This window comes from Notamacropus eugenii, chromosome 2 (assembly GCF_028372415.1).
Source record: "Notamacropus eugenii isolate mMacEug1 chromosome 2, mMacEug1.pri_v2, whole genome shotgun sequence".
Classification (NCBI taxonomy): Eukaryota; Metazoa; Chordata; class Mammalia; order Diprotodontia; family Macropodidae; genus Notamacropus; species Notamacropus eugenii.
In genome coordinates, this window is record NC_092873.1 from 435696875 (window position 1) to 435985232 (window position 288358).

Here is a 288358-nt window from a genome sequence, read left to right on the forward strand (position 1 = left end):
CCAATTATAAAGTATTTTATTATATTTCTACTGATGTTGTTGGCAGGCGTACAACCCCGCAGCTAGGAGAAAGAGGACATAAACTATGATGTCATGATGAACCAACATGACGCTGGATAATAAGACGGGCTAATGGGGAGAGGCTTCCAATAGTCTGGGGAGATCCTGTGTGTCTGTGATGCCTACCAGAGCATGAAAGAAGTCTGTAGAAAAAGAGGTAGTGAAATTATATTTCTGAGCTGTGGTACTGATGAGCCCAAAATTGTAAAAGTGGAGAACTAGTACCCTGAGGAAAGGAAGAACTACTATCCCTGAGAGCAAAGGAAAATTGTAGACCTAATGGTCAAGATGATGAAAGGAACTGGGAACAATTGGTGCCATCTTCTGGAAGCTAAGGGGCATCGCAGGAGGTAATCACAACTGGAGAAGGGACTGCCTTGAAGAACCTCAGAAAACAGCCCATGTGAAAGTTAATGCAGATTTGGATTGAGAGCCTTCCATCTCTAAAGCAGCGATCTTATGATCTTTTTTTGTTTTGTTTTTTTTAACAATATTTTATTTTTTCCAGCGACATATAAACCTATGATCTTTTGAATCCTGTTTCCTTTTACTTCTGTATATACCTATTTGTCTTGTGAGCCTATATGCTTGTAAGAGGAACAAATAAGTGGGGGATGAGGGGGGATAAGTATGCCAGATACTGAAGTTCCTACGTGATCTGGGTGGTAGCAACAAGTCAAATAAGTGAGAAGCCCCCCAAAATATCCCCAAGAGGAGGAAGCCTATGAAAACAAGGGTTGCATGTATCTTATTATTTCTCACATGTATGTAGACGCTGTTGTGATCAATAAAATACAAATGTATTTAAATGTTCTGCTGAGTTTGTGGTAGCTAGTAGTCACTGTATTTTTTCAATCATAACAGTAATGATTATTATTAATTGTAAAACTAACACTATGTCCCTTCTATCTCTAGCATTCTGTGATTCTGTGACTTGGGTTGCCATCTTGAGTCTGCCACTTATTTAGTTTTGTGACCTTGGGTAAATCTATTCAGTTCTCCAAATCTCATTTTTTTTCTTCAGAGATTGTTGGGACTGGAAGCTCAATTCCGTGTGGACGGTCTCGGGCGGGTAAAAGTGGGACTTCTAAATCTTAGAGTCTTACGAGGCCCTCCATGAACAGCGGGGGTTCGAGAAGGTCAGACTGAGCTAGCTCGGCTAGCTCGGGTATTTCCGCCTCTCCCCCGGAGATACCTGATGGGTGGAGTCTCCCTGCCCTCGAGGTCGTCCCGGATTGGAGCACACCTAGTTACCTAACAGCATGGTATTGAGATGCAAACTGTGTGGCTGAAGATTAAGTAGGATTGAGGAAGCCAGAAAGCTCTCTCTTAGCACGTGTGGAGCCAAAGAGAAAAGTAGGGCTCCTCTTCTTTTCTTTCCTCTCTCCCCTCCCCCTCTCTCCCCGCTTGTACTTCTACTTCCAATCCCTTAAGCTTAGCCTCCTTAGGAAATCTCCCCCTCTTCCTCCTAAGGAAGACTCCCCTGCACTTGTAACCGACTCCCTGAAATAAAGCTCAACCCCTGTTCGACTCTGGAACGTCCTTTCTCTCATATGTGCATCCAGCGTGGCCAGCCGAAGACCTGGGACAGGTAAGAAAGACTCGGGTAGCCCAATACAGGCCTCTAGGCTTGGCAAGAGATAATAACACACTTATTACCTACCTCACAGGCTTGTTGTGATGATTACGTGAGATAATGTGGTCAAAGTGCTTTGTAACCAATAAAGTGTTAAAGAAATATCAATTACTATGGTAATCCTATTATTTGTACCCATAAACAAGGACCTAAAAGAAAGTACTGGGGTTTTGGGGTTTTTTTTTGCTACTGTGAAGAGAATATAAAAATTCATTTTCTCCCCTCAGACCTGAACCTCTTGGTCTGTCTGTGACATCTCCATGTCCCCATAGTCAAAAGCTGTGTCCCCTCAAGGGTCAGATTTGATCCTAAGGTCAGTCTGCTTCCGGGTCTGGATCTTCTCATTTGTTTGTACCTTGAGGTGTAGAGATGAGGAGAAGGTTGTTCTCTCACTTTTGAAAATGGAGAGTATCCTAACACTCTTTAGGAAAACTTTGAACAGTTTTGCAGGAGGTGGGGAAGCTGCTATGTTTCATAAAAGGCCAAGTGAGACGCCTTGCTAGGACCCCCAGAACAGTGGCCCACAGATACAAGATCAGGTAAGAGACTTCCTCAGCTGAATTTGCCACCAGAATTCTGACCCCTTCGGAAGGCTTGAGGGCTGACCATCTTCTGAGAGCCTAGGCAAGAAATGGAGGCAAAGGAAGCAGATGGATGGTGGAATGAGAAGGTTTTCTTGTGCACTAGATGTCACTATCCCAGGCCCAACCTGACCAACTGAGGTCTGGGAAAGGAGAAATGAGAAATGTGCATCTAGCTCTGAAACTTTCTGCTATTCCTAGCACAAGAAGGGGAGGCTGTTATGGTCCAGAGGGAGAGATGAATGAGGGAATTCCATGTCGCATATTCTGCTACTGACGTGGAATTAGGGTTCTTAGAGAGTAGGGACTATTTTGGTTGTTTAGTCACATCTGATTCTTCGTGATTTTCTTAGCAAAGACACTGGAGCGGTTTGCTATTTCCTTCTCCAACTCATTTTACAGATGAGGAAAATGAGGCTCAGAGAAGATGTGACTTGACCATGATCACATAGGCACTTGATGGCAGAGCTAGCTTTTGAAACCAGGTCCTCTGACTAGAAATCCAGCCCTTTCCATTGCACAGCATATGACCCTTTGAACCTCCTCAAAGCATCCCAGGTTTATAGCCCAAGGTTTACTTTTCACTCTGATGAAAAGGGCTGGATTATTCAAGTGGGTGACCCTGGCTTTTTGAAGTCTATGCCAATGCAGCCCAAACTATGGTGGGCTCTACCTAGCTAGAAAAACTTCAGGTGTTAACATGGTTAAGTGACTTTGCCCAGGGTCAGTGGGTCAGTGACAGGGTTGTCACTGCATTAGGCTGATGAATGTTTAAGGCCATAACAAGTTGTGTGAGCCATCTTACTAAAATGGGAAGGGATTAGCATAGGGAGGGGAAGTACCCATATCAGGGACATCAGAGACCCCTGAAGGATTCAAGTGGTTGAGAGTCAGGAGAAAATGGGCACTGGTTAGTATGAGTGAGGTGGAAAAGTCGGGGTGAAAAAAGGAAGAATTCAGTCTCTCTAGAAGGGGACAAGGGACCAGGTGGAACCCTAAGCCTGAATGTGTTTGTCTGCTGAACACTGGTGGATCCAAGCAGATTCCCAACAGAACCGTTAACCAGTCGTTTTAGCACCTGGGACGAATTGGCAAAGATGTGGGACTGAGAGCCCTGGTCACTAGAGGAGGGGCTGATGCAGAAGTGGGAGGCCCAAGGAGGTGATCATTTCCATACTATTTGAACTGACTTCTTTGCTAATTAGGTGCTAAACCCAGATGTTTCTATGCTACTAAAACAGTGAAAGATTCTCGATTTGTGTGGCCTGAGGCAAGGCCTGTGGGATTATGGTGAGGTGAGGTCATCCGTTGAAGGGACTCTTTGGAAATAGGCTGGAAGATGGAGGCTGTGCCTTTAAGTGACTTTCTCCAGGCTTGGAAGTTAATGATTTGTTCAGGAAGGGATTTCACAACCTTGCCAAGGTTCACTCTTTCAACAGCATGTGTAGGCAGCTCTAGGCTTCATAGCACTCTGACTCCCAGGGAGACTGTCTCCAAGTACTTCCCTCATAGGTTACAGCATGATCTCCGTCTCCGAATGGCAGAGTGAGTAAGGCAAAGGATGCTAGAGGCAGGGAAAGGGGTAGGTGGGGCGGGAGCTGGGAGTTGGGGGGTGGAAGAGAAGCTTTGGGTTCATGTGCAAAAACTGACACCTTTCCTCATTACCTCCAACTGAGAAGGAGGGTGGGGGTGGAGGCAGGCAAATAGTAATCACTGACCTCTGGAGCTGAGAGGTAAGAGGCTGCTGTGTTGGCATACAGGAGGCTTTGGTGACCTGGGCTGGGTGTGGCATTTATGCCTTCATAGGGAAAGGGATCCTCACCATCCATCCCTTGGCTTAGACCAAAGGCCCTCAGTAATCGCTACGTTGGCACCAAGGGGCCAGATCAAAGCTTATCCTTGAAGGCTTGGTGGGAGGGTGACTAGGACATGGGAGACTATAGAGTAAGGAATATATTAATCATATCCAAATACATGATCCCATTTGATTATACAAAAACAGGTAGCATTTTTATTGTTGTTCAGTCATGTCAGACTCTTTGTGACCTCATGGACCATAGCACTCCTGTACTGTCCATGGGGTTTTCTTGGCAAGGATACTGGAGTGGTCTGCCATTTCCTTCACCAACAGATTAAGACAAACATGGTTAAGTGACTTGCCCAGGGTCACACAGTCAGTGTCTGAGGCCAAATTTGAACTCAGATCTCCCTGACTCTAGGCCCAGTGTGCCATCTACTGCACCACTTAGCCACAGCATAATGGGGTGGATAAAATGCTGAACAGTCAGTTGGTCTGGCAACAAACATTTCTTAAGTGCTTATTGTATTCTAGACACAGCATGAAGTACTGGGCTTGCAAAGAAAGACTGAAGGAATCCTTTCCCATAAGAAACTCACAATCTAATGTGGGAAGTCAACAAGTCAGTGACAGGGAACAATAAAGATATATACAGAGGAGGACAGGCATCCTTAACCTTTTGTGAGTTGCGCTCCCCTTTGGCAGTCTGAAAAAACCAATGGACCCCTTTTCCAAATCATCTTTTTAAATACAGAGGATTACAAAGGAAGTTAATGTTATTGTAGTATGGTTACCAAAATTTTTAAAAAGAGTTCATGGACCTATGAATGTAATCCAAAGTGGGAAGGCATTAAGAACTGGTGTGGATCCAATACCAACATGCCCTGGAGTATCATATACTTTGGGTCTCCCTCTTTATCATTCAGCATCTTCACAATGAGGACACCTCTGACCCAAGAGGGATGACCAACAAGTCTGAAGCAGACTAGTTAGCCTGAGATCTTCCCACTTCTCCTCTCTTCTTTTCCCCAACAAACTCTAAAAAGCATCTAGTCTATCCTGAAGACCTTCCTGTCATCTTCCATTTAGAATCTCCACCCCCAACTCCGACTTTTTTGTAGAGAGCAGCAGTCAGTGAAGGGTCTATAAGTCTGTGGATATGATTGATATTATCTTAACTCCTCAATCCCTGAGATCCAGGTGAACCAGGGTGTGACTGGGTATTCTTCAGAAGGGCAATGGGTATTTGTCCAGGGGTTGGTGGGGGAACCTGCCTTGCAAAGCTAGGACAAGGGCTAGGCAAGGTTCTGGGCAGCTATCAAAGGGATGACACAGTGAAGTACAACATGGGATAAATTTTAATAAGACTTTTAAAAACTAAATAAACAAAAATATGAATAAACTACATGTAAATAGAAGTAATTATATATAAATTTAAATAACTATGTCTAAATATAAATAACTATAAATAGAACTATATGTAACTATGTGTAAATGTAACTATATATATTTAGATACATTTAGATTTAGACATGTAAATTATATAAATAGATATATAATTATATCTAAACTATATAAAAATACATTAACTATATATAGTTTATGTATATATGTATGTATTTATGCCCTAAGAAAAGAAAGATTTGGGGATTCTTCTCTTCTACTCTAGCCAACTGGCCCCACTCCTCACATAGGTGAGGGCAGTTCATCCATCTCTCCCGAACAGCTGGGTTTTGAGATTTGGGTTACACCTAAATCGGCACTAATTTTGAGAGAAATCAACTTATAAATGTTATCGTAAAAGCCCAATACCTTTCTGGAAAGTAATTGATAAGGGGGTGAAATTTTCAACCCTTTTGAAGGAAAAGGGAATGTCCTTGAATCTTTTGTCCAGTTGGAGAAAAAAGCCTAGAGAGGTAGCAGCTGTGATTCAACCCCCTGGATATTTTGCCTGGTGTCGGGACTCCTGGAACTGGGTGTTTTGCTTGGCCTGACCACCTCCTTCCATCCCATCTGTCATGTTCTTGTTTGCAGAAATTGGCATGGGTATCATGGGCTTTGGCATTTTCTTCATCCTCTTTGGAATCCTCTTATACTTTGACTCCGTGCTTCTGGCCTTCGGAAATGTGAGTCACCCTTCTCCACACCCCCTCCCCAATCCTTCGAAGAAGATCTCTTCACATCTACCTGGTTTCCTTTCCAAGAACCAAGAAAATGAATCCAAAGAGACTCTGCTAGTCTGTTGCTACTGTCAAAGAGACATCTATCAGTCCGCATCAATGTTCAGCACATCAAGTGCTGAACAATAAGTTCGGTACATTCTTTGCTTCAGGCATAGCATTTTCTTTAGAAAGAGAGGATACTCAGACAAAATTAAGGAAGTCCCTGCCCAGGAGATCTTACATTCTCCTGGGGAAATAAACACATTCATATAGATAAGCAAATATATCATTTTGTTGTTCAGTTGTTTTTCCGTTGTGTCCAAATCTTTCTAACCTCATTTGGGGTTTTCTTGGCAAAGATGCTGGAATGTGTATCAGTAAGCATCCCAACATACATAGGAGGGCCTGCTATCACAGGTTCTTAGATCTGCATTCATAAATGGAAAGGCAACTTTTGAGGGGTTAACAATCACTTTAATCAAACATGCTTCATTCCTTTAACCAAACACTCATATCATTTACCTAATTCAGGGGAGTCAGCACCCCAGACTTCAAAGAAAATACAGAAAAATTAAAAGTCAACAGACATGGTTCCTCTGCCTGAACTGAACAGACAGTTGAACCCCAACTGTTGGACCACAGTTACCAAAGAGAGAAGCACTGACATCAGGGTTTTCAAAGTGTGGTGGAGCATGTGCTCCTTAAATTGGCTCCCCAGAGTCCTCATCTGGCCAAACACTTCCAGTCAGTAAGACCCAAAATAAAACCTGCACCTCAGAGTCCTTATACACTTTTTAGAGCCAGAAGGCATCACATCCCTTGAGAACCAGTGTCACATTAACAGAAGGCATGGGTCTTCCCACAAATCTTCTCAGGTCCAACATGGGTGGGAAAAATCCTCCTTAATCACGTTCAAATAGAGGCAGTATACTTCTTGATTATACTACAACAAAAACAGCAAAAGATCCTATTTTATCTGCCATTACAGAATGACTTGCCATTTCTTCTTCCAGCTTATTTTATAGATTAGGAAACTGAGGCAAACAGGTTTAAGTGACTTACCCAGGGTCACACAGTTAGTAAGTGTCTGAGGATGGATTTGAACTCAGGTCCTCCTGACTACAAAGCCTGTATTCTATCCACTGCGTCACCTAGCTGCCCCACCCCTGTGCTTTAGGAATATGAATTTGGCAGTTCTGTGCCAGATAGATTGGAGATTAGACAGACTGAGAATACAGGGAGATCAATTTGCTGATGTTTGGCAATAGTCTGGGTTCGAGGTATACTACAAGTGGAGAGAAGGACATAGATCCAGGGGATGTTAAGAAGGTAGAATTAACCTGACAACTGACAGGATGGAGGGAGTGAGAGACTGGAAGAGTTGAGGATGCTCCAGCATTATGCTGGTAAATTGTTAACAACCAGCTGTATAATATCATCAACAGCAGTCTTGTACCCACAACACACCTTAAAATTTAATTTGCCTTATTAACACTTTCCACCACTTTCTTAAGTTTCAACAATCCATAAAATGATAAGCTAAGCCTCAGTGTGTAACTTTTGCCCATATCCAAGCTGTAAATGCTCACTGAAAATTTCATAATCAGCTTGGTTAGACCTGGCTTCCAGCATGCCTTTGGATGACTCCTAGTTTGTGTACCTGGGTGACTGGCATAAAAGTGGTATCCTTGACAACATTAGGACCCAAGTCCCCCAGCCCAGGATCTGGTGTCCTCCTCTTCACTTAGGCTCATATCCCACCTCAGACACTTACAGCTACTTAATTCTGAGTATGTCATTTAGCCTCTTCTTGCCTCAGTTTCCCCATCTGTAAAATGGGGATAACAGTAGCACCTACCTCACAGGGTTATTGACAGAATCAAGTGCGTTAACATATGGAATGTGCTTTGCAAACCTTGAAGTGCTATATAAATGCTAATTATTATAATTTTAGTATTCATTCTTATTATTATTTCCTTACCTGTGATATAAGTGTTTCTCTAGTACCCATCTCACAAGGTTAGTATGAGGATCAGGTGAGACAAAGTGCTTTGCAAACTTTAGAGCACCCCACAAATAGTTACCCTTATTGAGTGAAGCAGATTGACTGAATGGATATATAGTGCTGGGTGTGGAGTTAGTAAAATGGAGCTTGGCATTCCCCTTCTGACATTTACAGGTCCTGTTATCCTGCCCAACCAAAGACCTTCTCTGTGGCTCTGGCAACTTCCTAGAACTTATCCACCAGAGAGAGGTTTCAGATTAGTCTTCAGAGATTATTATCCACTGGGGAGGTGGATTATTAGCATGAAGAACACCATAGTAGGTGCTTAACAAATGTTTGATTTGACTTAACGTCAGGATTCAGCTTCCACTATGCTCACCAAAGAAATAACTCTTTAGGCTGTAGGATCTGAGGATGGGATCCAGAAGGTTGTAAGAACAGGGATAATAAGCAACATAGATGAATAAAAGAGTGATAGGACCTCAGAATATGATGGGATGGATGTCAGAGGTAATTTAGTCCAACCTGTACCCAAATAGGAAATCTCATCCATAGTATCCCCACGAGGGGTCACCCAACTTCCACTTGAAGACTTCTGAGGATGATAATTGCTAGTATTTATGTAGAGCTTTAAGGCTTGCTAAATAATTTACACATTTTATCCTCACAACACCTCTGAAAGGTGGGTGCTGTTATCCCCATTTTACAGACCAGGAAACTGAGGCAAATGGACATTAAATGACCTACCCAGGGACACACAGCTAGGAAGTGCCTAAGTCTGGATTTGAACACACATCTTTCAGAATCCAGATCCCCTACTCTATCCACTACACCATCTAGCTGCTTCATGGTGCAGCAGAATGGGGAACTTGAAGCAGCTCATTTTACTCTGAGGACAATGTTAATTATTGGGATGCTCAAAAGGCATCAAAACCAGCTTCTCTGCTATTTTCACCCACCCTGGGGGTCTAATCTTCTTCTAAGAGATGCCTTTCATATATTTAGAGACAGTTATCATCATAGTCCCCACTAATAAAAATACTGCAACTCAGATATTTATGGTAATTATTTAGATATCGCTCTCCTCACAATAAAAGTATGAGATAGGTAGTGAAAGGTTTATTATTGCCTCTTCACACATGAAGAAATGGACACTCAGAAAAATTAAAGTGACTGGCCCAAAGTCACACAACTAACAAATGTCAGAGTCAAGACTGGAAGCCAGGTCTCCTGATCCTAGGTCTATGCTTTTCTTACGAGATCACTACATTTTTATACTCATTCATGTTTTACACTTACTAATGTTATTACATTTATTAATAATAAGAACTAAAATTTATAGAGGGCTTTAAACTTTTTGAAGTGGGTACTCATGGGTATTCATCCACCCAATAGAGCCTCATACCTCTGACTAGGTCATGCGGATGGATACTTGCATACTTTCTGTGTTGGCTTTGTCACTTCAGCTTGCTCTGACTTGGGCAGGTCTAGATTCTCTGAGAAGATCCATCACTTTGCATTTGAGGAATAATGCCATCCTTCTATTCATTACTTTATCTCTTAAGGCCCTCCCGAAGCATTTCCCTTTATACAAACCAGCCACTTGCAGTAATGACACTTAGATGTTAAACATAACCATTTACTTAGCAATAAGACAAAGAAATAATAATGGCACTACAGGTTAAACCTAATCACACTCACAGATGAACCTGGTTCACATTATCCCACAAATGTACTCTGTATCTGTAGGGAAAATGGGCATATACCCTTGCAGCAATGTGGCAGGGAAACACAAGGGAGGAGGAAAACCCATGTACTTGGGATAACTTACAACTCTAGATGCCAAACCTACTCTGACAGCTGCTTGTCTGCTGAGCTTCATGTCTTCTTTATAACCAAGGAATTAACAAGCTCTTTAAAATTAGAATCGCCTTTAAAAGGATATTAAAAAAGTGTTACTACTTAATTTGGACAGTTTTTCCTTTGGAGCCATTTTTCATTTAAACCAGAGAAATGCAAAACATTAGCTAGCTATCTCTGGATTATCCAGCCCAATCCAGTCAGTTATTCACTCACCAGGATGCTATGTAATCCAATTAGAAAAGAACTTACAGAAAATAGATAATGTTGAGTCTCTTGACAAGGCAAACCAACCTAGCCAGCTCTTCACTCACCAGAATTCTACATAGTTCAATTAAGCCCCAGCATCAATAGGATTTTTTGCAGCTCCAAAGCCTCTTTCCTCTTTCTGCCCTTCTCTCCCTCAATCCAGAGGGGGTCAGTAAAGGACAACAGGGGCTTATGAGAGGCTTCACCCCTCTGAAGTTTTAGAAGATGCTGAAGAACAATATCTAGAACTGAACCTTTTTTTCCCAATGAGGTTGAGTTTCTCTTTAGGCAATCATGAATTATGTAGCTGAAGCCTTCTGTCACCTGACTGCTAACTGACTGCTCTTGTCTATACATAGCTCTGATAGAGCTGCTTTTGATCTCTGACTTTTTCTTCGATCTTCACTTGCCAGATTTTTTCCCTCATTAGCTACAGCCTCCTATATCCTATCTCCTTTATCTTTCAGTAGCATAAACCACAGCTTCCTTGTACGTAGTAACTCATTTTTCACTTAAACGGTAACAACTCATCAGATTTCTACTATGAAAACAGTAGAGCTTATTTAAGTATACTCCTAGCCTCAAAATAGCTATAGTTCTCATTTTTTAAAAAATTTACTCTCTTCAGTCTTAAATCTATTACATCCAGATAATTGAGGTTTTATAATGCTCTGCAGTTCAAAGTTCCTAATAGTCCTCCATCTCATTTTGTGTTCTTGAATACAAAACTGGGAAAATCCAGATTTTCCCAGTTTTTAATAATGAAACCCCTTTCTCTGATCATTTAAATCATCACACTGATTAAATGCAAATGAATCATTGTCCTATATCTTTTACAAGGTGATTTAAATCTTCATATTTATTCCACAGTTCATTTTCTATCTAAAACTGCTTAAATTTCATCTGAAAACTGTATTTCTTTATTCATGTTTGACATTTTAAAACTAATTAAACCAATTTTATTTTCCTTTTCCTTTTAGGCATCTAAATGACCATTTATGACAGAAACAATCTTCCATCCTTTACCAATGGATTTAAATCTTTTTCTTTCCATGACAGTACTTTTTCTTGCTCTTATCTGTCACAAATTCTTCCTTACAAAAAGGGCACCACTTCAAAGTGACCATGCATTACCTAATTTGAGTCATACATAACCTTAGGAGGCAGGAATTATAGGCATTATCATGTATTCTACAGATAGGGAAACTAAGGCTTAGAGAGGTTAAGTGACTTGACTAGTAATCATCCAAGGAGGAATCTGACACTCATTAGATCTTTCTGGCTCCAAGTTCAGCTATCTATTCATTCTTTCAATGTGCTTTCCCTTGGATGAAAAGTCTGATCTGGCTTTCCAACCTAGGTTGCTGTGTGATCTTTGGCAAAGTCATTTAACTTTTCTGAGTTTCAACTGTCTTTTCTGTAAAATGTGTAGAAACATCTCCACCTGTTTCCTAGGGAGAGTGTGATGATTTTTATCTGGGAAAATGTATTGGAAGAATAACACTGCAAAAAACCAAAACATGCACTATTAAAAAATGACCCTTCAAAAGCTATCTTCCAAGGTTTTTCCTTCCCACCCAGTTCAGCCCTACTGAGTTTTTTCCTCTTCATAAAGACTTTTAGGATTCTGTCACATGCCTAAATCAATCCTTCCAGTATTTTCTCCCTTCATCTCTAAGAAGATAAAAACGTGCTCCCTCACGCATAATCCCTGAGCCAAGGCCCTAGTCCTCAGTCCTCAGTGCTCTGTCCCACAACCCCCCTCCACGACTGTCTCCTCCCTTCTTCTCCACAGATACTATTCCTATGTGGCCTCTCCTTCATCATTGGTTTGAGAAGAACTTTTGGATTCTTCTTCCAACGGCATAAACTGAAGGGGACAAGTTTCTTCCTGGGAGGTGTGATAATTGTCCTCTTGCGCTGGCCTCTTTTGGGAATGGCCTTGGAGACTTATGGCTTTATTAACCTCTTCAGGTGAGTGGACCTTTCCTGGCAGGAATGTGTGTGTGTGTGTGTGTGTGTGTGTGTGTGTGTGTGTGTGTGTGTGTGTGTGTGTGTGTATGGGTAGAATTGGAGAGAGACAGAGAGAAAGACATAGAGACAGAGACCCAACAAGACACAGAGAAAGAGTCAGACAAAGACAAAAGCCAGAGCTGCAGAGACAGACAGAGAGACAGAGAGAGAGAGTCACAGAGAGAGAGGCAGGCAGACATAGAGGGAGAAAGTGATAGATGATAGAGTATTAAGTGATCACTATATTCCTAGTACAAACAAGATAGCCCCTGTCCTCAAGGGCTAGACCCCAGATAAAGGGGACCTAGAAAAGAGTTATATGTGCCTGCCAGGGTTTGGAGCTGGTGGCCATGAAGTAAAGTAAAGGCTTGGGAAGATAAAAACTCACACTTGTCAGAGTCCAGGGTGGTTCATGGTGTGGAGTCTAAAATTTCTGGTTCAGAGGAGATAGGAATGAGAACAGCGGAAGAAACTTGGTTAGGGGTCTGTCTGTCTGTACAATTAGGCTCTCTTAGACTTGAGATACTCAAGGATCTCAAAGCAACTACCAGGTTTTGTATAGTGCTATAAAAAGTGGGGCAGTTAGAGTGCTGGTCCTGGTATCAGGAAGACCAGAGTTCAAATTTGACCTCACTTACTATGCATGCTACCCTGGAAAAGTCACTTAATCCTGTTTGCCTCAGTTTCTTCATCTGTAAAATGAACTGGAGAAGGAAATGGCAAACCACTCCAATATCTTTGCCAAGAAAACTCCAAATGGGGTCACAAAGAGTTAGACACAACTGAACAACAACAAAAAAAAATTGTGGAAGAGCCATCCCCATTTCAATCTGTTAATCAATCAATAATAGCTTGCATCAGCTAAAAAACATTTTTAACATAATTGCCTCATTTGATTATTCCAAAAACAGACAACCTAGTGCCTTGATTAGATGCAGGGGTGGGGAACTTCGAGCCAGTCAGGCAACAAGCATTTATGCCAGGTACTCCTCTGGCGCCTTAGCACCTCCAAGATCAGATACAAAATCTGGCTTCTAAAGTGTGGCTTCTAAAGTCCTTCACAACCTTCCCCCTTCCTACCTTTGCAGGGTTCTTACTCCTTATTCCCCTTCATGATCACCAGCCTCCTTGCTGCTCCTCGCATAGGACACTTCGTCTCCCAACTCTGGACATTTCCCTTCCCTGTCCCCCACATCCTCACCTCTGCCTCCTGGCCTCCCTGACCTCCCTCAAGACCAAGTTCAAATCCCACCTTCGACAGGAATTCTTTCCCAGTTCTTCTCATCACCTTCCCTCTGAAATTACCTTCCAAATACACAATATTTATCTTATATGTAAAAGTGCTTTGCATGCTATCTTTCTCAATAGAATAAGAGCTCCTCGAAGGCAGGGACCGTGGTTTTTTGCCTTTCTTTGCATCCCTATAACTTAGCACAGTGGTACTTAGTAAGCTCCTAACAGCTGCTTGTTGACTGACTGACACATGGGGTAAGTGAAAGAATGATGTTTAAACAGCGACCCTGGGTGACTGGGGGGATGATGGCACCCTCAATAGTAACAGGGAAGTTCAGAAGAGGGGGAAACTGAATTTTAGTTTGGATATGTTCGGTTTGAGGCATCCCAAAGGCAGTTGATGTAGGGCTAGAGCTCAAGAGAGAGACTAGAGCTGGATTTATAGATCTGGGAATCATCAGCGTAAAGTGATCATTGAACAGTGGCCTCGCCTGAGCCCAAACTCTGACACTAGCTGTCTGATTGTCGGCAAGTCACTTAACCTCTTTCTCAGACTGTTTCTTTGGCTGTAAGACAGGGACAATAAGCTTTCATTACTTATAACAACTTTAAGAGATTTTTTTAAAAGATCAAATGAGCTCACGTAAATACACTGCTTCGCAAACTTTAAAGCGCTCTCTAAAGAACATCTCTTTCTAGTGTTAGCCCTGTGAGATAAGCAAGGCAGGATTATTATATCCATTTTACAGCTCTGAGGGCTGGGGCTCAGAAGATGAAGTGGGTTGCTGACAGTCACACATATAGAGGCACAGATGGAGCTAGATTCCACGTCTTCTTACTCCCAGTCCTTGGTGCTCTTTCCACTACAAGGTAGTTGCCTCATTCAACCTGACAGCAATTTAAGCACCTACTGGTAGCGTAGTCCTTCGATAAAAACATAAGGAGCCTCTACCCTCCAAGAGGAGACAATGTGAGAGTATATAGGGAGCCTACTGGCTTTTTTAGGGCATATTCAGGACGTGACAAAAAGCCTTCTGAGATTTTCCAAATGAATCTAGCGATTGATATTAGGGCACATGAGATCACCAGAGCAATTCAGAAAGCATTGCTAAGGAGGGTGAAGTCCTTGACCAAAAAAGGAAAAATGAATAAAGGAAGAAACTTCAGGGCATGGAAAGTGTTCCCCAATCAATCAATCAACATTTATTATATTTTACATATGATATAATATATTATTATTATATTATTTATATTATATTTGTTACTATTTTTCTGGGGACTGTGCTCAGCCCCTCCCACTCACCCCCACTGCCATTTGAAAGGAGGAAAAAACTCCAAAAGAAAAAGACAGCCTTGAAAAGTGAACAGCAAACTGGACTAAGAAGACAATGTCAGAGAATGAGTTTTAGATTTTCCAGATCAGTATTTAAGATGTAGGGATGCTGAATTCTTGGATAGAGATGGCAGGCACCTGACAAGGACCACTTAAAAAAACATTCACTAAGAGTTTTTCAAATCTTACCAAGAGAGCTTTAAGCAGAAAAGGGAAAAAGGAGTAATGCTGCTCAAAAAAGGTGTGCCAACCTAGCTAGCACAGAAAATTGCAACCGCAACAGAGAAAGAAAACAGAAGAGAGGGCCAATGATTTGCAGGGTACAGTTTTTTTTTACATTTAATTTTTATTTTATTTTTCTCAATTATGTGTAAATAAACACATTTTAACATTTGGGTTTTTTTTTTAAATTTTAGTTCCAAATTATAGGACGTAATTTTTAAGAAGAGAGGGATATCATTAAAACCTATGGCCTTAGGTGTATATATACAAATGCACAAAGCATGGGATAATAAATGGAGTAAACCTGAGACTAGCTGTTGTTTGGTTGTGTCCAACTCTTCATGATCTCATTTGGATTTGCTTGTTGTTTTTTCTGGCAAAGATACTGGAGTGGTTAGCCATTTCCTGTTCCAGCTCATTTTACTGATGAGGAAACTGAGGCAAACAGGGTTAAGGATTAAACCCCAGGGCCACACAGCCAGTAAGTGTCTGAGGCTGGATTTGAAGTCAGGAAAGTGAGTCTTCATGACTCCAGCCCTCTATGCAATATGGGGTCACCTAGCGGCTCATAGAGAGCCTAGTGCATGGAAGCACATTTAACAACCTCATGGAGATCAATGAGAGTTAACAGAGTGGAACTCATGACTAGAATCCGGGTCTGAGAAATCAGACCTTATTCAAAACAAACTTGATAACTGATAAATTTCAGTCTATAAACTGGTAAAAACGGTACAGAGGAGCAAAAGAGAGAGAATCACCTCTTTGAGTCGATAGAGTGATAATTACAGACAATGATAAGAAAGCTAACCTACTTAACTTGTTTTTCCTCTGTTTCCTCTGCCAATGAGAATCGTCTTTGGCCTGGGAAGGAGAGCCCAAAAATAGCTACTAAGAAATGGAAACCCAGCATATGTGAACTGATGGCTAGTCGGCATCTAACTGCCCTCAGTGAGCTAGTCAATGGGTCTAAAAAAAACCTTATTCACAGACGCTAAAAGAAATGGACCATGTGGTTGCTAAGCTTCAGCCAGAGTGATCCTGGAACAATCTTGGAAAAAAGGAAAGGTGCTGCAGGATACAAGGAGGGAAGATCTACCGATTTTTTTCCCTGAAAGCGAAGGATGTAGAGTCTACATAAAATAGATCAGTAAATTGAACTCCTATTTCTCATAGAGTCAGTTTTTGAGCTGCCAGGAATCTTAGAAGTCTTCTAACCCCAACCTCTTCATCTTACAGATAAGGAAACTGAGGCCTGGAGAGTTTAAGTGACTTGTCCAACAGTCACAGGCCATAGGCAGAAGTTTTCTCAGCTGTCAAATTAAGGGGTTGGACGGGGTGATTTTTAAGGGTTGTAGGACAGGGACAAAAGTGGCCTAGCTGGAACAGAAATAAGGTTTGGATAACGAAGTAGAGAAGGTAGCGGGGAGAAAGTTACCGCCTGTAGAAGCTGGGAGGCATTCAATCTTCCTAGATTGATCTTTGTGAGAACCGTGGCTCCCTGGTGCTGATGTGAAAATGAAAGCACTGGACCTCATGTGCCAAGCCTAATAGACATCAGGGAGAGGAGCTTAGAGCAATGGACTTTCTCCTTTCTTTTTTTCCCTGGGTTAGGTTTCCATGGGAACAAGTGTGTGTGTGCTGCAGTCTGAGGTTGGGATTCTGTGGGAGGCAGAGTGGTACAAAGGAGAGAGGCTTGTGTTTGGAGTCAGAAGACCTCAGCTCCATCCTTCTCTGCTTATTATTACCTGAGCAGTCCCAGGGCAAAGCATTTAACCCCTCTGAGTCAGCTCTCCACATCTGTAAAATGAGGACCAGATGGTTTTGAAGGTTCCTTACAGCTCTAAATGACAGTCCTATGACCTTAAATCTCTGTCAAAGTGGTCTTATGCTCTCTAAGAACTATTTCAACTGTAAATCCTACTGCATACCTAAGCCAGTCCAACATCTGGATGGGACCCACATCCTCTTTGAGTAGAAAAGGATCCATTTCTGATTCAGTGGTTTTTCTCAACAGAAGTACATACAGACAGCCCTCACCACCATCACTATCACCATCAATATTACCACCAGTACCTCCACCTCCACAGTCACCACAACCACTACCAGTCAACACCACTGCCACCGCCACCACCACCAAATTTAAACTCTTCCTTTTAACAAAGAAAGATAAGCAAAAATATCCTGTATAATGACCAATCCTGATAACTATTCAGTATCTTGTCTTGGTAACCCCTTTCCTTTTTGCCAGGATGACTTAGAATGTTCCATTATTTGTTCAGTGACAGCATATTGCCAGCACCCACTGATTTTTACAGATGAGTACAAGGGGCCAGAGATACCAGGTCACTTTATAGGTGGGAAGGATCAGAGCTTGAGTGTGACCCCAATTCCTCTAAACGCCAGTTCTCTCCATCATATCATGGCTGTCTCCACTCTTAGCCCATCTCCTTCTATGTTGTCAATAACCCTTCTCTCTTCTTTCTCAGGGGTTTTTTTCCAGTTGCTTTTGGATTCCTAGGCTCCAGCATCCCATTTCTCAGTTCGGTAAGTCACACGGCGAGGTTGCTGGATGAGAGAGACTGTAGACCTTTTCTTCTCAAAGGAAGGGAATTACCAAAGAAGGTCCCCTGCCTATCCCTCCTCTTTCTACCTCTGCTCCTGCTCCCAGGGCCTGGGATCACTTCCCTTAACTTTATCCAGAAACCAATTAACTCTAATTTACTTGTAATGTTGAACTGGTCCCTGAAGTGAGCCTCTTCCTGGGGACTGCCACTTCACTGATATAGGGGGCAATGGAATGAATCATAAATAACAAACAAGGCACTTCTTGACTCTTTTTGTGTGACAGCGACTGGTGGAAAGTCTACCTTGGGAATTCCATTTCTCTCCAGGGTAGCATCAGAAATGTTCTTCCATGTTTTCCAGTCATCCCAGGGTGGCCTTCTGAAAGAGGGGGAATTAGGATCTTCATCAAGTAGGGGAGGCATGATGGCAGGCCGAAGGTAGAGGCCATTAAAGAAGAGAAAGGGGAGAAAATGTTAATGTTTACACTTTACATGTCACTTTACAGATTGCTAACTATTACCTCATTGAGATACAAGAGCAGGTATGATTATTCCCAGAGAAATAGGCCCAGAGAAGATAACTGAGTAGTCAAAGGTCACATAGATAGTAAGTAGCAGAGCAAAAAACATGAATATACTGAGCATAGGGCTGGAAAGGACCTTTGGCATCATCTAGTATAATCCCCTTCTTTTACAGGTGAGGATACTAAGGTTCAGAGGTGCTAATGCAGTAAATGGCAGGTAGTAAATTGGAGAGTTTCAAGATTGAAACTCAGATCCTCTGACTTTAGAGAAAATGTTATTTTTACTTCACCATGAGCCTTCTGGTGCTGATACCCATCTCCTCCAAACCTCATAATGCTATATTGGCTTTCTAAAGAAAGGAGAAGAAAGCAAGAGAAAACATGGTAGAAAAGATCCCTGGCTGTAGTCATTGGCCCTATATTCAGATCTTACCTCTGACACTTGCTACCTTTATGACCTTGGGCAAATCACTTAGTTCCCATGAACTTCAATTTCCTCATCTATAAAATGTGAATACGGGGTCAGATGGTCTCTGGGTACTTTTTGGTGCCAAATCTATGATCCTATGATTCTAAGAGAGGATCCTCCACTTTGAGCAGACATCTAGAGCAGCTTGAAAGATGGTGCATAGATAGGAAAGGGATGAGCAGATGACAGACCTGAGATGTGTTCATAGAGTAGTAAGGTGAACATCTAATTGGAGATGAGAGGAGGGAGGTCATCTGGGGTGCTCTGAAAGAGGTCTTTGATTCTGTTAAATATAGGAACCACCTTGTTCCATTCAGATCAGGATTCTCCCAACACTCAACCCAAGCAACGTGTCATGATCTCAATGTTCTATCACTTGAACCTGTCTTCTCTCTCCTCCTTCAGCCACCACATAATGCTGGCCATCATTACCTCTTGCCTGGACTACTGTGCTTCTAGCTTCTCCTCTTTCTAATCTGAAATTGCCAAAATTATTTTCCTAATACATAAGTATGAGCAGGTGAATCCCCTTCTCAAAAATCTTTAGTAGCTCTTTATTCTTTATAGAACAAATACAAATAGTTTAGCCTGGAATTCAGGGCTTTCCATAATCTGGTTCTAACTTACCTTGATAGATTTTTCATTATTCCTCACATCATATGAATGAAAAAATTTTAAATTAAGAAATATTGCTACATAAAAAAACACTGTGCTAAGCATTATGGCTACATTATAAAAAAGAAAATAACCCTTGCTGTCAAGGAGCTCTTACATTTTAATCAGGAAGACCCATATAGAAGGTTTTACTGGCGAGTCAGATAGAAAGGTCCGATGGTCTTGGGTAGAGACAAAGCTGATGGTAACATATCTTTTAAAAGGTCATTTCTACTGATAAAATTGCATTCTTTGTGAATGTTGAACAGTGCCCTAAAGGACTGCGTCTGGACGTCTTTGCCCTGTTGTACTATTATACTCTATCTTGTATTATGTTTATTTGTGTATATGTCATATTTCCCCCAGTAGAATGTAAGGTCTTTGATGGCAGGGACTCTATCTCTTTAATCTTTGTATGCTCAGCACTAAGTATCAAACACCTACTATGTAAATATATTTAGGTCATGGATCCATTTGAAACTTATTGTGGTGTAAGAGGTTGGTCTAAAGGTAATTTCTGCCAGATTTCTTTACAGTTTTCCCAGCAATTTTGGTCATCTAGGAAGAACTTACCTTAATAGTCAGTGTCCTTGGGTGTATCAAACATTACACTATGTTCATTTGCTTCTGAGTCTTGTTTGTTCCAGTGATTGCATTTCGATTTTTTAGCCAGAACCAAACAATTCTGATAATTACTACTTTACAAAATAGTTTGAGATCTCTTTTTCCCATGATTTCCCTTCATATTTTTGGACTTTTGTTATTTCAGATTAAGTATGATATTATTCCAGCTCTATAAATAACTCCTTGGTTATTTAATTGACATGGCATTAACCTATAATTTAATTTAGGCAGTAGCATTATTTTTATTATAGAAACAAAGTCTCTTCAATTACTTGTCTTCCTTTATTTACAGTGTTTTGTAGTTTTTGATTTTCAGATATTTCATACATTTTGTAGTTACCTTAAATGCATTTCCTTTTATATGTTCTTCAATTGGTATTTGTTAATAATATACAGAAATACTGATGATTTGTGAATTTATTTTATGTTTTGCTACTTTGCTGATGTTATAAATTAATTATTTTTTATTAACTACGTAGTATTTTCTTATCATGATATGATTTTCAAAAAGAGATGATTTTGTCTGCTTTTTGCCTATGTCTCTTACCTCAATTTTTTTTATTACTATAGGTAGTATTTATTGAATTATATCAAACAATAGCAGTGACAATGGGTATTCCTGCTTTGCCTCTGCCTTTATTAGAAAGGTTTCTACTGTTTTTCCCGTACAAATAATGCCAGCTGTTATATTAGATACTGTTTGTCTCATTAAGAAAAAGTCCATTTATTCCTCTGCTTTTTGTGTTTTTGACACAAATCACTATTTTGTCAAAGACTTTTTAACATTTATTGATATAATTATAATTTTAACTGGTTTTGATGTTAATATGGTCTAATATATTTATAGTTTTCCTATCATTGAGCTATCTTTTCATTCCTGGAACAAAATTTAAGCTGGTCATAGTGAATAACATTTTAAATATATTATAGTAATTTCTTTGTTAATATTTTTACATTAATATTCATTAAGAATATAGAGAAATTGTTTTCTTTCTCTGATTTGTCTTTTCCTGGTTTGAGATCAGGATCATAATTGTCACAGAGAAAGAGTTTGTTAAGGTGCTTCTGTGTATATTTTTGCAAATGATTTATTTAAAATTGCAGTTTATTGTTCTTTGAGTGTTTGATAAAGTCCACTCACAACTCCATCAGGGTCTGTTTTGTTTTTCCTTTGGGAAATGATTTATATGTTATTCATTTTCTATTTCTGAGATTGGTTTGTTTAAATGTGTTGGCTATCGATCTGTTAATCTAGGTATTTTGTATTTTTGCAAATATTTATCCATTTAATTTACTTTTATTACATAATTGGGCTTTGACATGGACCAGAGTTAAGAAAGTTAAGGAGATTGGGGAGAATAACTATGAAAGTTCAATTTTTAGTCTGAGTGAGGAGAGGAGAAACCATTAGCTCCTTGTCAGTTAAACTGAGAAGGCTTAGTTCCAGGAGCTGTTTCAATGACAGAAGAAAAGCTTCCAGACTGGAAGCTGCTTTGGAAGTGGTAGGTGTGAGATAGGATGGCCCTGGTAGTTTTGAACAGATGGACTTGATTTATGAGTTGGATTTTCCATGTCCACATGTTAAAGAATATGGGAGTTAGAGTAGCTGTTCAAAGTGTAGAGAAAAGAAAACATGGTTAGTAGTCACAGTATGGATTGACAGGAGGAATTGGCACTAATCACATGGTGAGGATAGAGGACATTTCATTCACTCACTCTATTGACTCATTCATAATTCAATTAAACTCTAAGTGTAGGAAGAGAAAGAAGAGATACAAATGATAAGAGTTATGGTTTGGGAGCTGACCCATATTTAATCAGAAGTCAGAAATTCTATGCATACAATCCCATATGGATTCACCTAAAAACAATTCCAAATGCCCCTTCTCATAAGAGAAGAATATAGGTTTTTCTTGCAGTTAGATTCTGGTACTTGGTCTATTCTCTGTAGTACCTGGAAGAGAGGGAGCACTCCGGAAGCACGAGGAGAATGTCATAGCCTTGATCCAGTCAGGGTTTCTATCCCTCTCTGCCCCCTCACCATCTGCGTCTAGCATTCCAGCTGACTCTCGAGGTCAGCCCTGATAATAACCTGGATATTGAATCTACTCTTCTGCCATTGTCTAGAATAATGATTCTTGGCTCCCACAGCTGTTCCAGAGGCTCCAGGGCACCAGCTCCATGGTCTGATCAGCAGAGGTGGACTCCTTGAACTTGGCCTATTGTACCTGGGGAAGATTGGATGTCCCCCCCACACACTTTTTTTGACAAATTCCAGTCCTGTCTTGGAATTGGGCTGGAGGGATGGAGCTGAGTGATTGAATCTAGAGTTTCCAATGGGTTTAATATGAACTCTGGTAAAGTCTCAGCCCCATGGATACCCTAAGAGAAAGAGGTGGCCCAGGACAAAGACCCACGAAGATCAGACTGGAATGGGTTCACTTTCCTACCTTGTATTTGGGGACAACAAAAAGAGAGGCTTTTAAAGTAAACTTCCAGATGGAGAATCTGCTTGTCTAGAACTGAGTGTTGATGTCTTCCAGGTCCCTGGAAGATCATTTTCTACCTCCCTGCCTCTAGGCAGGACTACACTTATACCTGCTCAGACACATGAATGAATGACACTTCTGGTCCCCAAATGTACCGCCTTCCCCTTCCTGTGTAACCTTCAGTCCTGCCTGCTAGAATGAAGCACTTTGCTATCATTTATTCCCTGATAAGGAACACCCTCTGAGTACAGAATCCTCTACTGGGCAATAGATTGTGTGTGTGTGTGTGTGTGTGTGTGTGTGTGTGTGTGTGTGTGTGTGTGTGTGTGTGTGTGAGAGAGAGAGAGAGAGACAGACAGACAGACAGACAGACAGAGACAGACAGACAGACAGAGAGAGACAGAGAGAGAGTGAGAGACAGAGAGACAGACACAGAGAGACAGACACAGAGAGAGACAGAGACATAGGAGACAGAGAGAGAGGGAGTGGAGGTGAGTGGGTTAAGAGATGGGGAGGATCCAGTGATAGGAGAAGACAGTTGTTCAGTCTTCTTCTAGGAGCGACACAAGAGCCTACAATTTGATGAGGGTGACAGAGTAACTACTACTGAGGCACTCCCAGTGCGATAGAGGAAACCAGACCATACCCCCCTAACCTTTCAATCAAAAACAGACAGAAGATACAAAAGCAAAACTGAATTTGAATTCTTTCAACAACATTATTGCTCTATGGGGTGAAAATAATACTCAGATAATGCTGGAAAACTATGATTGCTTCAGCTCCCAGAATTCCCAAAGTGGGAACTCCACATCCATGCAGATCATAATTCCACAGAGAGGCATTTTGGTACAGTGGGTAGGCTACTAGACTTGGAGTCAGGAAGACGTAGGTTCAAATTCTGATGCAGCTACTTACCAACTATGTGACCTTTCCCACGGTGGCACACTTTTAGTGGCAGAGGCAGAAGTGCTCGAACCCTTGCCTTCTCACTCCAGAAGTGCTCCTTATTGCACCTCCATGTCTCTGGGAAGACAAGAAGTATCCAAGGGAGCCGTTCTCTGTGGATGTTGGGTTCTCATCCTCTTTCTCCCTGGGACTGGTCTTGGAGGGAGGACTAATGTGGCTGTTCTAGATTGCCTGTCAAGGTTCCTCCTATGCTTTTATGGCTTTCCCTTGGTTCAGACACTACCTTCTCTTCCAGAGAATTGCCCTTCACACTGGTGGAGATGTTAATAGGGCTGTGTTTCAGGAAAGTGAATTACCTGGAAATCACCAGCTTGAGTCTTGGCCCCTTGGGAGCAGGACATTCAGCTGAGTTCTGGGACCCTTCTCCGTACTCCTTAGTTCATTTTCCTGCTTTTGGTGTTTTTCAGGATCTCTTCTTCTCCTTTTTGATCCTGGGGGTGTAGCTGTGATGGGTACTCCTGGTATGCTCCTCCCAAGAAGAAGTTACACAGATGAACCTTCTTCTGAGCAGAGATGTTGGGGCCAACCTAGTCCTTGAGTACCCTCCTTTGGGTAACCTTCCTCCTGCAGAATGGGAATTCTCATAGGATCATAGAGCAAGAAGCAGAAAGGGTCTTAGAGGTCACCTAATTCAACCCCTTCATGTTACAGATGAGAAAACTGATGTCCAAAGATGCTAGATGACTTGTTCAAAGCCACATAGACAGTGGCAAAGCTAGGGTTTGGACCCAGGTCCTCTGACTCTAAATTTAACGCCTTTTATATTGTATCTTGCAAATACCTACTCTCTGGGCCTTCATCAATCAGAAAGGACAAATAGGCAATTGACAGAGAGCAATTTATTGGATGGCTCTGCTCATTATTAGCTATATGACTTTGGAGAAGTCATTCATCTTCCCTGGACCTCAGTTTCCCCATCTGTAAAATGAGTGAGCAAAAATATAGGACCAAGCCCATTTCCCAATAGATATGTGGTGAAAGGACACAAACCATTTTCTAAAGAAAAATTACAAATTATTGACAATGACATAAAACATTGCTCCAAATCACTAATAAGAGAAATATAAATTAAAACAACTCTGCGATTTCTTCTCCTGCCCCTTAAAATTAGTAAAGATGAAACATGATGGGAACTGCCCATGTCTTCTGGTTGGTCTCCCTGCCTCTTGTCTCTCTGCATTTCAATCCGCCCTCTGCTCAGCTGCCAAGGTAAGTAATATCCTAAAGGACAAGTATGACCATGTCATGCCCCTACTCAGTAAACTCTAGTAGCTCCCTATTCCTTCCAGGACAAACATAAAATGCTCTGTTTGGCATTTAAAACCTTTACAGGCCCAGCTGGGTGACACAATGGAGAGAGCACTGGCCTTAGAGTCAGGAGGACTTGAGTTCAAATCTGACCTCAGACAGCTGTGTAACCCTGGGCAAGTTACTTCAACTGACTCCCAAAACAAATAAACAAACACAACAAAAATCCCTTTACACTCCGGTCCCCTGCTGCCTTTCCAGTCTCCTTTCATTTACCTCCCCTCCACACATCTACAATCCGCTTTTCACACATGACCCTCAGATTCTGCCTTCGTCCTGACTATCCCCTGCCTGGAATGTTCTACCTCCTCATCACGATGTTGCTGTCTTGTCGGACTCTTTGTGACCCCATTTTGGGTTTTCCTTTTTGTTTTTAATCACATCAGTGTTTTTAATGGTTGGAGGTGAAATGACAAAACAAAACAAAACAATAATGACAAACAAACAGCCCCACTCCCCAACCTATGGCCTTCTACAGTTCTGTTTCCAGCGCCTACTTTCAGTATTTGAGGTAAGTAACATTGGGAAGGGATCTCCCACCTGCTACTGCTTTTGTCTCTCCAACAGCTTCCCATGGTCTTGGAGCACAGGGTCTTGTCACAGCAGAGGGTTCAAGAAGGGACCAGAGCTGCTGGAGGGGCAGGGGGGAGGGGGGAAGAGCAAAGTGAAGGAGTTTGCATTGTAGATGGTATAGAGGGCAAAGTGCTTCCCCCCCCCCCAGGAAGAGGCAGGCTGATCAAACCCCAAGAGTCATTCCTGACAGTTACTAACATCTACCTCCTTTCTCTATTAACCAAAAAGTAGGAAGTTATCCTCTCCTTCTCCCATTTCTTGCCCTTCCTGATGGCTCTATCCCAGGCAGATTTTAAAATCTCTGCCCTGCCCTGCCCTACCCTGCCCATGGATTGTTTAAAAGAATGGCCAGTTTCAAAGCTGTCAAAGGATCATGGGATAGCAGAGTAGTTGGGAGTAGGGTTTTTTTTAGCATTTAGTCAGGAAATTCCTTTGGTAAGAAAGACACCCAAAACAAATTAGAAATGGACTGGAGAGAACTAAGAATGCATCTGAGATGGCCATTCCCTCTTCGACTCTGCCCTCAACCCCTAAATGGCTTGCAGAAGTCAGTCCATGACCAAGAGGCCACACACCTGCTTTGGTGTTAGCTGATTCAGAAGCACTTTGGACCTCCTTTGCTGTAACCATTGCCAGCATGGTTCTTCAGGGCTGGAAAGAGGCCTGAAATACTCTTTCCTTCAGTGACTGAGGGGCCAGAAATTGTTCACATGTGGACCTTCTCGTCACCCTCTGCGGTGAAAAGGAGGCTCTGGAATTTTTCTTCTATTTCTCTGAAATTGTGATGGGCTCCTTGAGTATTCTCCAGGTCACACTCTCACTCAGGGGTGGTGTGGTCAAGGACTCTGGGTAGGTCCCTAGTGGAAGTTCATGGAATTGAAGCTGATGGAGTGGGTTTTGGTTCCCTGGGAATGGGAGTCAGCAGAGACTCTGATTTAGGATCCTACAGGGGCAGTACACTGACCATGTACAGTGCATCTGTCAGTCTGTTCATGCTGGCATGTTTCTCTCCAGTCTCCAGGAAGATGTCACTCACAGCCAGGCCATTGGGGGCTGTGGCTGCTTCTGTAAGGTCTTGTCTTTTTTTCCATTCTAGTGGACCAAATAAATGGAACTCCCTGGAGAAGGACACTGTGTGTTCTGAACCTGTTGTATTTTTCCCCCAGTGAAAATGGAACTGCATCAGCCTGTAGGGCTGATTCAGGGGGCCCCATGCACCCCATCCTCCTGATCGTAGCCCCAGGCATGGTGGCTGGTCATACCACTGCTGCCACTGCACACCTGTCTTGGCTACAGCTCTGGTTCCCGGGACTTGTTCTCTCCCATTTGGGGTTTTCTTGGTAGAGACCCTGGAGTGCCTTGCCATTTCCTTCTCCAGCTCATTTTTACAGATGAGGAAACTAAGGCAAACAGGGTTAAGTGACTTGCTCAGGGTCCCACATCTACTAAATGTCTGAAGCCAGATTTGAACTCTGATATTCCTGACTCCTGGCTTCTAGTCACTTTACCACCTAGCTCCCTCATTATCTCCACCTCCTGACTTTTCCTGGTTTCCTTCAAGACTCAGACCAAATCCCATTTTCTTCAAGAGGTCTTTCCCATCTCCTCCCCTGAACTCCTGCACTGCCAGTGTCTTCCCACTGCAGTTACCTTCTTGTACTTGTGTAATTCTTGCTTTTCATTTCCTCCATCCTGGTGGATCATGATGTATCTAGTTGGTGCAGTCGACAGAGCATTGGATGATGTGAAGTCAGGAAAGACCTGAGTTCAAATCCAACTGAGTGACCCTGGGCAAGTCACTTAACCTCTGTGTGCTTTAATTTCCGCAGAAGGGAGAGAAACACTAGTACCCTGGGTTGTGGGAATCGAATGAGGTAATATTTGTAAAGCACTTAACAATAGCACTTGGCATATAGTAAGTGTTTAGTAATGCTTGTTTCTTCCTTCCTCCCCCATCAGAACGCTTCTTTGGCACAGAGACTGTTTTTGCCTTTCTATCCTCAGTACTTAGCATAGTGCTTGGCACATAAGAGGTGCTTAATAGATGCTCCTTGTCTGACTTAGTAACTTTTGGCAGTCAAATATTTATTGTTTGTGTATGAAGTATGCTACTAAATCCTGTGCGGAGAGGAAGCCCTTTGAAGCAGCCGGAGGTAGAGTTTGGAGATCAGAGGAAGCCCTCAAGGCATAATGGGACTAGGAGACTACAGATCAAAATGATCTCTCCCCCCTGGGGCTGGTATCTGCGATTTGATTGGCAGAGGGACCTTCCAAATGAGGACATTCTCCCCACCAAAGCTTATTAGGACTTGCTGTGCCCCTCACAGTAGAAGAGATTTGCCCGGGGCGCTGACAGTGACGTTCCCAGGTCACATAGCTACGATCTGTCAGACCTGGGCATTGAACCCATCTAGGTATTTAAGACCTGGAGGCTGGCTTTCTATCCTTGAGGCCATGCTTCCTCTATGGTGGGTGCTAAGGAGGAAGGAAAGAGCCGGTCAATGAGATCCTGATCCCTGAAAGTGTTTTTGAAAAGTAATAAAAAATGTAGCCAAAGGAAGGAGCAAAGTAGCAAAGGAAGGAAACAAGCATTTATTAGATGCCCACTGTGCTCAAGGCACCTTACAAACATCTCATCTGAACCTCGAAACAACCTGGAAAGTAGGTGCTATTCTTATCTCCATGTTATAGAAGAGGAGACTGGGGCAAACAGGGGGAAGGCACTTGCCCAGGGTCACTCAGCTAGTAAGTGTCTGAGGTCGGATTTGAACGCAGGTCCTCCTGATTCCAGGTCCAGAACTCTATCCACTACGCCTCCTAGCTGTCCCAATATTAATATTAGCTATGTTGTATTGTATATTCCATTTAAGTTTTAATCTAGTTCCCCTCACTGGAGGGAATATTGTAGGCGCTGGTATCACTGACTAAGCATTTGTTACCTCTGCCATACTGGATAAAGTTCTGGAGTCAAAAAGGCACACTCCAAATATCAATTTCAATTCTTGCTAGTTTTGTGACCATGGTCTAGGTATTTAGCCTTTTTGTCGCTCAGTTTTCTCATCTGTAAAATGTGGATAACGCCAGTCGTAGCACCTATTTTACAAGACTATTGTGAGGCTCAGATAAATTGTTAAATATAAACTTCTTTGCAAACTTTTCAACAATTTACAAAGGTCAGTGTTGGTGTTAGCATAAACATTTTGGAAGGGTCTCAAAGGAAAGAAAAAAGGCAAATTTGCACTGATAGGCAAGATAGCTCTGTCTCTTGGAGACATAGAGGGAATTATTTATGGAAGATTCATATGATCTGATTCCCAAACTTGGAACTATGCTAGACCTAAGAGGACATCTAGTCCACCCTCCTGACCCACCTAAGGGACACAATGGATAGAGCCCTGGGCCTGCACCCTGTTTGCCTTAGTTTCCCCATGTGTAAAATGTGCTGGAGAAAGAAATTGCAAACTACTCCCTTATTTCTGTCAAGAAAACCCTAAATGAGGTTATGACACAGCTGAAACTACACAAAGACAAAAATGCTAATATTTTGTTTTCTAAGTCAATTTTCAGCCAGAAGGATGTTATATGTAATTCAGTGACCCCATTTATATTTGAATTGGACACCCCTTCACTAAGCCATGCTACTTCTATAAGTAATAATCTTTTATTATTCATTTTAATTAACATTTAATTATTAAATTAATTTAAATTGATATTTTATTCATAATTTTTAATTAATAATAATAAACAGTAATAATTTATAATTGTTGTTATAACTATTTCTACCTCTGTCCAGGTGGCCTTGCAGTAATTACCCAAGGTTGTTAGACCAGAGGACCAAGTTGCTATTACCTGAGTTTACCACCCCACTCCAGGACCCCATTGTGAGCCACTCTTAGGGTTTGCTAAGTGGCCATATGTCTAGTAGAGGGGGGAAAAAAGGGAAGGAGGGGACCAAGGGAGTGAAGGATGAGAAATGGAGTACGTAGGAAAGGATGGAAGACAAGAGAGAAAAAAGGAGAGGCTGAGTCCTCTCATGGGAGATGAGGTAAAGACAGATAATGGGCAGAAAACAGGGCTGTGAGTAAGTAGCATTTTTTTATTTATTTATTTTTTTTAAGAGGGATTGACAAGGGAGGGGACAGAAGGTAGAGGTGGGACCAAGCTTGAAGACGTCATTCTGGACTTGATAAAACAGAGTGATTCTGGAGTTGGAGAGGGAGAGACAAAGAGAGAGAGGAGGGAGGGAGGAAAGCTCCTTCCAGTAGCCCAGAAACTGCCTTCTGTGGAGTGTGATCTGAGGCTCCAGCAAGCCCTACTGTCCTCTCAGCCCTGGGGCTGAGCCAAGGTAAGTGGCATCTCAGCATCCACACAGGGGAAAAGGGGATTCCAGTCCTAGATCTACTGAATATTGTAAGGAGGTGGCTGCCTGGACCAAGATGACAAAAGAGTTGGTGCTCGAGCAGCTGTCTGGCATATGAAGTCAGAGCATGTCCACCAGGACCTCAGGTCAGGTTAGGACTGAGCAGCTGACCACGGGCTGGGTAGGCAAGGGTACTCTGTGGTCCTCTTTCAATCAAATGAGAGCATGTATGTGTGGAAAGTGCTTTCAGAACTTAAGTTGCTGTGAAAATTTTCTTGTTACTTTTACACTTTACTGTTCCCTAAAGGGACCAGATGGCCCGCTAGAACACTCACTGATCTAAATCTGCATATGTTCTCCAAGTACCTCCAAATAACAGGCATCATGGGAAAGTGGATAGACTCAGAGTAGAGAAGACCTGGGTTCGAATACCACCTCTAACACATATCGGCTGTGTGACCCTGGGCAAGTTATCTAACCTCAGTTCCTTAGGCAACTATAAAATTGCAGAAATGGTGTGACCTTCGTTGGTAGAAGTTCCTCACCAGAAGCCACCTTCACCTATGGAGTCAAAGGACTCCCCCCCAAAAAAATCCAAGATGTTTAAAATACTTTAACAAGAATCAGCTGGTTGCAGCTACAATAATGACCAAAACCAGCATCCAAAGCCCACTAGGGAAAGGGGGACTGACTGAGAAATAAACTGGATAAAGATATGAGGTAGAGATAGTATGGCATTATGGTTAGAGTGATAGATCTGAAGTCAGGAAGACTTGGGTTCATATCCTACCTGTGATACCTACTAGCTGTAACCCTGGAAGTCACTTTACCTCTGTCCTTTGGTGAGGGGGTTAGACTAGATGCCTCTAAATTCATTTCCACCTCTGAATCCATCATCCTATGACCTGATGCATCCAGTCAGAACCTGGGAAATGAAAGCAAGCATCATTGTGCCCTGCAAACCTTAAAATTTGTTTTGGAGGATCTGACTCTGGGGGAACAGAGAGAAACTCCACCAAAATACTTCAATGAGAGGGTCAGCAGAGCTGTATGGGGAGAGCAAGACCCCTGCCTTTCTCTGCTATACAGATAGATTTCTGTTCAGGCATTTGGTCAATATGCTGGGATTCCCAGTTCTGACCTGATTATGTGAAAACAAGAATAAGGGTACTGTCACCTTAAACTTCTATAATTCTTTCTAGCTTTCATTTGAATCTTAGCTTCATCTTAGGCAAGGCAAGGTAAATACTGTTATCCCTTTTTTATAGATGATGAAATGGAACCTCAGAGACATTAATATAAAGTCTTTGAGGAAACGGACTTTCATTTTTTTCTTTCTGTCCGAAGTGCCTACCCTAGTACCAGGCACATAAGTGCTTAATAAATACTTTTTGATTGATTGATTAATTATATAAATACATTAATTATATAAATATAAATAGAGCTCTATACACAAGTGTGGCTGACAGTTTCCCAGCTAATGGTATTTGAGAAACGTCTCCCAACTTTACCCCCATCTAACCGTATCTTGGTACTGAGAATACTCAAGTCTTCATTAGTGGGAATTAAATTTTTGAAGCCCTTCCTTAAAATGCAACTCCTTTTGAAGGAGTGGCCAAGCATTTGAACCACTGGATTCCATTGATACTAGTCCATCCTCTGTGAGGAAGAGATCCCAGTGCGATCCTGGGCAAATGACTCAACCTCTCAGTGTCCCAGGAGACCATATGTCAAAGAGTAAATGGGGATCTGTATTGGAGGAAGTTTTTTTTTTTTATTGGGAATTCCCTACAGGATATATATGGACGAAAACAAGAGCAGAAAAATTGTGCTTGATTTGACTTTTCAGATCCTCTTTGGTCACCTTGCATGGGCTGAAGTCAATGAGGCCCAGAAGCTATCAGTCTTGATGGAGTCTAAGGGAGATCCAGTCACATAAGGTCCTTCCAGCGAGGACAGGTCTCATCTGGACATTCACTGAGGGATTCCTAGTCAGACAAAGATTGGCCTCAGGGCACTGGGAACCTGGTAGGATCAGGGAAAAGGAGGAGAATGGTGTGTGAAATATATAAAGCTAGTGATCAGATATACATGGTGATAAGACTCAAAGATAATCTTTGGATATTTCACTCTTGTCTCAGGTTGGCCATGTCTAGGATGACAGAAGGCAAGGGTAACAAGTGAACCTGGCAGGAATCTTGAAGTAGACAAAAGCTTGTTCTGCTCCCTGAATAGCTGTGTGACCAAGAAGAAACCATTCTGGACATCAGTTCCTTTATTTGTTATATAGGAAACTAGACAAGATGATATATAGGTGCCCTTCCTGCTGTACCTGGTATGCTCTGGTTATTGACAATTAACCTAATACCCCAGCAGAGGTCTCTCCCTTTCCTTTGTGAATCCTACTGTGGCACGGGGCAGCTAATGTGATAATCTTTTAAGGAGGATTGGACTTGGGATTTCATTGTTAATGGAACTCCCAGTGAAGAAAGAGATACAGAAAGACAGAGGAAGAGACAGACAGAGAGACAGAGACAGAGAGAGAGAGACAGAGAGGTTTATATAAAGATGGGTTATATATATATATATATATATATATATATATATACAGAGAGAGAGAGAGAGAGAGTGAGAGAGACAGAGAGCTGGATGTTAACAGTGGAGTGAAGGAAGAGAGCTCATTCATTCATTCATTTGGCACCTCCATTGCTTTCTTCCTTCTGTGAACTACTATTCCCACCCTAGCATCATCCAAACTTTAGAGACCGGATTTGGAAGTGTTTGCCAGGGGTCTACTCCATCCCTCAATTTGTGGGCTAGTTTAGCAGGGTCCACTGGAGGGATCCCTAAGAGCTTGTGCACACCAGTCTCTGCTATCTAAACTTATGGGAAGTTACACTTGTGGGGGGGACATTACAGTGTCTGTCCCAGATCAGGATTGGCAACTCAAAGGTTGTCTAGTTCAGTCTTCTCATTTTTCAGTTGAAGACACTGAGGTGACTTGTTCAAGGGCACCCAGCTAGTTAGTGATAAGAATCAGCGCTAGAATTCAGATTTCTTGGCTCCCAGTCTATTGCTATTTCTTGTCTACTCAGCTTTCTAAGTCCAAGAGACAACAATAAGGAAGAGTTCCCATCAGGCATGTGGGGGGGGGGGGGGGAGGCTTTGGTTCTATGACTCTTGGAGGGCTTTGGTGTTTTCCTCTGATGCCTCTCTGGCCATCAGTTTCCCACTCTGTCAAAAGTGAAGATTGGACCAGCTGTCTCCTGTTCTCTTCAAACTCTTCATATGATCCAGTGATCTTCATCCAAGGTCCCTTCCAGCCATAACATTGTATAGCTCTAACAAGAGAGCGTACATGAAGATGAGCAACAGTTAGGAATAGGTCCTTGTGCATCAGAACAGAGGTTACTTTCATACAATTTCCCTCGACCCTGCATCCTCAGCCCATTGCCCTGAGCGGAAATTTGAATTTGGGGCTTGGTTCCATCTCCCTCTGACTCTTCCCCTTTATCTAGCCCACGAAAAGCTTCTCTTCCTTCTCATCTCTTCCCAATTTCTTTTCTCTTAAGTCTTTTGAGTTGTTCCTGGGCATTGTCCAAAGGGAAAACATGGAAAAGAGCAGGGGGAGGTATTAACTGGGGAAGACAAGAGAAAGGGGCAACCAACCCTCCCCCCCCCAACCCTCCCCCCCAAGGAGAAGCTGCTTGCTCTATTTACACCCACTTGGGACTTTGGGATTGGGAAATGGAGACAACTAATCTGATAAATTAGGTGAAATGGCTTTGTGGGGGTGGGGGCGGGGGTGTCTGAATTGTAGATAATAATAAGGCAAAATAATGAGAGCCCCCATTCTATGAAGCGCTATTACCTGTGAACTGGATTTTTTTCATTTCCGTTGAGGACAGAAGAAAGAAGAAAGAAATAGACTTATGTTACAGCAGGAAGAAAGTAGGCTGGATCTAAGAAAAGAAAAGGTGGGCCAATTTGACAGTTGTCTCCGGTACAGGAAACGCCCAGACCTAAATATGACAGATGCATAGAAGCCCAGAATGTCAAAGCAGGAAGGAACCTAAGGAACTATCTTATTCAACCCCATCATTGTACAGATGAAGAAACCGATACCCACAGTAGGCATATCACTCCCAGCTCCAAGCACCTTGATTGTTTTCTCTTACTCTTAGAGCCTAGAGAAGTGAGGCATTTTTTATTTGAGGTGTGTCTTACCTCCAGGTGGAGGCAGCTGGTGACCCAATGGATAGAGCTCTAGGCCTGGAGTAAGGAAGACCTGATTTCAAACCCCAGCCTCAAATTTACTACTAGCTGTGTGACTCTGGGCAAGTCACTTAACTTCTGTTTGCCTTAACCCACTGGAGAAGGAAATGGCAAACCACTCCAGTACTGGATACTATACACTGCCTAATGTAAGACAGATAAACATAGCACACAGGATGGCTGCTAACACAGGTTAACTCTTGATCTGGTCAAACAGGAACGACACTAAGAAGGGGTTAATAATCTTACTTCATTCTAGTCTAGTTTTCTCAGACCAGGATTGCTGATAATGGGAGGACAAACTCCTACATTCCCTAATTACCCTTCACGCAGGAGCTAGTGAGAAGGGGGGCAACTACTCCTATGTCTTGATGGGGTTACTCAAGACAGGCATAGCTTATGTTTCCTCTAAATCCCCTCAAGCCTCCATGGGGACCAGTTGAGGCAAACACAGATTCTCCCAAAGCCTTGATGGCCCCTGATCAAGACATGCACAGCATTTGTGCATTCAACCCTGAGGTTCCCCATTCACTGACCCGTGGACCACCCTGTTTTATAGGGCAGCAGACAAAGAAGGCACACTGCCAGCAATAGCCTCACAAGTGTACATCACCTCATCCCTGTATCTCACTGTGCAACCATAGTGGATGCTTGTATTATTTACGATTGTATAACTGTGCACAAGTGTGGTGAAGACGTTTTGAACCATAATTATTGGAACTCATATCTAATACCTGAGAATAAGAGATTGTTATGGCTATGGATCCTGGGAAACTGAAGTCTAAGAAATAATAACAAAAATTCACTTCACACACACTAAAATCCATCTTACTTACACTAAAATCTACCTTATCTAGACCAAAGAAACCCTATAATGGATTCACATGTCTTTGTGACCCCATTTAGGGTTTTCTTAGTAAAGACACTGGAGTGGTTGGCCATTTCCTTCTCCAGCTCATTTTACTGATGAGGAAACTGAGGCAAACAAAGTTAAGTGACTTGCTCAGGGTCATACAACTTCTAGGTGTCTGAGGCCAGATTTGAACTCAGGAAGATGAGTCTTCCTGACTCCAGGTCTGGTGCTCCTGCAGTATAGTGTCATCTAGCGGTCCACCCATGTATTACAGATGAAGGAGTAAAATGATTCACTCAAGGTCACACACAGGTAATAAGTAACCAAGGTGGTGTTGAATGTAGGTCCTCTGACTCCAAATCTGGCACTCTTTCCATTGTACAACCCTTCAAAATCTTTAAGCAAACACACACCTAAATACATGTACACAAGGGCATTCATGCATGGGCAGGCATTGCTATGAGCACATACTTAATACCATTCTATTTTCCACAAGAATCAGGTGAAAAAGGGAAGCACTTTAATCCTGTGACCTCCTATGGGGATTCTACCCGAATTGAGTCATCAGCTTTCTTCTATCTCTCCTGGTTCCAAGACCAATGCTCTATAAAATATCCAATTGAAGACAGGATTAAGAAAACCTGCTTCCCATCACCCTAATAGTGACAACATTATTTGGGGGTTTTGTAATATTTATTTATTTGATTGATATCAGTAAGAAACAACTCCCATTGCTTTCAGATTTTCACAGGAAAATGTTCCCTTTGACCTCTAACACTCTGTTCTGGTCTTACTTCCTACCTTGGAAAGTCCTGACCTGTCACCACCAAACTGTCTTGGCCTTCCCTTGTCAAATCCTACTTAACTCACTGCCAGTACTCAAGACAATGTGACATCCAGGAAACAGTGCTGAATTTTGAGTCGGAAAAGCTAGTCAAACCAGTTCTTCCACCTGTGTGACTTGAAGTAAGTTAGTGACCCTCTCTGGGCCATGGGGATCCTCCTAGGTAAAATGGTTCCTTTCGGTTGGGAAGTGCAATTATGCCAGGCTCAGCCATAGCCCCTTTGTAGTTCTTCAAAAGCTGCTTTGTAAGTGTTCTTAAGTCTGCTTCCTGGCTCCATCCTTTCTCTCTCTCCATCACATTCGAGGTCACTGAGTTCAGGGACACTGTCTCTCTCATCCAAGTGGGACCTTCCAAAAGTTGACATTGTCTCCTTTTTCTTCTGTACTGTCCCCCCCTGGCACCCACTACAGAAGCCTGTTAGGAACCACAGCAAGGCTCAGTCTGGGGCACTGACTAAGTTTGTTCTTTCTTCCTTCTGTCTCTGTCTCTGTTCTAGGTCATCCAGCAGGATGAGAAGCTCAATGTGCTGGCAGCTGCTGCTGTTCCTTTCCATATTCCCATTTGGAGAGACTTTGGACAAGTTTGCTCCTATTGAGAACCCTGGACTCACAGGTACAAGTTATCTGAGATAGGAAAGTGGGAAAGATGGGAATAAAGATCTCTGAGCACCCAATAGGTTAACTTAAATACATATATATATATATATATATATATATATATGTATATGCACACATATATATGTATATACACATATATATATATACACACACAAATGAGTCATCAGATGAAATCACCATATAAATTGCCTCTGAATACAAGTTGACTCCATATACTCATATGATTTATAAAGATTTCTTTGAAGTCAGTAACTTTACAGCCTTTGTGGAGATTAAAAAATACACCCTAATAGATACAAGTGGTATTAAGGTTAATCTAGGACGCAAAAATCCAATGAGGTCATTGTGAAGTTGCTCAGGTGGAGAAACTGAAACCCAGAGAGAGTCAGTGACTTAAAGTCACAGAATAAAACAATATGGTATCATGACCAGATTTCCAGACTGGGGGTGGGTGGGGGTGGGGGTGTGGTGGCACTGTCCATTGATGTGGTCGGTGATCTAAGAGAACATCCTGAAACGAAAAGAAGTCAACCCCTAGGTTACAGACCTACTTGTCTTCTTGTTTGCAGGGTGACCTTCGGTTGTTAGTTTAATCTCTCTGGATTTCAGTTTGTCCAACAGGACAGTTGAGAGAATTGCCTCCCTGAAACACAGACTGCTCCAACAAGAAGGGGTCATGGGATCATGATCTAGAAGTAGAAGAGGCTGTAGAGATCATCTAATTCAACTGCTTCATATTACAGATAAAGAAACTGAGGCTAAAGGAAGGGCAGTGATCTGCCCAAGGCCATAGGTAGTAAGTAACAGAGCTAGAAGCCAAATTCAGGTCCCCAAACTCCAAATTTGGTATGCTTTCTGCTCCATCACACAGTTTCTTAGCCCTCATCCCAAAGGGATGTACTAGAGGAGTACTAGAGGAACTAGAGTACTAGAGGTCCTCTATGGAAACTAGACTGACAAGTCTCTTCTTTAGATAACTTTACTTAGGGGTAAGGTGCTTTAGAATAGGGTGTTTCTGTGAAACAGTCAAGCTTTACCCTTAGGGAGACTTTTGGTGTTTTGGGGGGGTTTTGGAGGGAGTTTGAAACTATGGCCCAAGTCCTTCCTCCAGTGGCCTACCATGTTGAGCATTTGCTCATTGTCTGGAAGGGACCCCCTGCCTTGATTTTCTTTGTCTCAGCCATCTGAGAATGGAAGTGGGGAGTAGGCAGCAGAATAGAGAATCATAGGGAAGGCTCCTAGCCCAAACTTCATCAGATCTGGTCCATTTTCCTTTTATCATCTCCTTTTTCATCAGAGTATTGGGGAGAGAGAACTTGCAGCCATGAAGAATCAGTCACCTTCCCCCTGCCTCACACAGAGTCCTCATTTCAACCAATCTGTCATAATTTGTTGGGACTATTGTGTGAACTCAAAGCCGGCAATGTTGTTCTTCCAGCCAAAAATCATAGAAAGTTTAATAAGGCCTTGGAAGTGAAGTACCTTCCAAATTAGACTCTTGTTAACCTCATCAAGTGAAGGAAAAATGGATAATTCAAGTTAAGGTCACCTAGATAATTCAGTTCATTAGACACACAAATCACCTATTGGGGCTCAGCAATTACTGTAATCAGAACCTTTGAAAAGGTGGTGGAGCCACTGTGGTTATCATTTCCCTTCTAGAGATGGGAAAACTTGTTTTCAGAAAGATAGAGGGATTTATCCATAGTGACTAAGCCTAAGAGACAGGATGGTGTACAGGATAGGCAGAAGGAGCTCTGAATTGAGTCAGATGACCTGAGGAGGTGGCTTAAGCAGGATTAATGGGAATGGGTGGCACGAAGGGAAGGGAGGGAAATGACCACATCATCTTAGAACTTGTGATAGGAGAGGCTAGTCAAAGTCTGACATGCAACTTAGTCTTGGAGAAAGATTTCAAAGGGTTCAGAGAAAGAATAGTTGGAATTTCATGGTCTAAAATTCTACAGAGGAAATCATTCCAGAAGAGATGGGGAAACTTAAGAGAAAAGGATGCTGAAGAGAGAAAGAGAAACAATTTCTGATGAAGAGAAAAAGCGGAGGGTCAAGAACCTGATGTAGATTCATAGGGAACTCAGATCAATTTAAATATTTAAAAACTTACAGATAACGGAAGCAAAAAAGCCAACAGGAGGGCTATGAAAAGGGACCACATGGTCCTCTAAGAACATTGTCAGAAGTGCTAAAGCTCTGGACTGAGCTGAGAATAGTGAAAGAAGCTAGCAAAAACAAAACAAGGGTCTAAAAAGCTGGATGGAGAAAAAGAGAGTGCTCAAAAATGGGACTGGATTGATGCTTGAGGTAGATGGGATGATTCTATCATGAGACAGAGAGAAGACAGAGCTGCTCAAGTTTTACTTTGCTTCTGATTTTTCTTTCTCAAGGAAAATGAGCCTTGGAGATACCTGCCCAATGGCAGAACAACAATTAATAAGGATTTAAGCCCAACATAAGTAAAGAGGTAATAACTGAGGCACCTCGTAAGGTGGGGCAGTTAGGTGGGCAGTAGAGAGAATGCCAATCCTGGAGTCAGGAAGACTTATATTCCTGAGTTCAAATCTGGCCTCAGACACTTACTAGCTATGTGACCCTGAGCAAGTCACTTCACTCTGCTTGCCTCAGTTTCCTCATCTGTCAAATGGGCTGGAGAAGGAAATGGCAAACCACTCTACTCTCTTTGCCAAGAAAACCCCCAATGAGATCATGAAGAGTCAGACGTGACTGAAAAACAACTAACCAATAAAGTGAGGAGGCACCTAGCTGCTCTTGATGAGTTCAAAGTCAAACAAATTAGATCCCAAGGTACTGAAAGAGCTAAAATATGATTATTTAGTCACCACCAGTGATCTTTGAAAAGTTGTAGAGTGTGAGAGAGATGTTTAAAGACCAGGAGGTTAAATGTCAAAAAAGGGAAGGAGGGATTATAGAAACTGTAGGGCCATGAACTTGACTTTGATACTTGGCAAAATTCTAGATCATAAAGGGATGGCTAGTAAACAACTAAAAAGTGAAGCAACAACCTCAAAGAGCCAGCATAATTTCATCAAGAACAGGGCAAGTCAAACAAAACTCATGTGCTCTTCTGAGAAGGTTACTAGACTGGTAGAACAGGGAAATACTTTAAATATCGTTTACCTAGATTTTAGCAAAGGATTTGGCAAAATCTCTCACGCAGAGATATAGGACAGATAATAAATAGTACAGTTCAATGGATTCAGAGATGGTTAAATGGACAGACCCAAAGAGCAGTCATTATAAATGACTCAATGTCAACTAGGATGGAGGTCTCCAGAGTGATTCTTTCATATTTAACATTTTTAGCAGTGATTTGGCTAAAGGTATAGATGCTATGTTTATTAAACTTTCAAATAATATAAAGCTAGGAGGGATATTAAAGGATAGAATGAGGATCTAAAAACACCTGGATTGGACTGAATCAATTAAGATATTATTTCACGTAGATAAATGTAAAATTTTAAATATTGGTTCAAAAAACACGAAAAAATTGGTTCAAGATTACACTGGGATATGTTTTTTCATGATTTTATATATATGATGGGTATTGAATTTCTTGCCTTCTCAATGGGTGGGTGGTAGGAAGGAGGGAGAAAATTTTGAACTGAAAATAAAAAATTAAAAATAAAGATTCCATGGAGGGAGAGGGGAGGGAGAAAGGAGGATTCTGTAATTCCTATGAAAAAGATCTGAAGGCTTTGGAGGAAGCACAACATGAATCAACAGTGGTAGCCAAAAATGTAACTGATCTTAGGTTGCACTGAGGGATGTGGCATTGAGAGGGAAAGATTATAGGTTCACTGAATTGCACTCTAACTATACAGAATCTGAAATATTGTTTTCAGTTCTGTATGTTACATTTAAGGAAGAATATTTAAGGAAGGTGGAGCATATTCAGAGGAAGGTGACCAGAATGATCTGGTGCCTGGAGATCATGCCATATGAGCATTGGTTAAAGAAATTAGGGATATACAGCTTATATAGGGAAAGAAATTGAAGGGGATAATTTAGCTCTTTCTTTACGTATTGTAAGTGTTGTTATGTTAAAGAGGTATTAGACCTCTTCTACTGGAGCCCAGAGGGAAGAACTGGGAGCAATGGATATTAGTGATAGAAAGGCAGAATTAGGCTTGATATCAGATAAAAGTTCCCAATGAGTACAGCCATTCCAAAATGACATGGGCTGCCTCCTGAGCTGGTGAATTCCCTTTCCCTGGAGGTCTCCAACTATGACTGCTGATCACGTTATGGGTATTCTTGCTTAGGTTGGGGTCAGCCTGGTTGGCCTCTGGGGTGCTTTCTCTGTCCTAGAGTCTGTGGTTCTGTGCTTCTATGACCCAAATCAGCTCCCAGTTCTAACACTTACTCTGCATTATCATGTATGTGACTTCAGGCACATATGGTGTTAAAATGAATTGAGCCCTTGGTCTAGAGTCAGGAAGACCTGAGTTCAAATCTAGCCTCAGACACTAGCAGTGCAACTCTGGCCAAGTTACTTAACTGCCATCTGCCTTATTTTCCTACACTGGAAAATGGGGATAATAGCACCTCTCAGGATTGTTGTGAGGAATAAGTGAGATAATATTTGCAAGCATTTAGCACAGTGTCTGGCACATAGTAGATGCTTAATAAACATGTTTCCTTCCTTCCTTCCTTCCTTCCTTCCTTCCTTCCTTCCTTCCTTCCTTCCTTCCTTCCTTCCTTCCTTCCTTCCTTCCTTCCTTCCTTTTTGCCTTTCTCCCATCCTGCCTGCCTTCCTGCCTTTCTGAAAGTCCCTCAGTATCTTGACCTTAGGTTTCCTTTCTTTATAAAATTAGGGGATTGAATAAGGTGATATCAAAGATGCCTTTGGACTTTAAATGTTCTGTGGTTTTATGGCTCCCAGACACCACCTGAATTGGTTACATAGCACTTGAGTCTTCTATGTGTGGGGAATCTCTGGAGATAACATATGACAAGTTCCTGGCTGCCAACCACACTGCACTGCCCAGTAGAGATCCACCGCCCCCTAGTGTCTTGATTTTCCATCACAGTGGTAGTCGTGCAGCGCCCCACTTCCCTATGGTGGACTACACTAGGACCTCATTGGCCAATAATGATTCAACAGGGCCCTGCCAGGGCACTGTGGACTGTGTAGTTAATATTCTGAGACAGGCATGTGTACCCAGGGTCCTTTTCTGGGTGGTTTTGGGGAATAGAGGAAAGAAATTAGCTGTGGTTTGAGTCCCTAGACTTTCTCAGGTGTCTGGTCCAATCCAGAATCACAGATTTCTATTTTCAGAATCTTAGAGTTGGAAGGGGGGACCTTTGAGATGATCTAGCCCAGCCTCCTCATTTAACAGAGCAGTAAACTGAGGCCCAGAAAGTATGACAGACAAGATCATAGATTTAGAATTGGAAGGGATCTTAGAGGTCATTTTTTCCCAACCCCCTCATTTTTCAGATGAGGAAACTGAGGCCCAGAGAGGTGAAGTGATTTGCCCAAGGCCATACTGGCAGTAAATGATAGGGATAGTATTTAAACTTAGGTCTTTTGATTACAAAATAAGTAATCTTTCTCCTATATCAGGTAGGGGGTGGAGAGCAGCAAGATCCTGAAAGCTCTGGGGAAGTGTTGCTATCCTGAATCCAGTCCAGGGTTCAGTGCCATATAGGGTTGAAATGGTACGCAGTATTTGATTCAACATCTCCATCTGGCTTTTCTGCCCTAGGACAGCGGGGCCGACTCCTAGCCCACCTGATTCACTGGGAACAGAGGCCCCGGTGTTCTGAGAAGCCAGAACAGAGAGGACAGACACAGAGACTGGCACCACTCTGTCCCTCTGATGAGACCTCTGACCCACTGTGGCCAGGTCTGTGCCCCACTCGAAGCCGACTGATCGCCACACCCCAAGGAACAGTGCTGGTGGAGCGAGAGAAGGACCTGTCCGCCTACAACTGGAACTCTTTTGGCCTGCGTTATGGGAAGCGACAGACAAAGATGGGGAAGGCTCGAGCAAGTGCCTGACAGAGACTGTGCATGTCCTGGGGTTTATAATGCATTTTAACTTGGGGACAAAGGTTTCAAGCAAGGGGGCCGGGCTTTTCTGGGGGGAGGGAAAGTTCACTGTCCTGAGGAAATAAAAACAATTCTATCCATTCCTTTTGATCTGTTTGGTAGCTTATTCTGTTGTTATTCAGCCATTTTTCAGTCATGTCCAACTCTTCATGACCCCATTGGGGATGTTCTTGGCAAAGATTCTGGAGTGGTTTACCTTTTCCTTCTCCATCTTATTTTACAGATGAAAAATTGAGGCAAACAGGATTAAGTGACTTGTCCAGGGTCACACAAATAAAGACATCACCCATCACATTATGATGTCATGGATCCTCTCTGAAAATGAAGGACCTCCACCCCCATTAACTTGGGGCAGCTAGGTGGTGCAGTGGACGGAATGCCAAGCTTGGAGTCAAGAGGATCTGAGTTCAAATCTGACCTCAAATACTTACTAACTATACGACCCTATGCAAGTCACTTAACCATTTGCCTCAGTTTTCTCACCTACAAAATGAGTTGGAGAAGGAAATGACAAATCACTGATAAAAAAACTCCAAATAGGGTCATGAAGAGTCAGACAGAATTGAAATGACTGAACACAAGTGTGTGCTTATGCATGCAGGGTATAACAAGCTACTTGTGCTTTGTGCCACCTTTAGGCTTCTCTCTAGGCCTTTCTCAAAGATCCCCAAAGGAGATGTCTATGATTAGAGAAAGTCTTCAAAGGGGTCAGAGGAGGAGGGCAGAGTCCAATGTTTCGATAAAGCTTTGTGACTGATCTCTTCAGGTGAAGTTATTCTGTGCAGCTAGCCCCAGCTCTCTGCCAACAGAAACCCTCAGGTTCTCCTCTGAGAACTGTGGCATGGAAAGAGATAGGTGAGTTTCTTGGGGGAACAGGGATCCTTCTACCCCTGGGGGTCCCTGCTCTGAAACAAGTGGAATTAGGTGTGATAAAATCTGTCTTTCAGACCAAGCCTACCTGCAGAGACATACATTCTTCTCTGCCACAGAGGGCTGTGTATTCTTGGGTCTTTCCTGCTGGACTCAGTGGAAGCACTCTACTATCCATCCCACCTTGCCTTTTAGTGCTGGACCTGAGATTTGGTGCCAGTGGTGTCAAGCAGGATTACCTGAGAAGTAGCCTGGAATTATGGAAAGAGAAAGAGATGTAGAGCCACAAGGCTCAGATTCAAATCCTGCCTCTGTCTCTGGAACCCTGGGCAAGAAACTTATAGAGTTTCCTCCTCTATAAAATGAGGGGGTTGAATCTATAGATCTTATGCCTGTATAGTTTGGACTGGCTTATTTCTGTGGCCTATAAGACATGTCTGAAAATAGAGAAATAAGGAAGCCTGTTTGTGACTCTAAATGGAGGAAATAAGGTAGAGTTCTCTTCTCTGCCAGAGAATCCCCTTTAAATCTGCTTTAAAAAGTAGAGGAATAGTTTCCAATCCTTATTTTAAAAGGGGAAAGATATTCTATATCCGATATCCCTTCCTCCTCTCTTCATTCTTCTTTCCTCCCCATTTTAAAGACCTTAGCCTGAAAGGGCCAAGGCCTCACATTGCATCCTGGGCCATCTCCAGTCGTCCTGATGAATATCAGGCCTCTGGACCCAGATGGCTCAGGAGAAGAAAGTGAGGTTGGTGACCTTGCATAGCCCTTCCTCTCTCAAACCAAAGTCAACTGCAAGTCATGACATCATCTTGATGTCATGGTCCTCTTTGAGAACAAAGGACAAACACAACAACAACAACAACAACAATAAACTTCTAACTACAGGGAGCCCACACTCTTTCCATAAAGGAAGGGGGGGCAGAGAAATGTGAGAGCAGCAGGAGAGTTGACATTCGTCTGCACAATTGTCAGTCAATGATCGAGTGGTGTTTCCATGTCTTGCCCTACCTTCAACCATATCTGGGCCACATTAAAATGGTGTATTTGAGCTTTGTCAAACACAACTGGATACAATCTTTATCATACAATTGCCCAGTCTTCTCTTTGTCCCCAATCAATCAACCAACCAACAGATATGCATTTAGTAAGTGTTTACTATGTGCCAGGTCCAACTGTACTAAATACTTAGCATACAGCAAGCTGATGGGAAGTTAGCATGTAATTAAATAAGAACATAGCATATACATGCAGTATAGGGAATAGATAACCCAAGAGAAGACTAGCTCCTAGGGGGATTGAGAAAGGGGTCCTGCCAAAGATGGCATTTGAATAGTCTTGAAGGAAACCAGGGATTCTGGCTTCCAGGAAGTAAGGGGAGGAGGTGGAGGAAGATCATTCCAAGGCTGGGGGTCAGCAGTGCAGAGGCACAGAGGTGGACATGAAATGTATGATGAACAGCAAGTAAGCCAGTGTGGCTTGGATTGTAGAGGGCATGGAGGTAAGTAATGGGTAAGAGTACTGAAAAGCTAGAAAGTGGCCAGATGGTGAAGAGTTTTAAAAGCCAAACAAAGGTGTTTATATTTAATCCTAGAAGTAACAGGGAACCACCGGTGTTTATTGAATAGGGAAAGTGACATGGTTGAAACCGCACTATTGGGGAAGGATGTCAAGCCTCCCCCATTAGACTGTTGGCTCCTTGAGGTTAGGTCCTGTCTTTTGTCTCTTTTTATATCCCCACTGCTTGGTATAGTATCCATAGTAGGTGTTTAATAAATGTTTATCGATATTGATATTGCACTTTAGGAAAATCACTTTGATAAGACTCAGGAGAAGAATGAACAGGTAAACAGGAAAGAGAAATCATACATGATTCAATAAGGTTAAATTGTTTACATTTCTACATGGGAAGATGATACTTGTAACTCCCAAGAACTTTATCATTATTAAAGCAGTTAGAATGAGTATATATAAACAGAGGACATGAATGTGAATTAACTATGACAGGATGGTATAAAAAAATAAAGAGGTGGAGAAAAATGAATTCACTAGGAGAAAGGGAAAAGGAGAGGTAGAATAGGATAAATTATCTTACATAAAAGAAGTATGAAGGAGCTTTTACAGTGGAGAGGAAAAATGGGGAGGTGGAGGGCAATGCTTGGATCTTACTCTCATCAGAACTGGTTCAGAAGGAAGAGTATACACACTTGGTTGGGTATAAAAATCTGCCTTACCCTACAGGGAAGTAGGGTGGGAGGAGGATAAGACAAGAGGGTGAGGAAGCTGATAGAAGGGAAGGTGCATGGGGGGATGTAATCAGAAGCAAAACACTTTCAAAGAGGGACAGGGTGAAAGGAGAGAGATAGAGATAGAGATAGAGAGAGAGAGAGAGAGAGAGAGAGAGAGAGAGAGAGAGAGAGAGAGAGAGATGAGAGAGAGAGAGAGAGAGAGAGAGAGGTGAAAATAGGATAGAGGGAAATACATAATAATTATAACTATGAATATAAATGGAATGAACTCACCCATAAAATGGCAGCGTGGATTAGAAACCAGAATTCTAGAATATGTTGTTTACAAGAAACACACTTGAAGCAGAGAAATACACAGAGAATGAAGGTAAGAGTCTGGAGCAGAATCTATTATGCTTCAGTTAAGGTAAAAAAAAAAAAAAGCAGAGGTAGCAATTGATCTCAGAGAAAGCAAAAGCAAAAATAGATCTAATTAAAAGTGATAAGCAGGGAAACTACATTTTGCTAAAAGGTAACATAGACAATGAAGTAATACTAATACCAAACAAATATGCACCAAATGGTATAGAATCCAAATTTTTAAAGGAGAAGTTAAGTGAGTTATAGGAGGAAATAGACAGTAAAAATGTACAAGTGAAGGACCTCAACTTTCCCCTCTCAGTACTAGATGAATCTAACCAAAAAATAAATAAGAAAGAAGTTAAGGAGGGGAATAGAATTTTAGAAAAGTTATGTATGATAGCTCTCTGGAGAAAATTGAATGGGAATAGAAAGGAATATACCTTTTTCTTAGTGGTACATAGCATGTAGAGAAAAACTGACCATGTATTAAGGCATTAAAAACTTCACGACCAAATTCAGAAAAACAGAAACATAAAATGCATCCTTTTCTGACCACAAAGAAATAAAAATTACATTTGATAAAGGGCTGTGGACACATAGATTAAAAATTCATTGGAAACCAAATTCTTAAGAATGAGTGGGTCAAAGAAAAATCTGCCCTGTGGAGGAGAGATTGGAGTGGATTCTAGAACTCATAAGATTGTTTCCAAGGTATTCCATTGAAAGATCGTTGCTCAGTCACCTATACTTGGAAAAGAAACAAATTAGAAAAGGCAACCTAAGACCCAGGCTTTCAAGCTTGTGTAAGCAGGACTTTATGTCATCTGCACATTTTGAAAATGGCTCCTGGAAAGACTGCCAAGATTGAGGAAGGGGAGTCCACAGGGAGAGGCTAATGAATCCCGGCCTGACTGGCCAATAGAAAAAGAGAGAGTACCTGAGAGCAGAATAATTCCCTTTAAGATTCACGGAGTGGACTACTCCTGACTTTCTGTTCAATCTGAAGCATTTGATATGGCCTCTATCTTCCTCCTTGCCTTTTATCTATAGTGAGGTGGAGAACCAAGAGCTATTCAGGATGTGCTATAACATCCCACAGCAATAAGACCTCCAAGGTTGAGTCACATGAGAGCAAAGTAAGACTATTACTTCCCATGTTCTGGACATAAATCCTTTCTTAATACAGGATGAGATTACATTAGCTCTTTTGGATGTCATGTCATACTGTTGGCTCATTGAGCATGTGTTCCACTAACAACTCTCACACACACACATGCCCCAGATCTTTTTTCATCTGAACACCTTACATCCAATTTCTTACTGATTTTTTCAACTTAAGCCTAATAACTTTTATTTATTCCTATTAAATATCAAATAAAAAAGACTCAGATCAACATTCTGGCCTATTCAGATAATTTTGAATCCTTCCTGTCTTCTAATCCATTAGATATCCCTCTCAGCTTCCCATCTTTGGGTCATCAAATGTAACAAATACATCAGCTACGTTTTTATCCAAGCTGGTTTAAAAAAAAAAGGTAAACAGTACAGAACAAACACAAATAATTGGGATACTCTACTAGGTACCTCCTCTTAAGCTGACCTAGCCTGAATCCTTCCCAGACTTTTTTTTTTTGACCAGGTAAAAGAGACTATTTTTTTTGCCTCATTTCTTACCTAGCCTTAATCATTGAATAGGTGGTGCCTCAGACAAACTTATATCTGGGAAAGACCTTAGCTTAAAAAGGCCAAGGTCTCCTACTGCATCTGGGGTAATTTCCAGTCCTGATCTATGTTTTGCCACTGGACCCAAAGAGCTCTGGAGGAGAGAGTGAGGCTGGTGACTGTGTACAGTCTTGCCTCACTTCAATCTAATTCACTTGCAAGTCATGGCATCATCTTCCTCCTGTCATTGATCCTCTTTAAGAATGAAGGACAAACAATCCACAGACAATGCCTCTCCATCTTGCCCACAAGGGTAACATGAGAGATTTTGTTAAATGCTTTGCAGGTCTTGGAAAATTATATTTATAGCATTCCCCTCATCTAGTAACCCTATCAAAATGAGGAAATAAGGCTATTCTGACATGACCTTTCCCTGAGGAAACCATGCTGACTCTTAATAATTATTAATTACAATGGCACATATTATAGAACTGTAGTTCTCAAGACCCCTTTACATTCTTAGAAATTGTTGAGAAATGCCTCTCCCAGCTCCCCCGGAGCATTTGTTTATTTTGGCTGTATCTCTTGATGTTGGTCATATTCAAAATTAAAATATCTTAGTATTATTATGAAAATAGTTTTGACCTAGTAGATATGAAGGTCGCAGCAAGGGGGCATGGTTTTGAAGTCTGAAAGCTGGGAACAAGGATGAAAGGGAAATGGGTTGCTTCACATAATGGAATTTCTAGGAAGAACTCACCAACAGGAGAAGGGAGTGGAATAAACCTTATAAGGGGATGTTCTATGCTGAGAAGGACTTAGAGATGGATGAATATTCCAGGATGGGGAGGCCTCAGGCTCTGAAGGAAGTTATAGAATGAGACAATAGTTTTGAAGTCCAAGAGCCAGATAAAGAGAATGGAAAGGAAGGAGAAGTGGAGGAAGAGGCAAAATTTGAAGTCTGTGGGTTATAGCTTTTGGTGATGTAAAGGCCATTTTACCTGGCATAGAAAGAAGTCAACTCCAATATGAGGAACAGTATTCTTTTTCATCTTAAAGGATGGTTTATTTGTATGTGTTTCTATGTGGTCTTTGACAGACCTAGGCAAAATGGAATTTCATAGGGTTTAGAATTAGAAATTTAGTCCAGAGGTACTTAACCCTTTCTGTAAATGGGTCCCTTGGGCAGCCTGGTTAAACCTTTGGATCTCTTCTCAGAATCACGCCTTTAATGCATTTAGAGGGTCATCACACCTGTAATCCCAGCTACCCTCAAAGCTAAATCTGATCGATGCTCGAGATGAAAAATTTCTTAACTATTGTGGACTAAACTGATCTAGTGTTTGCACAAACTTTGTGAACCCTTAGGAGGAGTGGAGGCATGTGCATGTGGCATCAGGCTGCCCATGGAGGGATGAACTGTATTGATCAGTATTGGAATTTGCCCATGAATGGCACCTACACTTGAAGGCTGAGTGCAGTAGGGAGATCCAGTCTTTAAAATAAAACAAACAAAAAGGAACTAATTTTTTAAATACAAAAAATAAAATACAGAGTGTTACAAAGGAAACTAAGAATTAGTGAAAAATAAAAGTACAATTGTTACTCTAAATTCATAGACACCCTGAAATCTATCTATGGACCCCAGGTTCAATCCCCTTTTTTTATAGATGGGAAAACTGAGTCTTAGAGTTGTGACTTCACAAAGTCCAACAGATAGTAAGGAGCAGAACTAGGATTTGAACCCAGGTCCTCTTACTATAATTCCTCCACTTTGAAAGATGTGCCACCAATACTTAAGCATTCTCCATTCCCTTAAGGTGTTATGCTGGAGAAGGAAATGGCAAACCACTCTAGTATTTTAGGGCAGCTAGGGGATGACAAAGGGCATAGAGATCTGGGGCCAAGAGTCATGAATTTTTGTGAATTCAAGTCTGGCTTCAGACACTTACTAGCTCTGTGACCCTGGGCAAGTCACTTAACCCTATTTGCCTTAGTTTCCTCAGTTGATAAATGAGCTGGAGCAGGAAATGGCAAACCACTCCGTTATCTTTGCCAAGAAAACCCCAAATAGAATCATAAAGAATTGGACACGACTGAAAAACAACCCAACGACAATAACAAAAAAGGTGTTATCCTAGCACTTCTTTTCAGTCCCTCATCCCCTCTGCTCCATTCATTTTGAAATTCCAAAGGTAGATCAGGATTGCCAATTTTCTTGAGTTTTCCCAAAAGCAGTGGAGAGAAGAAGCCTGGAGAGTCAGAATGGGACCATTTCAACCCTACATCTGAATTCTGATTCTTTCAAGGCTCCTTTTAAAAATAGTAGGCATCTTCCTTCTGGATACCCCGTTCTTCCTACCCTTGAAGTCCACTAGTCTCAACCTCTAACTTCTTTCCCAGAGATCTTCATTAAATTGTTCATTACAACAGGCACCACCCACACAATACTGGCCCTGAATAGTTATTAAACCCCTGTTTGGAGTTCTTTCTTTCTCTTCAAGGCCTAGCTGCTCAGAGCTCAAGCCTGATTGAAAAATTCTTTGGAATAACCAGCTGGGGCCCTTTGGGAATTAGAAGCAATGTATGGGGAAGGTGGGGGTGGGGTGGTTAATTAAGGCTGAAGGAAGAGGAAGCCTGTCAGTTCCACACCCATTCCTTCTCTTCCTACGTTTGCTTTAAAAGGCCTAGGATTGTGCCTAAATATTTAGGAACCCCACAGGTACTTAGTCCCTCCTCCCCCACAATAGGTTCTATCCTCTAAGTTTAGGCCTTTATAAACAATTTTCATTTGCATTGTTTCTATCACAAGAAGTAGTTGCACATTTTCAAAACCCAAAGCTTTGTGGACCTCAGATCATTGATCTAGGGCTGGAAAAGACCTTAAAGGCCATGTAGTTCAATTGCCTCATTTCGCCAGTGAGGAAACTGAGAGATTGTGTGACTCACCCAGAGTTACACAAGTAATAAGATAGATAAAGCCAAATTTGAACTCAGGTCCTTTAATTCACCAGAATGCTCTTTCCACTATAACACACTGACTTCCTGTCACCTTCACCCTTCGCCTCCTCCCTTGTCCACCAAGGATTACTCATGGAGGCCACTAAGCTTTGCAATCCAACATGATGTTATTTGTGTTAGCTTTGAGGCAGTGCTGCAGAGTCCAGTTTTAGCACCCCCCCCATTAAAGTACAATTATGAAAAATAAGTAGGTATTGAAGGCTCACTTTCAGAGAGATCCTGAGCCCCACTTTGCCTCATGGGGAGGCACCCTCTTGCTTCTAAGTGCCTCCTTCCTTTTTTCCCACCAGAAAGCTCATAGCACTGAGTCAGAATAAATTTATGCCTCTCCTGGCTGATTCTCAGATGCCTCGGGTTGCCTGGGTCCCATTAATGAGAGGCAAGTGAAATACAACCTTCTTCTTCCACTTTGTCCCTTCACCTTGTTCCTCAGAGTTGACGTAGCTCGAGGGCCCTGTTGGACTTGCCAGTGGAGGCTTGAGGTGAGGCTTCTGTGGGAAAAACTAGACCCTTGAGATGAAGGGCCTGGGAGATGACTCCGATAAAAATCTTTACACAATTGTGTTCCCTTCCATCTCATCACAGTCGGGGCCCTGGGGAAGTTAGAAGTCAAGCAAGGTTACCAACTCAGAAAGAAAAGCTGAAATTCTTTATAGCAGTCTCCCACTCTCCTCCCTCCTCCATTCTCTGCCCTTAGGGAAATGGTGGAGGCTAGTGGTTAGGGTACTGAGCTGGGTACAGGGATTCACAGAATCATGGGATCTTGCACTTAATAACTGTGTGACCCTGGGCAAGTCACCTCCAAAAACCACCACCAACAAAAAGAATCATGAGATCTTGACGTTGGAAGAGACCTTAGACATCATCTAATCCATCCACCCACATGATGGAGAAATCTTTTTATATCTCTTACAGCTACTACTTGAGCATTTTCATTTACATAGAACTCATTAATTCATGAGACAACCAGCTCCATTACTGACCAGCTCTTTAGTTCTCAGAAAGTTCATTCTTATATCCAACTGAAATCCTCTACTCCTCGGTCCTGTTTTTACTGTCTGGAGCTTGCACAAACCAAGTAACCTTTCTTCCACATAAAACCCTTTAAATATTAGCAGGCACTGACTCAGATTTTTAGAACTAGAAGGGACCCTCCGAATCATCTCATCCAACCTAGTCATTTTAGAGAGGAGGAACGAAGGCTCAAGGAGGTCAAAGGTTAAGAGATCAAGAGCTTGGAGAGGTGATCTAGTCCAGCCCCCACATTTTACAGATAGAGATACTAAGGCTCAGAAAGGAAAGTGCTTTGCTTAAAGCAATACAGACAGTAGCAAGGTCAGACTTGAGCCCAGCCTTCCTGATTTACACAGGTTGGTGCTCTTTCTACTGTACCACAGTAAGCCAGGTCTTCCCTGTGTTTTCTTCTACAGCCTGAGTATCCTGAGTTCATTATTCATTTCTCATATGACCCCAGTTTCAGGGGACTTGAGTTCAAATTCCAGTTCTGCTACTTGCTACCTCTGTGACTTACTACCTTGGGCAAATCACGTCTTTGGCGGGGTGGGGTCGCTCTTTTCAGCTATAAAATGAGGAAGCTGGAGTATGACATATTTAAGGTCCTTCCCAACTCCAGATTCTTGGATGCTGTGCTTTCAAGTTCCACGACATTGTAACTTTATCTGAAGATGTTCATCATTTAGCCATCAATGGCTTGCACAGTTTTTCATCCTCCATTGGCCTCACCATTGACCACTGAGCATGCTCCCTTGGAAAAGAACTCAACAAGCATTCTCTCTGTAGCCTCATACCTCAGCCTAATCCTTTGCCTTTCAAAGTTGCATCAGTTCATCTCCTTAGCAAGGCTCCATCCAATAATGTTGGTGGTGATGAATTGCTTCAGTCATATCTGACTCTCTGTTACCTCATTTGGGGTTTTCTTTTTCAAAGACACTAGACTGATTTGCCATTCCTTTTCCACCTCATTTTGCAGAGGAAGAACTGAGGCAAACAGAATTAAGTGACTTGCCTAGAGTCCCACAGATAGTTATGTCTAAGGCAGAATTTGAACTCAGGTCCTCCTGAGTGCAGGACCGGTGCTCTGTCTACTGCATCACCAAACTGACCATAATAAAATCACAGAATTTCAGAGAAGGAAAATACCCGAAAGTCTTTGCCTGGATGAAGATCTCTGCAACATACTCAGTAGATGACATTTGTTTGAAGCCCTTCAGTCAGAATGAGCCTATTACCTCTCATTCCAGGGGTGGGGAACCTGCAGCCTTGAGGCCCTCTAGGTCCTCAAGTGTGCTCCTTCGATTGAATCCAGACTTCACAGAACAAATCCCCTTAACAAAAGGATTTGTTTTGTAAAACTTAGACTCAGTCCAAAGGCTGCACCCAAGGATCTAGAAAGCCACATGTGGCCTCAAGACCCCAGGTTCCCCACCCCTGTTCTATTCCATTTTTGGACAGCTCTAATTGTTGGGAAAGTTTCCCCTGAAATTGAGCCTAAATTTGTCCTATGGCTCCTGTTTCTGCCTTTTGAGGTCAAGTAGAAGTCAGCTAATCCCTCTTCCATGTAAGCACCTCTCAAAAGCTGAACATATATGAGGCTCTCCTTCCATATCCAATTCTCAAGACATTTTTTTATCCAGGTGAAACATTCTGTTCCTTCAACTCATCATAGTATAGCATGAAGTGGAGGTTCTCTATCATTCTGGTTGCCTTTCTTTGGGAACTCTAGAGCTGGCCAATATCCTTCCTAAAATGTGATTCTCAGAACTGAATCCAATCCTCCAGATGATGAGGTCTAAACAGGGCAGAGAACAGGGAGACGAGCACATCCTCTGCTCAGGACACTATGTACCGCTTAACTCAGTCCAAGATTGTTTTACCTTTTTTGGCTACTATTTGGGACTCATATTAACCTTGTATTCTTCTAACTCTGTAAAACAAGCTAAAGAAGTAAATGGCAAACCACCCCAGTATCTTTGCCAAGAAAACCCCAATTCGAATCATAAAGAGTCAGACATGACTGAAAACACGACAAAAATTCCTCTAAAAACTCCCAGATATTTTTCACACTAATTACCATTGAGTTAGACCAACACTGCTAGGAAGCACGGTGCCTGAGTTGGAGGGAAGACCTTAGCTCAAAATCTGATTCAGCACTTAATAATAATAGCTAACATTTATATGGTGCTTATTATGGGCCAGGCACTGTGCTAAATGTTTTACAGTCATCTCATTGGATTCTAACAATAACCCTGGAAGGTAGGTGTTAATAGTAACAACTTCATTTTATAGATGAGGAAAATGAGGCAAACAGAGGTTAAATGATTTCCCCAAGGTCAGAAAGCTAGCAAGTGTCTGAGGTTAGATTTGAACCAGTTCTTCCTGACTCCAGGTACGTAACTTTGTATATATACATATGTATCTTTGTATGTATATAAATACATATTATATATATCTTTATACATATATGTATATATACACATACCTATAAAGATACATACAAAGTAGTTGCAAGATAACATTAGAGGGCATGGATGGAATGCTAAGAGTAGGGATCTTCTGCCAAAGGTGGAACCTTAATGAGCCTTTAAGAAAACCAGGCATTCTTAGAGTCTAAGGTGTCTAAGGAGAGCATTCCAGGTATTGGGGAAAGAGGACCAGCTAATAAGGCAAAAGTTCATTTAGGGGAGCTGGAGCATCATGTGGGAGGATTGGCGAGTAGGTAGCTAGACCATAGAGTATGATGAAAGGAATAGTGTTTAAGAAGGCTAGAAAGAGGGACAGCTAGGTGGAGAAGTAGATCTGGAATCAGGAGGACCTGAGTTCAAATTGGGCCTCAGACACTTGACACTTACTATGTGACCTTGGGCAAGTCACATAACCCCAATTGCCTTGCTTTCCTCCCTCCAAAAATAAAAAATAAAAAAATTTTTAAAAAGCTTGGAAAGATAGAAAAGGGCCAGGCTATGGTGAGTTTATGGACCAGACCCTCCCTCCCATCTTTGCACAGAATTGCTGGGGAAATATCTTCTTTGGGGTCAAAATTGTTCTTTTTTTAAAAAAAAAATAAATTTATTTATTTACTTTTAGTTTTCAACATTCACTTCATAAGTTTTAAATTTTCTCCACCTTCCTTCCCTCCCCTTTTCCCCAAGACAAAGTACAATCTGATATAAACTATACATATACATTCTTTTTTATTATTTATATATTCATAATTATATTCAAAATATTATTCACAATCAAAACATTATATATTCAAAATATATTCATATTTTATTAAACATATTCATATTAATCATGTTGTATAGAAGAATTAGAACAAATAGGAGGAACTATGAGAAAGAAAAAATGAAACAAAAAAAAGAGATGAAATAGCATGCTTTGATCTGTATTCAGACTCCATGTTTCTTTATCCAGATGTGGATAGCATTTTCTATCATGAATCTTTGGAATTATTTTAGGTCCTGGCACTACTGAAAAGAGCTAAATCTATCAACGTCAGTCATTGCACACTGTGGCTGTTACTGTATACAATGTTCTCCTGGTTCTGCTCATTTCACTCATATTCAGTTCATTTAAGTCTTTCCAGGTTTTTCTGGAGTCTTCCTGTTCTTCATTTCTTATAGCACAATAGTGTTCCATTACATTCATATACCACAACTTGCTCAACCATTCATCAATTCATGGGCATCCCCTCAGTTTTCAGATCTTGGCAACCACAAAAAGAACTGTTATAAATATTTTTGTACATGTGGGTCCTTTTCCCATTTTTATGATCTCTTTGGGATACAGCCCTAGAAGTGGTATTGCTGGGTCAAAGGGTATGCACATTTTTATAGCCCTGTTGGCATAGTTCCAAATTGTTCTCCAGAATGGTTCACAACTCCACCAACAATGAATCAGTGTTCCAATTTTCCTACATCTTCTCCAGTACTTATCATTTTACTGTTTGTTCTTTTTTTAGTTTAAATTTTTCTGATTATATTTTAAGCTCTGAACTCCTTCCCTCCCCACCCCACACTAGAGAAGGCCATCATTTGACACAAATCTTTCTCTTCCTCTCCCTCTCCTATGCATACTTCTATTAATCAGTTCTTTCTCTGGAGATGGATAGCATCTTTTTTCATAGGTACTTTGTGATTGACTGGAGTACTTATAATATTATGCAGAGAAACTTAATGGTTCATAGTTGTTCTTTGAGCAATATTGCTGTTAATGTATACAATGTTCTCTTGGTTCTGCTCATTTCATGTTTCATTATTTCATGAAAGTCTTCCCATGTTTTTTCTAAAATCAACCTTCGCATCATTTCATACAGTCTGGTAGTATTCTATCAAAATTATATGTTTAGCCATTCTCCAAATGATAGATATCCTCCAATTTCCAGTTCTTTGCCACCACAAAGACAGTACTATAAATATTTTAGAAGTTCTTTTTTTTCCCCTGATCACCTTGAGAAACAGACCTAATAGTGGTATTGCTAGGTCAAAGGGTATACATAGTTTTACAATTATTTGGGCATAATTCCAAATTGCTCTCCAGTTCACAGTTTCATTAATAGTGTATTAATGTCCCAATTTTTCCACATTTCATGCAACATTTGTCATTTTATCTAATCTTATAGGTGTGAGATATTTCAAAGTTGTTTTAAATCGCATTTCTCTAATCAATAATGGCTTAGAACATTTTTTCATATGAATACGTATATAAACATACATAAACAAACATGTGTATGTATATATGTGTATATACATACATATACACAAAGAGAGAGTTTTGATTTCTTCCTTGAAAAATTACCTATCATATCCTTTGACCATTTGTCAGTTGGAGAACAATTCACATTTTTATAAATTTGGCAAAGTTCTCTATAATTTGAGACATGAGACCTTTCTCTGAGAAACTGTAAGTTTTTCCCCAAAATTTTCTGCTTTCCTTCTAATATTGGCTACATTGGTTCTATTTGTACAAAATCATTTTAATTTAATATAATAAAAATTAATCATTTTATGTCTCACAATACTCTCTTTCTGTTATTTATTCATAAATTATTCCTTTATGCACAAGTGTCATGTTCTTCTAATTTTCTTATGACATCTCCCTTTACATCTAGGTCATGTACACATTTTGACCTTATCTTGGTAAAGGGTGTAAGATATTGGGTTATACTCAATTTCTGCCAGACAGCTTTCTAGTTTTTGCAACATTTTTTTCCTAAATAGTGAATTCTTACCCAAAAGCTTAAATCTTTACATTTTTCAAACACAAGGTTATTTATCATTTGTGGCTGTGTATTGTGTGTCTACTCTGTTCCACTGATCCACCTTTCTATTTCTTACCTAGTACCAGATAGTTTTGAAAATTACTCTTATAATATAGTTTAAGATCTGGTACTTTACATTTGTTTCTATTAATTCCTTTGATATTCTTGACCTTTTGTTCTTCCAAATGAATTTTGTTATTATTTTTTCCCAGCTCAGTAATATAATTTTTGATAATTTAATTGGGATGGCATTGAATAAGTAGATTAGGTAAAATTACCATTTTTATTATATAAGTTCTGCCCACCCATGAACAAATAATATTTCTCCAATTATTTAAATCTGACTTTATTTGTATATAAAAAGAGCTTTATAATAATGTTCATTTTCCTGGATTTGTCTTGGTAGGTATACTCCCAGCATTTTATACAGTCTGTGGTTATTTTAAATAGGGTATCTCCTATGATCTCTTCTTGCAAGGTTTTGTGGGCAATCTTAGAAATGCTGATGATTTATGTGCATTTATTTTATATCCTACTAATTTGCTGAAAAATTATTAATTGTTTCAACTAACTTTTCAGTTGAATCTCTAAGATTCATGTCATCTGCAAAAGAGATAGTTTTATTAACCTCATTGCCCATTCTGATTCCTTCTATTTCTTTTCCTCCTTGTTGCTATTGCTAGCATTTCTAATACAATATTGAATAAAGGACATCCTTGTTTTACTCCTGATTATACTGGGAAGACTTCTAGCTTATCCCCATCATAAATAATGCCTTCTGATGGTTTTAGGTAGATGCTTCTTAGCATTTTAAGAAAAAAATACATTTATGCCTATATTTTCAAGTGTTTTTAAATAGGAATGAGTGTTGTATTTTGTCAAAAGTTTTGCTCGCATCTACTAATATAATCATACAATTTTTGTTACTTTTGTTATTGATATAATCAATTTTGTTAATAGCTCTCCTTACATTAAACCATCCCTGTATTCCGGGTACAAATCCCACTTGGTCACAGTGTATAATCTTTGAGATATATTGTTGTAGTCTCCTAGGTAGCATTTTATTGAGGATTTTTGCATCTGTATTCATTAATGAAATTGGTCTATTATTTTCTTTCCCTGTTTGTGTTCTTCCTCATTTAGGTTATCAGTACCATATTTGTTTCATTTAAAAAGTTTGGCGGAACTCCTTTGCTTATTATTCCAAATAATTTACTTAATATTGGAATTAGTTGATCTTTAAGTATTTTGTAGAAATCAATTATAAATCCATCTGGTCCTGATGCTTTTTTCTAAGGAAGCTCATTTATGGCCTGTTCCATTTCTTTTTTTAAAAATAGGTTTATTGAGATATTATTATAAGTTTCTTTTTCCCCTCTTTTCTGCCCTCTCTCCATCCTATAGATGGCTACCATTAAACACAAATAGGTTTGTGTATGTGTATACGTATGCATATATATGTAAAATTATTCTATGCATCCTATTTATCAGTTCTTTCTCTGGATGCAGATAGCATCTTTCTTCTTGTGTTCTTCATTTTAACTTGTGTATTTATAAAATAGTCAAAATAACTAAGTTGCTCAAAGTTGCCCTTAAAACAATATTGCTGTTGCTGTATACAATGTTATCCTGGTTCTGCTTACTTCTTTCTTGATCATGTAGTGAAATTCTTTCCATGTCTTTCCACTGAACTCATCATTTCTTACAGGACAGTAGCATTCCATCACAATCATACACCACAACTTGTCCAGCCATTCCCCAACTGATGGAAATTTCTGCAGTTTCCAGTTCTTTGCCACCACAAAGAGAGCTGCTATAAACATCCCACTCACATTCAAAGCTACAATTACTTTTTAAGAATTTACCTCTGTCTTATTTTTATTCACCATTTTCTTTCTCAGCCTCTTTTTTTTACCTTATCCCTATTACCTGAAGACATAGCCTGATTTGTAGGTAACAAGAGCGAGTACATATGGCAAGACTGAGGATGACCCAGAGAAGAGGAATGGATTGAAGAGAAATTATTGGAGGAGACCAGGCGGAGGGAGGAGGGATAGAATTAAGGTTCAAGTAGAAGGGTTACTTCTTCCTTAGGGATTGAAACAAAGTAGGAAACAACTAGAGATGTTATAGAGGGAGTTTGAAGTGGAGATAGGGGGAAGAGGAAGCTCACAATAGATGACCTCATTTTTTTCAATAATCCAACTCTCTGGATAAGAGGAATGGGGAAGAGAAGAATATTAATGATGATTATGTCAAATGACAGAGGGCAGCCTTTTTTCGGGTGCACGTAGAGATGAACTACTATTGACTTTCATAGAGGAGTATCCCCTGTAAAGACTGAGAGTAGGGGGTAGAGGGGAGCAAGATCGGGAGGCTAGGGACCCAATAGTCTCACTTCCCAATTTTACCCAGGTAAAATTTACCTTGGTACTACCCAGAAAATAAGCATTGTGCCTGGAGGGTTTCTTCCACATTATAGAAGGGGAGATGAAGACCCATAGAGAATAATGAATTTTCTCCATAGTTACCTAGTACAGTTATGTAGTACATTTTTTACAAAATCAAGACTGATAACACCTGTGTGGTCAATCCTGGAGAATGATGAGAAAACCTTAAGGGCTATGGGCTGGGAGAGAGAACCTAGACCTGGGAATTCAGAAACCTGCATTCTGACTTAATTCTCTCCAGAACTCACTGATCACTCAGTTTTTCTGTCTCTTGCCTGAGCTCACCTACAGTGTGGGACCCAGGGACAGCCTGCGTTACCAGCATGAAGGATTTATAGAACTGCTGACGTTATTGAACAGTGGTCTACTTTCCCACCACCCCTTTCACCTTGCTGCCCTTCCTGGAACCAGGTGACACCAGGCTCTGTATCCAGGGTTAGCCCACAGCTGGGAATTTGTTACTCCCACCCTACCATCTATAAATCAGAGGAGAGGAAGGTCCCAGCTATAATTCAATGGCATATAAAATCAAATAGAAACTGGAAAAGAACAGGCAGCCTCAATCCCAAACCAGGCAGACAGACAGACAGACAGAACAGGATGAATCGCTGGGAGCTCCTGCTGGCAGCCTGGACCACTTGCTTCTTCAGTGTGCCCAGTGATGCCTTAGAACGGTAACACCAAAGCCCAGACGGTTGAAGGGGTGGGAAGGTTAGGCTGATTAACAGTTAGCGGGGGGGGGAGGGGGAGGAAGGGGGATGATGTGACCAAAGAACTTTGGGAAGAAGAGGACTTTCCAGATTCTGATAAGGAGGAAGCCCCATCTGTTGTTCAGTAAGCAGTCAGAGGGCTCTTTCTGTCTAGGTAGGCAATGGGGCAGTAAGTCAGTGTAGAGCACAGCAAGTTCCTAAGGCTGCAGATGGTAAGGAGAGAACAGTCTGTTTACTCGCACGTGTTGACCTTGTCAGCTCTCCTCTCCCCTCAAAAATCTGTTATGATCTCCTCTTATAGATGGGGAAACTGAGACCCATAGAGAATAACTTATTTCCCCATAGTTACCTAGTACAGTTATGCAGCATATCTTCATAACTGACAAAATTAGGACTGATGATACTTGTGTGACCAATTTCCACCAGGAAAAATGTGGGTTTGGGGGAAGGGCACCACTGACCTTGAGTCAGTCCCTTCAACAACAATGATCAGAATTGTAGCATCAGTCAATCAGCTAGCAAGCATCTTCAGATCCATTTCAATTCCATAGTCAATCAATAATCATTTATTAAGCTCCTACTGTGTGCCAGGCACTGTGCTAAGTTCTAGGGTTACAAAGAAAGGCCTTATCTTAATGTAGAATATAGTTCATATTCTAATGGGGGAAAGACAACATGAAAACATACACATGTATATAACACACACATGTGTATGTATGCATGTATACATATATGTATATATAATGTATACATAGTAAATGAAAGATAATTTCAATGAAAAGGCACTGAGGGAAGATTGGAAAAGACGTCTTGGAAAAGGTAGGATTTGAGCTGAATCTTGAAATAGTGTAAGAGAGTTCAGATGAATATTGCCAACTCACACAGAGATAGCTAAAAAAATTTTTTTATTGCTACTCACAAGGGGAGAACGAGAAAAACTTCCAGCAAGGATAGTCTTTGTGTGTGGCCTCTCTGCCTACACTGGACAGCACAGGGTGGGAGTAGTGTCCATACACCCTCAGAACTCAAACTTCTATACTGTTTGAGACAAAGAGCCAGTAGGATTCCAATGGGAGACTGCCCTATTATCTGTAGGACCAGGAAAGTGAGAGTATTTTCTATTCACCTAATAAGTGGTGAGGAATAGGGAGAGGAACAGGAGTGAGGAGCAGGGAAGTGGAGGACTTGACCCCACTGGAAGTATTCTAACAAGAGGCTGAAAAGGGTTAATGCTCAATCTCTGGGTTTATTAGTATCCTGGGGGCAGGGGCTTGTACCAGGAGACAGAAGCCAAGGAAGGCAGGAGGTAGAGGTAAAGAGGGGAAATGCTTCAGGCAAGTGGGAACAGCTAATGCAAAGGTGCAGTGTCTGGAAATAGAGTGTCCTGTGTGAGGAGTAACAAGATAGTCACTTAATTGTCGAGAGCATGTTGAGAGGAGTTAAGATATAAGAAGACTGGAAAGGTGGCAAGGTGGCAAGGTCTCAGAACCAGCAGTGGGGAACCAATGGCCTTGAGATCACACGTGGCCTTCTAGGTTCTCAAGTGTGGCAGAACAGAAAATTCTGTGAAGTTTGGATTCAGCCAAAGGGCCACCCACCTAGAAGGTCACATGTGGCCTTGAGGCTGCAAGTTCCCCACTCCTGGTCCAGGTCATGAAGGGCTTGGAAAGTCAAACAGAGGACTTCCTATTCAATCTTGACTGGAACAGAGAGTCTCCCTGAAGTTTATTCAGGAGGGAAGATGATGTGGTCAGACCTTTGCTTTAGGAAAATCATTGTTTTGCAGCTGAGTAGAGGATGATTGGAAGGAACAGAGACTGGAGACAGGGAGACCCAGCAGAAGGTTCTGAGAGCCTGCCCCAGAGTGACGACTGTGAATGGAGAGAAAGTGGAGGGGACACAGAGGAGAGATGTGAAGGTTTAGAACAAGACTTGAGAAGAGATTGGTTATATAGAGTGAGTGTGAGAGAGGAATCAGGAATGACATTGAGGTGGTGATCCTGAGGGACTGCTTTGGACAGTACTGGGAAGTTGGGAGAAGGCAGAGTTTGGGGGAGGGAGCTGGAGAACGGGTTCTCTTTTGGACATGTTGAAGTCTATGAAGCATCCAGCTGGAGGGATCTAATAGCCATGTTGAACATGTGACCCTGAAGGTCAAGGTAGATAAATATACCTGAGAATTGTCTGCCTAGAGACGACAACTGGATCTTTGGGAGCTGGTGAGATCACCGAGGAAGAAAGCACATAGGCAGAGTCTTGGGAACCATCCACAGGTCATGGGTGTGACCCGGATGAAGGTCCAGCACCAGACACCAAAGAGAGGTCAGACAGATAGAAGAAGGAGCGGTGTCATGAAAAGTTAGGGAAGAAAGATTATCCCAGAAAGAGAATCAACAAGATTGTGCTAACTCTGTGTTACACATTGCAGTAACAAAAATGAAAAGAAAATGGTTCCTACCTTCAAAGAGTTCACATTTGACTAGGGGTTGGAAGTTAACCCTTTATTATAATGATCATATTTATTATAATTCAAGGTCATGAGTAAAAGCAGCAAAGAAGAGATCACAATGCTCTGGGAATACTGGATAAGTGAGATATTAACCTTGAGAGCAGCTAGGTGACACAGGGCATGGAGTGCCTGGCCTGGAGTCAAAAAGGCTCTTCTTCCTGAGTTCAAATCTGACCTCAGACACTTACTAGCTGTGTGACCCTGGGCAAGTCATTTAACCCTGTTTGCCTCAGTTTCCTCAGCTGGAAAATGATCTGGAGAAGGAAATGGCAAACTTCTCTAGTATCTTTGCCAAGAAAACCCCAAGTGGGATGGTCATGAAGATTCGGACATGATGGAACAACCACCCTGGTGGTGGTTTAGGAAAGTTTCCTGGAAATGGTGGAGGCTGAGCTGGTTTTGGAAGGAAGATTACTCAAAGTCAGAGGTGAAAAGGGAATGGACCCTAGGATAAGTTATGGAGGGTAACTCAAGTGATCTTAGGGTTACATGCACAGATAGGTGTCATGTGGAATTTGAGGAAATGCTGATAGTCCATAGGTTGGCATGGCAGGGAGGACACTAAAAAAAGATTGGTAAGGTAAGGTGGAACAACCCAACCTTGCAGAGGTCCTTAAATAGCAGGCTTAGAATTTGCATATTATCCTAAAGGCAGTAGGGAACCATTTTAGGTTTTTAAGGAGGGAGGGGAGTTGACCTGATCAGAAATGTAGATTAGGAAGATTTTTTTGTTTTGTTTTGCAACCCAATGAAAGATGAAGTGAAGAGTTAATTGCCTAATCTGCATAGAGCTCTGCTAGATATGCTGGGAGACAGCTGGAGCTCTGCCTTCAAGGAGTTTATATCTGGTTAAAGAAACAATTGGAGGTGTCCTAATAAATGTTTAACAACTGATTTGGGATGGGGTGAGGGAAATGTACCCTGGGGAGATTGTAATCTGCATTCTTAACATTTTCCTCCTTCACTTTCTTTAGTCTTAGACAATCAATCAACCCTGATTTTGGCATTTGCATATTTTCTAAGGTGTAAATGCTCACGCTGAAAATTAACAATCAGCTCTTTGAAGCCAATTAGAGCTGGCTCCAGCACACTCCTAGAAATAAGAAGTAGGAAATTACTAAGAATAATTAAATTAAAAAATAAAAAAAAAAAACTACTGAGACAAGCCTAGTGTCTAGAGATCTGTCCAGAGAGTGAGCAAGATCCAGACTCAATTCCTGCCAGAGCTGAGGAAGGGCCTAGAAGGCTAGGTGGACTTTCAACAGGCAAAGAGAAAGTAGGAAGCATGCTGAATTCCAGATGAAGAAAATGCCATAAGCAAATTATATAGGTTCCTAAGGGCTAATTGTTCATTTTCAAGGAAAACATTTAAACCTCAGAAATTGGCAAAGCTACAAGTCAGCGCTTGATTTATTATTTTGTTGATTATCTAGACTTAAGAACATGGAGAAAAATGTTAAAAATGGAAGTTAAAGGTGTGTCTTATGGACATTCCCCACCCTCAACCCTGAAAGCCAGTTGTTAAACATTTATCAGCACATCCCTGTGTGAACGTGTGTTTGGAGATGAGAGCATTTAAGGTTAGAATGTGGATTTTAAACTAATCTAAGAAATAAGGATCATCTTCAAATGGGAAGGATGCACTGTGAATGAGGAAAACCCATAACCAAACTTATAACAGGGTGATTTCTTGCATCATGTCGCAGGTGTGGAGGGGTGTGTGGGACGATTACTGGTGTGACTGGTATAGTGGAAAGAGGGCAATATCTTTGGAGTCAGAGCGCAGCATCTGTGTTCAAATCTTACCTTGGGTATGACTTTGAACAAGTCTCCAAAGCCCAGTTTCCTTATCTCTAAAATAGAGTGTTGGTCTAGGAGGCCTCCAGTGTCCTTTCTAGCTTCGTCTTGGTTGCATATGGCAGGTCAGGGAAGCAGGATTGAAGCTGACTATTTGAAGTAAACATTCTTCATGCTTAGGCATCAGAGTCTGTCCCAGCAATGGAACTGCTGACTCTTCTCCACCAGAACCCTCCGTCACCTAGTTCCTTCAATACCCATACATTCACCTAGACATCTGAGAGCCAGCCAGTCAGAGCCTTAGTGCTGGGCTGCTGTGAGTATCTGCTGCCACCTACTGCTCCCATGTAGCACCACTCAATTCTTCAGTACCCCAATCCTTGTTTCCCAGATTCCCCTCCTCGCTTCCACAGGTGCCCTTTAAACCTTTGCCTGGTCTGCTGTTGTCATTGTCTTCTGAGATGTAAATGCTCATATTGATTCTAGGAAATCGCTGAATCCTAGAGTTGGAAGGAACGTCTTCTAACTCAAATCTCCCTTCTGCATTGTCCCTTCTCGTCCCCAGTTCCTTCACTCAGCTGCCAACATTTGTCTAAGAGTCCAGGAAGAGCATCCTGGCCATGCTAGAGGCAGATAGAAATTCTGTGGCCATACCAGTGATAAGAATAAGTCAGGATCCCTTGTTTCCTTGAGTCTCTTAGTGTGAAGTGTATTTCCTATGAAAAAGAAGAATAAATTATAAGTAGATTTAGAAAGGAAATGTAAACCAGTAGAGGGTATGAGGTGGTTAAAATCACACTAGCTGTAAATTGCAAAGTTGGAATTTGAACCCAGGTCGTCTGATTCTAAATTCAGATCTCTTCACCACTTCTTTGTTGGGATTAGTTTATTTGAGCTGACTAGAGAGGGAGAGGGGAAGAAGAATGACTCGTAAAACTTTTGTGAAGATAATTCCTTTTTAATGTTTAAAAGTTTTGAACAAAACTGTCATTTCCTACTCTACCTCAGAGAAAGACCTCATTTTTAGCAAATAAAAACATTCAGTGCCGAAACCTTGCCAATAATTATTACCATATGCAAAATACAATAATATTTAATATAATTGCAATTATTGGCATTTATTTAGTGGTTTAAGGTTTCAAAGTACTTTAGCTATATTATCTCATTGAGTTCTCAAAACTGTGTGAGGTATATGCTATTACTATCCCAACTTATGGACAGGAAGAGGTTAAATGATTTGCCCAGGATCACAAAGCTGATAAGTGTCTGAGGTGGGCTTTGAACTCAGAACTCCCTGGCTTGAAGTCTGGCATTCTGTCCATTATAACACCTGCCTAGTCCCTGATGGCCACACTACTCAACTAGGGGCAGCTAGGTGGTGCAGTGGATAGAGCACAGGAGTCAGGAGGACCTGAGTTCAAACCTCACCTCACACACGACACTCACTAGCTGTGTGACCTTGGGCAAGTCACTTAACCCCAATTGCCTCATCCTGGGTCATCTCCAGTCATCCCGATGAATATCTGGTCACTGGATTCAGATGGCTCTGGAGGAGAAGTGAGGCTGGTGACCTGCACAGCCCTCCCTCACTCAAAACAAAGTCAAGTGTAAGTCATGTCATTTATTTCTCTGATGGCATGATCTTCGGCAACGAAGGACAAACACACACATGGTATTCAGCCCTAGTGGTCACTCATATCTCTACTTTTATCTATGGAAGAGTTATGTTTTGTTATCTTGTGAAGAAGTAATTATAAGGGCAGTGCAGGTGAGTATACGGAAGTAGGAGGCACTGCAGTTTTCATCTCAACACAGAAAATGAAGCAGGGGGGGATTTAGATTAAAGGAGAGAAAAAAAGTCCTTGAGTAAGTGGTCCAAGAAGGTTTTTAGACCGGTGGTGTCAGTGTCAAACTTCAATAGAGATTGATCCCTTAGGTAATATATTGATTTAGAAAACCACAAGCATTATCTATGCTTCATTGTAGTCTTATTTATTTTGTTAAACATTTCCTAATTACATTTTAATTTGGTTCAGGCAACACTACCTATGTCACCTCTGTCGTAGAATTTCTCTGGAGGTCTTTAGAAATAGACCCAGCTCTCCAATACCTGGATGGAGACGTTAGGAGTAGTCTTGACTGGGGGTAAGAGAATGAGTGAAAAGATGGTAAGGAATTGGGTAGGGGACCTTGGACCTTGGGAGATTCTCTTGTTTTTTCCTCCTATTCCTGGACAGGATTGCCCTCAAGAAAATGATTACAGTCCAGGAAAACATGAAGATCAGGGGCAAGGATATGGGGGATTTCAACACAGAATGGAACTCCGATGTCAAGCAGCTGTCTCCTGTTGCCCTCACCAATTTCGAGGATGTAAGTCCTCCAATATTCACCCTTTCCCTTTCCTCCCCATGGGCACAAATTCAACTAAAATGTCTGAAAGGTACGAAGCAAGAATTTAAAGTCATTAAGAAATGCTTTTGTCAGTGAGATGATAGCACTAGAGGAAAATAATTAGAAAAGAAAAAACAGCTATGGCCATTAAGAGTATTAAGGTCATTCACAGGTTGGCACAAGGGGTACAAAACCATGCCCAAGCAGCAAGCTCCCTGAAAATTAGAACAGACCAAAGAGAAGCCAATAGCTTCATGAGACAATAAGAAATATTAAAACAAAATCAAAAGACTAAAAAAACCAGAGGAAAATATAAGGTATCTTAGCAAAAAAAAAATGACTGAACTGAAAAAAAGATCAAGGAGAAAAAAACAATTTAAGAATTTATACCATGACCAAAAAAAAGAGCCTAGACATCATATTTCAAGAAATCTTTAAAGAAATTACCAGGAGCTCTTAGAATCAGAAGCCAAAATGTAAATAGAATTCACTGGTTACTTTTGAAGGAAACACCCAAATGAATACTTCTAGGAATATTATAATCAAAATCCGAAGCTTCTAGGTCAAAGGAAAGCAGTGCTGTAAGGATAGCAACGATGACTCATGTTTTTCTAGCACTTGAAGGTTTATAGTGCGCTTTTGGTAATCCTTAGTAGTATATAGTACAAGTACTATCATTCCAGTTTTACAGATGAAGAACTTGGATCTCAGCAAAGTTAATTGACTTGCCCAAGGCCACACCATTTTTGAGAGCTGAGATTTAAAAGCAGGACAGTTCCTTACACTTTCCAGTATACTGTTCTACAGCATTTCAGAACTACAGAAGCTCTGAAGAGATCAGCTAGTCTAATCTGCTTATTTTATAGATGAGAAAACTGACGTCCAAGGGAATGAAGTGACTTGCTCTCAGTCTGTGTCTCTTGTTTCATCCCCACAGACCCAGTATTATGGTGAGATCAATATCGGCAGCCCACCCCAAACCTTCCAAGTAGTTTTTGACACTGGCTCTGCTGACTTTTGGGTGCCCTCTAGCAAATGTAGCCCACTCTACACAGCATGTGGTAAGATCCTAGCTTTGGAGCACCAAGGCCCAGGCTCTTGTCTAGGTCAGATCTTGTGCTTGGCCCCAAACCATCTAGTAGCTAAGCCTTTTCCCTGCTATCCTCCCAGTTACCCATCCATTCTTTCAAAAAGGATGGGAATAATTCTCACTTTCTAGAAAGGGGAAATGAAAGCCCAGAGCTATCAGATTTATTTACAGAGCTCAGGAGTCCTGACTCCCAGCTCCTTGTCCTTTCAGGAAGAAAGGCCAAAATTATAACAACGAGGGGAGTGGCAGGGGGTCAAATCTGATACCCTGAGGAAGCACTTGAGGTCCTGGACAACCCAAAGGACACATGTCTGGGTCTTCCCCAGCCTGTGACAAGACAGACTTCCTAAACCTCTTCTCCTCCCCTCCTACTTTGTCTCAAATCCCCAGGCTCCCATTCTCAGTGCTCATGCCCTAGGGCTTTAACTGTGCCAAGCCAAAGACTTAGCTCTCTCTCATTGACACTTAGACCAACCCCGTTCTTAGTATTTAATCTCCGTTCAAGGAGCTCCCATGATTCCTAGTAATTAGGTTAGTATCTTAGTATCTGTCACAGGTCCTTAGCCCTCCCTCTGACAATCTGTCAATCAACAAGTATTTATCGAGTGTATATTGTGTAATCTTCCATCTCCACCCTCATCCCCAAACTAGAGATGTTTCAAGCCAATTCATTTAAACAACGGAATGAAAAGCTCAGCAGAAATCCTTGAACCGAGCACAGAGGTTTAACTAGGGTGAGGTGAGTGGGACTTAGGTGGAGAGTACATTCAGTCTTCAGCAATATGTAAACACCAGCTAACTGCTTAGCTAGCAAAAATAATGAGATAAAATAGGAAACTAGAGGATGGCAGATGGGGTGAGCACTACTTACACCCAAATTGTGTCTGAAATCAGCACTGCTGTCCCAAAATCTCTATGTGCCCACTATGGGGGACGTCACAATCTATCGTCCAAATTAAAATCACCTTTCATGCTGATTGCAGCAGGAATTGGGTTGCAGTATTTAAAAAAAAAAAATTCCTTGTTAAGACTCTGACAGAGTATAGGGCACATAGTAGTTGTTCAGTAATTTTTTTTTTCAAGTTTTATTAAGGGATAGGGACTGACCTGAAGTTTCACTGATATAGAATACTCCCAGATGAAGAAGCTCCCTCTATTAGTGTAAGTTAGCACCTTCTCCTCAACTTTAGTTTTAGAGAACTGAGCCCGGAGAAAATAAGTGATCTATATTATGTGTTAGAGCCAAGTCTTCTTTGCTTCGGACTGGCTATCTATTAAGCCATGATGCTTTGAGGCATGTTTTCAAAGCCTCTAGCCCTCCAGATTACAGAATCATAGACTGTGAAGAAAGATGCTAGAGATTATCTGTTGGCCCCCTTTCTGGACAGATGAGGAAACTGAAATCCAGAGGGAAGGGATTTGTCCAAGGTCACCTGTTAGTGATAGGGAAGAGAGTTTAGTCTTGTTATTCCATCCTGAGTGCATTCCTGCCCTCTCTGCCCTCCTTGGTTCCTTCCTCTAACACCTGGGTCTGTGTCTCCCTCTCAGTGTTACACAGTCAATATGACTCCTCCAAATCCTCCACTTACGAAGAGAATGGAACTGAATTCAGCATCCAGTATGCATCGGGCCAAGTCAAGGGCTTCCTGAGCCAGGATACAGTGACTGTGAGTCTCTCCCAAGGAAAGAGTGCTCCCCCTACTAATTTAGGATCCTGGAAGAATCCTTGGGGTGGGGGGAGATGTTGGATGTTTGAGGAGAGAGAATGGATGCAGCCTAATTCTCAGAACCTAAGGAGACTGATAACAATAAAGTTCTGCTGCTTCTGTTTGGTCACTGGGGAGCAAGTTATATAGCCCACATACCTGTTATAGAAGAAGGCTAACCTACTGACTCAAAAAGAAAATCTTGATTATTTACATGGTATTTTGCATATAATTTACATGGAATTCACTTAAGGTCAAATTACCTAGAGGTTCTAATTCATTCCTTCTTCTTTCCCTCTTGTGATATGATCTGGTAAGATCAAAAATCTCTCTCCTACACATCTCTTCACTATTTGTAAAATCCCCACTATCTTCTTCTTCTTAAGGACTTTGTGGGGGGGCATTAGTGTTTTGAGTAGGCTGGGGCATCATATTAGCTTGGAGAGGTAAGCCACAAGTCAGCTAATGTCTTAGCAAAGATGGACTTACGTATGGATCCTCCTACTGAAGAACATGAGAGAAAGGCCCTGGGAAATGAATCCCAGGAAAGTATTTTTGGAGGGGAGACTTGGGGGAAAAGAAAATGGGTAAAATCTGAAGCTTGGACCTGTAACACCCTCTCGGTGCTTTGGTGGGACGGGAATCTTTGGGAGGGGAATGAAGGCATTAGGGATAGAGTACGGAGAAGAGGAGGCTTAAAGGAGGTGGAGAGGAAGGGAAAGATAGACTAACAGATCTGACTTATTCCAATTTGGCCCAGAGTTCAAACTGCCCCTTTCTTTCTAGTATTCCTAGGCACTGATTTCTTGGGGTGATGTTAGGCCAGGACATTCCCAAGGGAGAAGGTACAACACAGCTTATACTGTGCAACCCATAACTCCATTAACATTTTGATCCAGGTAAAATCAAGTTTTGATGGTTAGCAAGAGCAGCCTGGAAGAGGACAGGAAGTCATAAAAGGGCAGTCTGGAGCCTGGTGGTATATAGGGAGTGGTAAAGGGGCAAACAAACCTATGGGTTGAGGGGAGTGTTATGGTCAGAGTAGATTAGGTGGAAGTTCTAGAATTTAAAAAGCTGGATTCAAATCTGAACTCTAGCGCTTATTGAGTCTCTTGGGCAAGTCACTTAATCTTTTGGGCCTCAGTTTCCTTATTTGTAAAAAGAGGGGGTTAGACTAGATGACCTCAATAGTTCCTTCAGATTCTAAAGCTATTTTCCCCACTATCAATTTCTCTTCTTTTCCCTCCCTAATTCCTTCAAATCTAACTCTCTGTGTCTCAAATCAGGGACCAATAACCTCATTTGTTGCAGCCCAGGGTCAGTCCCAGGCCTGGCTTTTCTGGAAATACATCTGGCCTGCTTGACAGCTCTCGGATTTCCTTATCCGTAGGTTGGTGGGATCAAAACGACCCAGTTGTTTGGTGAGGTCACAGAGCTGCCCCTGATGCCCTTTGGGCTAGCCAGGTTCGATGGTGTCCTGGGCCTGGGCTACCCTGCCCAATCAATGAGTGGAATCATTCCTATCTTTGACAACATAATCTCTCAAGGGATGCTGAAAAAAGAAGTCTTCTCTGTCTACTACAGCAGGTGAGGCTGTTCTTTTGGGATGGGCTTCTAGACCCCAGGTGGGAGGAAGGGAGGGGAATTGTGCCTATGACTGTCCCCTCTGCTGGAGCAAGATGGACAGGAGGCCTCGTTTCCAAAAGCCTGGGGGAAACCTCTGTGGAGTCCAGAGTTTCTCAGAGAGACAGTTGAACCCTTGACCCATGATAATGGAAGGGCATCCCATAAGCCAAATGAGATATCCTGGAAAAGTTCTATTTATTTAGCTTGAGAAAACATGGCTTTGTACAATCACAAAGATACATGTAACAATATTTGTCTAAGCTTTGTACTTTATTAAACCCTTTAATACCCATCTAGTTGCTTCTTATATCACATTGAGAGATATACAAGGCATGGATTATTATCCTTGTTTTATAGGTGAAGAAAACTGCAGTTCCTATAGATCAAGCCAATTAGGATTATAAAATCTAGAAGTGGAAAGGACCTTAGATCCAGTTTAGGGGTTCTTAAATTGGGGTCCATGAATCCCCAAGGATTCTTCTCTATGGAGGGATTTCAGGAGATTTATGAACTTGGATGGGAAAAAATGTGTTTAATTTAGCATTTCTTCCAATTATTCAGAACCATTATTCTAAGAAAGGGTCCTTAGGCTACGCAGAACACTTGATCTAGTCCAGTAGCCTCATTTTACAGATGAGGAGACTGAGGTCCTGAGAGGGAGAGTGCTTTGTTACTGTTGTTCTGTGGAGAACTATAAAGTGCTATTGAAGCAACTTCAAGGTTTGTGAAGTGCTTGGCAGGTGCTGTTTTGTGTGCTCTTCACAACAACCCTGTGAGGTAGATGGTATTATCCCTGCCCCATTTTACAGATTAAGACATTGGGGTTCAGAAAGGATAACTGTGACTTGACCCTAGTCATAAGCTATCATGAGGTGATAGACTCAGAGAATCATAGATTTAGAGCTGAAAGGGAACTTAGAGGTCAATGAGTCTAACCCCTTCATTTTACAGATGAGGAAAGTGAGGCCAAAAGGCTAAGTAACCTACTCAAGATCACATAAGCTAACGGGCAGAGCCAAGACTCATATCGAGAACATTCAGCTCCAATCAAGTGTTCTTTCCCTATGGCATGCTGCTTGGTAGTAGCCAAACCCAATTCTCACCTGACTTCAGGTGGAGAGTTCTTTCTATTATGCCTCTTGGATTTGCCCAAGGCCATGCAGGTGATTAAAAGAGCTGGGACTCAGAGACAGGTCCTCTGACTGAAAATCCAGTCTTCTCTCCAATGATCTTGTTGTTTTCCTTTACCCAAAGTCAGAACTAAAACCCAGGCCTTCTGGCTCCAAGACTGGTGTTTACCTACACATATGGGGAAGATGTATATAGAAAAGACATTCTAGGCAGGGGAAATTTTGTAATGCTCTCCATAGATGTGTGTGTGTGGGTGTGTGTGTGTGTGTATGTGAATGAGAGGTGATATAGGATGATGGGTAAGAGCACTGACCTCTAAGTCTAAAAGCCTTGGGTTTAAGTTCCATTTTTAACACCTACTCTGTGACTTGGAGCAAATCACTTTCACCTCTCAGGGAGCATTGAGGCAGCTCTCTAAGACTGTAAGCAACAGACCAGCTGCCAATCTGCTTTGATAGAGGGATCTCTCTCCCCTCATCAGGAGCTCCCTAGGTCAATTAAATGATAGGACTTTAATACACCCTCCTCCCCAAAAAAGAACTCAACAATATAGCCAGAGATTAACTCTGTTTTACTGGTAGGTGCTCAGTAAATACTCAAGTGTATGTCCTAGAGTCCCAGGGCTGGCGAACCTGAGACCTCAAGGCCACATGTGGCCCTGTAGGTTCTCAAGTATGGCCCTTCGACTGAATCCAAACTTCATAGAACAATCCTTAATACAAGAATTTGTTCTATAAAACTTGGACTCAGTCAAAAGACCTCACCCAAGGACCTAGAAGGTCACATGTGGCCTCAAGGCCACCCTGGGACCTAGGACCTAGACTGACAGCTAGCCATTGAGCTCCCTTGGGGTATCCACTCAATATCCAGAGATCTAGCAGAAGGCCCCCAGTGCTTGGGGTGGGGGGTGGGGAAGTTGTGCTGCAGAGGATTTATGGGAAAACATGGGCAAGAGTTGCTACAGGTGAGAATGTGGATGGGATTCATTCTGCCTCCATGATGATGAGATCACAGATCCTCCTATGCATCAGAGTATGTCCTAGAATATAGGATGCTTCACACACCCAGCCAAATTAAGGCCAAAATAACCATCTGGATAAAGTTTGGAATTTCCAGAGGGATGAAGGCCAGCCTTGGACCAGTGACCCTTATAAGCAAGAGCAGGGGATGTACAAGTTTATCTCTTACAAGTTAGCACTAGGTAATGTCTGGTCAGGCAAAGAAACACTTTGCACAGCAAAGTGACTTTTGTCTGATTGTATGGGCAGCAGCTACAGCCTCCTCCCCCTCCTCCTATTTGTCTCAGGCTGAGACTGAAGTCAGCATTTGCCCTCCAACCCCACACCAGTTGGAAAGTACGGAAAGGTAGTTGAAGGCTGAACGTTTGTGATGACAAATACAAAAAGTGAATAACCTGTTTATTAAGAATTGAATTGAATGCCTTAGTACAAAGCAAGGATGTTGGGAGAAGTCATATGATGTAATGGAAAGAATACTAGCCTCACAGTTAGAAAAGGATAGTTCTAGTTGGCTTTCCCACTAACTAAACCTTGTGCTCTTAGAGGCATGGGGACCCAGTGGCCTTGAGGCCACATGTACTCTTCTATGTCCTTGAGTACAGCCCTTTGATTGAATCCAAATTTCACAAAACAAATCCCCTTAAAAAAAGGATTTGTTCTGTAAAACTTGGACTCAGTCATAAGGCCACACCCAAGGACCTAAAAGGCCACAGGTGGCCTCAAGGCCCCACATTGCCCACCCCTGTTAGACAAATCCCTTTTCCTCTCTTGGCCTCACTTTCCCCCTCTGAACAATGAGAGGTTTGTATTAGATGATCTTTTAAGTCCCTCCTGACTATAACACTATAGATCCCACAAAGACAGACACACATGTCAAGATACAAACCCATGCATATACACATAAACTCATGCAAGTATATAGCCCAAGATGACCAAAATTCTCTCTCAAACCAATAGAATTCTTTCCCTTTTCCATCACCACCAATCACCATCGACATTTCCACCAAGTTCTGTTTACTAACATGGCATAGTGAGTAGAGTACTGGACCTGTAACTGAAACACCTGCCTACAGTACTTATCAATTTGGAGATCTTGGGCAAGTCATCAAATTTCTGTGAGACATAGTTTCTTCATCTGTAAAATGGAGATAATAAGAATCCTTGCATTATAGAGTTATTGTGAGGAAAGTTTGGTCAGCTGCAGAAATGTGAGATTTTATGACCCAATCTAATCTAAACCTAAAGAAGGATAATGAGACATCCCAGCTAGCACTGAAGGCCTTTTAAGTCTTAGCTAAAGAGACATTTTATACACACTTAGGATCATAGATTTTTCAACTGAGTGGAATTTTTGAGATCATCTTCATAGGGATGGAGGTGGGGTTCCTGGACCAAGAACAGGTCTGTGGATAGAATGGGAAAAAAATCTTTATATCAATATAATTGATTTCCTTTGAAATCAAATACATTTTATACATTTAAAAAATTTTTTTGAGAAGGGATCCATTGGTTTTACCATACTGCCTAAGGCATCCACGACACACAAAAAAGGTTAAGAACCCCTGGTCTAGACTAAACCTTCATTTTATAGATAAGGAGATTGAGTCACAGAGATGTTACATGATTTGCCCAAGTCCATACAGGTAGAAGTAGGACTAGGGTTAGAACCCGTCTTCCAACTCCAAGGCTAGAACTCTTTTTGACTGATAAACCTAACTACTTAACAAGACCAGATAGCATGTGGTAAAAATGACAGTGACAGTGAGGGGAAAGCAGTATAGTAAGGTCAAAAAGAGCCCAACGATTAGAGTCAGAAAACCTGGGTTCTAATCCTGACTCTGCTACTTACTTAAGTAGCCTTGAGAGAAGTTGTTAACCTCTGTGAGCCTCAGTTTCCTCATATGTAAAATGGATGGATTATGAGATCCCTGAGTTCCCTTCCAATTCTAAATTCTACATATTAGAAAGAACCATCACTTAGAACTAAGGCCCTTGTAGAAGGCCTCCAGATACAAAAGAGATCAGACTTTGACCTTGAAAGAAAGGTAGATCTTACATAATAGAGGGAAAGAAATTTTATTCAAACAACTCTGAGGCTGAAAGGCACATGCCATGTTTGGGGGAAAAAGTAAGGTTGAGTAGAGGATTTTTGTTTGTTTGTTTGTTTGTTTTGGTGAATAGTAGGAGATAAGATTGAAGAGGAAAATGCTAGCTATTAAGAGGTAAGCTAGGGTGAAACTGTGGATTACTTTAAATGCCATAATGCAGCATTTGAACTGGGTCTCATGAATAAGGGGCAGATATTGATGGGTTTTGAACTGGGGATGGGAGAAGAAATCAGGCGTAGAAAGCTGTATTATTAAAAAATTAAACCATCAGCTTCTCTGCCTCAGATGAATTGGAAGGGAGAGACATGGGAGGCAGGGAATGCAATTAAGAAGATATTAAGTAGTCCAGGGGTGTGATGATGAGGACCTGGATTGAGGGCAGCAGTGGTAGTGGCAGTGGAAAGGGAGGAAGATAGATTCTGGAAACATGCAAAAGAAAGACTTTGAAACACATAATAATGACAGGAGAGGCAAAACGAAGAATCAGGGATGACTCTTGGGTTTTAGCATAGGTGAATGAGAGAGTAGTGATATCCTGACATAAGCAGTGAAATCCAGAAGGGGTGGACTAATATGGAAGGAAAGATAATTAGTTTGACTCTAGACACACTGGAGAGACAGCACAGAGACAGATATAGTGGATAGAAAGCCAACTAGGAAGACCTGGGTTCAAGTGCAGCCTCTGATATATTCTAACTGTGTGACCCTGGGAAAACTACAAACCACCCAGGACTCTAGGCCACAGGTGTCAAACACAGTTTCCCAAACTGTCACAACACTCTAGAGCAGAAGGGGGTAAACTAAGGCCTTGAGGCCGCATGTGGCCTTTTAGGTCCTTGGGTATGGCTTTTTGACTGAGTCCATGTTTTACAGAACAAATCCTTTTACTAAGGGGATCTGTTCTGTGAAGTTTGGACTTGAGGACCTAGAGGGCCCTTGAGGCCACGGTTTCCTCACCTTTGCTCTAGAGTATAGTCCAACCAGATTAAAACGTAATTAGGAAATATTTAACAAAACAAAATATGGCAAAATGTCGACAATGTTAACATGCGACTTTCCAAGTCAATATGCAGCGCAAAGGGATCCTCGGGTATGGCTTAGTAGCCCTGTTTGAGTTTCAACTGCTCGAGCCAGCTCACTAAGATTACAGAGAAGGCAGAGTGAGTTCCCTGACCCTGGAGATCGCTAAAGCGATGGAATCACCCTCGTAGTTCCCTCTCTGCTCTTTAAAACTCTGGGTTCATGCAACAACATTCATTCGAAATGCATTCTTGAAGTTCTTGCTGGATACAGAGCACTGTGTGATATGCTGGAGGGGTTAGAAAAGTTAGGTCAGAAGTAGTTCCTCACTTTAGGGAGTTAACAGACTAGTTGGGGAGTAAGACACAGACAAGATAAATTAGAGTACATGACATTGCTCAAGTGCATTAGAGAGTGCAAAGAATTTAAGGTGATGGGAGGTCATACTGATAGAAATGTCCATCGAGGAGACAGATGGAGTGAAGTTGGGGTAGAGGGAGATTTGAAGTTGTCTGCATAGAGGTAACAGTTGAAACCATGGGAATGAATGGATGAGAAATCTGAAGGAGAATATAAACCAAGAAGAAACAAAAGATCAGTGCTGACCCTGGAGCCTTGGCATATATTCACAGAAAGGACCTTGTCCTGGGAAAAGGCCCAGAGAAGGGACCAGAGAAGTAGGAAGGGAAGCAATTCAATGCTGTATCACAGAAACTCAGGGGAGAAAGGTTTGAGTGGACCAATAAGGCCAAACAAAAAACAGAGTTCAAGGAGAGTGAAGACTTTGAAAAACCATTGGGTTTGAGGATTAGAACATCACTGCTGATCTTGGCAAGGATAATCCTAGTTTTACAAGGATAAAGTTAATGTTGGTAGAAGCCAGGTTATAAGGAGTTGGAAAGACCGAGTGAGCTATCACCCTGTGTGATTAAAGAGACATCAAGTGATGAGGCAAAGAAGGCAGAGAGAGTGGGAAATTGGTGGTGAAAGGGGAAAAAAAACAAGAGAATGATAACTCCAGCATAGCAAGGTTCAAGGGAAATGTATGTAGTGGTTTTCAATTTTTGTTAAAAGAAGTATTGGAGACCTGAGTTGTTTGTGGGCAGAGGAGAGTCAGTAGAGAAGAAAAGATGGAAAAATTGAGAGAGGACTATTGATGGACAAAGGAGAATAGGAAGGAGGTAGGGGGGAATCAAGAGGTAGACGGATTAGCCTTGGAAAGGAGATGACTAGACATCAAGGACAAAGGATGGTTCTAGATGCCTGGCTGTCATATCTGTAGATGATACAAAGCTGCGATTGGATAACTGACACTGTAAAATAACAGAGTCAGCATCCCAAAAGATCTCAATAGGCTGGAACATTAGGCTGTATCTAATAAGGTGAAATTTAATAGGAGCCCGTACAAAGTCGTGCATGGTTTCAAAAAAATCAACTTTGCAAGTTGATACAACATAGAGGGTGCCACTTTTATTGAAAAAGATCTGGGGGCATTAGTGGATTAATGAGAGGGTATATCACAGCCCAAAAAACAATTGTGATTTGAGGTTGCATAGCTTCCAAGAACAAGGAGGTGATAGTCCTGATGACCAGTCCTCTGACTCAGAAAGATGATATCTGGAATAGTCAGTTTGGTTCTGGGCACCACAGGACAAGGAAGATGTTGGTAATCCAGAGGATATCCAAAGGAGATCAATCACAGTGGCAAAGAACCTTAGCCTAGAAAAAAAGATCAGGATGGAGGAAATGGGGAATATGATAGCTAACTTCTAGTACTTGGAAGGCTGTCGTGTCATAAAGGGATTAAACTTATTCAAATTATTCCCAAAGGGCTGAACCAATAGCAATGGAGAGAAGTTGTAAAGGGGTTGTTAGGCCGGTGACAGGAAAAAAAAAATATTCCTAATGATTAGAACTATCAGAGAGTAGTATAGGCTGCTTTGGGAGATAATAGTTTCCTCTCCTCGAAGATCTTAAAAGCAAAGATTGAATGGGTGCTTGTAAGTACCAGACAATGGGGACACTATTTGGGTATGGGTTAGACTAGAACAGTGGTACCATACTCAAATGGAAAGGGTACATAAGGATCCCTGTGGGCCACATATTGACTTAGAAAAGCACAGATTGATATTATCTGTGTTTTATTTTGTTTTCATTTTGTTAAATAATGTCCAATTACATTTTAATCTGGTTCCTAACTCAAATGTTGCGGGACACATGGAACCATGTTTTATATCTACCTCTCAACACCTCTTAGATGACCCCTGAGGTCCCATCCAGCTCTAAAATTCTATGATTCCATGAAGATGCAGAGGCATTTTGAAGTGAGATGAAGGTATCTTCGCTAAAAGGTCATCAGTGACCTTCTAATCTCAAACCCAATGCTTTCACTTAGTCTTCATTCTCCTTGACCTCTCTGAAGCATTTGACCCCATTGACCTTCTCAAAACTCTCTTCTTTGGGCTTCCATGACACACCTTTGTTCTCATTCTCCTCCTACTTCCCTGGACACTTCTCTGTGTGTTTTACTAGCTCCTATTTTTTTCTGATTTAAATTGTATTTTTACTTATTTTATTAAATATTTCTCATTTACATTTTAATCTAACTTAGGCTGCTGGTATTTGGAAGTTTGACCCTGCCTTAAACTATAAGAGTAAATAAAAGTGTGAAAAGCCTAGACGAGAAATAGTTGTCACCCCTCAACTTGTTCTGGGAGGCTGCAATGGAACAAGAGGTCCCATTAGAGAGTATTCAAACCTAGAATGGAACTATGGAACTATATACTATGAATGACCTCTGTGGTCCCTTCCAGCCCAAATATTCTATTATTCTAAGATTCCAAGATTTGACCTACCCTACTGATTCAATATTAGCTTCCATTTTAAATCAGAGAACTGCATTATCAGAAAAGGAGATAGACTAGTCAAGTCATGAGGATAAAAGATGAAGAGCCTGAATATTCTGTCTGTACTCATGTGAGTTCTCCAGATTGAATGGAAGGACATTGGAAAGATCCCTTGAAGACTTCTTACAGGTGGCCATGGACCACAGTTGAAAGGAGCATAGATGAGTTGTGGGTTATGATCTATACCTTTAGTGGGAGTGTCCACTTCTACTATAATAGATCACGTATCAAACAAAGGAGGGAGGAAGTTGAGGACAGAGAGTGTTTCAGGTGCAGAGAAGAGGATGGAGCTTATAATGGCATATGTATACAGTAGCAGGTGTGCACACAAGTTTCACACACTCACATGAAACCTTGGTCCCATCCAGTGTTCCGAAACATACTCTACCCTTTTTCAAGGGAGACAAACCTGGAAGCAATAGCCAGTTAGATGTGTGTTCACGTCTGTGAGGTGTAGTGGTTAAGACCCACTGCTAAAGGTATCCTGAGGATCAGACGAGACTATATCTGAGAAAGTGACCAGGGGAATGGCCAAAATAATTCCTTCAACTCTTCCATGTCTCTTTACAGGAATTCCGAGTGAGGAGACAAGCCCACCCTGACATGGCTCTGAACGTCCAGCTTCTCTGACCCTGTGCTTACTTAGCAGCATGACCCCAATTCACGCACTCTACCAGCCCAGAGAGGCTCCAACAAGGCCCATAGCTGAGGCTCATCAGAAGCTCTGTGCCATCACCACTTGTCCCCACCTTTTCAGTCACAGTTCTCTGCATTCCTAACCTAGCTTCCTCCTTAGCCTTTCCAGAATCTTTTTCCAGGCACCAAGCCCCACTCTATGGAGTCTGTGCCTGAAGGTCTCTATGGGAAGAGAATGAGTGCTAATTTGCATCTCATTTTCAAGGTGCTCATTTGCACATCTCCATCCCTGTTCCTTTGCTGCTAATTCCCACAGTGACTGCTGGGTCAGGTCAGGTTGACCCAGGCTGGAAAAATTAGAGCTGTCCAAAAGTGGCATGGGCTGATTTGGGAGGAATTGAGTTGTCCCATAATGGGGTCTTTCAAGTGAAGACTCAACGGTCACTTACTGGAAGTCCTGAAGAGGGGCTCTTAATTCAGGGATGTAATGGAATGGTGGGCCCATAAGGTCCCAACTATGTGAACCAGGAAAAGAGGAGATGGGCTCCTGAGGAAAATGCATGTTCCCTGGCTCTGCCCTCCCATGCTACCCACTGCCTCCTGTCTCCCAAGGCCCTTTCCAATGCTTAGCACAATGCCTGACACTCAGTAGATGTTTAATAAATGATTGTTGACATGACTATCTCCTTTCTCCAACTCCTTTCCCCAATTTTTCCTTGACCCTGGGTCCTTGGGCCTCAGGGAAAAAAAGACTATCATCTATCCTCCAGGAATTCACATCTGTCAGGTGGAGAGATTGTACTAGGAGGCACAGACCCCAACTATTACCATGGGACCTTCCACTACGTCAACACCAGCCGTTCAGGCTTCTGGCAGATCCAGATAAAGGGGTCAGGAATCACCATTGATTCTAATTTCATCCCACTTTCCCCTGCCCCTGAAATTCAAACACATCTCATGTAGGCCAACACAAGAACTTGAGTTATGTGCTTCTCTAAATTCAGACACCTCTGGGTTGAGTCTTATCTGTCCACTAATATTCTTCCATAGGGACCCCTGCCATAGGCTCTTAACACAAGTAGATATTCATTCATGAGAAGGAAGGATGAGGAGGCAAAGGGAACATTCCCAAGGTATTTGGAGAAGGTGAGGATGGGGAGGCATTGGCCCTACTAATGCATGGTATTATTGGCAGCTTAATAAAAATAAGAGAGTGCTGGATTGGAATCAGGAGACCTGAGTTTAAATCCTGGATTTGGCAACTACTGGCTATGAGGCCTTGGGCAAGTTATGCTCTCTGAGTTCCAGTTGCCTCAGCTGTAAAATGGAAAAAACAGCACCTCTACTATACCTCATTCATAGAGTGGTTATGAAGAAATGTTTTGCAAACATTAATCACCATAATGACTTCCTTATGCCTCTAATCCTTGGAAGCTCTAGCCCCACTTCCTCTAGGAAGCCTCCCCAGTTTCAGGTCACCTATCTTCTATCTGTATGGCACATTTTCTGACTCTTTTATATATATGGAGTATTACATCTCCCCCCTGCCCCCCACCTATACCCAAATATCAGCTCCCTGAAGGCAGGGACTATATCTGTTCTTTGCTCTGTGCCCAAGCTCCTACTCTGAGGCTCTAAGCCTCTAGGGGTGGGGTCAGTGGCTGACCCTGCTGGCTTGTGAGCCATCTGTCTGTCTCTGGCCTTCTGCTACAGAGTGGCTGTCAAGTCCAATGTGATGTTCTGCCAGGAGAGTTGCACGGCAGCTGTGGACACTGGAGCCTCCTTCATCACAGGTCCAACCAGCTCCATGAGGAAACTGATGAAGACACTGGGAGTTAAGGAAGAGGGGTACCAGGTGAGCAAGCCAAACTGGAAAGAAGAGAGTGAGTGGCTACAAAAAACATAGGCTGGGTAATCCCTGAAGTCCCTTCATTCCCTGAGAATGGAAAGAGTAGCAGGGGGCTAGTTTGGAGGTGGTTATCCCAAATGAGGTTGCCCCTTTCAACCTGCCCCTCCCCCTACAAGTGCAATATTTACTCCCAAAGTATCAGAGATGTCAGATATTGTAGGAGATGCAGAAGTCCTCATTCCACCCTGTGCAGAAATTAGATCCACAGGATCCCTTACAGGTGTTTATCCCCCTGTTTCTGGAATACTTCCATCGATAGAGAGCTCACCACCCTACACAAGACAGTCATTCCTATTTATTCAGGTAGTTTGACTGTTTGAAAGTTCTTCTTTAGATTAAGCCAAAATCTGCTTCTCTGTAATATTCAGCTATTGGAGTAGGTGGAATTTGAAATTTTTCAAAAAATATTTGAAGGGAGAAATAAAGATTTACTTTACTTGGGCCCAGAGGGCCATTGTCAAGAGCAATGAAAGGAAGTTGCCAAGTCAGATTTTGGTTCAATATAAGAATAAATTCCAAAAAAAAATTTATTGTTTATTGTTCAGTTGTTTCAGTTGCATCTGACTCTTCACGAGTCTATTTGGGGTTTTCTTGGCAAAGATATTGGAGTGGTTTGCCATTTCCTTCTAAAAATTAGGACCGCACCAAAAAAGGAATGTGCTGCCTCCAGTGAGGATAAATTCCCTATTACCAAGAGGAAGCATGTGATCACCTGATAATCATTTGATGGGTATACTGCAGAGCAAAACTTAATCAAAATGTTTAACAAATTAGATAAAAATACAGTACAACATAGATAATGTCACTGTGTGGTTTTCTATTTAATTTAGACACATTGCTATAGAGGGAGAGGAGCTTCCTATTCAAATTGTAGGTGAAACTATATGACCTCTGAGGTTGCTTTCTACTCTGACTTTGTGTAAGCTCCTGAGACCAGACAGACAATGAAAGAGCGAACCCAGGTGAATACCTCAGCCCTTTCTTACTGACCTATGGGCCTACCAAAGTGGAATGTCTGGATCTGACATGTCTTGGGGCCCTTTCTGCCCACAGTATCTTATAGAATGTGACCTGGCATCCACACTGCCGGATATCTCCTTCTACCTTGATGGCAAGGCTTTCACACTCCATAGTTCTGACTATGTCTTAGAGGTGAGTTTCTGGGTCATTTTTTATTTGGTTCTCTGTTTCTGTTTCTCTATCTCTGTATCTCTTTCTTTGAAGTGAAGGGTTGTGGGAGATAGGGATCAGCTACAAGGTTGGGAACCAGGGTTGGGGGGACGGGGTTGATGAGGGAGTTAAAGGTACTCCTGTCCTCCCTCCACTAAAAAAGGGTTCATTTACTAACTAGCCCTAAGGTGGTAGGAAAAGGGGGAAAGTTCCTAGGATCACACATTTAAAGTGTGAAGGGACCTCAAAAGCTGATTCTAGATCAATCCTCTTATTTTATAAATAAGAAAACTGAGGCTCAGAGAATTTAAGTGACTTGTCTGTGGTTACAAAACTAGCAAGTATCAGAGGTAGGATCTGAACTCAAATCTTTCTGCCTCTAGGTTCAGCGCTTTACTTGCTACAAAGAAGAATGACAGGAGTAATAGCTCACATTTCTTTATCACTTTAAGGGTTGTCAAGTGTTTTTATCTCAACAACCATGTAAAGTTGGTAGGATAAGTATTATTCCCATTTTATAAATGAAGAAACAGGCTCAGAGACATGAAATGACTTGCCCAAAGTCATACAGCTAGATGGAGAAAGATGGAGAAAGTCCTAGGTCTTGTCTTTCTATACTCTCTCTTGCTGATCTCAGCTCCTGTGGGTTCAATTATAATTGATACATGAAAGGGACAGTTAGGTGGTACAGTGCATAGAGCACCAGCCCTGGAGTCTGGAGGACATGAGTTCAAATCTGACCATTTATTAGCTGTGTGACCCTGGGCAAGTTATGTAATCCCAATTGCCTCCAAAATAATAGTAATTTATACATGAATCACTCCTAAATGACTGTAATCCTGAAGGTGTCTCACATCTCCAAATACCTGCCAGATACCTCCACCAGAATGTCCCATCAGCATCTTGCATGTGATATGTCCAAAATGGAACTTATTATCTTTCTACTTAAAATGTTCCTCTTCACTGTATATCAAAATTACTAGCCTTCAGTCACCTGGGTTCAAAAAGTTCTGCACCATCCTTGTCTTTTTCCTTTCCCCTCCCCTCCTCCAGGTAATCAACTGCCAGATCTTCTAGATTATACCTTGCCATCTCTTCGTTCTATCCATCTCTCCTTTCTACTTATAAAGACACCACTCTTATTCAGGGCCACATCATTTCTCACCTGGTGATTGCAAAAGCCTCTTCTTAATAAAGGTTTTTATTGAAATTTTCTTACATCACCATAATAACCCTAAATATCCCTGCCCTTCACCTTCCTCCTCCCAGAGAGTCATCCCATATGACAAACAGTATATTTTTAGGAAAGAAAATTAAAAAGTCAGCACAACTGATCTACCTATTGAAAAAGTCTGAAAACATGTGCCATATGTTCATGTGGAACTCTCCATCTCCATGAAGGGGTGAGTTGGGGGTGTCCTCTCATGTCTTTTCATTTGAGTCCTGAATGACCTTTACAATTTTGTTACACTTATTTTTAATTTCTTTGGAGTGTGACTGTTTTTTCCATATACATTGTTGCAATTATTGTGCATATTGCTTTCGTGGTTCTCTTCACTGTGTCAGTTCATATAAATCTTTTCATGCTTCTCTGTATTCATCACATGCATCATTTCTTATAGCACCATAATATTCCATTATATTCATATACCACAATGTGTTTAGCTATTCCCCCAGTTGATGGGAATCTACTCGGTTTCCAATTCTTAGCTATCAGAAAAAGTGCTTCCATAAATATTTTGGAGGATATGGGGACTTTTTTCTTATTAATAACTTCCTTGGAGTATATGTCCATTAATGGAGTCTCTGGTTCAAAGAATATGGACATTTTAACCACTCTATCTGGATAATTCCAAATTGTACCATTTCACAGAATGATGATATTATTTCACATATCTAACAACAATGTAGTTCTATACCACTCCCTTCAACACTGACTATTGTCAATTTTTTTTTGTCATTTTTGCCAAATTCCAGGGTGTGAGGTGAAACTTCAGGGTTATTTTGATGTGAATTTCTCTTATTGTTGATGATTTGGAGTAGTTTTTCATGAAGCTGTAAATGTTTTGTAGTTCTTTAGAGAACTGTTTGTTCATATTCTCTGACCATTTATCTATTGGGGAATGGCTATTAGTCTTATGTGTTTTTATTAAATATTTATGTATCGTATATGTCAAGCTCTTCTCATAGAAATTTGATTCAAAGTCTTTTTGTCATTCAACTATTTCTCTTTTTACCTTATATACTTTAACATCATCTGTATAGAATCTTTTTCAGTTCCCAGATATCAGTTATCTATTTATCTTTTGTAATTGTCTTTATTTCTTGTTTAATTAAGAATACTTCACTTATCCATGGCCATGAAAGGTACATGTTATTTCTCTTCTAACTTTTTATAGTTTTTTTAAAAAAAGTTGTATTGTTCTTAATATCAAGTTTACATATCCATTTAGAATATATTGCAGAATATGGTATAAAGTGTTAGTCTAAGCCTAACTTCTGTCAGACTGCTTTCCAGTTTTGCTAGCAGTTTTTATCAAATGGAGTTTCCCTAAGGCAATTTATGTTTTTTCCACTTTGTCAACACTGGGTTATTGAGTTCCTTTGTTCCTGAATCTTCCACCTTCCTCCCATCTCTCCATTCTTTAGACAATGCCAGTTAGTTTTGATGACTGCTGCTTTATTATATAATCTGTGGTATGGAAGTGCTTTTCCCCATTTGTCTCTATTTCTTTTCATCATTTCCCTTGATATTCTAGATCTTTTATTTTTCCAAATGAATTTTATTATTATTTTATCAAGTCTTGTAAGGTATCCTCTTAGTAATTTCATTGAGATAGAATTAAAAGTGTAAATCAATTTTGGTAGCATTGCCATTTTTTATTATATTGGCATGGCCTAACCATAAACATTGAATATTCCTCTGGCTTTTTACATTCTTTATTTCCTCAAGAAGCACTTTGTAATTGAATTTATACAAGTCTTTTGTGTACTTTTGGAGGTTGAACCCCAGATATTTTATGCATTTTGTAATTATTTGGAATGGAATTTCACTAATATTGATTCTCATGTTTTGTTATTATATAGAAATGCTATTGATTTTTGAGGATTTATTTTGTAGCCTGCAGCTTTGCTGAAAGTGATGATTGTTTCAATTAATATCTTTGCTAATTCCAGAAGATTTTCCAAGAAAGCATTATGTCATCAACAGAGATAGTTTTATCTCCTCTTTACTCTATTCCTTTAATTCCTGTCTCTTGTCTTATTGCTATAGCTAGCATTTACCGAACTGTATCAAATAGTAGTGGAGAGAGTGGACATCCTTCTCTCGTATTTAATGGAAAAAGTTGTAGTATCTCCATTGGATATGATTATCTTTTGGTTTTAGAGAGATGCTTTTTATAATATTAAAAAAGGGGCCCTATCTATGCCTATGTTTCACAGGGTTTTTAGCATAAAAGAGTGTTATATTTTGTCAAAGGCGTTTTCTGCATCTATTGAGATGCTGTTATGGTTTTGGATGTTTGGGTTTTTAATAACTCTTGGTTGCTTGGTAGCACAGAGGATACAATGCTGGCCTGGAATCAGGAAGACCTACATTCAAATGACCCTGGACAAGTCACTTTAATCTCCGTTTGCCTCAGTTTCCTTATCTATAAAATAGAGCTAATAATAGCAGCTCCCTCCCAGGATTATTGTGTGGATCAAATGAGACAGATGTGAAATGCTTAACAAAGAGCCTAGCACAAAGAAAGCACTATATAAATGTTAGCTATCATCATCATCGTCATTAATTATGTTGATTATTTTCCTAATGTTGAACCTTTCTTGTGTCCCTGGTATAAATTTTACTTGATTGTAATGAGTGAATTCTTGAATAAATCAGGGTAATATTTAATAGAATTTTGTTTAAAAATTTGGAATCAGTGTTCATTAATGATATTGGCTTATAGTTGTCTTTTTGTGTTTTATCTTTCCCTAATTTAGTTATTAGGATTATATTTGTCTCCTAAAAGGATGCTGGTAGGATGCTTTATTCCTCAATTTTGGAGAATGATTTGTGAAGTATGAGCATTAAATATCCTTTAAAAGTTTTACAGAATTCTTCTGTGACTTCATCAGGACCAGGAGGTTGTGGTTTTTTTTTTCCCTTTTGTATTTCCCTTATAGATAAATCTATTTCCTTTTCTGAGATTGGGGTTATATAAGTTCTTTTGATAGTTTGGGGTATTTTATGTTCTTGAATGTATTCCTCTATTTCTTTCGTGTCCTCAGTTCTGTTAGCATACAGCTGTGCACAATATTTTCTGATTGTTCCTTTTATTTATTCTGGTTTTGTTGTGATTTTACTTTGCTCATTTGCCATTTTATTGATTTTATTTTCTGCTCTCTTCTTTTTAATCAGATTACCTAAGGGTTTGTGGATTTTATCAGTCTTTTCAAAGAACGAGCTTTTAGTTTTATCATTTCTTTTGGGGGTTTTTATTTCTAATTTCTTTCTTTCCACTCTAATTTTTACTATCTGTTCTACAAAAGCCTCTTAATTGGTCTCACTTCCAATCTCTTCCCTCTCTAATATACTCACAACTGCCAAAATAATATTCTGAAGACCCAGTCACTCTTTTGCTCAATAATTTCCAATGGCTCCCTTCTGAGGATATTAGCAATTTTCATGTTTTGTATAAATCTCATAGATTATAACACTCCCTTCCCTGTAGGATAAAATGCAGACTTCTCTGTCTGACTCCCAACTACCTTTTTCAATCTCATTTCATAGTACTGTCCTGCACAACTCTATGTTTCAGCCAAAATGGAAACTCAAACTTCCATTTCCATGTTTTTGTAGAGTCTGTCCCCCATGCTTAGAATTCACACCCTTTCCCCCTCCACCTTTTAGAATTCTTGCCTTAATTTAAGGCTCAGTTCAAGTACAACCTCCTAAGGAAAACTTTTCCTTATCCTCCCTGGTTGTCAGTGCTCTCTCCTCCTCAAATTACCTTGTATTTATTTATCCATGGATGTGTTGTGTCATATCCAGTACAAAGTGGGACCCTTGAGCACAGACACCTATAGTATAGTATAAACAATCACATATGACTTTAGGTTTGTTGAATTGAATTAAGAAACCTGGATTCTAGGGCCTGTTCTCCCTACTAGTCAGCTGTGTGACTTTTGACAGCTCATTTCCCCTCTCTGGACCTTAGATTTCTCACATGAAAAAAAGCATTTGGACCATACTATCTCTCCATAGCTCCCAGCTTGAAGATTCTATTGAATAGAAAGCAAAGCTCTATATAAGGTAGGGCAGAAGAACCTTGACCATGAGGTAGTCAAAGAATAATTGATCTTTGATTCTGGACAAATTACTTATTTCTCATTTCTTCATATAGAAAATGATGATAATAATTTTTGCCTTTACTACCTCAGAGAATGTCTAATATAGAAATATATTAATATGTTTATAATTAAATATTTATTATATTTATAATTTATTATTCTTAGAAAAGTATTTCTATTACATTCATAATAATTGCTATTTATAAGTATTCTTTAGATTTATAATAATTATTACTATTATAAAGTATATCTATATAATAATTACTGTTTATAAGTATTTATTATACTTATACTTAGTATTATTAAGTGCTTCACCAAGGGAAGGCTTCAAGAACTTCTTCTGAGAATTCAGTTGTTCCATTAAAAATGCTCTAAGAGGCCTCCAACTCCTAGAGTAAGCCAAGTACCAAAGAACTGTGCAGATGGGATGGAGGGGAAGGTGTTTAGTAATGCAGACATGCCTACAGACACTACTGATTAAGAGTGTGGAGGTGGTATTGTTCAGGACAGGGTCAGTCACCCTAAGTTCTTTTCCCTTCTGAGACTTAATTTTCTTAGGTGCCTCGAACTTTTTCCTTCCAAACTAGAAGAGAATCAGTCCTGTATTTCTGGAGCAAAAGCCAGAATTGGATTGGCTATCCTGAGTGGAGTTAATAGGAAATAATAAGTAACATTTATATGTCGTTTTAAAGTTTATAAAGCATTTTACATTTATTATTTCACTTGTTGAGATAGCTTTAGCCTGGGAATTTTCCTGGAGGCTATCCCCTCAAATGAGATCATTAGTAGGGGATAGAGGTAGACGGGGGGGGGGGGGGGGGGGGGGGGGGGGGGGGGGGGGGCGGAATAATCAGAAATGAATAGCAATGTCTGGATTTATCAGTTTGAGAGGAAATAGGAAGAAAACAGTGGGATTTATGGAGAAGGGAGAAGACAATGTGGTACAGGATCCTGAAAAAATGGGTAGGTGAAGAGTTGAGACCGATGCCATAAAGACAAGAGTGTCTGAGAAAACATATTGCTTAACACACAGTGGAGAGATAGGTGGCACCGTGGATAGAATGCTGGATCTGGAGTCAGGAAGACTCATCTTTATGAGTTCAAATCTGGCCTCAGACACTCACTACTTGTGTGTACGTGGATAAGTCACTTAACTCTGTTTGCTTCAGTTCCCTCGGTGAACAGGAGAAGGAAAAGGCAAACCACTCCAGTATCTTTGCTAAGAAAACCCCAAGTGGGGTCAAAAATAGTTGAACATGACTGAAACAACTGAACAACTGCAAAAGATATTTAATGGTTGACGGATAAATGAATGCATGAATGAGAAGCTAGGAAGGGAAAAGGTCAGTACATCTCAAAGAAGCTAAACAGGAATTAGAAAGAAACCAACACAAAAGAGGTTTTCCAGGAGCTCTTGAAATAAACAGAGATTGGACTAGTTCAGCGATATCTGTCTCAAACAGAAAAATTTCTGTGGGTCTCACGCTGTTCAGTCATTTTCAGTCATGTCCAACTCTTTGTGACCTCATTTGGGGTTTTCTTGGCAAAGATACTGGAGCGGTTTGCCATTTCCTTCTCCAGCTCATTTTACAGCTGAGGAAACTGAGGCAAACAGGATTAAGAGACTTGCCCAGAGTCACATAGTTAGCGTCTGAGGCCCAATTTGAACTGAGGAAGACGAGTCTTCCTGATGCCAGGCCTGATGGTCTATCCACTTCACCATCTAGTTGCCCACTGTGGGCTTCATATTAACAAATGAACATTGTCTATGTTGTATTGTGCTTTTATTTACTTTGTTAAACACTTCCCTATTATATTTTCATCTGGTTAAGGTAGCACTGGGGAATTGCACATATGGCCCACAGCAGAGAATCTGACAGCTCTGAAATGAGATAAACTCTAGGGTCAGCTAATAATGGAGATACATGAGAAGTCTTTCATGTAGGTTCCAAAAATTAACTTCCCAAGTACCAGAATGGGGAGAAGTGGATAGAAAGTAATTTAACAAAAAGATCAGACAGATTTGATGGACTGCTTGCTTAAAACTAGTCAACTCTGTGATAGAGCAACTCAAAAAGCGAATTTAATTTTAGACTATTTATAATCCTATGAAAGGAGATTCTAGCTCTGCTGCATTCTGCCCTATCAGACCTATCAGGAGTACTGCATTTAGTTTTGGGGGGGTACATTTTAGGAAGAAAATTGATAAGCTGGAGATTTTCCAGAGGAGGATAACCAGGATGATTATCATGCCAGAAGAGGATCAATTGAAGATACCTGCGGATGTTTATTTAGCCTAGATATGACTTTGGGGGGAAGGATGTGGTGGTGATGGGAAATGATAGTTATCTTTAAGCACTTGAAGGCCTGACATGTGGAAGAAGAATTAGACTCTTCTGCTGGACCCCAGAGAGAAGAACTAGAAAGGATGGACGGAAGTTATAAACAGGCAGTTTGAAGTTTATAAGGAAAAGGATTGCTGCTGCTTGCAATTTGTCCTTCATTCTTGAGGAGGACCATGACATCAGGGAGGTGATGCCATGACATGAAAGTGAACTGGATTTAAGTGAGGGAGGGCTGTGCAAAGTCAACAGCCTCACTTTCTCCTCTGGAGTCATCGGGGTCCAGTGGCCAGATATAGATCAGGACAACTGGAGATGGCCCAGGACGCAGTGGGGGACCTTGGCCTTTTCAAGCTAAGATCTTTAACAAGTCTCAGTTTGACTGGTGCAGAGTCCATTCAGCGATTAAGGATTAATAAAAAAATGAGATAAAAATGGCCTCTTCAAAAGAATTAGATCTGAGAGGGGAAGATGCTCAGGGCTTCTGGCTAAAACAGAAGCAATTGCTATTTACATTCATTCAGAGTCCAAACTGTGACCAAGAAGGGCTTGATCTGGGACCAGAGCGATTTGGAGTTAAGGCTGGTGTTTAAGAGAAAAACAAAACAAAATGAAAATTTTAGAGATGTAATTTCTGAGGCAGGATCATGCAAGGAACAACTTCCTAAGATAAGCTAACCCACAGCTGAATGAGCTGGCAGAGGGTCCCCTGCTTCTAGATTTCTTTTAACATAAGGTTATATAATAGATGGAATTCTCATTCAAGTAGAGGTGATCTAATTGGCTTATGAGCTCCTTTCTAACTGAGCTTCTGTGATCCCATCCCTTCCAGTTCCAAGATTCTGTGATTTTATTATAAACAGGAACTAAATGGAAAAGATTTGCTTAAAGACAGGGTCAGGGGAAGAGGGAGAGAGTGAATGACCATGTGGGCTTATTAAGTGGCATCCGTATAAACAAGTCTCTCTTTACAGGACATGAACAGCCGCAATAATTTCTGCTTGCTTGCCTTCCGTGGCCTGGATGTTCCACCCCCCACAGGACCTCTATGGATTCTGGGAGCAACCTTCATCCGAAAGTTCTACACTGAATTTGACCGGCACAATAATCGCATTGGTTTTGCCTTGGCAGTCTAACCTGCCTCTGCCCACAGCCCAGGTCATGAGGCCAAGAGAAAGAGGGAGATGTAGCCTATGGCCTAGCCCACGTCCCTGTTAGATCCTGCTTTCCCCCTATTATGCTTGGCTCTGGGACAAATTCCTCCATCATGATCTCTTCCTGTTTCTCCAGACCACTGTTAACCTTCTGCTTTAATTGAGAATAGAATAAAGTTCCAATGCTCAAAGCTGGTACTGTCTATGAGATGAGAATGGGGATATAGCAGGACCTGGGAAGAGAAGTGCTATCATGTACTTAGAATGTAAGTCAGTGATCATGATGAATTCTTAGACAAATTCATAAAGGTTCATAACCCAAAAGGACACACTTATCACCCTTTGTTATATGATCATCACACCTTCTTAATTGTAGTACTGTCCCTTCTCCATCTGTAAGATATGCCATTTGAGTTGATTTTTCCAGCAGTGGGGAAGTATTTTCTTTGTTTCATGAGTTGTCATGGCCAACAACTGGGCAGCCTACTGGCTATGAGCCTCTCCACCCTTAACTGGACTCAGTCTTTGAAAAGGAGAATGTTGGCTACCATGCTCTAACCTGCCTCCCTTTGCAACCAAGGGCAAACATTTGAAAACCAGCTGGTCCAAGCAAAGGGTATATAACCAGTGATTGGGCTGCATGGCTCATACAAGGATTATCCACAGCGTTGAGGCTCATTAAAACAGGGTTCTTACTAACTGAGCTAATCAAATTCAGACACTGATGTATGAATATACACACACAGGTGCTCATGTACATAGAACCAGAGACAAACATGTACAGATGAAAAGATATACATGTACCTTATGTGATGTACATTGTACCCACATGTATTCATGACACAAAAAACAAAGGACAGAGTCACCAACACATGGGCATAAGACATATTCACATACAGTCTCAAGAGACTTCAAAAATGATCTAGTCCAACCTCATTGCTAAACATAGGAATCCCCTCTACATGACCAATAATGAAGAATTTTAGCACTGTGGCAAATACCACATTGGAAACAAACAGCATGGAACAGGTGCTTACCGTTGAGGTGGAGGAAGGGAGAGAAGACTGCCCCTTGATGGGCAGGCAAGAGTCTTCGTGTGAGGCCAGGGCTGGGGAGGCTGTTACACAGATAGGGGGCAAGACAGGATGGGGTAGAAACTCACCCTGAAGCACCATCAGTTAGAACTTATTTAAAAAGAATTCTTTTTGCTCATTAAGTGCTAAGTCCTGTTGATTCTATGCTGCTAAAGACTACTAGGGAATCTGTGACCTCAAGACCACATGTGGCCCTATAGGTCCTCAAGTGCAGCCCTTTGACTGAATTTAAAGTTGACAAAACAAATTCTTTTATTAAGGGGATAGACTCTATACCTTCCAAATTTAGTGTCTTAAGATAAAATCTTGATGACTTCGCCTTATTTATGGATCTGCCTTTTTTAACGAGCGGGTTAAAAGCACGAAGTCAAATGCCAAGAACCACATGCCCAATGGGCAAGGCTTGTGTTATATCTTGGGTGAGATTTGTGAATTGTGCCTCTGTGATACTGTCCCCAAGAGGGCTTGAACCTTTTCTATAATGAATGTGGTTTAGACAACGTCACGTATAAACACACCTCTTGACCAGAGAGGACAGAACCTCCAGGCATTAATTAACATTTTGTACATTCAGAAAAAAAAACAATATTGAGAAATCCATCAGGCTCCTGCATGTTGTGTCCTATCTTTGACTAGTACCCGTCCTGCAATACTCAGGAGGATCTGCCACTTTATTATTGACATGGATGTTCCCTCTAATGAAGCATGTTGAAGACCATCCATACTTGCTCTACCAGTTAGGCCCTCCCATAGTTCCACTGCAGGGGTTTTGCCTCATGGACTGGGAGCTTTCCTCTCATTCACCTGATAGCATGAATATAAATGGAGCATGAGAGTTATTCAGACCAGGCACTGGAAAAGTGGCTGACCATCCATCCTACTTGCAGCTTGGGTTCTTCAGACAAATACAGAGACTAGTAGATATTAGCCCAACAGTACAGGAGGCACTCATCTCTAGGAGAAAGACAAGAACAGATTTATCCTGACTATAACAGTTTTCTCCAGTCCTGTCCCCACCTTGTTTTCATCACATCCATAAACCCCCTTCCCCCACCTCCCAGCTGGAGCTGCTATCCTCATTAGGTTCATGACATTAGATGGACACAGCTCTGGAGTTGGCAGAAATGGAACAGAATAAGACTGAAGATAAGCACCCTGGCTCCCATTCTTGGTTTTTCTCTTATATAGAGTTGGTTACTACTCTATTGATTGGAAAGGGAGAGCGAACGGGGGCCATCAGAACCCAAACTGAAAAAGTGAGTGTGTCAAACATGGGAGATGCTTAATAATTTTAAAATGCATTTAACAGTCATTCAATAAACATTTATTAAGCACCAGCTTGTTCAAAGAACTGTGCTGAGCACTGGAGGTGATAGAAAGTTTAGAAAAGATAATATTTCTCCCTTCATGAAGCTTTTAGTCTAATAGGGGAATTGGACCTAAACACAGATAACTACAATAAAAAACATTACATGATATAATTGAGATTCAAAACCAAGTACTCTGTGAAGTACCAGACTTTCTAGTCACAGCTCTACCAGAGGGGAAGGGGAGAAAAGAGGGGGCTTTTCAGACATAAAAAAAGTGTGAGCAAAGGGACAGAGGTGAAATAACGGTAGTTCAGGGGACAAGTCTGGAAGATTTGGTTGGTATCAGTTTGTAAGCATTCATGCCCAAAAAAGGTATTTGAATTTTATTTGAAAATCTCTTCCCCAATTGATAAATGGTCAAAGGATATGAACAGGCAATTTTCAGAGGAAGAAATTAAAGCTATCTATAATCATATGAAAAAATGCTCTAAATCACTATTGGTTAGAGAGATGCAAATCAAAACAACTCTGAGGTACCACATCACACCTATAAGATTGGCAAACATGACAGAACAAGAAAATGATAAATGCTGGAGAGGATGTGGGAGAGTTGGAACACTAATTCATTGTTGGTGGAGCTGTGAGCGCATCCAACCATTCTGGAGAGCAATTTGGAACTATGCCCAAAGGGCTACAAAAATGTGCATACCCTTTGACCCAGCAATATCGCTACTAGGACTATATCCCCAAGAGATCATAAAAATGGGAAAGGGTCCCACATGTACAAAAATATTTATAGCAGCACTCTATGTAGTTGCCAAAAACTGGAAGTCAGGGGGATGTCCATCAATTGGGGAATGGCTGATTAAATTATGGTATATGAATGTAATGGAGTACTATTGTGCCATAAGAAATGATGAACAAGAAGACTTCAGAGAGGCCTGGAAGGACTTATATGACCTGATGCTGAGTGAAAGGAGCAGAACCAGGAGAACTTTATGCACAGCAACAACCACAGTGTGTGAGAGTTTTTTCTGGTAGACTTAGATTTTTGTAATAACACAAGAACTTCTGAAAAAAAAAAAATCCCAATGGTGGACCTCAAGGCAAAATGCCTTCCACACTCAGAGAGAGAAATATGGAAGTCACTCACATAATGTAGCAGATCATGTTTGTGTATGTGTATCTGTTTGTGTATCATGTTCTGATTTGTTATACGGATTCTTTCATTTATCTTAGTCTGACTACATAGCATGACTATAGTGAAAATATACTCAATAGGAAAGTATATGTAGAATCTAGTCGTGGGGAGGGAGGGAGGTAGTGGGGGGTGGGTGGGGAGGGATAAAATCGCAATTGTATGGCAGTGATTGTTAAACATTGAAAAAATAAAAAAAATAAAAAAAATGTTCACCACAAAAAAAAAAAAAAAAAAAGAAAGAAAATCTCTAAATATTATTTGTTATATAAGATGACTCCCTGGAAGGGAGAGAAGGAAGGATGCTGGGTGAAATTCTGGTGATATAAAAAAATATATTTTTAAAAACAAAATGAATATTGAGAAATTATAAAGAATAAGCCTGACCCAAAAGAAGAATTATTCAAAGACATCTTTCACATAATTCCCCTCTTTTTGGATCTAGGAAGTCCACGGGTGCGGAACATTGTTTATACTGTCAGATTTTTATCAGTATGTTGGTTTTAGTTGATTTTGCTCATTTTCCTTATCTTTTATAGCTCTCTGTTGAGTAGAAAGATGGGATACAGAAGGAACTCTAGGTGACAAAGGCACAATAATCAATAAAATCTCTCTGAATTATTATACATAAAAAATAAATTCATTAAACATTTTTGAGCTTAGGAATAACATGATCACATCCATGAGACACAACAAAAAAGACTATTCTTGCAGCCCTATGAATGAAGGATGAGACTAGAGAATGGAAGATTACATGGCCATTAATGAAGTCCTATGATATTAGTTATACTTGGATGGTGGCAATGGGAACAGAAAAAAAATGGGATTAATTTGAAGAGGAATGTGGAAGTAGAATTAACAGGACTTGGTTAACTGACCAAATGTGTGATGTGAGGAAGAAAGACCAGTAGAAAATAATCACAACCTTTCACGCAGAATAATAAAGTCAGGAGGACAAATAGCTTTGGGAGAGGGGCGGAAAGGATAATATGTTCGACTTTGGCTATGTTGAGTTGGAATTATCTTGTCCTTACTTAATTATCCCTGCTGTATGCCACTCCCCCATAGAATATAAACTCCTTGAAAGTAAGGACTGTTTCCTTTTTCGTCTTTGATTCCCTCTCCTCCAAGTGCCTCCCCACCTTATAAACGTTTATTGAATGGCTGAACTGAACTGAGGTGCTGGTGGGAGGTGGTAGTGGACACGTCCTGCTGGCGCTTGGACATTCAAGATTGGAGATTTAGAGCAAAGGTCAGGGCTGGAGATTTGGATTAGATTTAAATTGGTTAAAATGAGCTGAAACCCAGTGGCAAGCTCCTTGAACGAAGGCAAGAGTGGCAACAGCTTGGGGTCAACAGAGAGGGTACAATTGCCATCTTGTCCCCCTCCCACTACAGCTTCACGCCTTGTCAGTCATCAGGTGGTTTCGGGGAGGATAGGTTCAGTGAAGATAAGTGAGTGTTCGGACCGACTAGCTCCGGAGATCCCGGCCCCCAGAGAAGCAGCAGCATCTCCAAGGTCCGTCCACAGCCAGGTTCACTCCCAGTCAGGCTGGCACAGGTCCCTCCCAGGAAGTGATAAGTGAGATTAGCTCCAGAACACTAGTCACTCTCAAGTAAAAAGTGAAATGCCCCCTGTCCCTCCATTTCTGGTGGCCGCAAAGCTAGGGTTTTCTATTTTGTAATGGATTTCTTGTTTGTTTTTTAAATATTCCTTCCCCCTCTCCCATTTGCCATCACTTCAAAAACAAGACTGTGGAGTGGCAAGGGCTTCTCTCTGAGGCAGGAAGCTTTGGGCATGGTTGTGGAGGTGCGATGACTCTGCCAGGCTGGCTAGAAAAGGAGAGGAGGGTGTCTAATTCGGGTCAAGGTGAGGAGGGCAGCCACCCTTACTGGGTTCAAGAAGTTCGGAGCGAAGTTTCCTCTAGGGAAGGGACTCATTCTGGGGAAGAAATCTGCAGGGTATATTAGGCTGACCTGCCTGCCGGCCGGAAGCTCATCCTCCGGCCCTGGCCCAGGAGGCTCCCGGCTTCGTTCTGCCACTCGGGCCCTGGCAGCTAGACGTTGAAGCTGCCCGGGGTTTACACGGAGGGAGCCACGACCAGTCCTCCCCAAGCGAGGAAGTAACTTCCCCACTCCCCCGCAGGGCCAAAAGATGGGAGTCCAGGCAAGGCCGGAGAATTCTTGGAATCGGGGGACCCTCGGCGGGGGAGGGGCGGGGAGAGGAGGGAGGAGGTGGAGCGGGGGTGGGGCGGAGGCCGGACAGCGTATGCCCCTCCCCCAACCTGACCAAGCTTCCCGGGGGGCGTAAGGGAAGCCGGGGAGGGGGCGGCGGGGGGGGCTCAGTCCTCGCCCCCCGCCCCCGAGCTCCGGGTTTCTGGCGCTAGAAGCCCGCTGCAAACCCAGCGAGCCCATCCACCACCAAGGCAGCTTTCTTCTGGCAGAGGGGCGGGCGCTTCCTCGGCCTCCCGCCCCTGGCCCCTGGCCCTTGGCCCCCGGGCCCCGGCCCATGCCTCCGGCTCGTGATGTCACAGTCCCCCCCGGACCGAGCGTTCCAGCCCCGGCTCGCAGTGGTCCGGCTGAGAAGAAGGAGATCGCTCGGGGGAGCTGGCTCGTGAGTCATGGACTCCTGGCTCCTCCTCTACCACTCCCACTCCCTGGCCGGCCCCCCCCAGCAGGGCTAGCGTTCGCTCCTCGGGCTCCGAGGGGGTGGGGCTGCTGGGAATGGCTGTGCGCCCTTCTCCTCCTCTGCCCGGCTCCCTATTTTACCTGAAGAGGCAAAGATCTTGCCCACAGTGCACATGGGGCATGGAGGAGAAGGCAGCGGCGCCGTCGGGGGCCAGCGGGGCCGGCCGGGAGCTGCCAGGCCCCCGGAGGATATCTGCGGTCCAGTACTTCAATACTGCAGTGGACCACAATCACATCCTTCCCGGAGCCCTCCGGCTCATCCAGGAGCTGCGCCCGCACTGGAAGCCCGAGCAAGTTAAGACCAAGGTACGCGGGCGGAGGAAGGCGCAGGCTGGGCGGCGGAGGGGCAGAGCGGATCCGAGGGGCTCGGGGGGGCGGAGGCCCCCAACCCCGTCCTTCCGCACCCCCCCTCCGCGGGCCGGCCAGGGGAGGGAGAAGCAACACGTTTCTGGGGATGAGGAGGCTGGAGAAGGGGACTGGGGCTGATCCGGAGAGGAGGCGGGGATGCTGCTGGGCTGCTGCGCGTGTGTCGGAGCTACTCGAGAGCTTCTCTGCGGGAGGCACGGGGTGGGAGCTGGTGGATTTTTTTTTTTTAATTTGGTTGGGGAGAGCAGAGGAAATACAGGGTTTACTCCATCTTCAGTGGATGGGATTTCTCCATTCCTTCCTCTCTCTCTCTCTCTCTCTCTCTCTCTCTCTCTCTCTCTCTCTCTCTCTCTCTCTCTCTCTCTCTCTCTCTCACACACACACACACACACACACACACACACGCACACGCACACGCATACATACACACTCACACACGCGCACACACGCACACACCACGCCCCCTCTTGCTTGTTTCTGCCATGCTCTGTAGGAGAGGGTTCCTTCCATTGCTTGGGGATGCCATCCTTGCTCGATCGTATCTGGTGTGCCTGGCATATATATCGGGTATAGAGGACTAACTTTTTCAGGGAACCCCAATTGCACTCCCCAAACCCGTAGTATTTTCCATCCAAAGATCATAGGCCCAAGGTTTTTGCCTTGTCTTCTTAACTGAGTACTCTCAGAAACCAGCGGTAGAGATTCCTAGCTATACCTCCCTGAGCAAGACACACAATCTCCCTAAGATTAGGTTGGCTTCACCAACCTTCCAAACTCATAGGCAAAGTCACATACAAGGAGAGGAGTGGAAGGTGAAGGGAGGAGCCCCCAATAGAGTATAGGAAGCCTCTTACCCAAGATTCTCCAGCTGACACATCTTTACTCCAGAAAAAGGTATCACCTGTGTGCACACACCCCATTCCACCTCAGGGCCTGCTCATTGGGAGAAGAACATCCAATCTTCCCCAAGAGGAATGGTAAAGGCTGGTTTCTTTCGACTTCTGTGGCAGGACCCTGTACCAGTGGTAATGTGAGAACATTGATCAAGGAGTGGAAGGTGGGGAGAGGAGTCAGCCATAGCCCCCAGTGGAGCATATGATGACTTCTACCCAAGTAGAGCCAGAGTGACTCTTTAGCTGACACATCTTTTCTCCAGGAAAGGGCATCACCCGCATACACACACCCCATTCCACTTCAGGGCCTGCTTGGTGAGAGGAGAATGTCCAATCTTCCCAGCAGGAATAGTAAGGGCTGAGTTGCTCTGACTTGTTTCATAGGATTGCAGGACACTATATTCCAGTGGTTATGTTGGAACATTGACCAAAGATTGGAAGCTGCTATGAGGGTCTGAGGTGGACTATGGAAAGTGACATTCCGGAATGGGGAGAACTTCTGTGTATGCCAGCATATTTTATGTGTGTTCATTTAGAGAAAATAGATAACGTACACACAGTGGAAAGAGCACTGACCTCAGAGTTTGGAGACTTGGTTGGGTTCTTCTAGCCCTGACTCTACCATTAACTCAGTGGCCTTAGGCCAATAACGATGTCTCTGAGCATCAGTTTCCTCTTCTGTAAAATGAGTAAGTTGCCATGATCTCTTAGGTTTCTTCTAACTCTAAATGTTCTTATTCCGTGAAGTACCTAAATTCTGTGCTATTCTGTGTGCCTTACTTCCCTCTTCATAATCTTGATGAGATCAGTCCCTGTGGGCCACCTGGGTGACCTTGGGAATAATTGCCTTTTCTTCACCTAAAACAAAGAGCAGGTGTCTTATTGATAATCCGGTGACATTGCTCCCTGCTTTAGACAACCAGCTGAGTAAAGGGTAATAATAGTATTCGATAGCACTTTAAGGCTGACCCTGAGATTCTCTCCATCCACCCTACGAGGTAGGTAGTACAAATAATTTTTTTCTCCATTTTACAGATGAGGAAAGTGACACACTCAGGTTAATATCATATAGCCAGCGTGTCAGGGTTCGGATTTGAGCACAAAGCTTCTGAGTTCAAGGCTAGCATTCTTTTAGCCCTATTTGAGAGAGGCCTGAAGGGACTGAAGGGACTGCTGCTTTGCTTCCTCTTGTTTGTCTTTGTTTGTCTTTGAGCTAACTTGAAGGAAGAAATTCATTTGGGGATAAAGGAGAGGAATAAGAACCTAACCTCTACCTAACCCCAAAACTCTCTTCATCCTAAGGTCCAAACTCTGTGGAAGAACCAGCCAGCATTGAAGATAAAGTAGTCAGTCTGCCATTTTTATAGGCTCAGTCATGGTCACCTGGCACAGCTGAGGCACTGGAAGAAAAAGCAAAGAGACTGATTGGGTTTGGGGAAAAGTGGAGAGGGCACTGGTGGGAAGGGAATACCCAGTGGATTTTTTTTTTTTTGGAACATCTGGGAGAGTTATAGTGATTAGTCTCCACAAAAGTCCTACTCTGGTCCCTCATCATGGCCTGAAGGTGACTCTAGGTTCTCAAAGGCTGTGACAGCAGGAAACAAGCTCTGGCAGATTCTCCTAAGCTGAAAAGGCTTTCAAGTATGAGCCCCAACATAGACTGTATTTACTGTCTGAGGACTGTCCTAGCTAAGCTAAGAAAGGCTCAATGGAAAAAAAAAAAAGTTGACTACCGGGGAATGTATTATTTTGGCCACAGCACCTCAAAAAACAAAATAAACCATTCAGTAACTACGAAGGCAGGGAGAGAATACAATTCATATCAATTGGGAGGAATACCCATACTGACCAAATCCTGGATCTTTTGGAAAATCTGAAATAGCAATGTTGATGTAAACTCTATTCCCATTAGCACACAAATTAACAGTGACTCCAGTGGAACTCTGAGTTGGGATGATGGGGCTGAGAAATCCAGCAGTCCTTCTCCCATCCCGCTGAGTTCTCCTCCCTCCTTTCCTTAATTGTATAGCGCTTCACTGATGGCATCACCAACAAGCTGGTGGCCTGCTTTGTGGAAGATGACATGAGGGACGCAGTGCTGGTCCGTGTCTATGGGGAGCGGACAGAACTTCTGGTTGACCGAGAGAATGAGGTCAGGAACTTCCAGCTCCTTCGGGCCCATGGCTGTGCACCCAAACTCTATTGTACCTTCCAAAATGGCTTGTGCTATGAGTTTCTCCCAGGCATGGCTTTGGGGCCCGAGCATATCGTCGAACCCCGGCTCTTCAGGTGAGACGGGCTCAGAAGTCCAGGGAGAGGTTGGGTAAAATTTGTATTGGTAGTGGGGAACTACTGGGCTCAGAGATTGTATATTTATAATACACTTCTGTCTGGTCCCATCTTAGGCCGCTGGAGTTGTAAGCTCTTGCCAACTTCTTGGCCAACAGGGCAGGTTCAGGGATATGGAGGAGAGGAGAGTAGAATGAGGGAGAAATTGATAAAAGAACCCTGCTTTCTTATGTATATTTTGTTTGAGTCACTGCAAAAGGCAAGGAGTTCTAGGAAAGGAAGATTGCATTCCAACCTCAGCCTAGTCTAACCTTACCCATATCCCTCTAAAAACCTTAGAAATGACTCACTCATTCAACATTTTCTTTCAGCAAATATTTTATTGAGTGTCCACGATGCACTAGACTTTATATCCAAATCCCTAGAGTGCTTGAGGTTTCTCTCCCCTCCCTTCCCTTGCCACTGGCCCAGGTATGTATGGAAATTGGGACCCATCCCAGAACTGGTATGTACTGCAATTGAGTTCTACCTGTGAAGGGTGACACAACTCCTTCCAAGCTGGGCTTCTCTCTGGATCCCTGGGCCTGGGGATTTTGGGAGCTGTGGACTTACCTCCACAAAACCCAGATGCTTGTACTTAATTATTTCAAGCCCAGATATAAGCTACTACTGGGCAAAGGATCCTATAGAAAGGGGGCTAGGAGATGCTCTTAAGCAAGCTCCTCCCCACTATTCCATTAAACCCAATGCTAAAAGAGAAGCTGGGAAAGGTTGCAAAGGAGGAACCTGAGTTCTCCCCAATGCATACCCAGGTGACCTCACCCAAAGATCTGGTGAGAAGAGTAGCTTAGTTAGGTAAGCCATCAGGCATTGCTAAGAGGCAGTATGGTCTAATGATTTTAGAATCTGGGTTCTAATTCCAGTTTTGCACTTCACTCCTTATCACTCCCACCATGTCAAGTCCCTTCTTTCACTCTCTTGCCCCGGGCTGGGCATTTTCTTTCCCTCTCTGGCTCTTAATTTCTGTAGTAAAATGAAGGTGTTAATTGCCAGGGTTCCTCATCTCTAAATTCTATCATTCCTAGATCCTTTGTGGGGTGGGTTTTGGGGCAACAAAATCTATGCAATCTGGAGAGTTGGTCCTGGGAGCTCCTGGGGCCTTGGGTATGAGGAATGATTGGGGAGGTATGGCAACCTGCTAGTTACAGACCAAGAGACACACATGTGCAAGTCTCTCTCTGCCAATCATTTGGGTGAACTGAGAAAACATACAAGCCATGGAAGGGGCTTCCCTACCCTCTTCTTTGAGAAGGATACCTCTGTGAGGGTAACTGGTAACTGATCGATCATAGGGTACCAGAGAATTACAAATGTGTGCAAAGAATTTCTTTAGAAAATCACCCATGAGGGAGAGAGCCAGTGAAAGTTGTTTTCACCTCTTCAACCCCACCCCTGCCTTAAAGTTGAGGGCTAAGAACAGGAGGGCCTGACTGGTACACGGGAACAGGGAGTATAGTAATTCCTGAACCTGGCCCTGTTCACTTACGTTGGGGCCAGGGTGGGGGGTGGTAGAAAGCTGCCGGGAGCCTTTTCCATGCATCCCTCCCAGCTCTGCATCAGGAACTCAAGCAGAGCAGAAACCTACCGCTCCCACCCCTACCTGGGAAGACAATTGCTGTCTGTCATCCCTGATGAGAGAGATTACAGTTGTCAGAAAGGCTAGAGAAAGGATTTAGGTTAGCTAGCAGGAAGAACTTTCCTCTTTGAGAGGCAGAAAATCACAAGGAGCGGCATGCCAGTGCTAGTCAGGACCAGCTAGGCCTCCCCCTTCCAGGATCTTTCCCCAGAGACACCTGTCTCTGGGTCAGGATGGATCCACCTGCCTGGAGGCAGGAGAAGAAAGAGGAGGACCCCCCAGACGTGCTGGTCACCTGGGGAGACCTCTTTCTCTGCCTGCCCAGGCTTTATAGCTCCAAAAATGCTGAGTGCAGATGTCACCCTCATTGCTATTCCAGACAAGAGCTCCATTGATATTCAAGGAAACGCTCTGTGTAGAATCTTCCTCTGGGAAGGGAGATGGGGAAGAGCTGTGTTTTCAGGTCTGTTCCTCTGGCCCCGTGGGAGAGGAGCCCTGGCCCTGCTTTTCTCCTCCCACCCTGAGGCCTCCTTCTCCACCTCCAAAGCTGGCCTTGATCTCTCTAACCCTCCAAGTCTACCCCTCCCTCCCCCACCTTTTCTACTGTACACAGAGAGAGATGGATGGGAGGGGGAGGGCAGCAGAGGAGGTGGCCTCCCCCTCAGAATGCCCAGGGTTGCCCCCTTTGCCTCTGGAGGGCACTGTCAACTCTGCCTCTTCCTGGAGCCAGGCACAGAGCGGGAGGGGTGGGGTTGGGGGGCAAGACAACAACATGGTAACAAGGTTTCGAACAGCAAATGCCTTTGTTGTGCTCAGCCGTGATTATTATCCAAGCAACAGGCAAAGGCAGAGAAGCAGAATGTTGGAGGCTTGAGGGGTAGTGTGTGTGGGGGGGGGATTGAAATGATAGAGGGGGATGGGCCCTAGAGCTGCAGGGAGAGCATGGTGGTACCCAAAGGGATCCTAACTGTCTGGCAGGGCCCCAGGCTTTAGGGTGGGAAGTCTTTCCCCCTGCTCCCCTCCGGCTCTTCTCAGTCCAGCTTTCCCCCTCTTCTGCTGTTTCCTGCAGCCCTCTCCCTCCCAGGACCTTGGATCAAATCCACAATAGAGCTCGCAATAAGAACGTGGGCTTGTTGTGTGTCCTTGGCATCCTGATGCCAACATCAACTCCCTTTGGCCAAGGAGAGCCTGCCTTGGGCCTACCTCCCTGCCTTGGCCAGCCTGATAAGAGGCGGGCACTTCCTGCCTGATACCCCTCCCTTGGAATGAAGCATGCGTGCAGATTCCCCAATGCCAAGTCCCCTCTTCAGCCTCTCCCCTCACCCACTTGTTGCCCATTCTGTTCTTATGTGAGGCTGGATAGAGAGTCATTATAATGATAATATTTCACATTCATGTAGTGCCTACAAAGCATTACTCATATATGTATATACGTATATATGTACCTATATAACTTTACATGTGTTATCTCATTAGATTCTCATGACATGCCCATGGCAAATAAGTGACTGTCTTTTATTATGTACAGAAGAGGAACTAAGGCTCAAACCCAAGTCTCCTGCCTTCAGATCTAGTGCTCACACTGTACCAGACAGTCTTGTTGTGTTTGGGCCCTGACCACATGGGCAGTACTCACTAGCGACTACTATCACCATTTTGCAGATGAGGAAACTGAGACCCAGAGAGATAAAGTGACAATGGGGGCACATAGCTATTAGATCCAGGTCTTCTGGTGCCTAAGTCCAGCATTCTTTTTACAGTAATAACAATAACAATAGCCACTTACTATGGGTCAGGAACTATTACAAATATTATCTCATTTGATTTTTACAACAACCCTGAGATGTAGGTGCTAGCCCATTTTACAAATTTGGACACAAGAAGCAGAGAAAAGGGACTTGCCCACGGTCATGAAGCTAGTTACTGTCTGAGGCTGGATTTAAAGTCAGGTCCTCCTGACTCCAGGCCTGGTGGTCTATCCACTGCACTATCCAACTGCCTACTATATGGCATTGGGCAAGTAAGTTATTTAGCCTTGCTGACATTAATTTTCCCATTTGTAAAATTGTATTAATGATAACTAAATCTCCAACCTCACAGGGTTGTCATGAGAAACAAACTTTGCAAACCTTAAGGTAACACATAAGTAATTTAAACTGTTTTTATGAGTCCAAATCCAACGGTTTTCTAGTACACCATCCTGGGTGCCTTGAATCCATGTAAGGTGGTGAGGGAAGAATGATGACAGGTTGAAGGACTGAGAAGAAAAGAGTTACTGAATGAAAAAAAAAATGACTGCCCTGAATCCTGGCCCTACTCCTAGTATTAGAGCAGGGAGGGGCCTTAGAGATTATTCAACCCAACCCCTTCATTTTATAGCTGAAAAAACTGAGCCACCAAAGGGCACTTTGGTTGCCATTAAATGGTGCATCTAAAGATTCCTTCCTCTTTCCTGGTTCCAACTTTGGAGATGAAATGGGACCTCAAGCCTGAAGTTCCAGTTTATTTTTCTGTCTTGCAAAAGTTCAAGGTCCTCTTGTTTCAAATAGCAAGTGGCAGGGCATCCCTAATGCTTTTCTCTTTCTGGTTCAGGAGGTAATGGGGTGGGATGGGGAGGAGTGGCATGGGGGTATCAGAGTATGAATGATGTCCCTGGTGACCCTCATATTTGTGCTTTACCATAGGCTGATTGCCTGGGAAATGGCAAAAATCCACGCCATCCATGCCAACGGCTGTCTGCCCAAACCTGGCCTGTGGTCCAAAATGTACAGATATTTCACTCTTGTCAAGGAATCTTTCAACCCCAGGTAAAAGAGGAGCTGCGGTCAGGAACCCCTGTCCTACTTTCTGCAAGTTAGGTCTGGCTTAGACTTCTTACCCTGGAGTTGGAAAATTAGAGCCTAAAACCCCAGAAGAAAGACAACAACCCTGGACCATAGATCCAGAGCTGGCAGGGACCTGAGCCCTAGTGAGGTTAAGTAATTTGCCTCAGTTTGTAGAGGTAGGTAGTAAAGCCTCAGAAATGAGGTGCCAACTCTCATTTCCAGATATTTTCCACACTTCTCCTTTGAGTTCAGAGGCTGTTTGTTTATTTTTTGCTAGGGGTAAGTGGATCAGAGAGACCAAATTCCTGTTACGCTCTTGATCGACTGATGGCCTAAATCTTTTTGATTTCTAGAACACTTTTCTGTTCCAAGGTCTTTCACCCCTGTCTGGTGAAATGCTATCTGGTTTCATGTCTTCTGAGTAAGATTGAGAAGGTCAGAGAAGGGATCTCCTATTTTACCCAAGAGGAAATAGAGGTTGAGACAATTTGGTCAAGGGACTTGTCCAAGGTTCCTTACACAAAGAGTCTGTGATTGAACCCAGGTCTCCTGAAGGGCTTTTCCTTCCACTGATCACCTAGATAAGAGCCTATGACAGTAGATTGGGGAATGAAGCAGGATTGGGATCCTTGAGTCAGTAACTATTCTCTTCCTTTTAGAACTTGTCTACCTGCACAGGCTGATCATCATCCCACCTCCAGGCTGTAGACCCTACCCATCTCAGACAAATAACTAACTCTCTTTTCCTTTCCCCTCTCTAGGGAAGGAAGTACCACTATCCATCTGCCATATCCCACCCGTCCTTGAGAGTCCTTCAGTTTTTTAAATCCTTCCCTAATTTTCCCTATTCCATAACCTGAGGCTCCTACTAATCCCCGCCCAGACCTAGTTGTCTTCATCCCTACCTCCTACCACCTGCAGAGAAGGGTTGAAAGAGTCTTCCTTTTCGTCCAGGACTACAGCCTCCTCTTTTGTCCCTTCCCACATTTATATAGTTAAGACTTAGAAACACTTTCCTTACAATAACCCTGTGAATTAGGTAGTACAAATGTTGTTATCTCCCATTTTACAGATGAGAAAACAGAGGGCCAAAGAAATGAAATATTTTGATAGCCCATGGTCACACAGCTTGCAAGTGATGGAGACTGGACCTGACCCAGTTCTCTCAGGTCTTTCTATCTAGGTCCAGCTTTGTCCCCACTGTACTGCATTACCTCTCATAGCTCCGTGTCCAGTCCATGTGAGCTCAGGCTCTTTGACACAAAGGGACAAAGAAGAGATGGGGCCGGGGGAGAGAGACATTATGAGAGTTGGGGAAAGAATCATTAATGCCATTCCCACTGTGACTTTCTCCCAGCCTCCAACCAGAGCATCCCACTTAATCATTACAAGCACTTATTTAGGGACATTTAGTGTTGGGTGACCTTGAAATGTCACTGTTGGAACAATCGTAGCCTCCATCTCTCTTCTCTTGTCCTTGTATGTCTCCTATTTCCAATGCCCTTTCATCCTATTAATGGGGCACTGAAAGAGCCCTTTCCCACCTCCCCAAATGACTAGAAAAGAATGATGATAGCAAATGTTCGAAGTAGTGCTTAAACTTTTGCAAAGAACTTTTGTTCTTGAAACCATGGAATGTCAACATTAAAATAGAACTTGGAGATCATTTAGCCCCCTCCCTTTTGAAATTTTAGAATGCAATGTAGAGAGGTAAGAATAAAATAAGGAGTTTGCATTTTATTCTGGATGCAGTGAGGAACCCTTGGAGCAGGAGAGTTACCTGATAAAAAGGGTGATGTAGGAGGACTAATTTGGCCTTGGTGTATAGGACAGATTGGAAGGAATGAGAGACTGAAGTCAGGAAAACTAGCCAAGAGGCTATTCAGTAGGTCAGAAGAGAACAGATATCAAAGGTCTGAGTTCAGTTCAATTCAACAAGCAATAATTAAGTTTCTTGTATGATTAAGGCCTTGAGCTGGATGTCCTGTGGGATATAGAGGTTTAAAATGATATAGGACCCCCTTTTGAAGTATTAATGGGGGACGGTGACAAGTACACAAATAATTATGATACAGGGGAAATCAAGACAAGGGCAAATGGGAGGGCCAGGCAGACAGCGGGTAGAATTAAGCTAGCGAGGGGACAAGGGATACGGGCAGGAAGGGACTAATTGGAGAAACATCTCAGAGCTATATAAACACAATGTAGCTACTGGTTGATAGGGATGGGGAGGGCAAAGAGAAGGTGACTTGACCTGAATTTTTGAACCATAGTGACTGGGAAGAATGGTGATTCTGTTAATAAGAACTTAAGAATTCAGGGGGAGGCTCCAGCCCAGGAATGTGGTGAGGTTTTGCTTTTGACAGGGGTCATGCAGGCAGGCATCAGCTCAAACACAAAGGAGAATCCATCCGTTGTAGGGACAGAGGCTCCTCTCCTCTGCAGCTTCCTTCACTTAGCTTCTTTGGGTTCAAAGGTAAGAACAGGTCTCGTGACCTTGAGGTTCCCCTTGGAATATCTCCAATTCCTTGTGCAGGAGGAGTGCCAAAAACTTTATCACCTTTTGTAGCTTCTTTCTTCTTCTGCCCCTCTCAACCCTCCCCTGGCTGTAAGAGTAATATTTTTCCACTCAGTGTGTTATTGTGGTGGTGATGGATACTAAAGTTGCCAATCCTACAGCCTTCAAATAGATGTGAAAAGGTCAAGATGGAAGAGGGTAGGCACTTGAGCCAGTGTTTCCAAATGCTGACCAGAGAAGAGACAGGGCCAGCTCCCCCAGAACTTCAGTTTCTTCCTTCCATCTTCCTTCCACCAAGTACGTGTGTATGTGTGTTTTGGGGGGGGGGGGGGGGGCGGCGCTAGAGACCCTGTGATTCCAAATACCTTCTATAGTAAGCCTAATGTTCTGTATTCTAAAAGCATCTGTCCAGGGCTGGGGAAGGGGGCAGAGAGCAATAATGACTTGATATCTCTGGATGCTTGGTCCAGTGACTTGCCTTCTGGGGATGCGGCATCCTCAAGAGGTCATTGTACCATAGAGAGAGTCCAGAAGATCAGGTCTCTAAATCCTCCCTCCCTTTCTTCTTGTGCTGAACCAAGTTGGAAGATAAACACAAATAAACAGATCTATGAATCAAAGAAGGACTGTGCTTAGCCTCACTTACCCAAGCCTCCTCCCCTTCACCGATTGGTTCACTGAACTTTACTGGGATTGGGCCAAATGTTTGGTTTTTACACTGTACACAAACCAATGTGCTTTTCTAGGATCCAGAGTTCAGACCATCCAGCCCATTCAAACCCAATCCAATCTCGAAATGATCAAACAAGAAGGAACTGTTCTAGGTTATTTATGAAATTGACCCACCTCATCCATTAGACCTAAGGGAACCTAACTGACATCATTATCCCTGTATCCCAAGAAGTGTTCAAGGATGGTTGTTTGGGTCTCTGTTCTCTGTACAATAAGGGAGTTGGATTAGATGACATCTAAGGTCCCTTTCAACTCTAGTATGAATGAATATTCAACAAATTCAATTCAATTGAACAAACATTTATTAATGACCTATCTGCAAGGCCTTGTGAATAGGCACTGGGGTAACAAGGATAAAAGATGATAGGGTCTCTGACCTCAAGAAGCTTATATCCTAACTGGAAGGAATATGGCAAATGCACAGATAAGTATATATGATCTGGCAAAAGAGAAATCCAAAATGCTCTAGGTAAATTTGAGATGAGAGAAAACACTTTCACCTCGGAGGAAGATGGAAGGCATCATGGAGGAGTTGGCATCTGAGTCATTAAGCAAGAGAGAGAGGGAGATAAAATATACTGAGAAGCAGGCTCCTCTCCCCTCATCGCTGGTCCATTTAGGACTAGCCTAGAGCAGTGTTTCTTTTTCACTGGAGCAGGGCAGTGTATCATTAGAGTTAGGCTTACCCTGCCTCTTAGAGATTTTTCTTCTTAATGTCTTGAGAAATCCATTTTCTTTTCCACCTTGTCATTGTCATCCTGTTCTTGTTTTGGATTTTGAAGGCTTGATCTTTCATTCCTAATTCTTTCCCAGCAGACCACACTGCCTACCCTCCTTCACATAATGATTCCTTAGATGTATAGAACTCTGCATTATTCCCCAAATTGTTCCTGTTTATTATCTCATTTGATCCTCAGTATAGTCCTGTGAGATAGCAGGGGAGTTGTTATTACTCATATTTTACAAACAGGGAAACTGAGGTCCAGAATAGGGACTTGCCTGAAGACATACAGCTGGTGACTGGAAGGGATGGGACTAGAGCTCAGGTCTCTTGGAATTCAGTTTAGTGCTATTTCCATCCATTACACTGATCTCCTAATCCTCCCTCATACCTGACCTCACATCCTATTGAATTAGCCTTTCCCAGAGCATACCCAGTGTGGAGGTCCTTGAGCAGGAAATGACCTGGTTGAAGGAGCACCTTTCCCAGCTGGATTCTCCCGTAGTATTTTGCCATAATGACCTGCTTTGCAAGAACATCATCTATAATGAAAAGAAAGGTGGGCAACTCTCTGTCCTGTTGTTTTTGGGGTGGGGAGGATCATTGAAAGGAGGCAGAGGTGGCTTGGTAGCAGGGATCTTGGGTAAGGGTGGCCTGCCACAGAAGTGAAAGCAAGGGCTCAGCCTGGCGCTGGGGCCATTTTTAGGAAAGCATGCTGTCTCTGTCTCCTTCCACTCTCTGTGTCTTGAGACATTTTCTTCCTGTATTTCCCTTTCCTCTGCCTTTCCGAAACTCTCTTGTCCCTTTCTTTTACCCCTGTCATCCTTCTCCCCTACTGTTTTCTCTCCCCCTCCCTTTCCCGCTCTCCTCCTTTCCCTACCCCTTCTTCTCCTCTCTCTTCCTCTTAATCCCCAAAGGATCTTAAGAAAACGGGTTGGACTAGATACCTCTTGAGGTTCCTTCTGATCCTGAAATGCTCTAATTTTGGGGTCATCTTATCCATTCCCCTGCCTCTAAGCATATACTTCCAGATCTCTAGTGAAAGAATCCCTCACTTTTCCTAATACAAACCCTCCCCGTAAGGATGGAGATTATTTCTAATCTTAGTCATGCTGGATGCTTTTTTTAAAGTAGGGAATGTTAGCAGGATTGTAGAATCATAAATCTAGGGCTGGAAGGAACATCAGAGGTAATCAGATACAATCCTTTCCTTTTATAGCTGAGGAAATGGAGGCACAAGGAAGTCAGTAATTTGCCCAAGGTCACACAGGTAGTAAGCGTTAGGGGTGAGATTTGAACCCAGGTCCTTTGACTCTAGATTTCTTCATATGAAGGAACTTCTGGATCTAGAGAGAAAAGGAGAAATGGGCTTGGAGCATTTGCTAAAGAGGCCGATGGAGGGGAAGGGAAGGTAGAGGACAGTGCAAGAGTTGAATCAGTGTGTAAAGACTATGGACACCCCCCTCCCCACCAGTATGTGTAGCAACACTCAGAGCATTTTTTAAAGATCTCCCTGTGCATTTCTGATCCTTACCACTCCTCTTGTATTACCTACCCCCTTTGTAGGTCATGTCAGATTCATAGACTATGAATATGCTGGCTACAACTACCAAGCCTTTGATATTGGCAATCACTTCAATGAGTTTGCAGGTAAGTGAGCAACCAACCAGTGGAGAGTCAGTTAGAACCAGGACTAAGGGTAGGTAAGAAAGGCAGCTACCTAGGGTGTAACACTAAATGGGGGTGGGGAGGTGGAAGTGGATAACAAGGAACACTTTCAGTATGACTTTGTAAACATTTTATACCATAAAATAGATTTCAGTGGCATTTGGGTCTTTATTTTGTGCTAAATCAAGGTACATTGTTACAGTGAAAGTTAAAAGCTTCCTGTAAACAATCTCACAGGGAGAGAAAGAGATACAAAAATGCCATGGTCCAGAGCTATTGATTGCCCTGTCATTTACCCCATGTCCAGAGTCCTTCCTCTACACCAAGCCCAACAATGCACGTTTAGAGTCCTGGCTCCCCTCCCTCCCCGCTGTGATGAGAAAGGTTCAATTCCTGTCCTCAGGGAGTAACCAGTACAATGGGGGATACAGGACACCTCTCCTGGGCCAGATACAGAAAGAGAAACAAAGAGCTGTAAGTTCTTAGTGATGCACCGGAGTGAATTGTATCTGGCTTTTTGGTCCAACTGGTTAAGGAAAGCTTTTTGAAGGAGCAGTCTGCTTGGTTCATGTGGGGGGGGGGGGGGAATGGGGGGGGGCGTCTTTAAAGTGTGTCTCTTCACTTGCCATCTTGAGATGAGTCTACAAACCTGTCACAAGAATAAATTGAGTTCAGCCCCTGGGGACTTGGTCACTACAGTTGCCATTTGCCTCAATTTGAGCCCTCAGTACCATAGGAGATCTTGAGCCTCAGGGAGCCAGGGGCAGTGGTGGGTCTATGCCAAAGGATGCTCCCGGGGTGCCCACGGTAGGAGAAGCCTGATCCATCCAGGGACTTGGAGACCATGAACCAAATGTTTGTTCCATGAGGAAGGTATCATCTTGATATACTTCTAGGTCTGTCACAGAATGAAAGGAGTCTAATACAAGGGATTCATGGCTTTGGCCAAAATCATCCAATTAGTCCTCCAGCTCCCCAGTGTTTGATGACGATGAGCCTTGGAAATTGACTTCATTGCTCCCATAGCCTCACTATGCTCAGTCAATCAACAAGCATTTATTAAACCCTTACTACGTTCCAGGTAATGAGCACTGGGGACACAAAAAAAGCAAAGATAGTCCCCACTTTCAAGGAATGTATGTTCTAGAAGGAGAGACAACGTGTAAACAGATAAATGCAAGATATATATACCTAGCAAGTGAACGGGAATATGGGAGGGAAAGTACCCTATCTTGTTTTTCTTATTTGCTATTTAAGTTTTTTAACATCTTTTTAAAAAAATTTTGAGTTCCAAATTCTCTCCCTCCCTCCAGCCCTCCCCCACCCATTGAGAAGGTAGCATGGTGATTAGCTGTAGGCATCTTATCCTATCTCATGGCTGATTAACTTCCACCACCTTCTTTTATTTCCCTGTGCAAAGGAAGATTCCTCTAGCTACCTCTCACCTTACTCTCATCTCTCTCCGCTTCAGCCCTTCTCCCTTCACTAGCTATAATTCCCTTTTAACCTTCACTGGCAGGTTACTAATACACTCTTCTCTTTCGATCTCTTTGCATCTTTACATCTTTATATCACGACAGTGGTCATGACCCCTTGGCACTGAAGAAGGCCCTGCATCCCTCTCCAGTTTTCGGTACCCATTCCATCACATCCCTTGACACAATGGGCCAAGCGGAAGAGGTAGCAGGATACTCCTTGCTCCTACTTCCCACCATTACTCAGCAACTTCTCTTCTGTTAAAGTTCATTCCATTTGTCTCTATCACCATATATCCGGGGCTTTATTGCAGTCATCTCCCTGGCCCATTCTCCCTCCAATCAATCAATCAATCTATCAGTCTTTTAGTAAGCACTCACTATTCCAGTTTTAGACCCTGGATATGCAAAGTCCCTGCTTTGAAAGAAACTTGCATGCCATCAGGAGACTGTATACATGTGAGTTGTGCGTGCTACACACACACACACACACACACACACACACACACACACACACACACACACACACACACACACACACACCCACACACCCACACCCACACCCAAACAAACCACATACTCTATTTTCCTTTTCACTATAATCCTTGCCTTCATATTTGGAGAGTTCCCTATACACAGTAATATTACTTCCAATGTCCTGATTTTCTACTTCATCAATTTACTTCACTTCCTTGACCTACATCTTCATTTCACTTTATCTACCCCTTTCGATGGTCACATCTTGGATCTCACCATCACCCACACTATCCTACCTCCATGAAATTCCTCCACTGAAATTCCTCGTGCTGATTTTAATCTCCTATCTTTCTATCTCTCCTTCTGTCTAATTTCTCCTAAACCTACCTTTCACCCTCATTTTGACCCCTAATCCCTCCACTTTTCCTCTTTCCCCACACTTCCATCCATCGATTCAGCTCTGGACTCACTTTGACCCCTTCACAGTCTTGACCTGAGTTGACAGTTCAATTCATTATCCTCTACTTTTGAATATTTTTTCCATCTCCCTGCAAAATCATCCTGTAAGCAATCATGACTTGACAAATACGCCGTTTCCCCTCTCATCCCTCTTGGCAGAGGATCTCACCACCTCTTTAACCAAGAAAATGGAGGACATCTGCCACAAGCTCCAGCTTTCCTCCTACCTTCCCTATATATTATGCCCTGTCGTCTCCTCCTTTGCCTCAGTCACTGAAGAAGAGATATCTTTTCTCTTTTCCAAGACCAACTCCTTTACTCTTCCTGTCAGTGCTATCTTCTTTTCCTGTCTCCTCCTAGAACCTCTACCTCTTCAATCACCTCCTTTCTGTTATCTTCAATCTCTCCTTATTGATCGTCTTCTTCCGTGCCAGCCACATGCATGCCCAGGTCCAACCCATCCCTCCAAATGAATTCCCCATAATAACATAACTGACAATGGTTCCTCCAGCCTCTGCTTCCAGACTCTCAATGATAGGAAACCCTCTCCCTCCTAAGGCATCCCATTGTAATTTTTGAACAGCTCCATTGGGAGCTTTTTCTGTCATCAAACCCAAATTTGGCCTTTTGGAGTTTCCTCTCATTGCTTCTGCCTTCTAGGGTCCCACAGAATAAGCCTAATCCCTCTTTCACATGACAGTCTTTCAGATACTTAAAAACTATTATGTGTCCTGCCTTCTTCACCAATCCCTGCCTCATTGCCCTATTCAGGACACTCTTCAGTTTATCAGTGTCCATCTTAAACTGAAACATGCAGAGTTGAATATACAAAGGGGAAAAGAAAGGAATGAGTTTATATATTGCCTACTATGTGCCAGGTACTGGGGTCAACTTAAAAAAAAGTTGTCTCATTTGATTTTCACAATAACCCTGTGAGGTAGGCATTATTATTTTCCCTACTTTACTATTGAGAAAACTGAGGCAAATAAAGGTTTAGTGGCTTGCTCAGGGTCACACACAGCTAGTAAGTATCTGAGGCAGGATTTGAATTCAGGTCTTCCTGGTTTCAGACCTAGAGCTCTACCCACCATGCCACCAGCTTCCCCATATAATAAAAGTAATATCTACCCACCATGCCACCAGCTTCCCCATATAATAAAAGTAATAAAGGACTATCACCTCCCAATTCTTGAAAGCTGTGTTTCTCCTAATATAGCCCAAGATCACATTAGTTGTTTTTTTTTCTAATTTCCTATTACACTGCTGACTCATTGAAGCTGAAGTCTAACCAATCCCCAAAGCTTTGAAAAATAAATTGCTGACTCTGTCTTCTCTAGCCTTTACTTAGGAAGTTGATTTCTTGAACCCTAGCCTAAGTTTTTTTACATTTATCCCTATTGACTTCTATCTTATAAAAGTTAGCCCAATGATCTATTCTGTCAAGATTTTTTGAATTCTGAGTCTGTCATCTAGTGCCAACTATCCCTTCTGGCTTTTTGTCATTTGCAAATGACTATGCCATCTGTGTCATTTTCTAAGTTATTTTAAAATAGTACAGGGTCAAGCACAAATTCCTGGCTCACTCTATTACAGACCTCCTGCCAAACTGACTTATTCAGTCATTGTCAGTCGTGTTCGACTCTTCATGACCCAGTTTGGGGTTTTCTTGGCAAAGATAGTGGAGTGGTTCGCCATTTCCTTCTCTAGCTCATTTTTCAGTTGAGGAAACTGAGGCAAACAGGGTGAAGCGACTTGCCTAGGTTGACACAGCTAGCAAATGTCTGAGCCTGGATTTGAATTCAGCTCCAGGCTCAGTGCTTTATCCACTGCACCACCTTGCTGCATTCATGACATTCCTCGAGTAGTTATTCAACCCAATTCAGCATCTGCATGCTTATCTTATCTCTTATTTCTTTATCTTTCCTGTAAGAATAGTATGAGATTCTTTATCAGATGCTTTTCTAAAACCTAAGTAAACTCTAGCTTCAGTGTTCTTTAACCTACCAGTTTAGTGGCCCTGTGGAAAAAAAATAACATCAGTCATTATTAAGTACCTACTGTGTGATGGGCACTGCGTTAAGTGCTGGCTGGCTCAGCCTGATCTGACTGTTCTCTCAGAATCCTGGCCAGTCTTTGTAATCACTGCTTCCTTTTCTAGACAGTCACTTACCATCTCTTTAATGATCCCTTCTACCAAGTCCCAGGGAATCAAAACTGTGATCAGTGGCCAGCAGTTGGCCTACTCCTCTCTCCTGTTCTCCACAGTTTTCCAACTATTACTGGTAGTGACTCAGTCGTCACACCAGCCACTGCTTTCAGTACCTGAGGATAGAGTTCACTTGGGCCGTGCAGCTAGAATTCTTGCGGAACGGCTCCAGCCTGTCTTGCTTTGTCTACTTGTTTATCTCAATATCAACTCTCCATTAACCATGTTTTTGTTTTTTTCTGATCTTTCTAATCCAAAAGTCATTCTCCTTGACAAAGAAAACAGAAGCAAATTAGGATAGAGGAGTCCATCCTTTTTTAGCTTGTCAGGTCTCGTTGACTCATCTCCTCCAAGCAAGGCTCGTGCTCCTGTCATTCTCCTCTTTTCCCCAATATAATTTTAAAAAACAAAACCAAACCCTGTTCTGTATAGTCCTCAGCTTACTCTGAGCTTTAGGACTTCTGGCACTATTTTTTTTGGATCATGCCGTGGTTCTGATATTCATCTATTGCTTACAATGTATCTGTCCTCCCTTTGATAGCAAAACTCTTCGAATCATCTCTATTTGTTGCTTCCATTTCCTCATCTTCCACTCACTCCTTTACCTCAAGAAGCTAGGTGGCACAGTGGATAGAGTACTGGGCCTAGAATCAGGAAGACATGAGTTCACATGTGTACTTAGGATTGTTACCCTAGAAAAGTCACGTTAATCTTTGTCTGCCTCAGTTTACTCATCTATAAAATGGAGATCATAATACCTACCTTCCAGTGTTGTTGTGAGGATTGTATGATTTAATATTTGTAAAGTTTATAGCACAATGCCCAGCAAATAATAGGCACTAAATAAAGGTCTCCTTCCTCCTTCTTCCCTCCCTCCCTCCTTCCCTCTCTTCCTTTCTTTTGTTTTCTTTCCCTTCTTTTCCTTCCTCTCCTCTTTGTTCCTCACTCCCCTTCCGTTCTCTCTCCACTTTCCTTTCTCTTTCCGCTTTCCTTCCTTTCTCTGCTTAAAAAACTTGTCTCACCTACTAAACTCAATGGTCTTTTCCTAGCCTTTCTGCTTCTTGACCTCTCTATACCGTTGACCATCGTCTCCTCACTCTGCTTTAGTGACATTCCTCTCTCCTGGTTTTCCCCTACCTTTCTGAACTATCCTCAGTCTCCTTTGTTGAATCATTACCTGTCTTGAATCCCTCATAGGTAATGTGTTCTGGGGCTCCTTCTCTTCATTATTTAGGTTCTGTATGTATAGAGTGTTCATGGAGGACAAGCACCTCTGGTGTGAGGGCTTGTAGAGCCCTTTTCAGGGCTGCTCATCCACCTTTGGTGTCCCACTTCACCCACTTCTCCCCTGTGGCCCCAAGAAGCTGCAGTATGCACAGTGGCCTCACCCCAGTAAAACTGTTATCAACAAGTTCAAGGTAACCTATCTATCAGTGAGTTGGAGGGGATGTCTACCCCAAGCATGTGAAGACTTCCCCCAGCAGAATGGATAGACGGGAACAATTTGTTTTAGTGGCCATGAAGGCGGCTGAAGCAGATGCTGTGGAGTTCTTAGAGCTTGATCAGACATCAAAGATGCCAAGGTCATCCACTGCATCCTGGGCTATCACCACGTCATCTTGTCTTTTGTCCAGCCAGTGGACTTCAGTGTGAACCTTTGCCTCCCTTTAATCTACAATTCATGTGCAAATCAAGACATCACCCGCATGATGCCATTGGTGCTCTTTGAAAACAAAGGATGAACTACAGTAGATTCTCTGTCTGTCTCAGTGTTCTCAGCAGCTACCCTGGGTCTGTTATCATCACTGTACAGATTACCCTTAGCTCCCTGTATCTGGTCCTAATCTCTTTCTTGAACTCCAGGTCCATACCACCAGTTTCCTTCTGGACAGACTCTTTACCTGAATGTCCCATAAGTATCTCAGATTTAGTATATGTAAAATGGACCTTGTGATCTTTCCTTCCTTTATCAGCCCTTCTCCAGACTTTCCTGTCAATGTTGAAGGCACCATCTATCCTTCTGGTCCCCAGTTGCCAAGCTTTATTAAATCTTCTTTAACCTCTGTCCCTTTTCTTTTCATTCACAGTGTATGATTCTAAGTTAATACCAAGATAATCTTAACTAGTCACTCTTCTTCCTTCTTCTACTTTCTTTAATCTATCCACCGTATAGCTTCCAAATCAATATTCCCAAGGTGAGGTTTGACCTTGGCACTTGCCTGCTCAAAAATCTTCAATAACTCCTTATCGCCTTTTAAATAAGAGACAGACTGCCAAAGCCCTTCATGATATAGCTCTGCCTACCTTTAAAGACAATACAGATGACCCCCTTTCACAAACTCCACATTCCAGCCAAGATGGCCCACTAGCTGTTCCTTTAAGTAAGTGTTGCAAATCCAGGTTCTTTGCCTTTGCTCAGACTGTCTTCCATGCCCACACTATATTCCCTTCCTTTGTCTTATCCCTTAGAATTCTTTGCTTCCTTCAAGATTTGAGTTGGGGTTACTTCCTAAATGAAGTTTTTCATGATTCCCCCAATCATTTGGGCTTCCCCTCCTTAAATTGTCTGATATTTACTTCTCCGTGTCCATATTGTTTCCCTCAAGTGGAATATGTTCCCTGAAGACAGGGGCTGTTTCCTTTTCTTCTTTTTATTTCCAGTAACCATTATGTGTCTTCCACATAGCAGCCATTTAATAAATCAGTTGAATTCTTTTGAAGGAGAGGAGTCTGGACTCAAAACTGGAGGATTTAAGGGAAATGGTTTAGAACTACAGAGGAGGGTGAGGTTTTGTAAATAGGTCAAGGGAATGACCGAGGCAAGAAAAGGCAACATGTGTGGAAGAAACAAATAGTAAGTTTTTTGGGTCAAATTAGAGAGTTGCTCTCACAGGAGTGAAGGACAGTGAGACGAGAATGTAAGGATGTAGCATGTAACAGTGCAAAGAGTCAAAGGACTGGGGTTCAAATTCCAGCTCTCCCACTCACTACCTATGGAAGCCTGGGCACGTCCCTTCACTTCCCTGTGCCTCAGTATCCTTATCTGTAAAATGAGGGGGTTTAGACTAGATGACTTCTGATGTCCTTTTCAACTCTAGAGATATGGTCCTATGATTCTGTGACAGGATCTTGAAATCATACTAAAATTTAGGTACCCTCACTTGTCTTAGGACACATGAAACTTAGGCCCCTCATTCTGAACCCTTTCCCAATCTCTGTGGCTCCCCTTGCCTATGGTGAAGAGGAAATGAATGGTAGAAGAGAGGGGAAGGAACACTTTTGGGCCCTTCCACCAAAGCTACCTCCCCAACCTTGATCAACTGCCCTCACTTAGAGCAAAAAAGATGGCTATCTTTTGGACCAATGTGGCTGTCTTTTGGACTAACTGACTCCACTAGGGAGGCAGGATGTTATGGTGGAAAAAGCCTGGCTCTAGAGTCAAACAACCTGGGGTCGTATTCCACATTTGATGCTTAGTACAAATCAACAAATCACTCCTCATCTGCAAAGTACAGGGGTTGAACTACATGCCTTCTGAGGTCCCTTTCAGCTCCATATTTGTGGGACCGGTGGAGTCAAGGCATGGGAGTATTTTATTTTTACAGCTGAGTTAGGGGGCAAGATGAGACCATATCTCAGATATTTTATGGTTAATCCATCCTGAATCATAGGATACTCCAGGGAAATGATCTGTACAGAGAAAAAGACAAGGCAAAGTGCATAAAAACCTGCCCAACCAACTGGATTCCTGTAAGCTGTTAGGACTGGCTGCTAGCTTGGCTCTTCTGTTTTCTTCCTGAATCTAAGCATGATTTTGTGTGTGTGTGTATGTGCATGTATATGTGTATATGCATGTGTATACATGTATATGCATGTGTGCGTGTGTGTGTTGAGGACAGGAAAGTAGCAATTAGATCCGAGTAAAGCCTGCCATTCCCCAGAGACTAGTCAGCTATTTGCTCATCAATAATCACCTTGGAGACAGCTCACAAAGAAATGGGGCCAGTACAGGAATCAGAGACTTCCTTGCTTCCCTACGCTAGTGGATACCAGCTGATCAGATGGAGGGAGGAACCTATGAGAGACCTATGAGTGTCCAGCCTGGCACCAGCAGTGGCACCATGCCCTGCCAAGCACTCAGCTGCCATGTAGAAAGTCTTGCTTGGGGTCAGAGAGGGGAGGATAATTCCTAAAATATTTTAATTCCTTTTCTCATCCACTTTATGAGCAAAGTTCACTTGGAATTTCCTCAAAGGACAAGTGGTTTGAGTTGTGTCCTAATCCCATCTTTGGCATGGAGGGTAAGAGGGATTGCAGTGGGAGAAGCAGAAGGGCAGGAGAAGAGGGATAAGGACTGGGCAGAGCAATGTGGGTTCTCAGTTGTTTGGTATGATTGGAAGTCCTGATTTGAGAAACAGAAGACTTGGGTTCTAGTATTACTTCTGCCATTAACTAGCAGATATGACCTTGAGTAGATCTCTTCTCTCCCTTCCCTTCTCTGGGATGCCACTTTTTTTCCATCTGTAAAATTAGTATTGAACTAAATCTTTCTTCAAGGTCTGTTTTAGTTTCAGCATCCTCTAATATTCTGGAGATATCATAGAAGGATATTAGATATTATCCCCAAACCCATTTGGAAAATATGAGTACTGTCCTCCCCTTTGTCTTCTCTCACCCCTGACCTAACTTTTCAGCCTCCTCCATTAGATTGAGAAGAAGGGATTTTCTTTTCCTTTCTTTGTGTCCCTAGCAGTTAACTTAGTGCCTGGAACATAGAGTAGGCACTTAATAAATGTTTTTTGACTATTGACTCTAATGCCTTGGGCTGTATTAGACATTAGACAACAGGTCTAAAGGAAAGGGAACCCTAGTCCCTCTAGTCCAATTATGTTGGGTCTCCTGTATCATCAGAACCTAGAGTTAGAACTCAAGTGAACCTCAGAGGTCTAATCCAACCCTCTCATTTTACAAATGACAGCACAAAGCCAGGAAAGTAACTTGCCCAAGGTTTTTCTTTACAGAGGAGGGGAGGAGGGAGCTAGGGTCTGGTCCCATTCTCCCAAGTTAGATGTTCTTCTGAATGCTGCTCTTTGCTATCTCTCTGTGGAGCCAGGAAATCTTTGACTGTATTTTCCACAGTGCCAGAATGTACTCAGGGCCCAGTGCCCACAATAAGGGATACAGGAGGAAGTAGCCAGAGAGAGGGGCAGATAGGGGAGGAAGAGAAAATGGAGAAATGGACACAGCACAAATTCTTCAAACTCCTGAGGCCTCTTTTAACTTCAACATCTTCATTCCTGTCCTGCGGCTTTGAACAGAGCCTGGTCCTCCCTGATTCCCATACGCTCTGCTACACACACTCCTAGTAATGATCATTAACATAGTGCTTTTATGGTCACAAAATGCTCTCAGGAATGTTGCCTTATGTAGTCCTCATAACCTAGTGAGGGAGGCCACATGAAGTATAATGATCCTCGTTTTACAGATGAGGAAGGTGATGCTCGGAGTTAAAATGACTTGCCCCAAGTCACCCAGCTAAAAGGCTAAAATCAAGGCAGCATTTGGTTTCAGGTTTTCAGATTCTAGGTGGTCAATACTTTAAGAGCCAGTGATTTTACTGGCTTCCCTCCTCAGACTCCCCCAAAAAACTAACAACCCATGCCTTATGAGCTATCAAGGCTGAAAATTCTATCACCTAATGGCCTGATTATGAGCATCTCCCAATTTAGCTGAGGTAGTCCTCGGGTCACAGACTCTTTTGAGGGATTTTTCTCAAAGATTTTTTGACTTAATGTAAGAGCTGCCTTAATTTTCAGTCCAATGGCATTGGCTTCAAAACTCATGGTCACCGCCATGTGATGGATAAGAAAACCTAGGCTATGTCATGGACCAAAGCTTACACAAGTTATTTAATCTCCTTGAACTTCAGGCTCCTCATCTGTAGAAGGAAGGGTTTGGGCTTGGTGCTTCTGAGGTCTCTTCCTACTCTAGATCTATGATCTAATTATTCTCATTGACTGGCCAAGTGATGGATTAAGTGCACGGATTGAATAATACTAAGACAGTGGGCTTTGAAAAACCATGGCATTTTAGATATAGTCTGGGGTTCCAAGTCTTGAGTTTTTTATTACCCCCACTGAAAAACAATACCTTTAGTCCTTGGCGGGGAGAGTGGGGCACAGGGTGGGAATAGGGGTGGGTAAGATGGAAACTTAAACACCTGAATTGAAGACATTGTTTTTGTGGGTTAGGGCAGGAGAGGGGCTGGTGAAAAGGACCAGATCATGAAGCAAAGTCTCAGGAATACCATCTTTCCAAAGGCCTGAACAGTTGTGGGCAAGGCCCTTGATTGAGGCTCTATTTCCAAAGCCAAAGGAGGCTGAGTTGGTAATGGAAAGGAGCAGTGATCCCATCCTGCTCAGGAAGGTCTGAGAATGTGCACCCTCTCTCCTAAACATCCTTCATTGAGCCAGGGCCTCTGTCCCATAGGTGTGAATGAGGTGGACTATAGCCTGTACCCCAGCCGGGAGACTCAACTTCGTTGGCTGAATTATTACCTGCAAGCCCGCAAGCAGCTGTGCCAGGAAGGCTGGGGTGGGACAGCTGTAACACCCATGGAGGTGGAGAAGCTCTATGTACAAGTTAACAAGTTTGCTCTGGTGAGAATCTACACATTGGAGAGAAAGTAGGAAGCACTGGTCACCCAAGATTGGCCACATTGTTGTGGGAAATGTGGAATTGGGTAGGGATCAGGGTTGGGGGGTGGTGGGAAGAAACATGAGAGAATGGGCCTGAAAGATATGGGATGGTAGACCTAGAAATCCCTAAACTTTAAGTTCTTCACCAAGTGGAAAATTTGTAGCTACTCCAGTCTGGAAAGTCATCAGGTCTACAGGCCTCTACCTTTGGACATTCCTGCTCCCACCTCATCTCCAAGAAGTTGGGTTGTCTCATTCCTTAGGAAAGGTTTCTAGGGAAGGAGATTCCTCAACAGCGTTCCTTAACTACTGTTTTTAGGGAGACCCTTGACCAGCCAGAAACATCATGCAGTCCACAGAGGACAGAATTATTTGAACCAATGGGTAGAAGTTGCCAGGGCATGAGTATCAGTCTGGAGGGCCTGGGTCTGAACCCTGAGCCATCCCAGCTGTGCAGGGGACATGTCCCTGGTGGCTGTAGCATGTGCCCTGCTCTGTTTGTACACTGTTAGGGAGTTGCCTGAGCTGGACTATGTTCCCATAGGAACACAGGATTTAGAACTGTCAAAGACCTTTGAAATTTTGCCCTCTCATTTTGCAAATGAGAACTTAGACCGAGCAATGTGAAATAACTTATCGAATACCTAGCAGAGCTAGGATTTGATTCCAGGTCCTGTGACCCTAAATTCACTATGCTTACATTACACAGTCCTACCTGTTATAAGGAGGATTAACCAGGCCTGTGGTGTGTTTGCTTCTCTAGTCTATGAGTCAGCCTTTGGTGTTTGTCTTTGGTTCTGAAGAGTGGGTGATTGGGATGTAGGGCAGGGAGGAGGAACCACTCTGACCCTCTGCTCCTTTTCCAGGCCTCTCACTTCTTGTGGGCATTCTGGGCTCTCATCCAGAATCAGTTCTCTACCATTGACTTTGACTTTCTCAGGTGAGTGGGCCGGAAACAAAGAGGTGTGGAGGAAGAAAGACAAGAGGGTGAGTAGGAGGGGAAAGTCCCCTGGCCCAGGAGGGGCTGAACCAAATCCATCCAGGAAGAGGTGACCTGATGGGGCACTTGTGTCCCATCCTGACCCAAATCTTTGGCCTTTGTTTCCCAATTTGTAAAATAAGGTTGCCCTCCAGAGCTCTGGGAAAACCTTGGGGGAATGAGCCAATTGAGTTGGAACAATACTGACCTCTAAAATCCCCTGCTCCCCCGCTCCTCTCCAGTATTCTTCCTCAGAACCACCTGAGTCCTGGCAGGGAGTTCCCTGGTCAACCCCCAAGCTAGTGAACAGAATCCTAGCATGGCAGCATTTCAGAATTTGAGGGAGCTTGATCAATTATGAAAGATCCTGGAGAAACTGAGGCCCTGAGAAAAGGGAAGTGACTTATCCAAGATCACACAGTTAGTAAATAGAAGAGTCCAGATTCAAACCCAAATAAGTTGACTTCAGATCCAGTATATTTCCATGTTGTTTCTTACAGAACCTATTCATGGTCCTCTAATTCAATCCCAGAATTTAACCCAGCTATCCTAAAACCCTGGCCATGTGCTTTTCCCATTATATGAATGACAGAGCTTCCTTGCAATGAGACTGTGAACCCTCCCTTACCCCTTGAAACTCTGGAAGGTGTAGAATAGAGGGTAACAATCCCCAAGCTGCCGTTTACCAACTTGGCTAAGCCATGTCGCCAACTCATAGATGTAGAGCTGAAAAAGGGGCAGTAGAAGATGTGAATCCAATCACTCATTTTATGCATTAGAAAGCAGAGTCCGGAGGAGATTGTGACTTACCCAAAGTCACATAAGTGGGAAGAGGAGGTGAGAGAAAATCTGAACCCAGGTTGATCTCTCTGGGCCCCAGTTACCTGATTTGTAAAGTAAGGAAGGATGTGCTGGATGATCCCTAAAGGTCCTTGGCAGATCTGTCATTCCTGGATCTATCTGAAAATTAACTTAAGTACATCCCAATGCTCCCATCAGCCTCCATCCTCCTCCCAGGGGGAAGAATAATTCGAGTTGGGGTTCAGAGGCGGGATTTCCTTTATTCTCTTCCTATATTTCCTCCCAACCCTGCTCATCCTTGGTTTGTGATGGAGGGAAGGAGGAAGAGGAAGAGAAAATGCTGCCAGAACCCAGAGTATGGGTAGGCAGGCTAGAAAGCCCCCAAGGGAACAGTACTCTACAGAGGTTAGGGGAAAAGTGGAACCCCTTTTAAGAGAACTTCTTTTATGTATACATGCATACATACATACATACATACTGTGGGTATGTACATATATATCTGCCCACATGTATACACATGGATGTATATATAAACATGCGTGCATGTTGTATACACATGTGTAGATCACATGTATGTGTGCATATGTGTGTGCATCTGTCTCAAGTGGTACAATGGATAGAGCATCAGACCTAGAGTCAGGAAAACTCATCTTCCTGAGTTCAAATCTGGCCTCAGACACTTACTAGCTGTGTGACCTTGGGCACGCCTCAGTTTCCTCATCTGTCAAATGAGCCGGAGAAGGAAATGGCAAACCACTTGCCATCTTTGACAAGAAAATCCAAAATGGAGTCATGAAGAATCAGCCATTAATGAAAAATGACAAAACAAAATAGATAATTTATGTGTAGCTATATGTCACCCTATCTATATGTCTTACAGTTTTAATGCTTAATAATTCTGCTCTGGGTGTCCCATAGATGTATGTTCCTCATATAAGTCAATCTGGATGTGTCAATTGTGTGCGCGTGTGTGTGTGTGTGTGTGTGTGTGTGTGTGTGTGTGGCAGCTCACACAAGGGGGTGCCATTTTCAAATCTTGATCAGTCTCCTATCTGGCCCCATACCTTCCACTTCCATACAGTTCATGGTTGGAAGGATCTGCCTCTCTCATCTTTGTAGATAAGAGAGCTCAGGCCTCTGAGAGAACAAGTGACTTGCCTAGGGTCCTACAAGAAGCCAGGATCAGAGGCAGAATTTGAACCCAGGGCCTCTTACCCTAACCCCAGAGCTTCTAGGGCTTCCAGGAACTTCTCTGAAAGGGGCATCAACAAGGATTAGACTGGTAGCTCCAGTGAGATGTGTTTTTATTACTGTTGGAAAAACAGACATTGCCCTCCTGACCCACACCTGCTGGGCTTACTTACTCCATGAACCTAGGGAGAGTGTGTTTGAGGGTTGATAAAATTCTTTCTTCACAATCCCAAGAGGGAGGTCGTGCTTTCATTGTTATATCTGTTTTACAGATGAGGAAACTGAGGATCACATGATATGTGATCAAGTATTTGTATCCCCAAGGACTTATTTAAGTACTCAGGACTTAGGAAAGTGCCTGATTCACAATAAGCATTGAATAAATGCTTTAAGTAGTAAATTTCCGAGTTGGGATTCCAACCCTCCTCCTACTGATCCCAAGTCCAGAGCTCTGTGCTAAACTACCCGACACCTTCCTTTGCAGTGCTGTCATAGATTGGAGCTGGCGATTCTAAAACGATGCTGTTTTAATCAAACCTCTGATAATGGAGGAATGTTCATGGTAACACGAGGGCCCAGGATTCCAGGATCCCCTTAACTTCCCTGCTTCCTGTTTCCTGGCAGATATGCGGTGATCAGATTCAACCAGTACTTCAAGGTGAAGCCTCAGGTGTTGGCCTTGGAGATGCCAAAGTGACCGGCCTCCTGCCCTGTCCGCCCAGCCAGACCTGCTCTCCTCAGGGCCCCTGCTTGGCTCTGGGGCCCATGTTGAAAGGGCCAGAGCAAGAGAGGGATGCAGGTGGGGTCTCTCCGGTGGGGCAGTGGAGAAGCCCATGCCCTGTGCCGCCGTGGGCCCCAAATTAAAGCCGCCGTAGACCTCGCTCCCCCCTGTCTGGCTTCAGCCTCTGGGGCTGATGGGACCAGCTCAGGGTACCCTTCCCCTTCACCCTCCCTTTCCCAAACTTTGGTGGGGGGGAGGGGAGTGCCTGTAGAGTACCAGGGATGACCAACTTTCTAGGACAGGGACCAAGACAACCAATGGGAACCAGTGGGAAGCCCAGGAGCCCTCCAAACCTCACCCTACCCTCATCCCTCTTTGCCCTCAGGGGTGCCTTATTTATGTATTGGACCCTATTCAGCTTGTGTAGAGTGTAGAAAGGACTCCTTTCTACCTCCAATGCCCATAGGTTCTCTAACCCACCCCCCACACCCCTATTTTCCCCAAGCAGAAAGTGATGAACTCCCTTCCCAGCAACTAACCATACCCCAACACACCATGTGTATGGGTGTACATAGCTTGGATGAGGGGATCCCAGGTTAGGAATGTTCCCCGCCATCAGCAGCCTTATTAGATTCCCTGGCACTGCTCCCACCCTTACTTTCTCCAGCTCCCATTACTGGCTCCTAATTTCACCCCACCTCCAACCCAGTTTCACTATTTCCCACTCAGGTCCTGGGGTCTGTGTTCTCTACCCTTTGGCCAGCTCCTGCTGCCTTGAGAAGGCCTAGTGACTAGAGTGATGTCACCACACATGGGAATGCCTGGGGGAGTTTTCGGGTGCTCTTAGCCAAAGCCTAGGTCAGTGTGTCTCGCTGACCTTGATTCTCCCACCCACAGCCATTTCCCCCTCCCCAAGATGCCTACCTAACCTTGTATTTCTCTCAAATACACTGGACCTGAAGGTCAGTCCTGGGCAGCAAGGAGAGATAGGATCTGTCCTAAGAAGCAGAGGCCCCAGGAGAGCCAGGGAATAGGTGGGGCCCCTGGTTAGGACCTGGCCTGGACAGAGGTAGGGGATGTCCTGACCTTCTGAGTTCCTTTGCCAACCACTCACCCTTAGCAATGAAATCTCTCCCCAGCCCCCTTCCTAATTCCAGGGCTTTTGGGGGAGGGGGGTGCCCTTCTCAGCTCTGGCACATGAAACAAACTTTGAGATTCAAATGATTGTGGGTTTGTTCTCCATTAAAATGGCCACTTCTGGTTTCTGGTGCTGCTCACTCTCGGTCTGAGGTCATTCTGTTGGCATGGGTAGTTTGGGTCAAAGAGGGGTCATCAATCATGGCTCTTGAGTTGTGGGGCTGCCAACTCAACTCCCCTCCGAGTGGGGAGGAGAACACTGAGGGATACTGTCTGGGGAACAGTGGGTGCTGCTAGAGGTCATGCCTTATCACTTCACCCATCTACTCTGCCCAGTCATCAGAGGCAGAGTCAAGCCAAGCCCTTCTAGGACCAGTCTACCTCAGTGGACGTAAGTAGCTTGCAGAATGGCTTATCCCCCTCTATAGTGCTGAGCCACAGAATGGACCATCTCATTTGGCAAGGCTGGCTGCCATCAATACTTCATGTGGATTTGGTTAGATCTTTAATGGGAGAGGGGGAAGCCAGGCTTGGTGCTAAGATCCAGGCGAATGATTAAAAATCTCAGAGCTTAGAAGGACCGGGAAGATCATTTCTGTCCAGTGGTTCGCAAAGGGTAAAAGAGTGTTCTTGGATTCTCCATAGGTGTGTCAGGAATTGCAGGAACATCTATGAGTCTCCTATAGTGTGCCAATCCCTTTTAGTAAAAACACTTAATGGGTTGTGAACCAGAAAGTGTGAGAGTCATTAGTCTAATTGATAGGTGAGGAGTAACCTCCTCTATGGTATTTCTGGTAAGTGGTCACTCAACTTTTACTCAGAGTTCTTATAAGGGGAAAGCCACAACCTTCTGAGGTGGCCATTTCTCTTGGCTATCCAAGAGTGAGCATTCCAAACTTCTGAGAGTTTGGAGATTTTTTCCTTACACGGAGTAAAACTCTGCCTCTCTATAACTTTCACTGATCATACCCAGTTCTGTCTTCTGAGGCCAAGCAGAAAAACTCTGATCCCTCTGTGATAGAACAGCCTTTCCAGTGAAGATGACCATTGTGTTTTCTAGGTCACAGTCTTTGTTTCTTTTTATGATGCTCATATAGCAGGATTTCAAAGCCTTCAACCACCATTCTTTAACTCCCTTGAGCATTTCAAGTGTCTTTCCTGAAAGGCTGTTGGCCCTTCCACCAGGAAAGAAAGGGGCCTCCCCTACAGCAGCAGAAATTGAGGTGAGACATCTGGTGGCACCTCCAGCCTGGCAGAGGGATGAAGTCAATGTGATGGGCAGTCGGGGATGGTGGTGGTTACTGTCTCCTTTCTTGGAAGTAGTTCAGTTTCTCCTAGTTGTTCTGCCTGGTGACAGGGAGATGGACAGATGACCTCTGGCTCTGGAGTCCGGCCATCACTTTTTCTAGATATTCAGCTCCTCCTCTCCAAGGCCAGGAGGATAAAAGAGCAGTAACTTAGAAGCTAAAGCAAGAGGGCAGGGGGAAGCCTTCTCTTCGGATGGCTCCTTTCCTGCTGAGTCCTCCCCACCCTCCTCCACCGATGCTGCCCTCCTGGCCAAGAGGAGCTGCTTCTAGGACACCAAGAAGGTGCCCGCTCCCCCTTTTCCCCCAGGCAGCAGCAGCCACCTGTCTGCTGGACTCTGATTGTTTGGCTTCCCGTGTAAAAATACCAGGAGCACCATGGCAACTACCAGTGACGTCACCCAGCAGCTGGGGCCTTCTTAAAGGTCACAGTGATTGGGGCACAGCAGGGCTCCAGTTCCCAAAAGGCCACATTTCCTGGTATGAGCCCCAGCATTGAGGTCAAATAGATGCTTGTAGGGTCCATGGGGGATTGAGAAGAGCACCAAGGTGGTGCCAGAAACACTCCTAATCCCTTATTTAGCCTGGCTGTGCCTTCCCAAGAAGCAGTCAGTCTGATCCAGCAGCCCATTAGCGCAGTGAGCCCTGGCCTGGACATTTCTTTTCTCCAAGGCCTAGAAGCCATGCTGCTCTCTCTGTTCCTGCCCAGAGCTCACCTCCACACCCAGCCTCCTCCTCCTCCCTCCCTCCTTCCAGCAGCTTCTCTTCCTGACTCCCAAGGGACCAATATACATTTCCAAGATCAGAAAACATGAAGCAAGGGTTTGTGGTAGCAGCTAAAGCAAGTTTCCTTGGAATCACCCATCAAAAGCCAAATATCTACCACCCCAGCAATGAAGGAGTTAATCATTTATGTAACCTGATGGACACCATTTCACTCCCTTCTTTGAGAGGGGAAAAAGAAGCATTCCAAGAATCAGCCTAGGAATCAGGCAGGCCTCAGGATGAGAGCACCCATTGGAGATGGAATGGGTCCTACCCACCGAATCTTAGATAGGTCCTATACCCTACCCTTTCCTTCTGTCTTTCTCCTACCCCCACCAGTTTTTTCCTTCCAAATTAACCACATCCAGATATAATAATAGCTAGCATTTATACAGCAGCTCTTGAAAACTTGCAAAATACTCTGAAATATGACAACCCCAGGGGAGGTAGAAGCTATTATGCCCATTTTACGGCTGATGAAACTGAGGCAGTGAGCAGTTAAATGACTTCTTAGATCCCACAATGTCTCTGGCTGGATTTGAACTTAGGTCTTCCTGGCCAGGTCATGAGTTCTATCCAACATACCACTTAGTTGGTTCTGGCTTCACTCAGCTGGCCAGGTCCAGACTCTAGTTACAGCTTAAATATAGGAGGAACCCAAAGAGAAGGAAATGAGTTAGCCATTGCTACTCTCTCTGGCTGGGATCCATGACTGAATTCCTGGAGATTTCTCAACTCCCACCTCCCTCCATTTAGGGAGCCCATGGGGGTAAGGAAATGGGGTGTGGGCAGCGGTGAAGGGCTCTACCCTGTAGTAATTGTACTGAAGCATTTAGGGTCATTGTTTTCATGAGGGCACACCTGGGACTGAGCTAAAAGCTCTGTCCTCCCACGAGTTTCGAATTTTAATAGGATTCAGTCCAAATAGTTATGGTCCCATTTGTACAACATTCCTACCTAAGGCTGTGGTGGGGTCAAGGTGAATCATTCCCCAGCAGGCCTCTGGCAACTCACTCCCTTAACAAGGAGAGGCCAAAACAAGGGCACAAGTCCAGGTAAGCCTTGGCTAACGAGCCTTGCCATACCCAGATCCCTCCATCTTACCCTGTAGGGGACAATGTCTTCTTACCTAGAATCCGTTTCCACATCTCTAAGGCAGAGTGAGGGTGTGTAAAGAACATGGGGCCCGAGTAGTTAGAGAAAGGTGAGGAGTATATATGAATCAGGACTGCTTACCCCAAGGCCTCCAGGCCCTTCTAAAGGAATGAGCAGTGACCCCAGGCAAGTCTGGCTTAGCACAGGGGCCCGAGTCAATTTGGGAGGCTGGGCCCCTGGTGACAGTGATCATCTGGAAACAGAGGAGGCAGAATGTAAAGCAGCTACCTGCTCTGGGTCAGAGACCAGAGAACCAGCAACCAGCTTCATGGGGGATGGATGGATGGAATCAGATCCAAGCAGCAGTTTCCCATTAGGGCACCAGAGGGCAGAAATCGCAGCTGTCGGTTCTCTTTTGATTTCCTTGGTGAAGAAGGCCGACTTCACCCTTCTGTGCTGCCCAGGCTCAGGGCCACCCAGGGCCACAAGTCAAGCAGGGAACCAAAGGAGGGGCATTAAAAGACAGACTCTGGCCATCCCCTCGCCTCCACCAGGCAACCACAGTTTGCAAAGGTGGTCAAGACCCTGGAGAACATCCAGGCCAACCCCATCATTTTAGAAAAACTGCCTCAGAGAGAAGAGCAGACTGCCCACGATCACACAGTGGGTGGTAGAGCTGGGACTCAGACCCAGGCTTCTCACTTTCCCCAACCACACCCCCCCTCCAACTCCTTAACGCAGCAACCAACTTCTTAGTGATATAATTTTAGAACCTAGAAGGGAATTTATAGGTCATCTAGTCTAGCCTCCCACCTAGAGTAGGCTCCTGCCCTTTATTTTCCTGGCAGATGTAGTCACTATTGAACACTTTCAGTGGTGGATAGCTCACTCCCTAATGTGACTGAATGTCCCACTGTTGGGACAGCTGTTAGGAACTATTCCTTATATTGAACTGAAACCCTATCTCCCTTTAACTTCCACTACTCTGGTCCTGGTTCCTTCTGAAATCCCTCTCCTTCCGGTTTGGAGTAGCCAGGCAGCACGTTGGAAAAAGCGCCAAACTTGGAGTCAGGGGGACCCGTTCAAATCCAGCCTCAGACACTTCCTAGCTGTGTGACCTGGGCGAGTCACTTAATCCTGTTTGACTCAGTTTCTCTATCTGTAAAAAAGAGCTAGAGAAGGAAGTGACAAACCACTCTAGTATCTCTAAGGAAACCGCAAATGGGGTCCTGGAGAGGGTCATGACTGAAATGATTTAACCACAAACAACTCATGCTGTCCAAGTCTCCTCTTTCACAAGCAAAACATCCCTAGTTTTTCCAAACATTTCTTATTATAACACGACTCCTAGATGTTTGCACCTAGCCCTGGATGTGCTGGTTCATCAATGTTTCTCTTCAAATATGGTGCTCAGAATGGAATAAAAACTTCCAGCTGTGGAGAAGACAATAAGATGATTACTTCCCCAGTTCTGGACTTGTTCTTTCTTAACGAAGCCAAGATCACATTCGTTTTTCTGGCTGCCACATCCTAATTTTGGCTCTTATTCAGTTTGTTATCAATTAATTCCCTAGGTCTTTTTTATACCATTATGCCAATTATACCCCACCATATATTTGTATTTTTTTTTTTAAACCAGAGTGCCCTCATCATGTTGTAGGGTAAAGCACAATGGCCCTGGAATCATTGGTTCATAGATTAAGAATTAGAACCACTCAATCCAATCCCCTGATCACTTGATAGGTAAGGAAACTGAGAGACACATAACTAGGAAGTGGGTGAGGTAAAGATTTGAACTTGGGTCTTGTCAATTCCAAGTCCAGCACCCTGTCCAATAGGATTTGGTCTCTCAGGTCTCAAGAGGTTTCAGTTCAAATGCTGCTTATGTGACTATGGGGAAGTCTTTACTTTCTCTGAGCCTTATAAAATGAGTGATAGTGCTTATATTACCTACCTAACCCAGTTGATGGGAGGAAAGTGCTTTGTAAACTTTCAGATGCTGTAGAAATATGAATGATCCCAGTTAAATTTAATTTTGTTTCATCTTATTCTTCTAGGCTATCAATATCTTTAAAAAAAAAGAAACCTGATTCTGCCATACAATATATTAGTAATCCTTCCCACTTCAGGTCATCTGAAAATTTGATAAATATGCCATATATGCTTTCATCTAACTTAGTGATGATAATTTGGAACCAGAAGCCTGGAGTATAAAGCATTATGGCACACCACTAGAGACATCCCTCCAGGTTGACATTGATCTATTAATCCATGATTTGCGTTTGTTCAACCGGCTATTATAAATCATCTGATCCATCCAACACCCTCCCACACTGTTTTGCCATTTTAACTGCAAGATTTCCATTCCTATCCAATGAACATTAACTCTCATGAGACTCAGTAGGCAAAAATCTTTCAGGTTCATATCAGAATATAAAAATGTTAAGAGCAAAGAAAAACTTTAGAACTCATAGGGTTATCAACTTCACGCTTGAGAAGGATTTTATAGGTAGATGGTTGAATTTAAACTCTTCATTTTACAGATTAGGAAACTGAGACCCAGATAAGTGACTTGACCAAGGTCACACAACTAGGAATAGCAAAGCAGGGAATAAAATCCAGGTCTCCTGAATTTCACTTTTTTTTTTTTTTTTTGGTGAGGCAGTTGGGGCTAGGTGATTTGCCCAGGGTCACACAGCTAGTGTCAAGTGTCTGAGACTGGATTTGAACTCAGGTCTTCCTGACTCCAGGGCTAGTGCTCAATCTACTGTACCACCTAGCTGCCCCCCCCCCCCCCCCCCCAAAAAAAAAGCTCTTTCTGTTTTATATACAATTTGCTCCTGGTCTAAGTCCTCTGGAGGGAACTGGTGGTAGTAGTGATTTGGAAGAATGTTCACCTTTTCTTTGTAGGAACTAGTTTTGTTATGCTAATACTCTGAAGGTTCTTTTGCCAGAGCACTACTAATCTTAAAATTCTGGTTAGCTGTTACCAGGTCACTCATGGTGCCTAGGTTTGGTTTCCCTAAGGATGACCCTCATTTTTCCCATTCCATCTCTGTGCCAGGGCAAGGATCCAAAATGTTCTCTTTTTATTGTGCCAACCAGAAAAAAAATCCCCAGATTGTAAACAGGTCAGGAGAAATATACAGGTTAAGTTGCTCATCATCATCTTATTAACAAAATAAAGCCCTATCTATGTTTACAGTCGTAAAAAAGGAATTACCCTGGAGAGAGATGGGGGCTTAGGAAAGGGGCCAAGGTGGGGGGAATGGGGGTGGATGGGACAAAGGGTAGGCTTGGTTTCCACATCTGTCCCAGTTGGATTGAGTCCCCTCCTCCTGACCCCAGAGCTCTCTCCCTGCCCCCTCAGTTTCCTCTCCAATGGGATGTGATTTTCTTGGGGGTGGAAATAAATAAATAAAATGAGAGACTGATCATGGGCAAAGTCAAGTCCCCCAGCCAAGGGGTGGGGTCAACGGCAAGGGGGTGGAGGGTGAGTGTGGAGAAAGGAATAGGGAAGGATTGTAGCCAAGGGAAAGAAGGGGAGGGAAAACGGCATCATCCCCCCCCCCCCAAATAAACAAACTGACTCACACACATACATACCCTTCCCTTCCCAGGCCAGCAGGGCCAGCCAGTTCTGGAAGCAGTCTTGGCCACCTTGGGCAATCTTTGATGCCCATCATTCCAACCTTGTCCAAACTGACCTTGTCTATCAAGCAGGGCCAGGACCAGATGACCCCAGTAGTCGGTCTCTCCCGGCACCTGCCTTTCTGGTCTCGGCCAGTTTCCTCATATCCCAGCTTCCAAGGCACTGGAGAAGGTCCTATTTCCCTTCCCCCCACTCCCCTGTGGGGAACCGAGGCCTAAGTTGGGCAGCCGAGAGCTAGGGGGCTGGGTAGCCTTGGAGAGGCTGTGTTCTCATGCATCTCAGAGCTAAAAATGGCTCCGTGGGAATTGACTGGCAGTCAGTGAACAGGAGAGGGAGGAGGTCAGGGTGGCTGACATCTCCAAACACCGAGACCCAAAGACACACAGAGATGTCCAGACACAGAGGGCGGCTCTAGAAGGGTTGGGGCATCATGCCAGGGAGGAGCGAATCGATAAGGAAACAGAGACCCAGGACAGAGAGACAGAAACACACAAAAAGAGAGAACCTGAGACCCACAGAGAGCTACAGAAAGGCAGAGTCGAATGATGCTCACTGACAGAGACATCTGGAGTCAGAGAAGGAGAGGCACAGAAATTAACCTCCCCTCAGGAATCCTGAGACACAGGAATCCCCCAGAATGGGGACACACAGGCCACATGTGCACACACACAAACACATACCCCTACACTAACATCCACACAGATACACACATAGGCTGGACACACCAAGACAGAGACAGTCCAGTGGGGAGGAATGAGAGAATGAGAACGTCAAGGGGAAGGGCAGGTGGACCAGAGACACACACATAGCCTTCAGCTCATTCACCAGGCAGACATAGACCCTGGGAAAAGACCTGTGGGGGTAGGGAAAGAAAGTCCTGCAGGACGGTGGCGTAGAACGAATGAGGAGGTATGCTGCCCCAGACACAAGGCATGAATAGAGTAGAAGATGGGAAGCAGATGGATGAAATGGACACGCAAAATATATATCACCCTCCTGGCAGGTCAAGGGAGATGAGAAAAGAGGGTATGGGGGAGGGGGCTGCAGCAACCAGGACCCCAGACAGGGAGGGAGTAGAGGGTGCTAGCCATATAATAGCCTCCTAGGTGTGGATATCAGGGGACTTGTACATTACTTGGTTGGTGATAGGAAACTGGGTCAGACTATGAAGCTCCCCTTTTCTGGAATTCAGGCCACACTAACCCCATTGGCTCTGAAGCCCTCCAAGAGAAGATGCCTACTTCCAGGTCAAACATCCTGGGGTAAGATTCAACCTTTCCAGATCCCATTTCCCCTGCATAGATGTATATACATCTGCACAGCTGTGCCCATCTCCTGGACACATCCCTGTCAAGGTACCTACACAGTCCAAGTCTGCTGGTGGTGCCTGATAGAGTCAGGGGACAAGCCCTGTTTAGCCTCTTCCCCTCCCTTAAAGATATGCCTAGGGGGGAGAAAGATGGCACAACCCCCTGAGCCCAGCTCAGTCTGTAAGCACCACCAGCTCTCCATCGCTCTTCTCCTCAATTTCAGAATCTTCTTCTTCGCTGTACCGGAACATTTCCCCATCGGCTCCGGAGTGTCCATCTTCAGCTCCCTCGTTCTCCTCCTTAAGGCTTCGGGTGTTGACAATGATAGGCATGCTGGGGTCCAGGCTCCGGGGCACATAGTGCTCCAGAAGGGGCTGTGCCAGGGGCATTCCAGGTGCTCTGGGGTACAGGACATCTGGGGAGCTCATCTGCATCTGATTGCCTGGTGGGCTGGGGATCAGGAGGAAGAATGGGGGGTGTTAGTACTGCTCCCCCAAACTGCACAGGTACACCCTCATCTCCCCACCCTCAATCCTACAGTCTCTCCTGGATGCTATAGAGCTAGGAGAAGCAAAAAGATTGGGGAGATGTTATCCTTCCAATTCCATGGTACTCAATGAGGTAGGGAGATGGGATGTAAAACAAGGGCATCCATGTGAATGTGCATATCATCACTTGTCCCTCCATCCCCCACCCCCAATTACACATACACTCCCATAAGACCAGAAATCTAGCTTGCAAAGGGTCAGAGGTTATCTAACTGAGCCCAAGGCAGCTAAATCACTTGCCCAGTCATACAGGTAGTAGAGCATTAAAGGCAGGATGAGTCATCTCCTCTTGACTTCAAAAGCTCTGTTCTTTCTATCACACCATGGATTCCTGTATAAGACTCAAGATTCCTAAGCTCATTAGTGCCTGGTCTTCTGAATAGTCAAACCTATGAGCTGTCATACATGAAGAGGATGAGGAGGGCTGGCTACGTAGGTACTCATGTACTTCTATGGAATCACACATTTATGGAGCTACTGCACTTCTACATCATATTTATATTCTCCAAATGATGTGTGTGAATCCATTTTAAAAGTCAATCAGATTTTGGATGTGCCAAAACCATTTCTATGGAAAGGAACCATAACAAGAAACCCTCTGTCAAAGGATTACTGAATAAGGACCACTGTCACCCCCAAGTAACATTGTTTGGTAAATTAATTCTCTCGTATTTGATCCTGCTCCAGTGGATGTGGCCATGCACAAGTCAGTCCTTGTGTGTCTGCCACATGCCTGTACAGTAAAGCACAGTCAGACTGAAAGGAGAATGACACAATCAGGTGATCATGACCCATGCACTGTCATCCATACTCACTCACAGTGACATATGTACAGTCACAGATGAGCAGGGGTCTGCTGGAGTCAGTTCTAACCAGATCTTAACTGTCTAGAGCCAATGGTTAAATTTTCAGCAGGAGTATTTACACCTCAGAAATCAGCAAATTCTCCAAATTAGGGCTCAATTTATTGTTTTGTTGACTATATGTACTTGAAAATAATGGAGAAAATATTGACAGATTAAATTTAAAAATGTCATGCATACTTTTTTTTGGGAGGTGGGGAGGGAACTGCTTGTTAAACATTTATTAGCACCTGTCAGATATAGTCGCATGTAACATGACATGGTGGCAAGAGCTGGAAAGGGCCCTTGAAGATCACCTGATCCAACCTCATCATTTGACTTATTTTTTTGTAAATAGTTTTTTAAATTTTTTTCAATTATGTAAAGATAGTTTTCAACATTTGTTTTTATAAGATCTTGAGTTCCAAAACTTTTCTCCCTCCTTCCTTTCCCCCTCCTTAAGATAGTAAGCAATCTGATATAGGTTATACCTGTGTGATCATGGACACACATTTCCACATTAGTCATGTTGTGAAAGAAGAAACAGAACAAAAGGGGAAAGCCACAAAAAACAAAAAAATGTGAAAATAACATGCTTCAATCTGCTTTCAGACTTCATAGTTCTTTCTCTGGATGTGGACAGCATTTTCTGTCATGAGTCTTTTGGAATTGTCTTGAGAAGAGCTAAGTCAATCATATCAACTCTTTCATTTGAAAATGAGGAAACTGAAACCTAGTTTCCTGCCTCTGGAATAAGAGGACCTGGGCTTGAATCCTCATCCTTCAATTTATAAACTGTGTGATTCTGGGCAAGTTATTCCTCTCTCTGGGCCTCAATTTACCCAAATGAAAAATTAGGAGAATGGACTAGATATTCCTGGGATTTCTTTTATCTAGGACCCTGATGATGGATGATCCTTTTAGCTTGACGTCAATAGGCCAATGTAGAATTCCCCAATCACCCCTCCCCGTTTATACCCTACATGGTAGACCTGACAATCTTATTCCCCTCTTTCCTAGATCGCCCAGCTGACTAAGGAGGGGAAGGAAGTAGAGGGGAAAGGGGCAAGAGGCTCACGGGATCACATAATTCTGCCTTGCATCCTGGCGCCGGTTCCTCATCAGAGCCTTGTACTCGCCCACTCGTAGTCGCTTGCCCTCCACAATGCATGTACGCTTAGGCCGAGGCTTATATTTATAGTCAGGATACTTCTCCAGGTGCTGGCGGCTCAACCTCGCCTGTTCCTCATAGTACGGCTGCTTCTCCTGATTTGTCATGGACTTCCAGCGGGAGCCTATCATCCAGATCCTTCTATCAGTCCCAGCAGCCCAGTCCAAGCCCAATCCTAACCTCACCCTCCTACCACCCCCCCCCCCCTACTGCAGGTGATATAGAATCTGGTGGGGGGCAGCTAAGTAGGGAAGTGGATAGAGTGGGGGGCCTGGATTCAGGAAGACTCAACTTCCTGAATTCAAATCTGGCCTCAGACATTCACTATCTGTGTGACCCTGGACAAATCACTTAGCCCTGTTTGCCTCAGTTTCCCTATCTATGAAAGAGAGAAGGAAATAGCAAATCACTCTAGTACCTTTGCCAAGAAAACCCCAAATGGAGTCACAGAGAGTTGGACATGACTGGACTTCCACAGTTGTACTGGATTCTCTATGGGATGAAGAGAGATCAGGAGAATGGACTAAATAGATTCTCTGTGCCTGAACAGAGGTAGTAAGAGACTCCCAGCTAGAAGGGCCAGTGCCCTTCACAAACCAGGCTGAAATCTCATCAATAAGGCTGATATATGCAAATGAGCACATATATATGAAGACTGATCTGGGCAGAGGGAGGTCACATCAACCTCAATGTGACCAGCAGCACTATCTCATAGGATACTCAGAGTTCCCTTCCATGAATGCTAATGGCAGTTAAAATTCAGGTAGGTGCTATATTATCCTCATTTTACAGATAAGGAAAGTGAGGCTTGAGTGAAGTGAAGTGATTTGCCCAAGGTCCCACTGTTGAGTGAGGTCTAAGGCTGGATTTGAACACAGCACTTTCTGAGTCCAAGTCCAGCGCTCTCTATCCACTGTTCCATCTACGTCTGCTTCATTTGGGCATCTTTCCTAGATGTGAATATCTCATACACTCTGCCAGATTCCACCAGAGTCAATGGATCTCCTTTGGAAGTGAGATACTGTGAAATCAGGCACCCAAATTTGGTGCATCTGGCTAACAAAATAACTAATAGGAAGAGGAACCAGACGGGAAACAAAAGGAAGCCTGTGCCCCCACCAGGCACTCCACATCCTCATGCCATGGGGTTGCTCACCAAGAATCTTGCTGATACTGGAGTTATGCATGTCAGGACAGGCCTGCAGGATCTTTCGCCGTTCATCCTTGGCCCACACCATGAAGGCATTCATGGGTCTTTTAATGTGATTGTTGTTCCGGGACTCAGGGAAGTGTCTTGAGCCTAGTATGGGGTGGGGGTGGGGTGGGGTGCAGTCGAAACAAGAGTCAGTCTACCTTGGTATACTCTTGAGGGGGGAGGGGAATGGAAATGGGCTGCCTGAAGACAAAGTAGTTTCCCTGTCACTAGAGGACTGAGTGGAGGTTAGAGATGACCAGTCAGAGATATTAGAGAGGGAATATTTCCATCCAAGAAGGCTTGTTCCACCTCCCAAAGTGGACATTTCTAAGGGGCCCCTTGCCTCTTCCTTTTAACTAAGTAATTTAACATCACCTCCCTTATCTCCCCCAAGTCTGGCCATGGGTAAGATCAACAGGGACTCAAAAGACTTGAGATTTTTGTCTTTAAGAACCCCAAGCATGGCAACATGGTGAGGGTGAAAAGGAAGAAACACAATGAATGAAAAATGATGGAGAGGGGGAGGACACACACAAACATACACACACACACACACACACACACACACACACATAGATGTTGTTAAGATCTACAGACATCAGAGATGGAGGAGAGAACACTGAGATGACAGAAAAGGAAAGAAACAAAGAAATTGCCAGCAGATGGACAGAGGCAACAGAGATACAGAGGTGGTACCAATCCCAGACCCACCCTCTGCTACCTTTACATCTCAGGCCTCATCTGGGGGGACTCCACCAGGAAATGACTAGGGATGAGAACTCCCTGATCCCCTGGTACCCTGGGGGACCATACCATCCATGTCACAGCTCAGCATGGTCTCTTCTAGCTGGTGCCCACAGCTCTCCTCCAGTCGATCCTTGGCTGGGGATGATTCCAGGTTGATGAGGTCCTATGGATCCAGAAAGGTTATAGTGGGAGCATTGCCCATTGATTCAGCAACCTGCCACTACTTTCAACCCTTAAGATCCTGTCCCATTCCCTGCCAGAACTTTTACCTTCTTCTCCTGACATCTTCCCAGGGAGAGACACTAGACCTACAATTTCATCAGTATAGGGAACTCCCAGATCAGAAAACTACCTTGACCATCAACCTCTCAGCAACTAACAGTGTTGAGACTGCCCAAGGCAGAGCAAAGTTACATAAGTTGTCCAAGGTCATCAATAAACATAAGAGGAATAACCTGAACCCAGGTCAGTCTGTTTTTCCTCCTAACTATCCTTTACTCTTCAAATTAAAATAGCTGATTCCTGTGCTCTTCTGTGTGCCTGGGGGCCAGAAACCCTTACCTTCCTGTAAGAGGCATTAGGAGAGCTCTCGATGGGTCCACTGTGGCCATGCAGCAGCTGCCGGGCATCCTGGATTGCTTTGGTGATGGCATCACCCTCGCCCAGAAAGCCTTCAGTGGGGGAGAAGAGAAGGGGAGAAGAGCTGAAATCAGCAAACAGGGAACCTTCCCTCAGAGAAGTAAGTAAGCCTTCTTCTTCAGCCTTGAAAACCACATTCTCCTCTCCACAGCCTTGGAAATTCTCCCTTGCCAGAATATAGGGACATCTGGGACTCTCCCAGCATGGGGAAGTGGCATCCTACAGAGAGGGTGGTCTTCATGACATGGAGACTCAGGGAATGTCAAGTCAATTTTGCAGGTGAAAAAATGAAACCCAGAAAAACTAACATGATGTCCAAGATTATCCAATTACTATCACCAATTACTAAATATTATGATAAATATTATTAAATATCTAATAAGAGGGAATGACTTATTATTATTAGGTAATAATAGCTGATATGAGTCCAATAACAGCTAACATTTGTACAGTGCTTATAAGGATTCTAATCACTTTACACATTTTTATTACCATTTGATCCTCATAATAGTTAGCAGAGTTGCAACCAGACTGCAAGTCTACTTCCTGCCAGGCCAGTGTATTTTCTTATGTTATCTTACTTTCAACCCCTGGGGGATGGGAGGGATGAAAAGGTGGCAAGGGTGGGGGGGGGGGGGTGGGGGGGGGGTGGGTGGGGGTGGGTGGTGGTGGTGAATGAAGAGGTAGGGGTGTGAGGCAAAGGGCATACCTAGCGGTAGGCTAGGTGGGCTGGCCTGGAGGTCCCGGGTAGGAGCCCCATGGCTGGTGGGGAGGGGACCACAGGTACTCATCTTCAGGTTGGGGGAGCTGGAGGTGTTGGGCAGCTCCGGACCTTTGGGCTTTGCTGTCAAGTTCAGAGGTTGTGAAGACTCCTAGGGGAAACCGAGACAGAAATAGAGAGGAAGGGGTTGATTGACCCAGAGAAAGACAAAAGTCTGGCTAGGGAGAGACACACTGGGATCAAAAGGACAAACTTAGATGCATAGACAGAGGGCATCGAGTAACACAGAGACAGACATGGATAGCACATGAGAGAGAACATGTATGTGCCTAAGGGCGGAGTTGTTAGAAGAGTGTAGACATAAGGTTAAGGGATTCAAACATAAATGAATGACTATAACCGATTGAATCTTCCCAATTATGTTAATCTTTTCTCTTAGCACTTTACATTACCTCCCACACAGCCACCTTCCCAAAGAGAGAGCAAGGACCCCTGGGAGTAGGAAATGAGTACATGTTTCCATCCCTAGTTCCTTACCAGGGAGCACTAGGAAATGCCTGGAGTCCAGGCCAGCTTTCCTCTCTGGCTATTGCCAATCTTATCTAGGCCCAGGAGTCAAGAAGGGTGGGGAGATGGAGTGGGCAGAGTGAATCTCTCTCCCACCCTGTCACTTCCCCAGTCCCAAGTGGGGGTGTCATAGTACCTGGAGAGGGTGATGAGTAGAAACAGCCCCAGGTCTCTTCACTGCAGGGGTAGGGGGGCTATGCAGCAGCTGCAGCGGGTACTCCACTGTGGAAAAGGCGGCAAGGAGAAAAGTCCTGGATGAGCATAGAACAGCAGAGACCCTGCTTGACGAGGCACATTGGCGGCCAGGACAGATGGACAGATAGTGGGTTGGAGCTCTTGTTTCCAGCTTGGCTTTAGCAGCTGTCCCTCCCAGCATCTGACAAGTCAGCTAGGTCTACCCACTAACTGAATTGCAATTCTGATGGCGAGACACACAGACACCACTCCTACATACCCAGCACAATGTAAAGTGCTAACATATAAGCTCTAGACAACATTCTAAACCCTTCCCAAGCCTATGCATTCATCCAATTCAACAAACATTTCTTGGGTGTACAAGACACTAAAGGGGATGCAGAGAGAAAACATGACATGGTCTCTGCCCTCAGAGAGCTTACTTGGAGAGACAAGACATGTACCTAAGCTACAATATGTGGCGAGGGTCATAAGTGGGGTGAACCAAGGGTTTGTTGAACACAGAGGAATGACAGAGTCAAAAGATCACCTCAAAAGTCCCATCATACTCTAAATCCTACCACTTGACTTCTGGCTGGGAAAATCAGAGAAGGCTGCAAAGATATGACCATTTGAGATGGGTCTCCAAGGGTGTATAGAGTTCTAACAGAAGGAGATGGGGTCAGTGGACATTTCATACAATATGACTAAAGGCAAAGGAACGGGGGTACACAGAGAGGATAGAAGAAAAGTTAAGCATAGCTTTTGGGTGGAAAGAGTATGGAATTTGGAGTCAGAGGACCTGAGTTCAAATGTCTACTCTTAGATAGAACAAGGTACTTTACCACCATTGGGCCCAGATTCTTCCTCTGCAAAACAAGGGACTTGAATAGATGATGTCTGTAAACTCTTTTATTTCTAGAGCCTGAGGACAATGAGGCAAGGATAGTTGGGCCTTGAATTGACCTTGAGTGATAGGTTAAAGAATTTGGGTTTTGAGGGCTGCTAGGTGGCATAGTGGATAGAGCATCAGCCTTGGAGTTAGGAGGACCTGAGTTCCAATGTGGCCTAAGATACTCGACACTTACCAGCTGCATGCAGCTGGGGAGTATCTGAAGCCAGGCTGAACTTCCTGACTTCCGCCTCAGTGATCTGTCCACTGCACCACTTGTTAGAGGCAGTAAGCAAGGGCTGGACCTAATAATTTCATTGTTGGAAATACATCCTCAGAGTGTGCCCCGAAGCCAAACCAAACCAAAAAAGAGTTATCTGAACAACTATTTTTATAGCAGCAATATATGCAATTGTGCAGAATCAAAAACCATGACCAAGCTCTAGAAATAACCCAAATGTCCGACAAGATGGCATTGGTTAAAGAAACTGTGACACATTAATGTAATAGAACAATACAACAAAGGCTGACAAGTAGAGAAGAATACCAAAAAAAATCTGTAAATAACTGCATGAAATAATGCAAAATGAAAAAGCAGGTACCAGTATTCACTCACTACCTACCACAGGAGGATGAGCAAATGAGAATGAATGAACAAAAAGGATCCCAATGTTAAGAGTGAAAGGCCAGTGTCTCGCAATACTTTATACTGGGACTAATTCATTTCAGTGCAAATGGTTGCTAAGCAAGTTTGATTGGCTGTATTTAAATGTCATGTTTAGAACAAAAGTCTTCCAAAAAAAAAAAAAACCCAGAGCCTATCATTCTCTGTAGCTTACTCAAAGTGCCAAGCACAGAGCTAGACAAATGCAAGCTTTCAATTAGTGTCGCTGACCAGCCGACCCACACTCAGGGCCAAAAAGAAATTAGGCAGTGAGCCAACAGGAATTCTAATCAACTCTCCACTGCTCAGCGGCTGGGTCTGCTCTCTCTCCAGTCTGCCTGTCCCTTTCCTCCTTTATCGCCATCAGCTAGTGTGCGATGAGGCTCTTGTACATATATGTGTACCAGTAGGTGGGGGACAGTAGGTGGGCAGATCTGGTGAATTGAATTTGTTACTCTACTTGTGTTCTTTATCTACAAGGGGACAGTTGTGGGGACTGGTATGGCCAGTGAGGGGGGAAATGATGCACTTGGAGATTTTGGAGAGATCAGTCTTTTATTTTTCAGTTGTATCTGAATCCTTGTGACCCCATTTGGGGTTTTCTTGGCAAAGATATTGGAGTGTTGCCATTTTCTTCTCCCTGAGACAAATAGGGTTTCTTAAGTGACTTGTACAGGCTCACACAGCTAGGAAGTGTCTGAGGCTGGATTTGAACTCCAGAAGAGGAGTCCTGACTCCAGGCCAGGAGTTCCACTGCGCCACCTTGCGGCCCAGAAACAGAAGTTCAAATTGTATCATATCCTCAAGTTAGTCTTCATGGCCCCAGGAACCAGAGGAAGAAACAACCTCTTCTTACATTTATAAAGCAATTGATAGCAAGAGACCATAAGTCTATAGATTTAGAGTTAGAAGGGACCTCATGCAGTCCAATATCACCTCATTTTACTGATGAAGCTCAGGTCTGGGGGAAGTTAAGTCACTCGTCTATGGTCACACAGATGGAATTTGAACTCAGGTCCTCGAGCTCCAGAGCTGACCTTCTTTCCACTGTAACATGCTACTTCTAACTGAACTCTTTTCTATTTATTTTCCACAGCATTTTTAGAAAGAGCACTGCAGTTAGAGTCAGAGGACGTGGGAATTTTAATTCCAGGTCTTCTATTTGTCAGCTACATATGCCTTGAGCAAGTCAATTCTTGTCTGAGTCTCTGTTTACTCATCTATAAAATGGGGATAATATCTGATCTAATTAAATTGAAATCATGTAGATATTAATGTAGACTGCTAGCTCCTTCAGAACAGTGATTACATCTTACTATTCTCTAGAGCAGTGCCTTGTATATGGTAAGTGCTCAATAATGTTTGTTGGATGAATGAATGACCTCATTGGGTTCTCTTCATGCACACTGTGAAATATTTATCCTGCCTATGGGACAGATGAGGAAACTGAAACCCCAGGAGACTAAGGAATGTACAGTGTTGCATAAGTTCATGGTGGTACTTGGAATAGGACCAACGTCTCCAGATTTCTAGTGCTGCCCCCAGAAATGCTTTCCTTTTCAGAACCAGCCATGGTTCCGAGACTCCCAACCTTCCCCTTAGGATTCCCCACTTACCTGGTTTACAAGGGATAGGCTGAATAGGTAGTGCCAGCTGGGAGTCAGCAGTGACCGGCATGGGCTGGTGGCTGGGAGGAAACGCAGGGATCATGACATAAGGCATGTTGACCTGCTGAAGGGAGAGAGACCCCCCCATGTGAGCTCCCCAGATGTGACGACTCCAGGTCACACGAAGGAAGCATCTAAACTTATGGAGAGAGGGCAAAGGGTTCAATGCTTTTACTTCTAGCCAGCCAGGGGGACACCTGTGTTTGTTCTTTCTACATGTCTAGAGTTCTATGAGTACCAATTCCTATTAAGGAAATCCGATTATAGAACATATATTTAGAGCTAAGAGGGAACTCAGAGGCCATCTACTCTGTCCCCTCAATTTACAGAAGAGGAACCTGAGGCCTAGAGAGGTGAAATGACTTCTCCAGGGTCAAACAGAAGTGGGATTTGAACCAAGAAACTCTTGACTCTAAATCCATTGCTTTTTCCACCATACCATGGTGCCTTAGGAAGTATTTACCCCCAAACCTCTCCCCAGAGAAAGAGAAAAGAAGTGAAAGATGTTGAAAAAAGAGAATCAGAGGATATTAGATCTAGAAGGGACTTCAGAAACCACCTAATCCCATTGCCTCATCTCACAGAGGAGAAAATGGAGTTTTAAAGGTTAGGTGATTTGCACAAGGTTCCACGCTACTATAGAGCAGAATTCAAATTCTGGCTCAAGGTTGGTTGGTTAGTTGATTTAGGACAAACTTAATTTTTCCATTATACCACATGGGGACACTAGGGACCCTGGTTATTGTCCTGACTGTAGACCTTGCTTACTTCACCAGCCCCATTCCAGTACCATTCCCCCAGAGAATCTCCCTTTCCACCACCTGCAGTGATGAATTGAGTGTGGAGAAGGGAGGTTACTAGCAGAACATCTTGTAGTGGAAGAGTCTCTAAAGACAATTGATTCATTGGATGATAGATTGAGAGCCGGAAAGGACCTTAAAGACCATGGAGTCCAATCCCTTCATTTTACAGATGAGGAAGCCAAGGCTGTGCCCTGATCACCCTGCTAGTGTCAGAGGAAGAATTTGCACCTTGATCTTTCAGACTCCATGCCTCTAAGCCTCCTTCCCCTCCCAACATTCCCATCATCCGTTTCCCCCCATGACCTACCCCCCCCTCTCCCAGCATTCCGACAACCCTGCCTCTCTCTTTACCTGGATCTGTTGCTGGAGGAGGTTGATCTTGTGCTGTTGCTGAATGAGTTGCTGCTGCTGCTTTGCTATCTGGTTACAGGAAGGGGTGGGGAGGACAGAACAGGGCCATGCCCGATTAATCCTTGCATGCCCACAGCCTTTCTCTAAGGAGAACGTCCCAGCCCTACAGAATGGCCATTGGAACCCTATACCCTAGCCCTATCTGTGCTGGGGCAAACCACAGAACCTCCAAGGAAACCTAGTCCCATGTAGGACTCTACAGAGTCAAGGGGAAGGAAATGCAGGCTGTCATTTAGGTTTCCAAATCTACTCTCTTTTTGAATGAATAGAATTCATCCAGAGAAAGTGAAAAAAGGAGGCATGGGGGTGACATGGTCACAAAATATCCCCATTCCAGTCATTCCTTGATCAAAACCCAATTAAGCAATACACTAGACAATGGGTTGCTCGAAGACCTCCAGGGAAGAGGAACTCACTACCTTCCCAGATAGCTCATTCCAATTTTAGAGAGCTTTTTTTTTTTGAGGCAATCAGGGTGAAGTGACTTGCCCAGGGTCACACAGCTAGAACATGTCTAAGACTGAATCTTAACTCAAGTCTTCCTGACTCCATTGTGCCACCTAGTTGTCCTGAGAGCTCTTAATTTTTAAGAAGATTTTTTTTCTTATATCAAGCCTAAATCTTTTTTAATAGCATTTTTCCTAATGACATGTCAAGACAATTTTTAGCATTTATTTTTACAAGATTTTGAATTCCAAATTTTTCTCCCTCCCTCCCCTCCCCTCTTACAAAAATGGTAGTCAATTTGATATAGGTTATAGATGTGCTATCATGTAAAACATATTTCCATATTAGTTCCAGTTGTGAAAGAAGAAACAGATCAAAAGGAAAAAAACAAAATATGAAAAAGAATAAAATAAGTGAAAAAAATATGCTTCAATCTGCATTCAGAGTCCATCAGTTCTTTATCTGGATGTGGACAGCATTTTTCTCTATGAGTCTTTCATAACATTGTGTTGCTAAGAAGAGCTGAAGCATTCATACTTGGTCATCACACAATGTTGCTGATACTATGTACAGTATTTTTCTTGTTCTCATCATTTCACTTTCCATCAGTTCATACAGGTCTTTCCAGGTATTTCTGAAACCTGCCTGTTCATTATTTCTTATTGCACAATGGTGTTCCATTCCATATACCAGAGCTTGTTCAGTCATTCCCCAATTGATGGGCATCCCCTCAATTTCCAATATTTTGTCTCAATGAAAAGGGCTACTATAAATATTTTTGTACACATAGATCTTTTTCCCTTGTTTTTAAATCTCTCTGGGATACAGCCAAATCTTTTCTTTTTGCAACTTCCTTTCATTATACCTAGTTCTGTCCTCTGGGGCCAAGCAGAGTAAGTCTATTCTACATGGCAGCCCTTCAAATACTTGAAGTAATCTCTTCTCAAGAGTAAATTAACATCTCTGATTCCCTTAACAGAGTCTCACAGGACAACGATTTCTAGTCCCTTGACCAAATTGTTCTGCTTTGGACAATTTTAAGTTTATCAACGTCCAGCCTAAAATATGGCAGCAAAAACTGGACATGATACTGCAGATGCAGTCTGACCAAAGCAGCATACAGGAGAACTAATAATGCCCTAGTTCTGGACACAACACTTCTCTTTAGGCTGCCTAAGATTGCATTAGCTTTCTTTGGCTGCCACTTGCCTCAGCTGACTCATGTTCAGCCTATCATTCAGTTACCTCCGCCCTGCTACCTAGCCACGTCTTCTCCATCTTGTATTTGTGAGGTTGATTTTTTAACCCAAGTATAACCCAATTAAATGTCAACTTATTAGATTCATCCCAATATTCTAGCCTGTCTAATTTTTTTGTGTCCTGACTTGGTAATTTACTGTGCTAGCTATCCTTCTCAGCAATATGTCACCTCCAAATTGGATATGTGTACCATCTATGCTTTATTCAAAGCACTGATGAAAATGTTAAATGGTACAGGGCCAAATAGGGACTCCTGAAATCTTTCACTGGCAACCTCATGCCAAGGTGATACCAAACCATTAATGGCTACTTTTTTGGTTCTACCATTCAGCCAGTTCTGAATCTAACTATCCTATCAGCCAGCCCACATCTTGCCATATTTTCCACAAGAAAAGCATGAGACACTTTGTCAAATACATTTTAAAAATCTAGAGAAGGAACCAAGAGTAGGGGAAAGAGCAAAGTGAGTTTCCCTCAACTCAAATTCCTTCAAACAGATCTAGAAAACAAAGCAGATTGAGTTTTGAGGGGAAAATACAAGAAAAAGTCACCGAGTTATTTTTCCAGCCTCATTCAGCACAAGGAGATAACTAGAGAGGTCTGGGGTTAAGGGGAACAAGGTCTGACAAAGGAATGCACTCCCTATAGAGCACTCCAGTGCCCAGGGAGTGGTTGCAAACCAGAGCAAGAGGAGGTAGCAGATTCGTAATGGGATAAAATTTATGCAGTGTGAGAAAAAGTGCTAAGTAGTTCTGGGTCACAGGTCCAGGGCAGACCGAAGAGGGGACTTGCCACCAAGGGTGACTTCCTAGGGTGAGGAGATTTTCCTAGGTTAGGATCAGTTGTAGACCCTAGGCAGTGTATCAAGAGAGGAGCAACTTCAGAAGCAAGCAGCAACAGCATGCCTTGGACACCCAGGAGCAGAGCAGGGTCTCAGTTCCAGTTTCTAGTCCCAGTCTGAAGCCTTCAGAGGAATAACTGAGACTGGAATCTCAAACAAAAGGGGAACCTGCAATTTTATTACTCTGAACCAGCAGTTTCCCAGTGGGTTGACAGTGGTTGAGTCTAGCAACGTCCTTTTGTTCATCAAACCCAAACCCAGGTCAGGAGGTAAAGCTGAGACCAGAAGGACAGCAATCAGACTTTACCCTAGATAAGACCACTTTGGGAGGGCTGAAAGTTGACAGGTCTTCAGCTTGAGATCCTAGAATAACATAAAACACAATACTCCCAGGAAAGCATTAACAGGACCAGCCCTGACCTTTCCTCTACAACTGTACAAAGCCTGGCCCTAATATCAAGTCTGAAAGCAAGAAGTAGATTGGAAAAATGAGCAATCAAAAAAAAAAATCACAATAAAAGATCTGAATACTGAAGACATAAACTCTGAAGAAGTGAATGACTCCAGAACATCTACTAGCAAAGCCTCAGAGAAAAACACAGCTTGGAAACAAATCCAACCAGGAAGATAGGAAGCAAGACTTTAAAACAGTTTTAAAAATGCTTTTGGCAGTGAAATGAAAGCAATAGAGGAAAAAACTGAAAAGGGAATGAGAGCTATGGAAGAAAGAATTAGAAAGGGGATTAACGGCTTGGCACTTGTCTATGCAATGGCCCAAATAGAACCCAAGACACCTTGAGAGAACAAGAAATGCAAAAGACAAAAAGAAATAGAAGAAAATGTAAGAAACCTCATAACAAAAACAACTGACATAAAAAAACAGATTGAGGAGGGGAAAACATCCTCGTTGAAAACTGTGAACAAAACAAAAGACCCAAGACATTATATTTCAGGAAATCTTAAAAACAAACGAACAACACCCAGCTCTTTTAGAATCAAAGGGCAAAGTAAAAGAATTCATTGGTTACCTCCAGAAAAAAAAAAAACCCAAATGAAAACTCCAAGAAATATTACAGACAAAATGAAAGTTTCCAGGACAAACAAAAAAAGATAGCAAATAGCAAGAATGAAAAGAATTCCAGTACTGAAGAGCTACAATCAAGCATACACATGATTTAGTAGCTAACACTATTAAAGAGTGAAGAACTTGGAATATGATATTCCAGAAGGCAAAGGATATATGTTTGCAGTCAAGAATACCTTAGTTAGTAAACCTAAGTGTAATGCTACAGGGGGAAAAATAGACCTTTAACAAAATAGAGGATTTCCATGCATTCCTATTGAAAATGCCAGAAAAAAAAAGTTTTAAAAAAATTAAAAAAAAAAAGAAAATACCAGAGCTAAAAAGAAATATTTTAATTCAATCACAGGAACAAAGAAAAATATACAAAGGTAAACAGGAAAGAACAATCATGAGGGACTAAACAAGGATAAACCATTTAAATTCAAATATGTAGAGATAATATATTTGTTCCCTCTGAGCCCAGTCATCATCGAGGGTTACAGACTAACTGTAATTAGAAAGAAAGCTTAGCATTGGTTCTGTTAGCCCTTGATGATATTAGAATGGAAAAAGAGGAGAATAGGAATACACTGGGATAGGGAAGAAAGGAAGAAGGGAGAAGGGGGAATTGGAGGGAATTTAGATTAAGAGAGAGATTAGTCCTAAACAAAACAAATCTTAACTAAAATATGTACAAAAATACTTATAGCTCTTTTTGAAGTGACAAAGAAAGGGAATCTGAAGAAGTCCCTATCATTTGGGGAATGGCTGAACAAGTTTTAGTATATAAATGTGAAGGAATACTATTGTGCCATAAGAAATGATGAAAGGAATAGTTTCAGAGAAACATAGGAAGACTCACATGAACTGATGCAGAGTGAAGTCAACAGAACCAGGAGGACAATTTATACAGTAACAGTAATAAGGCAAACACAATAATTTGGAAAAACTTAGGAACTCTAATCACAATTCTAGTGACTAATGATGAGATATACTCACCTCCCAATAGAGAGGTGAAGCACTCAAAGCTCAGAAAAAGACATACATGTGTGTATTGTGGGGTAGGAGGGAGAAAAGGTAGATTTTTGGTGATTGAAAAAAAATAAATACAATTTAAAAATAAAACCTAGGTAAACTAAATCTATGGGTGATGTTGACTAGAAAGCCTATCCAAAAAAGGAAATGAAGTTGGCCTGGCATGATCTAATTTTGATGAAGGCTTTTTGTGATCACTGTTTCCTCTTCTAGATATTCAATAGCCATCTTTTTAATAATATGCTTTTGAATTGTTTCCAGGAATCAAAGCCAAGACTACTAATCTTTTTTTTAAAAAAATTCTATTCTCTCTCAAATTAGATTATTTGTCCTACATTCTTTCAGTGTCTCTCCTTTTGTCCAAAATCAGCAATCTCATGTGCTAGTTCTTTCAGTTCCCAGCTACGTAGTCATGTAGTGACTTGAACTCAAGGGCAACTAAGAGATCTCTTACTATCTTCCTACTTACTCTGGACTTCCACTGCACATTACCCATATGAATTCATTTTAGTCTAGCTGGAGGTCCCTGGTTCTTACAATTATGCTTAAAAGAGTAGATATCCCCTCCCTGATATACACACATACCTCCCTCTAATGATTGCCTCACAAGTCAACCTATAAAAGCTAGAATATTAAAATTACTTCCCCCCATTATCTATACAAAGTCTTAGTGGTTAGGGTTGTCTGAGTCTTATCCTCAAGCTTCTATCTCTTCCCCCTGAGTACACCTCATCTAGCAAATGCTAAATTCTCACACCTCAAGGGGAAGTGGAAGGGTCAGGGCTCACCTGCTCTTGCTGCTGCCTGGCTAGTTCCATCTGCTGCTGCTGCTTCTCAAACAACATGGCGGCCATATTCTTCTGCTCCGAGTGAGCTGTCAGGAGCTGGTCCCGAAGAGTAGACAGCTGATGGATCATTACTAGAAGCTGAAGTTCCTTTTCCGCCAGGCTTTCTTGGGTCCCTGCTCAAACAAGAAACATGTCCCATAATTCCCCATAGCACTGACAGAAAGATGGTAAGTCAGACCTGGATAGATGACAGTATGTTCCTTCTCAAAGCCAAACCTTGGGATCTCTTGCCTAATGTGGCATCTCAGACTTAGACCAGCTTCTCCAGGTCTCATTCCTAGGACATGCAGAGTTAGAGGGCTATGATGGAATACAATACCGCAAGGAAGGCAGGGCAAATAGTAGAAGGGTGCAAATAGATAGGGTTATAAGCTAGGAACACAGCTTCATTCACTGATGATCCCAATAGCCACAGTGCTATTGAAAAAGGTCAGTAGCCCACTGCTTTACCTGGACCACTCCTGTATTTCGCTTTCCCTTATAATAATACAAATTGTGTACATGTCTTTTTCCTTTTACAGTATAAGATCCTTGAAAACAGTTTAAGAAATCAGGGAAAAAGTGTTGAATTTGGAGTCAAAAAACCTGAATTCCAACTCTGGCTCTTTTACTTACTATATTTGTGACCTTGGGAAAGTCACTTCATTTCTCTGAGCCTCGAGTTTTTTTCATCTGTAAAATAAATGGGTTAGAGCAGATGATCTTGGAGGTCTGTTCCATCTCTAAATCTATGATCCCATGTTATATCTAACTTTGTATCCTTTGTACACAGCAAAGTGCTCTGCAAATAACTACTCAATAAATCTGGACTGAACTGAATCAAATTAGAGACAAATGAAGCAGGAAGAGACAAAATCACATAGCAAGGGGGTGACCTAGCATGGGCTAGACCTCAGTTCTTCTGTCTTCAAGGTCAATAAGCATTTATTAAATACCTACTATGTGCCAGACACTGTGCTAAGGAGGAAAGAGCCCAAAATCAAGTCAGTGGAATCATTGATCCAGAGGTGGAAGAAATCATATAGGGGTTGTCTAATCCAACCCCTTATTTTACAGATGAGGAAACTGAGGCCCAGAGAGGTTGCATGCTTAGTACAAGGTACAAGGTAATGAGTGGTAGAGCCCAGAATTTGAACCCAGTTTCTCAGACTCAAAATCTACTACTCCTTTCCTTGTAGCACCCACACACACATTCTACCAGGATAATACAGAGTTAGAAGGCCATGGGTGCATGAAGGGGTCACAGCTGATGATAAGACTGGTGTAAAGAGTATATTTGCAATGATACAGACTAGTTCAGGCCGGTGCCATGAAAAGACTCACCATCAAAGTGTCATCCTACCTAGATATTAGAACCCAGATAGGGACCTAGACGGAGCTTGATCTCCTTGCTCCTCCTCTACCATCCCCAATCTCTTACTTATCTTTAGTCTTCCCTATCCACTAGTCTACACACGTGCCCATGTCTCCACCATCCTCAAAAGACGCTCACTGGATCCATCCCCCCCACTATTATCTCTCCACCCTTTTGTAGCTAAACTCCTTGAGAAGGTCCTCAACAATAGGTGTCTTCAATTTCTTTCTTTTCACTATCTTCTTAACTCTCCACCTCTTCATTCAACTGAGACTGCTTTCTCCCAAGCTACAAAGGATTTCTTTAGTCACCCAAATGATGGCCTTTTCTCAGTACTCCTATTTCTTGACCTTCGTGAAGGTTTTATCACTGAATCACCCTCATCCTCTTTCCTCTAGGTTTTTGTGACACTGCTCTATCCCCTTACCTTTCTGACCATTCCTCAGTTTCCTTTACTAGATCTTCATCTAGGTCATACCTGCTAACCACAGGCATCCCACAAGGCTCTGGCCTGGGCCCTCTTCTCTCCTCCCTCAGCTTCCTTGGATTCAGTTCTCATCTCTCTGCTGCTGATTATTTTCAGATCTACCTTTCCAATCCTGACCTCTCTGCTGACCTTTTTTTGTATGTGTTTGTGTCCATCTTTACAATTTTATTATTTACATTTGACATTCTTTTCTTCTTAAATTTGGAGTTCCAAGTTCTCTCCCTCCCCCACCCACTGAGGAGGCAAGCAACATAACATCAATTATACATGTGAAATCATACAAAACAAATTTCTGTATTGGCCATAGCACATCTACTGATATTCAGTCTCCCATCTCCAACTGCCTGTTGGACATCTTGGACTAGATGTCTTGCAGACATCTTAAACTCAGCCTATTCAAAACTGAGCTCATTAACTTTTCCCTAAAATCTTCTCCCATTCTGAATTTCCCTGTTACTATTGAGAGTACCACCATCCTCCCATTCACCCACACAGGAAAACTAAGTGCCATCCTCAAATCCCCATTCTCTCTCCCTTCCTCACCTCCCCCATATCCAAACTATTGCCAGGGCCTCTGTAACATCTCTTGCATATGACCTCTTCTCTGATGCTGCCACTATGGTCCTTATCACCTCCTGACTGGACTACCACAATCACCTGCCAGCTGATCTGTATTTTCATTGGTAATCCTTGTCCCTACCCCTATGCTTAGAATATCTACCTCCTGGCTTTCTGGTCTTTTTCAAGTTACGTCTAAAATCCCACCTTCTACAGAAAATCTTTTCCTGTCCCTCTTCATTCTAGTGCCTTCTGGGCCAGAGGCAGGGAACCTGTGGCCTCAAGGTCACACGTGGCCCTCTAGGTCCTCAAGTGTAGCCCTTTGACTGAATCTAAACTTCACAGAACAAATCCCCCTGTACATTATTTCTAATTTATCCCGTATACAATTTGTATGAGTTGTTTGCATAATGCTTACCCATTAGACTGGTGGGCACAACTGAGCTCCTTGAAAACAGAAACTGTCTTTTACTTTTCCTTGTAAACCTGGTACCTGCCACATAGTAGGCACTTTATAAATATTTGACCAAATGACTCTGGGCATTCCTCCAGGTCTCATCATTCCTCCTGTTGCTGGGTCAGAATCTTCTACTATCATAGCTTCCGTTCCCCTGTCCTATCAACTCAGGAAGATGGTACAGATACTCAGCTTCATGTCCACATAAACCACCTTCATACCCTCCACTCCCTCTCTGCCAAGGCATAAAATCCTCACCTTTGACATCTTTGGTTTCCACAGCGCTTCTTCCTAGGAGCCTCTCTCTCCAGTCACTGGATAGAAGTTTCTCAATGGTGGGCATGACTGAAAGATACCAATAGATGAGAAATGACCTTTCCCAACAGCTCCCATCATTATCCCTGGGCACCCTGGGAAACCCCTTCTGTCCTTGATGGGGACCTTACCTTCTTTCAAATTCCGATTGAAATCCAGCTTTTCTTGGCTTCCAGTGGCTGGCTCAGGCCCTGATCTCCTGGGTTCTGGTGGCCCATTGCTCTTTGGGGACCCACAGTCCTATAACACAATCCATCCCAAATTGTCATTATGTGGCCATTTGTCACACAGACACAGACAGACACCCAGAGGGAAGACAAGCCTTCAGCAAAGACAGAGTGGTTTTCTGGAGAGAAGTAGAAGAAATAAGGCTGAGCTTTAGATAAATTGAGCTGTAATAGCTACCACACATGCCTTTCTTACATGGGATTTCCTAACATGAAAGAAACAATCTCCACTCTACATTTTAGCTAAAGTCAAAGACACTTTATTCAACTCATAAGCAATCACAGGGAGAGACACCAACAGTTTCCTCTCAGTCAGGTGGGCTCTACTTAAAATAAATGACAATAAAAACAAAAGATCAAGAAATACAGCCAGAGAAAAGAATAAAGTTTTCAGTTTTCAGCTATACTTTCATAGTATTTAAGAAAGGAATGATGACAACACATCCTCAGAAAGACCTGGTCAGTGGTTCGGGCTTATCCAGAAGCCATGACACATCCCTAATTCTCTTTCTCTTACAGAGAATCTTAGGTCTAGAGCTAGAAAGGCCTTAGAGGCCACCCAGTTTAACACTTTCATTTGAAAAAAGAAGAAACTAGGAAGATTAAGCAATTTGTCCAAGGTCACAGAGAGAATAAGCATCAGAGGTGAGATCTGAATCCAGGTCCTGCACTCTTTCCACTGTACCACACAAACTTCTGGGAAATTTAGGAGATGCTGATGTTAGTAGGTTATGGCCTCGGACTATCCCACCATCACAGGGCTGTGATTATTGCTGCATCCATAACCTAGGGACTCTTTTTACCACATATATCCTTTCAAGCCAGCCAGGCCAGTCTCTTCACCAACCCCTTCCATGTGCCACATGTTGGCTCTCACTGTACTCCCCTTAGAAACAGCCCCTCCTTCTTCTTGATGATTATCTGAGTCCAACCCAGCCTTCTGAGCCCTCCTCAAATCCTCCCTGCTTCCATGAAGCGTCCTATGACCACACCATCCTGGAAGGGTCTCTTCCTCCTCCCACCGCTCATAACAGTTACTGTCTGTTCCCTTCATCTGGCTCTTTAATTGTAAGCCTTGTGACATCTTTTGAATAGAATCATAGAATATTTTAGAGTTGGAAGGAACCTTAAAGAGCTTCTAGTCCACCCCCCTCATTTCAGGGAGAAAGAAATTGTATTGCTGTCTTGTATGGTTATTTAACTCTTGGGTGAGTAAGAAGACTGATTTCTAAAAGTCACACAGGAAAGGAGTCTCGTTACTACACAGCTTGTTAGATATTCACGTGTACCTGACTTACTTCTCCAACCAGACTATAACATATGACAGGAAGCATGGGACAGTGAAAGATTGTTGGCTCTGGAGTCAGAGGGCTTGGGTTCAAATGACTACCTATGTGACTTCGGTTCTTTTAATCTCTTCACCTGTAAAATGTGGAGCTTGGACCAGATGCCTGAGGTACTTCTGACTTTAGTTCTAGGGTACCACAAAGCAGTGACCGCATGCTAAGAAGTGTTATACTTCCTATTCTCTTCCAGTGTCAGCCATAGCAAGTATGCTCTGACTGAATGAATGAATGCCATGTCCCTGTTAGGGACATAACCATAAGATGTAATAATAACAATTCACACTTACATAAGCACTTTAAGTTTTACACCTCTGTCCCCATAGGAAGCTTGTGAAATAAAAGTATAAGTGTTATTACCCCATTTTTCTAATTTTGTATGGTAAAGTCAAGTGGCCTGAACTCTGGGCCAAGACCAAACCTAGGAAGAGGCAGTGGGTTGTGATGCAGAAAGCACTGCATATACATTCAAAGGATCTGGGTTCAAGTCTCAGCTCTGCAATTTCCTGTGGGACCTGGAGTGATTTACCTGGACCTCAGGTCTCTAACATGTGAAATGATGGGGCTGCATCTCTAATGTCCCTTTCCAGCTAAGAACCCAAGTCCTACCACCTAAAGATAGCCATCTCCATCTGAAGGATGAGATGGTTCACCAAGTGGGTCAGTGCCATTACCCTGGTCTGTGATTCCACTCGAAAATGAAGCTCTAAGAGAGAAAGAGGGAAACTGAGCTGGGGCAATCTAAGGGTAATTAGGAGTCACCTGGGGTGGGCCACTTGAGTCAGCTCCGTCCTGGGGGGCCCTGGCTGGGTCTCCAGTCAAGGGTTCTGCAGCAGGGGCTGGAACCTGTTGACCAGGTGGGGCCTCCTGGCATATCTCCTTCTTTTCTTCTGCCTTGACAGTGCAGTTCACCATGGTCCCAATGCCATCTAGTGCCAGCTGGGGAGAGATGGGGCTCCTCATGGACATCCTACCAAAAAAAGGAAAGGAAAACTCAAAATGAGACTCACCTAAATTTAGAAGTTCAATATCACAACCAATTCCCACAACTTCTAATATATCACACACAGGCATCCAGTGTCAGAAGTCTATATTCTATAAAAGAAGATAAGAAAGGGCAGCTGCCTACATACAAACTTTTCAGCATAGGGACTTCTGGGGAGGGAGACAGGAAGGGTTAAAAGAAATACACACCTGCACTATACATAGAGGGAAAGGGGGAGAGAGTACCTACTGCGTGCCAGCCACTCTTTGTTCTAAGTGCTTTACAAATACAATTTCATTTAATTTTTACAACCCAGTGAGGTAATAATAATACTAACAACAATAAAGAGAACTAACATTTTTAGAGTGCCTACTATGTGCCAGTGCTACACTAAGCACTTTACAAATATTATCTCATGTGATCCTCACAACAACCCTGGGAGGTAGGTCCTATTATTATCCCCATTTTACAAAGGAGGAAACTGAGGCAAACAGAGGTTAAGTGATTTGCCCAAGGTCTTTCTGACTCAGACCTAACGTGCTATTCACTGTACCTCCTAGCTGGTATTTCGTTTTCTGGATAAACAAGTTTATGAAAATTGAGGATAGTCTTAATGAATGACTCCTGACCAACTCAAATCTTCAATGCTTTGGTTTGTTTTAGTGAAAAGGACACTGGTTCTGTAAACAAAATAATCTAGGTTTAAATTGTAATTGTAAAGCTCTTAGCACAGTTCCTGGTACAAAGTAGGCACTTCATAAATGCTTATCCCCTCTCTCTCCTTAACTGGGAAAAAGAATGTCAAAGGTAAAAAGGACCATCTAATCTATTACCCTCATTTTACATGAGGAAACTGAGGCAAAGAGAAAGTCAAATGACTTGTCCAAGGTTACATAGATAAGTAACAAGAGACAACTGAAAATCAGGTGCTCTTTATCCAACATCATATCTCCCTACCTCTGTCACATAAGGCCTCAGTTTTCCCATTTCTAAATGGAGGAGACTGGGTTCTAGTGTGAAAAGTGTTTTGGTATCCTCAGGATGCTTCCAAGGGGTCCTTGAAGTCAAAACTATTTTTATAATAATACTGAGTCATTATTTGCCTACCAAAAGGCTTTCCCTTTTTCAGCCACCTATGTGTGCTGTTGGATTTTCTTCCTATACTCAAATCAAAACAATATATTGCAACAGATTGAACATAGAAGCATTTAGAGAATCCGACCATCTTCTATTAAGCCAGACATTAAAAGATATTTGAAAAAATATGTAAAAGAATGTCATTCTTTTAATAAATTCCTTTTTGTTTTGGAAAATGTATTTATTTTATTAAAAAGTTATTGATGTTGGATGTGTGCTGGGTCTATTATTTTCAAATGGATTAATAGCTGAAAGCATCAGTTTTCATTTCAAATACAGTACTCTATCCACTGCTATATGGTGCAGTGGATAGAGTACTGGGCCTAAAATCAGGAAGATTTATCTTCCTGAGTGCAAATCTGACCTCAAACAATTCCTAGCTGCTTGACCCCAGGCAAGTCACCTAATCTTGTTTGCCTCAATTCCTCATCTGTAAAATGAGCTTTAGAGGGAAATGGCAAACCACTTCCAGTATCTCTGCCAAGAAAATCCCAAACAGAGTCATGAGGAGTTAGACACAACTGTGACAAATAAACAGCAATGACAACAAATTGATAGATATAATTCACAAAAGCAAAAGATCTTTTTAAGGAAATCCTCATTGCCTTTTTTTTCCCCTTAGAGGCAATCTGGGTAAAGTGACTTCCCTGGAGTCATACAGCTACTAAGTATGAGAGGCAGTATTTGAACTTGGACCCTTCTGTCTCTAGGACCAGGGCTTTACCCACTGAACCACCTGATCCTCAGTGATATTTGAGAATGTTAAGGGATTCTGAGACCAAATAGTTTGAGAACTCCTGGGTTAGATGATTTCTAAGATTCCTCTAACTCCAATAATATGGTGACCCCCTTTTTCCGGGGTAATAATGATTGAACAATGATTTAAACACTATGCAAAGTTCAAAACTTTGAAACATTATGTATTAGCTATGGTAACGTTATATATACTTTCCTTGGGAATGGGTTCAAAGATGCTACTATGAGTCAAATGCCCCCACTGCCCTCTGTCTCCTCTACAGCTCCCTCAGTCTAGTTAGTTGAGGGCCATGGTAGCCAAAGAGATGTGACTTCAGTTTGGAGTTCGATGCCCTTCATAGCATAGGCCCCTGTCCTGCCCTACATATTTCTTGTCTTTTTACACCTTACAGGCCTCTAAGAATGCGTCTATTTAGTGGTCCCAACCTTCTTCCTGTTCTTCCACAGGACGCTCCCATCTCCCAAGACTGTGCCTTTTCGTGGGCACCCCTCATGCCTGGAATTCCCTCCCTTCTATCTCCACCTCCTGGCTCCCCTGGCTCTTCAGGTCCCAGCTAAGATCCCACCTTATAGAGGAAGCCTTTCCAAGTCCCTCTTCATTTTAGTGACGGGCTTCGGTTCACTATTCTGTATATAGCTTGTTTGTACACATTTGTTTGTCTGTTTGCCTTCTCAAATAGATTGTGAGTTCCACTAGGGCTGGGACTGTCTTTCTCTGCCTTATTTGTATTCCCATGACGGTACCTGGCACCTAGTAGGGGCTTAACAAATGTTTGACTGACTAGGCCTGACTGCTCTGCCCATCCACACTCCATCCCAGAAGAGCCAAAGCAGGAAGGTATGACAGGACAGGTCTGGGAAGGCCAAGGGACCTGAGGCCCATGTTCACTCAGGTGGACCAAAGGGGGCACAGAGATGGGCACTCGTCCCCCTCCCCCAGAACCAGCAGCATTGAATGGGACCCAGAAGCCCCCCATCCCTTAACTCTTTTTTTCCTCCCCCCCCCCCAGGGCCCTGAGCGACTCCAGGAAGCTGCGAGGCCTCAGCCCATCCGGCAGGAGGGGAGCCCCCGCCCCCCTGAGCCAGCCAGCCAGCCAGGCCCCTGGGGGTGGGGGGAGGACAGCAAGACTGGGGGTGGGGTAGGGTGGGGAGCGGAGGGGGGAGGGGGAGGCCAGGGAAGGGGTGTTCTCCTGAAGCTCAGGGCAGTAATTACATAACAAACAAACCCCAGGCTCAAGCTGTGAATTAATCAAACCGCTGAAAATAAAACCTTCCTCTCAGGAACTTTAGACAAAAGAAACGAAAACAACCGGGCTGGCTGGGAAATGAAAAGGCAGCGGGCGCTGAATGGGGGACAAAAGGAAATCAGACAATAGGGTGTTGGACAAAAGCAATAAAGCCAGGGGAAGTGTGACAGGAGAACAATGGGGCCTGTGTGCTTCTGATCCGAGCCTGGGGCTTTTTATCTCCAGGCCCGGCCCTCCTCCAAACCCACCACTTGGCTCTCTGGGCGATTGGGTTTCCTCCTTTCTCGGGGGCTGTTTTTCCCCAGCTCTGGTTCCCCCCACCCCAACCCCGACCAGTCACTAGGTTCTCCTACTTACCCCCTCCCAGCCAGGGACCTCTTCCCTCTTCCTTGGTCATGTGGGACCCAGCAAGTCCAGTTAAGAGGTGATGGGGACCCCTCCCCAATAGACAGACAGGCACACACACAAGAGACTGCTTTCCAACTCCAACCCCAAAATTCATGACCCTTCTATAGGAAGGCTTAGCGCAGGAGTGGGGAACCTGAGACCTTGGGGCCACATATGGCCTTCTAGGTCCTCAAGTGGGGCCCTTTGAATCCAAACTTCACTGTGAAGGCTCAGGTTCCTCAGGTGCCTCAGGTTCCCCACCCCTGGCTTAGTCCAAGAGAAGCTGTTGAGTCTCTGTCTTCTTGGATGGAGAAGCCGTTTGTGTATTCTGCAGTGGAAAGAGCACTGGGGTTTGAATTCTGATTCAGCCACTAGTAGATTTGGGCAAATCACTTCCTGTCCCTGAGTTTCCTTTTCAGAAAGAAAACAGGGTTGAACTAGGTGATTCCTAAGGTCTGTCTAGCTCTGACATACTGTGCGATTCTGATTTTCAAAATTGTGTTTATTTGTCAAGGGGTTGCTCTGAATTTCCTAGGAGAATACTGAACATCTTGGCCTCCTTGGCCTGTAGGCCCTAGAATACTGGGGGACTTTAGAATCCTAGAAGAGAAAGGGGCCAGGTCAACCCAACAAGCTATTAAATTTTAAATACTATGTGCAAGGCAATGCGGCAGATTCTGAAGATACGAAGACAGACACCATCCCTACCCTCAAGGAGCTTAGGGTAGAGGGGGGCAGGGAGAAGGACATGTAAACAGAGAGCCAAGGCCATGAGAATGAAGGGGGTATGTCAGAGGAGTCATCTAGTCCGACCAGTTCATTTATAGGTAAGTAGACAGAGCACTACAGAAGCAATGCTTGTCCAGTACAAGGTCATACAAGATAATGCAAAGCTAAGAATTGAATCTACGTCTCAATTCTCAGTGGACCTGGTGTTCTTTCTGCCACATCCCATGTTTTTTGTTTTGTTTTTGGAGGCAATCAGGGTTAAGTGACTTGCCCAGGGTCACACAGCTACTAAGTGTTTGAATCCCCATTTGAACTCAGGTCCTGTGCTCTATCCACCGTGCCATCTAGCTGCCCCTCATGTCATATGGTTTTACTCAGTTCCATTCACACAAGAATTTGGACTCTGAATTTCCAGAATGAAGATTTGATAAGCTATTGGCTGCACTACCCAAGCCCCCCACTTTGAGTATGTTGTAAAGCAGGACCGAGGAGAAGGGTAATGTGGGAGAATGAAAAGAGAATTAGATCTGAAGCCAAGAGATGTGGGTCTAAGCCTTATGTGTGACAGCTGGCCAGGTGGCCCTTTTCACGTAGTAGTTTAGATTTCCTGTTTATTTTCTTTATGTATATAGGCCCCATGCCCCCAAGCAAACAGAAGCTCTTTCAGGCCAGAGAATCTATTCAGATTTTCACTCTCTGCAACTTGTGGCATAGAATTCCATCTCTGCTCAATATAAACCCTCCATAGTGAGTTTTGGGGTGAATAACTGATAGATTAGAAACGGCAAGTTGCCTGGCATTGCCCAGCTGAGGTTACTCAGGTCAGAAGTGCTATTTGACCAGGGCAGGTGATGTGGAGGAATGAAACTTCTCTCTGCCTCAGTGCCCACTTGTGCACCCGGCTTCCTGAGAATGAGGACACCCTTCTCAGAGACCTCTTCCTCCCAGCAGTGAACCTTGGCTGTCTTCTTCTACTGTTTCCTATAGTACAGGTGAGAACATGTTATATCAATGGGCTGGCACCCTAGGTCTCCCGTCCTGCCTGGTTCTGATTACCAAGAGTGGAGGTTTAGATATACCTGACTGGATCCTCCCTTCCCTCACTCCAGACTCAGCCCTCAGGGAAGGAGTCCTGGGGCTGAGAAACTGTGTCCTCTCTCTTGCATGAACAATGAGAGGCAGGAGCCAAGTCCTCTTGGCTGGGGGCCTTTCAAAGGGCTGATGGTGTGGTACAGTGCAAATAGCAAAAGCTGGCATCCAGACTTGGCACTGCCACTGGTTCATTGAGTGACCTTGGGCAAGTCAGTAATAACTCACATTTATCCAACCCTTTGAGCTTTGCACAGCATTTTCCTCCCAACCATCCTGGGAGGCTAGGGCTATGATAATTATCATTCCCATTTTAGAGATGGGAAAACGAGCATAGAGGGTGAGTAAAGCAACTTGCCTAGGATCAGAGTAAATAAGGGTCAGGAGCAGGGATCAAATCGAGATCTTCTGAGTCAGAAACTGCTTTCTAGCTTTTTTCTACACTACTCTAGGGGGCCCAGCACCCAGCATGGTCTCCTCAGCTAGAGGACCTTTAAAACATAGAGCTGACTATGTTTTAGATTACACCCTTGATTTATGATTTATTGGTATAGGGAATTCCCAGTGAAGAAACTCCTACCAATGATACTTTTCTGGGATTTATAATCTTGGGTGGTGCAGAGTGCTGGGCCTGGAGTCAGGAAGACCTGAGTTCAAATCAGGACTCTGACACTTATTAATTGTGTGACCCTGGGCAAGTCACTTAACCCTGTTTGCCTCAGTTCCTCATCTATAAAATGAACAAGAGAAGGAAACGACAGACGACTCCGGTATCTCTGACAAGAAAATTCCAAATTTATGGAGAGAGTTGGATGAGGCTGGAAAGACTAAACAGTACCAAAAGTTTTCTGGGCGCCATGAGGAGTTAAGCGACTCCCCCTCTAACTTCCATATCCAGCCTGTATTCGAAGCAGTATACTGCGTCACATAACCATTACAGAGAGCTGGTTGGCATAGTGCCCAAAGCAGTGATGGTATGACACTGGACAAGTAGTTTAGTCTTTCTCAGCCTCAGTTTTCCTAATCTTTAAAATAGGGCTGATAATAATAATTATTGTGCCCTCAGGATTATTGTGCAGAATAAATGAGATAATATATGAAAAGCATTTTGCAAATCCTAATGGGCTATATAAATGTTAATTATTATTAAAGCTCTCTGCAAACCTTAAAGCATTATAGAAATAGCCCTTACCTTCCGTTTCCTCATCTCTAAAATGAGTTTAATAATACACCTGTCTTCACAGAATCGTGAGGATCAAATAAGATATTTATAAAAGCACTTACTACAGTACCTGGTATATAATTGGAGCCACATAAATGCTCATTCCTTACCTTCCTATGATTTTTATTATCATTGTTACTATTTCATCAGTCAGATGAGGGGGATGGAGGAATGATCTCTAGATCTCTGGCTCTAAATGTATATGTGTATGTGTGTGTGTGTATATATGTGCATATGTATATACATATATGCGTGTATATACACACACATATCGAACTTCTATGTACTGGACTAAAGCAAGGTCCTTAAAGCTTTTTTGTGCCATAGATGCCTTTGGTAGTCTGGTGAAGCCTAGCCTGCTCAGAATAATGACTTTAATGTATAAAATAAAATATACAGGATTACCAAGGAAATCAGTTATACAGGAATATAATTATATCTCTCTATCTATCTATCTATCTATCTGTCTGTCTATCTATCTATCATCTGTCTGTCTGTCTATCTATTAAAAGTTCAAGGACCCCATATTAGGAATCCCTAGACTAGAAGATCTCTATCTATTGATTCCCTGAGGGGTTGGGGGGGAGAGAGGAGTGCAGATCACACAGAGTGAGCAGGCCTGGATGAGATGGGATCTGTAGCCAAATGGATGAGATTACTGTATCTCCTGGTATCTTCTGTCATTCAGAGGCTGCTCAAGTCTGCTCAGCCAGGACTTCCCAGTTCACTAGTCAGGTCTTAGGGCCCTAGTCTAGGCACTTTGTTTTTAACCAAATTAAAACCCAGAGGCTCCAACCCTGGTGCAGCAGGTAAAAGCTAATGGGAGAAAAGATAAAAGGACCCTGGAGAGAGGGGGTAGGTGGGATGGGGAAGCTCTGGAAGAAGGCACATTTATCAAGCTGGAAAAGGTCAAAGGATCATAAATCATATTTTTAAAACTGTAAGGGACTTTTGAGTTCATTCAGTTCAATTCCTGCTTCTAAAATGGCCCCAGGAAAATAAAATTTTCCAATCTAGAAGTCTTAGACATAACATGTTCTACATACTTATATAGGTACATGTAGTCTCCCCGAGGAGGGCAGCTAGGTGGCGCAGTGGGTAACATGCCAGGAGTCAGGAAGGCATCTCTTGAGTTCAAATTTGGCCTATGACACTTACTGGCTATGTGACCTCAGGCAAGTCACTTCATTCTGTTTGCCTGGTTTCCTCATCTGTAAAATGAGCTGGAGAAGGAAATGGCAAACTACTTCGCTATCTCTGCCAAGAAAACCCCAGATGAGGTTACGAAGAGTTGGGCATGACTCAAATGACTGAACACACACTCAACAGTCCCCCCCAATAGAATATAAACTCCTTGAGGGCAGTGATGGTTTCATTTTTGTCTTTGTACCCCCAATACCTAGAACAGTGCCTCATATATGATAGGTATTTAATAAATACTTGTTAATTGATTGACTAAATGACTAATTGATCATCTAGTCCAGTCCCGGAACTTGGTAGTGAAGGAAATTGGGGCCCCAAGAGGTAAAAAATCATGACTATCATAGTTATCATTCTTCATCAACAAAGTCTCTGCCTCTCGGTTTCCCTGCTTTCATTCAAGTCTCAACTACAGTTTTACCTTTACAGAAGTGTTCCCATTCTTGTGATCTCTAATGCCTTCCTTCTGCTGATTTCTTCCCATTTATCCTATATATTGATTGCATAATCAATGCAACCCACACATTGATTGCATGGGGGATACTGGCAGATGATGGCCCAGCATGGCATGCCCACATCAGAGAAGGCACGCTGCTCTAAGAGCAAAGTAGAATTAAAGCAGCTTAAAAGAACGGCGAGATGTGCAGATTTAGAGAATCCACCCCAAATGTTCTCAAGAAGTATTTGTGCCGGACCTGTGGTAGAGCATTCCAATCTCATATTGGTCTGATCAACCACAGTCGGATACTTGACTCTAACATGGTGATGTTATTTTGGTCCTCTTTGAGAATAAAGGACAATAACCAACCTGTCGGATGTCCTGTTTGTACATGATCATTTGCAAATTAGCTTTCCTACTAGACCAGTGAGCTCCCTGAGGACAGGGACTACTTTTTCCCCTGGCACACCATGGGAATTGAAATACTTATCGAACCTACCTTACCTTATCAGGCATTTATTTGCCAGGCATTGTGCTAAGGTCAGAGGATACAAAGAGAGGAAAACCCCCACATGTTTCTGTCCTGAAAGAGTTACATCCTAATGGGAGAGATGACAGGTACATACAAGATATATAGGAGGAAGAAGGGAAGAAAAAAGGGGAAAAAAAGAAATTTACAAAATAACTATATTATATATTTAGAAGGAATAGCAATTGTATGTAATCGATTTTCAGTTTCATGTGCAATCATCTTTATTATATTGTTATAAAAATGCTTGTTTTATTCCATAAATTAAAAATTTTCAAAAGAACTTTAAAATATATGTATATGTGTAGTCATATGTGTGTATATATGTATATATGTATGTATATATGTATGTATATAGATATGATGGCATAATGAGAGATAATCTCAGAGGGAAATGAGCTTTTCATGGTCACAATATGGTCATATGGCTAAAAAACATCAGAGGTGAGATTTTAATTCAGGTCTTCAGGGTTGTCTCTTCTCTACCAGAGATTCCCACACTTATTAGATCTATTGCCCCCTTTTCAAAAATAAAAATTACTCAGCACCCCACCCTGGAAATCTACTTTTTTTAATGCTTTAACTTTTTTTTTAATTGCATCATTTCAAACTACTACGGTCTGGTGGATCATTCCAACACTCCCCATTTTGGGAACCTGTGAACCCAATCCCAGAAAGTCCTTGGAAGGAGAGTTATGTTCCTCCCGTGCCCCAAACCCCACTCAGTCATCTGTGCCAATGTCTTGCTTCCTCAGGTCTAAGTACTGCCTAGGGTTGACCTTAATCCCTCCTGCTGTAAAACAAGCCTATATATTTTTTTTTATTCTGGCCTCAGGATAAGTAGAGAACATCTTTGATGAGACATCATTGGATACATTTAAGACCCATTATCCACTTCATCCCTTCAGCCTTCTCTTCCCCAGGGATCCCAAATTTCCACTTTTTTAATCTTTTTCTTAAAAGCACCTTCTCCAGCCCTTCAACCCTCCTTTGTGGATTGACCCAAAGTTTAGCTTCTTACTGTGCTCTCCATCTAGGAGACACAGCCTTCTCCCTTCCCAGAAGACCAGACACATTCTGATCAAACCATTCTTACTAGTCATCTGATGCCTTACTTTTTTGTGGCCTTAATTCACCTGTGAGGGAAATATGCTCAGCTGTCTTCATCCTCGGATTGATTGGTGCCCAAGGCCTGTGGGATTCTAGACTAGGAATTCCACTTGGATCAATCTCTTCGATCCCTTACCCAGCATGGAAAAGAAGCAAGCTTTGGAACTTGGGGGAAGCACTCAGCAGAGGGCTGCTTGCCACCATTGCCTATCTATGCTACAGAACAAGCTGGTAGTAGGACCCTTCCATATTGTTTATCTCTACACCTTGACACCTGGACTTCTCCCCAGAGTAGACCACTACTCGCTTCATTGTCTCACCCACAAATGCCCTTTCTGGAAAGGAATGAAATGAGCTTTCATTCCCCAACCATCACCTCCACTGACACAAACACTCCCATTCCCTCAATGTATATAATTATAGAAGATATTTGACCTTAGGCAAATTGATTCACCTCAATTCACCTCAGTATCTTCACTTGTAAAATGGGGATAATAACACCTGTACGACCTACTTCACAGGGTTGTTGATGTGATACTACATGTGAAAGGGCTAGGTACACCTTAAAGTGCTACTATGTGTACACGCAAGTTAGTGTTATTATAATGACCATTTACAGTAAGAACCCTAGAAGGTTAGAGAGCAAAGAAACCTGCCTTAGAGATCATCCACTCCAAGAGAAGAATGCTTTTCAATGCATAAAGTAAAATACAGAGGATTACAAAGGATACCAATGACATGGAAACAGTAATCGATTTTTTTTTGTATATGCATACATATATATACATACACATACATGTATATATTTGTATGTATATATGCATACACATACATACATATAAGTGTAAATATATATTTTGTGTGTATGTATATATTTTATTGCCAAGTGCCATGGACCCCAGGCTGAGATCTTCCTGATTTTAGAACAACTGTATCATATTTACAAAAGAGAAGTGACTTGCCCAAGGTCACATAGCTAAAAATTAACATTGGAGCTAGGATTAGGGTTGGGGGGCCAGAGAAAGAAGCACCAGGTAAAGGTGGGAAAGAGACAAGGCCTTTTATCAATGCAAGGACTAATTCTCTGGGGAATTTTATTTCCTTCTCAAGAGCTCCAGAGAGCAGGGAAAGCATTGGGCAAGCAGAAATCTGTGCCCTGACAATATTGCGAGGCGTGGGTACCCAGAACCAGGCCTCTCTGCCATATCCTGCTATTCTTCTGCTAGGCCGCACCCTGCCACCCTTCCTGGTTCGGCTGTGATGCTATCTCTCCTGTTTATTCTGAGCTGGGCTGCCTGGATGCTGGGGACAAAAGCTTTCCTGAAAGTCCCAACCCCCAACCCCACCTCTGGCTCCCTCTACCAGACCCCAGCAGGCATGAGGGAGTCCATATGTAGGGAGTAACCCAGACTAGCCCAGCCAGGCTTGACAGAGGCAGAAGCATCCACCTGGGGTTGTCCTGTTGCTATTTCCAGACTGGTTTCTATCATACATAGTCTGACCGAAAAACCCAATGCAGACGAGCCAGAGGCTTAGCTATCCTCCAGTTTCCCTTCAGGAAGAAGATGCTGCCTCTTACTTACAGCCTTGGCACAGAGGTCCCAGTCCATTCATCCACTGAACTAATGGACTCCCCATCATCTTAGGTCACAATGAGCTCTAGGCCCACCTGGGCAGTCATCCAGGAATCTGGAATTGTGAGATAGCCACCCACATCCCTTTCCTCCAAGCCCTACTCCCAGCTCACAGAGCAGCAGGAAAATGTACCTGACTCTTCTCCAGTGGGAGCACACAGAGACACAGTGAAGGGGACAGGTACACACTGCCAGTGAGGTACCCAGACCACATGTTCCAAAAACCTGAACTCACTTAGAGAAAAGACAAAACTCAGTCCCCAGACTCACCAACCTCTTTCTCTTGTCACAATCCCTTCAGCAACACGACAGCATTTAACCTCTAAAGCTCTACCTGGTAACTACTCAATATTATTTCTCTAACTTTTTGTCTCTCTTGTCTGTGTCCCGGGTGTGTTTGTATATTTTGGCATCCCTATCAGACTAGATTCTCTTTCCCTTCGTTGCTCCCTCCCCTGCTTCCCCTTCCCCTTCTTCTTGACTTGTACAGGTTTCTCTGAAACCTGAAATAAATCCCAAAGGGAGGTAAATAATTGTCTTCTCAAAATGACCTCTCTTTAGGGGAGATCTCTAAATACCAGTATGTCCCCCCATTTTCCTTGATGCACATCTCTTACCAAGTCTCCTCACCACCATAGATACTTGAGGAATTATGAAGTTTTTAAAATCATCCCCAATTCAGTATTTGGGAAGAGGAGAATGAGTAGGGGGTACCTCCCCAAGAGAGAACACCAAGAAAACATTTTAAAACACACAGAAGAAAACAAAAAGAAGTCCAGGAAGGGATACAAAGTGCTACTACCTTGTTAAACTTAACATATGCTTAAAAATCAAATTGTGAACAAACTAGGGCAGAACATCACAGAACACCAATGAAGGTCTTCTGGAGATAACATTAGGAATATTGGACATACATCCCTATTCTCCATCTAGGCTGGGTTTGGGACAGTCTTTATAAGAATATCCCATGGGGAAATAACAAGATGGTCTCAGGAAGGTTCTCCCACCTGGGAAAACTAGAGAAAGGAGGGTACCAGTATTTCATCCAATGCTAGAACCACCTCTCCCTCAGAAATCTAGACCTGAAAAGAATTTCAAAGGTCATCTAGTCCAGCCCCCTCATTTTAGCAATGAAAAATAAATGCCCAGTGAGGTTCAGTGATTTCTCTAAGGTCACAGAGGAAGTAAGTAGCAGAACCAGGGTTCTAACCTGAGACTTCTGACTCCCAAACCAGTGCTCTTTCACAAAAGATAATCCTACCTTCAATTATTTTCAATACCACCATAATAGTCATTGGAGCAAGGAACAGGAGCTAAGACGGTGAAGGACTAGGGATGGAGGTGAAGTTAGACTGAGATAGAGTTTTGCTTTCCTAACCTCACTTACCTCTCATTTCTCTGGTCTCCTAGAACACTTAATGTTCATCCCAACTTAGGCTAAAGTCTTTATGTGGTCCTGTCTTAGGTCATTTTCTAACTTTTATGTGTGCCTTTTGCCCTCATTTAGATCACAGTTTTCTTCTGAATCCTCCATCAGTCTAGTATAGTGCTAGTTATACAGTAAATCCAGGATTGAGGTGCTAAAAGCAACCCTGGACATCAAAGAATCACTGGACAGGACCTAAGAGGAAGTCTAGTCCAACCCACTCATTTTACAAAGAAGGAAAATGAGGCCCAGAGAAGTAGAATGATTTGGCCCAGAGTTACAGTTAGTAAGCTTCTGAGCAGAGAGATCTGGCTCCATATCTAGTCTTGATGGAGCTATGAACTGGTCCAGCCAATCTACAAAGAAATTTGGAAAATATGCATACCCTCTGACCCGCTAATATCACTACAAAGAAAAAAGATCCATAGAAACAAAAATATTTATAGCATCTCTTCTTGAAGTGGCAAAAAAATGGACATTAAGGGGAATCAACTGGGGAATTATTACATGAATGTGATGGAATATTATGGATGGTTTCAGAGAAACCTAGGATGACTTGTATGAATGGAGGCAAAGTGAAGGGAATACAATGGGGGAATAAGTTACATAATAACAACCACAGTGTAAAGACAAACAGCTCTGAAATACTGAAGAATTCTAATCAATGGAATGACCAACTAATCATGATTCCAGAGGACTGATGATGAAGTGTGTTGTTCAGTTCCTGATAGAGAGATGATGGACAACAGATGTAGAACAAGACACATCTTTGGATGGGGCCAATGTGGAAACATTTTGCTTGACAAGATATATTTGTTATAAGGGTTTTATTTTGTTTTTCTTTGGGGGTTTTTTTTCAATAGGGAGAGAGAGTGGGAAGAAGAGAAAATAACTTGTTAGTTGAAAAAAATTAAAAGCAAACTAAAAGTAACTTCACACTCTTTCCATTGTACCAAACAGCCTCCTCATTCATAGGATAATCTCTATGTCTTAGGGAGTGAAGGAAGAACGGTGAGGGCTGGATCTCCATATTATATACGAGGAAGTTACAGTCAAGCAGGGATGGATGACTTACCAAGCATCATATGGCATGGTGATGCATTGATTTATTTTGTTCGAGTAAAATTATTTGTTACAAGAGGGATTTCTATTAAGGGGGGAGTGGGAGGATGAATTAGTGAGTGGCTATAGAAACTTTTTTTAAAAAAGAACATCAAGAAAACATTTTAGAAATATGCAGAAGAAAACAAAAAGAAGTCCAGAAGGGGACATAAACAGGACAATTTTGTTACTACCTTGTTAAATTTAACATATAAAATTTTAAATTCAAATCATAAGTAATAAAATACATGGTTTAATATGAAAATCTCTTTTTTATTCTTTGTATATTGAAATATTTATTCTTGTTGATGATTCTTAAATTCACAATAAAAAATAAATCAAAAAATAATTTTTAATGATATTAGACTAAGAGCCCATTCTGAAGTCCCAGCTCTGAAGTCCTTATTAGCTGTATGACTATGAATAAGTTTGATTTTCGTTTGCATGGCAGTTCCAAGCCTATGTGACCACTAATTAATGATAATACTGATATGGGGGACCACGTAAACACTCATTCTCTCCCTAGTCATCCAATTTTAAGGGTGGGTTATCTGAAAGGGAAATGGGGTAGAGAGCAGAGGGTTCAACCTCCTCTCCAATGTCAGGGCACAAAGCAGCTGGTCCATAAATAAAAGCTGAATGAATGAACTCTCAAGAAATCCCCTCTGTCTCCTTTCATGCACTGAGCCCCAAACCAATTTCTGTTTGGAAGGCATCAGAACCAAACCCTTTAAAGCCACTTAAACAAACATTGTTGCCCAAGCCTCATCCATGGCCCCAGATCTCAGAGCCAGCCCCTTCACACCAGGACCTGTGGGAGGTTACTGGGGCATCAGGAAAGAAGGGGTGGGGGCTGTCTTTCAATCCTTCTTTCTTTGTCCTTTCCCTGGCACTACATATCTTTCTCCCACCCATCTGTCATATACTTCTGGGGCTTTAGAACAGAAACAGTGATTGTGGATGGAGTGATAAGGAAGATAGAAGAGAAAATCATGAAAAATCATGGCAAAACCTAGAGGCAGTAGGAGAGCACCAATGGGATATTTACATGAGCATAGCCATAGGTCCAGAGTAAGCTGAACCAACTATGGATATAAGTACTGCACAAACACAGTGTGCAAATATGCAAATAACAACAACAGTCCTGAGCTTCATCCTTGGGAGATCCTTCTACTGCCGAAACCATAGGTCTAGTTCAAATAAAAATAATGATAATTGTAACTCAAAAATGGCTCTACAGCATACTAAAGAGCTCGACTTTGAGTCTCTAAGATCTAAGTTCTAGTGCTCCCTCTGTAATATACTAGCTGTGATGTCAAGGACAAGTTATTTAGTGCCTTAATATCCCAAGCAACAATACTAGACTCTAAGTTAGACAATATGAAGAGCTATTGGTCTGTATTAGTGGAGGGAGTTATCACAATGGGCATTGATGATTGATTTATTGATGAAATTACAAGTTCAGAAAAAATAGTAACTTCTGTTTCTATTGGGCTTTAAGATTTACATATATTTATAGATTATTATATATAATATTTGTATCATGTATTTTTATATAAAATATATATTTATATTATATTTTAGATATAATACATGTTTATATATTTTATATATGTTTATATTATACATATATTTATATAGCTCCTTCCTCACAACAACACTGTGAGGTAGGTACTTTAACATATGCATTATATTTCCTATTTTGCAGATGAGGCAACTGAGGCTCAGGATAGTTATGAGACTTGCCTCATTCAGAGGTAATCTATGTTTAAGCTGGGATCTGTCTCTATATCTCTTATTTTCAAGGCTCACAAACTTTATCTTTTTTTCTTTTCTGAAAATGGTGTCTTCCCATCATGGTTAGGCTGGAAGTGTCATTGACACTTCCCAGGGTCCAACCAATCCTACTGCAGATTGGCATGGAACCTTTCAACTAGGCTGGTTCGCCCTTCCTTGAACAGTCTGGTATCCTCCTTTGCTCCTAGAGGACCGCCATATTGGTGTTAGAATTAGTGGAATATACAACTGGTTTTTGCCCTACAGCAGCTCAGAACTCTCTAGCTCAAGTCATCCACTAGCTTCAGCCTTTAGGGAGTAGCGATTATAGGAACTTGCCATCATGTCTCTTGAACTTTATACTATATGTAGATGCCATGCTGAAAAATCCCTTAGGCCCCTTCTCACAGCTTCACATATCACAACTGGCCTCCTCTACAACTGACTTCATCTGAGACATCTTAAAGTACACCTAGCTTATAGCTACTTACTAGGCATCTGTTTGCTCTTGGTGAATCAAATTCAAAAAGCTAACCCCTTGATGCAAGAAATTAGACCTCTATAGATGTTCTGATTGACATGTCTTCCTCTTTGCTCCTTAAATTTCCCATTTTAATCCTACATTAAGGTCCCCAACCTGAGGTACAATTAATCCTAGGGAGTATGAGAAGCTTGTCAAGGGGCTATGGGAAATATTTGGTACGTGATTATTTTGTCCTATTGAAATATTCTAAAAATAATAGGGCTAGTGAAAAAAAATTGTGGATTAGAGAGAAAACAAGCTGATACAAAAAAAATTGCTATAAATTGAATAAAACTTTCTTTATGGAAAATTAATGTCTTATTTTATTTCTCATGCAAATATGCATGGATAACTCTAGAATTTATTTCCTTTCATACTGAATAGGGGGTATGAGAAGTTTTACTGAAAGCCAGAAGGGTACATGAACCAAAAAAAAGTTGGGAACCCTCCCCTAGATGATGGACACAGGAAGCCAAGGAAAGGGGCATCCTGCTAGAGAGCTTCCAACTCCAGAGCCCACTGATTTTGACCTGAACTCTCCTTTAAAAAAGAGTGTACAGGGCTACAAAAATGTGCATACCCTTTGACTCAGCAATATTGCTTCTAGGACTATATCCCCAAGAGATCGTAAAAATCAAAAAGGGTCCCACATGTACAAAAAAATTTATAGCAACTCTCTCTGTGGTGGCCAAAAACCTGGAAATCAAGGGGATGCCCATCATTGGGGAATGGCTGAATAAATTGTGGTATATGAATGTAATGGAATACTATTGTGCTATAAGAAATGATGAACAGGAAGACTTCAAAGAGGCCTGGCAAGACTTATGTGATCTGTTGCTGAGTGAAAGGAGCAGAACTAGGAGAACTTTGTGCACAGTAGTATGTGAGTTTTTTCTGGTAGACTTGGAACTTCATTGCAATGCAAGGACTTAAAAAAATTCCCAATGGTCTTTTAAGGCAAAATGCCTTCCACATCTGAGAAAGAACTATGGAATTCAATCGTAGAATATAGCAGATCATTTTTTTGTGTGTGTATTACATTTTGGTTTGTCATAAGATTTCTTCCATTCATTTTACTTCTCCTACACAGCAAGACTATAGTGAAAATGTATTTAATAGGAAAGTATGTGTAGAACTTTTGTAAGATTGTATGCCATCTCAAGGAAGGAGGAGGGAGGTACAGGAAAGAAAGGGCGAAAAAATCTAAGTTATATGGCAGTGATTGTAGAACACTGAAAATAAATAAAATTAATAAAAATAAATAAATAAAATAGAGTGTACGGAATGGGCATGAGGGTTGATGGGCCCACTTCCCCACCCAGTCTGGGTGCTGACGCCACCCGTCCCCTGTAGAGGCCTCACCTAATCACCACCATCTCAGAGATCTCTAAGATAGCTCATACATCGGAAACCCCAATTTTGTAGCCCTTGCACGAGTGGCTCTCATTCTTCCAGTGAACAAAGTGTTCCGTTCTTTCTTTCCGCAAGAGCTGAGCTTCCTCTCCCGTTATCTACCCCATCACCAGCCAAGTCCTGCATGAAAGCAAGATTTCTTTCTCTCTTTTCTTTTTTGTTATTTTCGTTCTCTCCTTTATGGTGTGGCTTTATTTTTTTCCTTTTGGGTCTTGGCACCATTTCAAAGGGACCAGTAGGGAAGAGGAGGAGGGAAAGAGGTGAGCAACAAAAGGCTGGAACGCCCAGTTAGTCACCCACCCCATTTGACAAGCTTATCGAAACAACCAGAAAAACAATCTGCCTCCTCCCCACCCTTGAGCCTCCCTGCCACCCCCTTCCTTAACATCTGACCCTCTGCCCACTGGCCACAGAGGCAGCATCACTCCAACCAGGATGAAGGTTGGAACCTGGGCAAAATAGCAATCGATGAGAGCCTAAGCATGGAGGTCCGTTGACAAACTGGGTGGCCAGGAATCTGCCGCTGTTCTTACCCTAGAACCCATAAATAAGAGCCTCAAAATCTAAGAAGACTCAGATCAGTGTGACTCAGTCTCCTCCTTTCTCCCTATAATCACTGGTACCAGGTTAGTTTCCCCTAACAGAGATGAGGTAAACCGGGATGGGGTTTCTCTATTACAGGCGCCATGGCCTTATTTCCAAGTACCAACTTAGGACAAAATAGCACAAAAGATGTTTGGGGTTGGGTTACCCTTCCCCCCCCATTTGGAAATGGGGCAGAACATCTGAAATCAGGGCTCTCCAAGGAAATCCTGGCCCATATGGTCATTGTAGTCACAGAATCCTGACCTCAGTTAGTGTTAATGAGGCCAAGGGCAGAGCTTCCAGCAGAGTGGTGCAATTAGCTTCATTCAGTACCTATTTACAACATTTGTACTCTGTTTAGGCACTATGCTAAGAGAAGAGGGAGACAGACAGAGACAGAGAGAGAAAAGGTGGAGAGAGGAGGAGAGAGAGAAAGCAAAGAGAAAAAAAGAAGAAAGAGAGAAGGCAGGGGGAGAGAGAGAGAGAGATGTAGAAAAATATGTCAGTGTTGAGAGGTGCTGTAAGACGCAGTCCCTGACCTGAAGAAGCTCATGGTCTAGTAGGAGAGGGGAAAATAAGACAACCAGAAAAAAAAATTAAACCCAAAGGAGAATGTGATAAGTACATGAAAGGATCAAAAAGTGTGGAAATTTTTTGGAAAAGAGAAAAGCTTTCCTCCTGGGCCACCCACGCACCTATTCTACTAATGCATACGATGGTCACAAAGAACCAGGAAAAGAAAGTGTGGATGGCTTAGCGTAATTCATCCCCACTAGCCTTAGGGGATGGGGGTTGTCTCAAAGCACAAGTCCATAGGTTGATTACAAATACCAAATTTTTTTCCTGTGACCAAACTTTTGTTCTATGTTCCCTGTAATATGTCACTCACTACAAATCAAAGGGTATCATTGGTAACATACTATTGACCTCCACCCTGCCCCCAGCTAAAACCTTCCTCCAGACCCTTCCTACTTAGGGTGTACAGGTGACCCACGGATTTCAGAGGCTGTGCCAGCAGAATGCAAACTATACCCGGATCCCTCAACAGTCTCCAAGTAGAAGGCAAACTTCAACAGACTCTCCACAACTGGAAAGGATTCAAGCACAGGCCCCCTGTAAATCTATCATCCTAAGGCCAGCCCAAGCTCAGAGAGAGGCTCCTCTACAGAGAAACTTGGCTGCCAAGAGATAACTTTTTTTTTTAAAGGACTCAGCAGCTCATGGAGAATATGCATGAAAACTGGGAGGGGGCTGCAATCTGTATCATCAGAGAGAGCACCCACATGGTAGAAATCAGCAGAAGTAATGGAATTCTCCATGCCTTCTCATATTTAGGAAATATTCTTTGCCCTGAAGATGTCATTTTACCTCTCCCTGCTAGTAGGCACATACACCAGGGTGATCAAAGTCAGAAAGAAATGTTCATAGCAGCACTTTTCACAGATGCAAAGAATTGGAAACAAAGCTAGCCCACTAACTTAGAAGCTGCAGTATGTGACTGTAACGAAATGTGGGTTCATCCTTGGTTGCTGAAGAAGACCATGCCATCAGAGACATAATGACATGACTTGCACTTGACTTTGCTGAGGGAGGGAGGGCTGTGCAGGTCGCCAGCCTCACTTCTCCTCCAGAGCCATCTGAATCCAGTGACCAGGTATTCATCAGGATGACTAGAGATGACCCAGGATGAGGCAATTGGTTAAGTGACTTGCCCAAGGTCACACAGCTAGTGAGTGTCAAGTGTCTGAGGTGAGCTTTGAACTCAGGTCCTCCTGACTCCTGCACTGGTGCTCTATCCACTGCACCACCTAGCTGCCCGCTATAGCAAAATATTCCTGCACTGAGAGAAATGAGAAATACTAAGGCTGCAGAGAAGAACAGGAAGACTTATGTGGGCAAGCAGAACCAGAAAAATAATATACACAATGATTCTAAGAATGTAAAAGATGAGCAATAGCACATGACAACTGAACGCTGTGAAGTGATAATTCTGGGAGGCCTATGGGAGAAGAATACGGGAAGGAATCTAAGTGATGTAAAAATAAGTTATCAACAAAGCTCTATTTTTTAAAAATTGTGAAATGATAATAACCAAGCATGGTCCTGAAGAAATGATTTGAAGAGTGGAACTCCCTCCTTTCCTCAGAGGCAGGGAGTAGGAGAGGAAAAGAGAATAAGCAGTTAAGCACCTACTATGTCATGGTACTAAGTACAACTATTATCTCATTTGAGACTCACAACAACCCTGAAAGGTAGCTGCTATTATCATCCCCATTTTACAGTTGGGGAAACCAAGGCAGGCAGCCGTTAGGGTAGGTAACAGAATGAGTGTCAGAGGTGGGAGGACTCTGGGGGTGGAACCATGCATGTACTGATAGACTTGGTTAGCATACTGGTTGATTTTACTGAAGTGGTGTTTTTTTTCTTTCTTAAATTTTCTAACTTTTTATTATGAGAGATGATTCTCTGGGTCTGAGAGAGAGAGGAATATATTAGGAAGTAAAAGTGATAAAGTAAAAGCAAAAGGTATTAATTTTTAAAATTGTTATTTTAAATTTTAAAATGTTTGAAGTGTTTTGCACTTAAAAAAAAGAATTTAAAAAGCCAACCTTCCTAATCTTTCCCTTCTAATAGCTTGGCTGGATCGGAGGTTATTTGCCCCACATTGCACATGGAGGAACTGAAGTCATGAGAGGTTAAATGACTTTTTTTCCCCAGCATCACAGAGTAAAACAAAAGACCCTCAACCAGGTCTCTTAGTGATGGAGGTGGATAGGATAGCAGGCAGTGTGGGACTGCAAATTCAGAAACCTGAGTTCTGAGATGCATGACCATTTCTGAGACTAGGGGTACAACCCATCATTTCTCTGTGCCTCAGTTTCCCCTGGGTAAGATGGAAAACATAATCATAGTTCTAACAAATAATAATATACCTTTATTCTTAAAACCAGAAGGCCACTTTTAATTTTTCTGAGTACTTTCCCTGTCCTGCATTATCTCATTCAATCCTCACAATAACCCCAGGCAAGCAAGGAATAGTATCATTATCTTCATTTGACGTATGTGGAGGCTGGGTGACATGGCTAGGGTCACATGGCTGAACTGAGGACAGTCTCAACCTTGTGTCTCTTGCTACATCACGATACCTTCCTCCCTCCAGGGTAAGAGAAAAATAAATAAAGAATCTGGCCATGATGTTTCCAGATCCCTCAGAAAGGAGGCAGGAAATACAAAAACTGATCAGGGTACCATGGGAGACACAAAACTGAGGACTTGGGGACTCCCGAAAACCCTGTAGGGTAGTAGCATGGCCATAATTAACATGACTAATTGAAGCGTACCCCATAGGAAAGTCCAGAGACAGAGACTGCTAAACCTGCCACACTAGCTAAAGGATTTCCCTTCCCATGGCTCCTCCACACCACCTTTGTCTCCCTGACTAATTAGGAAGTATCTTACCTCCTACTCGTTCCATGTAGCCTATATTGAAGGTTATTTCGGGTCTTTCAGTTAAAAGACACAAAAAGACAGCTCTACTCATGCTTAAAACCAACTCATTTGTTCCACCATCGGTCCCTTCCTCCGTTGGTCTTCTACTTAGAGCAAGAAATCTCAGGAAAACAGCTTTGGCCTCTGTAGGCAAGACAACTGAGTCAGCCCAATTTCTGCCCCCAGTTTACTTTATGACCACGGACAAGTAACTTACACATCAGTTTACCTTTTTGGGAAAGGTAGGAGTACTTATTTTCTCATGACAAGGGAATCCTGTGAATATCATGGTGGGGGGGGGGGAGTGTTAAGGGTGGAAGTTCTTAACCTCAGAACTCTCCTAGGTCAAATCCCTCATTTTATAGAGGATAAAAATGAGGTCCCCGAAAGGGAAGGTACTTGGCCAATGCTATAACTGATGGTGGAGGTAGGTAGAATTCAAACCAAGGTCCATTCTTTCCAAATCCATCACCCTTTAGATGACCTCCCTATCTTGGCCTAACAATATTTGATAGTACTGTCAATTTAAAAAAATCTAACTGCAATGATGATGGTGTTAGAAAGGGAAAGCTGTTCTGGTATCATCCACAAATGGCTACCCCAGGATGTAGTTTTCTGTTGGTAAAATTGAGCATAGTGGCAAAGAAGAGATATAAGAAGGCATGAGGCTCCCCCTCCCCTTCTTTGCTGAGATGGATAACTATGGATATGGAATATTGCACATGATACCAGACTTTGGGCAGGTGTTGGCCTGTTTTGCTGAAACTAACTTCCCTTCCCCCTTTCTTTTTCATCTGGAAGGAGGAAAGAAATAGATCAGAAAATACATATGATGTAAAAACAAAAGATGTCAATTTTTTAAAATGGGGTGGGGGGCAGAGGGGATGGAGAAAACCTAAGAGTTAGGAAACCGGCTCTGGGCCTGATTCTGATCCTTGCTAACAAGATGATGTTAGGTAAAATCACCCCTGCTCTCTGAGCCTCAGTTTTTTCCTCTGTAAAATAAGGAGACTGGACTAGATGATCTTAGGGTTGCTTCTAAGTTCTGAGATCGTCCATTCAATTACTGGTATTCTTATTAATAGTTATCATTGCAATTTCTATTTAAACCAAGATATGGGAGAATGCTCCACTCTGTGTCTTGGGTCTGTAAGATCTATCAGTAGTTTTTGATCCAGGGCATCTTTTATATGGCTTCAGATGATCCCGCCAACTACAGTCACAAAAGGGTTAAAAGAAGCTAAGCTCCTGGCCCCCCATTACCCTGGGCCCTCTATCTCTTACCTTCTCTTCAGAACACTCTGGTCTAGCAGCCCCAGCCCTGCCTACTTTTCTTCTACAACCCGCAATTAACTTTGCTGGGAGCCATGGGGGTGAGTGAGGTCAGCTTCTCTTCAAACCACCTCCAAAGTCACTGAAAAAATGACTCTTCATCACCACCCAAAATGTAAGCCAGTGATGTCAAACCCACATAGAAAGGAGGCCACTAATCCTATGGGTCACATATTGACTTCGTTTTTAAAATGTCATGTCATCTGTGTTTTACTGTATTTTTATTTATTTTGTTAAAGATTTCTCAGTTACATCTGAATCTGGTTCTGGCTCAATCTGAGAGTATGGTGGGTTGCATTTGATGCCTCTGACGTAGACTATTGACCTAGAGCTGGAAAGAACTTGTAGAGGACCTCAAGTTCAAGATGGTCATTTCACAGCTAAGCCCTACTAAGGTTAAGTGACTTGACTCAGGACACAGAGATAGTGAGCTCTAGAGGCAACATTTGAACCTTCTAACTCTACAACCAGTTCCACCAGACTATGCTACTGCCCTATAGAGTGGGTCAGAAGGTGAGTATCAGAAAAAGACTACCTAGTGAAGGCGAGGGGCTAGTATCAGGAGACCTGCATTTTCATCTTGATTTTCCCCTTAATTCATTGTGTGACTAAGTAGAATAACTCATCTTTACATAGCTCCATAAGGATTAACAAAGTATTGATAAAAAAAAAAAGTATTCCTCTCCCACTGCCCTATGAGGTCCATTAGGTATTATTATCCCCATTTTACAGATGAGGAATCTGAACCTTGCCCACAGTTAGAAGGCTAATAAGAGGCAGGGTCTGGACTTGAACCCAGATTTACTGATTCTGAATCCAACACTCTTCATCCAACACTCTTCCTTTTACACCAAAAAGATTTTATAATAAGAACAGCTGGCAAGTACAAGGCAAAACACTGTCTCCGACCCATCCCCCCATCAGCCATCTATCTGCACACCTCCCTAACAGCCCTGTCATCACCAAGTACTAGATTATGAGCTTCCTTCTACAGTGAATTAGACCTCTGTAGCAAAGAGGACTCACTCCCAAAACATACGTGGTTGTCAGAAACTTAATCACTGAAGATAAAAGTAACAGATGACTTTAAGGTACAAGTTCCAATCCTTGAATTTCAAATCTAAAACAGCCTCAGCATGGCACTCTCCATCTCCTCCACCTCCATAAGAGGGCCTATAGCTCCTACTACTTCCCTCTCCATCCAGAGGGTCTTTTACTTTCTCTGAATACCAAGGAAAATAGCCTGCTGCATCACATGTCAATCTGGCACACTACCGGACCCTAGGCTTTCCAAACACCATGCACTTAGTCCTTCTTTCAGTATCATCTAGATCCCAAGCCCACTGCCACTGCTGGTTTTACCTCTTCCTTTTTCTCCTCATCCTTATCTTCATATATGAAAGAACACTGACTTTGGAGTCTGAGAACTTGCTTCTGATGAGTAGCTCTACTACTTACAACCTGAGTGACTTTGGACAAATTCAGCTCTTGGGGATTTTTTTCATCTGTAAAATGACAGCTGTTGGTCAGAGTGACTTTTGAAGGTCCCCTCCAACTTTAAATCTATGTTCATGCAACTCTCTTCACTTTCCCCACTTCCATCCTCACCCCCAAACTCTCACAGAAGATTGGAACTTCCCCCCAAAATCCCTTGGCCTGAGGTATCTTTTAAAACAAACTTTATTTCCAGAGGATTTGTTTACTAAGACATCAAATCGTGGCCCTCTGTTTGATGTTGAGTTAATCATGTCACATGAATTGATTACAAGCTTCCTGAAGGCAGGGGCCATATTAATGATTTTGTATCCCCTTCAATACCTAGGAAAATCCTGCACATGGTACCTACAGTCTGTCTTGGAACTTTTTAGAGCAATAGGGGAACTCAGAGATTATCGGCTTTAGCATTGGTTTACTGAAACTACTTAGCCACAGGATGTATTGAGGTTTTGCTAGAATCCCAAAATGCTGTGCCATATGGAGGGCATATAGCAGACCCACAGTATAAAGGATGTAGGAGGTGTCAGAGAAATTTTGGAAAAAATGGAGAAAATTAATTGCCACATAGAAAAGTTACCATAAAATAATATCATATATGATTATATTTCTTATTATAATTGGGAAAATATTACAGTTTTCTCAGAGGACCCCTATTTATGCCACGTGTTGTGCAGAATTCAGTTTGCAAACTGCTGATGGAATCTAATCTCAATTTACAGATAAAGAAACTGAGGTCTGGAGAGTAGATACCCAATAAATATTTCTTAATCTATCAATTGGGGATCTTCCTAATTTACCTTAATATTTGGGAATCTCTTGAACAGTTTGGGAACACCAACATTTAACTAACACCGTCTTTTAAAGTAGAGAACGTTGACTGTCTGAAATGAATGATGTGTGGCTCTCAACGATAGTGGACCAGCCATTGGCATGGACACTGGTCTTTCCAGCTATTGGGAGGTGGTTTAGGGAGCCATCTACATTCTCAGCTGATTGCTGTGAATGCAACATGAGAAAAGCCACCTGAGGTAGGAATGTTAACCATAATCACTGGACAAGGCAAAGCTAGCCATTCTAACTCTAGGACCAAGCTTCCAGTCATCTAAGTCTCTTAGAATGTACAGTTTCAGACTGTTCTATTCAGAGAGAAAAGACCCATAACCAATCGCAACCTAATTCAGCCTAATTTCTTACCAATCCTATGTGTATGGGGGCCCAGTGCTTCAGCTGAACCAAAAGTCTATTTGTGGTTCCTTAGACATGCTCCTGGCCCTCAGGTTCCCCATCAGTAAGATGAATGAGTTGGACACCCCCTCAGGCTCCTAAAGCCTTCATCATCTACTTATTGGCTGGGTGATCCAGGGCAAGTGACTTCATTTCTTGGAGTTTTGGTTCCCTAACCCATTGATGAGGATAATAATGCCTCCATAAACCAAAATGAACCTATCCAGGAAGCCATTTTGAGATTCAAATGAGACATCAATAAAAAAGCATTTATTAAGCTCTTAGGCTAAACCCTGGGAATACAAATAAAAAGGCAGATTTTCAAGAATTCTAGCTTGTAATACAAGAAAACAAGTAAGAAATGACATATAGAGGAATGGGAGCCAAGGAAGGGCACCTCAATCAATTGGTATGCATTTATTAAATACCTACATATGCCAGATATGTAAAGTTCTTTGCAAATATTAAAACACTAAATAAATATCATTTATTACTATTATTTACATCTCCATGACTTTGTTCGCCTGTTCCCTCAACCCAGAAGGTCTTTTTCTTCCACCCAGAAGATCTCTTCCCGTCTTTGCCCATTGAAATAAAATTTCAATCAAATGATGGCCTAGGCCACCAACTCCATGGGGAAGTTCTCTCTTCCCAGCAGGAAATTTCTTTTCTATTTTCTTTGGTAAAGGCCCCATGTTAGGGGTTTATTTCATGATCAGTTCTGTTAGAAGAGGATAAACTCTCTGAGGACAGGGACTATATTTTATTCACCTTTTAATCCACCACCACACACCCAGAAGAAGGTCCAATCAACATATGCTGAGTGACTCTTAGGAAGAGCATAGGCAGATACAGAGCAGAAGGTCTTGGGGATGAAATCTGACAACCAGAGTGGATAGTAGGTACTCCATAATATGTTGGTTGAATTGAATTGAGCACAAGTTCCTCCAGACAGAGTCTCTGAAAGGAAGAAGTGCTAAATCTTTTTATAAAAGGCAAGAAGATAAGAGAAGCAGGCCTAACATGGAGAAGAAGAACGCAAGGGAAAATGACAAACTATGGGATTCTGTCCATGTCCACTTTTGGGGGGAGGAAAGAACCTATGCATGATGTGTGCATGTGTAAATAATGAAATAACGAATCTCAACAACACAGCCAGAATCTAATATGGCTCTCCCATTAAATATCTCCTCTCCCACATTCTGCCTTAAAACATGGGCTACAGACTCAGAAAGAAAGGGGTCTGGATCCTGATTTTGCCACCTTCTACTTGTGGGACCTTAGACAAGCATCCTCACCTCTCTATGCCAGTATTCTCTAAGAGAGTGCTACTGGCATTCCCCTCCATCCCCAGGTTCAATATTACTTTCCCCAAACTCCAAGGTAGCTGACTACTTTTCCTTAAGCCCAAAGGCTCAGGAAGTCTAAAGAGATTTAGCAGGGGTAAAATGGCCTCCGATTATATGTTAGGAACAACACTAGGAGGCTTGGCAGTATCCAGGGCCCAGCTCTTCTTGGGCTGCTCTCTTCTATACTTCAGGTACTTGCCCTACCAAACCCTAAAAAAGTTGAGCCCTGGTCAACACGTTACTTTGAAGGGAGATCTCTCTAATCCTGGTAGAAAGGGAGACAGAAAGCAGCCAAATGGGAATAAAAGGGCAGTGAGAAGGGAATGGAACAAGCTTACCTGCAAAGTGAGTGCAGGACAGGACTTGATCCCAGGACCCCGGGTTATAGATGAGATTAGGGTGCAGTGCAAGTTCACTCTGTGATGGAGATAGCCGATATACTCCAAGCACCTCCAATTGCTTCCGGGAGCCCCGCAACTCAAAACCAGAGGGGACAAACAACGAATGTTATCTTCCGCCCTGATCTCAGGTCTGAGTTAAATTCCACGCTGTCAGCACTTTTTGCAGGGTGGGGGTTGTTTTTCTTCAGTGCCATACTTTCCTATGGAGCCAAGGGTATGGCAGCCAGTCAGGCTATCGACATCCTCTTCTCTGCATGTTTCCCTACCCTTCCTCCCTCTGTTCCTTATGTACAGGACCTCTATTGGATGCCTTTCCTCCTTAAGGAGATTTCTAGGTTTTCTTCTCTCCAAGGGAGCTTTGTGGGTCTGTACTGATCATCCATGGTCACATCCTACTGTCACTGCCCTCATCTGCCCCAGGGTTTAGCCTGAAAGCTTAATAAATGCTTTTTCATTGATATCTCATTTGAATCTCAAAATGGCTTCCTGGACAGGTCCATTTTGGTCTATGGAGGCATTATTATCCTCATCAATGGGTTAGGGAACCAAAACTCCAACAAGACAATTGTGCACAAAGGAGGGACCCTGAAGGAGAAAATCACTCTCTTTAATTCTCAGTCTCTTATACTTGAACTTGGGTGGTAAAAAGAGTTATCTCACTCGTACCAGCTGCATGTCTCAAAATCTGATGGCTATGGAAAGATTGCTGGATTTGGAGCCAAAAGAACCAAGTTCTGATTCTGATTCTGCTACCTAAGACCCATATGAGCTTGGACCACAAGAGCTCTTTTCTCTGATCCTTAGTTTCCTTATCTGTAAAATGAGGGGATTGGACTATATAATTGCTAAAGTCTCTTTCAGTTCTAAATCCAAAGATCCAAAGCAATACTTCACGCCACTTGTCATAGAGTCAGGAGATTCCCATCATAACAGAACAATGTGACATACTTTGCTAAGGGCAAATACACTGGGAAATAAGTCAGCTCTAGATTTTGAGTTTTAAAAACAGAGTTAGAGAGGGCCTAGTGATCTTCTCCAGAACTACAGCATTGACAACATGGCAGACGATGCCATGAGTTTGAACAGGAGAAAGCTCTCCAAAGACTACATCCACAGGACCATCTGCCAGCATCCTCCTTTGCCATATTGTTTCCACTTGGCCTCATTTCACCCCCATTGTCCTCTAAGCCAAGGGCTAGCACTCAGATTGTTGTGTCTGCTGGGAAAGGAGAAAACAAGATTCTATGCCCAGCCTTGAGCATGGCCCAAATATGGGCCAAGCACTGAGAGACTCACAGATTGAGAGCTAGCAATAGGGTGACTTTGGAAAAGCCTTTCCAAATTTTGTAGGCAGAAACTCTAGAAGCATGATCCCTGATATCCAATGGACTCCAGATGTTCTCCTGTGTCCATCAGCCCTGCCTATTAATAATCCCAACATGTCAGAACACAAGGACAAAGGGCATTGGGGCTGTTTCCCCAGCAAGATATCAACTCTTTTTTTTCTTCAAACCAATTCTTCAAAGGTTAGATAGGGCCCAGGCACCAGAAAAGCCCAGGAACCCCCCAAAGAAGGGATTATTAAAAATATGTCATAGGGCAAGAGAAGATATGAGAATAGGGAAGATGAGGCATAGAATATGCAGATCCATGAGACTCACATCACTGGTCTGGAGGATCTGCACAGGAAGGCCCTAAGTGATAAAAACCCAGGGATGGTCTTCCTCATTATAACAGCTCTTAGTACAAAGGACAAGAAGCAAAGCAGTGTCCCCAAGAGAATAATGAAACTTTTTGTAGTTACAAACAATAGGAGGGAAAGAAGGGACCCATCAAATATGCAATGGTGGAAAAAATGGTGGTATATGAATATATTGGAATATTTGGGGGCCAAAAGAGATGATGAAGCATGAAGAAAGAAACTTGGGAAGGTTTCTTTGAACTGATACAGAACAAAGCAAACAAACCAAGGGAGCAATTGACATGATGACCTCAATGACTTCAGAATTCATTATCTTTCCTCCACTTCTGACCTTTCCTTTTCTTCTCCAGGGAACCACCATACTCCCAGTTACCTACATGTCATCCTTTCCTCCTTATTCTTTCTCATTCTGCCCTAGTATCCAATTCATTACTAAGTCCTGCCAATTTTACCTTCGTAACATCTCCTACATGTATATGTCCCCTTCCCTCTCTGTCACTGCTACTACCCCAGTTCAGGCCCTTATCACTTCAAATCTCTCTCCGCTCCAGTCTAGCCAACACTCAGCTGTCAAATTGATCTCCCTAAAGTAAGGTTTCCCCTCCCCAACTCAATAATTCCAGTGGTTCCCTATCTGACATTCAAAGCCCTTTATAATCTGGACCCCTCCCACCTTTCCAGTCTTATCATACCTTATAGCCCACCATGTACTTTGCGATTCAGTGACACCGATCTCCTTGATATTTCTCAAACAAGACACTCCATTTCCAGACTCTAGGCGTTTTTTTCCTGGCTGTTCCCTCATGTCTGGAATTCTCTTCTTCATCATCTCTGAATCTTGGTTTCCTTGGCAACTAATATCCCACCTTCTACAGGAAGTTTTTCTCAATCCCCCTTAATGCTAGTGAATGTATTCCTTTTGATAATCTCCTATTTATCCTGTACAGGCATACCTCATTCTATTGCACTTCGATGATGTCAAGTTTTTTACAAATCGAAGGTTTTTGGCAACCCTCTTCAAGCAAGTCCATTGGCGCCATTTTTCCATCAGCATATACTCACATCATGTCTCCAATGTCATTCATTCTTGCAATATTTCAATTTTTTTATTATTATTATTTTATTATTATAATATATTATTATTAAATATTTTTATTATTTCATTATTATGTCTGTTATGGCGATCTGTGATCAATAATCTTTGCTGCTACTATTGTAATTGTTCTGGGGCACCACAAATTGGCCCACAGGAAATGGTGAACTTAATAATAAATGAGCATGTTCTGACAGCCCTACCAAATCTTCATTCCGTCTCTCCCCCTCTCTTCATCTCTCTCCTTTGGCCTCCCTATTCTTCAAGACACTAGAGTATTAAAATTAGGCCAATTAGTAACCCTATAATGGCCTCTAACTGTTTGAGTGAAAGGAAGAATCAATCCATGTGGCAAACTTCATTGTTGTCTTATTTTAAGAAACTGCCACAGCATTCCCCTCTACCCACCCCCTGAACCTTCAGCAACCATCACTCGGACCAGTCAGCAGCCATCACACTCCACTAACGAAAAGATGATGAGCCACTGAAAGCTCAGATGACGGTTAGCATTTCTTAGCAATAAAGTATTTTTTAAACTAACATATGCATTACTGTTGCACACTGAATAGACTGCAGTGTAGCATTAACATAACTTTTACATGCACTGAGAAATTAAACAATTTGTGTGACTTGCTTTATGAAGATATTTGCTTCTTGGGGAAGGTCTGGAACTGAACTCAAAACATCTCCAAGGTACACCCAATAGATCTTGTCTGTATGCAATTATTTGCATGATTTCTCTCCCCACTAGATGGTGAACTACTAGAGAAGAGGAAGTAGCCTTTTGCATTTCTTTGTACACCCAGATCTTGTTGGAGTAGTCAGAACAAAGTAAACACTTGATAAATACTTGTTGACTGACTGAAGGGACCAATTGTGATTTTGGATGATTGATACTGAAACATGCCTCCCTCATCTCAGCAGAGAGGTGATAGCCTACAGATACTGAAGTGGGGGTACATTTTCAGACATGGCTGATGTGTTAATTTTTTTTTTTTTGCTTAACTCATAGGGGTGGAGAGAGGAATCATTGGGAAGTGATACAGACATTTTTTTAAAATGGTAAGTTTAAAAATTTTTATTTATTTTTTATATTTAAGGTAGACTTTGCATCAGGAGATCTGAGTTCCATCTCTTCCCTCACTCTGCTTAATGAGCGATGAGACAATGGACAAGTGACTTAGCTTTTCTAGGCCTCAGTTTTCTAAGCTGCCTTTCTCACAGGGCTAAAATAAGAAAATATTCTGAAAACAACAATCTTTTTCAATTTTAGAGAACACCAAACACTTTAACAGAGTTTTGAAGACAGGGAGAAAAAAATCTCACAACAGAACCATCATCCTCAGTCTCATCTGTATTTTTCTAGCTCTTGTAACTCTCCCAGGAAGAACAAAGATGAGTGTCTCTACAGTAAAGATGAGAAATCTGAGATTCCGAGAGGGTGAGAGGCTTATCTGAGGGCACACAGCAAGTCAGAGGCAGAACCAACCAAGATTTTGATTCCCGTTAGACTCAGTTGCCTCAGTAGTGTGGGGAGGAGGGTTGCTGGGGGCAGCGGGTTCCCCTCACAGGAGAACAATTCCCCCAAAACGCCAACACAGCTGTTGGGGAGAAGATGCTAAGGCCCCTGGGAAGACTTAAGCCAAGTCAGGAGGGTGGGACTAGTCTCAGCTGCCTCAGCTGTCTGACGTTCGGGGAACAGATGCCTGAGCTAAGAGGATGGCAGCCACGGGCCTCTTCGGACCTCTCCCTGTCATTAACAATCTTAGCTTTGCTATAAACAACCTGGCCCAGGCCCAAGGCAAAAGCCATTGAATTGGGTTCTCATCTGGCTTCAGAGACTCAGCAGTTAGCCCAGACTCACCTATTATCCACACCTCCTGCTGCTATAGCTCTGTAACTGACTCCTCTAAGGACGCTTAGGTCCATTATGTTATACTTAGAGGCTCATAGATTTAGGGTGGGGAACCTTTGGCCTCAAGGTCACATGTGGCCCTCTAGATCTTCAAGTGCGGCTCTTTGCCTGAATTCAAACTTGGATCATGATGTATAAAGGAAATTATAGACCAGCTATCTAGTTCAACTGACTCATTTTACAGAAGAAGAAACTGAGGATCAGACAGACTGGGACTTAACCAAAGTCATACAGATATGAAACAGAGTTGAGGATTTGAACCTTGGTCCTAACTCCAAATCCACTGCTCTCTTCACAGTCCTACTGGAGTATGGTGCCCTTCCCCACGTTCTCTCTGAAGAGACAAGGATGAATCTCCATGGATTACAGGTGGGGAAACTAAGTCCAAAAACTTGTCCAAAGTCACACAGGAAGTTAGTGATGAAACTTGCCTGGAAACCAAAGTGTGATCTTGGAGTTCAAATCATACCTGAGAAACTTGCTAGTTTTACGACCTCAAACCTGATTCAGCCTCATTTTCCTTTTCTATAAAATGGTGGTAACGACAGCACCCACAACAGGATGTTGTGAAGATTCGATAAGATAACATATGCACGGCACTTTGCCTTAAAGGACTGTATAAATGCCTATTAGAATTATGATTATGGCTGTGTGACCATGGATGAGTCACTTGGCTTCCTCATCTTTAAAATGGGGACCATAACGCTTAGACTACTTGCTTCATAGGCAGAGGGCTGCAGTCTGAACTGGCTCTCCAACGGTTTAATTTTCAGTGTACACAAAGTTTAAAAATTAGGGCTTCAATTTATTACTTTGTTGGTTGTCTCAAGTTGAGGAAGTGATGAAGAAATTGTTAATTATGCCGGTTAAACGTCAAAGTAAGGGCTGCTAGGTGGCACAATGGGTGGCCTGGAGTCAGGAAGATTTGAGTTGAAATCCAGCCTCAGACATTTATTAGCTGTGTGACCCTAGATAAGTCATTTAACCCTATTGCCTCAGTTTCCTCATCTGTAAAATGAGCTGGAGAAGGAAATGGCAAACCCCTCCACTATTTCTGCCAGGGAAATCCCACATTGGGTCATGAAGGGTCAAATATGACTGAAATGACTGAACAACAACAAATGTAAAGGCGTGTCCTCCAAGTCTATTTCCTTCTCCTCCTCCCCCAGAGATCTGGTTATTAAACACTGACCAGCACACCATTGCTTGTAGTATTTTTATAAGGAAAAACCTAAAAGTGCTCTAGATAACTGAGTTATTATTTATTCTAAAGGGTAAGGGAAGAAGAGCACTGAAGGTATCTAGGTGATGGCTCCAACTCTTGGGGATATCAAGAGCTGGGACTGTGTTCATTACACAGATAAATCCTTCTTCAATGTCTAGCCCCTTTAACCAGCCCCAGTTTCCTTCCCTAGATCTCAGTTTCCTTACCTGCAAAATGAAGTTAGACTAGATAGTGTGATGTGGAGTTGGAAAGGACCTTAGACATCATCCAATTCAACTCTTTTATTTTACAGACAAGGAAACTGAGACCAATGCCCAAAGTCAGATGACTAATTAGCGGCAGATGCAGGACAAGCCCAGCTTCACTGTCCAAATCTAGCTCTAATATTCAAGGCTTCCTCCCAGAATCTCATGCCTGTAGATATCTCAGCCAATGTCCCCCTACCCTAGTCCTTCCCAAGACCTCTCAATTCTATCTAGGCCTAGAACCTGCCACTACCTTTTAAAAAGACCAGGTCCTTGTCTTATCTTCCATCCCATTTCTTTCCTTAGGACCTGGGTAAGGTAGATTGCTTACATATCAATGGGGAAGCAGAGGCCCCAAAAGGATAAATGATTCATCTAAGGTCACAAAGCCTATTGGTCAACCTGGTTAGACCACCAGTTACCTGCCTTTTGACCCAGCTCTCCTCACCCAACTGGCCTCCATAGCGAGGGACCAATTTTATTTTGGTCTTAAGAAGAATGCAAATCAAGCTGAGGGAGTGTTTGAAGGGAGGGACAGGGGTAGGGAGAAAGCTAACTCCCTTATTGTTCCCAGAGCCCTCACCGATGACCTGGTCACTGGGCCTGGGCCTGGGGCTTGGGGTGAAGAGGAAGGAGGGGTGGCTATCCCGGTTGCTGGGGAGGAGACAAGAGGCTCTTTGTGTCTCCAAGGCTCCTGAGACACCTGTTCTCTCTCCCCTCCTAGCATGCCTGTCTGCCTGCCTCCATGTGTGCGGCCTTGTTTATCCACAGCCCCAGCCCAGCCCTGGCTCCCAGCATGGGCCTTTGGCAGCCTCCACCAACACCTGCCCAGTCCTGGCAGCCGGGCCTGTAGGAGACGCACAATCACCCTGCTGTTGACACAGTTGTTTATTTTCAGGAGGGCATCGAAGGGAGGGGACGGAAGGGGAGGGGGACAGACAGGGCAGAGAACCAGCAAAGGCATTTAGCAGCCAGTAGAGTTAATTCACAGTTGGTCCTGGGAATCAGGCCCCATTGCCACCGCCCACTGCCCACTACCCCCACCCTAACTGCTGCCTTTGCTCTAGCTTCCACCATCACCCTGAAGCCAGGTGTTTCCAATGGGCAGCATCCACAACCTCACAATCCCATCCTAATAGTCTTGCACACCAACATAGGACCACACACATAAGAGGAATAATAAAAGCTTTACAAAACACTTTCTCTATGAGCTGATGAGGCAGGTACCACAAGTACCATCATTCCCATTTTACTGAAGAGAAAACTGAGGCTCACAGACATTGTTACTTGCTTTGAATCATAAGCCGAAAGGGTCAGCTTGGATTGGAATGTAGAGGTCTCTTGTCTGTGCTCTCTCCATTAGGCTAGGAAACCTCCCTACATAAGCAATATTAGCTGACCTTTATAGAGCTATAGAAACTTAGAAGCTTAGAAACATCATCTTATTTGAACCGTACAACAGACCTGAAAGGTAGATACTACTTTTATTAGCCCCATTTTACAGTTGAAGAAATTGAATGCCCAGAAAATACCACTAGCAAATGACAAGATTCAAACCCATATTTCTCTCTTACTCCAATGTTATGAACTACCAGGAAAAAGCTAACATAATAATATGTGCAATATAAATATAACATATTATATGTAATATAATAATATATCATATCATATTTAAAAAAGATGCTCTGACATACCCAGCCACATACACATGCCCAAGTTCTTTGGGGTATCCAAGCCTGAACACCTTTCTATCTGTCATTGACACACTTGGCTCAACCCAAAAGTCTCCAGGAGAGGAGTTTCAAAGGAAAAGAACCCCTATCTCAGTATGAGGAATATGATCTCAGTCGTATAGGAGTCAAGCTTCAGTGGTGACTATAGCAAAGGGAGGCTGCCAGGGTAGGGTAGGGGAGAGGGGGAAAATAGCCAATATCACTATTAAAATCATTATCGACTCTTGTTAGACCTGGAAGAAAGCTCAGGGGATCATCCAGTCTCATCTTCTCATTTGACAATTGAGGAAATTGAGGCCTGGAAAAATGTACTCATTTGTCCAAGACCACACAGCTAATCCCAGACTCAGGATTCCCATCCGGGTTTTCTGGCTTCAAAACAAGCCTCTTTCAGTCCACCATACGCTCCAGACCAAGATTTTAGGGGCAACACGTAAACTTTCTTCCTCCATCAGACCAAAGACTTTCTCTATCAGACTAAATCTATCAAATTACAGGAATTTCTACCCAAAGAGTTAATCTCTTGAGTTAAAGATCCAAGTTCCAGAAAGCTCCTTTAAAATGCAAATGTTATCATTAAACTATCAGGGCCCCATTTAGTTAGAAAGTGACAAAATTCACCCCAAAGGCAAACGTAAAGATTTCGAGGAAAGAGTAGGCCCCAAACCGTAGTTTGATTATCGACTAACAGAGAAGAAGGGTGGGCCCACCAGGCCTCAGGGAAAGGCTATAGAACGCTGGTAAATATAAACAGGGTCCGGGAGGGGCTGGTGGGAGCAGATCTCTCCATCACTTTCTTAAATCTAGACAATTGACAAAACAATTAAGTCAAGCTCTGATTTTTAGCATTTTCCCGTTTCTGAGGTGTAAATGCTCTCCCTGAAATCTTAACAACTGAATCTTTGCTTGCTTCCGCTCACCCCTGGGAAGAGGGAACCTGGATAGTTTCAGCAAGGGTTAACCATTGTCCCCTCCACAATTTTGCCTAAGGCCAGCCCCGAGTGAAGACTTCGGAATCCTCACTTTAAATCCATTAGACCTCTGCCCTCCAGCACTGGAATGTCTAGCCACCTCCAACCAAAGGTCTTTGTTTAAGGAATGTTGCTGCTTATTAGAGACTGGAGGTCTGGGTTGGAATCTCAGCTGGATGGCTAAACTCTTTGGTGACTTTAGGCAAATTAGTTCCCTTATTTGAGGCTCAGTCTCCTCCATGTCTGTAGAAGGAGGGATTTGGAGAAGCAAGGTTGTTGTAGTTGGATACACAGCTCGCCTTGGAGTCAGAAAGGACTGGCCTGAAGTCTCCCATAGGTTGGCTGACTGATCCTGGGCTGGAGCTTTCTTTCCCCTCCCTCTCCCAGTCTCCCAAAAGACAATTTCATAAGACTGCTGGGAAGGTGATGATCCCTACTGGTGGGAGAAAGTCTCCCATCTGGATTTTATGATTGATTAAGCAATGAAATCACAAGTCTGATAAAAAAAGGAAATTAAATGGGGAGTTCTTAAGGATCTAACATTTCTATAAATTCTGGAGCCAGTAGGTAGGTGATAGACACCAAGGAGCATGGGGTAGGATAGTAGAGTAGGAGGGGAAGAAACCTGATCTGGGGATCACAGGACTTTTCCTAACTGCCTACCCAGAATGGGACAGAAAAGAACTTCTTACCTTAGTAACATGTATACTTTCCTTTCTGACTCACTGAAGGGCATTTATTAAGCACCAACTGTTTGCCAAGTACTTTACAAATATTATCTCATTTGATCTCACAACAACCCTGGGAGGTATCGGAATCCAAAGGGCCACACTTGAGGACCTAGATGGTCACATGTGGCTTCAAGGCAGAGAGTTCCCCACCCCTGCCCAAGATGAAGGGCATTTAACTACTTGGAGGCCTCAGTTTCTTTATCTGCAAAATAAGGCATTTGGATTGGAAGAGCTGTAATTCCTTGTTTGAAGGTCTGTTATGCAACCAGGTTGAGAAAAGGAGAGCTAGGGGAGGAGGGGTGGGCTTGAGGATCCACTGGGGGTGGCCCTGGTTAAGTCTTTTCTAAACCTGTTTCCATTTTTCCAACATTCAGTCTACATGACAGTCAAGAGAACCAAATGAGTTAATGCATGGTCTCCTCCACCTCCAGGCTCTTATCCCCCAGGACCCAGTACTTCCAGAAAGAGAATCAACAATGGTTATTTACAGAAAAGGAGCCTGGAAGCAGAGAAGGGCAGGGGAAATCGGGAGGCAAGGGCTTACAATGGTCCCAGGTGCAATTATTCCAGGCCCTCCCATCCCTCATAGGAGGGATAGTCTCTCCCAGCCCCCACCTCTGAGGCTCTCCTCCCTTTTCCCCATCCCCCACCATAAATTCACCCAGCCCAGATTCAACTCCAGGCCCCTCGGGTTGGAGCTTTCCCCTCCTGGCCCCAACCTCCCAAAGACATCCTCCAAAAGATTCCCTGGAGTGGGTGCCCTCAGGGTGAAAACTGGAAGGCCTCTCCCTCCATTTCTTCATTCTACCCCTTCCTTCCCCAGCTCAAAACAGAGGTAAGGAGGTTAAAGACAATAAGCCAGGAGAGCTATTGTTCCAAACAAAAGATAAGAGGAGAGGCTCTCCAGGGAGTGGCCTCCCTCCCCCCACTCCTCCCCAGCTACATTCCAGGGCAGACTCCCAGCCCTCAATCAGGCTAACCCAGCAGCCCTTAGTAGCCCCTGCCTTTAACCCTTTCATTACCTTTCCAGCCCTTCCCGTCACCTATTAAGGAGAATATCCCTGGAAGAGATAGTCCAAGACCTCCTTAAGCAGATGGGTAAAAAATGAGGCAGCGGAGGAGGATGGAGGTACCAAGCAGATTAGCACTCATGGGAAGTGTAGTAATAACATAATAAATTTAACATTTCTATCCTACTTACTATGTTGTAGGTGCCACGCTAAGCATTACAGTTACCTCATTTGATCCTCACAACTCTGGGAGAGGGGTGCTATTATTATTTCCACTTTATAGAAGAGGAAACTGAAGCAAACAGAAGTTAAGTGACTTGCTCACAGTCACACAGCTGGCAAGTCTGAGGACACATTTCAAACTCTGGTCTTCCTGACTCCAGTCTCGGTACTCTAGCTACTGTGCCACCCAGCTGCCCCAAGGCTCTCTTCCACCCATCCAGAATGTTGTCCACCATGATAGTGGAATTAAAAACCCTAAAATATTTTGAGCATCAACAAGGGGATGAGAGAAGTGGCACATAAGGGCACCTCCACTTTCCCCATCCTCATCCCCACCCCAAGATCTCCTTTCCCCCTCTTCTTTTATTTTCTCTTCTCTTGGGCCCAATGTTCCCCTGAGGGAGGAACTTTTGTTGTTGAGTTGTTTTTTGTCATGTCTGACTCTTTGTGATTCCATTTGGGGTTTTCTTGGCAAAGATATGGGAACAGTTTGCCATTTCCTTCTCCAATTCATTTTACAGATGAAGAAACTGAAGTTAATATGGTTAAGTGACTTGCCCAGGGTCACATAACTACAAGTGTCTGAGGCTGGATTTAAACTTAGGTCTTCCTGATTCCAGTGTCAGTGCTCTATCTACTGTGCCACCTAGCTGTCCCTTGGCCAACACTAGTGGGCTTCAACCAAAGAAGAGACTGACACCTAAACTCTAAGGAAGAGGTCTGGAGTCGGAGTCGAAAAACCTGTACTCTGGAATGGGTAGATGACACTGGGCAAATAGTTTTCTCTCTCTGGACCTATGTAATTCCATCTATAAAATGGGGAAAATCGTTCTTTCCTCCTTTCCCCAGAAGGATATATAGAGTTCTTTTCAAGGCAAACCTGTGGTCTATAGGTACAGACCATGTCCCAATTAAAAAGAAAAAAAAAACAAAAGAAAACGGGAAACCAAGTAAACTTTTGCCTTTGATTCAATTTTTCTTCAGTAGGTCTTTTCATAAATATTCTCATTAAACCAGGAGAACTTTGTACACAGAAACCACAACATTGTGCGATGACCAACTTTGATAGACTTAGCTCTTCTCCACACAACAATGATCTAAGACAATTCCAAAAGACTCATGATGGAAATGTTGTCCACATCCAGAGAAAGAACTATGGAGTCTGAATGCACACAGAAGCATGCTGTTTTCTCTCTTTTTTTGTTTTTTCTTTCTCGTGGTTTTTTCCTTTTGTTCAGATTCTCCTTTCACAACATGACTAATATGGAAATATGTTTAATATGATTGCACATGTATAGTCTATATCAGATTGCATGCCATCTTGGGGAGGGGGCAGAGTGGAGGAGGAAAAATGGAGAAGTCAAAATCTTTTAAAAGTAAATGCTGAAAACTAAAAATAAATAGATTTAAAATAAACAAAAATACTCCCATTGACATTTCCTACCACTCATACCACATGCCTGTGAGAATTCCTGTAGCTTCTTTCCAGTTACTCTTTAGCTTTAGGTGTGGTAGAAACCAATGAATTTGGGGTCACAGGATAAGAATTCAGATCCTACTTTTGCCACTTGGCCTCAGTTTCCTTATTTGTAAAATAAGGGGGTTGAATTAGAGGACCTCAAAGTCCCTTCCAGCTCCAAGCCTATGATCCTTCCCTCCCCATACACACACACACACACACACACACATGCACATACGCATACACAAACACATGCACACACACTCACAGATACACACACGCACATGCACACACATACATACACACACACACACACACACACACACACACCCCTCTATACACATGTATATACACCTCAAGAGTCAAAGCTAAGTTTCATCAATTGTTTTATCTACTTAATCAGTGGGGTAGAAGTGACAGCAGGAATCTGTGACAGAGAATTCTTCAGGAGCTCCTGGGGGAAGGTACTTCCTTCCCTCTTGGTCCATGCCCTTGATTTAATGTTAGGATCCTAGAATGGAAAAGCATCACCAATAATAATGAATTCTTCCAAAGACTGAGTCATTTGTGGGAGGGAGCAAAGGAAGTAATACAGAACTGGGTAAGAAGGGAAACTGAGGCACTGAGTGGTGAGCTGACTTATTACCAGCAAGGAAAGGATCAAGACTGAACCCCATGAAGTTGGGCTGGGGATGGGGAAAAGGAGAAAAAAGACAAAGGAGTAGAGGACATTTGTGGTAAGTGAGTGTTATGAAATATTAATATGCTGTAAGAAACAATGAAGACAATGAAAACAGAGAAACAAGGTAAGACTTACATTAATTGATCCAAAATGAAGGAAGTGGAAACACACAAAGACTAAAACAATGCAAATGGAAAGAAAACAACAAAACAAAATTGTAATGGCCAAGCTTGACCCCAAAGAAGAAATATGAAAAAGGAGCCTCTTTCTCTGCTCTCAATTTTTTTTTTTTACAGCCTATGGTTAGGGGACATTGGACATTACGTCAGACTTAGTTGATACATTGGGGTGGGTTTTTTTTATTTTGGTTGATTAGTTGTGGCTGACTCTTTGTGACCCCATTTGAGGTTTGCTTGGCAAAGATATTGGAGTGGTTTGCCGTTTCATTCTCAAGCTCATTTTACAGATGAGTAAACTGAGGCAAACAGGGTTACGTGATTTACCCAGGGTCACATAACTAGTAAATGTCTGAGACTGGGTTTGAATTCAGGTCTTCCTGACTCCAGGGCCAGCACTCTATCCACTGTGTCACCTAGCTCCTCCCTGATGTATCGGTTAGTTTCTCTAAAATGTTTTTCCCTCTTTTTTTTTAATTGTGATACAGAGAGGGAATGGGACAAGAAATACAGTAGGGGAATGCAGGTGATATTAAAACAAAATATATGAATCAAATTGAATTTTTTAAAATGTATTTTTTAAAGGATTAATATATCTTTGACCGAATAAAAGGGCACCAAACCACCACCCTTCTGGTTCTAAGCCCCAAAATGACCAGGAAAGAATGGGGAATATGTCACCTGCTATAAAATCCTTCCATCACAATCTCACTCCACCCTCCCAACTCCACTTCCTACCCAATCAATGAAATTACATTGATACTCTTACTGTTGGGCATACGTCTATGTTCACAAGGAAGTCAAAATTAGAAACTACCTGAAAACAGAAAGTGACCATTGATTGGAGAATGGCTGGAGAATGGTACAGGAAAGTAACAATATTATCATGCACTAAGAAATGACCAATCCAGAGAAAGATGGTAAGATTTTTATAAACTCATACCAAGTAAAATAAACAGACACAAGAGAACAATATGATAAATGGTTATAACAACCCAAATGAAAAGATAACCGAAAGGAAGTTGAACTCTAAGCAATAGAAAAAGCAATCAAGGTCCAAGGGGAAGAGATAATGAAATCTACCTCCTCCCTCCTGGCAAAGATGGGGAAAGCTACGAGGAATAAAGGTTGTATACGTTTTCAGGCATCTACATATCAGATGCTTTGCTTTAGTTTGTTTTTCTTTGTCATAAAGTGGGGGGAGGGTTCAACCTGAAAGGGGGGAGTGGGAAATGATTGTAATGTAAAATCAAAAGTCATCCTAAAACACGCATTTATATTTAATTATACCGACCCCCTTTGGAAGTTTCAAAAAGAGTCACCTAAACTAGGCATTCCTCAGCTCAGTAAGGGTACGTAAGACTTCTTTGCCCTCTGTCCCTTCTCTGTGACATGTCTTACTGCCCACCTCAACCCTGGTGACCCTGAGAGGCACCTTCCTCATTCTTGTCTCCCAAAAGGCAGGTAACCTGAGTCTGTCTTTTCTTTTCTTTTCTTTTTTTTTTTTGGGGGGGGGGGGGAGTGGTTTGCCAGATGTGCCACGGTTGTGGTTTCCTCCCTGAAATGGTTAGGGAATAGGACAGGACAGTGTTTGATTTCTTACTCCATCCCATTCCACATACAGCACATTCCATTCTAAGCACAGCAATTGGGGGTAGGGTGGGGGTGGGGGTGGGGGTTGGGGTTTGGTCCAGCCCAGGGAAAAGAACACTGCAGACTGCCCCCAATGTCCCAAGAGGAGCCAGGAGTCTGGCAGAGATTACAAACCAATAATGGTAAAGGGAGTGAGGCTGTCTAGTCCTGTCCCTCCCCCCTTACTGGCACTTCCTCTTTCCTCCCCTTCTCTCTCCAGGGCTAAGTCACTGAAACCTAAGCTTTGCACATGTCCCCAGCAGACACAGTCGAACAATGGTTGTGGGGGGCAGTGTGTAGTGGCTGGACATGAATACCTATCCCACACATACTGCAGAAGGACATTTAAATGCTAAGGCCATTGAGCAGAAGAGTCTGAACACAGGTATCAAGGGAACAGAATTCCAAATTTAATTGAGGGTATGAAGTCTTCCAGGGGGAGTTACAGGGATGGTAGGGTGGAGGAGAAAGAATATTGTTTGGGAAGAGAGGAAACAACTGGAAATTCTGCCTTCTACTCCTTTCTGCTTTCCTCCCTTTCCCCAACTGCAACCTGACTTCATAGGGTTGAATCTTGACTCTGATCCTGTAGCATTCAATGCCTCAGTTTACTTTCTCACCCCCTTCTGTACCACCACCATCCTTCTCACAAATGATTCATCCTTTAGAAAACATTTGAAAGGTGAAATGACTTACTCCGAACCGTATGGCACAGCAAGAAAGATCTTGTGTTATCCGAGCCCATGAGTTTACCCACAGAGAGAGGAGGCAGTGTCTATCCCTGGTGACTTCCTCTTAATATTACTCCCCTTGGCTCGTGCTTTCTCTTCTAAGAGGAAGAATCTGGGAAGAGAGAGGAATTACAGCTGTTGCCTTCTCTCTATCTTCTTTGCCAGACTCTCTCTAAATCAACCAACTGCAGAGCGGAGACTGTTTAGGACTCTGCCCTACAACTCCTGGGAGTTGGGCAGAGGGACTTCATAGAAGAAAAGGAAGTTAGTGGGTGGAGGAGACTTTCTGGACTTGAGGAGAGCCAGGTTCTATTCACCCTCAGGGTGGAAAGTCCAGAAGAAGGGGGGGTCACTAAGACATGTGTTAAGCAAAGGTTAGCCAAACTAGGCAGGGCTGAAATTAAAGAGAACAGATGCTTTGAGAAAAGCCTTTACCTAATGGTGGGATGAGGGTCAGGAGGCAGGGAGGAGGCAGATGCGTCTGATCCTAGAAAGGAAATACCACATCACCACAACCAAGATCAAAATCTTATTAAAGAGAGAGAATTTCACATACAATATTTTGTATAGTTAATACACCATATTTCACAATATAATAATAGTGTGTTATAATGGAAAGAACCTTGGATTTGAAGTCAAAAGGCCCAGGTTCAAATCTTGACTCTGCTACTTTTTTTATAATCTCAGGTCAGTTACCTGACTTCTCTAGAACTCAATTTCCTCTTCTATAATAATAGTATTGGATTAGATCACCTCTAAGATCTCTTTGGGCTTTAATATCCTATGATTTTTATGTACTCTGACTTCCAATTAAGGATACCCATTCAATCCAGAGGAGCCAAGTAGTGCTTTAGGGCCCTTTTGCCAACCTCTATTATCCAACTGAAGCAATCTGTTTGGCATAAATTAGTATGTTGGTAGAGTGGCGAATTGGTCCAACCATTCTGAAAAGCAATTTGGAAATAAGCTAAGAAAGTGACGAAAATGTCCAAATCTTTTGACCCAGAGTTCCCAGGGACCCATATCCCCAAAGGAGGTCAATGACAAAAGGAAAGGTCTCATATACACCAAAATATTTATAGCAGCACTTTTCAAAGTAGCAAAGAACTGGAAACAAAAGTAGAAGCCTATGGATTGGGGAATGGCTAAGGAAGTTGTGACATATAAACGTAACAACATGTTACTGTGCTGGAAGAAAGAAATAAGGAGACTACAGAAAACAAAGACAGACAATAAAATGTTGAAAAAAATGAAGTAAATATATCCAGAAAATCAACAGACCCAGTTACTAACCACGTAAGTGGAAAGGACAGCGATCAAAGCTGAATGTTATAATGAGGAAGCTAGGTCCCAAAGAAGATATCTGAGAGTGTAGCTCCCTCCCCTTTGGTAGAAGTGAGGGGACAATGGGTATGGAAGAAAGCATTTGGACTTAGTTGATGTATTAGATAACTCTGATGGATTTTTTCTTCTCTTATTTCTCGATAAGAGAGATGGTTCTGGGAAGGGGAAGAGAAGTGATATATTGGCAAATAAAGTTAATGTTAAAATAAAATATATTAATAAAAATTAAACTTAAAAAAGAAATACTCCATTTTTACTGTTTTGTTAGCTACTGAACCAATAAAGGATAGTTTAATATATGGTGGGAACTTGGAGGGAAGGGTAACAGAGAGGAAGGAACATGGAAGAGTTACAATGCAAAGGCCTCAGCTCAGGGACCAGTCAGGAATGTCACTGCCTCTCCCCTAACCCAGATGTGGGAATGGGTTGACTTAAGAGAAGGCTCAGTTCTTCAAACACTGGATCTTCACCAATGGGGCTAGAGGGGAGGAAGGGGAGGGCAGAGCAGATCTGCTCTGGGCCCTCATTCTCAACCCCCTGGCAGGCACCATGACCATCACCCGAGTTAAGAAGGCCAGATTCCAGGAAGGGGACCAGCAGAGTGTGAATGCAGCGAGTTCAGGCAGGAGCAGGCCCTCTTAAGCAAACAGTGAACACAAAAATAACTCCATTCAAAGCACGATTTACTGAGCTCCCAGCTCCCTGCAGCCAGTCTTTCCAACACAGTTCTTTCCAAATATATGGCCTCACCCCTGAACGGGGGTGAGGGGGTGGTGGTTGTGAAGGTAAAAGGTCCTGTTCTATTGGTACACCCCTCCCTAAGTCAGTGTCAACCTCATGCCAGCCTCCCAATGTCCATCTCAAAGCACCCTGTCAAACTAGAGCCCTGGAAAAGACTTGATCAGCACGACAGCTCTGACAGGGTAAGGGGTAGTCAGAGATTTGTATGTTTTGTACCATCCTTGAAAACACACACACACACACACACACACACACACACACACACACACACACACACACACACATACACACCACAATACTGGGTGCCTAGTAGGTGCTCAGTGAATATTGATTGAACTGATCTCTCACTCATTCCCTTAGCTGCCTTGAGAAATGTTAAGGCTAGTTTCCCCATGGTGGAATAAGGACAATGTAAAGGGGAGGAGGAAGGGGGCTTAGAGAGAGGGCCTTATGACCCTCACAATACCAGGGACAGAAATGGGAATATGCCCACCTTTCCCTGACTTCTAGTATATACCTGAAAGGCAAGTAAGTAGCTAGTTTCCCACCTCTGCATCTTTGCTAAAGCTGTTTCCCATCTAGAATGTCCTCTCCCTAAATCTCTGTCTACTGAAATTGTGCCCATCCTTCAAGGATCTGGCTTAAATATCAATTCCTCCGTGAAATTTTTCCTGTTCTCCTTTCCCCAAAGGTTCAGCTGAAAACACACAGCACTTTCCTGTGTATTTATTATGTGCTAAAGTATAAGCTTATGTACTTTCCTATTCTTTGCCCTGACCCCATTCTCCAAGTGGCATAAGAGAGCGGCTAGTTCAACTCATCTCTCTACAGAACTCAATGTCCAAGGCCTAGCCCAATACCTGCCCCATTTTTTTAAAGATCCGTGAATTATTCTGTATGGAAAATTAAAGGTAAAAAGACTCTTATCAGTACAGATGAGCATTTCAGCATTAGTTTTAAAGAATTGCCTGGGCTCCAAGAGGCTCAGTGACCTGTCTAAGGTCAAAAAACTAACATGCCAGAGTCTGGATTTGAAGTCATTCTTCCAGACTCAGAGGGTAGATCCACTAGGTCCCACTGTTCTGTATCTAGTAGGTGCTTAAAGAAGGTTGCTTTGACAGCACAGAAAAAGCCTAATTTTGGGAAAAAGATTATAGAGGGAAGAAAGAGTATGTAATGGGAGACATCTTTTTGAGAAAGAGAAGCTTGGGCAAGGGTGATTGAAATTCTGGTGAGAACTGCTGCTGGTTTTCTTAAGTTTCAAGTAGTGATCAGTTGGGGGAGGGGAATTATGGAGGAATAGGAAAGTTCTCATGGTCTAGAGAGCTAAAGAATAATGACAATAATGGCTTACATTTCTATTCCAGAGACTGATATTCATAAAGCACTTTTACATTTTGCAGTATATTTTACATAAATTATTTTAATTGAGCCTTATAACAACCCAGAAAGCTAAAAACATATATCACAGATATTATCTATTTCCATGTCTCCCCCTCTTTTTTTTGAGAAGAGGATACCAAGGGTCATAGAGTTGTTACATCAATTTTCACAAAACAAGTCCAAATGGGACTTAAACCCAGGTTTCTTTTTAATTTAGAAGGCATTATTCCCACAATCTTATAAGGGTAGTATCTCTAGTTTTGTAGTGGAGGAAAAAGATTTAAAGTATTCAAATGACTTGCCCAAGGTCACACAATTATAAGCAAAAGAGTCAGGACTGGAATCCTGATTTCCAGATGTCCAAGACTCGGAGTTGATCTCGTTCTTCAGCAGTCCCCCATCTCTCCACTAGTCTGACCTACCTCTTTCCAGAGCTTTTAATTCAACAGCACATTCCTACAATCCTAGCTACGCAAAGATGAAAATGAGAAGATTAATATTTTTCTCCAAACCTATTAAGTACCCCCAGACTGGGGCATGTAAGGATCAGCTAGGTAACAAAGATTATTGGGGCTAGAGTCAGAAGGACCTGAGTTCAAATCTGGCCTCAAACACACTCAGACACTACCTGTGTGACCCTGGGGGGCAAAACGCTTCTGTTTGCCTCAATTTCCCTTACCTGTAAAATGGAAATAATAATGACACCTATCTCCCAGGGCTGTTGTGAGGATCAAATAAGATAATAATTGTAAGGTACTTGTGAGCACCTTGGCACATGAGAAGCACTACATAGCATTTATTATTATTTATTATTCCCCCAAGTTTCTTCCATCTTCCCCTATTTACAACAGTGGAGGTTCCTACACAGTAAGCAATATAGATACAGCCTTGGGGGCAGATACCCAGGAGGAAGATGCTTTAACCCTTCCCTGGTGACTCTTCCTCAGGGCCCAAGACATCTGGGGTTCCATCTCTCTCAGGAAGTTCACCAAATCCCACTGACACAAATGCACATCCAATCCTGGAGCCTGCTGCCAAGAAAGCTATGCACAGGGGAAGACAGTCCTGAGTTTTTCTTCCACCAGACACATTGGGCTGGGTGGAGAGGGCCCCACCAGGCAGGGATGGAGGGAAGGGTGGGGTGAGTAGAATGTTCCTTTCATTAAAATGAGCCAAACAACCAAAAAAACCAAAAGGGGTAGGGAGGTGAACGTAAAAGACAGGATCCAGTACCTGAATACTTAATCTCTCTTTGAAGTCCAATATATGTATTAACTAATCTCCTGCCCAAAGTGACTTGTTCCAGATTGCCCAGAACCAGGAGACTGGGTCTTGTGCCCTCCTGCAGTTACTAAGTCTGAACCACTAGCTCTGACCTCTTCGTAGTGACTCCCTGTTTCTGGAATGGAGAACTGAAGTCCCCAGAGGTACTAGCCAGGGACCAGGACTCAGATCTCTAGAATTCCAGAGCTTGGTCAGTGGGCTCCACTTCACAAAGAAAGAGGAGGCCCAGGGTGTCTGAGAAATCAAAGCAGCAATTAAATCAATGCCTTCCCTTCAGCCCAGCAGGCAACAGGGCCCCTTCATTCTCCTAGTTTCCTACAGCCCCTGGGATACCCCACAACACCACTACTCTTCTCAGTGTCTCTGCCTTTGTCTGTTCTCTCTCTGTGTCAGTGTCGTTTTCTCTCCGTCTCTGTCTCTCTGGGTCACCCTGACTCTGCCCGGAAATTCTCACGCAGAAAAAGCAAACTTCCCAGGAAAACTTCCAGCTTCCTCCCTAGACTGATGTCGTGAGGGCCTTTGCCAAGAGGTCTGGCGGAATTCTGAAGCCGTTGCCAATTCCTTTGGGGTCAGGGGCCGGAACCACCCCGTCTAGCGTAGGGTCTTCCCAGAAAGCTACCTCCCCTAAATTCAAAACTCATCCCCCTGCCCTGTTCCATGGACAACAGCAAACGCACACTCCACAACTCCACATCTTCCTATGTCTACCCCATTCCCAAGATGAGCAACATTAGCCAGTGGGAGAATCCCCCAACCTCTGGGCAGATCCAGCCAGGCACACGTGTGTGGTGTGTGTATTTATATGTTGAATACACTTTGTATGAAAACAATGGCGAGCCGCTGGGAATGGGACTATCCCCTTCCCCAGACTTTTATTTTGCAAGACCAGGACGGGAAAATTTACCTCGCATATCTCAGAATTAAAAAATAATTGGGGGTGGGGGGTTGCCAGTGTCGGGTGGGGGGAAAGCTAGAGAGAAACAGCAGAATTAAGACACAAACAGGATGCCGCCTCCCCCATCTCCTCTTGGGAATGAACCTAGGGCTGATTGGATTGGGGTGGAAAGGAAGGGAGGGGGTGAGCTGAGAGGGAAGGGTTGGATTGATATCCCAGTATCTAGGGACAATTCCTGGGGGTTGTGTGTATGGGGTATGTCACATAAACCCGCCCCCTCCCTTCACGAATACACAACACACACACACACACACTCACTTACACACACTCACTTACACACACACACACACACACACACACACACACACACACACACACACACACACACACACACACACACACACACACACACACACACACACACACCACCTCTTCCCGCTAGGAAATCATTGTGACTGAGCCCCACAGACTGGTTGGCGAGACAGGGGCCCGGGTCAGTTATCAGGCAAAGAGAAGCCAGACAGACGCTAGGCAGATGGGGGGAGTTAGGGAGCCATAGAGAGACCGAGCTAGCTGCCTTGTTTCCCTTCTCCATCTCCGCACACAACCCGCCCCCCAACCAGGCGGCTCCAAGCCTTCTTCTCGCCTCCCTCTCCCCAGAGACGGAGAGCTGGGGTCTGACCACAGTGAGCACCATATCTAGAACCGGCACTGCCTGAGGGGCAGAGAGGTGGGGGTAGACACCACTTCTGGGGACGGGTGGGTACCCTAGAAAACTTTACAAGCAGATGGAAACTCAGGAGAGGCTAGACTGGGGTATCCCCCAAAACACGTAAATACGCCTGTCAAACTTCAGGTGTCGGAGGGGAAACGAGGGACTCAGAGGGCTGAGCCGGGGCTGAGCCGTGGGAGAAGCTAGTCTGGGAGAGGAGCGGACTGTAGGGTTTGGGGTGGTGCTGAGAGAGGACAGGACATGGCAGGACAGGGCAGGGCAGGGTGCACTTACTACTCTCCCGGCTCCAGCTCCAGCTCCGTCCTTTGCTGGGGCAGGGCTTCTCCCTCGGGATGATCGCTGCCGGTTGCCGCGGCTTCCAGCTCACATGCCCCCAACCACGTCCAGGAGTGGGGAGGGGTATGGAGGGGGGTGAGCAGGGGGTGGGGTGAGGGGTGCTGCTCCTCTGGGTTAGATCGAGGGACGCTCCCTCGCTCCCTGCTCTCCAGGCTCCCGGCGGACGCCGCTGGTCCCAGGGTCCAAAGCTCCCTGGCGGGAGACTGACGTCTGTCGACGGCTACCGGCTGTCTGCTTGCTCCCCCAGCTCTGAGCTCTGCCCTGGGGTCCCCGGAGCTCAGGAGCCCGCGCTCTGCCGGCTACCGGTGGCTCCGGGGGTCTGTCCGGAGCCTGGATCCCCCTACAGGCTCTCTGCCCGGGGGCTCTGCCTCCACGGAGAGGCTGCGCTCCCTCGCTCCCTCCCTTCCTGCTCTCGGAGTTCGGAGCCCCGAGTCCCGATCGCAGGGTTCGCTTCTCTCCCGGGCTAAGTCCAAGAACCGTCTCTCTCCCTATCTCTCTCTCTGCCACCCCGCGTCACACTCACAACACAGGAGGAAGGAGGGAGGAAAGGAGGGAAAGAGGGAAGGAGAGAGCGGCTAGCGACTGCAGCTACTGCTGGCGGCTGTGGCGGTGGCGGCTGCTGCTGCTGCTGCTGCTGCTTCTGCTGCTGCTTCCACCGCCTCACCGGCTCTTCAGCTTCCGAGGAGAAAGAGGGAGGGAGACAGAGAGCCGGGAGGAAGGGAGGGAGGGTAGAGAGGGAGGGACAGAGAGACAGAGCTCCCCCTCTCGCCCTGTCCATCTAGGCATCTCGCAGCTGGCTGGACAGGAAACCTCTGTTTAAAGGGGCAGAGCCGAGGTTGCCCGGGGTGATGGGGGCGGAGGAGGGTGGGGGAGGAAGGAAAGAGAAAGGAGGAAACTAGGTCGGCTGACTCCCCCTTTTCCCCCACTCCGCAGGTACAGGTGTTCCTTCATCGAATCCTAGGTCCTTAGAGCTAGACCGCAAGTCCCCTGTCTAGTCCCCGTTCAAGACTGTGTCGTCAATACTTCGATTCGCAAGCCTACTCGGACAAAGATCCCAGCACCTCTCGAAGGAAAACTAATCTTACTCACAGCCGGGAAGCCTCTTTAGGTCTAACCCAACTCCTTCTTGCTGCCATTTTAAAAATCAATCGAGTCAGCCCATCTTTGCTCTGAGGAGAGGGAAAGCAGCTCATTGCAATAAAGACCCTTGCTAGTTATTCGGGGAAACCCATGGCCCTCCCTTCTCTGGGTTCAACAGTCCCTACTGCTCTCCCTGGGCCTATTTTCCAGCCTTTTCGATGATAACGAGGACTGCACCTTAAAGGTTTGCAAAGGGCTCCACATACATTATCTCAGTAAATGCTTGGCTATTTGGGTTTCTGGTCTCTGGACCTTCTTTAGCTTGCATACGGGCCTGTAGGAGGGGAGGAAAAAAGAGGAGCAGAGGAATCTTGGCAGATAAAGACTGTCGGGACATAGGCATAGAGCCTCTTCTAGGGGGACTAGTGAGGACCTCTCCTAACATGACCATTCTTCCCCTTCCAAAGCACAGTCCTGGTACCACTTTCCCAGAGCAGGTCTTCCTGAGCCCAGTTAATGCTCTTATTCTCCTGAAATTACTTTCACTCTTTATATTTTAAATATTTAATCATCTGACTACATGTTGCATCCTCTGGGTAGAATGCGGGTTTCATTTTTGTCTTTTGTATTTTCCTGCTTAGACTATAGTAGCTAATAAGGCCCTCGACTTTTGAAGTCAGAGGACCTGAGTTCAAATCCTGATTGAGATATTTCTAGGGGTATGAACTAAACTAGTCACAATCTCTCTGTTGCCTCAGTCTCCTGAGGGAGCTGGGTCCCTTCCTACTTTAAATCTATGATCTTATGAATTGAACTGGATTAAATTTCCTAATTAAAAGGTTCTGTGTACCTGGTGCAAATGACAGGACACCCATGTACCTGCCTTATCTCTCTAATTGCAAAATCTTAGCAAACTATGCAAATTTCCCAGTAGAATGGGAAAGGCTAGCAAAAAAGGTGATTAAATCTCTTTCCTGGGTCACTTAGACTTCAGAGCTGCCAAGGAAAAGTTCCCCTGACCCAACATTCCTTGATTCAGCCTTACATTCCTTTGACCAACTTTAACAAAGTCATAATTACTAGCCCAGCCTATACACAAATACACTTGGGAGTGGTAACAAGAGGAACTTCAGTTCATACCAAGGTGTAAATGACTTTCCTGGAACAGGTAGGTGAACTGAGTAAAGAGGGAAAATGGTGCCTGGTGGGAGTAAGGGGGTTGGTCTAGAGATACCTCCAGGTTATGAATGGAGAGCAGTCACATCTAACTCTGGATCTCTAGCTCTTAGGTTTGTTCTTCTGGGAGAGTCAAGGTCTTAGAAATGGGAAGGACCTTAGAAGTCATCTAGTACAACATTTTATGGATAAGGACACTGAGCCTGAAGAGGTGAAAATCATAGGGCCAATATTCAAACCCAAGTCCAGTGTTTTCCTACTACACCATCTTCTTGACATACTATCCAGAAATCTTTCTATTTATACCAAAACTACTAAACTATGGTCTAGAACAGAGAAGAACATAGAAACATAGATTTGGAGCTAAACAGAACCCCTGAAATCTAGTTCAACCCTCACATTTTACAGATGAGGGAGGATAAGCATTTTTATTAAGTACCTACTATTTACCCTGCTGGGTAGCTAGGGGCACAGTAAAGTTGGCTTGGAGTCAGAAAGATTCATCTTCCCAAATTCAAATCTGGCTTCAGATATTCATTAGTTGTATGACTCCGGACAACTTACTTAACTCTATTTGCCTCAGTTTCCTCACCTGTAAAATGAGTTGGAGGAGGAAATAACGAACCACTTCAGCATCTTTGCCAAGAAAACCCCAAATGAGATCACAACGAATTGATCATGACTGAAACAACTGAAAAACAACAAAAATTCACTCTCCTATATGATTTATAGATAGTACCTTATTTGATCCTCATAACTCTGCAAGGTGGGTGTTCTTATTTTCCCCATTTTACAGTTGAGGAAACTGAGGCAAACAAAAGTAAAGTGACTTGCCCAGGGTCACACAGCTAGCCTGAGGCTGAATCTGAAGTCACACCTTTCTGATTCCAGATCGAGCACTTTGTTCACTGTGCCATTTAGATGCCTCTGAGAAAACAGAGGCTGAGACTTGACCAGGGTCATACAGGAGTGACACAACTTGATCATGAACCCAGATCTTCTGTCTCTAAAACCAGTATACTTTCCACGGTGGACATTGCCACTGTGCGGTCCAACAGTCTCTTAGCTGCAGTCTCCACCTCTCCTCAGGATCCAAGGGGTCCTCAGAACAGACTTTACATCCTAAGGAAAGTACTGGACCAAGCTGGACTTCACAGGAGCAACAGTAGCTCTGCCTCTGTTTTGAAGAGGGAGGCTACTGTGGTTTAGAGATCATCTGATACATTTGGGTGTCTGTAGGAAGGAAAATAGAGAAGAAGATATTCTCGAAACCAAGGGAATTGAGAAAAGGGAGTCATAGATGGAAAGAGAGCAGGCAAAAAAGAACGTGTCAATTCTTCCAAATTGTCCCAGCAAAGTTCCCCTAATACCAAGAGGGACTACTTGGATTCTCCTTGAGGGACACACTTGGCATACTATATTCATTACATTTGCACAGCTTCATGGGAAAAAAGATCATCTAGTTTGAGGGTCCTTCACCTTTTTTTAATCATGAGTCCCTTGGGCAATCTGGCAAAGACTATGGATTCTTCCTCACAACAATGTCTTCAAAATAATTAAAAGATATTCTAAATTTCATTTAGAGGTAAGTAAAAATAAAGATGTAAATGTTTTTTTCCCCCATCCAAGTTCCATGGACCTTAGGTTAAGAATCTAGTTCAAATGTCCCATTTTACAGGTGAGGCAACTGAGGCTCAAAGGGCTAAATGACTTCATAAAGGTTATTTAGCTAACTAGTGGCAGAGACAGGACTAGTACCTACAAGTCTACACCCCATACCAGCGTTCATTCCCCCGGGTATGATCACCTCTTTGAGTTAGAGAGGCAGAAGAGCCAAGTGGATAAAATGCTGGACATGGAGTTGGGAACCCAGCTGGAGGAAATCATACAGTTGTAAAGACTGAGTATGCTACAAAATTATGTCTTCTAACCTCATCTGCTGCCGGTTACTGCAACAAGGCAGTCCTTTTATTCCTCCCTAATTGATTCACCATCTCAATCCCCACAAAACCTATTTGAAATCTTTTCTCCAATCTTTAGGCCTCCCATGAAGCCCCTTTGCCTCTTGACATCATCCCTACTTTCTTCTTCTTTCCTCCAGTCTCTGACAATGATGAGGTGGACCTTCCTTTTACCAAGCTGAGCCTCTCTATATATTTCCTTGAACCCATTCCCTCCCTTCTTCAATAGATTGCCCCCTCAAGAATTCCTTTTCTCTAACCATCACTTTTCCTTTCTACTAGTTCCTTTTCTACAACTTTCAAAAATGCGTGTTTCTCCAGTCCTTTAACAACAACAAAACTTCTACAGACTCTATCATCCTTTCAAGTCAATATCAAATATCTTGGTCCAACGTGCACTGCCTTCACTTCCTCCCCTCTCACTTTTTTCCAAGTCCTCTGTGATCTGACTTCTAACCACATCAATCATTCAAAACTTCTCTCTCCAAAGTTACTAATTACCTTTTGATCAGCAAATCTAATGGCCTTTTCCTAATCTCCATTCTTCTGATTCTCTGTATGGCATTTGATCTTCTTGATTACCTTTTGCTCACAGAACCAGACAATCTCTTTTCTCTAGGCTTTGACATTGTTTTCTTTCAGTTTTCCTCTTTCCTGGTGCCTGCAGCTTCTCAGCTTCCTTTGTTGGTTCTTTATCCATGTCATGTTCACTAACTGTGGGTGGCCCCCGAGGCTCTGTCCTGGGTCCTTTCTCTTTCGACTCTATGTAACTATCTCACTTGGTGATTTCATCAGTTTCTATGTGTTCAGTGATCATCATCATACCTATACACATGTCCCAATTTGAACATGCAACCCTAGTCTCTTCCCTGAACTACAGAGCCAAGTCACCTTTCAGATATCTAGAATTGGACGTTATGTGATTATCTTTCCCCCAAAACCCTCCCTTCTTCTAAATTTCGCCAATACACTTGAGGGTACCTCTATCCTTCCAGTCACCCAGGGCAGCAATCTCAGTGTCAACCTCGACTCCTTATTCTTATTCACCTCATAACCCTAGCCTCTTGCCAAATCTGGTCATTGTGACCTTCTCTGGAATACATTCCCTACTCTCTACTCCCTCAAACATCTCTCTAGCCCAGGCCCTCAGCACCTTTCACTCAGACAACTGCAATTGTCTTTTACTGATCTCCCTGCTTCAAGTCCATCCTCACTCCAGTCTATCCACCACTCAGTTACCAAGGTGATTTCTCTAAATTCTGACCATACCACCACCATCATACCCCCTTTACTTGAAAAACTTCAATGCTTTCTATTTCTTCCAGGACTAAATATAAAGTCCTTTGTTGGTGCTTAAATCTCTTTATGACTTGGGTCCTTCCTACCTTTCCCGTCTTCTTCTTCTTTATAAAAATGTATTTTATTTTCAATTCAAGGAACAAAACAAGCATTTTCATAACACAGTACAATAAAAAAGATGATTGCACATGAAACTGCAAATCTACTGTGTACAACTTGCTATTTCCTCCAAATATACAAAAAAATTATCATATAAATTTCGTTTTTTCCTTTTCTTTTTCCCTCTCCTCTCCCTGCCCTAGAGATGGGTACCATTAGAAACAAATAAGTGTGTGTATACACATATACACATATAAATCTACGTATATATGTATATACATAGATATATTTGTGTATATGTATACATATATGTATATATTAAAATATTCTCTACATACTTCTCTTTATCAATTCTTTCTCTGGATGCAGATAACATCTTTATTCATACATCCCTTCTTTTTAATTTGTATGTTTATAATAATCAAAATGACTTGGTCATTCTTAAAACATTATTATTACTATATACTATGTTACTATATTATACTATAGTGTACCATATACTATATTACTATATACAATGTTCTCTTGGTTCTCCTTACTGCGTTCTTCATCATTTTGTGCTGGTCTTTCCAAGTCTTTGTAAGATCAGTGAGCTCATCATTTACCACACAGTTGTACTCCATCACAACCATACACGACAATTTGTTCAGCCATTCCTCAATTGATGGGGATCCCTACAATTTCCAGTTTTTTGCCACCACAAAGAGAGCTGCTATAAATTTCCCATTCACATCACTTTAATTGTCTCCATGCATTCTACACTGGCCTACTCACTGTTCCTTGTACTAGACTCTCTGTCTCCCATTTCTGAATCTTTACATTGGCTGTCCCCCATGCCCAGAATACTGTGCCCTCTCACCTCCTCCAAGAGTTTTCTCTACCTTCCTCCAAGATCCAGTTCAACTTTTTGTGGGGAGACTATTCTGTTTAATCTACCTCCTCTTTCCTCCTCCTCTCACACCCACTAAAGTATTCACCTTTCAGATTACTTTCCATCTACTTCCATGTACATCTTGTATATATCTAGTTTTTTATAAGTTTTTTCTCCCCTTATCATGTAAGCCTCTTGAGAGTAGGGACTGTTTACAATTATGGCCTTTATTTGTATCCCCGCATTTTAGTACAGTGCCTTGTCCATATAATACATGCTTAATGAATGCTTATCAACAGATTGACTGGAAATCTGCTATCTGCTATACTCAGTCTTTCTGCTGTATTTGACACCATGGGTCAACCTCTCCTCTGGGATACTTTCTCCTCTCTGGGTTTTCATGAAAATACTCTCTCACGATTTTCCTGATATCTGGGCAACCTTTCCTCAATCTCCTTTTGTTGGATTCTAATTCACATCATGCCCTCTAACCTTGGCTGTTCTCCAAAACTCAATCCTGGGCCCTCTTCCTTATTCTGTGTCTTGATAACCTCATTAGCTTCCAGGCATTTAATTATCATCTTTATATATATGATTCACAGATCTATATATCTAGCCCCCAAGCTTCAGCATGGCATCTTTGCCTGCTGGACACGTCCAAAAAAGGGCTCATTATCTCTTCCCACCAAATGTACCCATCTTTCAAACTTCTTTATTATTGTTGAGGTCACTGCCATCTCTCCAGGCTCCCAGGCTCCTAAACCCATTGTTATTCTTGATTTCCCACTCTCCTTCACTCTATAGATCAATCAGTTTGACAAGTTTGCTGTTTCTACTTCACTACAAGTCTTCAATCTAACTCTCCATCTTTAGCCACACAGCTATCACCTTCATGTAATGTCTCATCATCTCTCCCCTGGACAATTAAAATAGCTTCCTAATTGGTCTCCCTACTTCAATTCTCTTTCTATTGCAATCTTATCTTTACACCTTCAGTAGAGAACTGCCAATGTCACTCTCCTATTTGATAAACCAGTGGCTCCCTATTGCTTCTTGATGAAAAAAGAAACTGTGTCTCTTAGGTTTAAAGTCCTTTACAACGTGGCCTGAACCTCTCTTTCTGATTTCCGTGTATGACTACTGCCCCTCCGGCACTCTGTCATACAGCCACATCAGCTTTCTCATTGTTTTTCCCATCTCTCATATCTGGCCCTTTCCACTGACCGTTGCCAGTATACCTAGAGCATACTTCCTCCTCATCTCTACTTCAGAGAATTCCTCTCATCCTCCAAGAGGAAGCTTTTCCTGATTCCTCCAACTCCTAGTACTCTCCTTCCCTAACTGCCTCGGTACTTATTTTGTGTATACACACACACACACACACACACACACACACACACACATACACACACACATGCACGCACACACACATTCATATATGTACAAGTCTCCCCAGTAGTATATAAGCAACTTGAGAGTAAAGACACTCATTTTCTCTCTCTCTCTCTCTGTCTTTCTCTTTCCCTCCTTCCCTCTCCTCCCTCTCTTTACCTTCCCCCCTTCCTCCCCCTTATATTTATGTAATATGTATAATGTATTATATTTATCTTATATCATAATGTATGTAAACATAATATGATAAATATACTATACTATATTATATCATAATATAAATATATATGTAAACATATAATGAATATACTGTTATATTCTATAATAATATAATCTAAATATAATATATTTAGATTTTATATATATATATATGAGGAAAGAGATACATATGCACCATCATGTATGTATGTATGTACTGCCAGTACATCTAGCATAGTGAACCCCTTGGAGGATGTATGATTTTGGAGCATAGATTAAGTGACTAGAAAATGCTTGCTGATTGATTACTTAAATGACTGAAGACCAAACTTGGATCCTTCAGATACTTACTAGCTGCGTGACCCTAGGTAAGTCACTTAACTGAGCCTGACCTTTCATCATATGTAAAACGAAGGTAATATTGGCACCCAACTTAGAAATTATTGTCAGGATTAAGTGAGAAAATAGATGTAAAGTGCTTTGCTTATAGCACTATATATATATAATGCTTCCCTTTGCTTCTCCTCATTTCATCCTCATCCTCATCCTCACCCTCCTCCAACACAGACTTTAGAGGAGCCTAGTTCTCTGGAAGAAAGTTTGGAGAGAGGAATGGCAGAAATAGAGGGATGCCCACTAATGGTGGGAAGAATAATGGATTTGGAGTCTGAGGACTGGGTTCAAATCTAACCTCTGTTGTCTCCTGTCTGCACTTGGGTCAATCATTAATCAGCCTAGCCTCAGTTTCCTTATCTGTAAATTAGAGGATTGGATTAGATGGTCTCTAAGATCTCTTCCATCTCTAAATCAGTGATCTATGATTCTGTGTTTCCACCACACTCCCTTAGCCCCCTACTCTTCCTTCAGTAGAACTCAAACCATTGCCCACATCCCTATACACATACACACACATGTATGCATGTATATTTTCACACCTATATAGTTTTGTGTATGCTGTTCACTCACTGTTGGAGATATCCTGCTATAGGAGAAAGATTGCTGCCCTTGAGCCAGGGGACTTGGTTTCCCATTGGGGCTCTGACATTTATTAACTCCATAACCTTGAAGATTTCTTCTCCCTTGAGCCTCACTTTCCTCACCTATAAAATGGACATACTTTGTACTACCTAACTCTCAGGCTTGCAGTGGAAGGAGAGAACTCTATAAACCTTAAAGTATTGTTATATGAACAGATGTTGGGATAGTTCCACCACTCCACACTAAGCCAAACCCTATCCAAATCTCACACAGTCTTTTAAGACTCAGTTAAATTGTTCCCTGAAAGAAAAAAAAAACAGGAGTGACAAAAATCAAAAGTGAAGACTATTATTATAAGGGCCAACTTTGGCTCTGAAGAACACATAGAAAAATGTATTCCCTTTACTTCTTTGTAGAGGTGGTAGACTGCTTGTAGAACACTGCACAGGCAGTCAAATTTGGTTTGATGTCTAGACTGGCTTTGTTGAAATTCTCTCTCCCTCTCCCTCTCTCTCTCTCTCTCTCTCTCTCTCTCTCTCTCTCTCTCTCTCTCTCTCTCTCTCTCTCTTCTTTTTTATTGGAGATTGCTCCCTGGGGTATACTGAGAAGGCACATAGAAATTAAGAGAATATAAAAACCAAAGATATCAATAAAAATTAAAATGATAATAATGAAGTATCCCCTGCTCTAGGAAGTCTTCTTTGGTGGTCTTATCTATAGTAATCTTACTTTCTGGAACTCCTGCAATTTATTCCACATACTCACAGATTTAACCCTAGAAATAATGATAATAATAACTATCTTTAAGTTTTGCGAGGTGTTTTAAATAGAGTATCTTATTTTATACTCTATCTCACAACTGCATGAGATAATAGATATTATTATACTATTTTTTATATAGATACCATTAAGCTATTTTACATGAGTAAATTGAGGCTGAGAGAGATTAAATGACTTGCTGTGATTACCAAGCTAATAACTTTCTGAGCGAAAATTTGAACTCAGGTTTTCCTCACTCCGAATCTAATACTTTCACCCATTACACCACCTAGACTACCTTTTACTCTTCTCTAATGAATATATTATAAACTAGAGTAACAGGACAGAATTGAGTCACTTTTTTTCCCCCTTGTTTTCCCTAACCAAACATAGTACCTGGAATACAGTAGATGTCTAATAAATGTTGAAATGTTCTTATGTGTAAGTTCTGTTGACCCATCAAGACTAGTATTTCTTTGAGAAAGTAGAAATAAATCTGTACTGTATAGTTCTGTTTGACTGACATCAATGACCCCCTTTTACATAATTCTAACTTAAATTATATATATATTTGAATATATGGGATCACCTCAGGAGATTCATTATTCCCCCGAATTAGGATGTCTCTGAATATTTCATTATTCCTGAAGACTCCTGGTTCAATACTAGGCCTATAACAGATATCCAGTAAATATCAGTTGACTGGTGACTTGAACGTTCATGTTTCCTATTTCATGTTCTCCATTGTGTTTTTGGGGTAGCTTCAAGAATTGTCTGTCTCTGGATGGGAACAGGGAAGAGAACAGCAGACCATACTACCAAGGGGTTCTCTCTGTAATGTCCAAGTTTGGGCCTCCTAAAGGCAGAGGAAGCATCAGGCAGCCAGTCTTACTGCTTAACTTGGGAGAGGGGTGGAGTGGAAGGATGGGTCTGGAGGCAGGGATGGGGAGGGGATGTCAGCAATAATCTTTTATGTCTTAGGATTTTCTCTTTCTCTTCCAGCCATTCTCACTGACTCCTTCCTTCAGGTCCCTACCTGAGGATACAGCAATGAGGAGAAGCTGTAAGTAGCAACTGAGGGGAAGGGGGAAATGTGGCATGTCTAGAGAGTCTGGACAGTTTAGAGAACCCCAGTCTTGACTCTCTCCCCTTTTCCTCTCTCCTAAAATAGAAGCCTCATGATCACTAGGCCTTCACATTTGATTTTTCCCTCTCTGCCTTGCCTTGGGGGAGACCCAGTTCCCCATCCTGGGAGGGACAGGGAACAATTAACAAAGGCACCATGGAGTAAAGACAATTAACAATCCAGAAAAGAGGGGAAAGAGAGGCTTTGTTCTGGTTTCCATAGCAACCCAGGGGGGCCTGGAAGAGGAGGAGGAGCTGGGGGGTGGGGGGGGGGAAGAAGGGGTCTGGACCAGGGACATTCTGAGCGGCTATACTCACACTTTCTCTTTCTGCCCTTCTACTTCCCACTCTACTACCCTTTCCACCTATAACACCCCGGGTTTGGGCCACATGAGCTGGGGCCTGTAGATCCTGGAAGTCTCTGGGACCTCAGGTAATAAAGGGCACAGAAACAGACCCAGTGGGAGGGTCTGTGGCATCCTCCCCTTCCTTCTTTCCTCCTTCCATTCTTCCTTCTCTTCCCCAAAGGAATTCTACCCTCAGCTAAGTATTAGTCCTCAAATCCCTTCTCTGGGGAGCTGATGGTCAAACCAGGGACAAGCCGACAAGACTTCTATGTCATCCTACTCAAGAGGTGTTCCCACAATCTTCCTGGATTAGTCAGGCCTTCAATCCACAAAAGGAATGAGTTACCTAAGGTCTCTTTAAAGCCTGCACACCCCCACTCCCCCCACCAACACACACCTTTTTCTCTTGAGGTGTGCTGAGAAGGCACATGGAGCCTCCCACACATCCACTGAGCCCTGAGCCCCTGCATCAGCAAGAGAAGAACAAAACAGCTCGAATTCCCATTATCCAGCCTGGCTGTGGAAGAGTGAGGGGCTTCTGGAAAGCAGCATCCATCTTAGCAGGGTAGCTGTCCAGACCTCCAAGTCACCCAAACCTCCCCTGCCCCCACCCCACCCTCCAAATGCCCCCTGGATCCCAGGTGAACTGCCATCTTTTCAAAGATTAGGATGAAATAAAACAGACCAATCCCACCTAAAGGTAATTTATTCTCTGTTCAAAAAAATCTTCATATTAAATGTTATAAACAGTTCAACTGCCTTAGCCTGCAATTCAAGGCCTACTTCATTCTCTCTTTCTAGCTTTGTTTCACATTTCTCCATGCATTGTATACCCCAGAACTAATCCACCACTCATGCATCTGGGTCTCTCACATTTCTACATCTTTGCTTATGCTGTTGTCTATTCCTGTGGAATTTCCTATTGGTTACTATCTACCTTCACTCAAATGGCACCTTCTCCAAAAAAGTCTTCCAATGGTTCTTTTTGTACATTTTTTTTCCCTTTCAGGTTATCAATTTCCTTGCCTTTCTCTGACCTCATATTGTATTGTGACTTAAATATGACTGTAGTCATGTATTATTATTTGGGGTATATTTTATTCTTCTACCAGACTATAAGCTCTATGAGGGTAGGTATGTAAATTTTGTTTCTGTCCAGCACCTAGTACTAGGCTCTATACAAATAAATGTTGAATTCAAGTGAATTTGTAAGTTCTTCAGAATTTTACAAGACCTTAGAATCATTATTTATTATTTCTATTATTATTTGAGGCAATTGGGGTTAAGTGACTTTCTCAGGGTCACACAGCTAGACTTCAATTTATTTTTCCAGACATCTAATAATCATAGAATGATATGTCAGGGTTGGAAAGGATCTTCTCAGGTCATCTCATCTAGCCACTTCTCTCACATAAAATTTTTCCCTCGTTATTGTTACGTCAGTGTAGTTGTGTCCAACTCTTCACAACCTTATTTGGAGATTTCTTGGCAAAGATACTGGAGAGATTTGCCATTTCTTTCTCCAGCTCATTTTATAGATGAGGAAACTGAGACAAACAGGGTTAGTTAAGTGACTTGCCCAGAGTCATATAGCCATTAAGTATCTGAGGCCAAATTTGAACTCAGATATTCCTGACTCCAGGCCTGTTGCTCCAGCCACTGAGCCACCTAACTGCCCCTAAGAGTCTTCCTATGACATTCCTAATGGATGCTCATCCAGCCTCCACTTGAATATTCCCAGAGCAGGGAACTCAGTACTTAGTAAAGTGAACTTTTCCAGTGCTGGGCAGCTCTAATGGTTAAAAAAAAACAAAAACAAAAACAAAAAAACTTCCTTATTTTCATCTAAAATCAGCACCCTGACATTTATACCTACTGCTCCGAAGTGTGCTCTCCACAGCTAAGAAGATACTCATTGGTGTAGTAGAGAAAGAAGGGGGGGAAATCTAATCCCCATATACTTTTAAATTTAGTCTGCATAATTAGCATTTTCCCCATCACACTTCTTAAGTCCAGGCTGTCAACAAAGCAATAGATCAAGCCTGGATGTGCAGTCACTGCAGATTTCAAGGTGTGAATGCTCACCCTGGACATTGCACAATCTATTCAACCAATAGGAACTGGTTCTTGCACATCTACCACTAAGAGTTAGTCTAATCACCATGGCATGATAGCCCTACTTAGCCCTTCAGTCCCTCTACATAAAGTTTTCTCTTCTCAAGACTAGATATGGTCATTCAACAATTCATCGGAACCAACGTTCATTAAACACTTACTAGGTACAGAGCATTATACTACTCACTGGGATACAAGGATTTGAAAAATATCTAGTCCCTGCCCTCAGGGAGCTACAGTCTAATAAAAGGGGATAACGTGCATAAATAATTATGATTCAAGGTAGAACATGAAAGGAATGAAGGAGGGTTAGGCAAAGTGATGTGAGAAATTTGGGACGAGAGCAATCCCCTGGGGGGTTGAAGAGTCAGGGCACAATTAAGAGAAGAAGGAACATGAGTTGGGCCTTGCAGGAAGGGCAGAGGATGAAGCGAGGGGTAGGGAAACCTATTTTTCTGCATGGGGATTGGCACAAGAATAGGTAGGGAGATGAGAGAAGGCACAGTGAGAACAGGGGATAATCAGGAGGACTAGATCTTCACCCTCTGTTCATCAGTGGATGGGCCTGCCTCTAGGGTTCGAGGTCAGCAGACATTATTGAAGATTTCCCCCTTGCTTCTTTGGATGTTTACTGCCCTGAACTCCCATTCTCAGACTTCCCCAGTGTTGTCCTACAGTTTTTTCTCTCCTTAAGATGGGCCACAGGAGTCTCTCCTCCCAACTTCTGTGACTTCCTAGAGTCAATGGCGCACAGCTTGCTTAATGAAGCTTTAGCTCAGTTGCTTCCCAAACTAATTTGGCCTCAGAATAGTTGGAGGCTTGAATTAACTTCAAGAAATCCATAAATGCTGGTTAGTCTGTGTCAGAGGACATGGAGTACCCCTGGGATAAAGGGAGGTCTGGGAAATTTCATTGTCAGATCAAGAAAATTAAAACTATTTTCCTACTGAAAAAAAAAACCCTGCCACCTGTAAGTATTTTTGACACTCATGTCATTTAGTAGTTAATATTTTAGAGGGAAAATGAAAAATCTCTAGGGGTGAGACTTTCTGACAAGGGCCCCTATTTCCTTGGCACAGAACACCTGAAAAAAGTTCTGAAGAACCCAGTTTGGGAGAGTCACGAAGAGTTCTAAGATATTTTACCCATTTTCTTTCAACAGCTTTCTAACTACCTGTGTGGCATTGAGCAAGTCACTTTAAACAGAACACAGTAATGATTATCATAGCTAACATTTATATAGTTCTTAATATGTGCCAGGTATGATGCTAAGCGCTTTACAATTATTATCTCACTGGATCTTCATAACAACCCTCGGAGGTGGCTGCATTACTCTTATTCCCATTTTGCAGACAGAAAAACTGAGGCAAGTAGCAGTTAAGTGACTCATCCAGGTTCACACTGGTGTTTGTCCTTTGTTCTTGAAAAGGACCAAAATGACATCACTATGTTAGAGTCAAGGTGCAGTGTCTGACTGTGGCTGATCAGACCAATGTGAGCTCAGAGGTGCTTTACCACAGGTCAGGCACAAAGAGTCCATGTGAACATTTGGGGTAGATTCCCTAAATCTGTTCATCTTGCCATTCTTGTGAGCTACTTCAATTCTGCTTTGCTAATAGAATGCAGCCCCTTCTCTGAAGTGGGCACGCCATGCTGGGCGATCCTGGGCCAGTGTCTTCCATGTCACACAATCAATTCCAAAGTTCTTAAGAGAGACCTTGAGAGTGCCCTTTTATCACTTTTTCTGACCACCACGTGAACACTTGCCTTGCATGAGTTCACCATAAAGTAGTCTTCTTGGCAAGTCTTTTTAGTACAGATTCACATAGCTATTAAGTGTTTCAGGATGGAATTTGAACTCAGGTCTGCATCTCTTAATTGAAAAGTTTTAGTTTCCTTAACAGAAAAGGAAGGGGGTAGATGCTCTCTAAACTAACTTTGGATACTATATCTATGATCTTCAAATCACCCCCAGGAGGGAAGTAGTACAAGTATCACTACTCTCCATTTGACTGGGGAGAAGGCCCAAGCTCATGAAGTGATTTATTCAAGATCACATCAAGTAGCAAGCGGCCATGCCAGGCAGGGCCCAAGTTTATCTTGGACTCCAGATGATTCTTCAAAAGTCAACTCTACTATCCCCAATCCAGTTTCTAGCTGGCATGTAGCAAATGTCAACTGCAGCCAACAGGACAGAAGTAACTGCAAACTTAGGGGCCAAACCAGAGGTCTGATTGAAGGAATTCAAATAACCACTTTTCATCAAGTAGTGCCCTAGGGGTGCAAACCGACTATGAAAGTCTCTTTTAGGACAAAACAGGCCCTAAGGAATGAGATACAAAGATGGCAAGGTGATTTCAGATTGGCTCCACAGAAGGAGTGAGAATTGGAGCCCCAGCCTGTTCCCCAGCTCCTGGGTCCTCTTTGGCTTTTGACCACATCAGTCCAGCTGCAGGACCATCTGCTGTTACAGTCCCAGCCTCAAGTGCAGGGGACAGGACTGGCCTTGGGATGTTAAGATCTGGCCAGTGATTTCTTCTGTGCCTTTGAAAATGCTATGTCATAATATTAATAATAGTAATTAAAATAGCACATTTATTTAGCACTTTCCTTCTAACGACCCTCTGAGGTAGGTAATGCAAGTATTACTATCATCTCCATTTTAAAGATGGAAAACTGAGGATCGGAGAGGCAGTGACTTGCCCAAGATCCCACTACTGGTAATCGTCAACACCAGAATCTGAACCCCACTTTTGGCCCTATCCCATACTTCCTGGATGCAACGACTGGCCTAATAGCCCCTGTAGTAGCACAAGAAGGAGGTTGCGTCTCAATCCTTAGGAAGCTAAGGGCCTCCCAACTTTCTAAGGGTGAGGAAAGGGGCTAAAAGGGAGGGAACTCTCAGGAGTATGGGGCACTAGGTTCCAAACACTAGTCATGGGCCTGCCCAAAAGCCTGATCCACCCCTTCCCCTTCTCACCTGCTAAATCACTGCTTATCTTTTTCAGCTTTCAGATTCCTCTTCAGTCCACAAAGACCCAGAGTCCCAGACCTTGGCCCTCTCCAGACTAGCCTCAAAGAAACCACACCCTTCCCCATTCTCCCTCTTCTCCCTAGCTGCCCCTGACCTACCCAGTTGTTGTTTGTGTCTCACTCCATTCCCAAGGGCCTGAGGCTAAAGCTGGGGAGTCTTTGCAAGTTGTGTTTGTTGCTGAGTTGGCCCCCAACAAAATGTAGCAACAGCACCAGCTTTGGCTCAGTCTTGGCAAGGGGGAGAGACTTCACACAGAGTGCTCTGGCACCTCACCTTCCACACTTTTTACCTTTTGGGCCAGCATGGCCAGGTGTGGCTCTTCTAAATCCTATAGAAGGACTACATTCCAAAGTTCCTCCCTGAGGTTCACAGTCAAAGGACCATGGGGACAGAGAACAGAGGCTAGATCAGGCCTCAGAGATTTGATTCAACCCCAAGGAAAGAACTTTCACCCAGGGAAGAAATGACCTACCCATGGTCACCCAGGTAGAACAGAACTGAGGTTCGATCTAAATCTGTGACCTCTGACTCCAAACTTCTGTCAGCCGTCATCCCTCTAACAGCCCTTAGAGGCTAGACTGATTTTCAGTGCAACTTATTCAACCCTCTTTCCCAACCCCCCATCCCCCACCATCTGCACCCCACCCTGCCACCACCGCTGGCCCTCTCTGCCTCCCCCATTGTGGTGAAGTTACACAAGAAGTCCAGTCCTAGCCCTTCTACCTACCACCTGTATTCCTTAGTATTTTTTTTCTCAGTTCTCAGTTTTCTCATCTGGAAAATGAGTATAGAGGTTGGGCCCTTAAAATTCTTTCCAACTCTGACTGTAGTGCTACAATACTTCAAAGGATCTCTTCCTACCTTTCCAGGGTAGGAAACATCAAGATGACCAGTCTTGCTCACTAATGCAAGGACAGATTATGCTGTAATATCACCTAATAGAAAGTATAAGGGATCCCACTGAGAGAAAGCTGAAGGGATAGATAGAGGGCCAGTCTTGGAGTCTTGAAACAGTTCAAATCCCCCCTCCCATACATTCTGGCTATGTAACCCTAGACAATTCATTTAATTCCTCAAGGACCCTGGCAACTTTGCATTAGTAGAGGTAAATTTCTCATTGGAAATTACTTATATCAATAAAGTTTCTGTTCTGGTTCCCCCCACCCCCACCCCAAATGATATATGGTCATAAAACTAGATCTTATTCATCCCAGGATAAAAATTCTGCCCTGGGAAAAAGTCTGGCCTATGAGAACACTCACACTGCTTTAGGCTACTAAGGGGTCTTTCCACAAAAATGCACAAAGAGGAAATGGGGGCCCAGAAGTGGAGTGATTAGCTCAGGACTACACAACAAACCACAGACAGTTTAACTCCCACTCCCCTTCTTATTCCAACCTACCTGCCTTGTTTCTAGGGAAGGAGGAGCAAGTCAGCAGGGACAGCCAGAGGACTAGCGTGCAAGTATCATGATTCTCAGCAATCTGCTGGGCCCCTCTTTCTTTGACCAGGGACAGGTGGGGAAGGCAATTGAGGTTAGCTGTCAGTGGCTTTTTGCCCTGACCTCTGGCTCTGCCAAATGTGGTCATTGCAGAGGATGCAATTACCCTGGTCATGGGAATGGTTGGGCCGCTCAGACTCAGAGACAATGGCTTGGCTGGAGCACGTGGGCAGACCGGGGAGGCCAGCATGGGCCTCTGGCTTCCTGGGAGGAAGTGGGGCATTGTTTCGGGGCCCAATTCCGGACCCCGCTGGAACGGAGTACAATGGAGAGGACCTGGCCAACCCACTGACATTTGGGGTCTCATTTATGACTTTAATGACCCTGCTGGTGGATCTACCTGGAAGCAGACCTGCTAATGAGCTCGGCAGTTGGCATGGCACCAAAGGAAAGCCAGTCGGGCTGGCTCCCTTAGGGGAGGCAGGCTGGCTGGTGTGTGGTCTAACACTGGGAGAGCTGGGAAACAGAGATGTGGGCTCCGTCTGGGCAAACCACAGGGAGGTCCTGTGACTCCCCACCCACCTCTCCACTCACTCCACTGGGGTCATAGGACCCCACCCTAGGAAGGGGGCGGCTATAAGGCTAAGAATTACAATGATAATCTAGCTTTTCATCTAGGCTGTGCCCCTACTTGCTATATGACCTTGAGTAAGTCCCTTAACTACTTTGAGCCTCAATTTCCCCATCTGTCTTATAGAGGAAACTCTATCTCCATCCCCCTCAGGGCATTCAAAAGACAAGATAAGATCATAAATACTGTGTGTTTGGAACTCTTTGGAAGAAAATTGTTCTAGACATTTCAGACATGAAAAGATTTTATTTTTCCCACCTCCACAGCAATGCAACCTCTTTGAGCATTGAGAATAGTCCCTTTGGCCTGTCTGCTCCTTCATCCTCTAGGGTTTCACTGGCAAAAGGGCCCAGGCTTCCCAGTACCATTTACCACTTGATCCCCACCTTCATCCTCAATGGCTACTCCAGGGACAAAAGAATAACACAAGAAACTTGCCTGAGTTTGGAAACATCCAAGTATCAACTATCATGGCCCCAGGAGGCCAGGATACTGGGCAGAGTATCCAAAGGTTGAAATGACTGCCATTCCCTCCTTTCTTCAACCATGCAAGGTAAAGTGTGATAAGTATTACTCCTCTGCTCAAGAAACTTCACTGGCTCCCTGTAGCCCATAGAATAAAATAAAAACTCCTTCATTTAGTTTATGAAGCCCATTACAGTCTGCCTCCAATTCACCCTTCCAACTTTATTTCATGCAACAACTCTTCACACTTGCACTATTAATTTTCTCTGTCCTTTCTCATCGCCCCCTTTCATTCCTTTACGCAGGCTGCCCTATACCTACAATTCATTTCCTCCTTCTCACCTTGGCCTCTTGAAATTCTTGTCTTCTGTCAAGACCCAGGTCAATTGCCATTTCTTCTATCAGACCTTCCCAGATATCCCTAATCTTTTGTCTAGGTGTCTCCTTTTCTTGTCTGTAAAATACAAGGATCAGACTAGAATCTGTCAAGGGTTCTCAACCTTTTTTGTGTCCTGGACCCCTTAAATATTCTAGAAAAGCCTAAGGATCTCTTCTCAGAAGAATGTGTTTTGGAGACAGAAAACAAAATACATACGATTGCTAAGGAAACCAATAATATTGAAATTTGGATATCTAACTATTAAAATAAAACAAGCTCATGGACCTTAAGCTAAGAACCTCAAAAAAAAGGACCTCTTAGCTCAAGTGCTATGACTATTTGTCCTCTTAATTTACTTTGTGTCATACTTACCTATCTTCATAGTGCCTTCATTGTTAAACTGGTAACCTTTTGTAGGCAGGGGCTGTTTATCTATCTTTGTTCCTCCAGCATCTCTAGCCTGTTGCTTATATTTAGTAAGTGTTAGATGGAAATGTCATAAGGGGGATGGAGAGATAGATGGCAAGTTCAGGACATAGGATGGCAGAGACAGCACTGGTGGCTAAAATTATAAGATAGGGAATACACTTCAAGAGACTAGAGATGGATTTTGAAGGATGGATGGGTAAGAATTAGAAAAATAGGGTAGGTTCAAGGAGAGGGGACTGCCATTCAGTAGGAGGAAATCTGGGATCAAATTGTGATAATGGGCATGGGAATGTCTGGTGGTACCCAATAGGGTGAAGCAGGCTATGTAGGAGGGCACTGGGAGTTCATAGCAAGAGAGACATTTGCAGAGTTTGAAGAAGGCCTGGAGAAATTCGAATAATCTCTTCTGAGAAGTTGAAATCAACTTATTAAGCCCAGAATAGGTCTATGTTTATGACCCTAATCTCCCTTTCTGAGCTCTACACCCCCATCACAAGTTGGATATCTCCAACTTGATGTTTATAAGCAACTTAGTTACCTTGGGGTGACTTGGTGGTCCAATGGATAGAGCACTGGTTCTGGAATCAACAAGACTCAAGTTCAAATCTGGCTTCAACCTTTTAATAACTGTATTACTGGAACCCTAGGTGAGTCACTTAAACTCTGTTTGGCTCCATTTCCTCAACTATAAAATGGGAACCTCGGGGTTGTTATGAGGATCAAATGGGATAATATTTGTAAAGTGCTTAGCACAATATCTGGCACATAATAAACACTATATAATTATTCCCCCTTTCTTCCCTAAACCAAATTTATCCCCAAAAGCCTCTGTTTTTTCAAACTTCTGTGCTTCTATTGAGTTGTTCTTGTCCCTTGGCTTCGGAGCCTAAGATCACCCTAGTCAGAGTGTTCCCCCTCTCTCTTGTCATCCCGTCAGTGAACACACCTTGTTGATTCTGCCCCCATAGCACATCTTGCCTCAGTCTCCTCCTCCCACATGCCCTGACTCTAGCTCAAACCTCATCATCTCTTGCCTGCATTAGTGCAGCAGCGTCTTAATTGGACTCCCAGCTTCCAGCATCTCCCCTTGCCAAACCAGCTCCATTCTGCTGCCAAAACTGCCTTTTTAAAGCACAAGTCTGAACATGTCACACACACTTCTCACATCTTCCCTCCCCCCCCTTTCCCCCTTTCTAGAACCCTCAGTGGCTCCCTATTGTGTCTTGGACAGAATATAGACATCCTCACCCAGGATTTAAAACCATCACAATATGGTTCCAACATACCTTTCCAGGCACAGTTCTCTTTATCTTTCCTCACATATGCTGCTCCAGCCAAATTAGCCTATTTGCTGTTCTCTAAACTCAATAATCTATCTCCCCTCTCAGGGTCTTTGAACAGACTGATTCTCTATGCCTGGAATGAACTCCCTCCTCACTTCTGCCTCCAAACATCCCTTCCTTGCTTCCAGATTTAGTTCATGTTTCACTTTCTGCAGGAAACTTTCCTCCATCTTCTTACTTAGTGTGCTTTCTCTTCAAATAATCATGTGTGCATGTGTGCATACACACATATATTCCATATATACTCCATATATATCCATATACTCCATATATATATGTATGTATATATATATGTATATATATATGGAGTTCCTTTGTATGTATGTACGTATGCATGTATATTCCTTAACCTTTGGTGTGTCAAAATCCCCTTGGGCAGTTTGGTGAAGCCTTTGGACCCCTTCTCAACACAATATTTTTAAATGTATAAAATACATAGAACTATACAAAGGTAATCAGTCCTAATGGAGTGATATAACATGTGTGTGGGCATATATAAAATATATTTTTGTATCTGATCACAAGTTGTATTCCTCATGCAATCTTGAGATTTTGGTTTTCTGGTTGTCTCGTCTCTTCAGCAGAATTTCAAGCATAGAAGGCACTAAAATTTATAAGTAACGAATACATGATTCTTCCCAAGTCTTTTGTTTTACCACATATTGTAAACTTCTATGTTTAAAGAAATTTTTAAAAAATTCTGAATGAATAAATAAAGGCTATTCAGTTGGATTGATTTAATAGCCTCCAACTTCCAACTTCTCAAATGATAGTCCTCAGAGATCCATCTTCATCCTCCTGCCTCATACTACCCCCATTTTATTAGTAAGGAGACTGAGACTCTCAGAGGTAGAATGACTTGGCCAGAGGAACATAGCAGAATTAATTGACATTGCCCTTTCAGACTACAAAGAAACATTTGAGCAGCCATGGAATTCAGAGTCAGAAGGGACTCTAGGGATCATCTAATGCAACCCTTATTTTATAAAGTCCCAGAGAGCAGAAGTGGCTTGTCAGTGAACCTAGGCATTCAATGACACAGCCAGGATTCAAACTCATGTCCTGTGGCACCAAGCCCAGGTCACATTCTGCTTTTCACTGGCCCATACAACATCTATCTACAGAAATCAATGAGATGATGATGTGATAAGAGCTGGTAATAGTGAGAACTGATAGTAATGATTATAATATATAATTTAATAATCATATTAAAGCATTATAATACAAATGGGTGATAATAATCATTATAATTATTAGCCTATAATAATTGTATCCTTAGTAAAAAGATCATCTCTTATTTGTGAGAAGCAAGATGTTATAACAGATAGAGAACTGGCTTAAGAGTCGGGAAGATAGGGTTCATTTCCTGCCTCTGATATGTAATGGCTGTGAGACCCTGGTCAAGGCACTTAACCTCCAAGTTCTCCCAGACAATTCTCTAAGTTACAGATAGCTGCTGATCTGAATTGGTACAGGGAATTCCTCCCTGGGAGGTCCCAATGAAATCCTAAGTCTGTTTTTAAAAAAAAGTAATAATAATAATATCTATTTATAAAGTTATCAATAATATCTATTTATAAACATATAAATAATATAATAATATGAATATGAATGTGTAAATAATATCTATTTATAAAATTAAACTATTTATAAAAGGTGTAAGGTCTAGTTCTTACTTATAAAAGCAAAAGTACTTAAATTAAGTGGTCTCTAAGAAAGCTTTTCATCCCTAGGATCCTGAATTTGACTTGATATTCTTCTGTCTCACCTTTTTCTTTCCTGGGATCTCCCTCCAGACAGCTGAAAAGGAAAGCATTGGTTGATAAGGGCTTAGGGTACGAACTCTTTCCAGAAGTCATCAGCATTTCAACCAGGGGCTATGGAGGACTCTTCAGCTGCAGTCCTTAACCTTTTGTGTATCAAGCACCCATGGGGCAATGTGATGAAGTCTTTGGACCCTTTCTCAAAATAACATTTTTAAATGCATAGGAGATCAGTTATTACCAAGGAGATCAGTTATTTTGAAATAATGTATAGTTATCAAAATAATAAACAAACAAGCTCATGGACCACACATCAATAACTCTCTGAAGTCACCCTGATAGGCTCTGAATAAGAGAGGGAAGGAGAGCCCATACAGCTTCCTAAACCATTTCCCTGGGGGTCGCCCTAACCCAGATGATTTTGAGCCTGAGGCTAGAAAACATGCTCTCACAATGTCTCTGACACTGTCCATCAGATTTTCTGACTTCAGCCTTAGTTATAGTTCTCTATCTTCTCCCAAGATAGGATGAGAAAATACTCTCTCCTTATTAGGATGTAAGCACCGTGAGAGCAGGGGCCTTCTCTTTTTTTGCTGTATTTCCCAGCACAGAGTCAGTCTAGTGCCTGGAACATAATACAGACACATCTTGTTCTATTGTACTTTGTTTTATTGCGCTTCAGAGATATTGTATTCTTTTTTTTTATTTTTACAAATTTTTTTACAAATGCAGCCCTGCGTTGAGCAAGTCCATCAGTGTCATTTTTCTAAAAGTACATGCTCATATCATGTCTCTGTGTCACATTTTGGTCATTCTCACAGTTTTTCAAACATTTTCGTTATTATTTTATCTGTTATGATGATCTGGGATCAATGATCTTTGGTGTCGCTATTGTAATTGTATTGGAGTGCCACAAACTACATCAATATTGTGTGTTATGACTGCTCCACCAACAGGCTATTCCAGACTCTCTCCCTTTCCTCCAGCCTCCCTATTCCCGGAGACACAACAATATTGAAATTAAGCCAATTAATAATCCTACAACGGTCTCTAAGAGTTTAAATGAAAGGAAGAGTCAATCCATGTGGCAAACTTCACTGTCATCTTATTTTTAAAAATTGCCACAGTCACCCCAGCCTTCAGCAAGCACCACTCTGAGCAGTCAACAACCATTAACATCAAGGCAAAACCATCTACCAGCAAAAAGATGATGAATCACTGAAAGATCAGATGATGGTTAGCATATTTTAGCAATAAAATATTTTTAAAATTAAGTAGGTACATTTTTTACACATAATACTGTTGCACACTTAATAGATCCCAGTATAGTGTAAACATGACTTTTATATGCATTGAGAAACCAGAAAGTTCATGTGACTCACTTTATTGCAATATTCACTTTATTGTGGTAGTCTGGAACCAAACCCACAATATCTCTGAGGTATGCCTGTAGGTACTTGGTGTTGGATTGAATTGAAATAGCTTTCTATGGCAGGAGTAAAATGACTTAATGATCAAAGCCATTTGTAGAATGTCCAACTTCCAGAGAACGTTAAAAATGAAAGGTTCCCATCAGTACTGGCAAATAAGTGCCTTCTAGAAACAGGGGAAGGGATAAAGTGATTTTTGGAGTAGATGACAGTCTGCTCTCACTAAAAACATGATTACTAATGATTAGGCTATATTGTAATGTAGCTAGAATACTATTCAATCAATCAATAAGAATTTATTAGGAGGCTAGTATGGCCAGGTATCCTCCATATATGGTCCTATAATCATAAACTTTAAAAATCACATGCTTGGTAAAAAAAAAATTAGTACAATTTGATACATATACTAGTGTACTTATAATTATGCATATTATAAAACTGAAACAAAAATACAAATTGGAGTTAGGTAAAGGTGAAATAATATCTTTAAAATATTTTATTTATTAATGGTATAAAAATGTGTGTGCATGTGGTGGGGTGAGGAAGGGAGTTCAAATGGATCAGCCAGTTACCCTACACCATTTCAAGTAAACAATCAGATGCTCTAGCCCTGATACCTTCATCAATCAATCAATCAATCAATCAATCAAAGGCATTAAATCTAAGTTCAACCAGTTTAGTTAATGAAATTGGGGAGTGTGCTTCAAGCCATTGGTTGAAATGAAATTATACTGCACAGAATGTGTAATGGGATTGGTTGAGGATGCTCCCTTTGGCTTCTTGCCCATCCTTTATTTTCAAAGGGGACCAATGACATCACAGGGTGATGTCTTGACTTGCACTTGAATTGGATTTAAGTGAAGCAGAGTTGCACAGTCATCTGCCTCATTCACTCTTCTAGAGACATTAAAGTTCAGTGGCCAGACAAAAGTCAAGATGTGAGGTGATAGTCTGGCATACAGACTTGGCATCTTTGATGTTTCACCAAGTTCTAAGCATTCTACAGCAACTGCTTCAGCCACCTTCATGGTGGTTGGAACAAACTGTTCTCATCCCCCAGTTCCTCTGGGAGAAGGTAGACATTCCTCTAACTCACTGATGCATTTGAGGCCTGTTGGTTACCCTCAACCTGGTTAAGCCTGTGGTTTACCAACGTGTGGCTGATGGGAATGCCACAGCTTCTTGGAACCACAGGTGAGAACTGAGTGACAGGTGGACACCCAAGATGGATAAGCAACCCTGAAAAGGGTTTGGCAAGCCCTCTCACCAGAGGTGCTAGTCTTCCCTGAACACCCCCCACACCCCCTGTGGCTTGTATAAGACAGCTAGGAGGATGAGATTTTGGCATTCTATTATTGGAACAGCCCCCGAGGATGAAAGCAGCTTCAGTTGCTGAGAAAATTGCCTTGGAGGGCTGCAGGGGGAAAGGAGAGAACCTCTGTCTCCCTCCTTCGGTACATAAGATAACCTTGACAACACTGAAGGCTCAGAAGATCACTCTAGAACCCTGAGCAGAGAAATAGTCTCTGAATCACTGTTTGATTTGGGTTAAAAAAAAAAAGCAACCCAACTTTTTTCCATCACTAAAAACAATTATTAATAATGATACTCTTGATGCGAGTAATGTGATTGAACATCATTCTCTTCAATATGATTGGAAAGTAACAATGTTTAAAACATTGTAAAATAAGAGATCTGCTATAAAATAGAGGTCTGCTTTAAATTCAGTTTATTTTGATATTTGCTTTTAATGGCTGTCATAGCTGAAAAAGATACCTTACGAAGATACATCCAAATAGAAGAAATGCATCATTGGTTGGGTTTATTAAATTATTATACTCATTTTTCAACTGCATTCACCAATTATGCAAGGGTTTTTGTCAAAATTTTGGCTAGTAAAATTCCATCTTTTCTAGAGTCAATCAATTGTTCTTGTAAACTAATCATAAGGTGTCTCATTTTAATATTTTTACCAAATGGGCTCAAAACGCACTGAAATATTACTTCGAGATTTTTAAATAGGTTAGAAATTTCTGTTTTCAAGTTGTTGGGTTTTTTTTAATGTGCATATCTAAGGGTTTTCATAGGTGGCACACATTATTTTTAGCAACCTAGAGAGAAGAGAGTGTGAACTCAGGAGGAGAAGAGGGTTACCAGCCAACGGCTATGGAGATATCCAGAAGACTGAGGTCCTACAGGGATGTACTAGAGTCAGCTCATACTGAGCTAGTTGTTATATTTTCACTGTAAGCGTTTACAAATCTGACAAACACTGCAAATCAGGGCTTGAGCTATTGTTTTGCTGATTGTCTAGACTTATAAAAGTGATAGAGGAAATGTGAAAACTGAAAAGTGTGTCATGAGTACAGTTGTTTTATTTCCGAGAAGCAAAGAGTTAAACATTTATCCACATTTATCAGTTACCATTTATCAGCACATGCCCCTGTTGAGAACTAAGAAGACTGTATGATTTGTCCATCAAGAGATCATTGTGTAACTAAGGAGAGAGAGAGAGAGGGAGAGACAGAGAGGGAGACTGAGAGAGACAGAGACAGAGAGACAGAGACAGAGAGACAGAGACAGTCAGACAGAGACAGACAGACACAGACAGAGAGACAGAAGGAAGAGAAAAAGAGAGAGAGATTTCAGTTGAAGTCAGGCTGTAGACTCTCCTTTAAAGACCTCTGACCCAGAATATAGGAAGATTAAAAAATGGGTGCACACCCAGAGTTGGAAGCACTAGAGATGTCTAGTCTAGAGAAGATTCTCCTCCCTACCCCACCTCTGTCCCAATTTAAAAGTATTTAATTTTTTCAGATTACATGTAAAAATAGTTTTCAACATTCACTTTTGTAAGATTTTGAGTTCCAATTTTTTTCTCTCTCCCTCCCTGCTCCTCCCCCACCAAAGATGGCAATCTGATATAGGCTATACATGTGCTATCATATTAATCACATTTCCTCATTAGGCATGTCATGAAAGAAGAATCAGAACAAAATGGAAAAACCACAAGAAAGAAAGAACAAAAAAAGGAGAAAATAGTATGGTTCAAACTGTATTTATATTCAGTCTAGAGATTTGAGAGGGACACGTAATCCAACCATGGAAAGGAATGTCTTAGAAGGTAGAGAGTTCCTCCTCATTGGAAGCCTTAAAGCAAACATTGTATGGCCACTTGGTGGGGGCTATCCTTGTTTAGTCATGAGTTGGGCCAGATGGCCTCTGGGTCCCTTTCCAAGTGAGATTTTGTGATACTTGTCTTTGAGTATTTAAAGGCTGAAGGAAGATTAGATTTGTTCCACTTTTTCCCAGCAGGCAAAATTAGGAGCAATAGGTACAAGTTAGAAAGAGTCATGGTTAGAATTGATAGAGTCAATTGGTCAATAAGAATTGAAGGGCCTACTGTGTGCCAGGTACTGTGCTAAGTCCTGGGACTTCAGAGAAAGGCAAAAAACAGTCCCTGTCCTCAAGGAATTCACAGTCCTTGAGGGGAAGAGGAGGGAGTCTTCCTAATAATCAGTTCAGTAGAAGCTTCCTTATTGTTTTATGTTTGTTTCTGTATTCCCAGTCTTATATATAGGAGGCACTTCATAAATGTTTGTTAATTAAATTAAAGTTATCCAAAGTGGAATAGGCTGTTTCAAGAGGTACTGGATTCCTACTTAGTGGTCTTTGTGTAAAGGCTCTAGATGGCAACTTGTAGGGAATATGGTGGAATGGATCCCAGTCAGGTATGGGTTAGACTAGATGCCCTGAGCAAGGCCATACAACACTAGTGCTACAGACAAATGTCTCTTTGGCCCAGGGTGCTTCCTCTGAAGTGATCACCAGCTGTATCTACACCTCACCTTGAGGTCCTCAAGGTGCACCACAAGGACCCCTTGGACCTCTCTACCCAGGGATCTCATTGATGGCACTCCTATCCAAGAGCCCCCCTTCCCTCCAGCTCCTTTGGGGACAAAGGTCAATCTCTCAGGAGGATGGGTCACCCTTTCTTCCTCTAGGACTGAAACCACAGTCACAGTCGAATTGTCCTTTGAGCCACTACCTCCCCCCCCCCCCCCCCCCCCATCCCAACTGGTTTTGCATCAGGAGAAAAACAAATCCAAGTCATGGCTCTGCCTCTGAAGCAACGCCCCACCCCCACCCCCAACCCTAAGAATCTGTGAATGTGGTTCACAGAGCTGTTGTTAATAGAGGGGAGGAGCTGAGGCCAATATGGTGTTTGAGGGACATCAAAGTAGAAGCAGGCTATTATCTTTGCTCCAAAGATTGCTTTCCCTGTCTTCCTTTTTACTCCCTCTCCTGAAGGGGAGGAGAGGTGAAACCAAATAGTACTCCCCGCCTGCAGTTTATACTATATTAGTCTGCGCTTGTTCCAGTCACAGAACTTCAAGGCTGGAATAGGTCTCCAAGAGAGATCTTGTACCCAGGCCTAAATCCATAGCACATTGGAGAGAGAAAGGACATTGAAGTTATCCAGGCCAGCAATTCTCAAAGGGTGGTCTTCAGACCTTTCAGGGGCCCTCAGACCCTTGCAGGGCATCCAAGAGGTCAAAACTCTTTTCATAATAATACTAAGACATTATTTGCCTATTAAAACACTCTTCCCTTTTCCAGCTACATATCTGTGTTAGACTACAGTTCCTTCATATACATCAGCCAAAACAACATGTCATTAACAGACTAAATGAAGATGGGGGAATCTAGTTATCTAGCCAGAAATTAAAGGGGTTGGCAAAAATATGTAAAGCAATACAATTCTCCTCTTTTTTTGTTGTTTTGGAAAAACTGTTTTTCATAATAAATATGTTATTTATGTTAACATGTAATGGGTTTATTATTTTAAGGGAATTAATAAATATTTTAAAATTTTATCAATTTGAATTTCTAATACAGTCAAAAATGTATAGATATAACTCACCCAAGCAAAAGCTCGAGAATTTAAAAGAACGTATTGGGGTCTTGATACTGAAAGTTATAGAAGGGGCTCGATCTGCTATGTGTTAGGCACAATGCTAAGCAGAGGGAATACAAAGTCAAAGATGAAATCGTCCTTGCCCAGATGAGTTTATATTCTATTCAGATAGCCTGCACAAAAGTATATTCAGCATATATATGCAAAATAAACATGAGGTCATTTTTTTGAGGAAGGATGTTAGCAGTAGGGGTAGGGCAATTGGGGAAGTCCTGGTATAGGTGGCATCCGCTGAGTTTTAAAGAAAACCAGGACTTCTACAAAGCAGAGATGAGGAAACAGATCATATTCAGTTTATCCAAGGCTACTCACTGAGCTGGAGGAAGTCGGGGCTAGAATCAGGGGTGTTCTGGAGCCAGCTGAACTGGTTGGATAGTTTTGAGGGAACACTATAAAACAATGCTTGATTTCTTTTTTGGTTTATTTTCTAGACTTAAGAAAGTAATGGATGGGAGCAGCTAGGTGGTGCAGTGGATAGAGTACTACCCCTGGAATTAGGAGGGCCTGAGTTCAAATCTGAACTCAGATGCTTCCTGTGGGACCCTAGGCAAGTCACTTAACCTTGATTGCCTCAAAAATGAAAAAAAAATGAGAAAATATTAATGATGCAGATTAAACTTAAAATTTTTTTGTGAGTACATTCCCCATACCGAGCTGGTTGTTAACCATTTATTAGCATACCACTGGCTCTTAATCTTTCTCCTCCATATCCTTTGCTGCTGCCCTACGTATTGCTTTCCCACTATGATTTAGATGTTTAAGGGGAGCCCGCTCTGCCTCCTCATTTACAGTACAAGCTTCTGGAAGGCAGGGATGTCTTGTAATAATGTCTGTCTCACAGCTGACATTTTTATAACATTTTATGCTTTACAAAGTGCTTTGCCTGCATCATCTCCTTTCATTCTCATGACCATCTTATGAGGAAGTTGGCATCATAGAGTGTTAGAGCTGGAAGGAACCCAGAGACCATTGAGTTAAAACCTCTCATTTTACAGGTAGGGAAACTGAAACTCAGTGAGATTTAGCAGCAGGTCCTAGGTCATATAAAAAGTCAGAGGCAGAGACAGACTTCAAACCCAGGTCTTCTGATTCCAAATCTTGGACTCCTCTTACATCTAGCACTTTTTTTTTTTTTGAAGCAATCAGGGTTAAGTGACTTACCTAAGGTCACACAGCTAGTAAGTATCCGATTTGAACTTAGGTCCTCCTGACTCCAGAGCTGGTACTCTGTCTATAGCTACTCCACCTAGCTGTCCCTCATCCAGCACTTTTTTTTGCTAAAAATTTCATTTCTAAGTATTGTTTATCCATCCTTCCTCCTCTAATCATTCCTTGTGACACAGAATAAAAAAAGGGGGGAAAAGCAATTAAACAAAATTAATTAACATATCCAAGTCTAGCAGTATATGAATGCTTCATGCCTGTATAGAAGGAAGCAAAATTCATTTATTCATCTTTTCTCCAGGACCAAATTTTATCAGTATAATTAATTACCCAGCATTCTATAGCTCCTTCCATTTCCATGGTATATAGTGTTTTCCTGGTCCTTCTTGCTGGGCTCAGCATCAGTTCATGTATCTTCCTGTGCTTTTTTGAGTACTTCCCATTGGTCATTTCTTAGGCATCAGCAACAGTTCTTTCTCCTCATGTACCACAGTTTATTTGCTCATTCTCCACTTGGTAGGCATCTACTTTTTTTCTAATTCTTTGCTACATTTCTTTTGCTTATCACTAACACTGTAATGAATATGGAACAGGCCCCTTGGGGAAGGAATCAAACAGAAGGTCCTCAGAAGGAATAGGAACTATCACTTACTGGCTGCGTGTGATAGAGCACCCTGCCTGAGTCCAGGGTTCAAATCTGAGTTCAGATTTGAAGTTCAGATCTGACCTCAGACACTAACTATGTGACCCTGGGTAGGTCACTTCACCCTGTTTGCCTGTTTCCTCATCTATAAAATGAACTGGAGAAGGAAACAGCAAACCACTCCAGTATCTGTGCCAAGAAAACCCCAAATGGGGTCACAAAGAGGCAAAGATGACTGGAATGACTGCACAACAAGTCCTTGAGGAAATAATTTCACCTGTACTTCTGTTTCCTCACCTTTAAAATGGAAATAATACTACTTGCTCCATGTACTTCCTTGGGTTGTTAGAAGAGAAAAGACAATAATCTGTGTAAATAATAAACTGCCATATAAGTGTGTATTATTACCATTGGAATGTTACAGATTTGTCTTAGGGTAGAATAAGAGATTTTTAGTTCTCGTCCCAACTGTGGCCCTAACTGACTCTGACCTTGAGGAAATTCTCTGACCTCTCCACCTCAATTTTTCCATCCGCAATAAGAGAATCCTTATTTTTCTTACGTCAGAGTCATGGTGAAGCTCAAACATGATCATTAAGATGAAAAAACTTTGAAAATTTCAAAAACACACCACAAAAATAAGACAATATTTCTGTCCTCAGAAAACGAGAATCCTCTTCTCTTTTTCCATCCACAGATGGCTGGCCTAGCTGAAGGGATGCAAAGTTATAGAGGGAAGTCCTCCACGGACCAGGGGTGGATGAATCTAATTGTCTCCCCAAATGCCCCAGTATGCCCACGCCTTACACACACACACACACACACACACACACACACACACACACACACACACACACACACACACACAGCCTGTAGCTTTGGGTGGTAGGCACCAGGGCATCCTCAGAATTGGAAGGGGCAGAGTTTTCTTGAATGTCCATTATAGTCCAGGATACAAACTTCAGTTCTCCCCCTTCTTCTCTCCTCTGGGAAATCCAAATGTATTTTTAGGAAACTTCATTCCTTCTCTTTTTGGTTCCTTTCCAGGGAATTCCTCGGAATGTTGTGAGATGCCCCCATTGGATACTGACATGTCCCAGAGGGAGCTTTCCTCCCTTCAACCCCAGCAGCCTGGCTCTGTCCAAAGCAGACAGAAACCAGCCATTTCCTGGGGCTCTTGGGAGGAGGAGAGAGAGTAGTGTCATCCCCTAGACCCAGGTGGCCCAGATACCCCTGCCCAGCCTGAGGCTCCAAGGAGGAAGGAGGGAGGGAGGGGCTAAGGAGAAGGGGTGGGCAACTCTCTCAACAAAGGTTGTTGGGGGAGGAGAGTGAGAAAATGTGTGTGTGTGTGTGTGTGTGTCTGTGTGTGTGTGTGTATGTATGTATGTGTGTGAAGCCTCAGCTGGGGAGAGAGCCCAGTAAACCCCAGAGGAATTGATCGGGTAAACAGCTTAATCTGTGTCTCACAACTCCATGGGGCCCTCCCTCTGCTGAAGGCTTCCTTCCGGGGGATGCGGAATGTGGGACTGGGGCAGTAGCATGTCTGAGCTTTCGGGAAGGCTGTGTGTGTGTGTGTGTGTGTGTGTATGTGTGTGTGTGTGTATGTGTGTGTGCGCGTGCACACGCGAGTGCATGCTTTTGCTCCCATCTGTTTGTATATTTTATGTATAAGAGTGTTGTTTATTTGGATGTATATGCTCATGGATCTATGTTTGTGTCTATGTGTAGCAATCAACCCTCTTAACATACCCACATGTACAACGCAGAGACACAGATACATATACAGCCAAACGAACGTACACATATGCACAACACAGCGACTCACAATATACATATATAAGCAGTCACATCCGTACAACTTCACAGATGTGTGTATAGACACTCATGTACATGTTGTAAATCATTTGTTGTGTACATGTGTACCCATCTACCTGACTTGTGAATATGTCTCGTGTGAGTAAGAGAGTATGTCTCTGTTGTATGTATTTTGTGTGTATGTTACCATTTCTGTGTCTCTGGGTTTTATTTTTATGTTACAAGTGTCTTGGGGTTTGTATGGATGTATGTTTATATACGTATATTGTGAGTCTTTGTGTTGTGTATCTATATTTGGATGTGTGTGTGTATGTGTGTATGTGTGAAGAGGATTGAGATGCTACATGGGCTAAACAATCTTCAGCTGGAACAATAAAGATCAATGATGACCTAATGCCCAACCCAGTTCCAAAGGCCCAAGGGGGTGGGTCTTTTCTCCTCCCTCTTTTCCTCCCTCCAGGTTTAATTATCTGAAGAGTCTTTGGACTTTAGGAGACAGTAAAGAGAAAGAAGATCTGCAAATGATTAAGCCAGAAATGGAATGACCTTCCTACTTGCAAGGGAGGAGTATGGAGGAGGCAACCCGGCCTGCAGGCCCGGAACTCCCTGAAGAGGAGACTAGAATAGCCAGAGAGAGCTCAGGAAGATTGGGGCAAACTCGTCCTTCTGGGTTGGGGGAGGAAACTAAATGTCCACAAATTTTTGCTGGAAACTTACAGTCAACTCTTGAGAAGTTAGGGCTATCTCTCTTAGACACTCCAGAGCACTAATTCCATCTGGCTCTTGTTCTTTTATCAGGGCCAGGACAGACCAATTGGTTTTCCACATAAGAATGTTGTGCATGTTATGAATATGACATGAATATTATGCATTCTGGTATCTTCTTTCCTTGGGTAAATGTCCAGAGTCATCTTGATGCAAGGACACACCTCTAGTTTCATTTGTCTTTTTTCTTTCATCCCCCTCCTCTTTGCCACCAAAGTTCTGAGAAACCACTTAGGAATTATAGAACGCCAGAATTGGAAGGGATTTTATGACATGTAGCCCAGATAGAACCTAGGGCTCTTCCATGTCCTGTGTTTCTCGCATTCACTAGAGTGCTTCTGGGGGTATATGTATGTATATCTGTGTATATGCACACACACATAGATGTGCTTGTATTTTTCCCTTGTCCTGTGATTTCACAGTGTAGGGATCTTCCTCTACTACCTAACATCAAAGCCTTAATCAAAGAGTTGTCTGGGTCGCTGAGAAGTTTAATAACTTGCCCAGAGACAAATAAAGAACATAAGTCAAATGGTCAAAGAGTATGAACAAACAGTTCTCAAAAAAATAAAAAGATTTGCAAACTATTAACAACTATATGAAAGAATGTTCTAAATCACTAATGATAAAGAGAAATGCAAATCAAAACAACTTGGAAGTTTCACATCCCAGAAAATCAGCAAAGATGATGAAAGATTGGAATAATTCATGTTGGTGGGATTGTAGAGAGACAGGCATGTTAATGCATTGTTGATGGAGCTGTGAATTGGTACAGTCATTCAGGAAAGTAATTTGGAATTATACAAAAAAAAGGTGACTAAAATGTCCATACCCAGTCCATGATTAAATGTCATATGCCAATGCTTTACACATGGTAAGGGTTTGATAGAAGTAGCTGTAGGCTCAATGGACAGAGTGCTGGGAGAGGAAGATCTCAGTTTGAATCTAGCTTCAGACACTTATTAAATGTGCGATCCTGGGCAAATCACTTGAACTGCCTGCCTCAGTTTCCTCAATTTTAAAACAGAGGTATTGGTAGCACCTACCTTGCTGGGTTGGTGTGAGGATCAAATGAGATGATATTTGTAAAAAGGCTTTGGCACACTGCCTAGAAGATAGTGAGCACTGTATAAATGCTTTTCCCTTCTCCCCTCCCACGTCCCTTAATAAATGCTTATTGGCTGACATACCCTTTGATTCAGAGATTCCACTCTTAGGTATTCCAAGGAGGTCATTGACAAGGAGAAAAACACCAAAATATTTACAGCACTTTTTTTGTGGCAGTAAAGAACTAGAAACACAATTTATGACCAAACTAATTGTGGTACCTGAATTAAATGGAATATTATATTCCATAAGAAAGGGCATGATGAATAAAGAGAAGCATGAAAAGACTTACCTGAACTGCTGCAAAATACAGTGAGTAGGGTCAGGACCTCAATATAAACAATGATTATTACAGTGTAAACTAATAGAACAAACACAATACAACTGAAGTTTAATGTGAAATTATAAGGAAAAAGATCGAAATCCCTCTCAAAAAAGACAAACCTTCTTTCACTCCTTTGAGAGACTGGGGTCCATGGGTATGAATATTACATATAACAATAGATTTTTAATATGTTTGTAGTTTTATCAATTTTTTTCTCCTCCAATTTTTCTTTTTAATAAAAAAAGTGTTATAAAAGATAGGTCCCTGGGATGGCAGAAAGGGAGGGATACAGGGATCTAGGTAATATGAAAACATAAATATATTTATTTTTGTTTTTATAATATTTTATATTTTCTAATTACATGTAGAGATAAATTTCAACATTTTTTTTAAATTCTGAGTTCCTAATTTTCTCCCTTTCTCTCTCACCTCCCCCCCCTTCCCTAATATGGAAAGCAATTTCATATAGGTTACATATGTGCCATCATGTAAAATATGTTTTCATATTAGTCATGCTGTGGAAGAAGAAACAGAACAAAAAGAAGAAAAAAACACACAAAAATAAATAAAGTGAAAAATGGCATGCTTTAATCTGTATTCAGACTCTCATCAGTTCTCTTTCTCGATGTGGGTAGCATTTTTTATCATGAGTCCTTTGGAATTGTCTAATATCATTGTATTGCTGAGAAGAGCTAAGTCCTTCACCGTGGATCATCATACAATGCTGCTGTTACTGTATACAATGTTCTCCTGGTTCTGCTCACTTCATTTTGTATCAGTTAATGTAAGTCTTTCCAGGAAAAAAACCATTAAAAAAAGAGAATTATTTGAGTCATTGAGAAATTAAGGAACTTGACCAGGACCACATAAAGAGTATATGTTTCAAGGAGCCTTTCTAACTCTGAGACTAGCTCTCTCTATCTCTAACCATAATACTTAAAATTTGTTCAGGGTTTTGTATAGGATCTCATTTTAACGTGGCTCATTATTACATAGGTGAGACTGGGTCTTGGGTCAAATCATGTATATGGGCATGTCACTTAGGCTGTCTCCTTTTTGGTTCTAGTACTTATTGTAGCTTCTTTACAACCTTGCTCCACATAGGCAAATGTCAAATGCCAGGTCATCTGTAACGTTGAGTCCTATCCCCTGATAGAATGTCATGTAAGGTGATCCTTTGACTCCGCCATTAGAAATGGTTTGGGAACCCTAGTTATTTTTTTAAAATTCAAAGTTTAATAATCATCTATAAATAGAAATATTAAAAAACAAGAATAAAAAGGAGTATACATGAAACTGTCAATTCTGTTACAATTTGCTTTTTAAATACATATTGTTGTTGGTGGTGGTCTTTCATTCTCACAAAGAAACAATGATATCACAAGGGTGACTTGCATGTGAATTGGATTTAGGTGAGGCAGAGCTGCATAAAGTCATCAGCCTCACTCTCTCCTCCTAGTCACCAGAGTCCAGTAGCAAGATAAAAGTCAAGATCATTGTCAATGGCCCAGTAGGTGACCTTAGTTTTTTTAAACTAGGGTCTCTCCCAGGTCTAGGTTTGTCTGAGGCAATGCTTATTCAGTGACTAAAGGCTAGGTAAGAATTGAGACAAAAGATGGCCTAGTTTGCCATGACAAAAGAATCAATCTGGAAGAGAAAGACCCTTTCTGTTCAGAACAGAAAACAATTACTATTTATACTCACTCTGAGCCATCAAAACTCAAACAATGAGCAAGAAAGGATTGGCCTGGGACCTAGTATTGGCCACTCAATGAAAGCCAGAGTGATCTGAGTTTAAAGGTATAGTCCAGTAGCTCCATTTGAATCACAATGGGCTTTGTGAAAGTCTGTTTTTGTCAGAGCTATATTTCAAGAAAACGTAAATGAAAACTGGACAAGACAAAGAGTTAATTGTCTCAACTTTTTAAAAAATAATGATAAAATAAACTGGAAATAAAAAAATCTAGCCTCCAAACCCCAAGATAGCTTATGAAATATAAATGACCAAAAATTATATTCTTTTAGACAGAGCACTCACATGTAAGTATACGACCTCATGTGAAAAGATGAGAAGAAGAAGAGGAGGAGAAAGAGGAAAAAGAAGAGAAGAAGAGAAAGAAGAAGAAGGAGAAGGAGAAGAAATAGCAGCATTGTCACATTCTCAAAAAGGACCAATGACATCACGAGGGTGATATCTTGACTTGCTGGTGAATTGGTTCATGCTGTTAGAGTTATGGACCTCTATAGGGGAGGCACTGAAGTGAAGGCAAGAGGAGAAACCTCTCCTGAGCTTTACATACCTCATCTACAAAGCAAGAGTGTTAGACTAAATTACCTCTTAGGTTGCTTCCAGCTTGAATTGTATGATTCTAACTCTGATACTCTATAATGGGGAAGTGGCCCTGTGCTCTTGAAAATGATGCTAATGGACCAAACAGTTCAATTCACTAATTAACCAGTAGTCATTTATTAGTATGAGATTACAAAGACAAAAAATGATACTATCTCTCCTTCAAGGAACTTACCTTCTACTGCAGCCTTTCCAGGATTCTTCCATGCTGAACAGCCTTTGAGTGGGGTCCCAGCCTCAGACTACATCTATTTTCAAGAGGACCAGAGAGATACTCATTACCAGCAGGCTGGGTATTTGGTGATAAAGTGTCTGACTGTGGCAACTCATGAAACAAAGAAAAATACAAAATAACAGTCTTGGGCTGTCCCCCATTCTCTTCAACAGTGACAATAGCAGAGTAGTAGAAAAAGAGGGCAGATGGGAAACTAACTTCTATGAAAAAGAAAACAAAACTAACACCAGACAGATTAAGAAATGAATTCTATCAAATATTTAAGGACAAATAATTCCCAAGCTCCATAAACTGTTTTCAAAAACAGAAAGACTGCACTCTACAAAAATTCTCTTATGAGATAAATATGTTCTTCACGCCCAAACCAGAATTTTTCTATAAATGGGAACTTAGCCATTGGTACTCTAAATGTAAGATCCTTTTTCAGAAACTAACCAGTGGATACACCATAGGTGGAACTGAATGGCATTCCCTGTTAATAATCTTCCTATAAACCAAACCAGAAGCCAAGGAAAGGGGAAGAAATCAACATATATTAAGCTGCATTAAGTGTATCAGGTACCATGCTAAGAGCTAAATGGAAGGATAGTTCCCAAATTCTCCTTGGAGAAGCAAATAAAAGATGGTCAAGTTGATTTGATCATATATTAAAAGGCCACAGGAAGCATCATTTCATAGGATATGTTGTTATCTGGGATTGCATTGTTTGTGATAAGAATTTGGAAAAAGAGGACCATTAACATTTCTGCATCTTATGTACCAACATCTGTTTCAGAGGATGGAGAGATGGAGAAATTCTATGATGAACTCTATAGGACCTTCCAAATTAAATTGACATGTATTTTAGCAGTCAGGGACTTCATTGTAAAAGTTGGCCATAGGGTAGGATGGCAGAAACAAACAAAAAATCTGCCGGAGAGCATGGTTTGGGAAGTAAAGTTTTTAGATTATATAAGAGCTTTAACCCTTCTAGATCCTAGGGGTAGATTTCTACCCACCCCCAGGTCATTCTGCCTCCCTTCTTAAGGAATTTAGAAGAAGGATCACCGTCATCTCCTCTTATATTTTAGGTCTTCAATGTATTTGTGTATATTCTCCCAAACGCTGATTATTCACTCCTCAATCCCCTCATCTTGAATTTTTACTCCAGCTCAATCACCAATGGGGACAGTCATGCTCCACATCTCATCTTTAAGTGTTCTACCTTTAGGATCTAGCATTCTGAAATTCCTTTGTGAGATCCTTCCACCTCTCTTGGTGCCTCATACCTCCTCAAGTTGCTCTCCATAGTCATTATAACCTCGAATCACTCCACCTATCCTTGCTTTCCTAGTCTGCCACCCTTCCTCTTGTCTCATTTTCCTCCCTATAAAATCTCAAACCTGTAGTTAGCTAATTTAACTTTGCTTTGTCTTCTCCCCTTGAATCACTTGCCTCTCCAGTCCTGGATTACCACTGCCTTCCCACCCCCTACCCCCATCTATCTTCTCTTCTCCTGCTCCTGGGCTCCTGAACACCACTGAAAAAAGTCACACATATGTTGCCTTAATCCACTATGATTTTTTTGAAATCTAATCTCAATTAGGTCCTCACCATTGCACAGCAATTCTTTCATTCCTCCCTGACTGGAGATTAAATTTCTTATGTACCCACCCCAGTACCATTTCTATTATGGACTATTTTTGTTTTGTTTTGTTTTGTTTTGTTTTGTATCCTCACAGTTTAACACAATGCCGAACACATAGCAGGAAATTTAAAAATAGCTCGGTTTCTCTCTTCAAGCCACCTACATCATCCCCTCTATCCACCCTCTTAGCAGAAGGTAGCAACATATTTTATGATAAAACTGAAGCCACTGATCATGATCATTCCTCTCTTCTTGAGTTTGGAGACCTCACCAATAAATGGAACTCCATGGTGAGATTTCCTCTACAATGCAAACAGTACTGAATGGTTAAGTGACTTGTCCAGGGTCACACAATTGGTATGTGTCATATGTAGGACATGACCTAGTTCTTTCTGACTCCTAGGCTCTCTATCCACACCACCACATGGCCTTCACCCAATGCTATACCTAAAATTCCCACATCATCTCCCATTTTCTCCTTTGCTTTAATCTATGAGAAATAGGTGGCCCCTTTCCTTGCCAAGAGCAACCCCTCTATTTGTGCTCTCAAACCCATCGTCTCCTATCTTGACCACTTCAATCATCTCCGTCACCACTATAACCCTCTACTTCTTTTCATTCATTAGTTCTCTCCTAGCCTCAAATGCATATCCTTAAAATCAAATCAAACCAAACCAAACCCTATCACTTTGCCTTGCTGTTCCATCAGGCATCTTATACCATCAGTCCCTTCTCATATCATCCTCTCTTTCATAGCCAAACTCCTAGAAAAAGCCATCTATACTCATTGCCTCCTCTTCCTTATCTCACATTATTCAGCACTTTTTAATCAGGCTTCTGACCCTACCATGTAACTGAAACTGTTCTCATCAAAGCTACCAAAGACTACTCTGAGTATAAACTTTATAAGGCATATTTTGTTTTTATATCACTTTTATTTCTGAATATCTCTCTATTCCTTCTCCTGCTCAGCAAGTTAACCCTTGTAATAAAATATAAAAAAGAGAAAAAGAAGCAATTCAGCAAAATAAATCAGCATGTCAATGGTTTCACAGAGTATTCAGGGTTCCCCACCCATAATCCCCAACCACAGAAAAGAAGGGAGACAAGTATACGATTAATAAATTCTCTAGACCTCTCCCTCTCTTTCTCTCTCTGTGTGTCTTCTCTCTGTGTCTCTGTCTGTCTGTCTCTGTCTTGTCTGTCTCTCTCACTCATTCTTTCTCTCCCTCCCCTTCTCTGTTTCCATTTACCTTGTTGAAGTCATCATGAATACTGCTTTTCTGGTTCTGCTTATAAGACTTTCCATGCTTCTGTAACTTCTTCATATTCATTGTTTCTTATGGAACAATAATATTCCATTACATTCATGTGCTACATCTTGTTTAGCTGATCTTTAATTGATAGGCATCTATTCAGTTTCTAGTTCTTTCCTACCCTAAAAAAATTCTGGTATAAATTGGACTTTTGCCTGTACAAAAATTCTGGTATAAATTGGACTTTTCTTTCTGTCTTTATCCTTGAAGTGAATGCCTAGCAGTGAGATCCCTGAGGAAAAAGGTATGGACATTTTTTGGGGGGTGGAGTGGAGGCATATTGCTTCCCAAAATGTTTAGGCCAAGTCACAATTCCACTTGCAGTGTATTAGTGTGCATGTTTTTCCACAGCCTTTTGAATATTGACTACTTTCCTCTTTTTCATCTTTGCCAATTTTCTTAGTGCGTGTGTTTTAAAGTTTTATTGATTTGTTTTTCTCCTATTATTAGTAATTTGGAGTGTTCTTTCAAAAAGCTGCTAATAGTTTGTTATTCTTCTGATAATGGTTCGTATTCTTTGACCACTTATCCATTGGGGACACCAATGATTTTTTTCATTGATAAATCCAATGACTTTTTCTTAGTACTCATGCCTGGGCAGTAGTTGGTATAGTTGATTACTCCAAGATCCTTTCTCCTCCTTGAGTTTTCATGACTCTGCCCTCTCCTGGATCTTCTCCGATCTGAATCTCCTTTTTAGTCTCCTTTTCTGGATCATCATTCTCTATCCTTCTCTCTATGCATGAGTGTGTGACAGGTCTCAGTCCTGTGTACACATATAATTGCTCTGCATTCACTTAGTCACTTCATCAGGTCCCATGAGATCAATTATCATCTTTATATATAAATTGAAATCTAAAGTTTATGCTATATAAGCTCACCTGAGCCCTAGCTAAGATAAGGCAATATTTTTATGCATCCCTAATTGATATATATACACTCCCACAGTAGCTTTTCCAGGTTTTTTCATTCCCTCCTCAATCCTCCCACAACTTTCCTTTTCTCTACTCTCTCAGCTGAGAAACTTGCCTCCTATTTCATTAAAAAAAATTGGGGACCCATATAAGATTGCATGCCATCATGGGAAGGGAGGAGGTAGGAGAGGGAGAAAAATTTAAAACTTATGGAAGTGATTGTTGGAAAATGAAAATTAATTAATTAATTATTAACAAAAAAAATTGGGGCCATTCACTAAGATCTCCCTCTGTTTCTCCTCTTCTTCCTCCTCCATCTCCTCATTTCATCTCACTCAGATTCTCTCTGCTCCTATCTCTCTCTTCACTCATGTCTCAAAGAGAGATTCCTTCTCCTTGCCAAGACAAATCATTCAACATGCAAAAAGTGATTCTATTTTATCCCTTATTATCCCAGAACTTGTCCACTGCTTCCCTATGCTTACAAACATGTCCACATCTCTCCCACATCCCAAACCTTCACTTAATCTGTCCATCCCCACTAGCAATCATCCTTTATGTTTTCTCCCATTTATTAAGTACCTGCTACATACTAGGTACTATGCTAAGCTCTGAGAAAACAATTAACATGATAAAACTATATGGTTATAAGACTAAATGTAGAAAAAGTGTTATATGAATCCTAGTGTTTGTTTATGTCAAAAAAGGAAAAAAACCACAGAATAAAAAGATCCTTCTTTAATATGATTTTTAAAAATCTATCTAAAATTAAGGGTTAACATTATTTGTTTCTTCAAATTGTTTTTATTTTAACTTAACAAAAAAAGCATCTCTATATACAAAGCGGAACAGAAAAGAATGAGCACATAACTGTGAGTTTTTATCATGTACAGCTTGCTTTTTCCTCCAAGCACATATTAAATTCAACAGGCTAGCATTATTTGTAACAAACACTGTAAGCTTTCCCATTAAGATCAAGAATTCAACAAAGATATGTACTATTACTGCCATTATTTGACATAGTACTAGAAATGCCAGCTATAAGAATAAGACAAGAAAAAGAAATTAAAAGAGTAAGCATTGGTAGAGACACGGCAAAAAAAAAAAAAACCAAACAATTCCATTTATGGCTTTGATAGCTTAGTTAGAAAATCCTTGAGAATCAAAAAAAATTGTTTTGATAAATAGCTTCAACAAAGTAGCAATATATAAAACCATTAGTGTTTACAACTTTTGCCAGGATATATATATCCAAGATATGTGGATAGAAAGAGAAATACCATTCAAAATGACAATATGCATTATATATCTTGGAGTTTGTTCATCAAGACACATAAGAATTACATAAATATAGCTATAATACAATGTTGACAGAAACAATGGAGCTAACTCATTTTGCTAACCAGTGTCAGCAGCTGAGTTGTACTAATAAAGTAAAGCAGAGAAATTAATCTATAATTTAACAATGTATTCATCAAAATTTCAAAGGGGTACTTTATAAAATTAAACAAAATCCTAACAGGATTTATATGGAAACAAAAGGTCAAGAATATTAGGGGAAGCAATGGAGAAGTAAAAAAAAGAAGGAAACTTAAGTAGCATTACCAGATGTGAAATTACATTATGCGGTGGTAATTGTCAAAATGATAGAAATCAATGGAATTGATTATATAAGTAAGATTTAGAAGCAAACACTTCTGGCAGTCTAGTCTTCAATAAATCAGCAAGATTTCTTTGTTTCACAATCATCTGATTATCTGTCTAGTAAGATCTAAAATGAGGAGGTGGATGTTCACCAAAGAATTCATTGTTCTTGAAGATGTTGAGCAGGGTCCATGTGGAATAAGGATTCCCAGGAGATGGTGAACTGCTTCAGCTATTGCAGTCTGCAGAGGACATTATTCTGATTGTATCAAACCTCATGATACTACAGCAACTCGTTAGTTATATCTAAGACCATTCACAGTATACCAACCTAACAAATCTAAAAAAGGAAAAAATCGATAAAGACTGACCCATATCCAAGCTATAACATAACATTTAGATGGGATGGCCAGTCAATGTTAGTCAATTAGTAGGAGTGTGTGTGTGTGTGTCTGTGTGTGTGTGTGTGTGTGTGTGTGTGTGTGTGTGTGTGATAGATATTGCTGCTGGATAATGAGCTTAACCCATAATTGAGTAAGAGCAAAGAAGCAGGCTATATCATATTTGGAAACTGTAATGTATGCCAAATATGTGTGTATGTGTATATATATGTGTACACATATGCATAGATAGATAGATAGGTAGATTGCTGTAGGTAGATATTAATGAATGGATAAATGGAGTGGATGGAGAAATAGATGATAGAATAAAAAAGTAAAATAAACTGAGTCAGGGATTTTCCATCTACTTTGCAAGGTTGTTGTGAGGATCAAATGAGAGAAAATTTGTAAAGTGCTTAGCACAGTGCCTGCCACACAGTAGGTACTACATAAGTGCTATTGTTATTATTATAATTTCTTTCTGTTTGTATTTGAAAGTCTTTTTCCTGATCACTTGTAGAAATTATTTCTGAATTTTTTGTTAAATTTAATGACTATGTATCTTAGAGTTAGCAGCCTTCCCCCCCATGAATTCTTTCAACTGGTATTTATTTCCTGTGGTAAGAAGTCCTGGGCAGTTTTCTTGTATTATGGTGTTCAGCTCTTTTGACTTGTGTTCTTCTGGGAGACCTATAATCCTTAGATTGTCTCTAAGTTTTCTGTCTTCAAGATCAGTATTTTTCCTTGGATACAGGGTAGGTTTTCTTTAATGTTTTTTTCTTCTCTCTCTTCTAGATTATCTTTTACTACTTTGTATTTTCATTCCCAATCTATTGCTCTCTCTTTTGTTTCTTTGGTGAGACTTGCTATCACAGATTAAAATTTTCCATTCCTCCAATTATTTTTGATGTGCAGGCCATAAATTCTGTTCTCATAGTCCCCATTTCTATTTAAAACCACTTCGAAACAGTGTATTGTTATTCTGTGTTTTCCTCAAATTCCATAGAATCGTCTGAATCATCAAATGTTAGATTTTTTTCCCACTGCTTTGTGGTATTTATTTATAGATTCCTGAACTCATTTGCTGGATCTAGAAGTCACATTTTTCTTCCATGGTTGATATTTTTCCTGTTGATTTCTCTGCTTATGTCCAAAGTCTTAGTTTTCTTTTTCCTGAGATCTTTGGTAATTTCAGTCTTTTTTCCTTTATTACCTCCCCCTATTGCTCACTTTCTGACTCCCTCCCATCTAATGATGGTTTCCACTGGAGCTGGATCTCAAAGTGTCTCAGCCTCCTCCCACATTGGACAATTCATAATTCACTAGCTCGAGTAATATTTTTGGAGAAAATAAGTGGTCCCAGTTGGATGCTGGGCTCTTTCCTTCAGGCTTATTGGAGTACTTGTTCTGTCTCATTTTCTCTGTTCCTCAAGTTCTCTGGTCCAGTTTTCTGGTCTCAGTTCTCTGGCCCAGTTCAAAGTACTGTCACACTGGTGTTACTATAGCCAGGGGTGATTTTTATCATTTGGAGTTTATGTCTCTAAGCCTCTGGGAAGAGGGAGACCCTGGGGTGGGGTTGATTTCTATTTCCAGCTCAAACAGTGTCCCATCTTGTCCCCTCTGTTCCTTTGTGTTCCTGCAATAGTCTTTTGCAGCTGGGTAATCTTTGCCAGCACTGTCATGTTTTTGGCCACTGAGATCTCAGCAAATTTCCACAGATGGGAGCCCAGATTTCCACAGCACTAGAAAGAAGGAAAGGGGACTGGGGCATGGGTTGTTTTTTTTTTTTTACAAGCCTATGGGGGGGGGGGGGAAGGATTCCTTGGATTGTGTACTATAGCCTTCATGCTAGTAGTGTGGAGGGCAGTGAAAAACTGCGCTTGACTACTGCCTGCCTGACCACACTTCCAGGTACCCTAGACCATGGAGACTGTTGAAGTTTCTCTACCTTTGGTACATAATTTCTATTTTGTAGATGTTTTAGAGGTCATGAGGCTCAGAGAAAATGTCTAGTCTTCCATCTTGTTGGTCATGTGATCTGGATATTATGAAACACTAAAAAAACCATGCACACAACAGAAATTCAAGGTTTCCTATGGATTGCTCTTTTTTATTCTTTGTATATTGAAAAGTTCATGCTTATTGATGTTAAATTCCCAATGAAAGTATTTTTTAAAGTACTGGAGTAGACTTGTTCTGCTTAGCCCTAAGGGGTCAGAATGAAAAATAAATGGGTAGGAATAACATTCACATAAATTTAGACTTAATACCAGGAAAAAAAAAACTTCCTAACAATTCAAAATAGGCAATGGACCTGGAATTTTATTGATATAGGATACTCTTCCCTAGATAAGGAAAATCCTTTTGTCTTTGAATTATTATCTTAAAGGTTATCAAATTCAAATAGAGAAAGATTCCTGTCTGACATATATTAACTTAGAAAACTGCAAATTAATATCATCTGTACTGTATTATATTTTCATTTATTTTGCTAAATATTTCCCAACCACATCTTAATCTGGTTCCTGGAAAATTTGACAAGTTTGGGGCCATCAGGAAGAGTTTGACACCTCTGATCTAGCTACTAAGAGGTTAAGGGCTCCCTCTGATTCACACTGACAATATTGTCAGAGGCAAAATTTGAATCCAGATCTTCCTGTTTCTGAGGTCAGTGCTCAAGGGTTATAGTTAGAGCCAAAACAACCATCACAGCTATTAACATAAAAATAACAATAATAATAATTAACATTTATATAGGTTTCAAAGCTATCTACATGGACAATATACACATATGTATGTGTGTGCATGTGCGTATTCCTATGTATATACGTATAAGATTATACACATATATGCAACACACCCATGTATATATGTGCACATGTGTTACATATACACATGCATGTATGTGCATGTATCTGTATATGCACTGTGTTATGTGTATGTGTATATAGGTACATTCATGTATATGTATGTGTGGTGCCTATATGGGTAGGTGTAAGTGTATGTATGTACATATGTATATGAGTACGAGTATGCACACACATATAATCCTTGAAACATATGTGATCTTACTTGATCCAAGAGTAGGGAAATAGTATGTTCCCCCTCACTGAGGATCTACATTGAAGGCTGGATGATTGCTGCTTGTCAGTTACGTTGTAGACAGAATTCTTACTCAAGTAGAGCATGCTGGTGTCTGGAGTCCTGTGATTCAGCAGGGTTGACCTTTCATAGAGGGAATAGTGGCAGCCCTCCAGGGATTTAAGAACCCTTATCTTAAAGCATCTTCCCCACCCAGCTGCCACTGAGGCATGTCTTTTTGTCTCCAAGAGGTCATTTGTGTAGTGAGAAGAGCACTGGACTGAGAATCAGGGGATCTGACTTAGAATCTCAACTCTGCTGCTCACTAGCTATATCACACAGCTTAAGCAATTAATTCACTTTGTAGGAAAGGAAGGAAAAAAGCATTTATTATGCACCTACTATGTATGAGGCACAGTTCTAAGAGTTTTATATATATATATATATCATTTGATCCTCCCAAACATCCTGAGGGGAAGTTGCTATTATTATCCCCGTTTTACAGTTCAGGAAACTGAGGCAGGTAGTGGTCAAGTGACTTACCCAGCAGTCACACAGTTAGTAATTATCTGAAGTCAAATCTGAACTCAGTTCTTCTTATCTAACCAATGCGCCACTTAGTACCTCTCTTAGACTCAGCTTCCATAGCTACAAAATGGTAATAATAATACTGGCCTTCCTCACTGGACCACTTTATGGAAACCTCACTTGTTAGAAAAATTAAATAATAATAACTCATTTTTCTATAACCCTTTAAGGTTCATGTAACACTTCCTTCACTACAACCTAATAAGTCCTTGTGAAAGTATTATCATTCCCAGCAAAAAAAGATAATATGTATTATAGTACCATACTGTACATGTGAATAAAAACATGTTTTTTAATTGGGTTAAGACACAGCATTACTGCGCAAGGGTGATCAATTGTCATGGATTATCAATTGTTGCTGTCAGGAAACTGAGAGCAGGACCCCAAATAAGACAGAAAGTACTACCAGCCTGAAACCAACTTTCATAAACAGCTTCCCTTTCCTCTCCTTTTTCCTTTACTTTATCATGGGAAGTTGTAAATAACTTTTTAAGCTCCTTGTATGTCAATGGCAAAGCAACTTTCTTCATAAAAAATGAGAAAACTAAGACTCGGGCAGAATAACCAGCTCTGGTTCATGGAACCAGAAATTATTAGAACAAAGATGGAAAGTAGATCTCTTGACCCTAAATCCAAGGCACTTCCTATCCCACCATCACTGTCTCCAGGTAAGATTTCAGTTTGCTAGTTCTCTGGGGCCTTCTACTTATATTCAAGCTTGTCTGGGAAGTCTCCAGGGATGTGTGTAGTGTTCCCTTAAGGGTCTCCCAGGGGAAGAAGGGGAGGCAGAAGACACATGATGCCTTCACAGCAGACACCCTCTCTCCCCATCAGGAAGGCCCAAGACATCATGCCCTTGGCTCAGTGGTCTCCACCTGAGCACATTCAGCACCCTGAGGGATAGGGACTGTAGAAGGGCAATCAGAGTCACACTGTCTTTTTTGTCTTTGTTATTTAATATCAAAGGTAGAAACTTCCCATCCTTAGGGGAGACTATTTTACTTTGTACTAAATTAAAACTTATACAGCCTCATAAATCTCCAAGTCAGTTCCTGGAACTGGGTAAGGGTTTGATTGTATCAGGAAACTGGGAGACAGGAAAACTCAATAGAGGGTCTTCTTGTCTGAGAAGCCAAGTCTCCTAGGTGTTATTGAAGATCTGACCTCTTCCAACTAGTGGATCGTGGGACAGACACCCTTCCTGTTCTTGTTGAGGAACTTCTACTAATGAAAGTTCTCTCCATCTGTGCAATTTAAAGTCTTAGAGGGTTACCAAAGAGCATTGAGAAGTTATGTGATTGGCCCAGAGTCACACAGCCAGGATGTGTTGAAGAAAAAGCTTGAACCCAGACTTTCCTCACTCAACAGATCAGCTATCTACTACTCTATATGTCATCCCTATTATTAATTTTATTAAATTTGACTCTTGGTTCTAGCCTTTCTGAATCCGATTCTATGACCCTGCTTCTGTTACGCTAGTTATTTGGCCCAGGTTTGAATCAGTTGTATATTCATAAGCATGATATCTAAATCTCCACTCCTTTATTGATAATGATGGCAGAGGATCAGCTCTGCCTGGGGCAAATCACTTCAACTCTTTGAGTCTAAGTTTCCTCAACTATAGACTAGAATCTAGTCAGAGGTGTTAAACATGTGACCCAGATCACACACAGACTGCAATATCTGGAGCCAGATCAAAATGTTCAAAAATGTTTAACATTTGCTTTAACAGTGTTTAACAATTGTTAATTCCTTAACAAGGAAATGTTTGACAAAATAAAAATGCAATACAATATAGATAATGTTAATTTGTGGTTTTTTAAGTCAATATATGAGTTGTAGGGATCCATTTCTTTTTTAAGGATATAAATAATTTTCAATTTTTCCAATTATATGTAAAAACAATTTCTAACATTCATTTAAAAAAATTTTTTTGAGCTCCAAATTCTCCCCCATCCTGCCTCCCCTGACCCTTCATTAAGAAGGTAAGCAGTTTGATATAGGTTATACATATGTAGCCATGTAAAACATATTAATCTATGATCTTATGATGGTATATTGAATAGCACAGGGCTAAAAATAGACCCTTGGAGCCTTCTTCTAGAAACCTCCTAGTCTGATGTTGATCCATCAAGTCTTTAGATCCAGTCATTCAAATAATTCTGAATTCATGTAATAATCCTATATTGTAGCTCATGTTTTTCCATCATATCCAAAGGGATAACATGAGAGATTTCATCAAATACTTAATTGAAATTCAGGAATTTGACATCCAAAGCCTTTTCTGGATCTAGTGTCTAGTATTTGTAAAGACAATGAAATAATTCTAGTATGACCTGTTTTTGATGAAACCGTATTGGTTTCTAGTGATTAACACTTTCCTTTCTAAATGCTCATAAATCATTCATTTAATAATGCACTCAAGAACTTTTTCAGGAATTGTAATCAAACTCAGAGGCTTATACATTGAAGATCAGAGATTTAAACCTGGAAAACTTCTCTGAAATCATCTGGTGTAAAGCCTTCATTTTATACACACACACACACACACACACACACACACACACACACACGCGCGTGCATGATTCTTTGTCCTTCTTTCTCAAAGAGGATCAATGACATCATGAGAGTGATGTCTTGACTTGTAAATGAATTGGATTTAAATGAGGCAGAGTTGCACAAAGTTCAAAGTCATCAGCCTCACTCTCTCCTCCAGAGTTATTGAAATCCAGCGGCGACAAAAGTCAAGGTCACTGGCAGTGACTCTGGGATGGTTGACTGGAAGCAGGCAAGATAAGCATTTATTTAGTTCCTACTATGTTCTAGGCACTGTGATAGGTGCTGGGAATACAAATAAATACAAACAAAAAGACAGACAGTCCCTATCCTTGAGGAGCTTATATTTGATCGAGGGAAGACCATGAATTAAAGGAAGCTGAAAGAGGGAAAGGGAGGGGGAAGAAAGGGATCATGGAACAGTTTGGATTGTAACCTACTGAAAAATGAAGAGATGGTACTCTTCTAAAATGGAAATTCTAGGAAGAGTCATGCTCTCAGAGGGAGAGGAGTCAGGGGCAGAGGGTACTTTGGAGGTGTGAATTGCAAGGCTGAAGTGATCTAAGAGAAGAGTTTTTTGAGGTGTGATCCAGAGTGCAATCTGGTGAGAAATGAATATATCTGTTCTCCTAGTATCTTGGAATATACAGTTCATCTAGGACTGTTGACTTAAACTTAATAAGGGAAGCTTTTCATTTGAAAAAGCATTCTCTTTGGCAGAGAAAGCAGGAACAAAACAGAAGTTGAATAGGTTTACCTTCTCTTTGGATCTAATATTTCACTCTGATTGTCCCCCAAAAATGTCCCCTCCACTTTGAATTCTTTCTATGGATGACATTTCCTCTATTGAATAGCTCTAATTTATCTTGCATGTATCTTGTTTGAACATAGTTGTTTGCATTCTTTACACAGTAAGCTCCATGCAGAGAAGGCCTATTTCTTTTTTGACTTTTCTTTGTATCTCTAGTGCTTTTCACTGTGTTTGGAACATAGTAGGCACTTAATAAATGACTGACTTTACTGGACTCTTTGTCATCTGTTATCATCATCCCATCCAAATGAATCAGTAATCCTATCCCTTACTTGATAATTTTTTTAGTTCCCAACAAAACTGATTATTCTTTCATTTGCCTCCACAACTATTACAAGCCCCAGTTCATTCTGAACATTAGCATTCTTGATATTCATTACAGCTATTTTTCTATTTCATTAGATTCTACATCAGTCTTTTACATTCATCTTCAGTTATCTGCTTTGTTTCCCTTTGTATGTCTTTTAAAAATCTAATTTAGTCAGGGTTTTTTGTGTATGTCTGAGTAGGTTACCTTTGGCTAGCTCAGATCTTGTTCTGTGTGTGTGAGTGTGTGTGTGCATGTGCGTGCGCGTGTGTGTGTATCTAACTTTCTAGCTATCCTTTTACATGCCAAATACAAGGGTACAGCTCAGGTCTATGTTTAACCATGACTTAAATCAACCATCCTCAAATGTTTAGATGTTTACCCCTTGTGAAGGGAAATATCTTCAGTGCCAAAACAAAAGCTTCATCCTTAGCCTTGTTGACTTTGATCATATTCCCCTCACGTCCGGAGATGTGAAGTGACTTCCTCAAGGCCAAATTAGCTAAATCAGGATTTCTAGTCCTTTGACAAGAGAGCAAAACCTTATTCCACTGAACCATGCTACAACTAAGGATTCTCAGGATGAGATAATGATGAAAGTCAATATTTTATAACTATCCATTAGATGATAAATTAAAAACAGAATTATTTTAGTGGAGAATAGCAGGCAGAATGAATAGTGCAAGAAGAAAAAAATAAACTGAATATTGCTTAGTTGAAAAAAATTGTAAGTAATGTGAACTAAAGAAACAAATCTAGGGTATAGAATGATGGGAGAAAGTTAAGAAATAGTAGAATTCTTGAAAATTATGAAGAATCAAATTATTTGACTACTATATTTCAGGAAATCATATAAGAACATTCCTCAGAACTCTTGAAAATGAGGCATGGGTTTCAAATCATCAGTGTTCCCAGGACACCAGGAATGATAAACTCCAAATGCAACTCAATTAGATACACCACTGTCAAGTTTCAAGACTAAATAATAATGATTTTATAAATATGCATACACACACAAAAAGGTTACAATGTGAGGAGTATCAATTCAAGTTTCAGTGTTTTTATATTTTTAAAAAAAGTTTCAAAGAAGTTTAAACATGATATCTGAAAATTTAAGAGAGATAGGACATCATGCCAAAACCAGATTTTAGAAAAAGATGAACTATTCTTTAAAAGACAAAAGACAGACTTTTAAAAATCACAATGATTTTCAGTAATTCATGACCAGAATGACTGACATTAGAGCAGCTTTTGATTTGCAAAACCAGAAGAACTCAGAGCCAGGTAAAGACATAGGTCACCAATCTAACCACTGTTTTAAACAGCAATTTTACAACTGTAATTAAATAGGAACTATATCAATACAATAACCATATGTGCATTAAAAAAATAGTAGCATTATTTTAGTTAATTAGAACATGTCTATTTCAGAAATAGAATTCTCATTTGCTATGAGGGAGTTACAGATTAAATTCCTAGTCCATGCTCATATCTTGAAGAGGCAACTTAGGAAAAGAGAAAGTACAATGACCCTGAAGTCAGAGGACTTAAGTTCAAATCCTCCTTTTAATGTTTACTACCTATGAAATCTCCGGCAAATCACTTAATTTTCTTGAGTCTTTATCATCTGGAAAATGAGGAGGTTAGATTAGATAGTTCTTCCAGTTCTAAAATTCTATGAATTATAAGATTTGAGGGAGGAAAGGGATGAGGAGGAATGGAATAATTGATGAACTTTATAAAGAATGGGGGAGAGGTGTGGAGCAGGGAAATGGGGGTGGAGAAGTGTTGGTGCTGAATCCCAGAATGAAACCTCTATCTTCAACAGGAAGAGGGGAGGTTAAGACTTTATGAAACTTATAGAGTTAATCATATGAAATATAAAAATTTTGTTTAGTGAGTTTTTGTTGGTTATATGTGCCCTAAAGATAGGAAATGATTACTATTAATGGAATAAAGAAAATTCTATTCCCTTTTGATTAAATGAACAAATCAATTTTTAAAAAATTTTAGAGGAAATTATAAACATGGATGTAAATGGCTTGAATTTCCCTATAAAAAGAAAAGCAATTTCAAAAAAGAACAGCCTGTAGGAGACACTTTTGATGCTGAAAGATACACACACACATGCACGCGCGCACACACACACACACACACACACACGCATACACTCTTGAGATAGCAGTCAGTGGAGTTGTGACTGGTCCAACCTTTCTGAAATGAAATTTGAGGATATACCAAAAGTGACTGAATTGTGCATATCTTTACATTCAACAATGACACTGATAGAGCCAATACTAGGCCCAAGAGATCAAAAAAACAGGAGGAAATGTGTATGCATAAAAAACTATTTATAGTGTCTCTCTTTGTTTCAGCAAAGGATTAGAAACTATTATAGTGTTCATCAAAGGAAGCACAACAGAACAAATTATGATATATGAATTTAATAGGACATTGCTGAGCTGTCAGAAAGAATGATAGGGATAGTTTCAAGGGAAACTGGGAAAACATATAACAATTTATATAAGAATGACTACATCATAAATAAAAACAGCTTTTAAAGATTTAAGAAAATTGATCAATGCAATGAGCAACCAAGAAGAACTAATGGTGAAGCATGTAACTCAGTTTCTGATAAAGGGATGATATTCTCAAGTAGCATAATGTGACATATATTTTTGGACATGGCAAGTGTATATACATATTTTCTACAAGGGGTTTTGTCTTTCCTTTTTTTTCCAGTGGGGGTAGGAGAAAGTTAGGAGGTAGAGAATGATTATCATTAGTATGTTTTTTAAGAAAAGAAAGAATGAAAAATAAAAGAAAGAATGCAGTGTCATTGAAGCATTTTAAAAAAATGTATAAAAGCAAATGAAAAGATCACAAGGAAACATAGATCACCAGAATGGCTTTGAAAGTAACATTGAATTTGTTATATATTGAAGAGGAAAGGCAATGTGTAAATAACAGACAGTCATGGTTTCATGTTCCGTCATTGTCTGCACTACTTTGTATATGGAAATGCTCATTTTATGTGGTGCTTGTTAATGTTAGTAATAAAAAATTAAAGATATATGAGATTAAAATTTATAGTGCTTCAGCTAACTGTAGAAAGTTTGAGATTTGTATTAATGATGTCAGAGGCAGCTGAACTAAAATTAGAAAGCATTTACTGAGTAGAACAAAGAAATTAAATTGTAATTAAAAGTACCACTGAAAAGGAAAAAATATGAATATTTAACATCTATGTGCCTAATTATATATCAATTAAGAATCATTTAATAAATGCTTATTAGGTGACAGGCACTATACTAAGTGTTAGGGATACAAAGAAAGGCAAAGGATAGCTCTTGTCCTCAAGGAACTTACATTCTAATAGAAGAGACAACATGTGAATAAATATGTACATATAGTTACATATAATATACAATTAGTATAGATGGAGGAAAGTTTCTAATATCTGGAAGGACTGAGAAAGGTCTCCTTCAGAAAGTGAGATTTGAGTTGAGTATTAAAGGAAATTAAGAGGCAGAGATAAAGTGACAGAGTAGTCTAAGCATGAGGGGCAACCAGTGCAAAGTGACTGAGATAGGGGATGTAGTGTAGGGGATGTAGTGTTGTATGAAGTTTTATGCTCCAGCATATTCTCAAAATTAGGCTGCTACAAGTACCCTTTAGGCTGTTAAGAGATCAATTATTATCATTACTGTAGTTCCCACCAGTTTTGTTCCCCTTTCTCCCACTGTTAAAGGACTAGTGTCCCAGTTCCATTTAATATTGGTTAGCTTTTCTAAAGGGAAGGGGAAAGTAATAAGCATTTGTATAGAACCTACCATATGCTAAGCACTGTACTAAGCTCTTTTTACAAATGTTATGTCATTTCACCCTTAAAGCAACCGTGTGAGTTAGTTGCTATTATTATCCCCATTTTATAGTTGAGAGGGTATAACACCAACACAATATGGCAGACATGAATATGCTGGTGCAACTCTGAATCACAAAATACAACAGACTGTCCACATGGAAGACAGAAACAAACATTTATTCAAACACCAGAAAGCCAAATCCATCATAGTAACAAAGAAATCCATACACAATAACAATGCAGAGAGCAATGCCATCCCTAAGCCTTCCCTCTGTTAGGCTTCCCACAAACCAGTTCCCTTAAATAAATCATAAGCAGGTTCCCTTAAACAAAATCACAACAGGTTCTCCCACTCATGCTAGTTGCTGCCTTTCCCAGCTCTGACTTCTGTAACTTCATCTCAGCCCTCCTCTAACTCCTCCTCTTCCTGCTCCACCCTCTTTTCTGTTCCATGTGACTTGACTCATGTGAGTCAGGCTTCCACATGATCGAGGCAGGTCACATGGGCCTATTAATGTATAGGAAATATCTTCCCATTAAGAAGCAAAACTACATTAACAACAAACAAAAATGCATTGTCAATACAGAGGGCTGAGGCAAACAGAGATTAAATGACTTGCCCAGGATCACACAGCTTGTAAGTGTCTGAGGCTAGATTTGAACTCTAGTCTTCCTGATTCCAGGCCCAGCACTTTATCAACTTCACCACCTAACTATTTTTAACAAATAAATATTTGCCTACATAAAGGGATATTTACTTCAAAGATATGGCAAGAATAACTTTGCAAACTTTCCTCCACCATCAGGGCTTACTCTCCAATATATACCATCTCAGCCTCTGGAAAACTATGCTCAAAACTTAGCTCATTTCCTAAATTGCTTCTCATGAATGAGAATGAGAGTCTCATGAAATCTCTCTCCAAGGTGGCATGGCTGCTAGTTGAGTTTCAGCCATTGTAGGTTGAGATCCTGGGCCATTGACACTGGAATGACTGTAAGGCTTGGCATAGAATCTGGTCTTGGGTTGTTGGGATTCTAGAATGTAGCATCCTCATAAATGCCCTTGCAACTCAACAGGTCATGAGGCTCCAACTTCTTTTACCTCAAATGGAAAAGAATAAATAAAAAGGCCATGCACTGAGGCCTCCAGGGCAACAGATTCCTCCAGCCTTTTTTTAAATGGCTTCTTCTCTCACTGGACACCATGAATGAAAATAATCATTGAGTACTCCCAGATGTGAATAAAGAAAAGAGGCAACTGCATTGGACGTACATCTTTTTGAAGCTTCCTACAGTCCTAATCACATGTCCAGTAGACAAAAGAAAAGGTTCTTTCCAAATATGTGATTAACCAATCAGAACCAGTTACAGAATTTCCATGCATATTCTATTGTCTTCAAGGAACCTCCCTTACACATCATCATGATTCTCCTGAAAGCAAGCTCCCTAGCATATTTGACATGGAGATACTGCATCAGCTGAGCAAGCTAATGGGGTCTATACATGTGCTAGACCCCTATTATTTAAGGAACAGCAGGCAGGAACTATATCAGAGAGTGCATTGAAGGGAGTCACATGTAACAAAACTGAAGCCTTTAGGAAAGTGATAGGCTTGGGAAGAGTTTTAAATAAGAAATAGTAGTCTATATATCTGATCCTGGAGCAACAGTGTAGAGGCAAAGTTAAATGATTTCTAAAGATAATTAAGTAGAAAATCAATAATGGTAGATCAAAAAAACTCACTAAAAGACTATGATAATCAAGCAAAAAAAGAGAAAGAAGATAAAGAAAAATGGGTTTGGTATATTTAGAGAATCAGAAAAGCTGGAAATAATATACTTTTAACCCAGATATATGAAATAGAGATTGGCCAATGAAGGCCCAGGTAATAGAACATATGCAAACCTGTTGCCAATCCACATGAAACCTTGGTGAATTTGTTTCTGAAAATGCTTTATGAAAGGGATGAAAGGATCCTTTTCTTCTCTGTTTCTTCCTTGCAGAGCATGGACAAGCATTCTCTCTTTTCTGTCAACTTATTGCATTGTGACAAAAAGGATTCTAATTGTTAAGTCAGAACTGAGTGTGCATACAAAAGGCTCAGACAAATAAAATCTCTCTCCTATGGTGGCAAGTGAAGCAAGAATCACAGTCGGCATCTGAGTTGGGGGAAAAGTAGATGCCCAATGACCCTACTTGGCCACCATGTATCTGTGAATGCACAGCGCTGCTATTTCTTGTGTCTCTGTTGCGATTTTTCTTTCTCAGTCTTAGGTAAATGAGTATCAGCAGAGCAGGTTGCAACCTTGTGAGCTTTGTTAGGTTCAGAGCCATAAAAATTCCTATCAGCAGCTAAAGTCAGTAGTGGAAGTAGCCAAGTCTGGTGAGAAGCCAATCCTGAGGAGTGACTGACTTTACCCAACCCAGAAGTGAATTGATCTAGAAGCCAAGGCATCAATCATATTCTGCAAACAAAGGACTGACTCATCTATTGGCTATATACCACACGCAGAAGTGAACTTATTGGGGGGAGGGATGGCCATGTTGAGTTTGAGGTCATTCTCCTGAGGGACCTTGGAGGTGCTGGCTGATAGACTAACTCCTATATCTCAGTACATATATTAACAAATACAATTAACAAATTGGTTAAGAGATATTGGGGAGATATGAACTAGTAATTTATATTAGGGGAACACATGAGATGTGTACTCATGAGCAACATGCTATAAACCTGTCTCCCTAGACCCTTAAACTTAGCCCTAGAATCCTGAGAAGAAAAAAATTAGCCTAGCTATAGGGACTCAATCTGTTAGTCTAAACTGGAATTATGAGACTGTGTGCTACATAAGGATGAGCCATTTGTAAAAATTGATCGTGTTTTGGGACACAAGGAATTTATAAATAAATTTAGAAATCTGGAAATTCTATTTATTGCATTTGTAGATAATAATACACATAAGAGTTAGTCAGCATGACAAAAAGGAACAAAGAATACAGACTTTTAGGGAGAGGAAAAAAGAATTTCATAAATAATACTTGGATAAAAGAATGAACTAAGGAAATAAGATTTTTTGAAAATATAAGAACAATATAAATCCCTTTCAATTTTATTATCTATAATTTAATGATTTCTCTATATACATGCCATCCTCCCTCATCTGTCCCATAAGTCAATTCTATCTCCATCTATCTGAACTCAACTAAGTCTTAATCAAAGGTGGTTGGAATCCCCACCCCAGGTCCTGATGATCCATCCAGTCAAAACAGGAAAGGGTGAGCTCAGGGGTTAGTTCTCTTGTGCTAATCATCCTCTGCTCCAAGTCAAGATAGGTCCTTCCCTTGCCACCCAGAGCCAGTCTTACCCAGTAGTCAGAGCTCCAGGTGACTGATACCCCCATAGCTGCTTCACTGTCTTCCAGGGTGAATGTGATTCAGGAGATAACAAAGACAGTGATGGATGAAGCATAAAGGGAAGTTAGTAAATACAGTAAAAAGGGCCCTTGATTAGGAGTAAGAAGATCTGGGTTAAAAAATCTCTTGTATTATCCATGTAGCATCAGGCAAGTCACTTCACAGTTCTGGAACTCTGTTTCCTCATCTGTTAAATGAGGCATTAGACTAGATGGCCTTTTCATGTCCTTTCAGGTCTAAATCTAGAGTTCTTTGATCTGAAAGCAGATAAATGGAAAGTTGGCCAGGTCCCTTTCCCTCCTCCCCAACACCCTGTAGTTGGCTCAGTAAAGCTCAGAGGTGGTCTAGGAGCAAGCTGTCCTCTCCTCTTGATATGACTATGAGCTATAGAGAGAATCTTCAGCCAAGCTGGAACTATCTTCTTTCAAGAATTATTAGCTTGATCTACCAACTAGGTCAGGACTGGGAGAAAAGGTAGGAAGTTTCAGAGAGGCAGATACCAGTTTGAAGCAAGGAAAAAACACTTGTTTATTAGAGCATTCCCCGAATAAATGGGCTGTCTTAAGAAGTAGAACATTTCCCATCTCTGGAGGTATACAAGTAGAGTCTAAATGAGTCTTTCTCAGAGATTTTGTAGAGACAATTCCTGTTTCATTATCAGTTGGAACAAATAACCTCTACAACTGTATATACCTCTAAGAGATTCTATGAAACACAACCTATCAAAATTTATGGGATGTTGTCATAGCACTATTCAGAAGCAAACTTACATCCCTGAACACTTTATTAACAAAATAGAAAAAGAGAAAATTAATGAGTTGAGCTTGCTTTTAAAGAAATTAGAAAAAGACCAAATTAATATACCAAAAGCAAGCACAAAGCAAAAAATCATTAAAATAAAAGGAGAAATCAATAAAACTGAGAACAACTGAATTCATAAAGAAATGGAAAATAAAACAAAGTGCTTTTAAAAGAGACCAATAAAATTGATAAACCATTAACAAACTTAATCAAAAAGAAAAGACAGGAAATTCAGATTACTAAAATCACAAATGCAAAAGGGGATATCATAATGAAGGAATATAAAATAAAGAAAACCATAAGAGTTACTTACAATCTACATGCCAACAAAATTAAGGATATAAAAGAAATGGCTAAAATTTTATAAAAATATAAAATCTCAAAGGTTCAAAACAGGAAATAGAAAAATTAAACAAATCAAACTCAGAAGGAAGAATTTTATAAACCATTATTGATTTACTAGTCTGAAAGCAACAAGGCCAGATGGATTAATGATCTAAAAAAAAATAAAATGATTACATATATATGCAATAAGAGGGCTGTGTGTGTGTATGTGTGTGTGTGTGTGAGTGTACGTGTGTGCATGCGCCTTTGTGTAGCCCCTTTGTCATAGCCTCCCCGTCTCCGTCTTTGTCTGTCTCTGTCTTTCTCCTCCTTTTTCTCTCTCTCTCTCTCTCTCTCTCTCTCTCTCTCTCTCTCTCTCTCTCTCTCTCTCTCTCTCTCTCTCTCTCTCTCTCTCTCTCTCTCTCTCCCCCTCCCTCCCTCCCTCTCTCTCCTATCTCATTCAATCTAATCTGTCCTCACACTAGCCAGAGTCTGGGGTTCCCAGGGACAAATTACTATCATGTGACTACTACTCAAACTTCCTCAGGATTCAAGGGATAAATCTTGGGAGGGAAGGGGATTTCCATGGATCATCATTGAAAATGTGCCTACTTAATCCTGCCATATGTCTCTCCATTCACCTTTGGGTCACCTATATTTTTAAGTCTTCAGAAATCATTGTGTTCTTAGATTTACAATCATATACTGCTGCCAGGAAAGCATTGTGTCAAAAAGATTGAACTTTATTTGCAGGAACATCTTGAGATTGCTAAAAAGAACTGTATAATTTTCCAAATTCAATTTAGCTCAGTCTCTCCCCCTATTAAATTCTGGACCCAGCTTATTGTCCATTTACATTTAGAGCTTAACCAAAATATATGCCTAAGGGTGGGCTCAAAGATAGGAAAGGCTTTGCTGTATATATGGACAGACATGCACACACATATGGACACTTACATACCTACATAGATGTATTGGGTGTTAAGGGAAGACCAGCACCTCTGATATGAGGGTTTGTCGAGAACTTTTCAGGGCTTCTCATCCACCTTTGGCATTCATACAGTCACCTATCACCTGTAGCTCCAAGCAACTGTAGCAATAACATTGGTCATATCCCAGTAAAACCATCTCAGCAGACAGGCCAAACTAGGTTGAGAGTAACCGATGAGCCTCAAGCATGTCTACCCTAAGTATGTGAAGGCTTTCCCTGTCCAAATGGCCATGAAGGCAGCTGAAGCAGGCACTGTGGAGTGCTTAAAGTTTGGGCAGACAATGAAGAAGTCAAGGTCATGCACTGTCGTCGAGGGCCATTGCAAGTCCTGCCTTTTGTCCTGCCACTGGACTTTAATGACTCTAGAAGAGAAAGTGAGGCTAATGACTTTGCAAGTCCGGACATCATTCATTCCGTGATGTCATTGGTCCTCAAAACTAAGAAGTGTGTGTGTGTCTGTGTGTGCATTTGTGTGTGTGCTCTGAATTGCGCCTAAGCAGGAGATAACTAGCGTCTTTTCTCCTCCCACTCACTTGCATAAGAGAGAAAAGGAGTTTTAGAGCTGAGAAACTAGGGGACCCTGAACCCTAGATTTCTTGGTAGTTTTTTTTAGAGGAATAGCTTTTACACGGACCATGAGTAGGAACAGCTTAGCTACCAGCAATGAAGCATCAAGACATACAGACTTTCTAACCCTTTCTAACCCTAAGCTAAAGGGCATTTTCTTTCTGACAGAGACAGACATTGGTGAGCAGGAAATACACTTTAAAAATAAAATTGTATGACAACACTAGCTAAGCTTGGAGTGACTCTAACTTGTGTTCCAAAAAGCTTGGTGCCTAGGGCAAAATAAAAAAAAAATTTCCTTCTGAAGATGAAAATCTATTCTAGCTAAGATCTCAATAAAATAGATTACTCTCTGTAAGAAAAGGAAAAAAAATTGGTAAAAATATTTTTTCTTCCCAGTATTTTTTTCTTCTTTGATCCAATGACTAGACTTTTTTTTTGAGTTCTGCCTCCAACCTAACACTATGCCTTCCCCAAATGACCTCACCCAAGATACCACTAATTCTAAAGAAAGCCTGTCTAACTGTACAGTCCTCCCATGGTCACATGCAAGAGTAGGTTGAATATCCATAATTCCACAAATGTCTTACTTCTCCTCCCCTTATCTAGAATGCTTGCTAAAATGCAGAATATCCATATATATATATATATATATATGTTTATTGGAGTACTCATTGATGAAAAGGGTAGAGTAATACAGAACAAAACCACAATAAAATACCATGGACGTGTTTGGAAGCAATGTTGGACATTGAAGAATTGTATTGTGAAAGTAGGAGATGACTTTTTTACAGACTACACTAATTTCATCCCTTGACATGGCAAACATCTTACCTGGCTGACCAAAAACCTTGTTATTAAAGCCATTGCATCATTAGAAAGCTGGAGAAGAAAATGGCAAACCACTCCAGTATCTTTGCCGAGAAAATCCCAAATGGGATCACAGAGAGTCGGACATGACTGAAAAACAACTGAACAGCAAAAAATATTAGAGAAGAACAAAATGTGGACTCAATATGCCCTCTCCTTGGACCTTTATTTCTAAGGGCAAACCTGGGAAAATTTTAGAGGAACAGCCAATGGGGGAAGAAAAAGACTGGCCTTTGCAACTGCGGGCCAGATGGAATTCTTCCTATAAGCGTTATGTAACAGACAGAACTTGAACTCTGAAAATCAGGCTTCAAGTAGCAACTCTGCCATATTTTAGTGAGATTACCTTAGACAGGTCACTCTACCTCTAAGAGACTCAGTTTCCTCATTATAAAATGGGTATAATAATATTTGTAGTACCTATTTCAAAGGTTTGTTGTAAAAATCTAATGAATTAATGCATATTTTATAAACTTTAAAGATGTCTTTATATATAATTTATACATATATATCTTTAAAGTTTATAAAACATGCATTAATTCATTTGATTTATATATATACATATATATATATGAACTGTTAACTTTTTTATATATACATGAACTATTAACTTTTTCTACTCACTCCCTATGTGTTTATGCTTTGGATTCATTAACTCTTATTTTGTTTTCTGGTGAAGAAAATAATAAATCGATGTGAATCCCAAAAGCATTCATAGGGGATTTGAAATTGTGTGTGTGTGTGTGTGTGTGTGTGTGTGTGTGTGAACAGGTGCTTCACAACTATCAGTGTTGCAGTGAAAAGGTATATTGTCCATGTGACATTGGAAAGATGTTATTCATTAGGGTTTCAAGGTGGACATTCTCAAATCCAGAATACTGGTCATTCTCTTAGATGCTCTTCCAATAAGAATTCCTGTCTAGCAGTCTTGTACTAAACCCTCCCAGTCTCCAGAGATACAATTAGCTTTGGACAGGTCAGGGTGCAAGGCTAGACATTAACTAGGCCACAGCAATCAATTTATGAATGTCATTAGCAGATGGCTCTGGAACTGAGTCCTTATAGGTCTCTTGGAGGCTGTGGCAATAGTCCCTTCAAACACTGCTTGACTCATTTGTTGACAAATTTTATGCAAGACTTATAAAATATCCTTGTTAGGATCATTCCTGTTGGTCATCTGGGTGACTTCCTAGTGGGAGGTCTTGGTCAATCAGATGGGGGTGGGATTCCTAGGTGGATTTCCTTCATTGGTCAAATTAAATATTTAACTCCTACACTACAGTACACTACAGTAGTAGAATATATTATAAGCCTTGAGTCTATCAAACAATTTATTTTATTTAACCAATTCAAGTGGCAAGTCAAAGTTACAGAAGAAGACATGTCTTCCTTCTCTCTCTTGCTGTAAACAATTATTTCTTGGCAGTCAAACCTAAGCTTTGCTTAAAATATTGTTCCCAGAGTTCTTCTCTAGGTTAGGTGGATATTAAGCTAGATAAAAAAAAGTCATATCCCTCTTTTTCAGGATTGGGTTGCCCCAGGACTGTACAGGGTCTTTATTAGTTCCGAGTGGAGATATAAGACAGTTCACCAAGCCATTGAGTGGGTGGATCTGACAACCTTGAATTCAGTTCCTTTGGAAGGGAACTACTGTGAAGACTTAATGTATTTTCTAAATCTGTAGTTTCCTGGAGTCTTTTTCATCCTCTGCATTTTCTGTAGGGTGAAATAAAGGCTGTTCCATGTCCGATATATATTTTTAACTTTGAATGTTTGTATGGGAGCAGGGAACACTTTTATCAGATTTCAAGAATCTGTGACATGTTAGTCATCAACAGGACTTTGAAGGAGAGAGTGAGGATGACAATTTTTCTCAGTTCTACTTCACTTAAATCCAGTTCATATACAAGTCGACATCACCTTTGGGATAACATTGATCCTCTGAGAAGAAAAGACAAACAACCAAAATGGCAACAACAAAGGCCTCTGGATGAGGTCTCTGCACAGAGAGGATATCCACACCAGGCTTTATTAGTTAAACCTTGTCACATGTATTTCATACATGTGTGCCTGACTATTATTGTGGCCTAAGCATCCTCTCATGGATGCTGTGAGTATTTGTAGGAAAGGCTGAACCAAGTTTTAGGAGAACATTGTGTATTAAACATCTTTACCATGTTATCTGGGTGTAGAAGTAACTGCCCTCTGGGGACCCAACCTGCCAATGTGAGCAGAGGTTGGAGAATACTGCTATTTCTTCTTCTTCTTCTTCTTCTTCTTCTTCTTTTTCTTCCTCTTCTTCTTCTTCTCCTTCTTCTCCTTCTCCATCATCTTCATCATCTTCTTCTTCATCATTGTTCTTCCTCATCTTCCTTTCTTCCTTTGTCAAATGTGATCATCCTCCCTACATGTGGATGCTCTGCCCATAGGAATACAATTTTTGATTGCTTATATTTTGTAAAACATTTGATCATTTTACAAATGAAGAAACAGAGTCAAACAGGGTTAAGTGACTTGTCTAGAGTTATATATAGCTAGTAAAAGTCTGACACCAGATCTGATCTTAGGTCTTCCTGATTCCAGGCCTGACACTTTGCCTTTATCTGCTGTTTTACATACTCTGCTATATTATTTGACAATAATTTATTTAATGTTTATTAATCCCTCATGTTGGCAGGAGGTGATCCTCCACTCTGGAGGACTATGATGATGGAATATGAACTCTAGTAGTTCTTATTGAGTTCAAAAGGCCCCAAGCACAGGTCTGCAGACATATCATAGGTCTGTTGTCTCAGGTCAGGAAAGGTTCATCATCAAGTGAACAAGTTTGGCAACTGGATGGTGACTCTTCCAGCAAAAGTAGTTTTCAAAGATGATCTATTAAGTCATATAAGAGTTTGGAGCTGGTAAAAGTAGAAGGGGTGAATCCCTTCTTAGGGAAATATCTAATGACCAACTCTATGATCTTGTACCCTGGAGAATTAGTGTGAGGCTAGAGGGTAAATGAAACAGATCCCAAAGATTTCCAAAATATCACCATTGCAAACTTACTTAAGGATACTTAACAACTTGAGTTCACAAGGCCAGAGAATGGTGGTTGCCAAGGCTTACTGCTCAAGAAGGGTGCCTTGACACAAATGCTCACATTTCTATTATACTAGGAAAAGCACAGCATCACTACCAGCCTTGGGGAGAGCTAGGAAATTATGTACTTTGGTAAGACATCCTCAGGCAATAGAATAGTGCAGTGGCTAGGGTGTCAGGCCAGAAATCAGGAAGACTCATTTTCATGAGCTCAAATCTGGCTTCATATACTTACTACCTGTGTGATGCTAAAGTCATTTAACCCTGTTTGCCTCAATGAGCTGGAAGAGGAAATGGCAAACCACTCCAGTATCTTTGCCAAGAAAACCCCAAAAGGGGTCATAAAGAATTGGACATGACTGAAAACAACTCAATAACAACAAAAGTAACAACATATTCTCACAAATTTCATCATGATTTTAATTGATTTCAATAAGCAGGCATGGAGTCATAGCAGCAACCGGGTTGAGGTTGGTCTGTCAGTGAAGATAGAGACACAGCTGGTGGAAGAAAGACCCACATAGTTAAATCCAAGCTCCCTAAGGTATACAGACTGATTAATGATATTAACCTATAATTTTTTTTCCTTTTTATTTTGGTTTATCTATGACAGATTTGGACATCAGAACTATATTTTATGTGTTAGGGGTATTACTTGTTTCCAGAGTACTTAGAGGAATACACTCCTCAATCCATATGATCCTGATGCTTTTTTACATGGCAACTTATTTATGTATTTTATTTTTTCTTCTGAGATTGAGTTATTTAGTTGATTTATTTACTGTTGTGTCAAACTGGATATTTCACAGTTTTGCAAATATTCACCCATTTTCTTTAAATTCTCAGTTTTGTTGGCATGTAGCTTTGCATAGTAGTCTCTGATAGTTTTCTCAATTTATTTTATATTCATTATTATCTCCCCTGTTGTATTTCTGATGTTGGTAATTTGATTTTTCTCCCCTTTCTCAGAGTAAATATAATAAATGTTTATCAATTTTATTGTTCTTAAAAACAATTCTTTGCTTCATTTATCAATTTAATTATTCTTTTATTCTTTATCTTATTAATTTCTCCTTTAGTCCTAGTAATCTCCTTTCCGTGTGCTTCTGATGTCTTAATTTGCACTTAATTTCTAATTTCTTTAACTACAAATTTAACTCATTAAATTAGTCTTTTTCTTTCTTGCTGATATAGATAGTAAAAATGATGAATATGTATCCAAGCACTATTTTGGCTGTATCTCCTAGAGGTTGAATTGTATTTATGTTGCTGTTATCCTTGAGATAATTTATCATTTTAAAAAATATGTTATTCTTAACAATTATAGTTAACAATTATTTGATAAATTATTTTTGAGATTTCCAAATTGACTTGCATTTTAATCCTATGACCATTATTTACTTTTAGTTTTATTTCAGTATTTGTAGAGTATTAAAAATTTCTGCTTTTCTGAATTGACCTATGATTTCCAGATCCCTAGAATGCGATAGTTTTTTGTGAATCTTACATGTATATTTTTTAAAAAATATGTAGCACTTCAGCAACTGCTTCTCACAATGGGATCTTCAGAATAGCTGCTCCTCAGGGTTCAAGGTATTTTATCCCCTCATAACTCATGAGCTCATACTGATAGAATACTCCTGGCTATTTCTGGGTGGAGATCACAGTTCCATGTTCTACACAATTATCTCATTTTGGATTAGACATTTCCAGTACTTTACCTGGCTTAGCATGCAACTGAATTTAAACAAAAGCTTGAAGTAAGCTAGAGAGGTAATTTTTCTCTACCCACCTAGACTTTATGCACACACACACATGCACACACATACACACACACGTGCATGTATGTGTATGTATTTATATATGTCAGCAGCAAAACCTCCTTTCCTTATATTTAAAAAAATAAAAAAGTAGAATATAGCATGCAGCCTAGTGTTAAGGTGTGGACTTAAAATGACCTGGGTTCCTACATCGAAAGGTAGGCCACTCCAGTTGCTTCAAGCAGGATATTATCTATTTTATAACATATGGACCATCATCTGCTGCATAGAGACTTTCCATAACAGGAGTTTTTCACCCTGCATAGTGTGTTTTTGTGGGTGGGAGAGATAATTTTTTAAAACAAAATGAAACCACAAAATTAATCATATCATGGATGGAGTACTATCTCAAGAAGGATTGAAGGATCATAGACAAAGAAATGGAAGGGATCATTAAGTACAACCTCTTTGTCTGAGAGATGAAGTGTCTGAGTGAGTCACAGAGATAGAATATGAGGTGGGATTCAAACCTAGGTTCTCAAAGTTCAGCATTCTATCCATTAATCCATACTGTACCTCCTGGTACTGACACTTACTAGTGATATAATTCTCAGGGTTTATGTTTAGTTGTTTCTGTAGTGTCTGATTCTCTGTGACCCCATTTGAGATTTTCTTGGCAAAAATACTGGAGTACTTTGCCATTTCCTTCTTCAGTTTCAGATGAGGAAACTGAGGCAAACAGTTTCCCTTGCCCAGGGTCACACAGCCAGTAAGTGTTTGAGGCTGGATTTGAGCTCAAGAAGATGAGTTTTAATGACTGCAGGCCCTGTACCACCTAGCTGCCCTTCTTTACCCACCAACTCACCCCATTTCTAGAAATGAAGTCCTCCTTTGAAACGAGTATACTCAAGCAAAATACATCAGTGTATTGTCCACCCCTGCAAATGTATATGTCTCATTTTGTATCTAGTCTGTGGTCTCTCTTCCGGGAAGCGTAAGGAATATGTTGTCACTAATCTTTAAAGGCATAATTAACCACTGCATTGATCAGAGTGCTAAAGTCTTTCAAAGCTGTGTTCCTTTGCATCATCATGGTTATTGCATAAATTGTTCTCCTAATTCTGTTTATTTCTGTATCAGTTCATGCTAATCTTGGCAAGTTTCTCTGACTCTCTTATATCTGTAATTTCTTACAACACAATAATATTCCATTACATTCACAAGCTATTCACTCATTTCCCAATTAATCTCTGTTTCCCCCCCTCCATTTTTCATATGAAGAAACTGAGTTTGGAGATGTGATTGAAGAATAAAGAGAGGAAGGGTGTGATAGCTAGGGCAAACCCCAACAGCTGATTTGAGGTGTTAGGAGCAAGGGCTCAAATAGATGGGATAACCAAGACCAGAAGAAAGGAAGGATTAAAATGCATAGGGATGTTGAAGTCTTGGATTAGGAGTGATGGAAGAGCTCTCAACAGATGGCCTTAATTTTCTCATTAAAACAGGAGGCCAAGTTGTCTGCTGAGAGGGATAGGGTTGGGTAAAGCACAGGAGGCTTAGAAAAAGAGGAGGGGTGTTCAAACAGCTGCTGCTGGGAATGAGAGAATCAATCTAGGAAGAATAAAGAGATTGTCATCCAGCTGTGAGGGTAGATGATATTAAATAGCATGAATCTGTGTGAATCTAGCAAGTGTGTGCCTTCCTCTGGTAGCGCTCAGCTCAGAAGAGGAGGATCAAAGAAGCAATGTGTTGTGGATCACCATGATTGACTGTTGACAGAATGATAGGCAGTAAAGAGAAGGGGGTGAGAAAGTCTAAGATGGAAGAGAGTGCAGAGTTGAACTTGTCGACTATAGGGTTAAGACGGCCATGAGAGAAAAGGAAGGCTAGAATAGGGAAGGTCAAGTGGGAAAACAGAAAAAGGGTTTTGTTTTGTTCTTTACAGATAAGGAAATTAAGGCCCACATAGGTCAAATGATTTACTCAAAGTCACAAAAGTGCTTTTTACCAGTTGGTAAAGCCAAAATTTGAACCCATACCCTCTGACTCCAAATCCAATATTGTTCCCACTGAATTTCAGTTTGTGATTATGTAGTCTCTGCAGTTAGGAGTGATAGCAAGATCTAGGGCAACACTACTTAGGTGGGGGAGGTAGAGGGGAGCTACTGGTCATAGGAATTGAGGAGATGGAAGAACTGTAAAAGCCAGATATTTGAGGAGATAGCATGTATAATTGGGAATGGAATTTCCCAAGTAGGAGGGCAAGGGTAGGGGTTCAGAAGACTGAAGTAGGTCTGAATGGCCCCCCCCTTCATTGAAGACAGAATTAACTGGAATCCTCTATTGTGACAAGAAATGGACAGAGAAAAATAGATCCATGTAGTACAGTTAAAAGGATGAGAACATGCAGACCAGTGGCAACAAAAAGAGGTTCTGAAGATCACAGTGGAGAATCAAGAGCAGGCTGCCTCATCTTCCTGGTCCAATGTATTCAAAGATGAGAGAAGGAGGTACCCACACTGTAGAGGGTCACCAGGGATGGAGTGTTTCCTGGAGAGAGCCAGGTCTCTATGTGCACTAAAATTTCGAAAAAGAGTGTGAGGGGAAAGAATCTAGGAGAAATAAGAGTCTGTCGAAGAATGTCTATTCATGGATCAAATGTTCCCATAAAGCTTGGGGTCAAGAAAGACTCTGTCTTTGGAGGACATTCCCTGTGGACTACTCCTGGCATAAGTCTCAGTATGGACTTTCAAGGTGGTAACATCACACAGCACAGTCTCTGATTTAGCAGGCACACTTCCAGCAAGGAAATTTCATGAGACAGAGGGAGTCTTTAGGACACAGGTTCACAGGACACAGGAGAGATGAGAGAGACAAGGGAAACCTCAAGTTAAATCTATACCATGCAAAGGGTCACTGAGATATTAGAAGCAATTGAATCATGGAGAGAGGTCAGTATACCTCACACTATAGCACTGAGAAAAGTAAGCCTACCCAATGCTACTGCTACTGGAGGAATTTCAACTGTACTCTCTATAGTGCCCTGTGTTTGCCAAATCAAGAAGTCAGTTTCCCCAAGACTTGTTAAATGTGACCAGTGTCCCTAGCACCTTTCTCTTAATGAACTGTCAAATTGTTGGAACATGAGAAGAGCAAGAATCACAATTTAATAGCAAAAAGAACTTTTATTGAATGGACTAAAGCTCAAATTTCTAGGATCAGGGAGAACGACTGGTAGAAACCCTACAAAACAGCAGCCTGTTAGGGTAGCCTTCTGGCATCAATGAGTCAAATCAGGGAAGTCCATTATCAGACTTCTCTTGGGTATGTAATGTAGAGTGGTGCAGGTCTTTGGGTAGTTGCAGATGAAGGAGTTCACATGGCCAAGTTGATGCCACTGGTGGGGCAAATGTTGCCTAGAATTCCACTGACCAGGGTCATGCAGGGGTCATCACTGTAGGTGGAAACAGAGAGAGAACTCTTTGTCTTATCTTTCCATATAAAATCTTTGACAAATTCCTTCTATCCTAATAAGACACATGATAAATTTAAACTCACCTTTTTATTTTAAATGTGTGTATGTCTCTTAATATTTGTTAGTCCCCACTGCATTGGGGAGACAAGTGTTAATTGAGAGTTGACTAGTATTCCTAGGAGAACCTCTGGTGGCGGTAATCATTTGGGAATGAATGTTGAAAGTGTTTAGCAACAGATTTAATCATCAGTTCCCTTTTCTCCCCTTTTCTTCATGTCAAAACCCCTTGATATAATCTCCTACTCTCTCTTCCTTTCCAGTGTTCCCTGATAATAAGGTGGGAATTCTCACTGCCAAGGTCAACTCCCCTATATGTGCATGTCATCCCATTCTCTCTTTTCTTCTTTAGCAGATTGAAAAGTTCAATTACCCCTTCTCAAATTTCATCCTCACCCTATCTACTATTTATTTTTCTACTGCCTTCAAATGTATTAAGTACTCTCTGGGATCACTATCCTAGAGCCAGGTCAGTTACATTACCCTTTCTGGATTCTAGGGGTTCCCCTGACAAGGTTCATCAAATCTACCATACCCCCTAACTGCAGTTGTACCGCCAAGGCTCCATCCTAGAAACTATCCCCTTCTCCCTCCTTCTCTCCTTCCCCCTCTCTCTCTCAGTATTAACAATTACCTATTGGACATTTCAAACTGGATGTCTCAGATATTTCAAACTCAAAATTTCTACAAGAGAACTCATTCTTCTTCCCACTCCCTAATATCTCTCTTCCAAACTTCCATTTGTCTATCAAAGACTTCTTGGTTCATAATCTTATCATTATTCTCACTCTCCCTCACCTCACATATTTAATCACTTGACAAATCTCGGTGTTTTTACCTCATTACATTTGTTGAATCCAGCCCCTTATTTCTATCTACATAGTTACAATCTTAGTCCAAGCTCTCATCTCCTCTCACCTAGATTTTTGCAATTATCCTCCTTGTCTCAAGTCTCCTTTCATCCTAGTTCATACTCCACAAGATAACAAAATAATTCTCCCTAAGGACAGATGTGGCCATGTCATTTTCCTACTCAATAAACTTTAGTGGCTCTTCATTGCCATTAGGATGAAACATTAGAAACATATCTATTTTCTTTCTGTTTATCTTCTCCAGCTTCTCTATAGTCATGATAGCAAAATAGTGATCTTCACTTTCTTTCAAGCCCTCACTCATACTTGTTCTCCAAACTCAATCTTCATAAAACTTTCTTCGTAATGTTTCTTTGGAAAATAACAGTTAGAAGTTCTGTCGAGTCTTTCTCCTCACCTTCTTCTCTGTCTTCTCCATAGTTTATTGCCATAGATCGAAGCTAAACTCACAGTTTCCCTGACTCCAGAGAGGGAAGCACCACAGAGAATAACAGTGGTTGCTATTAATGCTAGTTTCTTTTCTTTTAAAGAGAATAGTGGTTTCTATAGCCATGGTAGGAGAGACTTTAAAATGGGTATTTTACATAAACACAGAGAATATATACATACATATACACATATACTTATATGAACATGGACTTGATTGAACTATACATAGGAGTTTGATATACATATATGCACATATCCTTAGTTCATATCTTAAGTCTGACACCTACTAGCTATGTGACTGTGGAGAACTCATTTAATGGCTTGGTGTCCAGGCAACTAAGATAATAAGTTACAGACAAGCTGCCAAGTTGCATTAGTGGAGGAGTTACCATCCTGGAAGATTCCTACCCCAATGAAATCATAGATCCCACTCTATCCTCTGCCCCTGCAATGTGTGTGTGTGTGTGTGTGTGTGTGTGTGTGTGTGTGTGTGTGTGTGTGTGTGTGTGTTGGACAGACATCATTGTTGGATAGACAATGAACAGCTCCAGAGTTGAACAGGAGAAAATTGATCTGGATCATATTTAGAAAATTGAGTAATCTCTCAGTGATGCCAGGCCACTTTCTGTCACCCAAACTCATCATTTTAACACTGCTATTCTCCCCATGATGGCATATGGCAATGAATCATGGAGTACCATGATCTCATAAGAATAACGACTTCAGGTGACTAAAAGGACAATAGAGAAATGCATAGTGAGTATGAGCTGGCTGCAGTCTATTGCCAATAATGATTTGCATTTTAAAAGTGTTATAATAGACATCATCATGGATGTGGATGATTGGGAAAGGAAATGGATTGGTCAGGAAGCAAGGGTAAAGGAAAACAGATGGACAGCCTGAATGCTGCTCTGGTATTAATGAAATATGAAAAGAACCGGAGGAGAGACCTCAAGTGTGCTCACTTGATTCAAAGATCCTCAGTGAAGAACTGATGGAAAGACATGCACAATAGCTCAGGATGCGATCTGTCCTAGTAAAATGAATACACTCAGCAGTGAGATCACAGATACATCAAAATGCCAAAGTACACTTAAATGAAGATATAGTTGATGGCTTACCAAATTTGTGAAGGAAATGAAACTATGAGTGATCATTAATAGGATGGATGAGAGAATCAAGATCCCCAAATACCTCAGCCAGTTATAACAATAGGGTAAATCTAATAAAATGACATTTACCCCAATACATTAGAAGGTCTCTGACCTCAACCCATATTACAAATCTCAACCTACTCAGACTGTATGACTATTGCTTATGTCTTCCATAGGAATTCCACCTGAAGGACTGGAGACCTTCCTTTAGATCTCTTGAAATTGCAACACCAATGGAGGATGCAAGCCATCCATCAGTTATTCTTACTCTCTTTCAGTGACTTGCCTAATCTCCTTTTCTGATCATAAATCTTCCCAAAAATATCTATTATGTCTTTCCTCTTGTGCAATTCATCACTGGAGATGCAATGCAGACCACTCATGCACTTTTTCATTGCTTTTTGGGCGACCTACTACTTTAATTCCCAGAGAATTTAGAATTCCATTACTCAAAGCCATAGAACACCATCTAAAGGATTCTACTATTGTTTTAGAGAAAAGTTGAAGCAGTCATTAAAAGATCTAAGATCATAAATTTAGATCTGGAAGGGACTAGAGATGATCTAGTCCAACTCTTTAATTTCCTAGCAAAGCAATGTGGGGTAAGGGAGATTAAGGGATTTGGTCAAGGTCACTTATGCACTCTATGACAGAGGCAAGATTTGAAAATAGATCTTCTGACTATAAATCCAGAGCTCCTCCCCTTATACTACACCACCTCTTCCTCTCCTCTTACTATTCATTTCTGAGCCCACTTCACTGTCTATATGGAGTGTCTGTTGAGGACATGCACGCATGCACACACACATCTATATACACACATATGTTGATAAGTCAGGTCTATGGTTTGTCTATCCAATTGTAACACTTGAATAGGATCTTCCTAGCGTTCTTATAACACAATAATATGCCATTGCATTCATATACTATCACTTGTTCAGCCATTGCCTAATTGTTTCCAGTTCTTTGACACCTGAGTTCCCAATTCTTTGCCACTACAAAAATAACTGCTTTAAATATTTCCATAATACATGAGTCCTTTTCTTTTCTTTTTTTTTAAGTCTCTTTAGTAGTGGTATCTGTAGGTCAAAGGGTACATATAGCTTTATGAGAACAGCTTCACATTGCTTTCCAGAATGGCTAGACCAGTTCATAATTACACAATAGTATACTAATATAACTGTTTCCCCACAGACCCTCCAGCATTTGTCACTTTCCATTTTGGGAGCCAGCTTTGCTATTTATTTCAGCGTGAGGTGGAACTCAGAGTTGTTTTTTCTGGGTAATTAATAATCAGTTTATCAACTGGGTTAGCTAATAATCAGTAAATTGATGGTCAGTGGTTTCTTTTGGTAATCAAAGACAAAGACATGGAGATCACTGAATGCTTAAATACCTTTGGATAAAGGGGTGCCCCTAACAGGTAAAAACCAACCCTGACTGATAAACAATTAATAAGGGAGCAGACATATTAATGAGAAGGTGGGCTAGAAGTCCTCAACTCTTCCTGCTGAGAATATAGCTTGATTATGAGACTCAGCCACCTTTAACAACCTAGACAAAGGAATCCATCTCTGCCCAGACTCTGGTTGGTTTTCTCCTTCATGAGTTGGGCTATCCTAAACTCCAAGGGAGGGGTACAAGGACATGGGCTTGATTCTTTGGGGCTGGAGTTCACCTAGCTTAGATTCTGTTTATACTCTAAACAGAAGTTGTCTCCTAGTGGGGAGCATATTCCCAGAAGACTGGGGCAATTTCATCTATCAACAATGTCCTTCAGAGACTGACTGATTTACAGGGTCTTGTCCCTGAATGAGGAAATAGAGAGAAAAATCCTTAATCCTAATTTAATAATTGAAAATAACAATTGCTTTCATTCCGACTTTAATTCTTTTAAGAGATGCAGTTTCCTCACTGAATCACTGATATGACAAATACTTCATCAAGGATTTTTAACTATGGGCTTTATGAGGGGAAGCAATGTGAGTGGAATAGGGAGAGCAGCTGACCAATGCGTTGACATGAGTCATTGGGAGCAGTCCCCCTTGGTAAGCAGAACTTACAGAAAAAAGACACAGAAAAGAAATAAATAGTTAAAAAGTAAAATTGCTCATATGTATGTATATATATATATATGCACATACATATATATGCATGTATTTAACTATATCTATGTGTATTCTTTTCACCTTTGACCAGTTCATATGAGAATACTGTTCAAATACTACCACTCAACTGACCCTTTTCTCTTAATTTGTGTAGACTTTTACTTGTGCACCCCCCAAATTTTCCCCATCCTTCTCCCTTTCCCTTCAACATATTTCTCTGAGAAATCACATATTTTCTTTTTATTCATTTAACTTTGTTTTTTTATACCTCTCGATATATCACAAAGTCTTTAGCTTCTATTTGGTTCATTCCCTCCACCCTCCCACCCCAGATTTTCTAATCAAGACTTAGTGTGATGTATTTTCTATATCTTTGTAATAGAGTTAGCTGGGGGATTGGGTTGTACTTCCTCCCTGCCACTTTTCTATCTTGCTTCCACTTTGTTAACACAATAAATCTTGAATATAATCATTCAGGTACCAATCAGGGTACAGCAATAGTATTATCATCACATGTTCTCATATAAGGCGAACACAGAAATAACAAATGCATCAAAAGTCACACATAGACCAGAACCACACTTTCTCCAATGTACCCAGTACTTGAAGGGAAGAGTTGGCAAACCTTCCAGAAACCTATGATGGAAGACACATGAGTGAGTAAAACCCACCAATTCAGGGTAACTCACAACTCCGGAATTGTAAACTTCCGAGTCCTTTTCCTGTCACAGGAATTGTCTGTAAAAGTTGCTTGACTTGTAGTTACTCTGTTGATCAGATCCCTCCACTGCTAAACTGAGTTGATTCAAGCTGTGCTTGACTGATACCTCAATGGGTTTGAGACCTTACCGAAACTAGTCAATCCTTTGGGTGAGTTCTGATTCTCTGCTTCTAAGCTGTTCCTCTGTTCAACTAAATTTACTCTACAGTAGCAACTTCAGGATCCATTACTTCCAGCTTCAGGCTTAGCTAATTCCTTCAGTTAACTTTGAAATGTTGTTACAATCTTTAAGGAAAAGGCAAAAAACTTTATCCTCAAGTTAAGCAAAAACCTCTCCAACTGTTCTTTTGCAGGATTTTTCTCCTATTCCACCTTTTAGCAACAACAGGTGTCAATGCAGAGAATTACCTTCCATCTTCTCTTTCAGTAGAAATAGAGAGCAGAATGTATTATCTCCACTCCTTTCTTTAATATTCCATGTCTGCAGCAAGACATAATAGAGAGCAGAGTATATTCTCACTTCCTTCTTCCTGTCAGTCACAAGTGAGAGGGGAGAGTATTCCAGGCTCTCATTGGCCAACCAATCTATCTGGCAACAAGTGATAATGCAGACACAGAGTTACAGTCTCTAAAGCAGTTCTGAAATCTTACCTTTCATCTCTCTCTTTTTTCTGGGTTCAGACTGAGTCTTCTATGTGAATATCACAGGTACTTACATAGTTAGTAGCTTATGGCTAGTATTCACTTCTTATCTTCTGACTAGGATCAGGTAAATTACATTTGTCCCATAATCATAGAACAGATCTGTTTTTCTTATTTCTTTAGTTATTAATCTGAATTTTCCATTTCTTCATTTGAAAATCACTGAAGCATAGTGTGTTCTTTATTAATTCTAGTACTTTATAGATTATAAAATTCCATTGAGCAATTGCTGTCTTGAAAGTGAGTCAGACTTAATTTCAATAACTCTTTCTCTTATAATGCTAAGTATACCTGTGTCATGGATGTCTGGATTGTCTTAACTCGGTCACTGATTTACTCAGAAGCAGTTATGCTCCAGACAAGTGAATTGACTCATTTAAAGAGTAACTCATACATACACACACACACACACACACACACACACATAACTCCCCTATAACTACATATCATAACCTAGACAATAGGCTTTCTTATCTATTTACTTTTTCCTCCATGAGTAGTTAAATTAAATTATTTTGAATACTTATGGGTTCCATTTAGGAGGCTTTCCAGTGTTCCAAGATTTGAAGAAATCAAAGCAATGTCATCATAAAACAGAAGCAACTAGATGATTCAATCACTTTTATGGTATTTTTCTTCTGTTTGGATTCTATAATGAAACCCTCCATGACAGTGGCAAGCAGCCTTGACAAACAAAGATTTCTCTTTTATTCCTTGCTTGATAAAGTGTAAGTAAAATGAACAAGCCTCAAACCATACCTGCTGAAGTGTATATGCATGGCAAAGATGAGACGAGAACAGCTAACTCATCCAAGGACCAGAGTCTGCTTATTCTAAGAATTATATAATTAAAATCGTATAGTTCAGGGACCTTAAGAGAATGTATTCTATCTTCTTCTTTAAATATTCAGAGTCCCTGGGATAACTTACTATCTTTCACTCTACAGCATTCCACATAGAAGTTTTTCTCCCACAGAGAGGGGATTTTCACAAAAGAGAACAGTACGCAAAAGATTGGTCCATGAGCTTGTCCTTGAATTCTGGGAAAATTCTAAAATGGATCATTAAAGAGACAGTGAACATCCATAAAGGAAGTAGGAATCACAAAGATTACCCTATTTGGCTTCATCATGAACGGGTCATGCCAGGCTAAACATCTTACCTTTTGTGGCAGGGTTACAAAAGTAGTAGATGAGAGAAATGTTGCAGGCATAGCTTACCTGGATTTTAGTAAAGGTTTTTATACAATATTTTATAGCATTCTTGTAGAGGAGATGAAGAGATGTGTATAAGATGACAACACAGTGAGATGGATTTAGAATTGGTTGGATAGAAAAACTCAGTGGTCATTAATGGTTCAATGTCAATTTGGCAGGAGGCCTCTAACTGAGTACTCCAGGGATCCAAGCTTGGCCCTGGGTTGTATCATTTTTTATCGATGACTTAGAGAAAGGCATAGATGGCATGCTCATCAAATTTGCAGAAGACACAAAACTGGCAAGGACAGCTAACTTCTTACATGACAGAGTCAAGATCCAAAAAGATCTTGAGAAACTAGAGCATTGATCTGAATCTAATAAAATGAAATTAAATAGGTACAAATGTTACACTTGCTTACAAAAAGAATCTCCTTATGGCTATGGGATGGGGCAGGCATGATGACAGCAGCTCATCTGAAAAAGATTTGGGGTTTTAGTAAACTATAAACTCAATGAGTCAGCAATGTGTTTGGCTGCCAAAAAGGCTAATGGTATCTTGGGTTGTATTAAGCTTCCTGGAATAAGGAGGTGATAGTCCCTCTATATTCTGCCCTCATTTGACCTCCAGTGGAGTATTGTATTTAGTTTGGGGTATCATAGTTTAAGGATATTGATAATGTAGAGATTGGCCAAAGGAAAGCAACCAGGATAGTGCAGGGCCTTGAGTCCATCTCATATGAAGATTACTGGAAAGAAACAGGGATATTTAGCCTAGAGAAAAGAAGACACAAGGGCTATGTCATCCGTGTTCAAGTACTTGAAGGACTGTGATGCAGAAGAGAGAGTGGATTTATTCTGTTTGGCTACAGAGAAGAGAATTAGGAGTGATGGGTAGAATTTTCATATAGTCAAATTTAGGGTGATGTCAGGAAAAACTTCATAGTGATTAGTTATCCAAAAATAGAAAAGGCTGCCTTAAGACAATAGGCTACCCATCCTTGCAGATCTTCTGGCCTACATGTTGGATGCCCCACTTGTCATGGATGTTATAATGGAGATTAGATTAGAGGAATGTGTCAAACAATACAGCCACTGAAGTCTCTCCTACCTATTACATTTTGTGATCCTATATTTAACTCAGAGTAACCCTGTAGAGTAATTTATAGAATAAGCTTTTTGAGCCTATCTGTCCCTCAGCTCTGTCATGACTACAAAGTATAAAAACACTACCCTGAAGACATCTTGCAAATAAATAAATGAAAAGACAAATAAATGTGAGTCTAATAGATGAAATTCTAAATGAGCAATGTCTATTTCTTTGATTATGTTAGTAATCAGACAGTCATCACACAAAGTTGTGTCTGTTGTTACATCTTTTCAAGGACACTTTGGGCATTTGCATGGGAGATACCTCATTCAAAAAGAGTCTTCAATGTAGTATTTTGCTTGACTGAATAAATTTTTTGCAGTCAACACACTATAAACCAAACAGAATCTTCTGTTTTTGGCATCATATGGTTTACTGTGATGTGGTCTGTAGAAAATTATTTGCAAAAATCTGCCTATATTTGCTTCTCAGACCTTTATACTGAAGGGGACTGTTGATTTGTATGTAGATTCTCATAAAGATTTTACAAACTTGGGAAAGCAAGCATGTGAGTCAGTAGTTACTAATGGTTTCTCAGTGACCTTTTGGGGGTAATAATAATGTACTGTTTTTTCCAAGCGCTTAGTATTTTCTCTTCTTTTGGTTATCCTCAGAATCATTTCTCCAATGCCTCCAAAATTATGTCACCTCCAAAATGGACATCCTCAGTGAATATTTGATCTAATCAAATTCCTCTTCCCACCTATGTTTTTCTTTTCTTTGTTTTCTATTATAGTTTTAATTGCTATCTTTTGTTTTTATATCACTTTTATCTCCAAATATCCCTCATGCCTCTACTCGGAAAGCCATCCCTTATAACAAATAAAAAGAAAAAAAAAGAAAAAAGTTGAAGATAATACTATTAACAATGAGAAGAGAAACAGATCATATCTCTTTCCTAGCTATGGATAGGAGATACATTCTTAACCAAACAAGAGAAAGAGGCAATGTTTGTTGTTGTTCAGTCATGTCCAACTCTTTGTGTACCCATTTGGGGTTTTCTTGGCAAAGATACTGGAACAGCTTGCCATTTCCTTTTCCACCTCATTTGACAGATGAGGAACTAAGGTAAACAGGGTTAAGTGACTTGCCAAGGGTCACACAATTAGACTAAGATAAGTTCCTGACTCCAGACCTGGTACTCTATCCACTAGGCTACTTAGCTGCCCTATAGAGGAAATTACAAAAGATGAATAGATGATTTATCTTTTTATCCTAAATATAATTGTTTGTATATACTTCTATGCTAATTGTCTTCCCACTTAGATTGTGAACTTAAAGGCAGGGAGTATCTTTTCCCTCACTTATCTTTCCTTAACTTGCTTCACCTTATGAGATGAAAGGGAATGGGTTGATGATGCCTATGCCCAGTGGATAGAGTGTAGGGTCTAGAGTCAGACAGACTCATCTTTCTGAGTTCAAATCCAGCCTCAGACACTTACCAGCTGTGTGACCCTGGGCAAGTCAACTAACCTGTTTGCCTCAGTTTCCTCATCTGTAAAATGAACTGGAGAGGAAAACAACCCACTCCAGTATCTTTCCCAAAAAAAACCCCAAAAGGATCACAAGGAGTTGTACATGACTGGAAAATGAATAAATTAAAATTACTACCTTGCCTCTCATCCTCTTACTTGTGTCTTTCAACTTCAACATTCTTTTCATCTTAGAGCATACTTCTGCCATATTGCCCCCCTATCCCATTGGAGAGTTCTTCCTAGGGTCTCTATTTAAGGGAGGCTCATAGGCCAGCCATCCTTTACCCCCTCTGGATTCTGCTTTTGTCTCTCTGAT

General features: G+C 41.9%; 5 protein-coding genes and 1 long non-coding RNA gene across 18 annotated transcripts; 5 read left to right on the forward strand and 1 right to left on the reverse strand.

Moving 5' to 3' along the window:
• Positions 1-3697: 3697 nt before the first annotated feature.
• On the forward strand, positions 3698-28955 carry GOLT1A (golgi transport 1A). 2 transcript variants are annotated; one of them, XM_072648114.1, is made up of 5 exons: positions 3698-3822; positions 6110-6201; positions 12147-12325; positions 17639-17696; positions 23850-28955. In XM_072648114.1, exons 1-5 carry the CDS (start codon positions 3798-3800, stop codon positions 23883-23885), a joined length of 390 nt encoding a protein of 129 aa, XP_072504215.1. In that variant the 5' UTR covers positions 3698-3797; the 3' UTR covers positions 23886-28955. The 2 variants fall into 2 exon arrangements, with proteins under 2 accessions (XP_072504215.1, XP_072504214.1); XM_072648113.1 differs by lacking the exon at positions 23850-28955 and adding an exon at positions 22139-22494 and having other exon boundaries at positions 3700-3822.
• Positions 28956-36006: 7051 nt separating this feature from the next.
• On the forward strand, positions 36007-42416 carry KISS1 (KiSS-1 metastasis suppressor). Its single transcript, XM_072638602.1, has 2 exons — positions 36007-36268; positions 42018-42416. The coding sequence occupies exons 1-2, from the start codon at positions 36166-36168 to the stop codon at positions 42311-42313; spliced, it is 399 nt and encodes a 132-aa protein (XP_072494703.1). The 5' UTR covers positions 36007-36165; the 3' UTR covers positions 42314-42416.
• Positions 42417-59769: 17353 nt separating this feature from the next.
• REN (renin) lies at positions 59770-91997 on the forward strand. The gene is made up of 9 exons (XM_072648115.1): positions 59770-59915; positions 66495-66627; positions 67586-67709; positions 69287-69405; positions 70835-71031; positions 80661-80780; positions 81604-81745; positions 82853-82951; positions 91623-91997. Exons 1-9 carry the CDS (start codon positions 59842-59844, stop codon positions 91782-91784), a joined length of 1170 nt encoding a protein of 389 aa, XP_072504216.1. The 5' UTR covers positions 59770-59841; the 3' UTR covers positions 91785-91997.
• LOC140529447 (uncharacterized) lies at positions 75230-80569 on the forward strand. Its single transcript, XR_011975560.1, has 2 exons — positions 75230-75442; positions 79825-80569. It is a non-coding gene; the product is annotated as an uncharacterized lncRNA (long non-coding RNA).
• Positions 91998-98020: 6023 nt separating the features above from the next.
• ETNK2 (ethanolamine kinase 2) lies at positions 98021-128024 on the forward strand. Of its 2 annotated transcripts, XM_072648127.1 has the most exons (8): positions 98021-98398; positions 101381-101640; positions 105961-106083; positions 110489-110631; positions 111639-111722; positions 122847-123016; positions 123922-123995; positions 126651-128024. In XM_072648127.1, the coding sequence occupies exons 1-8, from the start codon at positions 98129-98131 to the stop codon at positions 126721-126723; spliced, it is 1197 nt and encodes a 398-aa protein (XP_072504228.1). In that variant the 5' UTR covers positions 98021-98128; the 3' UTR covers positions 126724-128024. The 2 variants fall into 2 exon arrangements, with proteins under 2 accessions (XP_072504228.1, XP_072504229.1); XM_072648128.1 differs by lacking the exon at positions 105961-106083.
• A 6091-nt stretch (positions 128025-134115) lies between these two features.
• SOX13 (SRY-box transcription factor 13) lies at positions 134116-226119 on the reverse strand. Of its 11 annotated transcripts, XM_072648119.1 has the most exons (17): positions 208047-208898; positions 201829-201880; positions 201359-201505; positions 185804-186066; positions 158049-158256; positions 155848-155956; positions 155660-155746; positions 152486-152658; positions 146992-147060; positions 145787-145901; positions 142577-142662; positions 141862-142024; positions 141075-141184; positions 140580-140676; positions 139728-139871; positions 138479-138695; positions 134116-136460 (listed from the first exon to the last, which is right to left on the reverse strand). In XM_072648119.1, exons 5-17 carry the CDS (start codon positions 158253-158255, stop codon positions 136184-136186), a joined length of 1854 nt encoding a protein of 617 aa, XP_072504220.1. In that variant the 5' UTR covers position 158256; positions 185804-186066; positions 201359-201505; positions 201829-201880; positions 208047-208898; the 3' UTR covers positions 134116-136183. The 11 variants fall into 11 exon arrangements, with proteins under 11 accessions (XP_072504220.1, XP_072504218.1, XP_072504223.1 ...); XM_072648117.1 differs by lacking the exon at positions 185804-186066; XM_072648122.1 differs by lacking the exons at positions 201359-201505; positions 201829-201880; positions 208047-208898 and adding an exon at positions 225946-226119.
• Positions 226120-288358: the final 62239 nt, after the last annotated feature.

Bases quoted from the DNA above. Each gene is read 5' to 3' on its own strand.
- GOLT1A (XM_072648113.1), top strand. From the start codon at position 3,798: ATGATCTCCGTCTCCGAATGGCAGA. The intron at 3,823-6,109 runs GTGAGTAAGGCA...TCTTGTTTGCAG, and splicing joins CTCCGTCTCCGAATGGCAGA to AAATTGGCATGGGTATCATG. The intron at 6,202-12,146 runs GTGAGTCACCCT...TCTTCTCCACAG, and splicing joins TGCTTCTGGCCTTCGGAAAT to ATACTATTCCTATGTGGCCT.
- KISS1 (XM_072638602.1), top strand. From the start codon at position 36,166: ATGAGAAGCTCAATGTGCTGGCAGCTGCTGCTGTTCCTTTCCATATTC. The intron at 36,269-42,017 runs GTACAAGTTATC...TTTCTGCCCTAG, and splicing joins TGAGAACCCTGGACTCACAG to GACAGCGGGGCCGACTCCTA.
- REN (XM_072648115.1), top strand. From the start codon at position 59,842: ATGAATCGCTGGGAGCTCCTGCTGGCAGCCTGGACCACTTGCTTCTTC. The intron at 59,916-66,494 runs GTAACACCAAAG...ATTCCTGGACAG, and splicing joins CCCAGTGATGCCTTAGAACG to GATTGCCCTCAAGAAAATGA. The intron at 67,710-69,286 runs GTAAGATCCTAG...TCTCCCTCTCAG, and splicing joins CCCACTCTACACAGCATGTG to TGTTACACAGTCAATATGAC.
- ETNK2 (XM_072648127.1), top strand. From the start codon at position 98,129: ATGGCTGTGCGCCCTTCTCCTCCTCTGCCCGGCTCCCTATTTTACCTG. The intron at 123,017-123,921 runs GTGAGAATCTAC...CTCCTTTTCCAG, and splicing joins AAGTTAACAAGTTTGCTCTG to GCCTCTCACTTCTTGTGGGC. The intron at 123,996-126,650 runs GTGAGTGGGCCG...GTTTCCTGGCAG, and splicing joins ATTGACTTTGACTTTCTCAG to ATATGCGGTGATCAGATTCA.
- SOX13 (XM_072648123.1), bottom strand. From the start codon at position 158,255: ATGTCCATGAGGAGCCCCATCTCTCCCCAGCTGGCACTAGATGGCATT. The intron at 155,957-158,048 runs GTGACTCCTAAT...ATTGTGTTATAG, and splicing joins ACTCAAGTGGCCCACCCCAG to GACTGTGGGTCCCCAAAGAG. The intron at 140,677-141,074 runs GTAAGGGTTTCT...CTGGATCCATAG, and splicing joins CTAATGCCTCTTACAGGAAG to GACCTCATCAACCTGGAATC.